Source organism: Sarcophilus harrisii, chromosome 1 (assembly GCF_902635505.1).
Source record: "Sarcophilus harrisii chromosome 1, mSarHar1.11, whole genome shotgun sequence".
NCBI classification, from domain to species: domain Eukaryota; kingdom Metazoa; phylum Chordata; class Mammalia; order Dasyuromorphia; family Dasyuridae; genus Sarcophilus; species Sarcophilus harrisii.
The window spans coordinates 256,272,672-256,561,029 of NC_045426.1; the positions used below are offsets into that span (position 1 = coordinate 256,272,672).

General features: G+C 40.3%; 3 protein-coding genes and 1 long non-coding RNA gene across 13 annotated transcripts; 1 reads left to right on the top strand and 3 right to left on the bottom strand.

Annotated features, from left to right (window-relative positions):
* Positions 1–21,328: 21,328 nt before the first annotated feature.
* On the top strand, positions 21,329–178,101 carry TNRC18 (trinucleotide repeat containing 18). 9 transcript variants are annotated; one of them, XM_031940786.1, is made up of 31 exons: positions 21,330–21,502; positions 23,077–23,449; positions 25,793–26,180; positions 76,527–76,682; positions 93,867–93,992; positions 96,260–98,068; positions 112,511–112,616; positions 115,039–115,244; positions 116,074–116,223; positions 122,058–122,242; positions 123,911–124,334; positions 125,052–126,038; positions 130,150–130,322; positions 130,527–130,663; positions 130,952–131,080; positions 133,252–133,426; positions 135,025–135,385; positions 139,203–139,481; positions 146,351–146,599; positions 151,663–152,096; positions 153,794–153,946; positions 158,169–158,310; positions 163,854–163,971; positions 166,037–166,112; positions 166,829–166,937; positions 168,005–168,121; positions 168,891–169,055; positions 170,638–171,959; positions 173,296–173,532; positions 175,333–175,449; positions 177,633–178,101. In XM_031940786.1, the coding sequence occupies exons 3-31, from the start codon at positions 25,967–25,969 to the stop codon at positions 177,837–177,839; spliced, it is 9,063 nt and encodes a 3,020-aa protein (XP_031796646.1). In that variant the 5' UTR covers positions 21,330–21,502; positions 23,077–23,449; positions 25,793–25,966; the 3' UTR covers positions 177,840–178,101. The 9 variants fall into 9 exon arrangements, with proteins under 9 accessions (XP_031796679.1, XP_031796686.1, XP_031796646.1 ...); XM_031940804.1 differs by having other exon boundaries at positions 175,375–175,449; XM_031940795.1 differs by having other exon boundaries at positions 153,797–153,946.
* On the bottom strand, positions 27,433–28,976 carry LOC116419658. The gene is made up of 2 exons (XR_004229926.1): positions 28,739–28,976; positions 27,433–27,957 (listed from the first exon to the last, which is right to left on the bottom strand). It is a non-coding gene; the product is annotated as an uncharacterized LOC116419658 (long non-coding RNA).
* Positions 178,102–191,270: 13,169 nt separating the features above from the next.
* SLC29A4 (solute carrier family 29 member 4) lies at positions 191,271–252,535 on the bottom strand. 2 transcript variants are annotated; one of them, XM_031940865.1, is made up of 11 exons: positions 252,018–252,535; positions 236,462–236,634; positions 231,922–232,053; positions 219,764–219,877; positions 215,649–215,777; positions 211,729–211,803; positions 208,863–209,128; positions 201,095–201,230; positions 199,792–199,979; positions 195,082–195,322; positions 191,271–193,394 (listed from the first exon to the last, which is right to left on the bottom strand). In XM_031940865.1, exons 2-11 carry the CDS (start codon positions 236,622–236,624, stop codon positions 193,252–193,254), a joined length of 1,587 nt encoding a protein of 528 aa, XP_031796725.1. In that variant the 5' UTR covers positions 236,625–236,634; positions 252,018–252,535; the 3' UTR covers positions 191,271–193,251. The 2 variants fall into 2 exon arrangements, with proteins under 2 accessions (XP_031796725.1, XP_031796719.1); XM_031940859.1 differs by lacking the exon at positions 252,018–252,535 and adding an exon at positions 251,241–251,459.
* An 8,079-nt stretch (positions 252,536–260,614) lies between these two features.
* Positions 260,615–261,386, bottom strand: LOC100918530 (lysophospholipase-like protein 1). The gene has a single exon (XM_031940875.1). It carries the CDS (start codon positions 261,363–261,365, stop codon positions 260,637–260,639), a length of 729 nt encoding a protein of 242 aa, XP_031796735.1. The 5' UTR covers positions 261,366–261,386; the 3' UTR covers positions 260,615–260,636.
* Positions 261,387–288,358: the final 26,972 nt, after the last annotated feature.

The window sequence follows — 288,358 nt, forward strand, 5'->3', positions numbered from 1 at the left end:
ATTTCTCCAGTGGGAAGTCACCTACCTAGAGTCACACAAAGGGAAAGATTCTGAGGCAGAATCTGAACTCAGATCTTCCTGATTTCTTCACTTTTTCACTATCCATAGTAGTAGTTATTCTGAGTTTTATGCTTTGAATTCATCAAAGGTAGACTGCTGTTATCTCTTACTGTCTCCTCTACTTATATTGATTGTCAACATCCTTTGAATGGTTTTTGTTCCATTCTTTCCCATCCACAGGATATTCTCTTTGGCAGAGAAAAGTATGCAGTTCTGCCTTCTCTTTATTGACTATTACTATTGTCCAATCTACCTCCAAACAATAGTCAGGTGTTTTATTTGATCTTTCTCTTCCCCTAACACTGTTGTTGTTGGGCTTTTTAAAATCCTCACTTGGTGTTGTTCTTAACTAATCTCATCAGCCTGGGATTGTTCTGAACTCTACTACTCCTGGGCTATTGCAGTAAATGCAAATTTAAAAAATTTGAATCTCCTGTCCTCACTTTCATGGTTTTTATGTCTTTTAAAAATCTAAGTTGGTTAGTGAATTCTTTGCTTCTTTACATAGCTTCTCTATTTTTTTTTTTCCTAAATGGAATTACCTCTAAGACTTTTAGGGAATCTCATTTTTGAGAACTTCCCACATATCCTCCCCTACAGAATTTCAGTCAATGATATCTTACCTGTCCTTTTTCTGAACACTTTGAAATTTGTTGTTCCCAAATCAGTAGACCTGTGCTGGAGTCAACTTGAATCATTTCAAGAGAGCTGATTGTTTAATTTTTCTGTGAACTTTTACAGCTTGAAAATCAGTAAACTCTACAAATTAAGATTTGACTTATTGTTTTAACTTAAGACAGTCATGGGAAAATGTTAATAATGAAGATTAAATTTAAAAGTGTCATCTGTACATTTATTTTTCCTAGAAAACATCACCCTTGAATGGACGTCAGATTATAACCGTTTTTCCTTTTTTCTATCACAAATTTTAAGAAATTCACTTTTCCTCCATTTCAGTGTTCCCCTCATTTTCATCCAAGCAACCACTTCCTTCCTGTTTGTGAGAATCAGACCTAGAAAAGAATTCCTCTCAGTTGCTTCCTTTACCTTTTGAAGGATGAAATTATTATTAAGGGAAATCAAGAAGTTATTAGCTACCTGGATTTTGGCAGAGAGAGAGAGGGTACCAGTAGCTGTTTGGATAATTGAAGTCCCCAGTTACTACTGCATCAGGCCTCAGTGCCAGACCTGTGATCTGTTTCTCAAGAGCCTCATTTATTTCCCCTTTTTGCGCAGGTAGCCTATAATATACTCTGATGACAAAATCGTTTTTATTTTATCCTCTATTGATCTTCACCCATATGCTCTCCACTAGTTTTTCTCCTTCTAGTTCCTGAATTTTCTCCCATCAGCGTACTTTATTAATATGCAATGTTGCTCTTTGACATTATACTTATCTTGGTTATTTTCAATAAAGTACATCTTCCCAGAGTCATGTTCCAATCGTAGGTTTAATCTCAACAAATTTCTGTTGTACTTAGCAAGTTAACTTTGTTTACCTGTATTAGGACCTCCCGTTCATTTTGCTTGCTGTTTAGACTTAGGCCATTTTTTGATAGAAATTGAGGCCATGGGTTTTATTGTTAGTTGCTTTTTTTCAGGTTTTTTTCCCTGTGAACTTGAATATTTCAGCTGCTGCTGCTGTTTTTAAGTACAACTCACCGGCTATTCAAGTCCATAGATAAATATAAAACATATGAAAAGCAAATGTAAGATAATTTGGGGAGATTGAGGTAACTAGCAGCTGGGGGAACAATCTCTTGTATAAAGTGGTACTTGAATTGAGCTTTGAAGGAATTTAGGGATTCTAAGAGGTAGAGGAGATAAAGAGTATATATTTCTATTGGGGAATACCCTATGTGCCTTGGGATCCCAGAACTTGAAGGAGATGGCCGAGGGGAGTGGAAATAGCACTAGAGCTGGGTGTGAGTCCTGATTTTTGCCTCTTATTAGCTGTGGGATCTTGGGTAAAACATTTTAATTTCTGTAGATTTCTTTTTCTTCCTTTGTAAAATTGAGGTAGTTGGGTTAATGATCTCTTAAGATATCTTTCAGTTTAAAAAGCTGCATAACTATACACCTCAGCTCTTCTCTGTTTAGCCTATTAAATTGGCTCAACTAGTTTTCTTTTTAAATTGTATAGGTATACTGCATTTTATTGTGCTTCAAAGATACTGCATTTTGGGGGGGATAAATTGAAGGTCTGTGGCAACCCTGCATCAAGCAATTTTAAGGATGCCATTGTTCCAACAGCCTGTGCTCGTGTTGTGTCTCTGTCACATTTTGGTAATTCTTGAAATATTCCAAACTTGTTCATTATTATTACATCTATTATGGGGATCTACGATCAGTGATCTTTTATGTCACTGTTGTAATTGTTTTGGAGCGCAGTGGACTACGCCTATGTAATTTGGTGAACTTAATGCATAAATCTTTTGTATGTTCTAACTACTCCACTAACCATCTGCTCCACATCTCTCCTTGGACCTCCCTATTCCCTGAGACACAATATTGAAATAAGGCCAATTAATAATCCTACAATGGACTCTAACTGTTCAAGTGAAAGGAAGAGTCAATTGATGCAGAAAACTTCATTGTTGTCTTGTTTTAAGAAATTGCCACAGCTACCACAGTTTTCAGAAACCACAGCGATGATCAGTCAGCAGCCATCAACTTCAAGCCAAGACCTATCAACAAAAAAGATTATAACTTGCTGAAGGCTCCTATGATGGTTAGCATTAAATGCTTTTTAATTAAGGTATATACATTTTTAAGACAATACAATCATATATTTAATAGACTACAGTATAGTGTAAATATAATTTTTAGATGCATTGGGAAGCCCCAAAATTCATGTGACTTGCTTTATTGAGATAGTTGCTTTATTGTAGTGGCCTGGAAATGAACCCACAGTATCTCCAGGGTATGCCTTTATTGAGAAACTAAAGATTCAGGCTGTTGACCAAGCCTTGTAATGGCTTAAGCACAAAGCCCAATGGAGAGGATGGAGTGACTCTCCTTCTCCAGGTAGATTTGTAGACCAGCATGGCAGGAAACATAGAACAGGGAAATTGAGGACAACTTAATCAGGCTGTGTCTTTGCTGAATAGCTTTCCCTTGATTTGGCTAAGCAATTATCTTGTGGTTACCCGTTAATATAGTTAAAAAATGTGTGCCCAAGCCCGAAGTACCAGACTAGCTCTTTGTCATTGTGTCACAGCTACTTCAGTTCCTGGGGTTCCCTTTGGCTTAGAACACCCCTTAGATCAGCCTTAGGTCACACTGGCCCCTTGCTCCCACTGATGAGTTCCACCAGGTCCCTCCACTTTGAGGAGGATTCCGAATTAGCCATCTGAGATCCTGCCTTTTGCTTTGCTTCTGACTTTCTAGACATCAACACCATGTCCCTAAGTGGCTACCTCCCCACCCACCATCATCACCCTCCTGTCCACTTTAGTACCTTTTGTTATTGTCTTCCCTGCTAGAATGCAATTCTAGGGACCATCTTGCATTTGCATCTCCAAGGTGTCCAGCACTGTACTAAGCCTTTAATAAATGCTTTCAGCCTATTCTTGATGCTTATCTTAATGAGACAGGGCTTACACTAGTTTCCAAGGTATGATCCCAACCTACTTATCTAAATCAAGTCAAGTCAATCAATATTTCTAGGTTTTAGGCTGAATCAACAATACAAAAGTGAGTGGAAAGACAGTCCCCACTGACAAAGAGTTTACATTCTAATGGAGGAAGACAATACATAAAAGAAGCTGAAAGGAGAAGGGGGCCGGAGGTGAAGGGGCCCAGTGACAGTGGGGAAGGGACAGCAAGTGGCAGACAAAGTCCAGAGTTGAGGGTGTGGCCTGGAGAGGAATTAATACTTATCTTTAACTCTTCTTCAGAGACTTCGAGATAATGACAAATAGATTTCCTATTCACTGACACTGCTACTCTTCCCTTCGTCAGGGGTTTTGCTCCTACCCACTGATGGGTATCCCCTCTACTTTTTCCCTTCTCTTCAGCAATGTTATGCTTAAGATTCTGCTAGGTAGGCTTCAGGAATATGTGAACCTAGAAAAAGCAGGCTGTTCTTTGAAGAGGCAGAGGAACCAGAAACCAAATTGCCAACATTCACTGGATTATGAAGAAAGCAAGAGAGTTCTTCTGTTTCATTGACTATATATGAAAACCTTTGACTGTGGACCATAACAAAATGTGGAAAGCCCGCCAAGAAATGGGAGGACCAGATCATCTTACTTGTCTCTTGAAGAAAATGTATGTAGGTCAAGAAGCAAGTTAGAATCAAACATGTAATAACTGATTGGCTTAAGATTGGAAAAGAAGTGCACTAAGACTGTATATTAATTTAACTTATATGCAGATTACATTATGCAAACTACCAGGCTGGATGAATCAAAAACTGGAATTAAAGTTGCTAGGAAAAATATCAACATTCTCAGATATACAGATAATACCGTTCTGATGGCACTACAGTCAGTGACTATAATTATGCAGTTAAAAAACACATATTTCTTGGAAGAAAAACTACAGCGAGTCTAGACAGTATACTAAAAAGCAGAGATATCACCTTACCAAAAAAAAAAAAAAGGTCTCTATAGTCAAAACTATGGTTTTCCAAGGAGCAAAACATGGCATATAAGGAAAACTGAGTGCCACAGAATCAATGCTTTCAAATTGCGGTGCTTGAGAGGACTTCTGAGAGTCCCTTGAACACCAAGGAGATCAAATCAGTCAATACTTAAAAAGAAATTAATTCAAACTCTTCATTGAAAGGTCAAATGTTGAAACTGAAACTTGAATGCTTTAGCCACACAAGATTCATTGGAACTCTAATGTTGGGAAAGATTGAAGGCAAAGGGAGAAGGGAATAGCAGAGGATGAGATGTGTCGGAAGTGTCATGGAAGAAATGAAAAAGAACTTGGCCAGACTTTGGGAGATAGCAAAGGGTAGATGGCCTGGTGTGCTAGGGTCTATGGGGGTCACAAAGAGTCCGACAAGGCTGAATAATAAATTCCCTTCTCAGCTCAGGGCATCATATAATCACCAGATAAAAAGCAACTTTAGAGGGTATCCTAGTTCAACCCTTGCCTAAATCAGAAACCTCCCCCACTTAAGTGAGCATACTCTGGATGGGATTTTTCTACATCCAGTTTCTGCTAAAGTTCCTCTAGTGGGAGAGAACTCACTATTTCTATTCTGTTCCATGTTGGGTAACTATAATCACTAACAAGTTTTTCCTTACATTGAATGAAATCTACTCCTTTATCTGTTCCCACTGGAATATTGTGCCCACTGGAGCAAAAAGAATAAATCTAATCCCTTTTCCACATGAAAGTCTCTCAGATACTTGAAGAACAAGCATGTTTCCTCTCCCCTCCAAGTCTTCTCTACTTCCAGGGAAACATTTCCACTTCTTTCCATTTACCCTGGTATAGCACAGGCTTGAGTTCCTCACCATTCTAGCTTTCCTCCTTAGTTTCCTAGCTTATCATCAATGTAAAATTATATTCCAAATGTGCTCTGACTCAGGAAGAAATCACAAGAGATGAGACTATCTTTTCCCTATCTCTGGATGTTATCTATGTCTTCCTTAAAACAATCTGAGGTTGTACTGATTTTTGGATACCAATATCCCACTGTTGAAAAATCTTGATTTGTCAGGCTCTAAAATTACATTTATTCATCTCCTTTACTAGGCTTTCCACATTATACATTTAATTATATGTTGATTTTGTATCTGTTTTGCATTTACTTACTCTCCATATATTGTTTCCTCTCTTTAGAATGTAAGTACCCTGAAAATTGGCAGCTGGGTGGCAAAGTGGATAGAATACAGGACTTGGAGTCAGGAAGCCTCATCTTCCTGAGTTCAAATCCAACCTTAGATACTTACTAGTTATATGATCCTGTGCAAGTCACTTTATTGCCTCAGTTTCCTCATCTGTAAAATGAACTGGAGAAAGAAATGGCAAAACATTCCAATATCTTTGCCCCCCCCAAAACAAAACAAAAACAAAAACAATGATTTCACAGAAAATGAAAAACAACCAAACAAAACAGGTATTGCTTTGGTTTTTGTTTGCCTTTCTAGCCCTTGCATTCTACCAAAATGTAGATAGTTGATAAATGTTTGCCAATTTTTGTTACCTGGTTTTATTTTTCAGTGGGATGTGGATGGGAAGGAAGGGAGAAAAGGAGAGAAGATAATTTTTGGTAAATTAAAAAATAAAATTTAAATTTAAAAGGAATGTTTGTTGAATGGGATTGAAATAAATCTCCACTAAATTTCATTTTAATAGATTCAGCCTCCAATCATAGCTTACTAAGAGTTCCTTGAAATGTGGATCTGTCACCTATTAACTATCCCTCTTTCATTCCATCTGATATTCAAAGCTATCTGTAATGTGGAAAACACCTCCCTCACCTCCATCCCTTTCTAGTCTTCTCATACCTTATATTCTCCAGGTACTGTGAGATACAATGTCACTGGCCTTCTTTCTCAAAATGATACTCTATCTCTTGACTCAGAGATTTTCACTAGCTGTGACTCAGCATAGTAAACTCTTCCTCTTCATTTCTGCCCTCTGACTTCAGCCTCCTGCAAATCCCAGCTAAAATCCCACCTTTTACCAGACACCTTTTCCAATCACCTTTAATTCTAATATCTTCTCTCTGTTGGTTATTTCCAGTTTATCTAGGATAGAGCTTTCATCTGTACATAATTACTTATATTAGACTATAAGCTTCTTGAAATCAGGGACTTCTTTTGCCTTTATTTTGTATTCCCAACACTTAGCACAGTGATATGTGATAGAAATGTAATAAATATTTATTGACTGACTGACTTTTTTCATCTGAAAATTTAATAAGCATGATATTTATGTGTTGTTTTTTTTGACTAATAAAAAATGTGTGTGTGTGTGTGTGTGTGTGTGTGTGTGTGTGTGTGTGCTGCTATTTTTGCAGTCAGAGGCTATGAGTTCAAATCTCTGTTGCTCTGTCTGTAATCTCAAAACAGGTCACTTAACTTCAAAGTGGATCAGTAGAATCTACTTGTCCCATCTGTCAAATGAAGAGATTGGATTATATGACTTCAAACGTCCCTTCCAGCTCCAAATGTTTCTTCCTAAGATCTTATGATCCTAAAATAGAGCACATGGCCAAACACAAATGGGAATACTTATTCAGAGACCTTTCAAAATCGACATTTTAAGTTTAAGTGGACCTTCAACCAGTGTTGTTGTTATTCAGTCATGTCCAGCTCTTCATGTAACACCATTTGGGGTTTTCTTTTTTTTTTTTTTTAATTAATTAAAGCTTTTTATTTTCAAAATATATATATGGATAATTTTCGACACCCACCCCTACAAAACTCTGTGTTCTAATTTTTTCCTTCCCTTCCCCTACCTCCTCCCCAGTCAGCAAGTGTTATATATATGTTGAACATGTGCAGTTCCTCTATACATATTTCCACAAATATGCTGCTCATTTGGGGTTTTCTTAGCAAAGGTACTGGAGTGATTTGCCATTTCTCTACCTTATTTAACAAATGTGGAAACTGATATAAACAGGGTGAAGTGACTTGTCCAGCTAGAAATGGCTCAGATCTTCCTGACTACAGGTCCAGAGCTCTAACCACTGTCACCTAGTTGCCACTTAACAGTACTTTTGTTTATCTCATATCTCTCCATTTTGCCTGTAAGAATAGACACAATATATGGATAAAATCTGGGTGGATATCCAAAGCATTTTTCTGATCTCCCAGTTTAGTAACTGTCAATGAGGAAATGAGTTTAATCCTATTTGTTTTTGGATGAAGGTTTGCTGACTGTTTGGGATGGTTTCTTCCTTTTCTAGTTCACTAACTATCCTTCAAAAACATTATAGAATTGTACCAGGAACATGAATTGAGCTCACTGGCCTATAGTTTGAATTGTCCATTTGTTCCTTTTTTTAGAAAACTGGCACATTTGCCCTCTCCAATCCTTTAGGCACCTCTCCCATTCTTCATGATCTTTCAGAGATTACTGATATTGTCTCAGCAATTACATAACATATATTTGTACTTTCAGCAACTGATGAGGTGGTTCATTTGGGCCTGTAACTTGAACTCGCTCATCAAGGGCAACTTGGTGGTCTCTTACAGTCTTTACTATTTATCTAGAATTCCAACTCCCTAATAGCTATTTCTCTTCTGTCATTCCCAGGCTAAAGCTCATTCTCCTTTTCAGAGAAAAAAAAACAAACAAACCCAGAAACAGAGATTAAAGCAGTTTGCCATTATCATTGTCCTATCTGCTTTAGCCACAGTCCTTTTCCTTTTTTTTTTTTTTTTGATCTTCCTTTTCTCCCATATAGATTAAATTTCTTTTTTATTATTGTCCTTTTTTCATTAAATTCAGCTGATTCTAAACTTTACCACTGAGGTATTTTTAATAGGCCCATGTCACATATTTATGCTGCTTAAAAATTACGTTGGATTCTTTACATTCTTGGCTGTTTCATCAGATGACTCCAATTTTTCTTCTTTATCAGAATTGTTTCTTTTTATGACTTTAAGAATTTTATTCTTGAATTTAAAAAAATTTTTTTTTCAACTGACTTTCCCTATTACATTTTAGTTTATAGGATCCTACCTATTCTTCTGAATACTTTATAATCTGTTGTATGTGTCACACCATATACCTTGTTTTTTTTGTTTTTTTTTTTCTCCTTTTTAATCATATAGTCTAAGCTGGTGACTTCCCTGTAAAGTTCCCACTATTATCATTATCAACAAACATTTATTAAAGGCTTACTATGTGCCAAACACTATGCTAATCATGAGGGATAAAAAGACAAAATTATATTGCTAACTTCAAGGAGTTCACATTTTAAGATGGAAGACAACATGCTAACAATTATGTACATGTTATAATATAACTGGTATAACAATAAATGAGTAGTAATTTAAAAAAGAAAGAATGAGCAAAAAGGTCTGAAGAGTGGGGAGAGGGCTCTTGCAGAAGTTGAGATTTGAACTGAGTCTTAAACGTAGCACAGGATGCCAAAAGGCAGAAGTGAGGAAGGAGATTATTCCAGACAAGGAGAAGGAACAAAAACACAAAGTCAGAAGATGTTATATTTGAGGAATAGCAGGAAGATCATAAAGTACGAGGAAGGCAGTGAAATAGAAGACCAGAAAAGCAGGGAGGGACCAGGCTATTTGAGCTTGAAAAACCAGATGATTTTATTTCCACTTCAAGCAGCTAGTTCCTCCTACTTTGTGAGAATCAGACTCTAAAATATTACTTCCCCTGGTTGGTTATTTTACTTTTTGAAATATCAAATTAGTATCAATGCAAATCAAAATAGCTGCTCTGCTTTTTTATTTTTATTTTAGGAGAACAAGTATCTAGATAGTTGAAGTACTTCCATCATTACTATTCTAAATTAGTGATCTGTTTCCCAAACTTTTCATCTCTTTCTTTTTTCTGTTGGGGTGGTTTGTAGTACACTCTGATAACATTACTTTTATTTCTTTCTTTCCTAATTCTTTTGAATATGCCCTGAGGCAGCTACATGATAATGTAGATAGAGTCCTGGGGTTGGGGAGGCCTGAATTCAAATCCCAGCACTGACCCTAGGCACTAATCTTTGTTTGCTTCTGTTTCATCAATTATAAAAAGGGATAATAATATATTTACCTTGCAAGGTTATTGTGAGAATCAAATGAGGTCATATTTGGAAAGCATTTAACCCAGTGTCTGTCATCTAGTGGACAGTATCTAATGATGTGTTCTTTTCCTTTCTCCCTTTCAGTATCATTCTAGTCATGGGGTCCCAAGCTACTAAGTCTCATTAATGTCAGTGAGATTCTAGTCCTTGTATTAGGATCTCTAGTTCTTGCTTAATTATCTATACAGTGCACATTTTATGTGTGTGTATGTGTGTATCTGAGACCAGTTTTTTATTGTCAAATCCTTTTTAGGCATTTTCTCCTATGAATTTCTGTACTGTGTTCTTACTGCTTTTTTTCTATTATAATTATTCTCGATCCAAAATATTCAAGTCTGGTGACTGTACATAGTTCTCCCTTATCCCCTTTCTTTTCGATTTAAATATCTTTTGATTATATTTCAACTACTATAAACTAAACCATTTAAAAATTTTTTAGAAGCTATTTTTAAAAATCAATCATTGTTGGGTGAATATTTCTGGGCACAAGCCTGTCACTACTGTAGTTAAGGTTATGGTTCAGAAATGTAAATCTCATTTGCAGACACTAACTTCTTAACTAGCTGTCCAACAGCTGAATCTCTGTCCCATCTTTCAAAGCTAAACTCTAGTGTCATCTTCTCTATGACGCCATCCATGTTCTCCTGGAAGAAGTCTACTCTGATCTTTCAAAGGATTTGTATCTAACCTCTTCTATGCTCTTTTATCATCCTTTTGTACCCTGGTATTTTTATGCATGTCTTATCTCCTTAGTGAGACTATAATCTCTTTGAGGACAGGGACTAAATTTTGCTTGGCAGGTAAGAGTTAAATGATTGATTATTGAATTCATTTGCTAATATCTCCAGATCTAAAGATTGAGGCCAGTGGTCGGGTTAATGCAGACTCTCAAGCAAATGATTCAGTATACTTTCTCACTTAAAGCTTTTACTCGGGTTCACTTCAAGACACCTTGAACATCAAGGACAGGCTGGGAAGGAAAAAGAAATCTCAAAAGGGATATCGATGTGTGTAAGTATGAGTGTGGGGAAGGGGCTGCTGCTTGGGAGAAAATGGCTCTTGTAAACAAATATACATAATTACTTGTATATGAGCCTTAGGCCTTTAAAGTATTTGGTGTAGAAAAAAATCTTTTTTTTTCTAAAGACCCTGCCTCCTTGAGTCACTAACCCATCTGCTAACAGATGCAATACCCCAGATCACAGGCTCCCTAGACCATTCCCCTAATTTCAGGGTCTGGAGGGTAGAATCTGCACAGGCTAATAATAAACTTTAACTCTTTAATTTCCTTCACTTTGGGCTCTGGGCTTTGGCCACCATAAAAAAACTGAACTTTCCCCTCATCTCTTCCTCATACTTCTGGGACTTAACTCCTTTGGGTAGAAGACTCCTCCCTTTATAATTTAGGGGTCATTTTCCTTAAATAAATAATAGACTCTTAGAAACAACCCTGATTCTCCACTACTGTGCAATGAGCTGCGGAATGTGGGGGTTGGGGGTTTCTGCTTCTAACTGATCAGAGTTGAAGATGTTGGTGGAGAAGAAAAAGGAATCTAGGAGAGAAAGAAGGGCGGAGGAGTGCAGCTAGCAAAGTCTGTTTGGAAAGATTTTTTTTTTTTTTTTTAATCTTTTCAGGTTTGTTTTTGGACTTTGAGCTGCAAGCCCGAGGAAGATTGAAACTGGGGTGGGAGGAAGCAACGAGAGGGAATCTTTCAAAGTAGTAGCCATGGGAAATGTTTTTATTTTCTGCTTGAAAGAAAATGTCAGAGAATAAAAACCTAGAGGGAGGAGGAGCGTGTGTGTAAAACGCTTTTTTCCAAAGCTTGTCAGAGACACTGAGGAAGGTGAGAACTAGTTTACCTTGCCTTTCTTTTTCTCTCCACTCTCTCCTTCTTTCAGAAATCTCCCTTTCCCACTTACCCCAATTAGAATCCTTTGATTTGATGACCCTTGTTGGAAAAAAGATATATACAGGACAGCGCAGGGTGTTTGTCTTTGTATTCCACGGTGAAATAACTATATGTGAAAAAAAGAACGCCCAGGGGTCGGGACATTTCTAGAAAAAGCAAATGAAAATGCCTGACCTCATCTCAGAAAAATAGCCTTTTCTTCCTGTACCCCTAGAACCACCGGGAACCCACATGCCCCATCCCACCAGATTTTGGCCTAAGTAGCTGAGTTTGGCCCCCGTGAGGCTTAATCCTTGCTTTAGCCGCAGCCTTTTGCTTCGAAGCTATCTTCGCGTTTATTAAGATGGCTTTCCTTACATAAGGCAGACACATCTCCTTGTTAACTGAATGATTCAGCAAGTCCCAAAGCTTTCAGAAACCCGTTTGGTTGGAGGTGTGGAAGAAACCTTGGCGCTTCAATTCTTGGAGTGAGATGAGGGGTTTGGGCTCTTTGATGCACTATTTAATGTGTCCTGCCCCGGCCGTCTCCCTAATTAGACTGTAAGCTTTCCCAGGGCAGGATATGTGCTCTACTCAGACCATAACGTGGAAGCATTTAAGTTCACGAAAAAGAAGGGAGCTTCCTAAGTCGTTCCTTTGATACTTGGGGGATGAGAAGGGTGGTGAATTTCAATATGGAACGGCTCGGGGCAGTCCAGAGCATTAGGACCGAGGGGAAAAGCCGGTCCCGTATCGAGTGTCCCAGGCCCTGAGGACATACGATCCCAGAGCTGTGGGGAGCTCGGAAGTCCTCCAGGGCAGCCCTTCGCTTCGCAGATAAGGAAACTGAGGTTTCCACTGGCTTAAGGTCACACCGGTAGTAAGCGCGGAAGGTGGTATTTGAACCCAGGTCCTTTGAATTGACGATCCATGCTCTTTCTTTCAACGCTGGCCTTAAGTAGTTAGTTCTCCGCGCTTTTGCGGGAGCCAGCGGGGTGCCAGCACAGATCGCAGTACGGCTAAGGGTTGCGGGTGCAGTAATCAGAGCTCGTTCCCGCAGTCACTTTCCTCAACCCCCAGCCCAGCCTGGCCCTGCTTAGCTTAATAGCACAGCAGGGGTTGAGGGCAGGACTCCGGCGGCGCGTTCTGACACTCAAGCAAAGGTTACACTGATTGGCATCTCACGCGGAGTCAAAGGCTCGGCCGAGTTGGGCGAGAGGCCTCTAAGGTCACCCCCGCTCCCCCAGCCCTAGCCCAGCCCGGGATCTGAGAGGCCCGAGCAAGGCTGGTCCCGGGCTCAGAAGGCTAAACAGAGCTCGTTCAGGGAATATTTAGGATGCCCGAGGTGGGCAGAAAGGAGCCGGACGGAGATTCTTCCTCCCCCACCCCCCTCCACCCCAATCGGGGTGGGACTGCCTGGGGGAGGCGCCGGGATAGGCAGCCAAAGGCTGCAGATGCTCTCGGGCGCCTATGGGGTTAGGGGGTGGGGTGGGGTGGCGGGAAGGGTCGCTCTCAGCTGTCCAAAGCCTGGGACGGTTGTTGGACTCCGCTGGCATGCTTGGAGCGCCGGACTGTTGGATTCGGGGCGGGGGGCACAGAGAGAGGGGGAAATCGCAGCTATTAATACATTCAGGTCTGATCCCTGGCAGCCCCCAAGGAGAAGAGGCGCCCCAGCAGCTTCCTCCAGGTTTGGCCGCTGCAGCTATTTCAAGGTTGGAATCCGCAGCGCGCACTCCCCCGTTGCCTGCCCGAGGTTGGCCGAGAACTAGCGATGGGTGATAGCGGCGGCCCAGACCGCAGCAGGCTTAAAGCATGGGGGAGAAATCGGAACAAGGGCCGGCGCCAACGCCCCGCTGCCTCCCCCGCCTCTCCGGGAGGGTCAAATGCCTTCCATTTGGGCTTCTCCCTAGCCTAAAGCTAGCTGGGAAGAGCCTTTTCAAGACATAGGCAATACACACATACACCCTCAAATACAGACCCTCCCCAATAACATATACCGCCCCCCCCCCCACATTACACATATGTGTATAACTGCAAACATAAACCTGATTACCGTTTTTCTTTCAAGATTTGGCTGGGGGAGGGGAGGGAAAGGGAGAGACACACAGGCGGAGGTGAGAGGATGTCGGGCTACTTTCTTAAATCTCTTCGACTCCCTCATCCCTCTACAAGGGTCCACAGGGTTAAGAAATGCAAGTTGCTTAAGGTTGCCGGGAGCCCTTCAGCCAAGCCAGTCCCTGGGGAACCGGGCCGCCTGGCTGATTTATTGGCGGTTTATTTGGAGAAACGCTATCTTCGATTCTGTGTAAAAATGTGTGTACTGGAATGTAACCTTGGGCTGGAAACTGCAGAATTTTTTTTTTTAAGAGTGGGGGAGAGGAGAGAAGGAAGTTGTTTCTCCATTGGATTCCAAATCTGGGTTTTCCAGTTCCTTGAGGGTTCTGGTTTAAATAGTAGTGGTTTAAGACACAGATAGAGGCAGCCAACTTCTGAATTCCTTTCTCTCTGACACCCGCTGAGCAAGTCCTGTAAGATCTTGTCCAGCAGCCCTTAAATCCCTGTCCCTTTAGCACAAACAGGCAGCGAGAAAAAATGTAATTTTAAAAATATACCCATAGCGGTTGGAAATGTGGTTTAAAGCAGATGCGAAATCCATAGAGACTGGTTTCTGTGGCAGAGACACCTGGGAGAACTTCGCTTAATTCATTGATCAGTGTTTCTAAAAGCACCGGGCCCAATGCACCCCGGACATCTGTCAGTCAGTGTATCTTGATGGCCCATCTGTGAGTTTCTGAATGATTACTTTCCCTAGACTTATTTTTTTTTTTTTGAAACATTTAGATTTCAGCCTTCTGGCTTTATCAGTGACTGATGGTGTTTGCTGTTTAAAAAATGGAGGGGGGGGGGAAGGAAAGAAACGTTAACTCTCTCCCCTCTCTGAAAAAAATACTGGAAAAAAAACCATAAGGAAATAAGGAAAAAGAAAAGACAAGGGAGTATTTTGCTGTCCCCAGAATTCCTGTATCTTGAGTCTTTAACGTAGAGGTCATAAGATGCAATGGCATTCTCCCCCCCCCCCCTTCAGCTGGTAGGCAGAGTAATGCAAAATAATTCGTGATGGAATTAATTAAGAGAAAATAAACTCTCTCTGGATTTATATACTAGGTTCCCTAGGCACAGCTGACTACGTGTTGATGTTTTTCCACCTTTATACCCAGGGAAAAAACTGAGAAGAGATATGTTTTTATCTCTGTTCATGAACTAGGCTTTAGAATCAATGGGGTGTTTTCTCAGACTTCCAAATTTACAGAATTATAAATACTTGTGGTGAATTACAACCCTTGGAGCAAAAGAATCCAGCCCCAGGGTCTTGGGACTCTCAAAAGATGGAAACAAGATTTTCAAGAAAGGCAGGAATTTTGAAAGTTCTCAGGCTATTGCCAGTTTTACAGGTCAACTGATAATGACATGGAAATCTGGATGTTACCATCCTTCGTTTGTTTTTTGAAGTTTACTGTGTCGATCTAAATAATCCTGCTGTCTGGATTCAGGTGGAATTCAGCTCGATGTGAGTGAGAAATAGGATATCAGTGGGATGGATGGGTCAGCAACCATGGAAAGGGGAGATTAGTCAAGTGCATTTTGGAGATTTTATCAAGGTATTCGTGAGAGAATTTCCTAACCTCCCTCTCCACCAGCTCTCTGAGGTCAAGTAATAGTGAAGAAAACTAAAGGATAAGAGTTAAGTCAAAAATCGGATAAGAATGGAAACATCAGATGAAGACCAACCCAGATTAAACGTGTAACTTCTCTCTCAAGTCAAGGGTATCCTCCCTGTTCCATCCCAAACCTTAGGGGTGACCTCTTCCATTATACTCCCCGATCCAGAATGAACCCAACCCCGCCTGGCTTGGATAGGATGGAAATGGAACTTCAGGAACTGGCAATCCTGCAACTCCCTCCACTCCAGTATTTTTGGGGCGACTAGTCTGTGTAGTCTACGGCTGCCCCTTTGGGCTTGTAGCTCAGCTCCCAAGGGCGGTTGCGGATAGGCAGACTGATCTCAAAGCGGCTGGGTCCTCTCCCCCTTTATCTTGCAGCTGTCCCAACGTTCCTCCTCCTTGCTGGGACAACTTCAGGCCCCAACGAGGAAGTGATTGAGCCAGACGGAGCCTCCGAAGCGGATTCCCGAGACTCCAGTCTCTCCTTGGGGTCCTGTGGGGCCTCGGTGCAGGCAAGAGCGCCTTGACCGTGGGCTCAGAAGATAGATACACAGAGGGCACTCATTGAGTGTCGGCCTTCCAGCTAGGCTTTACCCCGGAACTTTTACGCCTTCGGATTCTACAGCAAAACGAATTACAGTGCCGCTGTCAAAGCTCCCTAACCTCCCTCTGCTCGGTACGGACGGGGGACCCACAAGCCTTAGAGACTTTCTTGGTTCGGAATGGAAGGTCCCCGGGGAAGGGGAGGGGGGAAGGAGGAAATCAATTTGTTCGCTCCTCTCTTGTAGAAGCTTTGGGGCTACCGAAGTCAGCCGCCCAGGCTTATCTACTAAGCTCCAGCCAGCCCGGGCCCCAAACTCTAGTCGCCCGGATTTATCTTCCGAGGAGAGCCTTTCCTCTTGCAAACGGAATGTTAACTGGGGTAGCTGTTGCGGAATCAGACAGACCAGAGAATTGAGTCGGGAGGCGGAGAGGGTGACCGATTTCTGGCTAAGAAAAATTATCCTCTCTCACAAGAGTGGAAGGAAGAGCTTGGGCTCAATGCCCTGATTACCAGGTGCCGAAATGGGCCAGGAAAAACTGCTTAGACTCGGAACCATGCACCGACTACCGAGCTCTAGGGACTGGGGGTAGCCCTATCTGAACTGACATGGAGGGGGGAACTGAGGGACTGAAGCTTGTGAGCAAACCCTATCTCCAGTAAGCTCAGATCCCGTATTCCTTCTCAGTCCATACCACTCCCGGCTCACACCGGTAAGAAACCCCAGTCGTTTCGGCTTGATTCAAGCGTCCCCTTGGGGGGACCAGATACTGTTTTCCCTCTCCGCCTCCCATCCACTGTCCTAGCTCAGAGTTTTGGGGAGGGGGCAAGTAGTGAAAGTCGAAGATGTCCACTAGTTCCAGACAAGAAGTTGAGTATGGGGAAAGAGCTGGAAGGGAGAGGAATTCGTAGAAGCTAACACAAGATTTATGGCTCAAACTGTCCTCCCTCGGCGAGGAGTCTTTAATTCCTTTCCAATCAAAACAGAGTTGAGTGTAAGACCCGGCCGGGCGTTGGGATGGGGGCTGAAGCTTCGGCTCAAGCCAGGTCCTTTCTAAAGACAAACAGGGGGGAGGTGAAACTCTAACGATCCCCCAAACCGCTTGGCCTCCCTCTTACACCGAACCTATTCAGGGCAAGGCGCTGCTCTCTTCCCTATGGACCCATTTTCACTTTGCCAAGGGGACTATGGGAGGGGTGCAGACGTTGGCTGTGCTTCTCCGGATCTTCCCTAAGAACAAGAGAGGTAGGTAGAAAGAACTGGAGATTTCAGGCCCGGCTTAGAAGCTAGTCTCCGCTAAATTAGTCTCCGGGCTCCATTGGAGGCCCCTAAGGCCTCACTTCGGTCAATCCCAGAATAAACACAGCGAGCAAGGAAGTCAGGGGTACTTTGGACCTCCTAGCTTAAAGAGCTGGAAGAATGGGGATTGGGAAAAGCAAAAAAAAAAAAAAAAAATCTTTACAAATCGCCTCCCTTTTCTTTCCCCAAACGCAGTGAGATAATAGTGTGTATTGTCCGGGGCAACAACCTGGAAAAACCCAGATTTAGATTTAGAATAAAAAAATCTCAGTTTTATAATTACCGCAAACTTTTTGATTCTCGAATTAAGTAAATGCTTTCGTTTATCGGGATACAACCCTTCGGCGAACACTCTTGGGTCCCTCAGCCAGGAAATGACCGCGTCATTTTTTTTAAGGCTCCATTTTGGGATTTACAAAGTTTTTAGCCAGTAAGCACTGTTTACGCCATAGGGCATCGCCGCCCAGGCACTGGGAAGCCCAGTGGAGAGCCCATGAGGGAGGCTGAGAGGACAAGGGTGCTCTACGGGCAGTCGCCCAGCACACAGGGTTGTTTGGGTAGGGCAGGAGTAAGTGCCCTTGAGTCTACAAAGGGTGGGGGGGCTGGGCTAGAATGGGGGGAAGAGACTGGAAAACGGACTAATCGCTAGATTTTTAGAGCTGTTAGGAACGTTGGAGAAGTTCGTTCGGATTCGTAGAAGAAGACTGCGTTAGTTTTCCTTCTTTCCAAGGTGAATGAGAAGGGACAGAGGCAGAGGCTGAAACTGCGGCGACAGGCAACGAGGAGAGATTCCTATCTGGTCTCCGGGCCGAGAGGATTGCGCCGTGGGAAACAAAAGAGCCGTTTCTCCCCTGCTAAGCCAAGCAACAACTGGGGGGGGGGGGGGGGGGGGGGAGGAGGCTGTGGATATGAGTGTAAAAGCCTCAAGGTTGGCTTGTCCTTTGATTTAAAAAAAAAAGGGGGGGGGGGAGTATTTTGTCAACCCAGCTGGGGTATGGTTACGTGTTTATGCTACATTCCGTCAGAAAAAAAAGGCCCCCACAGTTCCGAATAGACTGCAGCGAAACAAAAGAAGGGCTTAATCTAATTAACACAGCCCGAGAAGGGAGCTGGGAGAGGGGAGATGGGTGGTGGGAGAGGGGTTGGGAGTTATCGAATGCTCTTTCCCTCCATGGATTTTATTTGGAGAAAGCAAATTCAGGTTCCAAGGGCAGTTATACTCACCCCTTTCTCTAATCCCCTCATCCACCCTTCTCGGGAGTGCGCGGCTTGGGGGGGAGCGGGGTTAGACAAAAGGGGAAAACCTAACGAAACCATTGAAACAATCTGCATTAGTCTTATCAAGTCCATTTGAAAATAAAATAAATAAAACTAACTTTTAAACCATAGCTCTCCCAACCAGCGTGCTAGGGGAGTGGAAATTGGGATGGGGGTGCTGGTAGTGCGGGGGTGGCGAGTTGCACGGGGACTTGTAAAGCTGAACGTTTCGGCTCGGAAAATGGCTGTTGTGAAGTCGAGCAAAATCCTGTCCCCGCTCCCGGAGGCTTGGGAGAAGTGGGGGGTGGGGGGGGGTGAAGAAAGAGAGGAAGAAATTACAAGATCTAGTTTTTAAATTTAGGTTTTCGGGTAGTGGAGGGGGAGAAGGCGGGGGCAACACACCAAACACACAACCCACAATTTTCAAGCGAGGAGAGTAGAGCGAAGCCAATGATTAACACCCTAGCCACCCCGCTCCCCACCCCCAAATAAATAAAAAGAAATTCAAACGCCCGCTAGAAGGAGAAGTAGCGGAGCAGCAAGAGCCCTGCTGAACCATCCGCGGGTGGACGCGTTATTCAACACTGTACAAGCTCTCTCGCTTGCCTGCTTTGCTTATTGGCGGGGGTTGGGGGGGGGGGCACTCGATTCCTCTTATACAACACAAGCAACCCTCGTTCATTCCACACTTACACCTCCCCTTCCCCTCCCCCCCACAATCGGTTGTTGTTTTTTTTTTTTTTTCCACTACATTCCCTGCAAAGCTCCTGGCTTTGGTTTCCCCACCCAACCTACAAGATGGCTCCCAGCTGCTGTTTACCAGACTGACTGCAGCAAAAGGGGGGGCGGGGGGCCGCGGGAAGAGAGAAGGAAAAAAAGGGCTTAATTCAAGTCGTGACTTCACTATCGGTGGCAAAGATCAAGGCAATTAAACATTCGCCACGGAATCAGACCTCGTTTCATCGGGGAGGGCCCGATCTTGCATCAACAACCGTATTATGCACACACACATATTTAGGTCCTACATAAACATGCCAGCCAGCTTGTTTACTGCTCTAGTGTTAACAGGATCTGTTTTGCATGTTTTCCTCACCCCAGTGTATCCCCACCCTATTCACACACGCCCCCACCCTCGGTTAAAAAAAAACAACAACTAAAAATCCAACCCTTCAGTCTCTTGTCTAGATAACCATTTGATTATATAAAACATTCTTCAAAATAGCAGAGGTCCTGGATTTGTGGAGTTTGAAGCGACTAGCCCCGAGAAATATTCTCACTTAAGCTTTTTTTTTTTTTTTTAATTGAGGTGTGTGGGGGGAAGGGGAGAAGATAGGTTGGATGACTGACAAAAGAAAAGGGTGTGTGTGGAGGGGTTGGGAGAGAGAAAAAAAGATTGATCAACACTGAAATTGCAGCTTTAATGAAATGCAGATTCTCTTTGCCCGCTGATGAGAAACACTTGAAAAATGCAAGCGCCATTGGCAAACTCAAGACAAACAAGCAGAATTTTTATTAGCAACTAAATGATTTATTGCATACATACCCCACCGTCACAATTATAGCGTCTTGTAGCATCCGGGTGTGAAAGCATTAAACATTTATAAAAATATGCTTTCCCTCCATCTTCGTCTTGCCCCCCCCCTCCCGACCCCCAACGGTAAGCGATTAAACCCTTATTTCTTCATGTCTGTATATTTTAAATTAAAATTATCTCTATACAAGAATTTAAGACTTTCTCCAGTTTCTGAGTGAGGTCGGGAGAAAAAAAAAGGGAGTGGGGAGATTCTTAATCTGAATACCGGTATGTATGGAGGGGGGGGGGGGGGGCTGAATTTGTAAGGTTTTCAAAGAATAAAGAACTACTTTTAAAAAAGCTTAGAGAGAGCGCCTGTCACTCATTGCTGCTCCAGTGATCGCTCAAGATCCCTCGGCATTCTGTTCAGGCAGCCATATAAGCTTCAGACTTGCATTAATTTTTCCAGCAATCACCTCCCCCCATCCCAAGTCTCGCACTCTCATTCTCTCAGCACCCCCCACCCCTCCTACCCCTTCCCTCTCCCTTTTCATCGGGAGGATCCTCCTGCTAATTTGGGAGCCGTTCGCTGTAGTGTCCTACCCAAGTCAGTGTCCTTTCCTCCGCCGAGTCCGAAGGTGCCTGGGTGATATTTAGATGAGCGCTTCCTTGCTTTTAACATACAGACATTGCTTTCCTCCTTGGCTCATTACTATTTTAGTTTCTTTCTTTCCTCTTCTCTCCCTTCCCCCCACTCCCGCCTCCCGCCTCCCTCTTCCCTCCCCTCCCCTTCTAGATCTTCTGCTTCCAAAAGAGGGCAGCCTAGAAACCAGCTAGATAGGCTTTGGCGAAGGGCAACTTGAAACTGCCCTCCAGAGACTGAACTTTTTTTTTTTTTAATTTATACTGGAATTAAATTATGCCCCCCCCCCCGCTCGCGCCGCCTCCCCCCTTTTTTCTTTCTAAAAGTCGAGAAAAAAACAGAATGGAGTCGAAGTAGCAGAATGCTCTCTTCTCAAAGTTTAAAAGAAGTGGATATGAAAAATAAAAAAGGATAAAATCCTTAAACTTGCAGTGATTTGGGGAATACTCTGGGGTTCTGAGGCCTTAATTAAAAAAACGACTCGGCTTTCTTTCGTAATCAGAGAACTGGACTTTCTTCTTCCCTTCAATGTCTTGTTAATTTTATTTAGCTAAAATAAGGAAATAGACAAGCATTAGATTTTTCATTGTGTTCACAGTTATCGTCACTCTTAGGCACCCTCCCCCAATTTCTTTTCTCTACAAGAGAAAGCCCCAGATATGTCCGAGCAGCTCTTGCTTAATCTCCGCCTGGGAAGTCACAGCGGAGGGCAGAGAGGTTCCGTGGTGACTCAGGTGGCTGCTCCGGCTCGGGGACTGACTCCGAGGCCAGCGGGGTATGCAGGCAGCATAGCTTCCCTCATTACCGATTGGCTAGCCCCTTTATTTCCCCTTCTAACCAGGTACGTACTCTCTTCTCTGCAGGCAGGCGAGCACGAGAGAGATTTTGCTGAAAGGGCAGTATGGAAAGTACAAAGTCTGGGGAATTGGGGGGGGGGACTTTTACCCCTCCTTCCTCTCCCTCCTGTAAGAGCGGCCAGCAAAGCAGTTAGGGGTTTGGCTGCTGCTTTTCTTTAGCTAAACACATCGCCCCCCGCCCGTAGTCCACCCCGCCTTCCTTCCAGTTGGGAGCAGAGAATGAAGGGCCAGAGAGCAGGGGGTTGAGAGGAAAAGGGATGGGGGTGTGGAGCGGTTGGAGAAGGACCTACGCCAAGAGTTTTTAATATTACAGTTTAATAGGTTTCAGAAGGCCCCGCAGAGAAATGCAAATAGGATGAAATGTCAGAATCAAGTGGGATTCTGTACTCTAGCTCAGCCGCTTTAATCCTGTTTTCTGCTCAGATTTTTTGGGGGGAGGGGTGACGGCGCTTAAAGAGGGGTTTGGGAGGGGCTTGAGGACGAACGACTGTAAGTGGCTTCTTCGGCTCTAAAGCACATCAGCTTGGGATTGTTTTGGGCAGGGAAAACTCTTACCACGCATCCATACCCCCACCTTCGTTTCTATAGGAACTCCCCCCCCCCCTTAGAAGATTATATAGACACTCACCCGCTGTCGCCTTGACCTCTTCAAAATATTAATCATTAACGATCTGACACTGCGTTTCAGGGAGGGACTGGGACTAGGAAAACTGCGTTTGCTTCCCCCTGCCCCCCACCATAGAGAGAATGAATGGTGGCTTTGTAAAGAAAAAATAAATCATGTCGCTTCCTCCCTCCTATTCTACACACAATTGGATTGTTACTGCACCATCCTCCATGGTTGTGCAACTTGGAAAAGATCTGGGGGAAAAAGGAGATGTATTCTGTGTGTGTATGTGTGTGTGTGATAGGAGGAGGGAGGAAAAAACTAAAGAGAACAGGGGGTTAGGGAAAAGAACAGCAAACGGCCTCAAAGCTCTCCTTTCTCCTCTGGTTCCTCTGGATCCTACAAACTCTGTAGTCCTCGTCCCTTTGCCAGGTCCCCAGTACGCAGGAAATTGACAGCATTCCCATTAAACAGCGGAATGAAAAGAACTGAATTGCAGCTACAACCATCTTCTACTATTTTGATCAGTCAGCCCAGACTGGGAGGGGGTTGGGGGAGGAAGAGGGAGGAGGAGGGCAAGGGCGGGGGGGGGGGGGGGGTCCACTGGTGGAGAGGGGAGGGCTGCCTGGAAACGGCCGGGAAAAATTCTCACCACCAGTTTTGATCATTCAGCCCCGCCGAGGGGAGCCTGGAAACTGCTCGAGCCCCTTGGTCCATAATTGGTTTTATAGGAATGGCTGAGGGCCAAAGTGTTTACATGAGCGTGATTGGCAGCGTAGGGAGCCAATGAGAGGTTTACTATGAGATCCTGGCTGGCCAACTCGGGAGGAGGAGGGAGCAGGGGAACAATGCTGGTTTCATTGCTAAAGAGTTGTCCTCCCCCCCCCCCCCCCGATTTTCTATGGGATCCTGGCTTTTTTTTTTTTTTTTTTTTTTTTTTTTTTTTTTTAGATCCAGCGAGAGGAACTTGAAAGGGGGTTGTGTAATGTACCTTTTCCAATCCCGGGCTGTATATGGAGATTTGGGATTCTTTAAACCAGTGCTACCTGGATTTTATTAAAAAGCGGGGACCTCTGGAGAAAGAAAGCTGGATTTTCCAGGAAAGCAGAGCAAGCCGGGTCGCAGAGCCTGTTTGCTGGAGGGTGGAGGAGTTGGCGAGCCGAACGGATGGACTAAAGGACATTTTCATACCAAAAAAAGGAAAGGCGGGCAAAAAGTCTGAGTTGGATATAATTCCCCAGAGTGAAACAAGAACGGGGGGCAGGCGGCAGGATGGCCGAGAGGCGAGGCGGTTAGGCGGGAAGGGGATCATCCGCTCCAGCAGGTAGGTTTTCCCCCAGTCTCTTATTTTTTGGAAAGTTAAATAGTTGCTTCTCCCACTCGGGTCTCCTAACACTTAGCTTTTACCTGCCCTGCTCAGCCTTCACTTCAACCCTTTCCACCCTCAAAGAACTTGGGAATGCAAGGACTTTCCTGGGGTCTGAGCTGCATTGAACTCTTCGACTATTCCCCATTTCCCCCACCTTAGCCCCCTCCCTAAGACTTTCCCTTCTGAAAAATGCAACCGGGAAGGGGGGGATCCCCACTCCATTACAAAAACACCCCAGCTTTCCTCCATAGCCCTGCAGACTGTGAGAGAGATGGGGAGAGGGAGAGACATTTTAGATTATAGGCTGTTTTTAATTAAAAGCCGGAATTCAGCCATTTTAACTGCATTTAAGGGAGAAGAAAAGTAGGAATCATCCAAGGCAGCGCACAGAATGATAAACCAACCCTTTCCATAATCTGAATAAGAAGCTTCAACTTTAAGTCTCCATTTTTTTGTCCTGTATCCATCTTTTAAAGACAGTAAAAAAAAAATTTTTTTAATCACGTGAAGCTCATCTACCGCTGTGCTTAAGATGGAAAACATGTATCCAAGGTTGTGGTGATATTAGATTTTTAAAAGTAAATGTTTCATCTGGTAACCAGAGAATTGGAGAGAGGGGAGGGGGACGAGGGACGGATGAGCTGTTTGTAAGTAAAAACCAGGTTAAAATAAGAAACCATTAACAAAGCTGGTAAGAGAAGCCCTGGTAAATGACTGGAGGTAGATATTTTTGGTTCAGGGTATTTTAAGCTTAAATTATGTGCAAGTCCAAAGGGAAGGAGAATGTGGCAAACTCCCTGCTAGTATTTACTCTGTAGATAAGACACCAGAAAAACCGAATACTGGAGACTTGTCCAGGAGATGTGGGACTCTTAAGACTGGGGAGAGGTTTGGGTTAGTTTGTTCGGGGGAGATAGCTGCTGGGGTTTTTTTGTATAGTTAAAACATATATGTATATATAAAACATTTCGGCTGTTTGTAATTGCCCATCCCGCTTGCGTTTGAAAAGAGAGGGAAAATGTATCCAAACTGATTCTCCCTTCCCCCAAGAAATCAGCAAAGGACAAATCTTTTAAACAAACAGCTTTAAATTGGAACTTCGGGAATATTTACCAAACATGGGGGTGGGGAGGACGAAGGAGGAGGATACTCCCTCTATTGAGAATTTTAGGAGTCAGATTTTAGGAGGGGAATTTTTTTTTTCAGTTTATTTTTTTTTTTTGAGGGTGACTGAAGTAGACTTGATACCATCGCCCACCCACCCCCAACCTTTCAATTGCCCACCGCCATCCCCCAGGTTAAGGTTAGCGACCTCCCTTTTCCATACAGAGTTTCAACGAAAATGAAACCTTAGCCTGTCCCGTTTTATTTTAAAATTTTCTACCAAATCCTAAGTTTAGTATGTATGCCACGTCTCACGGAATTTTCTGAGACAATCTTGTCACAGAATGGGAGGAAGGAAAGAAGAAAAATCACGACTTGATTAATAAAAGCATTGTAAAACCCTTGCCCCCACTAGTTCAGCGGAATGGGAATCTGCTTATGGTGGATTCAGGAAAAAATAAAATTCAAAAAGGGGGGCAAAAAAAGGGAGATGATCTAAACTAAAGAACTAACAAGGTTAAATATTAAACTTGTTCCATCAGATACCAAGCAAATGTTTAATGAGATATTTTAATCTTCAGAAACAAAAGATTTCATAGTTTTTAAAGCTGAAACATGTGACATTTTGGAATAAAACATTTCAGCGGGTGGGATCAGGTCTTTCCGAGAGAAGCAATACTAGCCTTCCCTTCTCTGGTTTAGAATTTCTAGAGAAAGGGGAAGGGAGGAGGGGAAGCCTATGAAAACTGCCCTGGAGATTGTGTGTGTGTCGAGGGGAGTTAAAGAAAAAAAAAGCAAACTTCATTTTTAGTAATATTTTGAAAGTCTAGATCTGAGGAAGACCGAACGGGTAGAAAGCAGCGGTGATTTTTAAAAATTGAAATGCGATGCTCCTTTTATATATATATTTTTGGCTACGGAAATACCCGCTGGGTCTAATGAGCTGCCTTTGCCCCATTCAGGGGCAAAGGGAGACTTTGGGGGAGAAGACACTTGGGAGATTTTTCAGAGTGGTTTCCCTTTTTTGGTGGTGGAAGGGGTGTTGTTTGTTTTTTCTTCGGGCCGGGAGAGTTCCGAGGGCTCCTGCCTACCTGCTGGCCCGGCTCCGAGCGGTGCTGCAGTACGGAGGAGGGAGCGGTAGGAGGAAAGAGCTCTAACTCCAGTGTTTGTGTCTCTGATCTCTCCCCACCGCAGGCAAAGAAAATGCCCCCAGCGGAATCTCCGCCGGCCGAAGACCATGGAACTGCTCCGAGGCTTATATTTTAAACCCCTCTGATTTGGGGTGTGTGGAGGGGGGAGGGGCCCTGGAAGGGGGGGCGCCTGGGGAGGGGTGGAGGAAAACGAAACGGCTTGGAAGTTGGCACTCAGATGATGGATGGCCGAGATTTGGGGCCTCCCCGGTCTGTCCACGGCCCCCCCCCTCCGCTACTGTCCGGGTTGGCAATGGAGAGCCACCGGGTCGGTGCTGCCACGGCCACCGGCCGCCTGCCTTCCTCTTCTGGCCATCTGGCCGCCGGGCTGCCGGCTCCTCTGCCGCCGGGAAAGTACATGCCGTCGGGAATCAACCTCCACTCGCACCCGGGTAAGTAAGGGTCTGAGGTCCCGGCACTCGACCTCACTTCCCGGTTACCGCTTCTGGCCCACTCTGTTTCCCCTTCATTGGAGAGCTGTGGCCTCCCGACCCTCCTGAGTTGCATTGTCCGGAGGTCCCTTTGGATTTCTAAAATCTGATATAAATAAGAACTGCCGACTTGAGGCAAAGGGGATCTTGGAAGATCCAGTATTGGAATATTGAGAAGGGGAGCAGGGAAGAATTTCTGATAGGATTTTTATTCTTTCAAGTAAATGCACTTGGAAATCTTCCCTGTCTGCTGCTCCTGCAACACTTTCAGTCCACTTGGGAGTGTTTCCTTGGAGGATAAGGGAGTCTGAACAGATCATCTCCTGGCTTTAGGGACCGGATCAGAGAGTTGAGCCCCTTCCCAAGAGGGGTATCGGGCATAGATAGCAGCTGATTGAATTTTGTTAGGATTTCGGAAAAGGAGAAATCTAGATGTTTCATTTCCTTTGGGACAGGGCCGGGACTGGAGAACTCTCGAAAGCTTGAGAATCCTTGGAGGCTTCAGCAAGAGAGTTCATTTCGTGCCCGAGCTACTCTTGCTTGGCTCGACTGGGATCGAGCCTGGGTTGTTTGGCTGAGACAGATAGAGGCTACCGGAGTTAGGATCGGGGAAAGAAGACAGCTCTGTCTGTGAAGGAGCTTCCTGGGAAAGATTTGCCCTCCACTGAAAAGCATGTGTTCTGGGAATACAGTGGGCAGCTGCTTCAGGGGCAAGAGATTAATTTACACTGAACCCCTTTTCCTCTCCTCACCCTCTGAGTCTGTCCTGTCCCATAGGGTGCGGCCTCCGGCTGGCTTTGGCTTCTCTGCTTAGGGGGAGTTGACCTCCCAGCCCAGCTAGTTGGATATATTCCTGCGGCAGGAACCAGGAAGAGAAAGCCGGGGGCAGAGCGGACTTCGAGGGGATTAAGCAGGTCCAGGATCCTTAAGAAGTCTCGCTTTACAATATCCTTCCTCCCCAGTCCCCAGTCCCCAGTCCCCGGCCTGGGAGAGCTGGTTGACTGTTTTGTGACCGACCGCTGGGTAGTCAAGCTTAGGGTTGGGGAGGGATAATTCCTAGGCAGCTTTTATAGAGGCAAATCCACCCGAAGAATGTCGTTTTCAATTTTAGAGCATTTTAAGATACTAAGACAAAAATCCCGCAAAAATCAGAACGATAACTTTTTTCCTTAAAAAATATCTTTTCTCACTGACTGCCCTTTTTTCCCTTTAAGATTTGTTTACTAAGACTTTTGGAAACTCCAGTATGTTTAATAACATCCAGTCACTCTCCTCTTTTCCACTGTCTCAGTCTCTGAACTCCTACCGCTGACTGATTCCCAGATGTTGGGCAGTCAGACTCCTAGCTGTACCGGGACTGAGCTTCAGAACTGCGGGGGAGGGTAGCAGAGGGCTCTACTGACTCGGGGTGGTGAATTGCCTTGTTCGATTGTGGCTCTTTGATGTCGCAGCTGTCGTCTGCAAAGTTGTGCGGAGACCCCCTGCCCTTCTGCGGTTCAAGACTTTTTTTTTCCTGGGGTGTGGAGAAGGGGGTTGCTGTGATGACAGTAGACTTTGCTAAGGTGACAAGATTTTGTGTGTGCTGCTGCAATCAACTGCCTCCCTTCACCCTTCTGCAATGAATGACTTTGAAATTTTGCAAACCTGATTGCCAACATCTGCAGAGAAGGAAGCTGCCCAGATCGAGGGGAAAGATTTATGGGCTAGGGAATGGTTGGCAGTGCCAATTTTCCAGGTGCTGAAACGAGAGGTGTAAAATGAACAAAGCAATAAAAGTGAACACATGGGCACCGGTCCCCCACTCCACCCTCTCTATCCCCGGACCGGCTGGAACTAAATCCAGCTTTCGGCAGTCTACTCTCGGTTACCTTCTAGTGACCCTCTCCGCTCAGCCGAACTAACATTTGCACACGATTTACTTGAAATTAACGACTAGTTTTGCTCTCTCTGAGCATGGAGTCCAAGAGCTAATTGGCCCAACTAACTTGGCCTGGAGAGAGAAAGGAATTTTGTTTTGTTGGACTCCAGCTTTGGGCCCTTGCTACCCACCACTTGTCCGCGCAATTGTGACCTGTCACATTCTAAGCTTCTCTCTTGCCCCGTGTTGTTTACCAGGTCATGCCGTCTGTTCCCTCAGCAGTTATGGAAGGAAGTAGGAGGCTGAGGCGGCTGCGGCGGCGCGCTGGGACGCGTAGCCTAGGGCTCGGACTATGAGGGGCTGTGGGAAGGGAAAAAGAAAAGGGACCGAGTTCCTGAATCCTGGAAGCTGGGGTCTCTGGAGAAAGGCGCCGAGGGCCACCGGAATGCGGAATCGTCCCTCTTCCTCGCTTAGTTTTCCAGCATCCTCCCGGTCCTTCTCCTTCCCCCATAGCTTCCCCCTCACCATTTCTAGACAGAAGAAGCATTCCAGAACCTATCATTAAAATTTAATTCTTCTCAAGAGCAGGGGGCTATTTTGTTTTTCTTTTGAGGGTTTTTTTTTTTTTTTCCCCGATCGGTATTTTAGGGCGTTAACTCACTGGAAAATGTTCGACCGGTGGCTGCAGCATTCATTTGAGCGCGGGGGAAAGGAGAGAATGTATCTAGCGGTGGGAAAATCTGAGAGGTGGGGTTTGTGGGGTGTTCGCAGTCTGACTGACCGGGGGATTCTCTTTCCTGCCTCTGCCGGGTCGGATTGGTCCCAGCCCCGGAGCTGACGCCTCCCTCCCCTTCTCTCTACCCCCAGTCCCGGGGGCCCAAGTCGACCTCTTCCCGCTTTCTCTCTTATTTATTTTGCGTGTTTAACTTTTCAGGAACCTGCCCGGGAGCGGATCGGAGGGACAAAGGGTCTTTGTGAAGCGACACTGTGCAGGGGGTGGGGGGAGGGGTGGGGGCGACCTCTCGGAGCTTGCGGTGACCTAGAATGAGGGACATCGGGGGAGATAAAGTGGGGCGGGGCGGGATTGTGTGCTGGGGTGTAGGGAACCGACGCGGAGGAGGGTCTTAGCCCTAGCCTAGCTCTGGAATCCTCAGGGTGCCGCCGCGGAATGGATAAGTGCTTAGCGCTCTCGGTCTTTCCTAAGACTGTAAAGTGGGGGTGGGGTGGGGGAGAGTGCAGAAGGATAAAAAGCCTCGCCTGTTCCCCCCACCCCCAAAAAACCCCGAAAAAATGTGGTCCTACGCTTTGCTTATGAAAAACCTAGGGTGAGAAGACCCAGGAGTTCTGGCAAAACAGTTAGCCTGGCTTAGACCAATGGGCTGATCTTGCGGTGATGACCCTCCCTAGGCCCGGCTAAATTCAGTGCTCACTGGGCCTTGAAATGACTGGAACTCTATTCCCTTCCTGGCGTCTGGCCCGGATGGGCAGGAAAGGAGGGAGCAAGTCCGTACTAGACGCCACGTCTGCCTCAACCGAAGAAATCCCCTAGTTAGGAAGCAATAGGGGGAGGGAATCGGGGGAGGGAGTCACCTGACAGGACTGGGATTGGGGTCGATCTGGGCATTGGTAGGAAAAAAAAAAAAGGGACTAGATTTGGGTTATTGTGGGATGGGAATATAGCAAATTAGTTAATAGCCCTGCCTTTTCCCAGGTGCAGACTAGTAGGTCCACCCCCACCCCCCCCTTCACCCCTCCCTATTAGGAAATGTACTGCCTGGAATTGAATGCAATTTTGGGAAAATGCTTTTGTGGAAATTAAACGTAAACCCAGTCAGGGGTCTGGAGTAGGGGTTTCTAAACTTAATCCCAGAGGTAAACTGGGCATTCCCCTTTTCCCAATGACGGGGCAGGGGGGTGAAAGGGGGCGGCACGGGCAGTCCGTAGGATCTTTTAGGACTTTGTAATTATTTCCGCTGGTTCTATTTTGGTCTGCCTCAGGCTTTTTTATTAACTGGGCCTGGCCAGTCACCCTACCCACAGCCCTGGGGCAGGGGCTGGGCTTAATCCCAGAGCCCAGACGTCGGCCTCCGTGAAATTAGACCTGCTCTGGGCCAGCCTCTTTCTTCCCCGCTTCCACTCACCATTGGCTCCCGGGAGTAGCCGGCCCTGACTGGGTCAGGTAGGTGACTGGAGGAAGGTGGAGCCAGGTTCGGTTACGAAGCTCCCTGCTCTTTGTCCCTTCCACTACTGGGACGGGGAAGCCGAGAGTTAACGCTTCCTGGTGGACGTTTAGGGCTAGTTTTTCTGTAATTTCCTGGACTACCTCTTCTCTTCTTCCCCTTGGGAGAGAGCTTTTAATTCTATTTTGTAGGGAACATTTTTTTTAAGTGCTTTCATTTACATTTTAAATATTCAAAACAATTATGAAGCGGGTAACTTGTTATTACTCCCATTTTAAAGATAAGGAAACTAAAGTCCAATGAGATTAAATTTAATTTGCCCAGGGTCACATAGCTGGTTTGTGACAGATATGGGACAAGGATCCAGGTCATCTGACTGGGACCAGAGTTCAGTTCTTTGAACTCTTGTTTTTTTTGCCTTTCTTAATATTCCCCCGAACTTACACAGTGCCTGGTAAAATTATAGGCACTTAAAAATGCTAGTTGACTCTTTTCAACACTGTTTGTCTTTCTGGAAGCTAATCTCTAAAGCGTTAATTTCTGAATATTTGTTGACTGATGTCATGAAGGAAATGTCAGAAGGGTGTGTTAAACCAAGAAAAAAGCTTTCCTGTAAAAGGTCGTCACATATCAAGGGAGGATATCGGTATTGTCTAAAAGCTTTACTTCGCTGGAATGCCGTGTATTAGATGGTTGAAATCCAGATTGAAATCTCCTATTTTTCTTTTCAGGTATTCTTACCTGGATCTTTGTCTATGTATTTTTTAATTTTTTTAGAGTTTATCTTTTTCATAATAGCAAATATCGTATTTAAATAAGGGCTCAATGTTTAATATAGATTCATATGAGCCTCGCATAACAATCCTGTAAGATTGGTGATTGTGGCAGAATGATTAAATACCATTGATTCCGTTTCTACACAAGCAAGTGCAATTCTTTCATTTTTACAAATGAAGTAAAAGGTTAGTGGTGGAATGATTTGCCTAAGATTATGCAGGGCTAGCTTCTGACTACTGCTCTTCTCAAAACACAAGGATGTCTTGGAGTTTGGCGGCTTCTTCATAATTACTTGGATTTTATTATTGTTATTTATTTATTTATTATTCTGAATGGGGTCTGAGGTAGTAATGCTGCCCACCAGGCTTCCTTTGGTGCCCATTGCTATGGTTTTATTTCGGTTTCTCATTGCCGGTAGCTCCACTCCTTGAGGGTTTATTTAGGCTAAGCATGGAACTTAATAGCAGTTTCCTCTCACTGGAATACTAGTAAACTATCTCAAAATATTCTCAAAAATACTAGTAGAGTCTCTTTTCTCCCTTTTTCTTCCCAGCAGGGCTTCAAGATGAAGTGGAAGGGTCAGAAGACTTGACTTTGAAGACCCTATCTACTTGTGTGGCCATAGACAAGTCACTTTACTTGGCTGAGCCAGTTTCCTCATCTAGTAAACTCATTGGAGCAGTAGTTTTTAGTGGTAGAACCTCTTCATTTTGCAGATGAGGAAACAGGCCAAAATGGGTGAAGTCATCTTCCCAATGTCTTTGAGCTACTAATCGAAACAAGTAGCATTTGAAATGAGGTGCCTGGATTTCCAGATCCAGTGATGGTAATGCTGCTTGCCAGTGCTATGTGATAATAGTTAACATTTATATAAGCACTTTAGAGTTTGCAAAGAGTTTTATATTTTCCCACTTGATCCTCAAAACGTTGTGAGTAAGTGTTGTTATTATTCTCATTTTACAGATGAGAAAACAAGCTGAGAGAGGTTAATTGACTCATCAAGCTAATAAGCACATGAGGGAGGATTGGAACTTAGTTCTCAGGTTTAAAGTCCGGCCCTTTATCCATTGTTCCATCCTGCATAAACATAGGATTGTTATTTTTTTCAGCTGCAGGGTGCTGGACATAGGTTCTTTCTTTGAACTTAGCCCTTATTATGAATTTGTGGCTTTAACTTTGATCAGAAAGGCGCTCTCCTTACAAGGGAGATTCCATGTTTTTAAACATCTCTCCTATAACTAAGCAATAGTTGATACCATTCTTGCCTCGGCTGTAAATGACCACATATTCATTGGTTCCTCCCTAGGCATTGCTGCTGGACAGTTAGCATCAGGTAAAATCTATTTGGAAATTTGGGTGAGGCTGAAAGACTGAAAAGTCAGTTCAGCATTAGATTTTGGGAGGTGATATTAGGCCCAGAAGTCGGAGGTTATCTTGCTGTCAGCAGCCCCAGGCACTTCACCACAGTATCCTGGGAGCTCCCATAGACATTTCTTGTTTCTCACTAATAATAATAATAATGGTTAATGTTAATATAGTACTTGAAAGTTTGCAAAGTGCTTTACAAATATCTCATTTTATCCTCACAAAAACCCATAGGAGGTAGATACTGTTGTTTATTTATTTATTTTTACAGATGAGGAAATTGAGGCAGACAAATTTGAGTAACTGGCATAGGGTCATATGTTTGTGAATGAATGGATTAGTATCTGAGACTAGATTTGAATTTAGATCTTCCTGACCCCAAATCCAGAGCTTTTTCCATTGTGCTATCTAGCTGCTATAGGGTACAACAAAAATGTAAGGGAAATGTAGAGGAAATAGAGCTTGAAATAATATTACAAATTCTTAGTCTTATAACTAGAAGAAACTTTAGAGGTTATTTAATTCATGTATCTTATTTTATAGATGAAGAAAGAGTTCCTCAGGTCACATTAGTACTCTATAGAAAATCTGGAATTTCTAACTCAAATCCAGTCACTTTCCACTTACAAGTACTTTTGTTTGATACCTCAAAAGTATCATATTAACAGTAAGGAATAAGGATAGGTTCTAGACCTATAATTTTATTGGTGAATAGGTCTCCTGGATAAGAAAACTCATCTCAGGAAGGTGCATATGAGCACCTTCTCTGCAGTTTATGCTCTCAGAATTGCCTAGGACACTTAGGAGTTAAGTGACTTGTCTAGGGTCACACAGCTAGTAGATGTCAGGTGAAAGAGATGATTCCTTGGACTTTAAGTAAGACCAGTTTTTGTTTTTGTTTTTTAAATTGTGCTACACTTTATCTCTACATTAAAACAGAAATTCTCAATATAATATTGAGAACATAGGCTATTAAACCTGGGTGGGACCTTAGACTATGAAATAGCATCTGTCAGAGCTGAAAGTGACCTTAGAACAAAGAACATGAATAGCTTCTGGGAGAGACCTTTGAGACCATCGAACCATCCTTGCATGACTTCTTCCTCCCTCACCCCCCACTCCCCAGGGTCCTTCTAGTAAATGTGACCTAAAGTAATTGCTACTAAGTGTTAAAACCTGGCTAAAACCCAGGTATGAATAATTTTAGTCTAGTAGCAGCTAACACCTATGTTGCTGACACTATAATGTGATGTAGAGGGAGGTATAAAATACTGTCCCTACTCTTATCAAATGAGTAATATTTGTAAAACACGTATTGGGGCAGTTAGGTAACACAGTGGATAGAGCACTGGGCTGGAGTTAGGAGAACTTGAGTTCAAATTTTGGAGCACCGTGTTGTGACTCTGGGCAAGTCACTTAACTCCATTTTCAGGGGGATAGGAGAAGTAGTAAAGTACTTAGCTCAATGCCTGGCAGTTAATAGATACTATATAAAATGCTTATTTCTTCCTGTCCCACTCTAAAATACCCCATGTATATGTTTTTAAAATCATACATATATTTAGATCTGGAAAGAGATGTTAAGACATCATCCATTCCATCTTTCTTATTTTATCTGTGAGAAAAGGTCTAGAGAAGAGGCTTGCTAAAGGTGACATTGATAGTAGCAACTCTGCCAGTTTCACACAGATCCTTTAACTCTAAATCCACCATTCTTTCCACATTGGTACCTTAGTGAGATTTTAAGCTCTTTTTAGGGGGAGAAGGAAGGCAGGGTCTAGAATTTATACCTTCTTTGGTAAAAGTAGGAAACAGTAAGCCAACAGTATTGGAGAGTATTTGATACTGGTACTGAACTGTGATTGTAAGAATAATTGTGGGAAGATTGAGTTTGGGTTAGCTAGACTTCTCTTTTGGTCCTCCAATTTTTCTCAAATGGCCAAAAAAGGATATTTTACACTGTGATCTTTAATGTACTTTCTGGGCTCTAATATTCCATAGGATTCTGTGGGAAAAGTGGAGAGAACTATGCTGATATTTGGAAATAGGGTTGGAAATCTAAGATATATATATATATATATATATATATATATATATATATATCAACATATATTTATTATTTACATATATGCATACATATAAAAATCAAAATAACATCAAAATATGTGTATACATATATGTGTGTATGTGCATGCAATTAATGTAAATATAAAAGCCAAAAGAAATTCCTAATGATTTAACAGGTCAAAGGATACAAACAAACAAAAGAATTGCAAACTTGTCAGTGACCCTGGAAAAGATTGCTTCAGTTCATTAAGAGAAATGCAAATTCAGGCAACTGACATTTCACTTGGGTGTGGGGGAAAAGGCAGGCACACTAATACACACACACACTACTGCCTGTGAATTGTTCATTTCACTCTGGGAAAACAATCGAATTATGTAAGTAAAGTCATTAATAGTTGTAAAAAAACCCTTTAATTCAGACATTTCCTCTACTGGACTAGGAAATCAAAGGCAGAAAATTTCTATGTATGCAAAAATTTTGGTGTCTGAACGGAATTGAATTTTATTTTGTCATTTAAAAATGATGAATGCATAGGATTTATACAAACATGGAAAGATGTATGGCCATATTCAGAGTGAAGCAAGCAGAAAAACCAAGGCAATAATATGCACATTGGCTACAGTAATGTAAACAAAAAATTCCACTAAAATGAAGGAGAAGCTTGAGTAATTATGTCCAGCTTTTGGTCCCAGAGAAGAAATGAGAAAGCACTTGTCTCTTTTGGTAGAATCTGGGCAAGGGTGGCAAATATTGCAAATGCTGTTAATTATTCACTCTAGACCCCCCTGGCCAGTTTTACTTAACTCATTTTCTTTGTTACAGAAAGGCTTTTGTTACAAGAGAGGCTTATTTGTTGGTAGTAAGGGGATATGTCTGAAAATGACTGTGACATAAAAAGAGAATGCAACCTTTGGGAAAAAAAATTTAAATCTACCCTTTAAGAAAATGATAGGAAGGATGGGGCCTTAAAAACCCAACTGAGAAGCTTGAACTTGATCATCTTTACACAGTAAAGGTTCATCTTAGATTCTAGAGCAGGGGATATGATTAAGTGATATTTTAATTCATTACAATTTAACAATCACTGCTAAGAATACAGTCCTCTAGGAGATTGCAAGAAGAGGAGAGGGGGAAATAACATATACACCAATAAGTAAGATTGGTAAATAAGTAAAATCAGGAAAATTGAGTATGGAGAAAGCGACAAGGGATTTAAGCCCTGAAGAAAGGACCAGCATCCTAAGGATCAAAAATGAATTAATTCCTGTCATGGGGGTACTACTCCTGTTAGAAAAGATGAGTATTGAATTCTAGCCAAGTAGTAGTAATGATAATGGTAAATAGTTATCATCTACTTTGGCAGGAATATCATCATTTCTAATAGGGAGTAAGAAGAAATAAGTCTGAAAACCTAAATGGGAGTAATGTTGTGAATGCTTTAAAGTATGAAGCTAAGGAATTTGTAGTTAATCTAAGGATGGGACTGAAGGCCTTTGAGTAGAGGAATGAAGTAGTCAGAGGAAAATCATTTTGGCAAGAGGATGAAGAACAAATTGGAGGGGGGAAAGACTGGAAGTAGGGAGGACAACTAGGAAACTAAGGCATATAGTATTTGGGTTTTGAGGATCTGACTTACGGTAAAAGGAAATCAGTTCATGGTATATGAGATGAGCTAAATAGGAAGGAAGTTTAGTGATTGTTTCAGATCAGAAAGAAAGAATGAGATATAGGAGAGAGTCATTTTGTGGAGAATCCTTCTCTGTAGGGTGAATATAAATGGGGAAGTGTGGGAAACTGAGAATGAGTAAGGCTGTAAACTTTCCCATATGTTTACTAGGTATGCCATCCGGACCAGGTCCCTTTACTTTGTTGATAATCAGTTTCTTTTTTATAAAATGAGGCTAATAATACTTCTGCTATAGATTGAGATATGTATAGATATATAGATACTTATTGTACACATATGTATATATGTGTGTGTATATATATACATATAAATATGTAAGAGTAAATGAGATAACATGTAATCTTTTATTGTCCACCTCTTCATGACTTCTTTTTGGCAAAAATATTGGAGTTGTTAGCCATTTCCTTCTTTATATATATCTATTTCTATATTCTCTCTCTTTGTTTCTTTCATTTTATATATACACACACACATATGGATGGGTAGCTATGTGTATATATACACATATATTTATGTGTATATATATACACACAAATATAGATGAGTGGGTGGATGTTTCAATCTCTAATACAAGTATAATATATGGTAAAACAGATTCCCAATTTTGTCATATCATACGTATGTATATGTAAGTATACATACCTCCCACAGAGGTATATATTTATATGTGACATGACAAATTTGTCTATATATGTATGAGATGTGACAGATTTGGGAATCTATTTTCCTTGATGTTTTGTAACAAAAAAAAAAAAATTAAATAAGTCTATGAGCCTATAGGGAAAAAATATTAATAATTGAACTTTATGTCCCAGGGCCTGATTGTTTAAAAAAAAACAAAAACAACTTTGTAAACTTTGAAAAGCTTTGTACCAGTTATGAATGGCTGGAGAGACTGGAGATCATTCTGTGTTAGGTCAGGATTTTGGAAAGCCTAGGAGACTAGACAGGCATTATAGGACAGGGGAAAGTGCATCACACATTAGGAATTGAGACCTGAGTTCCAATTCCAGTTCTTTTACTACCTAGTAATATCTTGGATAGATTATTTTTATACCTCTCTGGGACTAATTTGCTGAGAGAGTAACTTTTAAGAGTTCCTTATTGATCAGTATAATTTCAAAGCCTAAGAAGGTAGGAGCTAAAGTTTCCAGACCTTGATCCTGGGACTATTGCTTATAAACATCTGATCTAGTTCCATTGTGAGCATGCAAGTAAATTAGATTAAATGGGATCTAAATTTAATCAATTATGTTAATTGACTCTAATTATTAGAAAAATGAAGAACTATAGTCAAGTTAGGATAAAGTGTTGAGAGTTGGAGAGGGCTGATACTGATTGAAGCCTGGACTTCCAAAACCCACTGAAAAAAAAATGAAGACAATTTAAAACTTCCTCAGCACCCAAGTCCTTAATTTTTTAATAATAGAGATTGCCTTAAACTCTACCTGGTTTGGGCACAGCCATCCCCAATGTCAGAGCTATTAATAGCTGATAATAATAGCTGGCATTTATATAACCCTGTAAGGTTGGGAAAATGTTTTACATAGGTTAAGGGAGCTAGGTGACACATGGATAGATCACTGGGCTTGAAATCAGGAAAGTTCATTTTCCTGACTTCATAGCCAGCCTCACACACTTACTAGCTGTGTGACCCTGGGTAAGTGACTTGACTCTGTTTATCTCAGTTTCCTCATCTGTAAAATGAAGCTGGAGAAGGAAATGGCAAACCACTCTCGTATATTGACCAAGAAATCTCTACAAAGGGGTCATGAAGAGTTGGACATGATGGAAAATGACTCAATAAATAAAAATTATATGTTATCTTATTTGCTTCTTGCAACTACTCTGTGCTCTTATCTTCATTTCTCCAAGGTCATCAGACCTTTTTGTTAAGCATTTGCTTCAAGATTCAAACTCAAATTCTTCCTGACTCCAAGTTTTGTACTTGGCTACAGCTACCTAAAGTTCAATACGTTAGGGCAATCTTCCACATTTTTATATGACCTTTTAATAAGTGCACATTTTAAATTCCTGGTAATTTCATTCTTCCTGATGGCTCAGTATTTATTTCGTGGTAGGTCTTGTTCCATATTGGAAAACCTAACCATTCTGCCAAATTTGACACGATTGACTAACCCATACTCTCCTGAATGCCCTTTTTCCTGTCTGAGTTTTTATGATGCTTCCTTGTCCTTCCATCTTCCTGGTTATTTTCCTACCTCTCTAACTGATCCTTCTCAGTCTCCTTTTCTGGATCATTCATTATCCATGTTCTACTCTTTATGTGTGGGTTTTCCCAGGGCCCTCTTCTCTCTTTAACCTCTCCCTTTTGTTTTTTTTTCCCCTCGTTTCCTTTAGTGGAATTATCTCATTCCTAGATCTATATAGCTAACTCTTTTTCCTGAACCTACATCATTATTAAGCATCTATTGGATATTTCCATCCAGACGTCCCATGACATCTTGACATATCCAAAACAGAACTCATCTTTCCCCTACCACGCTCTGTCTTCTCTCTTCCTAGTGTGTCTATTTCTCTTAGAGAGTTCTACTCTCCAGATACCCAGCTTGGTAATTTTGGAGTCATTCTCCCTCACCTCTCATGCCCAATCGTATCCCAGTTCTTGTTTGTTTTACCTTCATAACATCTCTCAGATCTGCCTTCTCTCCATTCATAGCCATCCTAGTTTAGTTTCTCATTATATCTAATCTGTGCTATTGCATTTTCCCTCTGATTTGTTTCCCCTCTCATCCAGACTGCTGCCAAATTGATACTCCTAAAGCAAAGGTTTGCACCCCTCCTCAGTAACTCATAGTTCAGAGATTGAGCTCTAAAGATGGACTTCTAGCCCTGTTCAGTCATTTTACAGCTGTGGAAAATAAGACTCAGGTCCAAGGCTTGCTAACTCAGACTTTTCAAAGGTTACACAGGTGGTCAGTTACAGAGCTGGGGTTTGAACCCGTGTTCTCTGACTTCATATCTTGCTCCTTTCCCATTGTATCATACTGGCTGACTCCGTTTTGCCTCTTGATAAGAGATACATTTTGCTTGGCATTGTAAATTACTCACAATTAAGGCCCTGCCTAACTTTCCTTAATGTTACGAACTCTGCAGCAATCACTGCTACTTCTGAAAGTAGACCCTGATCCCTCCCTCTCTCCCTCTTAGTATCCCCAGCTTCTTCCAAGAATCCCAAGTCTTCTCCCAAGACAAGCCCTAGATTTGTCTCAAATGCTCAGGTAGGTTGTGGTGGAGTTTTCAGAAGCAAAAGAATGGCATTGAGTTGAACATATGGAAGAGAAGTGACTAAGACTTCTCTATCTCATTTTCCTTTTTGTTAGGGGAACTGAAAGGAATTGTGTTGTTGGTTGTTTAATTATGTCCAATTCTTTGTAACCCCATGGATCATACTATCTGTGTGGTTTTCTTGGCAAGGATACTGGAACAATTTGCCATTTCCTTCTTTAGTGGATTTAGGCAAACAAGTTAAGTGACTTGTCTAGGGTCACATAGGAACAGGATAAAGGATTTGCTTGGGGTCATATAACTAATAAATATATGAGGCTAGATTTAAATTCAAGTGTCCGTGACTCCTGGGCAACTAGAGGGTACAATTTTTTTTTAAATTATCTACAGTAATTTTATTTTATTTTTTAAAATTAAGGCTTTTTTATTTTCAAAATATATACATGGATAATTTTCAATATTTACCTTTACAAAACCTAAATTTCTTCCCTCCTTTCCCTCCACCCCCTTCCTAGAGGGCAAGTAATCCATTATATATTAAACCTGTGTAATTCTTCTATACATATTTCCACAAATATCATGCTGTACAAGAAAAATCAGATCAAAAAGGAAAACAAATGAGAAAAAGCAAAATACAAACAAACAACAAAAAGAATGAAAATACTATGTTGTGATCCACACAGTTCCTTCAGTCCTTTCTCTGGGTGCAGATGGCTCTCTCCATCACAGCACTGGGATGATATAATTTTTAAAAATAGTATTTTACAAAAAATAGTATTTTATTTTTCCAAATACATGCAAAGATAGTTTTTATCATTCACCTTGGCAAAACCTTGTGTTCCAATTTTTCTCCCTTTCTTCTCTCCTCTCCCCTCTCCCCTCCCAGCAATCAATCCTATATTCTTCTACACATATTTCCATATATATAGAAGAATTGTACATGTTTAACATATATGGGATCAGTTGCCATCTTGGGGGGAGGGGGTAAGAAGAGGGGAGGGAAAAAAATTAGAACACAAGGTTTCATAAGGGTAAATGTTGAAAATTATGCATATGTATATTTTGAAAATAAAAAGCTTTAATAATTTTTTAAAAGATAAAAATAAACATATTTCCATATTCATCATGCCACATAAGAAAAATTAGATCAAAAGGGAAAAAAACCAAGCAAGCAAACAACAACTACCAAAAAAGTGTAAATACTATCCTTTAATCCACAGCCTCCATAGTTCTCTCTCTGGATGGCTCTCTCCATCCCAAGTCTATTGGAAATGTCTTGAATCATCTCATTGTTGAAAATAGCCAAGTCCTTCACAATTGATCTAGATGGTAGTTTAGGTAGAAGGTTAGACCTGGAGTCAGGAAGACCTGAGTTCAAAACTCATCTCAGATATTTATTAGTATGACCCTAGGCAATTCACTTCACTCTGTCTCACTTTCCTCATCTGTCACATGAGCTGGAGAAAGAAATGGCAAACTGATCCAGTGTTTTTTACTAAGAAAACCCCAAATGGGATCAGAAAGAGTTGGACAGGATTGAAAATGACTAAACTTCCTGACTCCAGGCACAGTGCTCTATCCATTGAGCCACCTGAATTGTTTAAGGACCACTGTGAGTGCTGGATTTGTTAGATGGGGGAGAATAAAGGCTACCTTGTACCTGATATAGCTATATCTTTATATAGATATACAGATATATACATACGTATATATACCTATGTCTTAGCTTGAGTGCTTGTAGGGGAACAAAGGACCCTTTTACCTACATCTGGGGAATTCTATAGTGACTCCACTTAATTTATATTCTGAGATTTTCCAGAGGTCAATCTGGATAAAGATAAAATGAGACTAAGGGGGTGATTTGGAGGATCCAGTTCATATGAGCTCAAAGGTATTATTATTATTATTCATAGGCAATCCTTTCCAGGATACATTGAGGAGAACTAATTGGCCATATCTTAAGGGACATTAAGTGACCCCCTCCCCGATACCCAGTTTCTCATCTTCTGGCCTGAACGAGGGCCCAAGGTTTTTCCAGTGTACCTGTCTGCTTCTTTAAGGGGAATGAGAAATCTTCAGAAGAAATACAGATTTTCCTTTGTGCTTCATATTCAGTTGGTCTGCTTGATCTCTAAGGTTCCTTCCAGTTTTTACAAATCTGTGAATCTACTATGTTATTACCATGGTGACCTGTGTTTTCTAGGACAATCTTGACTTCAGGAAAAGGGAGTACACTTATGAATGAGGCTTTTCGAAAGAGAAGTATCTTTTGTCAGATTGCTGCAAATGATTTCTGGTTGAGAAAGTGTGGTTGTGGTATTGAACCCCTCATCAACCTGTGTTTGTTTGTACGGGGCTGGCGGGGTGGAAGTAGAGAAGACAAAGGGACAGAAGGCTTGATTTAGAGTCCGGGGTTTGAGCATCTCATGTCGTTGAGAGCCCAGGCTTTGGTCCTTTCTACTTGTGTGATTCTGAGCAGGTCATTTTATGACCTCTGAGGATCATACAACAAGATCCCTCTAGCTCCAACAGAAAGCCCCATGTTGATGTCTTGCCTCTGAAATAGCTGTGTGATACTGAGAAAGTCCCTTAAACCTCTCTCTGTCTCAGTTTCCTTATCTATAAAATGAGGATAATAATAGCACTGACTTCATAGGATTATTGTGAATATCAAGTGAGATAATCCACAGCACTTTGCAAGTCCTCTCCCATTTTTGTTGGCTCCATTTGGATATTGGAGTGGTTATTTCCTTTTCTGGCTCATTTTACAGCTGAGGAAACAGAGGCAAATTGGATACAGTGACTTGCCTAGGGTCACACAGCTATTAAGTGTCCAAGGTCAGATTTGAACTCAGGATGATGAATTTTCCTGACTTCAAGCCTGGCAGGCTATCCACTGTACCACCTGGAGGCCCTGAAGTACTATATAAATGCTGTCATCCTAAGGAGGAAGATAGAATCCCTGCTCTCAAGGAATTTATAATCTGAATTTGACAAATCTATACCATTGAATGGTATAGATAATAAGAGCTATAAGAGGAAAATAGGTGAAAGTTTTCACAGCAGTCGGGAAGGTTTTGTATGGAGGTGATGAGACTGAAGAATGAGGGGAGCTTGAATAGGTTAAGTGGAAGGAAACTGATTCTTGGATGTGTAATGGTTTGGTGGGGCTGGGCTTTCAGACTTGTTCAGACTACAAGGAGGATGTATGTCCTCCAGATTGGCCAGGCTGGAGAGGGGAAAAGCTAAGGATGACTAAGGTGTTTGTTTCTGGCCTTGGGGACTGAAGATCAGGGTTTTATTTTTGATTATTACTCCTTTGTCAAGTCCCTCTGATGATGCTGAGGCTGTTTCCTTCCTGTTAAAATAGGGACACACAACTCTTACTCATAGGATTGTTGTGAGACCAGGCAGAATGCTTTGTAAATGTGAATTGTAGCATTTGTTTTCCCAAATGGTATGACTGTCTTTGTGGAGTCCTTCTGATGGGTCCTCCTTGATATCCCAGAATTTGTAAGTTTACCAAGGGGTTAACTGGGGAATGGGGGCACTGAGCCTGATTGTGCCTAATCAGCTAACCAAAATAACCTTAGACAATAACTGCTGACCTACTTGCTTCTTGAGGTCTGAGATTCTGTTATTGTCTAGGCTTTGTATTTTGCCCATTTTTTTTTGCACACTGAGTCACTCCAGGTGGTTAGAAGGGAAAAAAAGCTTTTATTAAGTGCTTTCCTGAGTGTCTGACCTTGGGCTGAGATATAGATACAAACAAAAAGAAAGATAAACTCTGTTTGTAAGGAACTTGCATTCTTATTGGGAAAGACTGTATATAGAAGAGAGCAGAAGGAAGAGTGGGAGGTGAGATGAGGGAGGTACCTATGTAGAAAAGAGAATCAATAGCCTAGTTGGGACTGGGAATGAAGAACAACTGGACTGGACCCCTGTCCCATGGAAGGCTCTAGGAGGAACTTAGCAATGAGAGAAAGCCCCCGGTGCCGAGGAAGACTATGGTCTGGAAAGACTCTGAAGTTTGGAGGTATGTGAAAGAGAACTGGAGGGGAATGAATGTTCAATTGGATTGCTTTTTATTTTGGGAAAAGGTAGTAAGTAGCCCCCTGGGCTAATTGCTGTTCTAGTACTGGATATCTTATCTCCCACCTCCATGCATTTGATCTCCTTGAAAACTCCTCCAGTTAAATTTTTACTTTCTTGAAAACAGAGGCTGGCTTGTTTTTCTATTTATATCCCCAAGGCTTATTACCACATTGTTTTTGCACATAAAATAAAGACTTTTTCCCCTTAATTTCATTCATTCATTCATGGGATGGACTTTCTCAACCCCTGCTTTTTGAACAGGGCTTTGTTGAGCCCATTTGGGCTTTTCTTAGCTGATATTTGAGTAATTTGTCATTGCCTTCTCCAGTTCATTTTTATAGACGAGAAAACAGGCAAAGAGAGTAAAGTGATTTAAAATCACACAACTAGGTGTCTAATGCTGGATTTTAACTTAGGTTTTCCAGACTGCAGTCCAGTGTTCTATTCACTGTGCTGCCTAATTTCCCTTGAATATCTGATTTCCTTTAATTCTCAATTTCTAGTACCAACTCCTTCTGGATGCTTATTCTTACTCTCTTCCCCAATGCAGAGGGAATGTCTTCCCTCTTCCCCTGAATATGATTGCCCATTTATTTATGTATTTTCCCTTATGGAGAAGGTGGGCTTCTTGAAGACTGTTTGGTTTTCTGTTTGTTTGGAGTGCCTAGTGCAAGATCTAACCCTGAAAGATCATAGATGGATGTTGGTTGACTGAATAAATGAAGGAGTTAAACTGCTCTTGAGTCTACTAGCTTGGACTTGACTAGACTGATTCAACCTAGAGATTGTAAGGTAGAAAGTTGTGACTAGCCTTCCCCTTAGGGTAGGGAGGTCTAGTGACTAATTTGGTTTTCACTGGTGTTAAAACCTACTATCTTAAGCACTAGAGTTTTCTTTTCCTGCTTTAGAAACCTTGTGAAGAGAATAAATCTCCTTAGGTCCATACCCTAGAGATTTAGGTCTACCTCCCAAACCACTTTCTAGAAACAAGCAGCAAAAATAGTACTTTCATTAGTTTCACTTTCTATAGCACTTTAATTCAGTTTGATCAGGTACTGATTAAAGGTTTGTTCTTTGCAAGGCACTAGGCTAGATAGGGGGAAATGAAGATCCTCAAAATAAAACAATTTCTGTCTTCTAAGAGCTTACATTTTATAGATAAATAGATTGGAATTGACAAAAGTTATATAAAGTAATATAAGAGAGAGAAATTCTCCTCCCCCTGTTGTACTAAAAGGAAGAAGTGCTTGGAGGAAATTAAGTATTCTTTGAAGTGGAGATGTTCTAGGGAGTGTGTGTGTGTGTGTGTGTGTGGAGAGAGAGAGAGAGAGAGAGAGATTTAGGCAATGGTCCATGGAGATGGGAAGTGAAATATCACTTAAGGGGAGCAGCTAGCAGCCATTCCCCCCTTCCTTTTTTCCCCCTAATTTCCATATTAGCTATATCACAAAAGAAACCACACCCAAAAATAATCCCAAGAAAAGCAAATTTTTAAAAAATGCTTCAATTTATACTCAAGTTCATAGCTTTTCTCTCTGGAGGGAGATAGCATTTTGCATCATGTGTTCTTCAGAATTGTCTTGGATCATTGTTTTGGTCAGAGTAACTAAGTCTTTCACAGTTGATCCTTGTTACAATAATGTAATGATGTACACTGTTCTTTTGGTTCTATCCACTTTGTCCATATAAGTCTTCCCAGGGTTTTGTGGAACCATTTTAAGCAGGCCAATTTGATTAGAATGGAAAGTTCATGAAAGGGAGTAATACGAAATAAGAATAGCTAACATTTATGTAGTGCTTTAAGGTTTGCAAAATCCTTTATATAGGACTGGAAAGATGGATTAAAGCTATCTCATGGAGAGTTTTAAATGCCAGCCATAGGATTTTCTAGTTTATCTTAGAGGCAGTAGGGAGCCCTTGAAGATTTTTTTTAAGTTTCTGAGGGCTAGTTCTTTAAAAATCATCCTGAAGTAGGTAGTGACCCTAAAGAAAATTGGGAGAAAGAGAAGTTAGATGATGCAAAAAAAGAAGCTTGGACCAAAAAGACACTCATTCTTCATGGTGATTTTCTAAATCAGCAGGCACTGTGAAGTTTATGTGGTACTTGTTTTCTTGTCATTTCTGCCACTTTTTCCTTTTAGCATTTAGTCATATTTAAGCTAGAATCCTCAGTGGATAGAGTCCTGGATTTGCAGTCAGGAAGACCTGAATTAAAATATTTAATTGTTGTGTGACCCTGAACAAGTCATTTAATACTGCCTCAATTTTCTCTTCCTTTAAATGCAGGTTGTGGTTGGTATGGGAATCCCATGATATAATAATTGTAAAGCACTTAGCACAGTCTATGGCAACATAACAAATGCCACATAAATGTTAGCTATTATCATTATTATTATCTCCTCTTATGCTCTCTGTACCAAGAAGCATTTTGAACCTTAATCAATAGACAATTTCCTCATTTCTAGGAGGAATATTTCTTTCCAGCATAGAGCAGTGGGGAATTGGGATTGAATGAAATGTGCTTATTGTAATGACAGGTGAGGAAGGCTGCCCTTAAAGAGGTTTCCTTTATGGTTCTGAAAGTGAATTCCCAGAGAATGGCAGTCACAACATTGATGGTACAGAAGCCTGATGTGGAAAGTACCAGATTTAGTTTTGGAGGAACTGGCTTCTTGTTCCGGCTCTATCACTTCCTAGCTCTCTGATTCTGGGCAAATCACTTTATCTGCCTAGGTCTCAGTATCTTCATCTGTAAAATGAGACCTTGTTGGATCAGGAGGCAGAATGGAAAGTCCCCTCTCTCCCCCCAAGTCTATGACCTTGTACAAATCATTTACATTCCCAGAGCCTCCTCAGTTTCCTCTGCTGTATATGGCCTTTGCGTTCTATTCCTATTAATGAGGTAACCTTTATTTAAGGTTCCTTCCTGGGCTCTAAATCTGTGTTCCTTTTATCTGACCTGCTCATGACCTGGCCTGAAGTCATTGAGTCTGAAAATAGCCTTCGGGGCACAGCTAATGATGTAGTAAAGGAACACTGGATGAGAGCTCCTTAATACCTATTTAATTACTGCTGCCAGTAGCCTGGCACAGGTGAGCTCAGACCCTGCACCTGGCCTGGCCCAGCCATTAAGGATGCTAGCTAACTGATGGATGCCCCTGTGTAAAAGAACCTTATCTGCTGCTGCTCTGTAAGGCCTTTGTAATGGAAAGCCCTCCTGTAGGCCTTATCTTCGGCTGGGGAATTAGAGAAGGCCCATCTGATTTGTTTTCCCTGGTGAAAGAGCCAAGAAGAAGAAAGTCCAGAAAAACCATGTTGGATTCCCCAACTCTGGCGGCAGCAGCAAAGCAGGGTGAGGGGCTGGGGGTAGGGAGAGCTAGCCCCCTCCCCCTCCCTCTAGCTAGCTCCTTGTCAAAACCGTTAGCTAGCACTGCTCCCTTAGGCGTATCTTCCTTTAAGGTTTCCAAAGTGCTTTTTACACATCATCTCAATTGATCTGATAGACTATTATTGATGAATCATATCTGATTTAATACATTATTTCAGAAATTAATTATTTTTCCTTGTAAAGATCAGATCTTTGGGGCAGAGGGCAACTCTTAGGGGAGCTATCCCAGTAAAAGACCCAGACTATTTAAAATTACCTTCTTTCCCCCCTTTTTCTATCCTTGTTTTACTCTAAGGTTTTTTTTTGTTTTTTGTTTTTTTTTTACTTGCCCTTATGGAGAATGCTAGGAGTGCATCTTGTATAGAGGAAGAATCTCTTACAAAACCAGCAGAGGGCACACAATAGTCCCAGATCTGTCTTTGCAGCTGTTAAACACCAATCATGCTTTTAGGATAATTGCCAATGGGAACTAACATCAGTGATGATGGTGATGATGATGATGATGTCCTCTGTTTATACAGCTTTCCAACTTTTCAGATCATTTTCACAGCTGGGATTTGATCCTCACAGTCTCCCTCTAGTGAGGGGGAGGTAACCTCTTGTATTGTCCTCCTCATTTTAAGAGGAAGAAGCTGGCTTAGGCAAAGGAAAGTATTTATTTAGCTAATGTATGGCATAGGCCAGAAGAGAGTTCCATTGAGGATTTGGGATTCCACTTCAGTCAACCAGTCAATTAATAAACATTTCTCAAGTCCCTGCATTTCAGGCCTTCAGCTAGAAACTTTAAATACAAATTCAAAGACAAAAAAATGAGAACCCTTGTCCTCAAGGTTCTGACATTCACTCTATAGATATAATAATAATAGTAATGGTAATCAAATATATACTAATATAATTATAAGAACTAATGTTTATCCAGAGCATAATATGTGCCAGCACTGTGCTTTACAAATATTATTTCATCTGATTCTCAGGACAGTCCTAGGAGGCTGGTGCTATTATGTCTGTGTTATGATGTCTGTGTTATGTGTTGACTATTAAGTCTCTATTAAGTATCTATTAAGTAACTATTAAGTATCTGAGACTGGATTTGAACTTGGGTCTCTAGGCTTATCACTTTATTCACTATTAGTTGCCAAAAGCAGGGATAACTTAGATAAGAGTTCTTTCCACATTTTTTTTCTTTTTTTTTCCCTCTAGGCAATTAAGGTTAAGTGACTTGCCCAGAGTCACATAATTGGGAAGTCTTAAGTGTGAGGATGGATTTGAACTCCTGACTCCACGTCTGGTGCTCAATCCTTCCTTAAGATTAAAAGAAAAAAGATATTAGAAGAGGACTGGTAATTATAGTATGGTTAAAAAAAACAAAACAAAACTAGATTAGGAAACAAGAGTCCTGAACTCCAGTTCTAGCTGTGGATATTGCAGTATCTTCACCTTTCTAAATTTCATTTTCCTTTCTATCAGAAGATACCAATCATTGATTACTGCAATGGTAGTTGATCTGCCTCCCTCAAGTCTATTTCTACTCCATTCAACCATTAGAGTGATTTTTCTAAAATATGAGTTCAGGAAAAAAAAAAGGAACTATAAGTAAGTAAAATATAAAAATAAAATAAAATAAAATACGAGTTCAGTCCTACTCAGGAGCAAATACAAAATTCCTTGCTTGGCATTCTAGCCCCCTCCTACCTTTCCAGCCTTCTTATATCTTACTCCCAGATTCTTCAATCTGTTGAGATTGGTTTCCTGGTACTTCTAGGAACCACACATTCTATCTCTGGGATCTGCTCATTTTCTCTGGTTGAATCTCCTCCCTCTCCCTCCTTTGCTCTGATTATGACTTTCCTGGCTTCCTTTAAGTCTCAGTAAAAAATCCCATCTTCTATAGGAAGCCTTCTCTAAGCACCTTTTAATTGCAATACCTTCCCTCTTTTAATTATTCCCAATTAACCCTATATATGGCTGGCTTTGTTTAAATTTCTTTGCCATCGGAATGTAAGCTCTAAGTGTAGAATGCTGTTTGTGTAGACTGTTTGTGAGTGTTTTGGGTGAAAGGTACAAAGCACTATGCAAATATAAGGTTTTCATTCAGGATGAAGAAAGAGGGATGGGTCAGGTAAAAGGAGGCCCAACCCCCAACCCACTCACCAAAGTGGTTCAGGTTTGGGGTGATAGGACAGAATCACAACAGTTGTGAAATAGAGCAAGACACTGAAGGCTCAGGACAGACCTGTTTTGAAACCTGTTCCCCATTATAGGAAAGAAAGGCCGATCCAGATGTGCAAGAGGGAAGAGAAGGGGAGCTGGTTTGACTTGTGTGATCAGCTAAGGAGTTATTTCTGTAATGGATTTAAACACCACTTTGAGCAAATCACCCTTGAACCTGTTTCCATTTAAAAGAAAAAGAGGGGCCTCTCAACTGGTCTATCAGGATCTACTGGGGACTCTACCTCACTCGCTGCTTCTTCATTTTTTTATTTTTTATTTATTTATTTTTTTAATCTGTGTATATGTTTTCCCCCATTAGGATGTAAACTTTTTAAATTGCAGGGACACTGTCTTTTTAGTCTTTGGATCTACAATGCCCTATACATAGTGGAACTTAATAAATGCTTATTGAATTGAATTAGCAAAGTAACCGATCAAAGAATGTCAGCTGGAAGGGATTTTTGTGGTCAGCTATTTCTTTGCCTTTATTTCACAGTTGAAAATATAGAGACTTGGAGAGGAAAAGGGGCTGTTTGAGCCACTCCTTTATAGGTAATATTCAGATGCTAATTTCAGGTTCCAATTCACTCCCTTTTTTCTCTTCTTTTTGCATTTCAGGTCTGCATTGGGGGTATTACTATCAACTGCTTTCTCAGCTTGACGTTTCTAGTCCCCCAGTTTTAGGACTTCAGGGACATAAAAAGTAGTCTCCTCTCAACCTTGTGAACTCTCCATCTTCCAAAATTCTAGTTCCCAAATTCCTGTGTTTTTTGGATGCAACAAATGATTAATTTCTTTGTTTCCCATTTCTGCAGTTTCAAAATGGGCCCCATCGTTAAGAAATTTTTTAGACAAGCCTCCATGGGCGATCCTGGAAAGGAACAAGGTTTGGAAGCCAGAGTTTAGCCCAGAGTTTAGAGAAACTTAATGTCCTGGAGGCCCTAAGGAAAGAATTCCAATTTTAATTTGTTCTGTACTTTTAAAAAATGTAAATGGCTAAGCTGATAAACAATATTACTGTTGTCTAAAAGATCATGCTTTAGCTAGTCTGCCATCTGACCAGCAGTGAGGATAACTTGGAAGGGATGGGAAATAGGGAGGATTGTGACCCATGGCCAAATCCCTCTTCTCTAGCTAGAAACTGCCCTTTCCCTGTTTCTTCAGGATGGCACCAGACTGAGACATCTAATTAGGACTTGACTGTTGTCATGGATGTGCTGGAAGTTAGTGCTGGTGCTTGGGGGAAAATGCTATCCTTGGAACAATGTTTCTGTGGCTTGACCATTTCCCTCTTCGGGAAATTTCATTTGCTTAAATATGAGTTCCCGTGCTAGATGGATCAAAGTGAGTGAATTAGGATAGTGAACAATCCATTAAAGTATTCTTGAGCACTTACTGTATACTCCTCTGCTTTGGCTCAAAGATAGGTAAGAAATGATCACTGCCTTTGGAGGGCTTTAAGATGTGGTTTAAGAGAAAAGACTTACATGCATGATTAAATAGATATAAGATTTTAATGTTATATTGGATTATTTTTAAAAATGTAAAAAAAAATTTTTAATGTGATAGTTATTCTCACTACTCGAATAAAATATAAGCTCTTTGAAGATAGGGACTGGTTCATTTTTGATATGTGCTCAGTGTCTAGCAGAGTGTTTAGTAAATAGTAGGTGCTTAATAAATGCTTATGAAACACAGCCTCTCCATACTTTCTCATCCTGAATGACTTTTATTGCCCATACCTTTCCATAGTGGATGAATAAATGAAAAATTATTTATTCAGTATATGCTTTATGTAAAAATAGTAATCTAGGATCTGCCTAATGCTTTGGAAGCCTTTCGATCATTTCATATTCTGTAGTACAGTACTGAGGCCATCCATCTATTTTTTTCTTTTTCTTGATATGGTCCTTGATCATTCAATCTCTTTTTTCACTCATACCTTTTATGCTAGTTCTCTTGGGTGCACTTTTTACACCTTGTGCAGATCTACATGTTTTGTTCAAGTTTTCTAGCCATATTAATACTTTGTGGCCCCATTTGGAGTTTTCTTGGCATTTCCTTCTCCAGCCCACTTTGCAGAACAGATAACTCAAGCAAACAGTTAAGTGACTTGTGTAGGATCTGAGACCCGCTTTTGAACTCTGGTCTTCTTGACTTCACACCTGTTACTGTATCCACTTTGATCCCCTACCTGCCAGACTGACCAAAGTAGCAGGTGCTTAGTGATTTTAATTGATTGTTTTTGTCCTAGGACTTAGCTGAAGTTTTTATTTGTCTTTGAGCAAGGCATTCCGTGACTTGCAATTATGTAGCACTGCTGGAAGAATATTGATGAGTAATAATAACAACCTTGCATTTCTATGGTTTTGTGGACCAGACCTTGGATTTCATCAGCTTCTCATGGACTTCTCAGTGGGAAAACTTAATCTGCAAATGCAGATTGGCATTTTTTTCTGTAATTTATAAATTTGCCCAGAACATTAAAAACTTAAGTAAGTTGGCCAAAGTTACACAGCCTGTATCTATCCAAGGTGGGACTTGAATCTAGATCCTGGCTCAGAGGCCTGTTCTCTATCCAGAGTGTTTTTCATTATTTTTCTTTAACATTTTTAACAGGCTCATAAAGTACTTTTTTGACCACAGTTTTGTGAGGGATAGTTCACGTAATGTGGTTTGTCCTTTGTTCTTGAACAGGGACCATGACTCAGTGAGGGGATGCTGTGACATGTAGGTGAATTATCCCTTCTGGATCCAGTGGGAAAAAATAGATCAGGGAGATTGGAGGTGGCCCTGTAAGCCCTTTTTATGCTAAGGTGAGAACGTCCAGTAGTACCTGTCTTGTATAATTTCCTAAGTTCCCTATGATGACCTTATGGTCCTTCTAATGAGATATTATTTGTAAAGTGGTTAGCACAGTCCCTGGGACATAGTAGTCACTTAATATGTTTCTTCTCTTTCTCCTTCCTCCTTTATTTCCTATGTTAAAAATGATATTGTCTTCCACAACTGGGTCAGTTTTTAATATGTCTGCTTTAGAGAGGTGGGACTTGCATCAGCTGAAATAGTAAATATATTTGAAAACTTGGTAGCTCTCCCCTGGTGGGTCTGATTGGTATTAGATATACAAACATACCACCCACACATTCTTTTCTGTTTTGCTAGCCTTTGCTTGAAGATCTAGAGAAAAATCATAGTCTATAAGTAACTCCTTAAAGTTTGCATTATCAAGCAACAAGACAGGCTTCTACAGTTACCTCTTATCTCTTTCAATTTAAAAAATACTCCCCCCCCCCCAAATAAAATAAAATAAAATAATCCAGACACTCCTGGAGGAGGTGATTGAGGGAAACTGACTGGCAGTTTTGCTTAGGGGGTGAAGGAGAATGATTGTCAGGTCTTCTGTGGTGGGTTGGATGTACAAGCAATATAAGCAGAAGGTAAAAGCCAACCCCAAACACTATTTTTGTAGATGCTGTGAAAGCATCTTAACACTTAAGTTTGGAATTTTCCCACTCTTATACAACCTAAATTTGGTGACAGGTCTAGGAAGAGGAATGCTGAGCGGTTGGAGGGTGACAATTGAAAAATTCTCAGTGGACACCTACTATGTGTCCTGCCCTGTGGAAGAATTCTAAGATTATAGATTTAAAAAATTTTTTAATAGTATTTTATTTTTCCAAATATGTGGAAATAAAGTTTTCAACATTCACCTTTGCAAAACCAGCAGTCCTATATAGGTTGAACATGTGCAATTCTTCTAAACATATTTCCATATTCGACATGCTGCACAAGAAAATTCAGATCAAAAGGGAAAAAAACATGAGAAAAAAAAACACAAGTAAACAAACAACAACAAAGTAGAAATACTATGTTTTGATCCACATTCAATCTCCCTAGTACTTTCTCTGGATACAGATGGCTCTTTCCATAGATTGTAATTGCCTTGAAAAGAGCCAATAATTGGCTTGTAGTTGATCATCACACAATCTTGTTCTCTTGGTTCTGCTCACTTCTCTCAGCATCAGTTCATGTAAGTCTTTTCAGGTTTTTCTGAAATCATCCTGCTGATTATTTCTTACAGAACAATAATATCCCATTACATTCATATACCATAACTCATTCAGCCATTCCTTAGTTAATGGACATCCACTGAATTTCCAGTTTCTTGCCACTATAAAAAGAGTTGCTACAAAGATTTTTGCATGTTTTCCTCTTTTATGAATATCATAGATCTCGAGCTTAGAAAGGACTTCAGAGGTTGACTCCTTATGAATAAGGAAAGACCTAAGGAGTTGTGATTTTTTTCCCCAAGGTCATGTAAGTAGCAGTATTTGATATTGGGCAAGTCACATAATTTGTTTGCCTCATTTGCTCATTTGTGAAATGAGCTGAAGAAGGAAATGGCTAATGACATCTATATCTCTGTCCACCTTAAATAGGGCCACAGAGTTGGATGTGACTGAATCAACTCAACAGTGACTTTATCTAGTCATCTAGGTAGCAAGTGGCAAAACTGGGATTGGGGTTCCCAATCTACAGGCAGTCTTTCCACCACAGTATATTGCCACTCATGGTATATTGCAGTTGAAGTTCCAGATGGAGATTTTTTTCTCTGTGGTGTTTGTGCTTGGATAGCAGGCTATTATAGGTCTGGATCAAACCAGTTGATGGCATCCCATCGGGGGTCCCAGTTGCATTTGAAATTGATAATTTCTCTTAGGCAGCCTTCAGATTAAAAAAAAAAAAAAGTCTGTTTAGAGTCTTTGAATGTAATGACTGAACATCCTCAGAAATCATCCTGGCTATTCTGATTTTACAGATGAGGAAATTAAGGTCCATGCAAGTTAAATAACTTGCCTAAGATAATACATATATTAAGTGTGAGAAGTGGAATGTGAAGTCACATTCTCAACACCAGAGCTAGTGTTCTTGTTGTATATAATAAGATTTTCTCTTGAGAAAATGTATTTTTATCCCCTCTTCGCAGGGTGAGGGGGGAGTGAATGGACTATACAATATTGTGGAAATGTGTATGGAATAATGCACATTCTGGCAGATGATTGATGTGTTCCTTTCTTTGCAGGGGGAGGGTGGGAAGTGGGGAAATGAGCAGACTATGGAATATTGTAGAATAGTGTATGGAATAATGCATATCTGTCAGACAATTGATATGTTGATTAGGTTTGCTGAATACTTTTTTCTCCTCTTTTTATATTGGGATGGTTATTTGGAAATGAAGATGATATAAAAATAAAAGTTGTCAAGCAAAATAAAACTTAAAAAACCCAATATGATTTTCTCTCATGAGTGATTAGTCTTACTGAATGGCTCTAATTTCAATTCATTTCCCTACTGACCTCCTTTATCTCAAAGCAGAGAAATTTGGTGGGGTCAGAAGAGAATGGCAGGGCCCTAAAAAAGATCTAGAAAATAGAAGCCCACAGAGATAAGTGGTTACTTGTTTTATTTAGATCATTTAACGAGAGAGATTAGTGCGGGCTGAGCAACCTTGGTCTCCCTTTTTCTCTACTACTGTTATTTTGGATTCTAGAGAGCTGGTGTTTTCATGCTGAAAATGATAATAGCAATTGGGGTTGAGTCATGTCCAACTTTTGGTGACCCTGTTTGGGGTTTCCTTGGAAAAGATACAGTAACAGTTTGCCCTTTTCTTCTCCAGCTCCTTTTATAGATAGGAAAACTGAGGCAAACAGGATTAAGTATCTTGTCCAGGGTCACACAGCTATTAAGTATCTGAGGCTAGATTTGAATTTGGGAAGATCACATTTATAATATGTAGTGTCTTGAGGTTTATAAAATGATTTGATCTTGGCAATAATCCTATGAGGCAAGTATTTTTATTTCTGTAAAACTGAGATCTAGAGAAGAAAAATGACTTAAGGTCATGCTTGCAGTTAGTGAAATCACTGGGATTTGAACCCAGTTTCTCTTATTCCATTCTGTTCTGAAGCCAGAAGTCCCGGCAAAGTCTTCTGGAAGTGGAACTATGGGAGAATATGCAAGCACTGGGGAACTCAGAGATAAGAGCATGTAGCCCCAAAGTCTTTCTAGGGAACCAAGTGTAGCCAGCCAGAGACAGGGAAGGAGAGGAGTTCAAATGAAGGGGGGAGGAGGAGATAGAAGGTGGGGAGAGACAGAGAATTTGTAGCCTTGAGAGAAGTGGGAACAAGAAATAGACTTCCCTTGATACTTACAGAGAGAAAGATCTTCTCACCAGGTTTCAGCCACAAAAGGGAAGGATTGTCAGAACAGGAAAACCACATGCACTGAAGAATTACCCAGACCCGTGTCCCCATTGGTACAGTAAGTCATGGGGGCCCGATGGGTCCAAAGGATAGAAGAGCGTGACTTGACCTACTCAAAGGGGAAGAGTTTTTCTGCCCAGCTAGAGCTCAATTATGCATCAGTTCTGTATTTTATGTCTGGATAAATAAAAACTGCCCTATGTCTTGTCAGTCTGGATGTTTGCAAGGTAACTAAGGGACTTTTATTTTAAAAAAAATTTTTTGTGTGTGTTTTTCTTTTTCTTTTTTAAATAATAGTTTTTCTTTTCAAAATATATACATATTTTTTGACATTCACCCTTACAAAAATCCTGTGTTCTAATTTTTTCCTCCCCTCCCCCTAGTCAGAAAGTGATCCGATAAATGTTAAACATGTGCAATTTAAGGGACTTTTTAGAGAGAGACATGAGCCAGATTCTGAAGAGATGAATGAATGAATGAATGAATGAATGAAGAGCATTTCTTAAGGACTTACTATCCTTCTGCTCCTTTGCTACTATAAGATTGGAAAAACCTGGTAACCAGAGTATTTTGATGGAGGGATGTTTCCAAAATGAACACGTGCCATTCTGCTGAAGACCTGGTTGTCAATCACTGAATGAAGCAATATACCCACATAAAGGAGAAATTTGTTTCTCTCTGACTTATCACCCATTGGTGCTATTTCTATTCTCTGAGAACAGCCTTGTAGACATAGTATCTAATAAATGTTTGTTGTATTGAAAGGCAAACGGCCTTACATTTTTGCGAAGATAATAATGTCCTCTATAGGTCTTTTTCACCCAAGGTTTTGTCATCTCTAGTTTTTTTGTGTTTTTGTGTTTTTTTTTTTTTTGGGGGGGGGAGGCAATCAGAATTAAATGATTCGCCTGGAGTCACACAGCTAACACATATCTGAGACCAGTTTTGAATTCTCCTAACTCAGACCAGTGCCAACCAATTGCCCTTCTGGTTCTTTTAACAACTTTTTGCATGATATGATTTCAAAATCCTTGAAACCATGACCTCTCTTTAACAGACTGTGTGCTAAAATTTAATCCCTACTACTAAACAAAATATTTCAACTGTGACTACACAGTATTGGGGAACCAATGTTATCCTTGTTCTGGAAACTGCTTATGTATTAATACAGCCTAAAATCATATTAGGCCTTGTGAGTGAAATGATGACTTATGTGGGGCTGGCAGGCAATAAAATTTCTGAAGTCCTTTCCACTTATGTTGTCCAGTCACATCTCTCCCACCTTGTACAGTTGATTTTTTTTAACCCCTTTGCAGAAAGGGTTTTACTTTCATTCCAGTTTCTTAAATTCAGCCATTTATTCCAGCTTGCAGAGTCCTTTCTAGAAATGTATTCTATTGTCCAGCATTAATGATCTCTTCCCAGTTTGTGTCTTTGGCAGCTTTTTTATTTTTGTCTTTTGTCATTTGTGTTTTTTAAAAAAATATTGATCAAAAGGTATTGAAAATCATTGTATCATAACATTAGTTCAACCCCCTCATTTTTTCATTTTTATTTTTTGTGGTATTTTATTTTTTCAAATACATGCAAAGATAGTTTTAAACATTCACTTTTCAAAACCTTTTGTTCTAAATTTTTCTCCCTCTTCCTCCTCCCCAAGGCAACAAGTAATTCAATATGTGTTAAACATGTGCAGTTCTTCTAAACATTTCCATATTTGTCATGCTGCACAAGAAATATCAAATCAAAAGAGAAAAAATGAGAAAGAAAAACAAACAACAACAAAGGTTAAAATGCTATGTTGTGATCCACACTCAATTCCCACAGTCCTTTCTCTGGGTATAAATGGCTCTCTCCATCACAAAATCATTGGAACTGGCCTGAATCACCCTATTGTTGAAAAGACCCACATCCATCAGAATTGATCATCACATAATCTTGTTATTGTATACAATGTTTTTCTCATTTCACTTAGCATCAGTTCATGTAAATTTCTCCAGGACTCTCTGAAATCATCTTGTTGGTCATTTTTTACAGAACAATAATATTCTTTTACATTCATGTACCACAACTTATTCAGCCATTCTCCAATTGATGGCTATTCATTCAGTTTCGTTTCTAGCCACTACAAAGAGGGCTGCCACAAATACTTTGTACATGTGGGTCCCTTTCCCTTCTTTAATATCTCTTTGGAATATAAGCCCAGTAGAAACACTGCTGGGTCAAAGGGTTTGCTAGCCCTTTGAGTAAAATTCCAAATTACTCTCCAGAATGGTTGGATCCGTTTACAGTTCCACCAACAATGTATCAGTGGCCCAGTTTTCCCACATCCCCTCCAACATTCGTCATTATCTTTTCCTGTCATTTTAGCCAATCTGACAGGTATGAGTAGTCATAATTTGCATTTCTCTAATCAGCAGTGATTTAGAGCATTTTTTTCATATGATTAGAAATAGCTTTAATTTCTTCATCTGAAAACTTTCTGTTTATATTGTTTAACCATTTATCAATTGGGGAAATCCCCTCATTTTTGTTAATGATAAAAAAATGAGACAATGACAAGCTAAATTGATTGGCTGAGGAACCACAAAGTAGGTTGTGGAGCTGGGATTTGAACTGGCGCCTGAGAACTCCCAATCGTCTCACTGTCCCTTCTGTAGGTGACCCACAATGACCATCTAAGTCAGGTATTGATTAATTTTGCTGAATTGTTTCCTCCCTCCCTTCCCTTCTTTAGTCTTTGCTACAATATATGGCTCCTTAAATAGGGGAGGGAGAGAGAGACATTCACAAATGAAGGTAATGTAAAAATAAAAAATAACAGTAAAATAATTTTTTAAAAAAGTAAATCCTTTCTGAGATTATATGGCTCAAATCTCTTGCTTCTCAGACTAAATCTTCTTCCATTGTAGTATGCTGCCTAACTCATTCCTCCTCAAAATCTAGATTCTAGTTAGAAGGGGAGAAATCAGAGAAACCCTTTATTCTAAGGCCTTGTTCCTAAAATTGGCTTGTCCCCAAAGACAAATACAATTCTAAATCCTACTTTTGGCTCCACTCACAGAAAAATCAGTTGGGGGTACTGAGCTCTCATGGACCTCCTCTTCCTTTAAAGTGAATTCTTGTGAGAGGCAGTAGCACATAATGGGTAGAACACTATCTGGAATGAGGGAATCATGGATTTAAAAAAAAATTAATTTTAATTTAATTCTATTGCTTTTGTTTTTTATTTATTTGTTTATTTTGATCCGATCTTCAGACTGACTAGCAGTGTAAGAAAGCTAGTCACTTACATTCTCTGGGCTATATTTAAGTTTCCTCATCATCAAATATTATAAGTATGATGACCTTATGAATCAGAAAGTTCAGTTGTTTCTTTGGTCCATAGGTTGGGACTCCAGTGGGTCTCCTAATTAATCTACCCCAAAAGATTTAAATTTTCCCCACTGTTCTCCATCCCATCATTCTCTCTAATGGAATCCTAGCTCTTCTCTCTATCACTCACTATCTTTCCTGCTCTCTTCTTGGAATTTAACCATTTGAGGGCCAAGGAATGACCATTTCTCTTCATCTCACTCCACTCCGACACCCCAAAATTGCTAATACTGGCATTCCAGCGTAGTCAAGCTTCTGACTTTTTAAGCCCCCATTCTGCCTTTCCAGGAGGGATGTCTGGCACTTGGAAGAGGTAGGACAGGGAAAAGAAAGAATAAAACCTCCAAAAAGGACTAAGATAATAAGAAATATGTTAATTAAGGTTTTAGCCTTTGGAAGCAGATTTGCATATGGCCGATTCTGTAGTCTTATGCAAATCTTGTCAATCCACTGTCAGTCAATAAATATTTATTAGTGCTATTCTATGTCCGGCACTCTGGCTTAGATCTGAGAGTTACAAAGGGAGGTAGACTGGATGCAAATGACTAGCTTTAAGGAGCAGAAGGGGAAGGTTTCTTTATAGAAGGTGGGATGTTTAGTTGGGGCTTGGAGGAAGGCAAGAAAGCTGAGTTGAAGAGGGAGAGAGCTTTCTTTGCTGAGACACAGCTAGTGAAAATGCCTGCAGTCGAAAGAGTGTATTTATTGTCTGATGAAGATGGAGAAGTCACTAGAACACAGCAATATGGGGTATAAGGTGTAAGTATGCTGGAAATATGATGGGGATAGATTGTGAAGGACTATATCCCAGAGTATATTTGGTCCTTAAGGGGATAGGGAATCACTTGATTTTGTTCAGTGGGGAGAGTGAGAAAGGGAAAGACACAAAGAGAGACAGAGACAAACATACAGAATTAGATATAGCCTTTAGGACTTTATTTTGACAACTGAGTGGAGAATAGATTTGGATTTGGGAGAGACTTGTGCATTGAGGAGGCATGCACTATTATGGAATTAGTTCTGCTCAAGACTCAGCTGAAATACTCTTACTTTACCAGAGGCCTTTCTTGGTTATTGTACTTTCACACAGTGTAATTTGTATTTAGTCTGCATATATTTAGAACTCTTATTTACTTTTCTGTGTGTATGTAGTTTCCTCTTCTCATCTCTTCTCTCTTCTAATTTTCATCTCCTTAAGTAAGTTTCTGAAGGCAGGGATCATATTCCTTCCCCACTCCCCCCACCCCCCCTTTAAAGTACTTGATAGGCATTTAATAAACACTTGTTGAATAGACTTGAATTGGATTGTCCTCTATCTATCTCAATTATGTTTTGGTATTAACTGAAGACCTCCTCTTCTCCAGGAGTGGGGCAATGTAGAGTAGAATTACATATGCTATTCAGGGCTGAATTGCTTTTTTGTTTATTTCTTTTTCATTTTTTGTTAGGAGCTATGACTTTGGTAGTGGTGGAGAGAAAATAAATAACATTAAAAAAAGATAAAAATTTAAACAATTATTTTAAAACCTGTTTCTAGGATCATTACTTCAACTCTTCTGATTTTCCAATAATAATTGTCTCACATTTATATTACACTTTAAGCTTTTTGAAGTGATTTCTCATCCTTTATTTCACAAAAGAGAAGGGAAAAAGCATTTACTTGAAGTGATTCCACAGACATCATTTTCCATGAAAGGAAGGGGGAAAGCACCTACTATGTGACAAATACTTTAAGAACAATATTTCATTTGAGCTTTATGTGACTCTCAAAACAGCTCAGTTAAATAAATAGCAGATTTTGTTACCCCCATTTTGTAGGTCATAGAAGATAGGAGCTGGAAAGAACCTTAAAAGAGCATCCATTCCAGCCTTCCATTTTACAGAGAAGGAAATAACAATGGCAACAGATTAGGTTTAGTGAATGAGAAAGACTGTTATTTCCACCTTCACATCTCTAAACATCTCTGCCCCTTTGTCTCTCTGACCATCACCTTATATGTCAGCAGCCTCCTGGACTGGCTTTCCTGCCTCAGTGTTAAACCAGGAACAGACTTGAAAGTCAGAGGTAGCATCCCAGAGGAGCTTTGCAGGAAGCCACCTGTATGGCCCTGGAACAAATTGTTCTCATCCACCCATTCTGCTGGGGGAAATCTTAACTTGCTAAAGGTAGCCACACCTCTAAAATATTTACAATTCTGGGAGCTGTCAGTTACCCTCAAGCTGGTTTATCCCGCTACCTGCAGGGTGTGGCTGCTGCTTAAGTTACAGCTTCTTGCATCCAGAGGGAAGAGTTGTGTCTCTCTCTTTCTCTCCCTCCCTCCGTCCCTCCCTCCTTCATTCTTTCCCTCTCTTCCTTCTTCCTTCTTTCCCTCCTTCCCTCCCTTCCTTCTTCTCCTCTCTCCTCTTCATCCCTCCCTCCCTTCTCTCTCTTACATACACACATACATTCTTTCTCCTCTCCTGAGATTACTTCCCATTTGTACCATATTATATTGTTGTATTATTATTATATATCAGTATATATCAAATGTATACTGGATAATATACTATAGTATATTTAGTAAAAACATACTGTTATATATAACTATACCATATGGCATATACTACACAGCATAAATTCATAAGACAGCAAAGGTGAATTCACAACCCTGAAAAGGATTTAGCAAGCCCCTTGAGATGTCAAATGCTAATAGCATACAACCCAGCCAAAAGGTTAGGGCTGGATAAGTAGATTTGAGAATCATCAGCCTAGACATAATTGAATCCATGGAAATAGGTGAGACTATGAAGAGAAATAGTATAGAGGGAGAAGAGAAGAGGGCCCAAGATAGATCATTGTGGATATCTGTGGTTAGTATGATAACCTAGATAAAGATGCAGCAAAGGAAACTGATGAGTGGGTCAAATAGATAGGGGAAAACCAGGAGAATAAGGTCACAAAGAACTAGAGGGAAAAGAGAATTAAGAAGAGAGTACTCTACAGTGTCAAAGGCTGCAGAGAAGTCATGAAGGGTGAAGATTGATTTGGCACCTGACAAATAATTTCTAATTTCCCAACTTTGGAGAGAGCAGTTTCAGCCAAATGATGAGATCAGCATTTAGACGGTGTAAGAGTGTGAGAGCAAGAGATGAGGAGATGGAGATTATAAACTCTGCTGCTTGCCAGGTGCTCTAGCAACTTGACAAAAATATGGTTTGTGTTCTTAGATAGCTCACATTCTAATGGCGAGACAACATGCAAACTATATATGTATGTAGGTGTATACACACACATACTCATACATATTTTTTCCTCCTTTCCTGAGATTACATTTGTACCATATTATATATTATGTATAAGTACATACAATAGATATCAAATGTATATACTATATGCTGAATATCAGACTATAGTATAAATCTATAACATTATACTATGACATGTAATATACTAAAAATATACTATTATATTATATAGACTATTATATAATTATACTATATGGTAAATTTATAGGATGTATAGTATGTCCTATAGCATAATATATAGTAGAATATACTATATATAAAATATCATACACACACATATATATATTCTTTCATCCCCTCTCCTGAGATTACTTTCCATTTTTACCATATTATTTTAAGTATACATAATATCATATTTATGCTGTATAGTGGATATTAATAATCTCTGTATAGTATAAACCTATATATACTGAATGGGTACAGCCTCAGTCAAACTGAGACCTGTTGAAGACCTTATCTTAAAGAGGCTCAGGTCTCCCATTGCACCCAGGGCCATCTCCAATCCTGATCTATTTTTGGCTATTGGACCCAGATGGCTCTGGAGGAGAAAATGAGGCAGGTGACTTTGCCCAGTTCTCCCTTCCTTAAAGCCAACTCATTTGCATGCCTCTTTGAGAATGAAGGACAAATGAAGGACTACAACAATGTTTTACTATGACATAATAAAGTAAAAATATGCTGTTATGCTATGTGGACTATTATATATCATAACTATACTATGTGGTATAAATTTATAGGATATAGTACATCATATGATAGTATAACACAAATAATGTATAGTAGAATATACTATATATAATATCATAAACATACACAGTTGTATATACACATACACAGATACATATATATTCTTTCACCCACTCCCCTGAGATTATTTCCCATTTGTACCATATTATATATAAGTATATATAGCACATATCAAACTTATGCTATCTGCTGAATATTATACTTTATAGTGTAAACATATATACTGTTATAAATAATATAGTAAAAGATATTATATTATGCTTGTTGACTATAATAGGTTATAATTGTACTAAAGCATACATTGGTAGGATATATAGTATATCATATGATTGTATACCATAGGATACACACTCAGAGAGAATTTAAATGATAGATAATCTCCAAACAAGATACTAGAGTTAAGAAAAGCTAAATAAGAAAATTTCCCCCAACAATTAAAGCTAGCCAAAAATAGAATGGATTGTTTTGGAAGGAAATTCCCCATCATTTGATGTCCATGTGGGGCCCAGCACAGAGAGGATTCATGTATTATAGTGGGTTGCACTATATGACTGACTGGTCACACAGCAAGGCACTAGGAATAAAAAGGTAGTCTCAGTCCTTGCCCTTGAGAAGCTTATAGTCTTGCCAGTCTGTTAACAATTATTAAATGCCTGTTGTAGATATTGGAGGTACAAAGAAAGACCAATGCTTATCTGCTCTCCAGGAGTTTCCAATCTAATGTAGAAAAGGAGGGGGATAGTCTGAAGGAGTTTTGTCTAGTGAGATTGCTGCTCTAGGTGTTCCTTAAATGGAGGTTTGGGGATCTCTTCAATCCATGTTTCACTCTGTCCACTGAGAGGAAGGGACCATAGGTGGGGAGTACTGAAAAAGTATGGTATGATGAGCTTCTGGAGAGCACAATGGAAGTTTCTTTGACTTCAGTGAGTGAGAAATAATCTAGTGTAAAGGGGAAACAGCATGGACTTAATGGATTCAAACCCAACAATCTTTTTATTATTATTTGCTTGCATTTTATTTTCTTTTTCAATTTTTTTCCTGTTTTATTTTATTTATTTATTTTTTTTGCGCAGCAAGATAATTGTATAAATATGTGTACATACATTGTATTTAATATATATTTCTACCATGTTTAACATCGGGACTACTTGCCATCTAGGGGAGGGGATGGGGGAAGTGGGGGAAATAGGAACACAAGGTTTTGCAAGGGTCTATGATGAAAATTTACCCATGCATATATTGGTTTTTTTTTTTTTAAGCTAGTAAATTAGTTTTTATTAAGCAAATTTTCCAAGAATTGAGTTAGACACTGGGGAGTACAAAAAGAGTGTAAAAATAAATACAGTTCTTAATCTCAAACACATGGATAGGTTTGGAAAATAAAATGCTTTAATTTAAAAAAACAAAACAAAAGATGAAATCTCTTCAAGGTCCAGGGAGGGGGAGTAAAGTACTACCTAATAGAGGGACCAGGAAAAGCCTATTTCAGAAGCTTGTGTTCAGTCTGGAAGAAAAACAATGGCTCTTAAGAGGTGGAGATGAGGTTTGACATTGTTCCTTGAATGAGGGAAAGAGTATATAAAAGGCATGGATGGGAAGATGTTATGTTGCATGTGATGAATGGCAAGAATTGTTAGTACCATAGAGTCCAGATTTCTGCATGGTCCTTTGAAAAAATCAGATGCTATTCTTTCTAGGTAAAATTAGAGAGAAAATTGGGCTAGTCCGAAACTTTGATCTCATTGAGTAAGATTTTAGTTTTCAATGTCTTGGGTGTGGTGGACCCTGACCTTGTTCCTAAAATGTACTATGAGTTGACTGACAAGTAATCTAATCAATTGGATGATGAAACATCTGAGTGAATAGGTGGGTTGTGATTTAGTACTATTTTGCCTATATATATAGGCAGACAGAGAGAAAGGACAGTCATGCATCTACCTAAAGCTTTGTGGAGGAGATCCTTGGGTTGTTTTTTGGTAGTACCTAAAATATGTGAAAAGCTGCAACCCTTGGAAGACATGGAGAATATAGGAGACAGAGAAAGCAGCTGGAGTGTCTTTAACCAAGGAGACTGCAGGCTGAGAAATCTACCTGGCCAAGTAAGACTATCAGCCATGGATCCCAGTTTGGGCTGTGAGTGACCTTACGTGTTTAGGGGAGGGTGTGATGGCACCAGAGCAGGCAGGCAAATGAGCTGTGGTGGGAGAACTCATTCAAGTATGTTGTGTTGCACAATTGTTACTGAGTCTTTGTGATATTCCTTTCTAGTATTTGGAAGTGGAAAAACAAATAGGATATATCTCCCAGGTTGAGGGTATATATTTACTTTTATATTTCTCTGATGTTATTTCTTTTAAAATTTTCTTATATTATCTTATATTATATTTTGTGTTGCCTTATATTTTCCCTATGTTAATTCCTCAAGAATTTTATAAAGAATTTGACACACAGTAACAAACATGATTGTATTCTAGATAAGGACTGTATATTAAAATAAAAATCTATTTTCTTAAAGAATGTAATACATTTAAATAGTACTTTCTTTGAAAATGTTTTTTGTTCTGAACTTAATCTCCAAAAAAAGAGTATTTCCTGAGTGTGAACCACTTCATAGCATTTCCAATGCCTTTGTTTTTGTCCGCTTGCATTTTTGATTTCCTTCTCAGGGTAATTTTGCCTTATTTCAAAGTCCGATTCTTCTTGTGCAGCAAAACAATTTTTTGGATATGTGTACATATATTGTATTTAACATGTATTGGTCTACCTGCCGTCTAGGGGAGAGGGTAGGGGGAAGGAGGGAAAAAGTTGGAACAGAAGGTTTTGCAAAGGTTAATGCTGTAAAATTACCCACGCATATATCCTGTAAATAAAAAGCTACATATATATATGACTAATGTGGAAATATGTTTACTGTGATTGTAATTGTATTACTATATTAGTTTGATTGCCATTTAGGATGGGGAGAAGACAGGGAGGGAAAAAATGGAAATCAAAATCTTACAAAAATAAAGGTTGGATATTATACATACAAAAAAAGCATTTCCATATATACAGACACAAAAAGAGGATTTTGTATGAAATCATGAATCTCCATTTCATACTGTTTACTTTTAAAAAACCATAATATATAAATTCCTCACATTACTTTGGAAATTGTCTAGATTGTGCTTTCTTCTGAACTTTTCTTTGGAGCATGTGTAAAAAAAAAGTATTTCAGTGACTTGGTTTTTGGCATCATTATTGTTAATTCTACTTTGGGACTTTGGGTTCTGGAATTGAACTCTTTACTCTAGGAACTGAAATATATGAAAAATTAGAGTCCCCTATTGTGGCATATTCTCTAGTCCACCCAATCATCCACTTATTGGTCCTACTTTAAGCAATTTTACAACTTGCCTAGTTTCTGGACACAATACCTCTTTCCCACCTCTACTTCACTTCCCACAAACTTTTGCTTTGAGCACAGAAATCATTTGACTGAGCCATCAAATGAATAATAAAAATAAAATAAAATGTAAAAGCTCTTTATAATCTCCAGTAACATAATACTAACTGTTATTATCTTTGCTTCTAGAAAGGGTGTGTCAATTGATTTACTGTTCCCTTAGATAAACTTATCTTTTTGGTAAATTCTTAGATCTGAGCCCCCTGGCTATCACAGGTGGGTTTAATTTAGTTTAGAATGTGAACTCCTCAGGGTCAAAGACCTCATATTTATTATCTCTATCGCCCTGATTTAGCCAGTGCTCTGCAACATAGTATGTCCTTTAATAAATGTTTCTCCCCTCATTTCATTCATTAAAGGGTCTGATTGTTATGAGTTTTTATGTTACCCATGCCCTCTAGAAGATTAAAGTAGTAAAAAGACTATTGATTAGGAATCAAAGATCTAATTTTGAATTCTGGTTGTTACTTATGTCTTTGTGACCTTGGACAAGTAATTTTATCTCCTTGCCATTGATTTTTCCTTATTAGTCAGAAGAGAGATTAGAAGCTACATAATGCTCTCCTAGCTCCCAATCCTTATGATTTAGGATTAGTATTCTGGTTTTCCTAGGTTAATAGGTCTCCATAACCTAGGGTTGCCATATTCAATAATTATTTGACTGGAACTCTTACTCTTCTAAAAGGACTACCAGGTATCAACAGGGTACCCCTTTATTTCAAAATAAAAATTCATTTAAATAAAAAAGGTTCTTAGGATTTAGGAAAGATAAGTCAGAGCTCATTCTGTTAAAGGGGTGACTGATGTCCAGGTTATCAGTACCCCTTGCTTCTGGATTAAAAGAAGATAGTAGCTTTGGTTCATGGAGCTTAATTAGAATATATTGTAATGAAGGCAGGGGATTTACGCCTGAGTTCTTTTGGCAAATTTTAGGAAATAATGTAGCACATGGGACCTCCAACATCTAGGATCCCTGTCCAACCTGGAAGGTAGCTGTTCAGCTAAGACTGTGGTAGGTCATTGAAATGGAGAATTCTCATCGCTCTATGAAACCACTGAAAGGAAGGAAGGATGAATGAAAAAGCATTTATTAAACACTTAACTACATTCTAGGAACTCTGCAGAGCTGGGTATACAAATATTTAAAAAAAGAAACATTTCTTGACTTGCAGAAGGTTACATTGTAATAGGACCACATTACCAATAAGGGAGTAAGCAATCATGATAGGGTTTTGGTCTAGGGAGTAACAAAGATTGTTAAAATCTTAGAATAGTCAGTGGAGAGATGGGGCTGGGAGTGTAGTATATGCTGTGGAGCCCTTTTTGTGTGGTAGAATTTTTATGTTTCTGGAGGAATTATTTAAAAATTAAGCTTTTCTGATATGCTATGAAATGTATAAGTTCACCCCAGTTTGCAGTGAGGTCCTTGATTGCCCCTCAAATGCTTTGTATATCCTTTGCACATTAAGGAAGCTAAGTGGTACGTTAAATAGAGTTCTGGGCCTGAAATCAGGAAGTTCTGAGTTTAGATGTCCCCTCACAGCCTTAATTGTGTGACCTGGGCAAGTCACCTAACTTAGCTGTCTTAGTTTCCTCAACTATAAAATGGGGATAATAAATACCCTACCTCCCTTGTTGTGAAGATGAAGCCTTCTGTAAAACCCTGGGCACACAGTTCCAATGGTCTTGCTATGGAGAGAGCCATCTGCAACTCAAGAGAGGACTGTGAGGACTGAGTGTGGACCACAGCATAGCATTTTTACACTTTTTGTTGTTGTTGACTTACATTTTTTCATTTTTTTCCCCCCTTTTTGATCTGATTTTTCTTGTGCAGCATGATAATTGTGGAAATATGTATAGAATTGTACATTTCACATATATTGGATTACTTGCTGTTTAGGGGATGGGATAGGGGGGAGGGAGGGAGAAAAGAATTTGGAACACAAGATTTTGCAAGGGGGAATGTTGAAACTCCCCTCCACAAATCCTGGAATCCTGAAATCTTGAAATATGTTTTGAAAATAAAAATCTTTTAAAAATTCCTTGCTACAGTGTGTAAAACAAATACTTAATAAATTCTTCCCCCTTCCCCCCCCCCCCAAAAAAAAGAGGGAGCAGTTAAGAGATGCTTTTTGCCATGCTTTACGGAATTAGGAAACCAGAAGGTGTTAGTTCCTAGAACTCTGTTAACCCTGGTTAGTTATTCCCCTTCTTAGGATATCAATTTATTCATCTGCAAAATGACTTAGATGCCATGTGAGGTCCTTTTCAGCTCTCCCATTTTATAATTCCCACCTTTGTACATCCGCTGCTCATTAAAGTGAAAGTTTATGTTTATATGATGATGACCTTGAAGCCTTGTAAGATCCTGGTATCATACCTTTGGATGGGACCTCAAAGAGCATCTAGTCCAACCCTTTCATTAGACTGATGAGGAAACAGAAGCCCAGCCAGGTGATTTAGAAGTCACTTCTGAATAATCAAGGAAAGACTCAATTATGTTCAGCATAGTTTTATTGTTGAATAAATAAATGCATCTAATTGCAGAGTTGAGCCTTTCTTTGAAAAATCAAACCCTGGTTCTATGTATTCATGATGCTGCTTTGTTAACCTGCCAATAATTGCTATGTAGTTACAAGAGAGAAGGAGTATCAGGTTAGCCATCAAAAACTTCCTGACTTTTCTGGAAAAACTTGATTTTGCAGTGTGTTTGTTTTTTAAGTTGAAAAGAATTGGAATTTCAGAAAAGCACTTGAGAATTTAAAATATTCCACTTAACAATGGCCCTATCTCCTTCCTTTCAATTTCCATATTGTTTCTCAAGAGGATTGTTTGGCCCTAGATCTTTATAGAGTCACAGAATTGATTAGAGACCCTTTAGTTCAACCCTCTTTTTCATAGATGTGGAAACTGAGGCCCCACAAGGGAAGAGTGAACTACATGAATATTAAAATGGTTCTAGGGCTAGGTCCAGGACTTCTTGGCCCAAAATCTTCTGGGGAAGGTCCTCTCTAAAGTACTACCTCCTATGGAAGGTCTTTTGTAGAATTTAGTGTTAGAAATAACAACTGGCATTCCTAAAATATTTGAAGGTTTTGAGGAGTATTTGACTAACATCTCATTTTATCTTCACAAAAATTTTGGGAGGCAGAACCTTTTTTGTTCCTTTGACCTATGGCAATCTGGAGAAATCTGTAAATTCTTTTTAGAATATTTGTTGTTTGCCTTTACATTAAAAGGAAACGCCAAATTTCAGTTAAAGGTTAGTTAAAATAAAAGTGTCATTTTCTACCATTTATTTAAGTCACAGGGAGACTTCCTGACATCTGTGAGGGAAAGTCTGTGGACACCAGATTAAAGAACACTTGTTCTATAATCCTCATTTTATTAGATGAGCAAATTGAGGCAGTAAGTAGTCAAATGACTTGCTTAGGATCACAAAGTTGAGTATCTGAGGCAAGATTTGAACTCACTTTTTGTATTCTAGACCAGTGAGTTCTAATGTTTCAGATTTATAAGCATATGTGGTCTATAACTTCATGCTGTAAAGCTTGAGGAGCACAGAGGTGTTCTTAATCTTTGTTCCTTGGACCTCTTTGGCAGTCTGAGGAAATCTATAGACTCTTCTTAGAATATTTGTTATTTACATTTATGTTAAAAGGAGATGCTAAATTTCAGTTTGAGGTCAGTGAAAATAAAGATGTTAAAAATAACATCTAAGTCCTAGAGAGACCTTCTGACATTTCTTCAGAAGGGTGGGGGAAAGTTCATGGAGAACACTTGTTCTGTAAGTTTTGGCAAACAGATCCACTTTAAGAAGTTTGTTCCATTCCTGGGGGAAAGTACAGAAAACTGATAAGCATCTAAAGGATTTTTAATTAGAAAGCCCACACATAATGACTAATGAGAGGCAGAACTCCTTGGTATATTCCTGACTAGACAGCCTGATTAGGTCAGCTTTTTGAAGCAGTCTCCTAGCTCTGGAAAATGGGCTAAGGAGGAAAGAAAGGCAGAATTGAAAAGGGGTAGAAATAGCAGACTAGGGGAAACAGTTCTCTAAGGACATTATTAAAATCTGACCCAGCCTGAGGGAAATGGGAGAAGGGAGGGGCAGAGAGTATGTGTGTTTAGGGGGCAGTAATAGTAATGGTCAGATAGATTCCTTTCCTTAGCTATATTTACATGTAATTAACATTACTTACTTTGGCTCTTCTCTCCAGTTCTTTAATTCCCAGTTTTCTAGTTAAGCTTTTATCATGTATCTCATTTCTGAATTGTTCTTTCCCTCTCAGATCTATTCCTTCCACTTTCACTGGCTTGGCTCCCCTCCCCAAATCCTGGCTCATTCCAGGAAAAATCTTTTGATAGGCCATGAGAGAGAAGAGAAATAGAGTCAAGGGAAAAGGTAAAATAATAGCGAGGAAACCAATGGAAGTTTTCTTCAGGCCCTAGATAATGGCCCTGAGAAGGAAGGTCCCGGGCGGATAACTGTATCTGACTTGGTTTTGGCATGGTATACATAGTAACTTAATGTCTGACCTTTGGAGAAATTACCCAGAATCAACCCTAGGGAGGGGAGGATATTAACAACAGGGATGCAGGCTTGGCAAGTCTTACATCCCTGAGGAGAGGTGTGTGTTGAGTTAATTAAATGAAGATTTCCTAAGTATTTTGTTAAAATACTTTATGTTAAAATACTCTGTTACAAAGACATTGGTTACTGCTCTGGTGAACATTACAATCCAGGTCAGAAGTGAGATGATAACATTCTATAATGGACAATATTATGTGATAAGTGTATTATCACATACTTGGTATATAAGAAAAAGGTTTGGAAAAGATGCTATGAGAGTTTTCAGATAAGAGATATTCCTTTGAGTTGATGGGCATAATAGCACCTTATGAATCTGCAGGAATCCATGGAGATTGGGTTCTTGTGGAACAAAGCCATGATCATTCTGAAAGTCTGCAAAAAGTGGATGTTGGGGAGGGGGGAGTAATAAATAGGATGGACCAGAACCCTGATACTGGTCCAGAAAGTCCTCCCTATTTCATTCTCTAGCATACTTCCCTTCTCACCCTCTTGGGGCAGACCAAGTTTGGGCTTGGTAAAGATTGGACCCTGGGAATGTATTCTGAAATTGTAGTTAGAGAACTTAACATTGATGGTGCAGGCGATAATGATCTCACCTCCCATCTCTGCCTTTGACCCAGCTGTATCCATGATGGAAATCTGCCTTTTCATTTGCCTCTTGGAATTATTGGTTTCTACCAGGGAAAGAAGCGACATTATCCCTAACATTTGACTTTGTGAAACTACTCGACTTTTTTTTAGGGTCAATAAATAGAAGGTCATAAAAATAAATAAATAAATAAATAAAAGGTTATAATTTTGGACACTTGGTCCATAAGGATTAGTCTTTTCTCATTGTCTTTCTGGAAAGGATCTATCTAGGGCTGTCAGTTTCCATGTAGCTCTGGGATATGGACAGATAGGGAGAGGAACAACCCTGCAGGTAATAAAAAAACCTTTTCCTTTTTTATCATCTTCCTTATAATTTTTAATAGAACTTAGTATAACTATCTAAATATGCTAATGCTAATAAGAGAGGGAACAAGAAATTGAGAGATAAGAGAAATTTAAATTGGGATTATGAATAGGCTAGTCATCCATCAATAATTGGCAAATTCTCTGGGACAAGATTTGTTAGAAGTTTAATAAGGGAGAAGTCTCTTATGACCAATTGAAAGTGTTTTTTTTTTTTTTTTTTGGCAAAGAAGGGGTTAATAATATAGCTTGGCCTCCTGGCATGCAGAGTATTGAAGTAATAATGAATAGGAATATTTCTACTGGAAACAGCGTATTCCCTTATTTCTAAGGAATTAAAAATCATCTGATGCAATTCCTAATTCTGCCCTGCCTGCTGCTCCAAAGTTGTCCTTTGCCTTTTTGTGTGTGATTATATTTACAAAATCTGAATTGAAAAGATTAGACTAGATTTCCTGCCAAGTATTAATCAGTTAATATTTATTAAGCACTTATTTAAGCCAGGCTCTGTGCTTAACTGCTTGGGATACACCTGAGAAAAAGATGGTCCCTATTCCCAAGGAATTGACAAGATATAAAAGGAAGCTGAAAATTGGTGGGGATTGGGGATGGGGCAGGGGTGAGACCATCTGGCATGGTGTTCTTTGAAATCTAGCCAAGCTGAATTGCTGATGGAAAATGGAGTTGTAAGTCTTTTATAAAGGAAGACTTTGGGAGGAATTTTATATTCTGACCTCTATCCTTCTAATCAGAGGGGAGAGTCTGCTAAGGGTGAATTGAGAAGGTGTTGAGTATCAGAGTCTCAATAAATCTGCATGGGGATAAGATTTCTGGTGATCAGCTTATCCTGGCTGGGTTATGGTGTTGCACTGAATCAAATCTATGCTGAGCTGCTGATGGAAAATGGAGTGCTGTAGTTTTCAGTTACTATAAGCAGGGTAAGGAACATTCACAAAATCTCATCCCAGTATTTTAAATACCCAATAGAGCTGGCTTATAGTACTACACATTGCCACTAGGTGCTGCTGTCTTAGAATATTTCATATAAACTTCCACTCTAATTATGCTTTAAGTTTGAGGCTTTCAGTTATAACTCATCTTTACAGTGTACTGTATAGTCTACAAAATGCTTCATTTCTTGTTTTATCAGATTAGTTCATTGAGAATTCAACATATTGTGTAGGCATAACCTTAAATAGGATAGTATCCCACCTTTAAGGATTTACGATTTAGAAGGGGAGATAGGACGTTTACATAAAAAACTTAAAATGAAATTAATCAGTGCATAAAAGCAAAGTGATTAGATTGGAGGACTTCTATCATTGATAGTTTTTCTTTACCTAGTATTACCTTCTTCAGTTCTTGGACTGACTAGTTGTTTATAGAGAATGTGAACCCTTGAGTCAGCCTAGATCTATCAGGAAATCCTTCCTTTTGCCTGGAATGCTTTTCTTATCTCTAATGTGCATATAGCAGTGTCTTGTTTTGCCTCTTGGATACAAATAAGTTTGATCTTAAGAGATAGCAGAAGATTAGATCAGGGATGTATTCCAGAAAGGATTTTTCTCTTGGATTTAGGCTGTCATTCTTCTCCTTATGGGTGAGTTCCCTGTAGTTGTTCAAGACTAGGGTGGACCACCAATTGGATTGCATCCACCTAAGGACTTAGGGAGCTGGAGTCATTGATCCTGGAGGAAGGAGCGGCCTTCAGAATTCTCTGGTCGGCTTGAGCCGTTGGTGGCATCCGGGCACCTGCCCCCAGCCGGGCTGTTTCTCTCCCATCATGGTATCACCTCCTCCTTGACATGGTCATCTATCAGAAGGCAGTCATAGGAGCCATACATGTATGACGTTGGTGGTTAGCCATATTTCACAAGAAGTAGGGGCCTCCAGACAGGCTGACAGGCCACATCTGTTTTTGGCTGTGTCGGAGGAAAGGGCGACCATGGGGAGGTTTATGTAACCGATTGTGCAAACCTTGAGGGCTGCTGGCTGCTGGGTACTGGTTTCTGACTTCCGGAGTGGGCCCATCAGGGGAAGGGGGAGGAGGAAGCTGTCGCCTTGGATTCCCCAATTTACCCACCGCGGGCACAGAGTGCCCATTTGGGGTGCCCACCCCAACAGCTGTCTACCCTACTTCGACTGGATGGACACCTGCAAATCCTGGCTCTCACCACCTGTCCCTGGTAATGCCCCGGAGCCCGCGCTGAGGGGGCCACAGCACTGCAGGAATGGGCTAGTCATGAAGTCTGGCAGGCAGGTCTCTACAGTGGGTGAGATCTGCCTCCGGACTGAAGGATCATCTTCTATTGGAAGGGAGAAAGGGGGCTGACTGTGGAGTTCATAGGAGAAGTATGAAGGGGAATTCAGTTGGATAATATCTCCTTTTAATTTTTTTCTTTTTCCTTAGATTCGCCTTAAGCCTAACTTAGAAAGGAAGAATTTTCAGGCCCATTAATCCTCCTACTAATCTGAAATTTTAGGAACTTTTCCTCTACACATTAGTGGGCAAGAAGGTAGCCAAAGGCTCTTGAGCTGGTGGAAGTAATACCCCAGTCCAAATTTAATTTCTCCTTGGTTCTCCTTGTAAGCCTTTTATTTTATTTTTTTGGTTCGGTTTCATTTTTTGAAGCCCTAAGTTATTCACGGGGTTGCTCAGGTTCACTCTTGGGGTTTCCCAGAATGGGAAAGAGGGGGAGCCCAGGAAAGGGGAAGTTCTATTTACACCCTTTGAGGTCTGCTCTAGTAGCCATCCCCAACAGGCGAGCCTTGGCGCAAGCTCATTGATATTGCTATTTAGACAAATGTTTCTGCTTAGTTAGCTTTGCCGAAGGGAATAAAGGAGGGGTTAGAGGGGCTGTAGAGGAAGGGGTGGTCAGTTGGGGGTAAATAGAGGGCAACTTTTCTCTCAGTATGTTTTTGCTCTGCATTTTTATTCCAAGCTCAGCAAAAGGGTCATGCAGACTGACGCCAAGCCTGTTTTCCCCACCTTCCCTGCTTAACCAAACCTTCTGCATCTGCTGAGGCTTTCCCAAGAAAATGACCTCCAGACCCGGCAGCTAGCTCATTAGCAGGTTTCAGACGCCCCCTTTCCCACTCTGGCCAAAGGGCAAGCTTGTCTTCTCCCCACAGCTTGATTAAAAACCTACCGACCGTCCAAGAACAGAAGAGGTCCTGTTCCTTTTGTTGGGGGAGGGATGGAAGGAGAGTAACGGCTTATGTCGAAAGCCCTTACCAAATTCTGTTAGATTGGGGGGTAGGAACCAGTGTGCCCCCTCCCTTCTTGGCTTGACCTTTCAGCCCCTAAAATGGGCATTCAACAAAGATCTGTCTGTTTCTAGGCTTCCAGCTCGCTCTCTCCTCTCTTTTTCTTCCTTTGCTCTCTTCATCCAATGATTTCCACTTTCACCTCTATGGAGACAACTCCTGGGTCTCTTGACCTCTCTCCAAAATTCTTAACTTGCATTTGCAGCTGGCCACTGGACATTTTTACTATTTAAAACCAAACTGCATTTGTAAAAGGAGGAAGTTAGACTAATCTTTTTTTTTTTTTTAAATTAGAAGTCATGCAAAACATATTTCAATAGAAGCTACATTGCATAGCCGACCAGAGTAGCATGATCATCATTACAATATTACTGTTACTGTGTACAAAGATCTCTTGGTTCTACTCACTTAATTTTGCATCAATTCATATAACTCTTCCCAGATTTTTAAAAAAACTTCCAATTCTGACATTCTTAATAAGTGTAACTAACAAGACATGAGAAATTTGGAAAGTTAGGAAAATCTCTGAGCCTTGCTTCCAATTCTGACATTCTTAGTAAGTATAATTAATTTTGCATCAATTCATATAACTCTTCCCAGGTTTTTCTAAAACTTCCAATTCTGAAATTCTTAATAAGTGTAATTAACAAGACTTGAGGAAAATCTCTTTGAGCCTTGATTTTCTCTTCTGTAAAATCTCTAATACCTATATTGCCTCTTCTTTACAATGTTATGAGAGTGGCCACCTCCTCCAATTATTTCCTTCTTTTGGGTTCCTTTGGCATAGAGTTTGTCTCTATCAGATGGTACTTTGTACTGTGTTGCATACCTTATATCCCATCAACTAGATTGTAAACTCTGAGAGAGCAGGGAGAATGTCTCATTTCTAATTTCTATGTTAGTAATGTGTTACTTCTAATGTCAATATTTCTAATACAAAATATTGTCTTCCCTTTCATCTCCTAGTTGGATCGCTACTTTGCATGTGGTCTGTGCTTGAATAAAAGGTTGTTGAATGAATAAATAAAATTGGAGCACTTTCCCTTTCCAACATTCCTTTTCCCTCGTCTTTAATATTAAAGTAGGACGTCCTAAGACCAAAAACCTTTTCCAGTCTCTCGTGTAGATTCCGAAATATTTCAGTACATGGCTTAGGTGATTATTTTGCCATTTCATTCCATCTTCCCAGTCTTAATTTCAGAGTGCTTAAGTCCCCAGTAGCTTTGTGCATAGAACTGATAGAACTTAGCAAAGAAAAGTCGGTAGGAGTGAGGGAATGTTAGTTAAGAAGGTTCTGTTGTGTTAAGAATTGAGTAGCATTTGGATAGAACGTGTCTGTGGGTAAAGAGCGGAGGAAATTCCCCTTAGTTGGGATAGGTGCCGCTCCAGGGAGGCTGGAGCAATACATGGGAGAGGGAGGCTGGGAGGGGAGCTCTGGGCTGGACTGCCTTAAACCTGCTGCCTAACCCTGACTTCTTTCTCCATCCTTCCCCATTCAGGTGAGGCCTTCCTGGGTGGGTTTGTGGCCAGCGGACTAGGGACCTCCTCCACACCCCATGGAAGCCCTGCCCCTTTGCCCTCTGACCTTCCCTTCCGGTCACCTACCCCCAGCAACCTGCAGATGGTGCAACTGTGGGCCGCCCACTCCCATGAAGGTAATGACCCGTCCTGAGGGGGAGTGTCAATATCCCTCCTCTCCCCATCTTTCCTAGGCCGAGGGGGAAGAATGGGGATTAGGGTTCTCCGGGTCCCATGAGCAATCTTGGAGGCCTGAGAGGAAGTAAGGGAGCAAGCAGAGGAGGGGAGGGATGTGGGGCCAGGAAATAGAGGCTGGCCACTAATCAGAAACGATGCAGGCAATCGGAGGTAGGAAAGAATGGCCATCTCCAGGGGTCTCGCAGTGTGGATGCCTTCCCTTTAACCAGAGAGTTGGGGATGGCTAGGAACCGCAGGAAGGGCTAAGAGAGCTTGGCTCTGTTCTGCTCTGGCTGTTGATCATGGCTGAATGTTTCTCTAACCAAAAGCCATCATCAGACTAGGAGCAAAGCCTGAGGGGAGAAGCTTTATCAAGGTTTCTCTCTGGGTTTTCTCAATTTCTTTCCTTCCCCCCCCCCCCCCCAAATAACACACATTTATTAAGCACTTCATCTGTGCTAGAGATTGTGCTGTAAGGGGAGGACACAAGAAAAACATCTCATATTTTCTTGCTTGCGCTATTCTCAATCTAGGACTGAACTAGAGAATCAGACTGAAGTCTGTACAATCAGTTTCAGACCCAAGCAGTACCTCTCACTTACACACATATATACACAGAAGCAAGTGATGGAGCCCCTCCTATCCCAAGCCCAAGATGTCATACATGTACTCTCTGGGAACATGATGGAACCCCTTCTCGGTACTCCAGCCCTCCTGAGGTGATTGTGGAGGTGCTAATCTGGACTGGGGCAGGGAGTTTCCTTGCCTGGGAGCTCCTATAAAATCATGAGTCTGGACCCAAAAAGGAAAGGAAGAAATTATTCTGGACAGAAGCCCAGGGAGGGGTAGGTTTGGGGAGAAGAGGGGTGCCAGAGATACACAACTAGTCAGTGCTGTTGTCGGCACTGATATAATAACTGATATTTCTAGAGCAGATGCACAGCTAGTCAGTGGTATTGTCAGTAAATGGCATTTTAATAACTGATATTTCTAGAGCAGATGATACACAGCTAGTTAGTGGTGTTGCCAGGAATGATATAATAATTGATATTTCTCCAGAAGATACACAGCTAATTAGTGGTATTGCCAGGACTGATATAATAATTGATATGTCTAGAACATTTTAAAGGTCTCCAAAGTGCTTTACCTTTGTTTGGTGCTCTCTGCAGCTTCTTCTTTCCTTTTCTAAGACTTCTTTCCCTCATATTCTAACCTCTTCCCTTCAATCTACCACAGTGTTGGACAATGATCAGACTTTCCATAATTAATAATGAAGGAATAGCTGGCCGGGCATCTGATTAGCAGATCACCTAATGAGAGATGGGACAATTGTCCCGCGCCTGATGAGGCTGTTTCTTTGTATGGAAGAACACAGTTTGTGACCACTTGACCCTAGAACCCCTGAATGACTGATTTTTTGGCTGATTCAGGTTTTGGGGGTTCTGGAATGGCTATAGAACTGTGCTCATTCCCAGCCTTGTTTTCCTTTATTAAGGCCATCTTGTCTTACTCTGAGCTCCTGGCACATAGGCCTTGACATCTCTGAATCAGGACCTCTGAGACTGAAGTGGGAATTTGGTAGTTTATAGCTATAAGGGATCCAGGAATAGAGAGTTCTTAGATCTGAACTACCATGTCTGGGGGAAAAAATCTGGATTTGATGAAAATAAAAGTCCCTTGTGTTTGCAGGTAGGGTGGGCTGGTTAAAGATGACAAGTTTCAGATAGAGAAGAGGTGCTTCTAGGGCATTCTCCTTTCCCAGTCTACTCTATATTTCTCAAGTTTTTAACCTTTTTTCCTTTCATGGACCTAACATCTGCTGAAGCATTATGGACTCCTCAGAATAATGTTTTTAAAGATATAAAATAAAATACATAGTTTACAAAGGAGACCAATTACGTTGAAATACAGTTATCACAATATTTTTTAAAAAGCAAGTTTATAGACCCCAGGTTAGGCAGTTATAAAGGAAAAGAAACATGGGATGAGGAGTTTAGAAAGCTGTTTGTGGCTTAGTGCTTGACTCTTGCAGTCATAACTTCAGGTTTCTGTGTTTCCTTATCTGTAAAATGGGTATGATAATGCATGCCCTGGCTACCTTGTAGTTGTAAAGGAGCAAATGAGAAAACCTGTACTGTATCAAGTTACTTTGAAAACAGTAACCTGACATATAGTGTGGGGTACTATTATTATTATTATTCCTGAGATCAGGGAATGAATGGACTCCTGGCATTCTAAGTGGTCCAGTGAACTAAAACATTCTGTGTTCTCTCTGTTAGCCTAGCCAGGTGTCAGAAGAGTCCCCAGGAAGCGTTTTTCCCACTATTTATTTTAATACTTATCCCTAAATTCATGAAGCGCTTTATAGTTTTCAGAGCACTTTGGCAAATGGGATCTCATTTGCTTTTTCAACAGTGGGGGTTGTTGGTGAGGGTGAGAATGGAAGATGAGAAGGTGTGGGTGAGAGAAGTGGAATAATTCTCATTTTTTATTCACACTGAATATTTCCAGCTGGGTTTTAAAGACAGTCCAGGTTCTTCTTCAACTCAGTGGCCCAACAAACACACAAATGACAAAAAGTTGGAGGAAGAAGGGGGAACTAATCAGAGTTTCTAGGCCCAGGCCAAGCAACCCCTACAGGGAATCACTCCTCCAGGCTCTTCCATGAGTGCCGCAGGGGTTTCTTCTCCCACATTTAATTTTAAGAGCAGGTGACAAAAAGAGCTTTTCTCTGTGCTCACAGAATCAGTAAATTATTGGGCTTCGCCTTAAGGGTTAATATTTATAGCCTCCTGAGGTGTCTCTGGCAGAGAGAGCTGCCCAGCTGTGCCCTGGGTATGTAAAACATAAGTACACAGACATCAGTATGGAGTCTAGCTTCATAAATTTTTCCTTCTCTCCTAGTCCTGTGACTTAGCTTTGTGGTTGGGGAGTTCAGGATGAAGTTTTGTCTATTTGTGTGTGTGTGTGTGTATGTACACTGTAACGTGTGAATGGGTATCCATATTTTTTTCTTTTTTTAATATTTTCATTAAATTTTTTGAATTTATTAAAACATGTAATTTTTTTTCAGTGAACAGCAATCTATTTTCTCTTCCTCTCCTTCTCTCCCATTAGAAAAAACAAAGCAAAGCAAAACGTTTGTAACAGATTTCAGTGATTTTCTTCTTTACTCATTTACCCCTTTTCCTGCTAATTCCCTTATTTATATTGTGTTTACCTTCTGTCTGTACACTTTAGAAGGGGGTATTTTTGGTCATGCATTCCTTTCCCAACAGCAGAAATTGATTTTCCAATTTTTGTTTTTGTTTTTCTTTTTTTTTCCATCTGGGATGTCCAAATGAACATTGATGGCAAGGGCTGTGTTTGTGTGAGAAAGGCAGCATAGGTAAAGAGGGAGAGAGAGATATAGAGAGATGGGAAAAAGAGAGAGAGAGAGAGAGAGAGAGAGAGAGAGAGACTGTGTGTGTGTGTGTGTGTGTGTGTACACTTCAACGTGCCAATGGCTCTCCATGGTATTTTTAATATTTTCATTTAAAAATATTGAATTTATGAAAACGTAATTTTTTTTCAATGTATTGTTATAATGATTGTTATCATCTACTTTTTTCTTCCTCCCCTTCTCCCCTCATTGAAAAGACCAAACAAAACCTTTGTAACAAATAGCAATAATTTTCTTCCCCTTTCCTGTTTATTTCCCCTATTTATGCTGTGGTTTTCTTCTGTCTGTAAACTTTAGAGAGGGTATTTTGGGACATATATTCCTTCCCCATTCGTAGAAATTTATTTCCCCATGTTTTTTTTCCCCCATCTGATATAGCCAAATGAACATTGATGACAAGGACTGTGTGTGTGTGTGTGTGTGTGTGTGTGTGTGTGAGAGAGAGAGAGAGAGAGAGAAAGAGACAGAGAGAGAGAGAGAGAGACAGAGAGACAGACAGAGAGAGAGACAGAGAGAAAGAGGGAGAGAAGTATAAGAGAGAGACAGACTGTGTGTATGGGTGTGAGAGACAGACACACAGACTATGTGTGTATGTTCTCCTGAGGCAGCTAAAGGAATATAGAGTACTAGATGTGGAGTTAGAAGTTCTGGAGTTCGGCACTTGCCTCAGCTACCTAACTAGCTTTGTGATTTCAGGAAAATCTTTTTTTTACCTCTATCTACCTAAGGCTTCTCATCTGTAAAATGGGCATGATAATAATTACACCTCCCTCTAAGATTCTTTCTGACGATAAAATGAGGTAATTGGCTTGTAGATCTTAAACCACTATATAAATGCTAGTTATTGTTGTTATTATTCTTCCTATGAACAGAAGCTAGGATGAGCAGAATAATAATAACAATAATAGTATTCACATAGTGATTTATGGTCTACAAGGCAAATATCTCATTTTATCCTCAGAAAGAATCTTGGAGGCAAGTGCTGTTATTACCATCACACCCATTTTAGGCAGACAGAGGTAAAGCGATTTTCCCAAAGTCATAAAGCTGGTTAGGTATAGTTCTGAACTCCAGATAAATGGGCTGATGAAGATGCTGCTGCTGATTCCTTTTTTTTTTAATTAAAGCTTTTTATTTTCAAAACATATGAAAGGATAATTTTCAGCACTGTCTTCTACCTTATATTTTTAGTTGAGCACCTCGTTTATAATGAAAGCTCCTCGAGGGCAGGGTCCATTTTTATTCACCTCTGTATCCTTTGCATCTGGTACCAAGGAGGCATTTAATAAGTGTTTGCTGCATTGCCTAGCTTGGCAATACTTTGCTTTGCTCCCTGCCTAGCCTTCAAGGTAATTTTCTCTCCTGTGACTCGGGGCAGGAGCCAGGAGGTGTTTAGGTCCTTAAGTCAGGCTTGTTCTGACTGTTAGGATTTTTCAGTGACCTGGTTATTGATTAAAGTTATACCCTGGGGCTCCCCGGCGGGGGCTGGAAGTCACCTTGCCAACTCCAGGACCTTGCCAAGTCCTTATACTGCTTTCTCTTGCTGTTTTGCCCTGAGGCTCTCTACTCTTGCAGCTGCCTCTGATTCCTTCTGCTCTCTGCCCCCTCCTCTACCCAACTGGCCAGTGAGTGAAGTCCCCCCCAGCCCTCACCCAGCAAGCCCCCCTTGGGGATTCCCAAGGCCTGGTCAGACCTTGCTTCTGTTGCCATGGCAGCCGCTGGGCCCAGACCTGCCTGGACCTTCCTTCCTCTCTGGGATAGAGAGGAGGCTTCCCCTGACCTTTGTCTTGGCCCCCACACCTTAGTCTTCCCTCCCCTTCTGAAGCCCCCTGAGGGGCCCCTCCATCTCTTCTCCACCAATTTCATTATTACCAGATGGCCTGACTGAGCCCTTAGCTTGACCTGGGAGGGTGGCTAGGCTGTGGGTGGAATAGGCAGGCTGGATGATTAAAGGCTTGGGAAATAAGTCCCTCCACAAAAGCCTAAAGGGACTGGGATTATTTGACTGGAAAGACTCAGGGAGGTGTTTAATAAAGGTCTTCGCCTCTGTGGAAGGGCTCTCCAGCAAGAGGGTGACCAGCTTTTGGCCATCTCCACTGAGGAAGGAACAAGCAGAGACAGGCTTAAGATGTAGCACGAGGGATTTAAACTACATTGAAGAGAGAGATTTCCCCATTGATGGCTCCTAAATCCTCAGAGCCCTGGCCCAGGGGGTGTGGGCTGACCAGAGAGTTAGGGAGTCGACTGCTTACCAGGGGTCTTTCAAAGCAAGATGGCCTTCCCTATTGAAGTAGGAAAATGGGAAATGAAAAAAAAAAAAAGCCCTTAATCTCAAGGTCTGTGAAACTCATTGATTGTCTCATCTGTGAATTCCCTGAAAACCTGTATGACATTCACTGTAGTCTATTGAAGGGGTTGTGGGGTGGTCGTAGGAGAGTAGGGGGATAGTGCTGAAGATGGAATATATAACATATAGCCTCTCCATGGTTCTTCCCTTTCCCCGGCCTTTCTCCCTTGCCTACCCCTACACATTGGTAAAAGGCAGTCGTAGAACTAGGAAGGCCTAAATTCAAATACTGTTTCTAACCTAGACTGGCTGTATAACCACTTAACCCTTACATGTTCTAATACTGCTTTGTCTCAAGGCTCAGCTCTTATTCTAAGTGATCTTCCTAAAAACAGGTGGAATCTCACCAGATTATTTCCATATAGAACCACTCTGTACCCTCACCAGAGAAGGTGCATATATATATATGAAATGCACAAAATTAGAGTTTGTGTCCTGAGCATTCGGAGCTCCTATTGATCTGATCAGCCACAATCAGACACAGCAATTTGACTCTAGCATGGTAATGTCATTTTGTTCTCTTCAAGAACGAAGAATAACAATCCACCAAATTCCACTGTCTCCCTGTTGCTTCTAGGATCAGAATATCAAAATGCTATGTTTGGTATTTAAAGCCCTTAATGACAAAGGGAGCTCCTTTTCAGTCTTACACTTTATTTTTCTCTCTACTACTTTACAGTTCAGTCACACTAGCTTCCTTACTGTCCCTCACACAGGGCACTTGGGAGAGCTCTTACCACTCTTTGCATTTTCTCATGCTAGGAATTCACTCCCTGCTCATCTCAGTCTGGGCTTCTCTGGCTTTTTCAAGCCTCAATTCAAATCCCACCTTCCATTAAAAAAAAGCTTTTGGGGTCCCCCCTAATTCTAGTGCCTTTCTTCTGATTACCTATGATTTCTGTTGTGTCTAGTTAGTGTGGGGAGCTCCTCCGGAGTAGCAATGAAACATCACCTTTTCGGTATCACTCCAGTTCTTGGCATAGTGTCTGGTACATAGTAGGCACTTAATGAATGCTTATTGACTTGGCTTGATTTGGTTGAGTGCTACTGAAGGAAGTCATAGGTTCAGCCCTGTCTTTTCACCTCTATATGTAGTATATGTGTATTTGACTTGTTTCCACTGTTAAGATTTAATCTTCTTGGAGACAGTTTTTTTTTTTTTTTGTCTGAGTAATGGCCGTATCTGGTACAGTGCCCTGACGTGTTTATAGGTGCTTAATAAATAAATTCTTGTTGATTTATAGGAAAGCTTTAATTAAGGACTTGCAGATATTGGATTGAATTCCATTTCCTGGTTAACTCTCTGATACATTAACTGGAAAACACCCATTTGGTTTTTGTTTGTTTGTTTTTTTAGAAATTATCTCAGGTCTTAGAATTTACTTTTTTTTTGGAACAGCAAAACGGTCTGAAGTTAGGAAAACTCATCTCTCCTGAGTTTGAATCTGGCTTAAGACAATTATTAACTGTATGATCCTGTGCAAGTCACTTGACCCACTTTGCCCCAGATTTCTCATCTGTAAAATGAACTGGAGAAGGAAATGACAAAACACTCTAGTATTTAGCCGCAAAAGTGCCAAATGGGTCACAGAGTCAGTTGGACACGACTGAACAACCACACATAAAAAGAACTTGGAAGATGGGGGTGGGGTGGGGAAAGAGAAGGTGAAGGCTGCCATTGTTGGGCATGGTAGGGAGAGTCTGGAGAAGGAGTGTCCTGGATACCTTCCTTAAATTGAAATAAGATATCATTCAGATCTCAGATATATCTTTCTCTTAAAAAAAAAATAAAGCTTTTTATTTTCAAAACATATGCATAATTTTCAACATTCACCCCTGCAAAACCTTGTGAATAATTTTTTTCCTCTCCCTTCTCCCACCCTCTCCCCTAGATGGCAAGTAATCCAATATATGCTAAACATGTGCAGTTCTTCTGTATATATTTCCACAACCATCATACGATATAAGAAAAATCAGTTCAAAAAGGAAAAAAATGAGAAAGAAAGCAAAATTCAAGCAAACAATAACAAAAGTCCTCTCTCTGGGCGCTGATGGCTCTCTCCATCACAAGTCTATTCAGATTGGCCTGATTCATCTCGTTGTTGAAGGGAGCCACATCCATCAGTATTGATCATCATATAGTGTTGTTGTTGCCATGTATAATGATCTCCTGGTTCTGTTCATTTCACTCAGCATCAGTTCCTGTAAGTCTTTCCTGGTCTCTCTAAAATAATCAATAATATTCCATAACATTCATATACCACAATTTATTCAGCCGTTCTCCAATTGATGGGCATCCACTCAGTTTCCAGTTTCTGGCCACTACAAACAGGGCTGCCACAAATATTCTTGCACATACAGGTCCCTTTCCTTTCTTTAAAATCTCTTTGGGGTTTAAGCCCAGTAGAAATACTTCTGGGTCAAAGGTTATGCACAATTTCATAGCCCTTTGAGCATAGTTCCATATTACTCTCCAGAATGGTTGGATCCGTTTACAACTCCACCAACAATGCATCAGTGTCCCAGTTTTCCCGTATTCCCTCCAAAATTCATCATTATCTTTTCCTGTCATCTTAGCCAGTCATATCTCTTAAGGTTGACATTCCTGTACCCCATTCCTAAACTTACTCAAGCACTGTCTGACCTATTTTCTCTTTTGCTTAGTTATTACATTTCTTTGGGATAATGAAGATACCCGTTTAGCCAAAGAAAGAACTGAGGCAGGATTTAGGTGCTTTGTCCAGACTTTATAGCAAGAAAAATGGTAAAACTGGAATTATATCTAGGATTTCCAGACCTATTATTTCACTGTTTTGACACACTTCCCTGATACTTTTATTGGCATTCCCTCCATTAAGATAGAGACCTAATTTTTTATTCAGTGGCAAATATTCAAGACCTCACACTGGCCTGTGAGGGGTCGTGTGGAAAGAGCAAAGAACTCTGGATTTGGATCCAGAACATCTGGGTTTGAAGATCCTGCTCTGTTTTTTACTATCTACGTGACATTAGGAAAATCACTCATATCTTGTTTAGCTTCAGTTTCTTCATCTGTAAAGACATTTCCAGCCTTAAATCTTGGGATCCTGAGATTGAAGGCCTGGATTTGTCATGTAATAGCTATTGTTTGTTGACTTTGTCTCTGAGGCTTAATATTGTTTTTGGTAAAATGAGAAGATTGCATTGAATGAAATCATAATAATAGTGATATTTATAAAACACTTCATATATATTTTCTTGTGTCAACCTCACAACAAGTGAGCTCTTTTATCATCACCCTCATTTTATAGAGGAAGAAACTAGGGCTGAAAGGTTATGACAGCTAAGTCTCTGAAAAGCAAGATTTGAATTCTAGTCTTCCTACTTCACTCTATAGTATTCTATTTGTTGTAGCCACCTAGCTGTGATCTTAAAGATAGAACTCTGGGCTTGGAATCAGGAATACCTGATTCAAATTTGACCTCAGACCCTAGTTGTGGAACCCTAGTCACTTAACCTTATTTGCCTCAGTTTCTTTATCTGTAAAGTGAGCCAGAGAGGGAATAGCAAACTCATCCAGTATCTTTGCCAGGAAAACCCCAGATGGAATCACAAAGAAAAAGACAGGATTGGTACAATCCAACAAATACAGCATTTCAAGTTTTGTAAAACAATTTATACATCACTTCAATTGCTTCAATTGATTTATTCATCTTTAAGGCAGGAAAAATTGATAGGTATATTTTCAAGTTTTAGACCAGAATTGGGACTTGGACAGTGAGTCGGTTTGCTGTTTTTTTCTAAGTGAACTTTTTTATTTTTCCCTCTTGACTAGCTCCCCTCTCTGGCAAAGACAGCATTGATATGTCTTAAGTTAAGGATGTATGTTGTATGATTGAAAAATATAATTGGGCCAATTATATAACTGCCTGCATTTAATCATATTTAATATTTTCTGTATTGAAATTCAGGAATAAACTGTTTCCCCTGCCCCCCTTTTCTCTTTTCTCCTTCACTCCCTCCTCTTTACTCCCCCCTACTCCCTCTTTTTTCCTTTCCTTCTCATCATTTCATTTTTCATAGAATCATCTTGGAACTGGAAGGATGCTCAATCAGACATTATTCAATCTGAAACCTGATTTTCTTGTTTTCACATACCAGACAACTGAGGCTGTGTGCTAATATATGTTTTAACAATGAAGCTCTCCTGAAATAATTTATGCAGACACTTTTTTTTTTTTTAATTTAATAGCCTTTTATTTACAGGATATATGCATGGGTAACTTTACAGCATTAACAATTGCCAAACCTCTTGTTCCAATTTTTCACCTTTTACCCCCCCCCCACCCCCTCCCCTAAATGGCAGGATGACCAGTAGATGTTAAATATATTAAAATATAAATTAGATACACAATAAGTATACATGACCAAAACGTTATTTTGCTGTACAAAAAGAATCAGACTCTGAAATATTGTACAATTAGCTTGTGAAGGAAATCAAAAATGCAGGTGTATGCAGACACTTTTAAGTTTAATCTGCATTATTAATACTTAAGTTTAGACAATTAATAAGTCCTAATTTGTCGTCATTGTTGATTTCTAAGATATAAATGCTGTCATTGAAAATTTAATTGTGGACTCTTACAAGCTCAGTTCACTTCTGCTGACAATTTTTCATCTAGCTATGGGGAACTCACTACTTAACATTCCACTTTTGGACATCTCTTATTTTAATTACTGGTCCCCATTTTGCAGTTGAGGATTCTGAGACACATAGGGGTAAAATGACTTACCCAGTTTCACACATGCAGTAAGTATCTCAGCTAGGATTGGAATTCAGATCTTGCTGATTGAAGTTCAGTGCTCTATCCACCGTCGTAGAACTGTGGTCTAAATTAGAGCAAAGTACAAAATTTATGGAGTGTGGGGGTGGTGTTAGATTTACTTTCTAGATTTTGTGTTTCTGTTAATGCAGCCCAAGTTTGCACTCGATTTTAGGGACTCTTTTCCAGTGTTGATTGATTTTTGACCATACGATTCCATAATCCTTTCATACCTGGGACTTTTTTCCCTTAGGAAATATTTTCTCGTGTAATTATTTAGTTGATTATTTTGGAACATTATATTATCCCTGTTAATATCATTTTATTTAGATTCAAGGATATCGCTCGCTCTAGTCTGTCAAAATCTTTTGGAATTCTCCAGGTTCTTATCCAGTATTCTTCCTCCAGACTTATTTGTTGTTTACAAGTGTCATAAGCATTCCGTCTAAATAAAGACATCCTTCTTTGAATATTTCTTAAGTTTCTACTATATTTATTGTCTCTATTATATGCCAATTAATCAATAAGCATTTTGGTTTTATTATTTTGGGGGGGAAGGCAATTGGGATTTAATTACTTGCCTAGGATCACACAGATGATGTGTCTGAGATCAGATTTGAACTCTGGTTCTCCTGATTCTGAGGCCAGGAATCTATCAACTTTACCACCAAGCTATCCCTTAATAAACCTTTTATTAAGTTCTTACTAGGTACTAGGTACTGGGGGAAAGTACCTCTACATTTATCTAACGCTACAGTCACCCAGTCCTCGTTTCTCTACATGGTCCATAAGGATATGGTTGAATAATATGATTAAAGATACTTTATTCTCAGGCCTTTTAAATTAATTATCATTTGTTTAGAAGAATTGCATGTTTAACCTATATTAAATTGCTTGCTGTCTTGGGGAGGGAAGTGGGAGGAAGGGAGGGAGAAAAATGTGAAACTCAAGGTGTTTGCAAGGTGGATGTTGAAAACTATCTTTGCATGTATTTGGAATAATCAAAATACTACTAAAAATAAAAACATTGGAAAAAGAAGAAAAAATAGTTACCAAAATAAACCCTTCTATGAGGAGACTTGTTAGGATGGCCTAGTAGACACCTTCAGACTAGAACACCTCAGTAGCATGAAGACCTATTTTTTAATAAGAATAGCCAGCATTTATATAACATTTGGGGGGCAGCTAGGTGATGCAGTAGATAGGGCACCAGCCTTGGAGTCAAGAGGACTTGAGTTCAAATTGGCCTGAGACACTTAATAACTGTTTGCCTCAACTTCCTCATCTGTAAAATGAATGAAAGAGGGAAAAGGCAAACCATTCCAGTATCTTTGCCCAGAAAAGTCCAAGTGGGGTTATAAAGAGTCAGATAAAATTGAACAACATTAAAAAATATATAGTATTTTAAGGTTTGCAAAGCAGTTTACATAGGACTTCATTTGATTCTTTACAACTCTGCGAAGGAAATGCTATTACTAGTCCTATTTATTGTAAAGCATTTTATTTCTTTCTATTATCATTTTTTTCCCTTCCTGCTTTCTTCCACTCACTGGAAACATAAACATTTTACCCATGATGAAAAAAGGGACTACTCATCCAGGATTGCAGAGTTAGGCTAAATGGAGGGCAGAATCTCTTAGATTTTTAGTTTCAGCACTGAAGACATTAAGACTAGTTTTTGCATCTTTTTGGCCTCCAGTTTCTTCTTAGATTGCGTTTTTCTAGTGCCTAATCTAGAGTGGGGCTGAAGATTAATTAAAGTAATTAGCATATTCCTCCTGTGCTTGAATCATTCCTGGCTAAGGGGTATTAGGAGAGCTTGGGTGTTTGCCTTGTGCTCTGAAATTTATTGGGATGATAACATTTAAAGTTCTTTTACTAGGCAAAATTGCTTTTAGCTACTCTGTTACTGGGAAGCATGCTTAATTAAAATTGGAGGCTAGTTCTCTAGCACTTCCTTCCCCCAATGTCTCACATCTGGGAAGTTGTACATAGTTGTACATGGTGTCCAAACTCCCTAGCTATTGCAGCCTCCCTTGGGCTGAGTGTCTGTCATTATCCCCAGTCCCTAACCCTTCCTCTTTGCCTTCCAAACTTCAGAGAGAATATCTTTTTCTCACACACAGCTAGGAATTGTAGAGTGTCTGAGATCAGATTTGAATTCGGGTCCTCCTGACTTCAGGGCTGATACTCTATCCACTACACCAACTAACTGTCCCTGGGAATATCTTTTTTTTACTACTTGCCCCTGGCCCAACAATTACTAGTTTATTGTTGTTGTGTCTTCTGTTAGTTTGGAGTTTTCTTGACAAAGATACTATTTTGCCATCTCCTTCTCCAGTTCATTTTACAGAAGAGAGAACTGAGGCAAACTGAGTAAAATGACTTGTGCAGGGCCACACAGTAAGTATCCATGGTCAGATTCCTGACTCCAGGCTCAGTGATCTATCCACTAAGTCACCTAATCACTGGTAACTTTTTCGGTGGAAATGAAGTAAACTTCCCACCTTCTTTGTCAAAGTGTGGGACTTAAAGGTGTGGAAAACTGTATATATTATCAGATTTTTTCCATGTGTCTGAACTGTGTTATCCATAAAAGATGTCTATATAGGAGAAGGAAAGATGAAATTAAAGAACAGATGTTAATGAAGTTTTATTTTTAAAAACAAAACTGAATCCTAGGGAACTGTCCTTTCACCTTTATTAGCTTTTTTGGAAATTCATGTTAAGGTGATAATACCTTACTACAAGGGAATGTGGAGGAGAGTGGGAATTAGTAAATTATACCCCATTGGTTCCCCGTAAACCCTTGCAAATTTAAGTCTACCCTTGGACCTTAGTATAGACAAAGCACAATTCCTTTTAGAATAGAATAATACAAGAGATTGTCCTTCTTGGGCCCTATTCAGGAGTTAGTAATTGCTGAAGACTTCTCTCAAAATGGCTTCAGGGCTTTATAGCTCCATTCACAGGTATGAATTTCTCAGAGAAGCACATATAGTAGTATACCTGAGTTGGAAAAGGGTATAAAGAAGAAACGTTATCCTTTGAAGTGGTAAATTACTATGATGCCTACAGGGTTTGAGTCAAGGTGACTCTGTCAGAGCAAGCAAACTGTGATTTGCCAACATACCTGCTATCAAAAACAGAGTAGGTATTTCAGGCCTGGTTTATAAGCCCAAAGACCATCTATACTTTGGATATATGTGTGTTATACATACATACACACAGTATACACTTATATGTGTGTGTGTATGTGCATATAATATATATTTGCTGTTTCATATATATTTATATATTATATATTTATATATAGCTATATTATATAAACATATATATAATTATATAGTTATTTTTATGTATACATACATATATACATTTTATGTGTGTGTATATATATATATATATATATATATATATAATGTAATATTAAAAAGAATCAAGTTCAAATTTGACTTCAGATAATTATTGGCTCTGTGATCCTGGGCAAATCATTTAATTTTAGTTTACTGCAGTTTCCTCATCTGTAAAATAGATGGAACTTAAAACACCAACCATGCTGCTCTGCAGGTGACTGAGTTCTTCCCTTACTCTTGGACTTCAAGATTTGGGATTATTGCCTACTCTACTCTAAACTGCTATATGATTTGGGACTAGCACAACCTTCCACCCAGTGTATCACTTTGTTCAGTGACATTGTCATCAGAGTCATGGTTTGTCCCCATCCTCCATACAGTCATCACATGGGTGGCTAATCCCAAATTTGCATATTCAGATTTTTCTTGATTAGATCTTTAGTGGTAAGAATAACTGCTGGAGTTGGAAGCGACTTTAGAAGTGATGAAGACCAACTCCATTATTAGAAGGTCTTCCTTGAGACTCACAAAAGAGAAGGAAAAGTCTGCTCAGAATTATCCAGTCAGAATGATCAAACGCTTGAAAAAAGAATGTTTTTTTATTTCTTTCAAGAAAATAACAATTCTAGCTGGCAAAGTCCGAGCTAAGTGCTTAGTCTTGGGTTGAGTTAAAGATTATTTAAAGCAATTAACATCTTTTTTCATTTCAATATTTGAAGAAAGTCTGGTTAAAGGTATGGGAGAGATGGGGTTTTTGCCTTGAACTCTGGAATTTATAGCTGGAGGTAATTATAATTAGCAATTATGTGACAAGGTTTACAGAGCACCTTACAGATATTGGGTGTTCCAAAAGTCTTTGAAGCTATAACTTTTAGAACACCCTCTATTATTTCATTTGATTTTGATAAGGGCCTTGTAAACTAGGTGTTGTTGTTCACTACAAAGTAGCAATTTCATAGATGACAGACTGAGGCTCAGAGTCTAAAGTCATACAGCTAGTGTTTAAGGCAGAATTTGAATCCAGCTGTTTCTGACATTGAGTTCAGCCCTCCATCTGGGATGCCTGGTTACACCATAACTAATTAACATTAACTTTTGAACAAAGTACTTTCAATATTTTGAAAATAAAAAGCTAATATTAAAAAATAGTCTACCCTATATTGGTCAGTTGCTAATATTAGATTTTTCAGTTTGGAAGGGAAAAAAGAGGTATTTCATTTTTCTTATCTCTTTCCCTCCTCCCAACCCTTCCCACAGCATGAGTATTATGGAAACTGCCTCCATTCCCAGTGGGGTTTGGAGGAGGAAGAGAAAAGAATCTGGAATTCAAAAGTTTTTAAAAATAATGTTAAAAAAAATTTTTTTTTACACATACATGGGAGAAAATAAAAAAAACTAAAAAATTTTAAAAGAAAAAAAAAGTACTATCAATTAATGTTCTCTATTGGCTTGACCTAATAGATAGATTCTGACATAATTGATAGACTCTGACATAATTGTTTTTCAGTGTGTCCTTGTAAAGTGCAAAATCAATTTTTTTCATGCTTTCATGCTTTTGACAAGAATGCCTAGGCTCTGTGGGGAAAGTAGACCCTTGTCCTTAAAGAGCTTACAGTTTGGTTGAGAAGATAAAGTTAACTGACCCCAAAACAGTTACAAATTCTAAAATGTGTGGGACTGACTAGATGTGGCATCAGAGTGAGCTAGAAGTTAGGGAAGAGCTGGGAGGGACCTTGGAGATCATGATTGTAAAGAGAATAATTCATATTTACATATTGTTATTCATTTGTTTCAATCTTGACTGACTCTTCCTGACCCCATTTGGGTTTTTCTTGGCAAATATACTAGAGAGATTTGCTGTTTCCTTCTTCAGTTTATTTTGTAGATGAGGAAACTGAGGCAAATTGGTATTTAGCCTCAATTTGCTAGTAAGTGTCAACTGGTTTATCTGTAAAATGCTTTGCAGACCTTGCCACATAATTGCTAATTATAATTATCACCAGCTATAAATTCTGGAGCCCAAGGCAAAGTCCCCATCTCTCTCACAACTTTTACCAGTTTAACACTTTATCCACAACATTCCTTACCTCTCCTTTAATAAGGAGTTATAGGTTCTTCCTGTGCAACAAGAGAACTGTTCGGTTCTGCACACATATATTGTATCTAGGATATACTGTGACTTATTTAACATGTATAGGACTGCTTGCTATCTGGGGGAAGGGGTGGAGGCAGGGAGGGGAAAAGTCGGAACAGAAGTGAGTGCAAGGGATAATGTAAAAAATTACTCAGGCATGGGTTCTGTCAATAAAAAGTTGTAATTATTAAAAAAAAAAATAAGGAGTTATAGGAATTTCTAATCCTAAATCAGATGGTTTGTGACAGAGAACCTTGCCCCTGGAAGGACTAATGTTCTGTTTCACCACTTAGTCTTCCAACATTTACATAATGCTTTGAAAATCAAATGACATAATATCTATCTATCTCCCTTCTCCCCTACTCTTGGGTAAAAAATGTGAATCTGCCCCCAAATTCAGTGGAAAGAACACTGGATGTGGCGATATAGGACTAGGTGTGAATGATCTAGTGAAAAAGGCAAGGTCCAGCTTCAATAAGGGAGATGACTTAAATGAAATAAAAACTTTGATCCTGGGAGATAGGTCCAGATACTATGTTCATCTTTGTTTTATTGATCAAAAAAATGGAGCTTTTAGAAGGGAAGTGATTTGCCCAATGAAATCCAGCTAGCCATTGGCAAGGCAAGGATTAAAACCCCATCTTCTGATTTGAGATTCTTATCACCATACCATATTGTCTCTGAAGACACTCTTCCCGAGGAGGAAATGGGAGGCCCACTTTCCTAGTTAGTTTGTCAAGAGCAAAGGCGAACCTAGAACCCCGTTCAGCCAACTCCCAGGCAGTTTGTCTTGCCACACGTCCCCCTTAATCAGTTGTTGTCCCAGTTGTCATTATCCTAGGAACTGGAGCTTCTAAGCCTTTTCCTCTGGTCCAGAGGGATGCTGATGGGTCACTTGGGGGCCTGCCGTGTTATGGAAGGCCTCGTGTTTAAATCTAGCACTTGCCTCATCTGGCATTTGGGGTTGCCAGCCAAAACAGTCTGCAATTCTGTGTTTCAAAAAAAAAAAAAGAATTTGCTAGCATGCTGTTCCCAAAACATGTTTTCTTTTTCTGTTTTTCAGGCTTTTCCCATCTGCCTAATGGACTGTACCCTTCGTATATTCCCCTGAGCCACCTGGAGCCCCCCAACAGCGGCAGTCCCCTTCTGGCCCAGCTGGGGCAGCCGGGCCTCTTTGACTCTCCGAAAGGTCAGCATTCGTGGGCGGGTTGTTGGGAGCTGGGTGCCGTCTGTCTGCACACACTAGACATATGTTTCAGCTCCCCTTTTCTCCTCATCTTCCCACATGGCGGCTTTCCTCCGCCTTTGCAGGGCTTGGCAAGATGCTTCCCTCCTGCCCTCCCTATGTCCCTCTCTTTGTTAATGCCAGTTTCTCCCTGTGAGGCATGGTGGGGGGTAGGGAGGGAGGGGAAGGCAGGGAAGGGGAGGGCTGGTGAGATCTCGGAGTGCTTATGTCAGGAGTGGAAGGGGATCCCCATCGCAGGAGGCTGTGGAGGGGGAGTGGGAACGTTGGAGGCCCACTTGCTTTTGTAGCCCGATTCTTCCTACCTCTCAAGGACACTCATTACCCCTCTTCCCTCCTCTGCTCCCCTGGCCTAATGGTTGATATTATTATAGAAGAGAAGTCAATCCAAGGGATTCTCTTTGGGCAGAGCCAAATTCCAGATCCTGCACAAAAAGGCCCGAGTTCTTATGGTTTTGTTTGGTGTTTCCTTGTTGTCTACCTGGGATACACCTGCATATACTGTGTGAGGACATGTACTTCATCTGATCTTTTCTTAGCCTCCCAGTATCTTAGTTTCTGACATAGTTTATGCACTGACAAAACCCTGAAGCTATCCCTCTTGGTCACACACACACACACCTCTTCCTGTATTTTGAGAGTAAATATTTGTTTAATAATATGAGGATGACTGAATACATGCATATGTACATACAAATATACCTATATAGGTAGGAGTGCACCTCTCTCCCCCAGATAGCCTCCCTTCATTAAAACTTTGTCACCTTCAGTCTATCTCCCTTCTCCCCTACCTCTTAGGTGAAAAATTGACAAATGAGAGTGAGGAGACCTGATTCCTCACATAACAAAGATATCTTAAGGATGCTGCAGAATATCATGATTTTATAAGATTTTGGCCCAGAAGCTAGCATTGTCCAGCAGGGAGACAAAAACCCTTTGAGTTTGTTTTAAGGAGAGGAGGTGGAGATAGCTGCTAAGTGTGACTAATCTCATCCTCGCTTGGGGATTGTGCTGTGGGTGTGGGTGCTAAGTTCCAGACTTGGAAATTACTCTGCCTGTACTGTCAAGAACAGACTATTTCAGCCTTCCTTCAGCTATGGCTCTTTGTTTTGCCTACTTGGGGTAGGCAGACCTTCCATCAACACAAGAACTCATCCCTAAGAGGGGGAAAAGAGAGAGCTTGGTTTCATCATGGCCAGATGGAACCCACTGTATCTTTAATGAAACCTGAAAGAGTTAGAATGAGTTTTTTGGGTTTACTTTAATTGGGCCTGAGATAGTCACTTTTTATTATTATTATTATATAGCTTTTTATTTACAAGATATATGTATGGGTAATTTTTCAGCATTGACGATTGTAAAACCTTTTGCTCCAACTTTTCCCCTCCTTCCTCCCACCCCCTCCCCCAGATGGCAGGTTGACCAATGCATGTTAAATATGTTAAAATATAAGTCAAATACAATATATGTATACATGTCCATATAGTTATTTTGCTGTACAAAAAGAATCAGTAAAGTCACATTTTGAAGTGATAAGTTTGATTAGATTTTTTATTCTTGCCCTAGGTTAAAAGAAGTGAAAGCTTGGTGGGCTCTGAATATTTGACTTTTTTCTTTTTATATACTCTTTCATTTCATTTTATTTTTCATTTAACAAACTTTTTTTTCCTCTTATTTCCCCACCATTGAACCAAAGAAAGAAAGAGAAAACCCAAATTTGTTTTGACAAATAAGCAGTCATGCAAATACCTACCTTGGCCAGGTTCAAAAATGCCTTTCTCATTATGTATTTTGAGCCCATCACCTTCTTTCCAGGAGGCAGGTTGCATGCTTCATTGTTGAAATTTTGGAATATCCCACTTTTGTGAGTGACAGAGTATCCCACTTTTGTTGGGTGACAGAGTATCCCATTTTTATTGGGTGACAGAGTATCCCACTTTTGTCGGGTGACAGAGTATCTCACTTTTGTCGGGTGACAGAGTATCCCATTTTTGTCGGGTGACAGAGTATCCCACTTTTGTCGGGTGACAGGGTATCCCACTTTTGTCGGGTGACAGGGTATCCCACTTTTGTGGGTGACAGGGTATCCCAATTTTAGGTGGTCACTCTTCCAGATCTTGCCTTGTTGATTTGGATGACGCTGGTCCTTGGGGAGAGGGAGGGTTGGCTAGTTTGAGGAAGGGGCGACTTACCGCTTTCCTGCTCTTTTCCAGATGGGTTCTACCTACCGGGCCAGGTGGCCTTGCACCCTCAGAACCCCGTGTCCAGGACAGCAGCCAGCCACGCTTCGGCTGCCCTGCTCCGGGACAAGGAGCTTGGCCACCTTTCCAAAGGCTCCCGGGAGGGCCCTGCAAAGGAGCATGGCAAAGAGCGGGCCTGTAGAGGGGACCTGCCGCCGCCCTTCAGCAAGAGGGAGGGCAAGGCCAAGGAGGAGCCGCGGCCTCGCAGCGTTGTGGATCTGACGCAGGACGCCAAGCCCGAAGGGGAGCGGAGGCTGAGTGGGCTGGAGCGGGCCGCCAAGATGGGCGAGCGGCTCTCCCCCTTCCTGGCAGAGCACGTCAGCCACCGTGCCCTGGGGAGCGCGGAGCCCAAGTCCAAGAACCCGCTGCAGACGTCCTCCCTGAGCAACTGCAACGGCGGGGGAGACCCCCTGCTGAAGGTGCTGGGCGCCGAGCAGGACTGCTGCGGGAAGGATGCCGCCCCGCATGACGAGAACATGAGGCCGGCGCTCCACGGCCACCTGGACAGGATGAAACGGGGCGAGGCCGTGATCCCTGCCATCACCACTTTGCACATCTCCTGCACCTGCCCCTCCCCGCACCCAGCCCCACCGGGGAAGATGACCCCTTCGTCCGCGTCCTCCTCCTCCTCCGCAGTGACATTCCCCCCGCAGCCCGTCCATTCCAGCATGTACACCATCTTTCCCCCGGCCAAGGAGCCGGGCCGGGAGCACAAAGTCATCGCCCCCACCTTCGTGCCTTCCGTGGAGGCCTACGACGAGAGGATGGGCCCCATCCAGATTGCCTCCCAGGCCCGGGACAACAAGGCCAAGGACAAGGAGCCGGGCAAGGTGGAGGGGCTGCAGCCCCCGCTAGAGAGGGGCCTGGCCGACCTCTCCCGCACCCTCCTGCCCCAGGACTTCCCCGGCCCGGGTGACGCTAGGCGGGCCGAGGTGCTGAGGGAGAAGAACTCGGTCATCCGGGCCAACTCCCTGGTGCTGAAGCGGCACGCGGCCTCCGAGCCCTTCCAGAGCCGGCCCGGCCTGGGCTCCCCGGAGAGCAGGGACTACCTCCCTGCCAAGGACTTGCTGAAGCCCGAGGTTGAGCACCGGGCCTGCGAGCGCGAGCGCTTCTCCAGGGCCAGCGCCAAGGAGGCGGCCAAGGCCTATGGCGCCCTGGAGCCCTCCCGGCAGCCCCCGGACCCCGGCCAGCTGAAGCTGCCCCCCGAGCAGAAGTGGAAGCCCTTTGATATGGGCAACTTTGCCACCACACAGATGGCCGTGCTGGCCGCTCAGCACAACCACGTCAGCCGGGCGGAGGAGGAGGCGGCCAAGAAGGGCTACCTGGACCCCAGCGGGCTGCAGCGCGTGCCGGTGGTGGGGGGCCCCCGGGGGGGCGGCGACCTCCATCCTGTCCCCCACAGCGAAGGCTCTGCCATGCAGAGCCTCATCAAGTACAGTGGCAGCTTTGCCAAGGAGGCCTCGGCCCGGCCTGGCAGCGGCAAGAAGAGCCCTTTTGGCGGGCTGGGCAACATGAAACTGGACCCTTCGCAGCTGGGGACCGCCAAGGTCCAGCAGCTGCTCTCCCACCAAGGGGGCAAGCAGCTAAAGAGGGACCCTGAGAGGCCAGAGAGTGCCAAGTCCTTCGGGAGGGAGAGCATTGGGTCGCAGGGCGAGGTGGAGGTGAGGCACCCGCCTGTGGGCATTGCGGTGGCCGTGGCCCGCCAGAAGGACAACAGCGGCAGTAAGCTGGGGCCCGGCCTGGCCGACCAAGATCGCTCCCTGTCCCTGAGCAACATCAAAGGTAGGACCTGGGGCGGGCTCCCGAGGCCTGATGAGCCCCCAGCTGCATCCCTCCTCCCTCTCTCCCTTTCCTGCTCTGGGAGCTGCCTGTCCCTTAACATCCCTAATTCTTTCCTTTTTCCGTAATATTTTATTCTCCCCAATACAGGGAAAGATAGTTTTCTGCATTTAAAGTGTTTCAATTCTCTACCTAGGACCAGGTAGGGATTGCTTCACTAAGATCAAAATCTAAGGCTGGAAAAAACCTTCCTCTCCAATTAGTGGAATTTGATTAATATACTAATATATGGAATATTATTTTATAGATGAAGGCATTAAGGCTGATAGAAATAATGTGATTTAACCAAGATGTCAGAAAATAAGGGGGAGAGAGACCCAAGGCCCTCAAGTATTTCTTGCTGCCCTTGGTCTCAGCCTTAGTTTGCAAGTGTCTATCTTTTCCCCTCGAAATACCATATCCTTCAATGCAATAAATTAGGAGCTCTGAAAGATCATTTCTCAGCCCATAGAAACTGACAAAAGTGATAAAAATAAGGAGTGGGGGAGAAGCCAAGCAAAAATAAAAAACAAGTCTGATTTTGGGAACTTGATTTTGTATTAAGAGATGCTAAAGAATTTGGGAACTTGATTTTGTATTAAGGGATCCTAAGACCAGTGTATTGGGACAGTGAGCTGAAATGGAGATATTTTGGATAAAACTATGGAGTCCTGAGTTCTGGTCCTGGTGAATTTTGGCAAGATAGTTATTGCTCTTTAACTTGGTTTCCCTGCTCTTAAATCTGAGTAACTCTTAATTCTCTGACCAAAAGAAATAATAAATGAGGGGTCAAAAAATGTCACCAACAGACCTTTCTGCCTTTGATATTTTGGGGTTTGTAGTATCAAGTATTTGTCAAATTCCATGTGCCAACATATGCACTTTTTCTCTATAGATTAGGATGTCAGTCTGGTACTCTGCCTACTTTCATGTTTTTTGTTTCTTGGTTTTTTTTTTTTTTTTTCTGTTAATTTAATAGGTTAAATGTCACAGTTCCCAATGCCTCTTATTTTTCCCTTTGATGAAATGTAATGGCAGCTATTTCTAAAAAGGTAGGAATAGGAGAAGGGGGTAATAGGGTAGGGAGACAGGGGAGGAGTTGACTAGAGAAAACATGCTAGATTGACAAATTAATCACCAGATAGAAGAAAAAATTCAGCCCAGGCTGCTGCTTGAGATTCTGGACAAAAGATCTCTTGAAACTGTTAATTATTCTTCTCTCCTTATGTCACCTCAAGTTATGAGGATCTAGGATTCAGGAATTTGTAGGGAACACTCAAGCTAATCCTCATCAAATATGGAAAGGATAGTGTAGATACAGGTTGGATGCCATTTTAACAGAGGGCACATAAATGATTTTGTTGAACTAAGATGATACTGATCAGGTTTAGAATATTTATGATTCCTATAGAGATGAGGAAATTTTAGCATGGATCAGTAACTTCTCTGCAGTTTTTAATCTTTGAGAGTAGTCTGGGAAACTGAGAAATTAAGTGACTTTGTTCACACAGAGACTAGGGGGATTTTAATCCAGGTCTTCCTATCTCCTTATCCAATACATTTTTGTATTTGTGATCTATTAGTGATGAATTAGTGAGAGATGCTCTTGGTATAGGCAGGGGAGTGGAGAAGGTAGGAAAACTTGGATTCCCTCTTTTAATCAGGCTGGACAACAGTGGCCATTCACTGGCCCAATCCCTGTATTGATCATTATGGAAACTTTAATCTTCTCCCTTTTCCTGACCTAAGTTGATTTGCCTTATTCTTAGATAATTCTCTCAGGCTTAGTGTCAGACTTGGTGCATAAACTAGATTAATTTACTCCATGGCAGCTCAAAATTGCCTAATTCAAGTGATCTCGAGCCCCAGTCTTTCTGGTAGCTCGGATTGCAAACATTTATCACACCAGTCTCATGTGAATATTTTAATATCCATCCCTGCCCTCTTTTAAACCTTTGCATTTTTTTGCTGTTATATTGTGATTTGAAGTTTCTGGTGGATTTCTGGAAGGTGATTGATTAAAATAGATGACTTTTGAGATTTCTTTCATCTCTGAGGTTCTCTGGTTGATGTTTGGGTTGGAAGGATGGAAGTTGAAGGGTAGATATCTCTTTATGCCAGAACCAAAGAACTGTGAGGACTCTTTCACTACCTGAACAAATCTAGTCAGGTTCTTATAGAGAATTCTAAGGCCAAAGGAGGGCTGGGGAGGTGGTGCAGTGGATAGAGGTCCAGGCCTAGAGTCCGGAAGACCCGAGTTTGAATCTTGCCTCAGACACTTAACTAGCTTTGTGACCCTGGGCAGATCACTGAACCTAGTTTGCTTCAGTTTCCTTACCTGTAAAATAAAAAGGAGAAGGAAATGACAAACCACTTCAATATCTTTGCTAAGAAACCCCCAAATGGAGTCATAAGGAATTGAAGATGACTGAACAAATGGCCAAATAATCAAGGGTAGCACTGCCTTATTCTTAATTCAGATTTCACTCTGGGACATGGAAATATCTTGACTATACGTGGAAGTTTCAGTTTAATGGAACTCAATGTCATTAGAACTAATAGAATTTATTTTTCATTATTTGATTTTTTTTTGCTCAACTCCTTTAAGAGCTTAACTTCTTGTAAGAAATAGAGTGGATTAAAAAGTCATTTTTTTGGTTGGCTCTGTGTGTGTGTGTGTGTGTGTGTGTGTGTGTATGTATATACACACACACATAAAAGCACTTATGTGTATATATACACATACATCCATATGATGCATTTGTATTTGTGTATATTCACACAATCCATATATATACAGATGTATTGTAGACACGTGCAGTTTATGTATGCATGAATGTGTTTATACATATAACCTGCTTTCTCAAAATGTTTTTAAATGCATAAAATACATAATATTCCAGAGGAAAACAATTATATCAAAATACAATTATCAGAATAATGACAGTGGCACTTTAAGATTTTCAATGCACTTTATAAATATTATCTCATTTTATCCTTACAACAACTCTGGGAGATAGTTGTATTATTATCATCGCTGTTTTACAGTTAAGGAAAATGAGGCAGAATGAAATGAAGTGCCCTGCCTTGGATCCCAAAGCTAGCAAATGTCTGAAGCCAGTTGGATTTTAGACCTTACTGATTCCAGGTCTACTGCTCTAGTTAAGCACTCTAGTTGCAATCCCTTAACCCTCTTCTTTCCCTTCCTCTAATCTTTTGTCCTCTCTACCTTCTTTTTTTTTTCTCAATTTTCTTCTTTTTTCTGTATTCCTCACTTCCTCTTATTATCTTTCTTTTTCAAAGAATGACTGGTCTAATGATTTTGATTGAGATTCTCTTTCCTAGTTCTTTTAGAGTGGGGGCATTGACATCTATTAACATTTACCATATCAAACCTTGTTAATTATGTTGGAAAGAGAGCAGCTAGTTGCTGCACTGGCCACAGTGTTAGACCTGGAATTAACAATATTCAAGTTCAGATCCAATCTTAGATTTTGATGAGCTGTGTGATTCTGGGCAAGTCACTTGACCTGCCTGCCTCAGTTTCCTCAGCTGCTCAGGAATGTTGTGAGGATAAAATAGGATAATATTTACAAATTTAAAAGCACTGAAAATATTAACTAACTAGGAGAAATTCTACTCTATATTTAATTATTGACATCCTGAAACTCAGGATTTGCTAAATCTAATTGTTTTATAATTGTCTTAGTCAGCTAAACCATGGGGGTCATTAATTAACTTGCTTTCTGGTACAAGTCCTTGCTTTCATCTGATCAAATGGCCATTTTGTCAAAATACTTCCACATGAGAGGCAGTTCCCCTGTAAGCCAGATTTCCTCTGACTTTCAGTGTTATTTAATATTTAATTGAGCACCAGCCATGTCCTTGGTACCATTCAAAACATAGTACAAGACATGCTTTCTACTCACGATCTAAATAAGAAAAACAAGACAAGCGAGACAGAGAGCTCCCAGGAGAAAAGCGGGGGTAGCGTCCAATCTCACAGGAATAGTAGCGAGTGTAACATTTCGATTGCTGTCACTTCATCTCTGGACTTTCCTTCAAGTCTCCTTGGTTCTAGGACAAAAGTTCAGCAATAGCAGAGAAGGACATAGCTAGGATAGAAACTAGAGGAACTTCTGAAAAGAAAATAGCATTTATGTAGATTTAAGGTTTATAAAGCACTTTACAAGTATTTCATTTTATCGTAATTGCAGGAGATAGGTGCTGTTTTACAGATGAGGAAATTGAGGCAGAAGTTGTGATTTGCCTAGCTTCACACAGTGATTAAATATATTAGGCTGAATATGAACTCAAGTTTTCCTGGTTTGGGGCCCAGGGCTTTATCCATGGCACCCATCCTGATGCCCAGGAAAAAAGAGACAGCCTGGGGTGGCAGTGTTTGGCAAAGGTTCCTCACCTGAGTAATGGGTGTGTTGGATTTGATGCCCTTATTTTGAATTTCGAATCAAAGATCCTGTAAATGGGTAAGGGAAGCTGGTGGTTAGGTTGTGTGTTGGGAAGGACTTAGAAACTTTGGAGCATGAGAAGGAATGGGATGGTTTTTTGTAGTTTTTTTCATTGTGGGGGAAAAGCTAGTTAAGTCAGTCATATTGTTCTGAGGGGTGCAAAGAACCCTGAAAACCTATTCAGACCAGCAGTTTGACTGAAATTAAAATCAATTTAGTCAAGATTGTCTCTTTATTAGATCTATTCATATAATCATAGTCCACAGTCTTATAAATAGGCAGCCACTTGACCATGATGGGTAGCAGTTGGAGTAAGTTGAGAAATAAGAGAGATAGGGTTTTCCTATCCACTTCCCACCATTCTTCTCTGATTGAAGGCTGGGAATTTCTGGCAGAGGTTCACAAGACTGGATTGTGAGAAATTAAACATTGACTGGGATAGAATTAAGACCAGAGCCAAGAAATTTTTGACTTGAAGTGGACAGTAATGGGGCAAAGGAAGGAACCATAGAGGTATATTTGTCTGCTGGGAGATTAATCTGTCATGTGTTTTGTGTGTGGAGCGAGGGGAGAAGGAGGTAGTAAAGAAGGGTGGTAGAGAGAAACTGAAATGGTTAGAATTCCTTAGAGATGGAATCAGTAAAGAACATTAGAGAGAAAGAAGTGTTTTTAGAAGGCCAAGGAGAGCTAATGGAAGGCAGCCCAGGTAGCAGGGAAGATCAAAAATGAGAGGATGTGGTCAATGCTATAGTGCCAAGGAGAAGGAAAAGGCAAAGGTAATTTCAGGTTGGTCAGGTATTTTTTTCTTACATTAAAGAAGTTTTATTGATGTTTTTTTTCCTTTTAATAGATCCCTATCACTTTCCTTGGCTCTTCCTTCTGCCCCACCCTTTTATTTCCCAACCCTTCTTCTAACAAGTCAAGAAAAAACAATTGACTATGTCTGAAAATGTATGCGTCACCCTATACCTGAAGGCTACCACGTCTCTACTGAGAGAAAGGAGATGTGCTGTGTAATTCTTCTGAATTCTGTCAGGTAGTTTTTGCCTTGCTTCCTTCAGCCCAGATTTATCAGGACTCAGGGGATGTTCTATTTGGAAAACTGACTCAGAAGCCTTTTAGCCCTTGAGGAGTGGGAGTGATTTTATGCAGCAGCTCAGGGAATGCCTTGGAAATACCTTGTTAATTAGGATAAAATTGTGGTCTTAATTCTCTGGGGAAACTTCACTCTTTTAACTAGTGTATAGGTTAATCTTAGCTTTCCTATATGTTTTGGGTCATAAGTAGAACATTTTGGAAGAGGGAATTCAAGGGGAAAATATGGCTGGATAGATGCATCTATCTATCTATTCCTGGAAAAAACAGCGCAAAGTCAATGTTCCATTATGGCTAATGGACCAGTAGTATGGTTTTTGTATCTTACTAACTGGCCATTATGGATTCCCACTTTACAGTTCCATTATTTTTTTGGTGTTGGCACTTCCCTACACGAATAAAGATTTCTAACCCTATAGAGGCATAGGCCTTAATACATGAGCTTTCTGAGTTCCAGCTGGTCAGACATAAAACATAGTCGTTAAGATTGTTGTTTATATTAAAAAAAAAAAAAAACAACCTTAATACTTTATTAATGCTTAAAAAAAAACAACCCACTTACTTTCAGTTGATCTGCTTCTCTTTCTTCTCCTCTCCCACTTTGTAACAAAAGATTATTAAGTAAAACAAACTAACACACTGGTGATACCTGACAACCTATGCCCTGTTTCCTACCGTAGTTCACTATTTTTCTTCAGAGAAAAGAGAAACATGATTGACACTCAAGCTTCTGACTTACTTTGAAGTCTTCCCAGCTGGATGAGACCTGCTCCCAAAGTCATTTCCATGTCACAATATAAAATCAGTTAGTGGAGGATTATAATATTACTATTATTTATTGTGCTCCATGGAGAATGAAAGCCTTATTTTACTATCTTTGTCATTTAATTCCATAGTTTTTCTCATAGGCTCCAGGCCAAGTGTTCTTAACTTTTCTGTGTTCAGGATCCCTTAAATAGTCCGGTGATACCCATGGGCCTCTTCTCAGAATGCATTTAAAAAAATTATTAAGTAAGGAAATGTTAAATTTCAGAGGTAACTGAAAATAAAGATGCCATTTTCCTCCATCCAAATTCATGGTCCCCCAGTACTCTATGCTTGGACAGAATCTGTGGACTTTAAGTTAAGAAACAACTTCCTCTCCACCCAGCTCTAGACCTTTCTTAGGGTGTATAGGTCAGCAAAACTGACATATTGGGCCACCTTTTTTCTGGCTTCCTGTCTTTTTGAACACTGCCTATTAGGGTTAACTTTAGAAGGCCTTCATATAGCTCCAAAAAAGGAGCCTGGACAAAACATTCTACTACATCTCAAATTTTATTTATTTTGTGAGGCTATTGAGATTAAATGACTAGCAAGGAAATACAGCTAATAAGTCTTTAGTATCTGAGGCCAGCTTTGACTGGATCTCTTGACCACAGGAGTCTAACTACTATCCACTGCATTACCTAGTTGTCCTGTTCCAATGTAACTGAAATGCTTAAGTGAGGTAGGTATTAGGAAGGAAAAAAGGGAACCCTGATGATTTAGGATTAAAATAACCTCTTGCCTTTCATTATTAGGGAGGCTCTGTATCTTTTTTTCTCTCTCCTGCCCAAAGGACAAAATTTTTCAGCTGAACTTTCACCTCGGATTCTGGGTTCAAATGTTGGCTCACCTACTGGCTTCTGCCATCTCTGTGAGAGATTCCATTTGTAAAACAAAAGTACTGACTTAAATGACCAGGAGGATTCTTTATATATCTAAAGCTTGTCATTCTGGGAGAGTAAGAGCCTAGACTTGGACTGTGTTTTGACTTCAGGACACTTAAGAGACCTGACAAATAGGATTTGCCTTTTGGGGGATCGGTGAAGTTTCTTTTAGGGAAGGAGGAAAGAATGCATTCTAGACATTCTGGAATGCCTTGTATTTGTATTGGTAGCTGCTACCCATCTGGAGCAGGCCTGCCTGAGACCAAATGGGAGAGTCCTAGCTGTGGTAGCCAAATAACTCACTTCTTAATCCTTTACACAATCCTGACTTCTGATTGGCAGCTCCTGATAATCCTTCCCCATCCCCTCCCCCCTTCAGGTGGAGGTCAGGGATAGTGTGTGTGTGTGTGTGTGTGTGTGTGTGTGTGTGTGTGTGTGTGTTTTGGAAGAGGAGGAATGTTTACCTTTTACCAGTTTCTTTCTGGACAGACATGGCCATGTTTATTCAGTTGGTCATCCAGTTGAAATATTTGCCCCAGAAACCATTTTTCTCAGCCCCTCTGCCATAACTGCAGACTGTCTTATACTTCCTCATCAGCACAGGGGAGGGGGGAACTGTGTATAAGAGCCATTCAGCCACTCAGACCCTCCCACCAGGCATTAAATGTAATTTACTGAGTCCAACTCAGGGGCTGAAAACAAGGGTTGAATTCTGACAGGCCTCTGGGTCTGTTGCTAAGCGATGGAATTGGCTTGGCAACAGAAGCAGGCCCTCCTTTCCCTCCCCTCCATCCCCTATCCCCTTTTTCTTTCCCCATGTGCCAAGAGTCTAGTAATAACATTAGTTTGCTTGCTTGGAAGTGGAGAGTGCTTGAATATTTAGACCTTTTAAGAAAGAGAAAGCAGGCTTTAGATGACTCATCTGTAGTATTTGGCTAGTAAAATGCAAGTATTTAGTACTAGGCCTTGGTTGCCATGGATACCGGCCCTCAGCCTGTCCTCTGTGCATAATTGATTGAATTTTGTATGCAAGTTCCCTGCATCACGTTATAGATGGACAAAATGGTCATTCACTGATAGAGACAATAACTGGTTTGTACCAGAGGGAGCCATCCCAGCCCCAGAGAGTGGGAAAAGGGGGAGCTGGAGGAGAGGGGCAGGGGTGTGGTGAAAGGGGAGATGGTGGAAGCTTTAAAATTAAACCGGCAATAAATAATGAGTCTTCCATAATATCACCAGCCCAAATAAGGTTGGCATTGGGAAAGTCCCAGGCATTGGGAAAGTGGAAGAATTAAAAGGAAATGAAAGAGTGGTTCACTGGGGATGGTCCAATCTGAATTTTGGGGCTCTGAGATGTTAGCATTTCTTCTCTTTACCCATCATTTTTTTTTTTTTTAAAGTTTTTTTTAAGAAGAAAAAGGTGGAAAAGGGATGATTTGAATGATACAAAAATAAAAGCCTACCTTGGAGCAATAGGTGTGTTTTTATTGAAGTTAGTAAGCATTAAAAATGCAGAGATTAATTAGAGTTAAAATACTCAGAAGCTTCATATTGCATATATAATCTCTTTGCTTGTCAACTAATTTGATAGATGCTTAAGTTATCTCCTAAAACCTCTCCTCTCCCCCATCTTAGACGTGTGCACACATACCTTTTATTTTTATTTTTCTGAACGTTTAGGGATTTAGCAAGCCTGGACATTTATTCTATAGGAGGTCTTTTCTTTGGGGGAATTAGCCCGGAAGACCATTTTTATCACTCAGATGAGGTGTCAGGGAGCTGTCAGGCCTACCTGCTGCCTTCCCCTCCCCATCCCCACTGAGCCATTGGTATTGGCATTCAGCCCTCTGTGGGTGGTTTGGCAGAGAGGAAGCAGAAGCTGAGAGATAAAAGGCTCTGGGCATCAGAACCCTTCAGAATAATACCACCATATATTATGAGGGACATTTTCTGTTTTTCAAAATTTTCTTGAGTTTTATAATCACTCTATTAATTTCTCTTAGCTTTTAGACGAGGAAACAGAGACCTGAAGAAATACAGTGATTTACCTTGCTAGACTAGGCCAGGGCTAGAGCTTATGGCTCCCAATCTGTAGCCATGCCCCTCTCATCCTGGCAAACTGCCTGCCACAACTACCCCAAGATACCACATTTACGGGCCTGTCCCTATTTGGCCAGTTGTCTGGTCCTGTTAATTCTGTTAATCTGAGCTCAGTGGTAATGAGGCTAGCTCATTATGAGTTGAGTCTCCATGGGGCCTCTTAATTTCCCACCAAGAGACACTTTGTTCTATGGCTCCTCACTGTAGCCCAAACTCCAAGCAATTCATTTTCAAATTCCTGCTTTGATCACGAAAGAATAGCTTTTAGAATGTGATGTTACCTATAGGATCATGAATCTTGATCTAGAAGGAACCTTTAAATTTTAAACTTTTTATTTAGTTTCAACTCATTTTTTTAACAGATAAAAAAATTGAGGTTGAGAAATTGTACAACTTGTCACAAATAGTAAGAGTCAGTAAGAATTTGAATTCTGTCTCCCTGATTCCCAAGCTCAATGTTCCTTCTACTGCATGACCAATAATATCCATCCCATTAAGGGAAGAACAGCACATTTCATCCAGTGTCAAATTACTTGACTTTGGGCCCCAGTGTCATTGATTTGATGTTACTGTTTTCCATGTCTCTATAATCCTACTGGATTATATTTATATAGGTTAATTGAAATAGAAAAAATAGATGGACTGGAAGGAGTTAAATTCTTGGGGAGGTTGTAGAATCACCTTTTCTGGGAGATTCGAATGGCAGTATATTGTCTGTATGGGTAGGTACTTAATATATGCTTGCTAGCTTGAAATGGTTACTAGTAGTAGTAGTTACCTTTTTAAAAGGAGGTTACATTTCTTGTTGGTTATCATGGTGTGCTGGAAAGAACACTAAAGGTGAGAGCTATTGACCAGGTATCAATCGTGGCTCTGCTAGTAATACCTGGCAGTGAGACCACAAATTTTCTCATCTTTAAAATAGGGAGAGGTCAGACTAGATGTGTTTTCTATATGGTCATTTCTAGATCTTAACAACGTATGATTCTATGATAGTAAAGTGTGGTCCTTCTTGAGGGGAAGGAAGAAAAATCAAAGGATGCTGGGAATGGATCAAGGACCATAATGCTTCAAGGAAATTTGGGGGTCATCTTGCCCAACCTCCATCATTTTCTAGATGAGGAAATTGGGGCCTTCCAAAGCAAAGGAACTAGTTCAAGGTTACACACTCCTGGGATTCAAACCCAGGGGATGCTTTTCCCAAGACAAATATACTGCTCTTTCCACAGTACTTGCTGTTTCCAGATAAGGTGGATAAATTAGATTAGAGATAAGGAACTTTTCCCCCTTATTCTACTATAGGCCGTTGACCTACCCAAAGAGATCATGTATATAAGTAGAGAGCTGCCATCTAGGGCCAAGCCCAAGACTATAATAATTAAATTCTGGTTGCTATGCCAGTGCAAACACTCTGCTGCCACCCACTCTGCTATCAACACATTTGTATCGCTCATGATGATGACTGTATGCACGAAAAATGCTGTTAGAGAAAAGTTAGAAGTGCTCCTGTCATTCAGAAGTCTATATTTTTAGAAATAATTGCTGTGGATTTGATGAAATCAAACAATGTGAAGGCCATAGATTGTATATTCCAAGGTTAGTTCCTTTAAGCTTCTCTCCACCCTTACTCCCTTTTTCTGAGAGAATTCTCTGATTTGATTTGGTAAAAAGTACTGTCTTTGTTAGGCCAGTGAACTATTGAAAACCACTTATGATACTATGGGAAAAGGGCATAGGATATGGAGTTAGAGTTCAAATCTAAACTCCATTATTTATTGACTTGTATGATTTTGGATAAATCATTTCTTTCCTGATTTGTAAAAATGAAGGCATTAAACATATGTTCTCTCAAGTTTCTTCTGATATGTGAACTTTTGGGGGTCCCTTAGGCACAAGAGGGAAGAAACAAAGCAGAAGCACAGTATTCTTCTTTGATTAAGATCAGTTTGATTTCCAAAGTCTGTGCAAAACCCCTGAAATGTTATGACATGACATCGCTAGCACTTTCCTCCAGAAGGAGAAGGCCCTTTCCAGGCTGACAGCCCAGCCAGGCCTTATTCCTGGGAGACAGACAGGGGCACATTTTGGTCTCCCCATTTGACAAGTAGACAGACTGAACTGAGCAGTAACTTTTTTCTTTTTTTAAGCTTTTTATTTACAAAGCATATGCCTGGGTAATTTTTCCAACATTGACCCTTGCATAACCTTTTGTTTCAAATTTTCTCCTTCTTCCTCCCACCCGCTCCTATAGCTGGCAGGTAGTCCAATACATGTTAAATATGTTGAAATACATGTTAAATCCAATATATGTATACATATTTATACAGTTATCTTGCTGCACAAAAAAAAAAAATCAAATCAAGAAGGAAGGAAAAGAAAAATTGAGAAAGAAAACAAAATGTAAGGAAATATTAACAGAGAGAGTGAGAATGCTATGTTGTAGTCCACACTCTGTTCCCATAGTCCTCTCTCTGGCTGTATATGGCTTTCTTCATCACTGAACAATTGGAACTGGTTTGAATCATCCCAATGTTGAAGAGAGCTACATCCATCAGAATTGATCATCATATAGTTTTGTTGTTGCTGTGTGTAATAATCTCCTGGTTCAAGCAATAACTTTTTAAAGATCACAATGGGAGGCAGAAACAGGAACAAATTGGGGTCTTCTGGCTTTCCAATTCCACATTCATTGCAAACACCTCTGCTCCCACTGGGACTGACTGAGAAATCTAAACCTCTGGGGAGTCTGAGTGACTGGCCTTAGTGAGGTCTTTAAGGAACCTCTGCCCTTTGGGTTATCCCGGCAATTTTAGTTGAAGGTGCCCCAGTTTCCCACTAGAGAGGCTGTGGAACTGAGCAAAACTTGCTTCTGAATCGATCCTTTTGTGCGGTTTGTCAACTGCCTGGAGTAAACTCCCTGCCTTCTTATTTTTACCCTAGTTAGGAATATTTCAGGACTTAGGGTGGAGCCACACACATAGGTACATTTTTTTTTTTTTTTTTAAATAAAAAGAGATGTCTTCTGTCCTCCTTGGGACTGTGAGAGGGCAAGAGCCAAAGGCCCGTAGCAGAACGGGCAGGGCAAGTTGGAAAGGTGTCAGAGGAGGCTTCCAGATGGCTGTGGAACCGCAGGGACACCCCTGTCTGCCCAGGCTTGAGCCCACTTGGCACATCAGCGCAGCCAAGACCAGGGCTAGAACAGAGTGCATGGAAGCCCCGTCTCTGTGCCAGCAGCTACTGTGTTTTTGTACTCACCAGCCCAGCCTCCTTTCTGGCATTCCTGGGGAAATAGACCATGAGAAAAAGTAATTAACCACACGTAAATTAAAACATATGGAGCCTCAAGACAATTAACATATTTCTCCTTTTAAGAAAACCATCTTTGTTGTTAGCTGATGTGTCTTGGATTGTTCGTAAATAAGTTGTATTCATGTTTCCCTTCTTGCTTGTTACAGTTGTGATACTATTTATTCTGGCACTGCTGGGCTGTGCGTACTTACTTTATAATAACACCTGAACGGATTAAGGGTCTGGAACGGGGAAGGGAGGAAAGTTGGGGAATAGTGGCAAGGTAATGTGATAAGCAGAGGGACTGGGCTCCCAAAATTGTGATCCAAGTCTGGATCTACAAAGCCTGTTGGGGTTGGAAATTGCTCGGTACAGGGTTGCATCCTGTCTGGTCTTACACCTACCTGTGATGATGACGCATATCTTGTAGAGGGGAGGAAAGAATAAGCACCTGTGTTCCCCTGTTAAGGACAGAAAAACCTCTTTTCTTCTCCAAAACTCAATCTCTTCCCCTTTGAGATAGGTACTGGGAGAAGAGCTTATGTAACTATTTAGAGCTTATTATTTTGGGAGTACTAGTATAAAGTATGAGAAGTGATTGCCACTACATATGACAACTTCAATCTAATGCCCAGATTGGACTAGAATTGGGGTTTTTAACCTTTATTTTATGTTGTAGACCCTTTGGCAGTCTGGTGAAGCCTATGGACGTTTTCTCAGAATGTGATGCTTTTAAATGCATACATAATATGTGTGTGTGATTATAATTATATAGTTACTAATATTTCTAAAAAAATAAATTCGTGGCTTTTAAAAATGGGGATTTTTTTTTGCAAGCTGGATCCAGAAAAACCCTACTTATGACACTAGCTCACTAAGGCTGAGTTCCCAGAGGTGACTTCCTTCCTACACCTAGAAAAGTACTAATTTCATCAAAGACTATAAGTCAAATGTCTAGTTGATCTCTGGAATAATCTAACTTTCCTTCCTCTCTCTCTCCCTCTTTCTTCCTTCCTTCCTTCCTCCTTCCTTTTTTCCCTCCTTCCCTGCCTGCCTTCTTACCTTCCTTCCTACATTGCTTTATGAATCATGTTTGGAGAGAAAAATCAGAACAAAAGGAAAAAAACCACGGGAGGAAAAAAAACACAGAATAAAAGAAGTGAACATAGCATGTGTTGATTTACATTCAATCACTATAGTTCTTTTTCTGGATGCAGATGGCATTTTCTGTCCAAGATAATCTAACTTCTGATCTGTTCTTCCTTTGAGACAGAAGTGATAGAGTGGGAAGATCTCTGAATTTGGAGCGTTAAGACATGGGTTCAGATCTCTTCTTAGTACTCTCATCTGTAAAACTGGAATTAGGCCAGATGACCTAACAGTCTCTTTCCATATATTCCACCCCTTTTTTGACATGCTGTTGGAGAATTCAGCTCTTATCTTACTTGGCAGTATCAGTGCGCCAGTGACATCTCGGAGTTTGGCCAAATACTTCTGTGAGAGCTGGTACTTCCCAACCGTGGCCAGGGAACCAAACATTGCTCCCACCCTGGCCTTGCGAAATCTGATAGATTAAAACTGTTTAATAGAAACACTGGCAGGCTGGTCCCACATCCATCTGAGGTGAAGATTAGCAAGGGGAGAGGAGAGATAAAGGAAGGATTGAGTCCAGGGGGATAGGGCAAGGTGGAGGACCTTTGGCCTCTGCAGTTTTTGTTCTTCCTCAGGCTGCTCTCATTGACTGATTTGATCTTCTTGTTTAGGACACAGTCGCTCAGACGAGGACTGCGGAGATGACCGAGGCCGTCACAGGGAAGAACGCCTCCTGGGGGGAGGGCGCTTGGAGCGGGACCAAGAGAAGCTGCTCAGGTGAGCCTCCACACTGGAGGAACAAGCTCCCCATCTCCACGACTCCCATTTGTTTCCCATCTCTTAATATCTATTTGTCTGGGCCCAGAGTATCCAAACTCCAAGCTGTGCTCCGAGGCTGCCACTCTTGGCAGGCTGCTTTGGGGAAAGGAGCTAATTAATTCCCTGAGATTTGAAGTAAAGGATTAACATCATGGGGCCTAGAAGCTTTGGGAAGCAGGAAAGGAATAAGTGGGTATGTGTAGATAAAGGGAAAAGAATAACTTGAATCTGTAGAATGTTTTGCCATATTGTCTTTTTTTTTTTTTTTTTTTGGTAAAAGGCCAAGGTTAGTTTGAGATTAGTCTTTGTTTAGGGCCTTGCAGGGCAAACCTGCAATACAGACTGCTTTCTCTTTTTTGCTTTCCTTATTTGTGATTAGCCTTCTTCATCTCAAGAGCCTTAGAGAATTGCCTGGGACCCTGAGAGGTTATGGGACTTGTCCAGCTAGTATGTATCAGATGTAGGAGTTTGAAGTCCAGTCTTTCCGACTTTGAAACTTGCTCTCTAACCACTGTACCAAATTGCCTATGGGCAAAACAGATACTGTCCTAGTTCCAGGTACTCCTTTTCTGACTCCTTGGATAATAACCCCTCTGTAGCCTTTCTCCTTCACTTCATGTCTCTCTCCTTCTATGTCAGCACTCCCCAAGATTTGCTCTCCATTCCCTGAATGTCTTTCTCTGGGTCTTTCTTCTTAATTTATTTGATTCCACTGGAATATACCTTAAGCATTCCTCTTTCTTTGCTCATGTATTCCCCTGTTTTCCTTCTTCAGACCCATGTTCTTCAAAACAAGCTTAATTCCCACATCATCTCTGATGAAGCTTTCTTTGACCACCCCCACTCACAATGATTTCTCCTTCCTGAGAGCTCTATTGCATTGTCTATGCTACTTTTTGGTATTTTCCATGTTGTTGTATTGCTATTGGTTATTTTTTTCTCTCTACCCAACTTAGCCATGGTTCCCAGATTATAGAGACTATGGTTTTTTGTCATCTTTAAAATCTTATAAGAAACAGGATGGCAAAGTATAGAGATGGCCCTGGGCTTAGATTTGGAAAGACATGAACAGACTACCTTTGTTTGATACTTATAGTTAGCCTTGTAACTGTGGGCACATCTCCTTGAGCATCCCTCAAAGGCAACCCTCTAAGACTTATTTGCTTCCATAGACAAGTTCTTGCACTGACTAAATCATAGGTTCTTGATATACTGACCACCTTTTATAGGGTTTTGTATATATTTAGGTGCTCAGCATACATTTAGTTATATTGATGACAGCTGTAAGTTGAGTATCTTAACATAAAAACAGAGTTTGGGCTGGGGAATCTGGAGATGGAGACTCCAGTCCTGCCTTATCATATTGTGACCTTCAATATATCACTTAACTTTTCTGTACCTCGGTGTCATTATCTGTCAACAACATTGACTGATATTTATATATTCATTCAGTCAGCAAGCATTTATTAAAATTCAAAATTTCAAAATACAAAAATAATTTCAAAATTTATTTTTCAATAATTTAAATAATTTTTCAATAATTTTTGAAAAAAAATTTCAAAGACAAAATAAAAGAGTCTCTGCTTTCAAAAAAACTTAGATTTGGTTGGGAGAGACATCATGTATATAAGTATATTTAGGATAAATACAAAATGCACATAAGTTAGTTTGGGGAAGGAAGACACTTGCATCTGGGGGATCAGGAAAGATTTGGTATAGAAAGTAGAGATAAGATTTGAAGAAAGTAAAGGATTCTTCTAAAGAAGGGGAGGAAAGGGAACATTCCAGACTTTAGGGGTTTGCAAAAAGTTCTTTTTTATATATATTTTTAATATATGTGTAAGTTATATACTTTATATAGATATAGATAGTATATATAGTGAAAAAGTATATTAAAGTATAAAATCTATATATCTCAGTATACACACATTTTTTACATATATCTTATTTGCTAGTATCTGCCTACCTCACTAAGGATAAGTAATGGCCTTGCATGATACATTTTTGTATATATGCATTTATATTGTTTATAGTGTTGGATTAAGGCAGCACATCTACCCAAGGAACCCAATCCTTTGGCCATATATGCTCCTCGAGAAGTTTCAGGATTATGCTCTTCTTACTATTACTGTTACCTTTCTACCTACTATACCAGTCAACCATTCCTGTCATCCTTCCTCCAACTTGACCTCTAGAATATCTTTGTTGCTACCTAAAAAAAGAGGCCAGAAGTTTCAATGAGCTACTAACCCCATCTAGAGCTAAAAGTAAAAGTTTCCTTGAATATATAAATAAGAGTAAATAAATAGGACAATACACCGACTTCTGAGTATTATGCTAACTCCTCCATTTCCCCGTGTCTTCCTTCTCTTCCCTTCAGAGAAAGCAAGGAATTAGCTGACTTGGCCCGGATCCATCCCGCTGGTTGTGCCACAAACGGCCTCAATCCTAACCTCATGGTGACGGGGGGCCCAGCCCTGACTGGTTCTGGGCGTTGGTCTGCTGACCCAGCTTCCCACCTGGCTGCACACCCATGGCTACCCCGGACTGGTAGCCCCTCCATGTGGTTAGCAGGCCATCCCTACGGTGAGTCCTAGGCTAGGAGACCTGAATTCTAGTGGATTTGTGGGCAAGCTGTCTCTGGGTAGGATTAATGCAGTAGGGTGCTGGTAGTCCTTGAGCTTGCCTGGCAGAGAACCATTCACTCATTCGCCAAGTGTGAGTAATGATTTGATTCAAGCAAGTAGGAAAATAAAGTATGTTAAAGTAACAAATTTGACTGACTTTGGCGAAGGATTTAACTAATAAAAAAATTAAAGGGGTGGCAAATATTTAGTACCTTGAGTCAGCTCTTAATGGCCTGAGAATGAGCTATTTATTTTGGATTAACCATGGCTTCATCTTCTCCACCACTTATGTATCCTAGATTTCCCAGTGTCAGGACCACAAAGGGAGGGTATTAGGGCTGGGCACCAGAGGGCATGTGCATGTTTGAGTATATTAACTTGTGTGTCTGTTTTGAATGGTGTCTGAAACTGCTGATATGGCTTCTCTGAATATATTTGAGAAGACGTACTTTGGGGATTATTTGCTCCCTGTTCCCTTCCATCAGCACAGAGAGCCAAACACTTATGAAAAGACTTTCAAGTAAATATAAAGATAGGGCACTGGGTTCCCACCCAGCCTGTGACTGGTTCTTCTGTGATGGTTCCTTAATCAAGGAGGGCAGCATTTCTCGTTTAAAGGCAAGGCCTTTGAATGCCAGTGTGAAGTCTAATCATTACCCTTTCTCCTACTGAGTCTCTTGGATGGCGACCTCATGGTTATGGGAACATCTGAGCTAGTTTTAGTGCACGGTGGTGAGGGTCTTAGCAATCACCTAAACTGATGTGAATCTTTTATGTTTTTCTCCTAGGCTTAGGCCACCCTTCCCTGCACCAGGGCATGACTCCAGCTTTCCCCCCTGGTATGGGGGGTTCTATTCCTTCTTCTGCTTATCAGTTTGCCAGGGACCCTCAGTCAGGACAGCTGGTAGTGATCCCCAGTGAACACTTGCCGCATTTTGGTAAGTAAGCCTCCTAGTAAATGGTCAAGCCCGTGGGGACCCATGGTAGACAGGTTGCATTTTTAACCTATCTCAGACCTTTGCAAACCACATCTTTCTTACATGGTGTAACTGTCTTAGCCTCAGATAACTTCCACAGTGGACTTTGGATACAAGCTTAGCTGGAGGGAGACAGACACTGTTTTTTGGCTACTGTGAATGGGTATCTCTCTGGCAGATCTAGTCATTCAATCTGAATCAGAGCTTGAGAAAAGACAGTGTGGTTAGAGGAAAAGCACCAGGAGACCAGATATCTGCATTCTAGACATAGCTTTATCACTCAAATGGCTGTATATTCATGAGCAAGTTCCTGAATCTTTTTCAGTTTCCTCATCTGTCAGATGGGAATAATAAGACCCTGTCTTAACTCTTTCAAAGAAGGTATTGCAATTATAAAATCAAACTAGATTAAAATTAGAGCAACAAATTGATCTACTCATTCTGGAAAAGCATTGTGTGGGGGAAAAAAGAGGGAGAGTAAAATGCTCCACTGGGGGCATGTATTCCAAAGATGTCCAAGGCAAAAAGGACCCAGATATAGCTAACTAATTTTGTGATTCTGGAAAAATTAGAGCAACAAATTGATCTACTCATTCTGGAAAAGCATTGTGTGGGGGAAAAAAGAGGGAGAGTAAAATGCTCCACTGGGGGCATGTATTCCAAAGATGTCCAAGGCAGAAAGGACCCAGATATAGCTAACTAATTTTATGTGGTGGTAAAGAACTGGAAACAAAGTGGGTACCCATCAATTGGAGAATGAAGAAGTGGTTTGCAGTGGATATAATGGGATATTTTTGTGACATAAGAAAACAATAAATATGAAGAATTCAAAGAAACATGGGAAGACTCATGTGAATCCATGCAAAAGTGAAGTGAGCATAACTAGGAAAACCACATGTAGTAACTATAACAATGCCCGTGGGAAAAACACTGACAAAACTAAATGATGGGAGAAAATAAAGAAAGATGTGACTATGGCCTGAGACAAACTATCTTATACATATTTATAGGATTACAATTAGATCACATTTCCTCACACTAATTTAGGGCACTCTGGAGTTTGAAATGTTTTGATGGAATTCATTAATACTGGCCCACAGAGAGTCAGGGGACAGAATAAAATTGGAATAAGGATTGTTTTTCTTTATATATATTCTTATCCACAGTTTCTAATACTGTTCTTGGTCATATAGTAGGTACTTATTAAACATTTGTTGCTTAATGGATTGATAGAAGGATGTTTTATGGAACTTTTAAACAGTATAAATGATTGTGTACTTTAATATTCTTCAGATTGCCCTACAAATATTTTTGATAATGGTAGTCAAATTAGATAAAGTCATCTTAAGATAGTGGTACCACCCTTTGAATGAGATCTTCCCCTTGAATGAGATCTTTTTGAAAGGAAAAAAAAACATATAAGTATGTACTGAAAAATAATTATTTTTAAAAAAACTGTGAAAGTTTCATAATTACAATTCAGTTAAAACTTTCAGTGCCTCTTAGATGTCTAATACTAACTTAAAGGCATGGTCATTTAACTCCTTGGTACAAACTGAGAAATAGATATTTTTCATCCATTTCGTTGTTCCCTTATGAATTGTTTGGACAATATATTTGGAGTAATCTTGGATCTTATTGAGGAATATCTGAAATATTCTGGGGCATGATATAATCAGCACAGTATCAGACAAAGAGGAATGCTAATTAATGTGTGCCAGTTGCTGCTAAACGAATCCTGCCAAAGTGGTTCCTTTTTTAAAAAAAATCACACTGCATATTTTTATTGGTTTGAAGCTAATGATCATATCTTACATGTTTATTACATTGAACAGTATGAATTTGGTTATATGAAGCTATGTCAAGGGACTCATTATTTCCATTAATCAGAACTTAGCTATATCTGGAGGTGATCACCATTTAAAGGAATCCTTTTTCCATTTGGACCCAACTCAAAATATCCTCCATAGAAATAGAATTCACCTTTGGCATAATATTTCTTATTTTATCCCTCATTTGATTTTAATCATCCAGAAAGTCATTGATTCCATTTATCAAGAAATCTTCTGAACTAATAATAGAGTATTTTTAGACTGATTTTTGCTCTACTAAGGTGTGTGTGGGGGGTGTAATCAGGATGCTAAATGTAACATGATCTTGTATTCTTCGCTTTCCAATCAGTTGTTAGAGTGTAAAAATGTGCTCAGCTACAAAGGATTTTTACCAATGCCTGCCTTTTCCCATTTTCATGTACTTTTGATATAAGTGTAGACCATTCTCATAAAGATACATATTTTTAGAATGTAGACTTCAGATGTATGATGAATTGAACCCAAAATTGAATAGAAGGAAGGGAGCATAATAGGCTGCATTTGGACAATTGGATCTGGTTTTTAAATCAATTTTTATTGATAGCTTTTGTTTTTATATCACATGCATTTTCTGATGTATCCTTCCTTTTCTTTTCCTCTCTGAGAGCCATCCTTTATGACAAATAATAAAAAAAAAACAAAGAGTTTAGTGAAACCAACACATCAGTTAGTCTGACATTACATATGGTCCCCTATACCTATAGGTCTGCCACCTGTGTAAAGAAAATGGAGACATGTTTTCTCATAACTCTCCTTTGGGATTAAGGCCAAGACCTATCTTTTTAAGATAAATGGTCTTTTGGAATAAGAAATATGAGGGCCAAAGGTGAATTCTATTTCTATGGAGGGTATTTTAAGTTGGGTCCAAATGGAAAAAGGATTCCTTTAAATGGTGATCCCCTCCAGACATAGCTAAGTTCTGATTAATGAAAATAATGAGTTCCCTGACATGGCTTCATATATATTCTTTTAAGTGATGGAACACTGTATTATCCAAGGAATCAAAGTTGGGGTCACTCAGAAGGCTATGCAATAAGTATTCTATATTCAAGAAGTAGCATGGTTATAGGATCATGAAGGATCCTTTGAGGTTATTTAATAAAATTTTACAGATGTGGAAACTGAGGCCCACAGAGAGAAAGTGGCTTGCCCAAGATTATTCAATAACAGCTTGCATTTGAATTTTAAGTCTTATGGTTACAAAAGCAGAATTATTTTCCTGTAAGCAACACACTAGGGAAATGTATGATAAGAAAATCAGGGAGGACTTTTATGTTTTATAAACAAGGAATAACAGATGGACAGCCACAATGCTCCTTTGTCTAGGATGCTTCCATCTAGAGGATGGCTTCCATCATGCTGAGTAGAGGTTCTGTAGAAGAAAAAGGATCCCACAGGGTATTAAGGCATGAGCAACCAAACCCAGAGTTGGGAAGACTCGAATTCCAGTTTAGCCTCAGATACTTAATTAGATGAGTGACTTTGGCGAAGGCTCAGGTTCATTACTTGTAAAATGGGGATAATAATATCAACTGCCCATCAGGATTGTTGTGAGGATCACATTGTCTGGCAATAGTAGGCCTAAAATAAGCAAATAAATAACTAGATAGGCCTTTTCTTTTTCGATTAACCAATCAACAAGCATTTATTTAGCACTTACTCTGTGCCAGTCGCTCTGCTGGGGATGCAAAGACAAAGATAAAATAGCCCCTCCCCTCAAGGAGCTTACTTGCTAAAGGAGAGACATTTCAATTTTAATCATCACTGCTTCTGCTATTTTCCTCTTTCTTTGTCACTCCCATTCTAAGAGAGCAACTTTAGTCAGATTTGGGGAGAAAAGGGAAAAGTATGACATTTAGACCATTGTGGTACATACTTTTCTCAAAATATTACAGCTAATAACATTTTCTAATGGATTCCTCTCTTTATTTCTTGTGTACTACCAGGGTTTGGCAGAATCTAATTTAATCCAATCTTAGCACATTATAACAATAGAAGTGCATTAGCCAAGTATGCTGTAATAGGGTCAAGACAGAAATCTCCTGTTTATCTGATAGGTTTCTAGAAATATTTTCTTTCAAAGTTATGCCTGTGGTCCTTCCTTAAAAATTGTTTTTTTCATAATAGTAATATTTTTATAGATTAGACAAATCTGATCTTAATTTCTATAATCACCTTACTAGACAATTTTTAGTAGGCTTTTTTTGGTCTTTAATCTGCATAAATTTCTTGGTTTGTTTATCAGGTAGTCTCAATTATTAAAATATAGCCTAGAAGGTAAAAATAAGCCAACCTTTCTCCTCTCCTTATCCCTTCCAAACCCCTCCTTTGAAACAGACCAAGTAAATATTACAAAGTCCATATGCTCAAGTTACAGATTCCACTTTTAGGAGTGCTCCCCTGGTCCTTACTTCAAGCCTTTTAATTTTATTTTATCCACAATTCTAACAAGTTTGTTTACTCTAGTCCAACATAAGTTAAAAATAGCAAATTGGAGTGAAAGGAGTAAGAGGAGGTAGTTTTGGCAGGGACAGGAAGGGAAAAGTCAGATTCTAAGAAGCTTCCTGGGTTCATTTATTTTAGGGGTAAATAGCCCTACAGACTTCAGTTGACTCTGAGGGTTTCATTGTATCACTGCAAATATAATATTGGATATTCATAATGTTATTCCTGAGTCATCAGGGAAAGGCAAAATTACTTAATTCGATATACTGTTTATGAGGGCAGGGAAGTTTACGACCTATTTATTTGGGACTATATTATTATCTTCATTTTTCCAAAAGGATTTGAGATGGCATTGAAATTAAATACAATATTTGAGTTTACTGCAGTGTGAGACAATTTGGGATAAAACCAGAACAGAGCAAAAGAAGCAGAGGTAGCTGTTGCCAGGTACCCAAGTTAAACAGATTCCTGCAGTTGAGCCTGAGTTTGGCTCCTAAATTTCTTCATTCATTTGTTTCTTCATAGAGTTCTCTGTAAGTTCTGAGAGAAATACCAAGATAATTAACTTAATCAAATCTAAATAGCCTATCCTAATCTCTTTCCTCAGCTGTAGTCTACATCACCAAATGCCTGTCTGGAGATACTCACCAGAACCCTTGACCTGCCATGTAAACTCTTTCCTATGTTCCCACTTGCTTTTGCTGACTTATTTTAAATTACCCACCTTCATAAATTGACCATACTGACCCTCTGCCTGTTCCTTCCTTCTCCTGATGATCTGGTTCTCTCTCCCATACCTTGCGTCTGTCTCTTAGAAGCTCTACCTTCCTTCGAGATTCTGTTTATTGCTCTCTCTTATGATCAGCCTTTCTTGATTTTCCCATTGTTCTTGTCTCTTTCTCTTTCCATTTTCTTTTCTGTTTGCCCTTTGTAGAATCCCACTAAGCTACCTGAGGAGCTTTCATTTTTGTCCAAGTGGACACATAGCAGGTCCCCCAATTCAGTTTTTGTAACATTAAATTGAATTTGATTCAGTTTATGTCCCCAAAGGGCCTGCAAAATAGGAGAGATGAATGAATAAGTATAATCTTAAGTATAATTTGTCCATATGGGTTGCAAAATACTATGAGACTTCAGGAGAGATTGTTTAATCTCCCCCCCACCCCCCAAAAAAAATTCATATATAAGAAATATCTCATTTCCCTGTGGTGTCAAATAAATGAATATAATTCTCACTGTGATCATGTCAGGGATGGAGAAAAAAATGAGGGGTGGGGACTTTAGCTCTTTGGGGTAGGAAACAATGTGGAGACATCAACTGGATGTTAACTTAGCTTTATCCTAAACCCAGGCCTCCGGGAGTTCATAAAGAAAGCTATGGACTGATTTCCCCTTCTTGAGGGTCTGCTAGACAGTGAGATTGTGGTTCAACTGAGTCTGACTTGGCTCTCCATTTGTGCATGTTTATGTTTTTTTCAGCTGAGTTGATGGAGCGAGCACCCCCTCTGTGGCCTGCGATGTACCCCCCAACCCGAAGCTCCCTCCAACATGCTCATCAGCTCCAGCTGCTGTCTCACCAGCAGTTGCTACGGCAACACGAGCTGTACATCTTGCAGCAGCAAGCTGCGCACGCCATGGAGCTGCAGAGGAGTGCCCAGCTGGTGGTGAGGACTTCACATGGACATTTCCTGCCTTGGACCCAAACCCTGTTGGGGGTAGTGGGGCAAGCCTGTGCCAGAGATAACCCTGTCTGAATAAAACTTAGCCCCCAGGGCTCAGCTGCTGCTGCCTCTCAGAGAACAATTCATTGACAGGATCCCCTGGGGCCATTCATAAATCAGACACAGTCCAGTTCAGACTTTGAAGGCTGATTTTATGAAACACTTGTGTCCCTTGTGGGGGCATACTAGTCACAGGAGAAGACTCGGAGGTTTTATTCTTTTTCCTAAGAGGCTGAGGTCTCTTGACATTTAATAGATAAGATTCTGGTGTCTCTCCCTTCTTCCCACCAATGCTTTCTTCTGTTAAATGCTTTATTTAAAGAGACTTTTTAAAAGGTGGATGTGTGTTGAAGAGAGCTTAATTTATAGGCAGAGCACTCATTTGGGCCGATTCAAGTCCTATGCCCTCTGAGTATTAAGATAGTTCCCTTTATAAATCCAGCCATCTCGTTTGCCTTTCTTTTGCTCTGGATTTCATGTGCAAAGAATGGATTGCTTGCCTTTTGATAGTATCATGTCCTTTTTCCTTCTGCCATACTCTACAGGGTGGGAGAGGGAAAGGGCTCTGGACCATTAAGTTTACATTTGGGTAAATGAGAGTACATACTACCGGAGCTACCATTTGTCATGGTATCCACTTACCAAACTCTGCCTCCCAAATTAATGGACACCTTTCTAAGTGATTCCAGTTTCAGAAATATCAGATGTAGAGGTCTGAGAAGTACACTTACAGTGTCTACAAGGAAGAACTATTTCATCCAAGGGGACTAAACATGTCAAGAATAGTAATATATTCCAAAAAGTTTTAGGTGAAATTATTAAAAAAATTTTTTTTTAATTTTTAATGTTTATTTTTTAAAAAGCTAGTGAATGTTTTTTGCAGAGAAACTCATGGTCAAAATGGTCTTTTGAAACTGCTATCAGTGAGATTACCATATCCTCCCACAAAATATTTCTCGGTACCTTTATCAGTAACAAGAAATTGGGACGGGGAAAAGTGCTAGTATGGCAGCTACCATGTTCTTAAGAAGAAATCCACCATCTTATTCCTCTTTCTCTGTCCCACTGATTCTCTCTCCCCGACCTCATGAAACATTCTAAATGGGCCCAACTTGTGGTTATGATATAGAATTAGATCAAGGTGGAAGATGGTGATCTGCAAGCCCTGAGGAAGCTCGCTCCTAATTATTGGAGGCAATTCTTGAAAGAGCAGAATTGGCTTAAGCAGAGAGCTTCTCCTTGGAGGGGAATTGGGCTTGGCTGTTCTGAATGGAACAGTTGTGCTTATTACACGTCCTTAACAGAACAATTACGTCATAGTCCCAGAGAAGAGACTGAGCTTTGGCTGGAAGACAACAAGACCTCCTCAGAGCCCTTCTTCAGCTCTGACCAGGTGGTGTGCCAGCTTTTACCTGAGGGCTGTCAGTGTACACTTTTAACACTTCTGGGGTATATCCGAAAGAATAGTCTTCCATTCAGATGGCACCCTTTTGGTAGCATTAGATTGAGATCTACCTTTTCAGTACTGAGGGTGACCTCAGTCCGTAGGTATAAGTGACTTCTGGACCCCTCAGAACAGCTAATGTTATTGTGTATTTTTTTCTCCGACAGGAAAGATTAAAAGTCAACGAACAACGGGCAGAGATGGAAGAGAAGGTCTCCAAGCGTAGCCTGGAGAATAGTAAACAGGGTCTCCCCTCCTCTGGTTCAGGACTTATCCACCGAAAACCCCCCATCCTCTCACCCAGCACTTCCACGTCCTACAGCAAGGCTGTGAGCCCACCGCCCTTATCCCCTCGTGCCTCACCTGTGACAGTGCTCAAAGCTAAGGTGATCCAGAAATTGGAGGAGACACCCAAGCCACCAGCTTACTCTTACCCTGCCACCCCTAGTTCCCACCCTTCTAGCCCTCCTCCTGCCTCCCCACCTCCGACCCCCGCTATCCCCCCCAAAGAGGAAGTTCCAGAAGACATAGAGAAGAAAGACTTGGAATTAGAGAAAGAAGCCTCCAGCCCATTTCAAGCCTTGTTCCCAGGTAAGAGATTCATAAACTTTTACTTTCTTTAATATGATAATCTTGAAAGTGACACAAGTTCTTCCTCATGGCAAGTAGCTCCCCTACATTGAAGCTGGAGTTTGGCTATAGCCAAATGATCTCAAACTTCTGCAATTCACCATCTTTTTCTTCCATCCCAGTGCCCATCAGATACCATAAATCATTTCATTCTCTTCCCTACATTTTCCACCTCCTGCAGTTGGTAGCAGTTTGTTTAGCAGATAGGTTAAGGGAGAACTCGTGCCAGAACCAGTATATTTTTAGTTCATGAGCTGGTCAGAGAATGTGCTAACTGGGATGACCTAATTTTAGCAAAACTGATTGATTTTTACAAGGGGCTTAGGTTGAGTAAAAGTTCCAGATGAATTAATAAGTAGTCATTCAAATACCAGCAGTGTTCCAGGCCCAGGAACACTGTTGTTTTTTGGGTGGGTGGGTGGGATAGAGAGGAAAGAATACAAAATAAGTATGCGGGATGTTATCATCCCCTGATGATGGATAAGTGAGTAAGAACCTAGGTTGTTTGCTTTTCACTATTGATTAGCATTTATAGAAGGTGTGAACTATGCTAGATACCATACTAGAGACAAGGGAAATAATCCCTGCCCAAGAATAGCTTTCCCTCTAAGGCAGAGAGGAAATAAATAAGGGTTTTGACTACAGTATCTAATGAGTATCTTCCTATGTCTTTGGCAGAGATTCCTCCAAGATATTCATTCCAGTCCCTTCCCACTTCTTTTGGGAGACATTACCCGTATCTCCTCCAGCCCACAGCAGCTTCTGATGCCGATGGGTTAGCCCCCGATGTGCCATTGCCTGCTGAGGGACCTGAACACATGGAATTGTCTCCGGAGGATAAGCCCCTTCATTTGCCCCCAACCAAAATAGTAGAGACCCTTCAGGCCAGCCCTGAGGAGGAACCTTTGGAGGAGAGGGTGAAGGCTGAGGTGGAAGAAATGGAAGAGGGTCAGGAAGGACTCCCTGAGCCAAACTTGGAGCCACCCAGTCCCCTGTCCCCAGCAGTTAGGCCAGCCCAGAGCCCGGACAACTGTAATCATCTGTCGCAGCCGGGAGAATCATTAGGCCCAATGGAGCAAGAGCTGGAGGAGAGTCAGGGATGCCCACCAGAGTACCAGGTCGGGTCTTGCCCAGCCGAAGTTGAAGCTAAGATTCAGGAAGAGCCAAGTGCTGGGCCAGAGGCCTGCTCCATTCACATGGACTACGAAGGCCAACTGGATAAAGATGTGGAAGATCTCCCCCGAGAGGAACTTACAGAGGAGCCAAATGAAAAACAGGGCACTCCTCTGCCCAGCGGACCTCCATCCAGCGTGGAAATCCCGGAGAGGGAGCCCGGGATCGGGGGGCAAGAGCTCTACAGCCTCCCCACGGAGGAGGCAGGGCCCGTGCCAGCCAGCCCCCCGTACCCAGAGGAAGCTGCCCCCTGCCCCCTGCCCACTCTGGACATCAAGCCCGACGACCCCCTGGCCGGCATGAATGCCTTGGTGGCTGCCACAGAGCTCCCTCAGGCCTATCCCCTGCTGAACACTGGCGGCGTCACCCAGGCCCTGGTGAACCTGGAGGTGGCTGAGAGCCTGTCCTTGGAGCAGAGCTTCTTACAGGGGATCACTCTGCTGAGCGAGATTGCTGAGCTAGAACTGGAGAAGAGGAAGCAGGAAGTTGAGAGTGAGTTGGGAAAGAGGTGGATGTCTTCTGGTTTGGGTGGGTATTTTTTAAAGCCAGGGTAGTCACTGAGCTGGCCAAAGCATCTGGCTTTTGACTCTCTTGCATGAGTAGGATCCCACTCGTGTTGGCCATGGATTCCTCTGACGTTTTGCCATGTCAATTTTAAATCTTTCTGGCCCTCAATGTGCTTGTTGTGAGATGAGGAGGCTGGGCCACATTTCTTTCTTTATAAAGCTTTTTATTTGCAAAATACATGCATGGGAAATTTTTCAGCATTGACCCTTGCAAAAACTTTTGTTCCAAATTTTCCCCTCCTTCCCCCCACCCCCTCCCCTAGATCTGGGCCAAATTTCTTGTCAGTCTCTTCCAACCTATAATCTTTAATATCTTACTTTGCTTTGTTGGGGTTTTTTCAAAACTGTCCTTTCAGTTTTATGCCTAAATCTTACTTCATTATTACCTTATATTTCTTTGCTCCTTTCCTTCAACATTATCAAATTGTAAAGATTCTCTAGACTAGATGTAGAGGGTCAGACCTCTGGAGGAACTGATGAGATGATGGTTCTCTAGTTTACGTATATACTTAGTACTTAGTATAGTGTGTAATGGTTCTTTAGTTCACACACATTCAGTGTGCTGTAATGATGTAATTGTACTAAGGTATGTAAGAGCTGAGAAGGACTGGGAATGATTCATTCCATCTTTGGCTATGTGGCCCTCCTGTCTCCTTCAATTCTCTAAACCAAGGATTCAGGCTGATCCTGAGTTCCTCCAGAAAGCTAGCCCAAACATTACAACCAGGGATCCTTAACTGTTTTTCTTTAAAATATTTGATGTTTTTCTTTAAAATTTTCCTCAATTATGTGTTAAAACAATTTCTAACATTTGTTTTTAAGTTTTGAATCCTAATTTTGATCCCTCTTTTCTCCTTTCCCCCATTTCCAAGACAGTATAAATCTAATATAGGTCATACATGTGCAATCAGAATGGTGTTCTTAAATACATAAGATAAAATACACAGGATTACAAAAGAAATCAATCCTATAGAAGTACAAGGTATCCAAAAAGTCTTGTGTAGTGTTTATGGCTTTTGGAGCTTCAAACTGCATTAAAGACTTTTGGGTCACTGAATAGCTATTAATAGTAAAATAGTATTTCCTAAAATAATTATTATTAATAAAATTTCATTATTAAAATTAAATAATAAAATTAACATTACTAATAAAATTATCAGGATACTGAACAGCAACTAATAAAAAATATACAATGTTTACTAAAATAACAATTATTAAAATTATTAGATAATAAAATTATAATTACCTTTAAATTTTAATTAAAATTAAACATTTAAAGTTATTATTATTAAGAATCTATTATTGGTGCACCAAATAGCTATAATACTAAAATACATAATATTTACTAAAACTTATTTCTAATAAAATTTTTTATTATTAAAAGTAATAAAATCAGAATTATTATTAAAATTAATATCATATTAATAAAATTATCAGGATATTGAATAGTTAATAATAAAGTATGAAATTTTTACTAAAATTATCACTGAAATTGTCATTGCTTTTTAAATTGAAATTATTAAATTGTTCTTGGGGCATCAAATAGCTACTAACATTAAAATATTAAATATTTACTAAAATTATCATTATTAATAAAGTTACTTAAATCACAAAACTAAATAAATAAAATTATTATAGAGATTACTATGGTGGTGAATAGTTATCATTTGCTAAAATAAAATTCTAAAAATACTAGAATACTAAAAAAAACAAAACAAAAAACGTAGTTGCTAAGTGAAGAACCTCCAGAGGAAGGAACAGACCCAGAGGGACTTTCTCAGGATCACGTAGTTGATTAGTGGCAGAACTAGGACCAGAATCCAGGTCTCCTGAGCCTTTATCTACTGAATTACAGTGACTCCTGAATTTTTCTGTTCTCCAATGTTGTCCACACCTTCGCAAAGTGCATAGTAAAATGTAACTTTTGTAGTGCTCTGCTAGATCAGCACAAAAAGAATCCTAGATCAGAGTCCCTACAGACAATCTTAAAACAAAGATTATGTCTTCCTCCCACTTTCAATTCACATTAAGTCCTAATCCCTACCTATAGCATCTTTCAGCCTGATAGAGGTACCTATACTCTTTTCTTCCTAACTACTTTGCTATGAACTGAGTTTAGCCTGTCAATAAAAACAGCAGAGCTATAACCAGTGACTGGCTTTCTCTCCAAGCCAGGGGCACTTCTCAGCCTGCTTCTGCCATGAATCTGCTTGGGCAGATAATTTTTAAAAATAATATTTTTCCCCAGTTATATGTAAAAACAAATTTTTGACATTCATTTTAAAAAATTCCAAATTCTCTCCCTCCCTCTCCTCAATTGATGTACTGCCTAGATATTATTAAGCAAGTTATTTGCCAATTCTGTGACTCAGTTTCTTTATCTGTAACATGGTAACTTTATATTAGAGAAACTGTATGAGGATAGAAATGAGATAGAGTGAAGATGCTTGAATAAAGTTAAAAGTATAGCCCAGCTTCTTAAGCTATGTGGGGTCTCAAAACTGAATGTGGAGGTTGTGAAATCATGATTTATTATCAGTATATGTTTGATTTATTTGCCTATTTTATATACCTATATGCCCAGGGTGATGTAAAAATTTCTTAGATGAAAAAGGGTCATTAGTGGAGATAGCTTAAGTAGCCTTGCTATAAAAAGTAAAAGGCCACAACAATGATAGTGAGGTCTTTCTTTCTCCTGCTTTTGCACTCCCACAGGTTTTCAGGACATCCTAGAACCTACTAGAGAATTCAGCTTAATTTGACCTTTGGGTTTTTCATTTACTCATTCCAGTGAGTAGTTCAGTAAAGTCACTTCTTTCCAGAAAAGTGGAGTGTGCTCTGGGCAAAGGAGCAGTATTAGGAATCTAGAGCAAATGAACATTTTAGTACCACCAACTAGCCATGAGAAATGTAATAGGGAATAGTGGATAGAGAGCCTGCTTCAGAGCCAAGCTATATGTCCTGCTTTTGAAATATACTGGCTGTGTGATCCTAATCAAAGCATTTAACTTCTTTAATTTTTGCATGTTTATGTTGCTTATTGATTATAAGTTTGATCTGAACCTGTGATTTTGCTAGTTTAGGGAACTCCTTTTAACTTTCTTTAATTTAACTTCTTAAAGGAATTCCCTAAACTAGTAAAATTATAGGTTCAGACCAAACTCATAATTAATGAGCAACATAAACATGCAAAAAAATTAATAATAATGGTTTCATCCCATTCTGGAGAGTAGTTTGGAACTGTGCTCAAAAGGTCATCAAACTGTGCACACCTTTTGATCCAGCAGTGTTACTACTGGGCTTGTATCCCAAAGAGATCTTAAAGAAAGGAAAGGGACCTGTATGTGCCAAAATGTTTGTGGCAGCCCTGTTTGTAGTGGCCAGAAACTGGAAACTGAGTGGATGCCCATCAATTGGAGAATGGCTGAATAAATTGTGGTATATGAATGTTATGGAATATTATTGTTCTGTAAGAAATGACCAGCAGGATGATTTCAGAAAGGCCTGGAGAGACTTACATGAACTGATGTTGAATGAAGTGAGCAGAAGCAAGAGATCATTATACAAGGCAAGATTTATACGATGATCAATTCTGATGGACGTGGCTCTCTTCAACAGTGAGATGACACAGGCCAGCTCCAGTGATCTTGTGATGGGGAGAGCCATCTGCACCAGAGAGTGGGGACTGAGTATGGTTCCTAACCTAGCATTTTCACGAACTTTTTTGTTATTGTTTGCTTGCATTTTATTTATCTTGTTGTTGAAGCATGTAACGATTTCCTGGTTCTGCTCATTTCACTCAGCATCAGTTCATGTAAGTTTCTCCAGGCCTCTTTGTATCCATCCTGGGGGTTGTTTCTTACAGAAAAATAATATTCCATAACATCCATATACCACAGCATAATCGGCCATTCCCCAACTGAGCAACTGAGGGCCTCCACTTGATTGCTGGTTCTTGCCACTACAAAAGGGCTGCTGCAGTAATGGTTTATACCAGACATTTGTTTGCTTAGTGTCATTGTTTTCCCTCCGCCCAGGCCCCGAGAGCTGTCCTGTGCGGCCCACCCTTGAGAGCTTGCTAGCTGCCAGCACCCATATGTTGATGGAGGTGCTCTCCAATCCCTTCATGGACCCTTTGAAGACCATCAAGCTGCCTCGGGAACTGAATCCTAATAAGAAGTATAGCTGGATGCAGAAAAAGGATGAACCGGTGAGGGCCTTTCCATGTTTACTCCTCATGGGGCCAGAACTTTAACACTTAAACCAACACTGAAATCTCCCATTACCGTGGCGAACGTTATCTAGCCAAGGATCCTGTCCCTAAGCGGCCCCTTGGATGGAAGCAGGAAAGGGCCGCGTGCCCTTGACTTTGAAGCCAGCCTCTGAGTTTCCCCTTCTCTTTTTCTTTCCAAAGATGTACTCTATCAAGTCTGCCATTGAGAACATGGATGCGATGGAGCTCGACTATCGGATGAGACTGGCTGAGCTCCAGCGCCGGTATAAGGAGAAGCAGCGGGAGCTGGTGAAGCTGCAGCGGCGCAGAGATTCTGAGTAAGTGCGCCAGCCCTCCTCTCCCCCGCTGCTCTCCCCCTTTCCTGGTTGGCGTCTCTCCATGTCAGGTCCGAGGCCACTCCCGGACGGGCTCCCTCGCACGGCTCAAGGGCGGAGGCCGACACTCGCCGTTAGGAAGCCATCTTTGTCTTGGTTCTTGTGGTAGTTCTCCTTTAGCGGTGTGGCAGTGGTAGGCGGTGTAGGCGTGTGTGGGTCTGTGGTGTGTGTGTGCGCAGTGTGCGGGTTGTGTCTCCCCTGGTTAACAGCGAAGCTGTGGTTCTTTTAAAGGGAAAAACGTGAAGAGAAAAGTAGAAGTTTGGCGCGAAGAGGCCCTGGAAGGCCGCGGAAACGGAAGCATGGATCCAGTGCTCTGTCTCCTCCTCTGGAAAAAGGGAAGAGTGACGGCAGGAGCGGAAAGTAAGGCTGGCATCTTGGGCCGGGGTCCGTGGCGCCCTGTGGAGGGGGAGGAGCGTGTGCTTGGAGGCCCAGGAGAGCCTGGGGCCTCACAGGGATGTGGAGTGGCTGCCGTGTGTCAATGGTCCTGGATGGTGGCTGCCCCTGGCAGCGTGTGTCGGTCAGGCATGGGGCCCTGCAGGCATTGGCCAGGAGCGGCGTCTCCATGGGCAGGGCCGCTGAGCAGTGCGGGGTCCTTGGCGTGACCGCGGGGTCGCCGGGACCCAGGCTGGCCTGCGAGCGAGCTCCAGTGGTGGTGTGTGTGCTCTTTCAAAGAAGAATGACTGGGCAAGAGAGAGTGAGCGATGGAAAGATGTCCAGGCTGTAACTGAGGTGACCGACAGGCAGGAGGACGGACCCAGCACTGCAGCACGCGTCTCGGCACTAAGCGGGAGGAATAGGCCCGGCGGGGGAACGTTAACAGTGTGAGGGGCCAAATGCGCCTCCTCTGCCTCTGGGAGCTGGCTGCTCCCCTCCAGGAGTCCCGGCTCTGGCTCTGGGACTCTCAGTGACTGACTGACTCCTGCCTGGGTCACGGACCTGCACTTGAGGCACTCCTGCTCCTCACAAGCCTGGTCCTCCCCGACTGGCCCCAGCGCCCAGCTCCTAGCAAGTCTGCTCCCTCCATCCGCTGCTGGCCGCACTTAATTCCTGCACGTCCGATCCATTGTTCCAGCTCTCGCTGGCTGCAGAGGACCCGGCCGTCTGTGGGGAGCCGTGGTGTTCAGACCTGGTTTGGCTTGCAGGATGGTACCCTAGTTAGCTCCGAGTGCCAGAAATGAGTGACTTCCCTAGGGAGCGAATGAGGGGCAGGGAGACTTGGGAGATGGTGAGGAACAGATTTTTCTCTGGCCATTCTCTTAGGAAGCAGGGAGGGGCCTAGGTCAGCGAAGTTGGAAGTCAGGCGAGTGGCCGCAGCTTAGGGGCAGGACTGAGGGAACTGGTCTGCTCGAGGGTCTGTGCCCTGGTGAATGGCCTATTGATTGATCTGAGAGACAATTGCAATTTCCACTGGAGAGGTACAGAAGTGGCCTGTGTGGCTTGTTGTAGTGCTTGTGGAAAAAAAATGGCAAAAGAGCAGCTGCGGAGGGATGTTTCAGGTTATCTATAAAGAATTAGGTTGGCCTCCAGCTCCCTCCTCCCCTCTCCAGAATTGGGCCTACTGGAACATTCCTGGCAAACCACAACATCCCTGGAGGCCACAGAGCTGTTTGGACAGAGGCGAAAATTTCTTGTTAATAACCAGCAGTGAATGAGGAAGGAGAAATAGTTTGGCAACGTCTGCAGTGACTTTATTGGAGATTGAGGGAATAACATTCTTTCCCCAACTTTTTGACTGAAAACAGACAAAAGGTCCTTTCCTTTAGGTTCCTTTCTACTTTGTCCTCCTGGGTACTCAGGCAGCTGAGCAGAGAGGAATGGTATTTTATTTTTTTCCCTGTGAAAGATACTTTTTAGCTCTCTCCTTCCCACTTCCCCTGGATTCTACTGAACATTATAAATAACCTCTCAATCATAGCACATTTTGGTAAAGAGTGATGAAATTGTGTGTGTGTGTGTGTGTGTGTGTGTGTGTGTGTGTGTGTGTAACCCTGAGCATTAATTAATGGTACATGGATGAGAATTTCTTCTCTGAGTTCTATAAATTCTTATTCTTCCTGATGGAATTTCCTAAAATTCTTCATGCAAAACCTAGCCCTTTGTCTTGGGTACACCCAATCCAGAATCTCTAGCATATTCTCCTAGGAGATGAGGGCTTTCAGTCTTTGAACGAGTTCTGGAGTTGAACTCGAAGGAAATGGGTTCATAATCTGATTCTTGAACAAAGTACCTTTCTGGATCCTCAGTTTTCCCATCTGAAAAACAAGCGGATTAAAGTAAGTTTCAACTGTAAAATTGACGAGATTTAAAAGCTATGACTCAGTTTTCACTTTAATTATCCTAAGGGTACTTCCATATCAAGCAACCTTAGGAAAACTTAAATAACTTCCTCCTTTTAGGGGCCACCAAGTGCTCTCTGACTCCAGTGGGAGATTCATCTACCAACCTTAAAGAGTGGTTAATGCTGGCTGATTCTGGGGGCTGAGGAATGGGATAGTACCTGAGCCAATCACCAATGTACATTTGGGTTGCAGGCTGAGCAAGTCTTTGCTGCTGTCAGAAGACTCGGAGAATGGAGAAGGGATGCGGAAGAGACACAAGGGGTCAATCCCTGAGGATGAGGAGGACATAGACAGTGGAATTGGGAAATCAAAGGGGAGACACCAGAATTGGGATGACCATGAGACCACATCGGGCTATTCCAATGAGGTTAGTAATCCAGGAATTTAATGAACAAAAAAGGATGGGAAATGCATTTATTATTATTATGGGGTGGGCATAATGCTGAGCTGGGGATAGAGATCTTAAAAGACAATTTCTGTCCTCAGGAAGCATATATCTCAATAAGGGAAGATGACACTTAGGAGGAAAATGGTGGCTAGGGAGGAGTGTTTTGGATCAGGAAGAAGATGGTGAATTGGGCAATTGCTCAACATGTCTAGGAACATTAGTATTATTGAATTGAGTATGGACCATGTACAACAGCCACCATTTGGAAGGCTAAAAGGGGAGACTGGCTAGGTAATACAGTAGGTGGAATTTGGGGCCTAAGAGAATTGAATTCAAATCTGGCCTCAGATACTTATGGTCTATGTATTCCTTGGCAAGATAATTGACCTTTGTCCACCTCCATTTCCTCACCTATAAAATGGGAGTGATAATAGCAGCTACTTTCCAGGGCGATTATGAGCCTCAAATGACATATTTGGGATATACTTTGTAAATCTTAGAGTGTTATATAAACACTAGTTATTATTAGCCCATCTCTTTCAGAACACTAACTGCCTCCTTTCCCCTACTCAGGTTTGACACTCAAATTCAAGGGCAGGTTGTTGTACATTGTTAGTAAACTAATTTTTGGTTAACTGCCTTATTCTTTAGATCTAAGAGAAGACATTTGATTCCATTGTAATTTACTCTGTGAACTCCAGAGTAGTAATCAGGATAGAGCTAGCCTTTCTTTTTACTCTGATGATGTTTAGAATCATTTCCCTTAAAGCCCTCTTCTCTAAGTCACCTCTTCTTTTTTATCCTTCCTACATAAAACCCTTTGCAGGAGGTGTGAGTTGGGTTGACTCTAAATGAGAACATAGTTATGTAGGAATGCTTCGCTATAATTAAGGAAGCCCAGTTAGCAAATTCTCGATCAGTGTTGTGTTTATTATTTTTCATTACCGCCATTTGCTCATTTAAGTAATACCATAAACCTTTATTATAAACTTTTAACAGAAGAGACCTAAGCCTATTTCCTCCTATGGAATTCAAACATATACAAGGAAATTAAAATACATTTGCAGTTACTTTGTAGACATCAGTGACTTAATCAAGGCAGAATGTCTAACTTAAAACAAATAAATGGTCAACTTTAACAATAAGGTAGAAACAAGAATGTGATTGAACTTTTTTTTTTTTTGGCTCTGTGCCTCAGCATGGTGAATTCGTTATCAGCCGTATTTGCTGCTGTCAATTGGACATTCTGTGTAGTAATCTGACGTAGTGGTTAATGTGGTCAGAATAACCAGACTGACTCCGCTGCAATTGATTTCATTTCCATGGTAGGATACATTGTGTTTTGTGTGTTGTTGTTATTATTATTTTTATTCTTCCTCTCGATGCCTCTTGGACTTCTCAGCTGAAGGTCATTACTGCCTGCTCACCTGCTGCCCAGCAGAGCTGGTTCCTCCTAGGAGAGGCTCTTTTATCCACACCATGAGACTTGGATTCCTTGCCATAAAGGCAAATTGGAAAGGCCGTTCCAGGGCTTCATATCTGTATCTTAATGTGTGACCATGACTTCTCCTTTCCAGCTAAAGATCAAGAAGAAGAAGGTGGCCAGTGACCAGGAGCAGCTGGCAACCAAGCTGGATAAGGCCCTGTCCCTCACCAAGCAAGACAAGCTGAAGTCACCCTACAAGTTTTCAGACAGTTCTGGGGGGAAGCAGAAAAGTAGTGGGGTTAGCACCAGGTACTTATCTCCCCATGACACTCTGCTGAGCAAGGAAGAGAAAAAAGTCCTGGCCAAGGGCCTGAACCTATCCCTAAAACCCCCTAAAGAAGGTAAAAATAAGTTCGCTGCCAAAATGAAGATGGAGGTGGGGCTAAAGGTCAAAGGTCAACTGAAAGTTTCCCACTCACCTGTGATATCGGAAATGAGCAGCTATTCCTATAGTAAGTAACCTGTCTGTTACTTGTCCTTGTCAGGGCAGGGAGGGGATGCTTTTCTCTCTCACTCCTATGTGTTCTCTCTCCTCTCTCTCTCTCACTGCTCTTTCTTTCTTAACTTCCTTTTCTTTCCTCTTTCTTTTCCTTTTCCTCTCTCCTTTCTTTCTTTCTTTCTTTCTTTCTTTCTTTCTTTCTTTCTTTCTTTCCTCCCTCCTTCCTTTCTCCTTTCTTTCTTCCATTCTCCTTTCTTTCTTTATTTTTCTTCTTTCTTTCCTTTTTTTATTCCTTCCTTCTTTCTTTGTTCCTCTTCCCTCTCTTTTTCTATTCTTTCTTTCCTTTTCTTCCTTCCTTCCTTCCTTCCTTCCTTTCTTTCTCTTTCTTTTTTTCTCTCCCTCCTTCTCTTTCCCTCCCTCTTCTCTCTTCTCTCTCTCTCTCTCTGTCTCTCTCTCTTTCTCTTTTTCTCTGTCTTTTCTCTCTCTTTTTCCCTCTATCTCCCCTTTCTCATGTGTTTTTTGGAAGAATGTGTTAAAATTATGTCTTACCATGTCCCATCAGAACAGATATGTATTCCCTTCCCTTGCCACCTCCAAGTCTTTGGATGATATGTTTGGTTGCTGGGTCAGAGTGTTCTTTGCTGTGTGCTATCTAAGAAGTCATACCTTTGTAGTTCACTTTTACTTTTATGAAATAGCTGACGTTCATGTAGTATGTGATTTTCCTCATTTTGGGTTGTTAGCTTCTGTTGGTATCTGAAGAATTCTGATTGATGGAAGGATAGGGTTTGTTTTATGAGTGATCGCCATGATAAGCTGGTTATAGATAGAATGTTCTTCCCTGTGGTTGAAGTACTTTGTAGAATTTAGGGCTCCTGGGATAGAGCTTGGAATTATCTTTGAAGAGAAGCATTATTCCTGCCTGATGTGAAGACAGAAGTGTTTGGAGGCCAGAGGTGTTCAGAGTTAAGATTGAAGGAATCTGGGAGGGAAGGAAACTTTCTAGGGGAAAAACAGTGACCACTCCGTATAGGTTGGCCCCTCTTCAGGAAAAATAAAAATAAATCCACACTTACAAATCACATAAAGTTGGTGGGGACAAGCATAATTACTATAGAGGGATGCTTAGTTTTCTGAAGCAATACTCAAGAAATATGCTGTATGGTTCCTTTAAATCGTGAAGCTCCCCTGGTGCATTTAAAACATGAGTTGATGTGACACACTTTGCTGGAACACAATTGCTGTGTTTGAGGCACATCTGCATTTATGTTTCCTTACCCACTATGATGACTAAGATGGAGCTTAAGGGACCCCAGCCACGTCTCTAATTTCAAGATTTTTTGATTCCCATGGTGATGTTTGAGTCTTTCCAACATCCATGGAATACAGCACGTGGACTATGGGTAAATAATGGTAGAACACCTGAATGCATAGTAGTGACTAAACAGCTGTGAAACTGAGAGCTAAGATCTGCATCCCAACTGCAATTTCTTCTAGTCCTAAAGGTGAGAGATTGGGTTTTTTACATATTGGCCCATTCTTTCCTGCTTCCATTGATTGTTTTTCAAATTGCTTGGTTACCTGTCCCCTATTATTATATTAGCTTCCATACTAGGTTTTTAGAATTGGTTTCTTGTTTAGCAATTTCAGAGGAATTAGGGTCAATTGTGTGTCTTATGTTTGGACTTTTGATTGGACCAAAGACAAGCACACATTTTTCTTAAACAATTAAGTCAAATCTTTCATCTGAATTTCCAGTGACTTAGCAGATCAAGATCTTGCTCCATATCTCTCCAGGGTATGATCTAAGCAAATCTCATATGGTTTCTGCCTGGACACATCCCATGGTTAATGAAACTTCTGGACTAGTCAGTCATTTAGTAAAATGCCTTAGGGAAAAATCATCATCTTCATCATATAGCATTGCTATTGCTGCCTGGTTGTAGGAGACCTTCCTCTTACTCATAGAGGAGGATGTTTGCACTAGTATGAGTAGAATCTGCTTGTAGTAATCAATTGAAAGTCGCTCAATTTTTTTTCATTGTGCCTGGTTGGTATTGAGCAAATATATGTTCCTCCATGATATATTCTAGCATTCTATCATTAGCAGGACTTGGTGAATATATGATACTCTATTATGATTTTCTGTGCTATTGATTGACTCCACTTTGGATTAGGAATCCAGTTTGATCAGAACAAACCCTATCATAAAACAAAAAACAAAATAACTATGCTATGTCTGCAGAAAGAGATGAGTTGGGGGGAGGGGTGCTACAGTTTTGACTGAGCTTTGACACCCAGTTCTCAAAAGACTGTGTGTGCATTAGCTGTTCTCAGCTGATTTATTGCTAGAATGCCAAAAGGGCTGTCTCAAACAGTTTTGATTAGATGCTCTGTCGATAGGAGAGCTGCAGCTTTGTTTGTTTTTTCCCCTAGGCTGGGCTGCTCATGTAAGAATTTTTAAAGGGTCCACCGAAGAACACCCCCACCTCCCCCCAAAAAAATACAGAGAAGAAAAATAGTGTCTTATGATTATTAGTTAAAAGAATTGCTTTTATTTCATCTGAAGAAGGAAAAATTGCAAGGTGGTTTTAAAATGCTGACCATCTATTCTCTATTTTCAGAGCTAGAGAAAATGGGTTTAAATTTTTTCAGTAAGGAAGATTTGGGTTAGATTTGCAAAAGACTTTTCTTTGAGCCAGAACAGCAGAATAAACTCCTGAGGGATCTTACTGATTGGGGAACATTTTTGCAACTATAGGCAAATATGAGTACCAATAGAGGGAGGGGGAAAATGATTTTATCTTACTTGGCAAAGATAGAGTACTTATCAGAGATAAGTAGGTTAGATGAGATGACCCTGAAGTTCTTTTTAGTCTTAGAATTCTATTATCATGTAGAAATTATCATGTAGAATGATATGGATTCAGACCTATTAGTTATTTTCTGGAATGTGGAATTATTGGATTACTGAAGAAGTAAACCCTGAAGTCAGTGAGCCTCTGGGATGAGGGACAAGAAGTAGCATCAGCAGCTTCAAGGCAAGGGCTCTGGAGCTAGATAGAGTTGTTGTTGCAGGATCCTTCTCCCTCCTTGTGGGACACCCCAGGAGAGTGTGTGTTGGAGTCTTTTCTTCTGAAAGTAGAGAGTAGGCCCAAGATGTTGGGAAGATGAGGAATAAGACATTAAGAGACCTTTCTATTTTTTTGTTTTCTGAGACTCCCATGGGCTCTGGGAGATTACAACTTCTTGGGTACCCCTTGATTCATTAGCATTTTTAATTGTGACTCACAAAAACAGTATTATCCACATTCAGAGACTTTTTCGGGTGGGAGGACTGAACAAAAGTTTCTCCTCTATCAGAAAGCAGAATATTCCACAGGAGGAGATGGGAAATAAGAAATTTCCTTGCTTCTCAGGACAATAAGCTTTCAGTTGCTGGAATGTTTTTTTTTTTCCCTTCTTCATTGGCCATGGTGGGGAAGAAATGAACTAGGAAGCTCGGTTTTTGGTTATTGTTGGCGATCACAGCTTAGGAAATGGCCCAGGTCCAAGCTTCATTAAGATGAGTTACACGGTTGCAGCAGTTTGGAGGTTAAGTCAAGTGGGAGTAAGGCAGAAATCAGGTTATATAATATGCTGGTCAAAGTAGGGAGGATGGGGGAAATTTAAACTGCTTCCCTCATTTGTCCCAACAGGAGTTTCAGCCTCTATTTTCAGAAGCACTGTTGTTTTCACATACCCGCTTACATAGAAATAAATGACTTAAAGGAAATGAAACCCCCAAAATTATTTGACTTAATCTCTATTAAAAACTACTTTGACTGCAGATACGGACTCAGAGGAAGATGATGAATCCCTGAGGGATGAGTGGCCTTCACAGTCTCCATCCAGCTCCAAAACGAGACCTTCCAGTCTCTACAGCGTAGTGGCCAAAAAGAGCAGCAAGTCGACTGGTGGTCTCAAACCACCCAAGAGGGGCGTGTCTGCCACCAGAACTCTCAAAGCTAAGCAGGCCACAAGCAGAAAGCAATCATTTGGTTTGCTACTCCGAGAAGCCGAGGCTAGATCTTCCTTCAGTGATTCTTCGGAGGACTCATTTGATCAAGGTTACTAGCTAAAAACACAAAAATACCTTCCATGTTTTATAGAGAAAGAGAGAAAGGGAGGGAGGGAGGGGGAGAGAGAGAGAGAGAAAGATTGAGAGAGAGAGAGAGAGAGAGAGAGAGAGAGAGAGAGAGAGGAAAAAGTGAGAGAGAGAGAGAGAGAGACTGAGAGAGATGGCGTTACCAAGGTTGGCCATCTTGGATGGCTGAAGGAAGGGCAGCCATCTTTGTTCTTGGCAGCGTAGCCTGCTTTATCAGTATAATTTTTTATTTTATTTTATTTTGTATTTGTATCATTGTGATAATATTATTGGCTGGCTCTTTTAGAGCTTTTATATGGACTGGTTTTTAGTCTTCACCTTTCTCCATTCCCTTCCCCCCCTCCTCCCCCTTCCAATTCCTTTACTTCTTTCCTGACCACTGTCACCATGGTTTTTGGTTTTATTTTGTTTTTGGCATGGGCCTTATAGAGGCTTCCAGAGGAACTTTTTGTAAATGGAATACTGTTGTGTGGGCGTGTGACTTGATGTTTGTACTGCGATTTGGTATACCAAGCTTTATTAAACATATCGAGTTCATTTTTAACTAAACCAGTGTGCCTTGTCTCTCTTGCTGTGTCTCTTATTAGGTGATTAGGTTGACGCTTCCCTTCATTTGTTCTACCCTCCCCCCAACCTCCTCACAACTCCAAAACAAGTAGAAATTGTATTAATGCAGTCTGACGCTCTCTCTATTATTCAAATATCCCTGGTAGCAATTGGCATTCATTTCATTTTTCAGGATTAAAATTAATTGTTCTATTATCACCATCATCATTCCTGCTCTTTTTTTTAAGCTGCTTATTTTATTTTTAAAATTTATTTTCTTAATCTCTGTTATCATTCAACAGTGGTTAAAGAATATTTGGAAACACTAGTTCAAAAACATATTTCCACTTTGAAGGGTGACAAAGCCAGAATGGGGGTGTAAAATATTTGTCATTTTAAACATTTTGTGGTTCATATTTTGAAAAGGTAATAGCAGTGAAAAGGTAATAGTTGGGCAGGCAGCATGGTGTAGTGACCAGGTCACTGGACATTGAGATTTCAATCCTTGTCTGGATTCTGTCACTCACATGCTATATGGCCCCTGGACAAATTGCTTCTACCTTCTGGACCTCATTTTCCTGTATAACATGCAGGAGCTTGTCCACATGATTGCTGAGGTCCTTCCCAACTCTAAAAATGTCAGTACGGTTTTCCAAACACACACTTTTTTGGGGGGAAAGTCTAGGTTGTAATTTTCTCAGATTCTCCATTTCAATCAGGAATATTCAGAGAAATAGACGTAAATGAGAATCTTTGGGAAACTATACTCCATTGACTTCCTTGGCCAGGGTCTTTGGTGCCTGGGGTCCATCTCAGTATTAACTCCCTGTTATGACTGGGAAAGAAAGATCTCTGAAGACCTTCTTAAAAGATACAAGGAAGTTACTTTTTTAAGGGCTCACTCATTGAGAATAACGGAGATGGGTCATCAGAATGGTTCTTTGGAATTTGGAAGTAAAGACCCTCAGCTTTAACCCCAACCCCTTGACAAATAAAACTACTATATAAATATAGCTTAGCCATATCCATGCAGAGGGAGGTTGACCAGCCAAATTTAGATGGGGGAAAACAATTTGAAAATTCCCAGGCAGTGTTGTTTATGCTCCATCCCTTCCTGCCCCTAGCTTCCTACTTCCTCCCCTTTCCAAATTGGCAACTCTCCATTTTTGATGACCATTAATCCATAGCAAAATGTTCCATTCTGGTTGAATTGCTTTGAAATGGCCTTCTGATACAAATGCTGTATCAGAGAAAGAGAAAAATCTGTGTGACCAAGAAGAGAATCAGCCCTTCCTAGCTCTGTGACGGACATCTTTCTCCCTCCAACCTGCACACACACATACACACACAACTCACTCTAGAAGGCCTTAATTTAAAGGGCCCATGCTCTAGTGTTTCCATGGAAGAATCTGGTTTGTTTTCCATTCAATTCTGCATCCCCATGTGTCCCTGCAACTTTGGGTGTTTGTCCTTTAAGCTTCTCCCCCCCACCCCCTTTTTTTTTTCTGAGTGAAGCCCAATGCTTTGAACTTTTTTAGTTTTTTCCCAACTTGGACTTCATGTTACAAATATGAAATTTCTCCTGATTCATGAGGAGAAAGCCAACTGGCCAAGAGTGTATTTTTTAAAATGTGCCTCCTATTTATTCCCATTAGGATTGGGCAGGGTGGGGGTTGGGTACATTATTGATGGGAAAATGCATTTGGTCTTCCAGTGGGATCTCTTAGTGGGGAAAGGCACTGGGGATCCTCGGGGGGTTGGGAGGGAGGAGGGTGGATTATTCCTTTTATGAATGTTTATTTATTTATTTCCCTGCAAATGAACCTTTTTTTTTTTCCCCAAAAGTTTCTTTTAAGGGATATTTGGGTAATAGGGTTTCTAATGACTTTCCCTGATACTAAAACAATTAATAACTTAAGCTTTTCTAGCGTGCTCGCTTTCTCCTTGCAGCTGCTTGACCATCCCTTCACCCTTGACCCCTATCCATGATGCTTTGAATGTCTGTATCGGTCTCTTGCATTTGCTCTCACGCTGCACTAAAGAAGCAAAGGGAAGGCTGGGAGTAGGGCAGACCCTGCTCAGCGAGGGGTCCCTAACCATGAACCTGAACCTTGCACATTATTATGTAGGTAGGCAAAATACCTTTTCTTTCTGTCGTCTATAAAACCTCGGGCTTTTTTGGTGTTTGCCCCCATTTGATAAAACTTAAGTATCTTTTTCTTTATTTCTTTTTTTCCTTTTTTTTTTTTTTTTAACTTATTGGGTTTAAAAGAAAAGAAAACAACAACAACAAAAAATACAGCATCCCTCCCTTTGGGTTTTTCTATAGGAACGTTTCTTGCTATTTGTAAACCCCTGCTTAGTTGGTTCTTATGCTAAGGACTCCAGAAAGAATTTATTAATTTCCAAAGATCCCTAGAGGAAGAAGCTTTTTCTTCCAAGTTCTGGGTCTTCCTCAATACTCCTAATAGATTTGAGAGTACCTTCTGTAGGAAACTTCACATCTTTACAGATCTGCTCTTGTTTTTAAGGAGTTGGTGAAGGACCATGGAGACCCAAGTTGGGTTGAGAGCTTGAGGCCTGGTAATTCAAAGTTTGATGGACACATTTGAATGGCCTGGTTGTTGATGGCAGTGATCACTGGTAACTTTAAGTGGGCAAAAAGAGAAATATTTGAAAATAGTACTTGGGGTTGGAATGGGGGTGGGGACGACTGAAACGCAATAAATACTATCTATGGACTTCTTTGCAAAGTGCCAACTGAGTCCATTCTCTCATTGGAGGAAGTGTTTGACCTTTGGGTAACATTTTGATGTTGCCTTTCCTTACAATAGAGCTAAGAGTTCTCCAAGTGGCTTGGGAGATGGGAAGTGGGGAGGGGAGGGATACTTCCATTCTAGCCAGCTGGTTCCCTTGACATGCCAGGCCTGAGCTGTCAAGCCCATTCTTGGATCTTAATTTGGATGGAAAAACTTTCTGGAGTCAGTAGCATAATATATGGGAAAAAAGTCCTCCAAACCAAAGTCAAGCATCCCCATTGGAGGGGAAGACATAAAAGTATCCCAACAGAACCAACAAGCAAAACAAAAGCAATTGTTAAAGATATACTGCACCCCCCCCCCAAAAAAAAAAAAACCCAACAAAACAAAACAACCCAACAACCTAGAATTGGAAAGCCCAGTAAAAGCCAGATGTGGGGGGGACCCAGATGCTGTGGAAAGTCTGCCTACACTTAGCCTGCTTTGCATGCTGTAGGCCTTGCTTGGTGCTCTGACAGAACCATGTTATTTTAATATGTGAAATGGATCTCAAGTGTGTGTTGTTCAGTCCTCTCTCTCCCTTTCCCTCCCCTTCCTGCTTCTGTCTCCTTTCTGGTCATCTCAGTCGTTTCCATTTCTTTCTGGAAGCTATCATTTTCTCCTGTTTTCTGTTAACAGATCTGTCCATTGCTTTTCTCCATTCCTCTCTCTCTCTCCCCTCCTTTTCTTCTTTGACTTATCACTCACCTAACTGGCTCACCTCCTTTTTGAGAGATTGCCTAATAACAGAAGTTAAACCTCAGTCTGGGTTTTGGTGCCAAATTGGTCAGACAAGATGAACTTCCCGCTCTTGTTAGCCATTTCTGGCTGTCATTAGCACAGAAAACAAACAAATGGATTCTGGCAGTTGCAGAAAGTCTTGGGGCTTTTCCCCCTTTGCCTTCCCAAAGTACAGTCTGCTCACTGCTCCTGGTTCCAAAGATTGATCATTAAAAGTGACATTTGCCTTTCATCTCCATCCCATGCTTTCTTTGTGCATCTGTTAGATGTCCAAACCACATGTTTCCTTGCCACAGGCCACCATGGTTGAGCTTGTGTGTCTGGTACCAGCTTAAGTGTTTCCACACCATGCATAGGAACAAGACACACCCTGCTTCCCCATCCACTGCCCTTCCTTTTGTTATTCCTCCTGGGATGTACCCACCTTTTCAACCCTTAGAGTAATTGAAGTGTGCAGTGATACATCTGTATGTGTATATGCTACAGTTGAAGGGACCTTCAGGGCTTGTCCCTAAAAGTTAAGCTCTGAATTAACAAAGGAGGGAAGATGGGGAAAGGGAAAGGGTAAAGAGCTGCTTGCTATTTGAATGAGAGGCCAGAGAGTTTTATAGCCCATTTTACTTGAAAAACACTTCTCCTGTGGGTAGAATGGAGCCTTCATCCTTCTACATGGGTGTTTTATTTCTTAAAATTTAAGGGACACCCATTTTATCTGGCATGACTCCTGTCTTTGTACCCTCTTTTTTTCCCCTTCTGATAAATAGCATGCATATTGACTGGCCATGTCGAGTTTTAAAAGTGTTTTTTATGTCTTGTTGCATTAGAAATATTTGCACCACAAATTTTATGGAATGTATGACTCATAGGCAGAAAATGGCTATTTTTGCCCAGATGGGATTCTTGAAATGCTGGGCAGTATTATCTCTTTCCTTCCTTTTTTTGATCCTGGCCCACCCACTTCTCTAGCTCTTTGGCCTAACCTACATAAGCCAGAGAAAATTTAATGGGAAAACTCTGTTCCTTGTAAGAATCAGGCAGGAACAACCTGCATCACTGAAAGCCCAGCTAGATAGCCTCACTAAAGAGTTGGTTCCATGGAGTGCAAAGGGCAGCATCAGTCTCCTCTGATCAGATCTTTCTCAATGGCTCAACTTGGATTTGGGATTTGTTTCTTAATTCACTCCAGATCATCCCAAGAAAGCAAGAGATTTGGGAAATGGGGAAAAAAGTCTTATCCTTTGTTCTGAAGTCAGTTTCTTAGGTGACTGGATACCCTCATAAGCAGTTATGTGCTGGGGTCCTGGACAGTGAGCCTTAAGACTGCTTTCTGCTTGATGTCATTTTGATCATAATGAGCTACAAAGCCATGTCTCATTTGGCTAGCTCTTTGTAGATTATTTTAGGGACCTTCTAATTTGAGAAAACTTGAAGTCTCTTAATAGCTTAAAGGTCTTAAAGGCCACAAATGGTTAGCCCATCAGGGGAGAAGTAGTTTCGAGTTCCCTCTGTAGAACAACCATCTGCATGACTTAGATTTTTTTTTTTGATCTTTTGTTTTGTTTTGCTTTTAGTAAGATAGACTACAAGGGAAGACCGACTTTCTGTGATTTCATATTTGAAATAATTTCATATTTAGCTTGGTCATTGATTCTCCCCTTGACTGGCCTTTCATATCCTTTTCCTGTGATTCACCGTTGGAATTTCTTTTCTTTGCTCTTCCCACCTGGTATTGGGACAGAGGATGCCAGCAGATCATAACAGGACTCTAGACCTACTTCAAGACACTCCTAGAGAAGTGGTCTGGCCTCTGTTGCTGCTAGTTTTAAATTCTTTATGGTCACTCTCTTCTCCTAAATAAAAAGGTAAACCCCTTCCCACTGTCCCATTGTTGGAGCCCAGCCCAATCCAGATACATTTTATTGTCAGATTTACCACTTAAAAATGTGGTTCCCCATCTCCAGACTGAGTCCTTAGAGGCAAAGGAAGCTCAGGAGCCTGGTTCCCGTCTTTTCTCTTCCAAACCTCCAGTTTCTTCCAGTTCTATCCTTTTTTTTTTTTTTTTCTCTTCTTCCTTTCCCTCCATACTTGTCCCTGCTTTGCTCCATCTCTCTTCCCTTTGGGCCTTTGTGTGTGAGTGTGTTGAAGCATGTCTGTGCAAAATGTGTGTGGATGGATATGTTCCTCTGTCTTCTGTATGTGTCACTTACTGTCACTTTCCCCTCCTCTCCCACAGCACATACTGATTGGTATTCCCCTTACAAAAACTGATTTTAAAACTACTGGGGCCTGACCACAAGGTCCCTGATTGGTTAACAAATCCAGGAAGAAATGGTACAAAATGCTGGGTATCTGTCCATTTTGATCTTAAAAATTATTTTCCTTTTTTTGATGAAAAGAGGATAAATATTTGTTGTCCTCCTCCCCCTGTTGGGCTCATCCCAAGGAACTGGTTAGTGTTAATCCTTCCAGTTCTTGAGGGATAAGGTATTTTGGGTTCTAAAGCTGTTTGGCTGCCTGGTTTGAATGGTTTTGAGTCTGTAGCTAGGTAAGAACCTTCAACACAGAGCAGAATCCAGAGCTCAACACCGGTGTAGTATGTAGGAAAATGGGAAGATGGGGGAAAGAAACTTTACTGCCCAACTGGGTGAGGGGAGAGGGGTGTTCTGCTGGGGATACAGACTTTGGCAACTGCATGGTCCCCCTTCCCCCCAGATGTATAACAAGCTTCCTGTTTTCTGCATGCTAGATTATAGTTCTGGAGAGGAGGAAGAAGAAGATGAAGATGATGAAGAAGACGAGGAAGAAATGGACAGCTATGGGATGAATGGCCCCAACAGGTTGTCATCCCCATCTTTAGATGAGAGTGGTCTGGGGTTGCTGGCCCGATTTGCGGCCAGTGCCATGCCTAGCCCCATTGTGGCTCCCCCACTTTCTATCATCCAGTTGGAAGCCAAACAGAAGGCAAAAAAGAAGGAAGAAAGGCAGAATCTAATGGGTGAGTTCTGTGCTTGGGGTCAAGGGTGGAGGGAAAGTTTGGAGAGAGAACAGATGTGAGTACTTTGTAGAGACCATGATCACCAAAGAGCTCTTAAGTGCCTTGTAAAATACAGGTGGCCATTGAAAACAAATCTCATTTAAAGTGATCCATTCAATAGAGCCCACTTTAAATGAGTTCACCTTTTGTAAAGGTATATTGATGTGTGAGTCAGCCATCCTCTTTTTATTGAGTAAGCCCAGGGCATTAGCTGATCAATATTTGTTGTTCTGTGTGGTTGAGTCTCAATAAGAGATAACCTATTCATGCAAGTAAATATTCTCCACGATTTTGGCAAGGTGGCTCTTTGGAGTACTTGAATGGTCACAAAAGGGAGATGGCATTTTTTATCTGATACTCTGGGACTAGAGGGTGCCCAAGGAGAGCTCAGTGATTTGGAAAATCTCACAGTTGAGACTGAGAAGATGCCCAGTTTAGCTCCACTACTTAAGGCTACTGAGAACTGAGATTGACATTATTCCCTTTCTTGATGAACATGTTACTTTTCCGTAGATTACTGGGAAAATACTAGATATTTTTTTGAGGGAACCCTTTTCATCCTTGCCCAAGGGATTCTCTATATACAAAGGACCATGTTGCCTAATTCTTTTGGCTAGGGACTTGTGGAATCAGAGAATTATGGATGTAGAGCTTGAAGGGATCCTCTCAGCAATCTAGTCCACCCCTCTCTCATTTTATGGGTGAGGTCCTTGGGGCCCTGAGAGGTTAAATAATTTGCCTATGGCCTCAATGTTAGTATTAGAGGTGGGGTTTAAACCCAGGAGCCAGTACTTTTCCCACTGTACCACAAAGAGCCTACATTCAACTTTTGCCTTTACCTCTCAACTCAGCCTGTTTTGCTTAAGAGATCATTCCAATCATATATATATATATATATATATATATATATATATATATATATATATGAAGATATTAATATCTATCCTGTTCCTTGCTGACCTCCAAGGATTCATTAGATCAGGAAAAAAGAACATATAGTCCTTTGCCTGTTGGGAAATGATGGGGGAGCAGCCTATAGGGGAGAATTGTCAAGGTGTCTCATTTTTCTCTCCCTTTAGGGGATAGAAATCCCATTTAAAGCATACCCTCCTCAGGGAAGCTGCTAAGTTATCATCAGTCTCCTGGGAGAGAGGAAGTTTGGGATTGGGGATGAAAGTGCTACAAGGTTTCCACTCAAAATTCAGGCCTAAATCTCATTGAAGCACATATAGAGCCATCATGCTCAGAAAAATTGAGTAAACAGAACTACAACCACATGCACTGACCTTCACTGCTCCTCTCTGGAGGAAGGAGGTGATCTAACCAAGTTGACCTCACTCTATTCCTTTTCAGAGGAGGAAACTTCGGCTCAGAGAGATGTCACAAGTTAGTTCACATTTGTATCTCTCAGCACAGGGTTTGTTGTTCCCCAGTCATGAAACTAGGAAGTGGCAAAACTGGAGCTCACAGGGCTGAACTCAAGTTCAGAATTTTTTTCACACTAGAACACTTTTGTCCCTAACAGACTCCACATTTCATGTCCCTAACAGGCTCAGATTCAGACCTCTTGAGCCAAGTCCCAGTGCTGACATTGGAATAACTGAGTCGTATATTCATGTCTTACTCCTTAATCCATAGGGTTGCACATTTAGACCTGGAAGGGACTCAACTAATCCAATCCCCTCTTTATAGATAAGCAAACAAGAGTCCCGCAGAGGTCTGCCCACAGCTGGCTTGTCCAAGATCACACAGTAAGTCAGAGAAGCCTAGGTTATCAGATTCAAATTTTGTTCCTCAAAGAAGTAACAATGTGGATAATATAGTTGTGTTACGTAACTAACGTAATATGAAGTTGTATAATAGAAATGTAATATAATGTCACTTGGAGCAGCCTGCCTATTCCATTGGACGGATGATGGCCCACAAATGAGCTCTCCAGGGCTGCAGGGACATGCAAGGGAGATGGCTATGAATGTATTTTAGCATCTTAGACCTGGGAAGAACCTCAGGAGTTATCCAGACCAACTTGGACCCAAAGCATCCATCTCCTTTATAACACCTCTCTTCTTCCAACAAGTATTTAACTGGAAAGTCCTTAATGACCCCAGGAGACTTGAACAGGGAACCCACTCCCCTTTCTGGAATTAGAAGACCACAGGTAGAAGTTTTCTACCTGTTTGGCCCTGGGAAAAGGCACTTAAATTCTCTAGATTTCATTTTCCTTATCTCTAAGGTGAAGTATTTGGACTAGATTACTTCTGAAGTCCATTTCTGCTCTAAATCTCAGCCATAACACTTTTTTGTATTTCATGGAAATACAAATACAGACCATGCTTAGGCATGTGTCCAGAAGCGTGATCCCTTTTATAAAAAAATAAATATTCTGATTAAGGTATGATTTTTCCTTGGCCTATATATTCTCATTAGTGTATTCTCTCTCTCTCTCTCTCTCTCTTTCTCTCTCTCTCTCTCTCTCTCTCTCTCCCTCTCCCCCTCTTTCCTTCCCTCCCTTTCTCTGTTTCTAAATCTCTCTTTATGTCTCTTGCACTCTCTGTATCTTTGTCTATCTCTGTCGCTCTTTCTCTGTGTATCTCTGTCTCTGCCTTATTTTTAATAGTGATTATTTATTATAATAGAAATCAAAGTATGAATTTTGTCAACCAACAAAATTAATAGATTATGGCCTTGCTTAATGAAAACAGTTAGTCACAGTAAAAATTTTGAGCCTAAATTTTTTAAACCATCATTTTAGCACTTGTTAATCCCCCCCCCAAATTTGTATTTATTCAATTATTTATTTTTACATGCATTTATCATCTGTTTCTTTCAAGGTCCCTCTAAATATTGTCTTCTTTCCAACACTTTCTCTTGTCTCTCCCTCTCACACAGACACACACAGACATACACACACAGAGTGAGAAATAAAACCATAATTATAAACACTCATAGTCGAGGAAAAAAGAATTATTTTTTTAAGCCTGTATTCTTTATACCCCATTGATATGACCTTCTTTCAGATTATGAGCACCAGGGAGTTGACACTGATCTGAGTCCACACATCGAGGCTGGCCTATGGGCTTGGTCTTTGAAAGGAGAGGAGAACTGCCCTCCCTCTCTCCTCAGGAGACAGATTGAACCATCTGAGAGGAGAGCTCTTTATAGGGGAGAGCACACTAAAATTTCCACAAAGGTCTCCTGGAAAGAAAAACCAGAGTGAAGAGACATAAAGGCATGGAAACAGGGGGAACACTTTAGTCACAGACAGATTGGACCATGTGTAGATAGAAAGGTTACAGGCCATGATAAGGCCTACAGGAAAAACCATGTACACTAAGGGCCACTAATGTTAGGCCTGTGAGAAAAGGGCACAGTGCTCTAATGCTGACTCTTGCTGACTTTAAACTCTTCAAAATACAAGCACACACACACACACACGCAGAATACACATATTTCACAAATCTCCTTAGAGACTCCAGTGCCTACATTGCCAACAAGTAGCCCTTTCTAAAATGTCAATTGTATTTTTTGCGTAACCCCAAACTATGTAGCAGGTCTCCTTCCCCCCCAGACTTAAAGTAGGCACCTCTGTCCTTTCAGCCATTTCTAAATCTTGTAGTAGTGAGTTAGGTGGCAGGCCTTTCTCTGGCATTCATCACAGCTGCATTTTATTGCCTGCACCCCTAATAAGCCGTGAAACCCCCAAGCTGTGTCTAGGAGCTGTTGGGAGTCTGTTAATAAAAGATTGGTTAATAGCATCATTAAACTGGTAAGCAGATCTTTCCCTTAAAATATCTCCCAGTCTGGTCTCCTTCTGCTGCTGGCTTGCAAAGTTGGGAGACAGAAAATGGAGTCTGGTATAATGAAAAAGAACTAGGAGATGGGAGATCCTGAGCTGCAACTCATGGTGTGACCTGGAAGGTCCTTGTACTATTTGGGTTTCAGCATCGTCCTGCTTGATTGGAGGGATGTCATCTCTAAGATCTCTTCTAGCTGTGAAAGTACCGTTCTGCTAATTTGGGGAGTTTTCATAGGGGATTTCTAGCCCCATTTTGTGAGAAATCAGATGCTTCCAGGAAATAGACCATGATGATTCTAGCCAATAATAAGCTTCTTCCATTAGTTGGGCCAATTTGAGAGTTAACCCGATTTCTTTAAGTGAATAACATGCTTTCTTTCTTTCTCTCTCTTTCTTTTTTCTTTCTTTCTTTCTCTCTCTCTTTTTCCCCTTTCTATTTTTTCTTTATCTCTCCTTTCTCTCTTTCTTTCTTTTTCTTTATTTCTCTCTCTCTCTCTCTCTCTCTCTCTCTCTCTCTCTCTCCCTCCCTCCCTCCCTCTCTCTCTCTCCTTCTCTCTCCCTTCCTTCCTTTCTTTCTTTCTTCCTTCCTTTTTCTTTCTTTCTTTTCAAACTCAGACTATGGTGAGAATGTCCCAACAAAGCATTCTAAAGCCTGAACTGAGTACAGAACTTCCTAAGGAATTCATGAAACTCCTTCATGAAAGTTATTCTCAGAGCCATAACATTATGTTAGAGTCTTTACATTGAAAAGGCCTAGAATAGCTCTAAAAAGAGCAGGAGGGGTCAGAATTTGAAGTTCTGGAGGCAGATGAGATTTGGGACTCTCTATGCTTGGTTGAAGGGGCCATTGAAAAAATGGAGGGAAGCATATAGGAAACCTTCTGACTTGTTCTTGGCTTTGGGGCCTCTGCCATTCTTCCTTCCTCCCCTGATTCATAAGGCAGGGTTACTTATTTCCCAGAAGGGAAAGTAGCATCTCTTCTTTGCTCACAGGGTTGTCAAGAATAGGAAGGGAGCAAGAACCTAGGATGGAAAGCAATGCTTCAGATTCAGTGAATCCAATTGGGTCTTCAACTCTGTCAGATACTCTTTTGTTGAATGAATTGATTGTTTTTAAGGTGTTGGAAGGGCAGGGGATTTAATGGGGAGCTCAAAGATACCCTGGCACCTACTATCCACCCACAGCTGAGTAGAATATGCCATAATCCTTTCATCCAATTGTATTTAGGGACTGAATTTGAGTACACCGATTCTGAGAGTGAAGTCAAAATAAGGAAGAAGTCCCCACCAGGTCTGCTTCGTGGGAAGAAGGGACTGATGGAGCAGGGAGGAGCCCTGCCTGCACCCTCTCCTAGTACCCTGGGTGTCAGTCCCCCTGTCCCGGAGAAAACCAAGATTGCTGTGGAGAAAGGGCGAAAGTCAAAGAAACTCAAGTCCCCCAAAGAATCAAGCTTTGAGTTTGGGCTGGAGGTGAGCGATGACGATCTGTGGAACAGGCGCCGGAGTGAGCGGATTTTCCTCCATGACGCTAGCACTTCAGCCACGGTTCTGTCCCCTGCTTCCTCCACCCCTGTCTCCAAGGGAAGCCGCTGCGGCAAAGGGACCCCACTGAGCCCCAGAAAGGAAGGCGGCAAAGGGAAGGAGAGGAAAGAGCTCAGCAAGGTAGGGAGCTGGGAGAGGGGCATCATAGAACGGGCTGTGTAAGGGGTGCTATGATTTTTCCTGAGGGATTTTCTTTTTAGGATCTGGGGACAGGGTCTAGTGCTTAGTGCAAGGTCTAGCTTATAGGCACTTAATAAATACTGGCAAGGGACATGGAAACCAACCAAAACAGTTTCCCTCTTTGGCAAATTTCAAGAATTTGACATCACTCAGTCCCGGGAAGTAACCCCCTATGTCTACTGCTATTCTCCCTCCCTATTTCCTCCTAGTGCCTTTCTCTAGTATGACTGTTCCAACCATGGGTGACAGTAAGGTGCAGTGGGAACAGTACTGGCTGTAGGGTCAGAGGACCTGGATTCAAATTCCACCCTCTGACCATTGTGTGACTTTGGAATAGTCACTTAAATGTCCCAGAACCTCAATTTCCATTGGCCTCTGAGGTTCCTTCCAGCCACAGAACTAGTACCCTTTGACTACCTCTGCCTTGAGTAAGAACACCTTGGTCAAGTCATACCAAAGCCCGCACCTATTCCCTTTCTAATTAGTCTTGGAAATCTCTTCTTTTGATGAAGCTGTTTGGTGATCAATCTTTGTCAAAAGAGGCTCCAGGGGCTTTCAGGTATATCTGCTTTTTAGATAGTTAGTGATAGGGACTGGATGTGGTGATTTCATTGGAACTCCCAGATTAGTGAATTCTCTCGATCAATGCAGATTAGTTTTTTCCCTAATAACTTATTTTCCCCCCTTTATTTTATTTTCTAATTTTACATGTATTATAATTTTTTAAAAATACACATTTCTTTATGAATTATGTTAGGAGAGAAAAATCAAAACAGAAAAAGAAAAAGAAAAAAAAGTGAACATAGAATGTATTGATGTTGATTTACATTCAGTCTCCATTCCTTGTAACTTATAGTCTTAGATGAGAGTTGGCTAGAACCCAAAAATCACAGAGCCAGTATGGGGCAGAGGCAGGATCTGAACTCAGGGTTTCCTGTATTAACAATAATAGCTAACCTTTTATAGCACTTACTAAGTACCAGGCACTGTGCTTTCCAATTATAATAGCCCTGGGGAGTGAGGGATATGGGGTGCTATTATGCCCATTTCACAGATGAGGAAACTGAGGCAAATACCATTTAAGTGGCTTGCCTAGGGTCATGTAGCTAGTAAATATCTGAGGCCAGATTTGAACTCAATACTTCTTGACTTCAAATCCAGTACTCTACTCACTATGCCATACTGGTTCTGTTTTTCAGATGGTATGTCCCTAAATCCTTAGCCTGATCTGTGGCCACAGCACCTCTATCCCAAACCTCCTTTTTTCCTGCCTGGCTGATCAGGTCTTGAGCTTTCTTTGGGTTCAGGAATAATATTATATAAATTATAATTTGGGGGGGGAAGTGGTCATGGGAACCAAAAAGTCCCACAATCTCCTTTTAAATGCAAATTTGAAGTAAGAATAGGCTCAGGGAAGGGGAGGAATTTCTTACTCTGGACCCATCCAGTTCTTATTTTTTAAAAAGCAGGTGGAGAGTGGTTAGGTTGATGCAAGGGCAAAGGGAGACCACCATTGTTGTCAGAATATGGGATCTCAGGGAGGGAGGTGATGCTTAATGTACTTCCTCCTCTACTAGGGCCCCTTTCCTCTCAGCTGATCCTCTGACCTTGTCCATCTGCTGTGCTTGTCCCTCCAGCAGAAGAAGAAGGGAAAGGAGAGCTCCTGTTGTTCCTCCATGTCCCCACCCGGTATCCCTTCCCTGACCTCAGAGTCTCGGACGTCCTTAACTAGCTCCATGGCCAACAAGAAGAACAAGGGCAAGGCTAAAGGGAAGGAAGTAAAGAAAGAGGTAAGTCTCTTTACCTCTCTGTGGCCGCAAAAAAAAGAGAAGCACAAAGCAATGGACTTGGTTCTTTTATCTATCTATGTCAGCATTTGGGTGAGGACAGTGGTTCCCTAGATATAAAGTGTTAGAACTGAAGGAGATGTTAGAAACCATCTAGTCCACAAATTTGTAACCTGGGATTCTGAATTTTCTTTAATATTGTAATAACTTTCCATTTTAAAATTATTTAGTATGTTATTTTCCCCAGTTACATGTAAAAGCAATTTTTAATATTCATTTTTTAAACTTTTGAGTTCCAGATTCTCTCCTTTCTTCTCTTCCCACTCACTCCTTTTCATAGAGAATACAACCAATTCAATATAAATTATACTTATGTAATCATGCAAAACATTTCTATAATATTTGTGAAAAAATAAACATAGGACATCCCTCTCTCCCTCCAAAAAAATAACTCAAGAAAAATAAAGTTAAAAAAAAGTGTGCTTCAATCTGCATTCAGCACTCATCAGTTCTTTCTCTGGGTAGGGACAGCATTTTTCATCCTAACTCCAGACTTGTCTGAGATCATTGTATTGTGAGAAAAGTTACATCTTGCACAGCTGATTATCTTACAATATTGCTATTACTTTATACACAGTACATTTCACTTTGCACCAGTTCACAGAAGTCTTTCTGGTTTTTTTCTGAGAGCATTCTGCTTATCGCATCTATACAGTACAATAGTATTCCATCATAATCACATAACATAATTTATTCAGCCATTCCCCAGTTAATGGGCATCCCTTCAGGTTTCATTTCTTTGACCCCAGAAAATGCCATCAATATTTTTGCACATACAGGTCCTTTTCCTTTTTGTTTTTTATCTCTTTTGGGATATGGACCTAGTAGTGGTATTGCTAGGTCAAAAGGTATGCATGGTTTTATAGCCCTTTGGGCATAGGATAACTATATTTCAATAGATTTGGTTTCTTTTGTAATCCTATATATTTTATTTCATGTATTTTAAAACATTATTCTGAACTGGGCATGGTAGCACAGACTGTAGTTCCCTGCTTTTGGGGAAGGCAAAATTAGCCTCAGGAGTTCAAGAGTTTTGATCAGATTTTGATTTAAAGCCAAAGTCAGCACCAATAGGGCAAGCTTCCAAGAGTGGTTAGGTTACCAAGCTGCTAAGAAGGGACACTTGGCTGAGAAAATGGAGTAGGTTCCAATTTCTATATATCAGTATTGGGATACAGCCCTCAAGGAGCTTACAATTTAATGAAGGGGGGGGGGGTCAGGAATAGGGAAAGGACCCAACATTGTGGAAAAATCATAGAAGTCCCAAAGTAGTACAACTAGATGAGAAATGAGGAGATATTCTAACTTGGACTTGCTCCCTAAATGAAAATTTTGGATTTCAAGGCACTACCTTTCAATCAGAGGGGACAAGGGGTGGTGAGGTAGAGTACCAAGGCTAATAAGTTTGATGACTCTTACACTATGACTATGGACAAACAAATCCTTAACCTCTCTGTTCTTCTTTTTCCTCATCTGTAAAGTGAAATGAAAAACAATAATTGTAGTACTGATCTCATGGGATTGTTGTATGGGAAGGCTTTCTTTTTATTTTATTTTTTTAGTTTTGTCATTTTTACTTGTTTATTCTTTTTTTTTTAATTTAAATTTTGTTTCAGTTGGCAAAAGTCAATATTCTTTTTTTTTTAATCACTGTCATCCTTGATTTTAAAAAACTAACTAAAAACTTTGTAGCAAATATGCACAATCAAACAAAACAAATTTCCTCCTTGGCCATGTCCAAAAAAATCTATTTCATTTTGCACCTTCACTCCATCACCTCCACTTGTCATCCTCAGTTCTTGGGAATTCTGGTTGGTTGTTGCATTGATTAGAGTTCTTAAGTCTTTCTAAGTTGTTTTTATAATGTTGTTATTGTATAAATTCACTCTGTATTAATTTATACAAGTCTTCCCAGTTTCTCTAAAACCATCCCCTTTATCAGTTATTATGCCATAATGATATTTCATTACATTCCAAGTCCCTTAATTTGTTCAACAGTTCCAAAATGATGGGCACCTTCTTAGTTTCCAGTTTTTTGCCAATGAAAAAAAGAATTGTTACAGGTATTTTGTACACAAAGTATTTCCTCTTTAATTTAGATCAAGTAGTATTATCACTGGGCTGTCAATGGGTATGTTCACACTTTAGTAATTTTCGGGGCATTGTTCCAAATTACTTTCCAAAATGGATATACCAATTCACACTTACACCAATAGTTCGTTAATGTGTCTTTCCCACCTTCATTCCCCCCATGGCTCCGTCATCATTTGTCATTCTTCTTTTTTGGGTCAACTTTGCTAATCTGATAGGTGTGATGTGGAATCTCAGAGTTGCTTTAATATTGAATTTCTATAATTATTAATTATTTGGAATTTTTTTTACATGACTATTCATAGCTCAATTTTTTCTTTAGAAACTATTCATATCCTAGGAAATTTTTTTTTTAAGACATCTAAAAATTTTTTTTTGTATTGATAAGTTGTTTTTCCATCACTTATTTTTCCCAATGCATCCTCCTTCCTTTTAAAAGAATAAAAAGAAAAAAAAAAGTTAAGCAAAAATAATCATTATATTTAAAAAGCTTGACTAAATTATATAATGGTCTATACCTATAGTTCCTCTCCTTTGGAAAGAACCTGAGGAAGGGTGGCCTTCTACCTCTTCTTTGGGGTTAATCTTGGTCACTATAATTTTATCACATTCATTTTGTTCTATTGCTACTGTTCTTTCCATTTACATCACTGTAGTCATTGTGTATAGTTTCCCTAGTTCTGCTTAACTTCATTTTGCAGCTTTAAAATTCTGTGATTTTAGCACTCACAGATCAGCCTCTCTGAAATTTCTCTCCCTAAATCATGCCTTCTTAAACTTTTTCCACTTGTGACTCCGTTTTTGTCCAAGAAATTTTTGTGACCCTTAGTATATAGGTATACAATTCAAACATTTACTGATAATAAATCATAATTTTACGACCCCCACGTTTAGTTCCAAGATCCCATATGTGGTCACAAACCACAATTTAAAAAGCTGGGTTTTAAACTTTTATTGCTATTATTCTATAAGTCATCTTTGGGAACTAAGGAGTAGAAATAGAAGAAATGACAGGGCTCTGAACTGACCAGGAACCAAAAGCTGAACCCTAGCCTGACCAGCAATGATCTTCAGTGTTGGCTAGATCAGTTCCCTTAATGCCCTGCCCCTTAATACAGTAGTCAAGAATGTCAGATCATTGATGAACCCTTTTCCATCCAGATGTTCAGACTGTTTTGCAACCCATGGGATAAATTGTTGTTCTTTGTGGTATTCTAGCTCTACCTGGTGTTGACTACCATGAATTCTGTTCTTTAGATCTTTTTGGAAAATCATAGTAGCCCATCTTTCATCCCTGGGATTCTACATTCTTATCATTTATGGAACATCTAATGGTGCTAATTTTTGATGGAAAGATGGGTCACTTGGAAAATGAAATCTTAAAACCATAGCCATTATTTGTGCCCTATGACTTTCTTTTTTTTAATCATTTATATAACTTTGTTCATGAAGCTTAGAAACATTAGATTAAATTATTATAAAAGATGGCTCCTGGGGAGAGAAGGTAGCAATAAAATTTGATTTATAAAATAAACTAAATAACAAAACAAAACAAGGTGACTTATTTAAGATTAAACACCTAGTCATTAGATATTCTTGATTTACAGAGCTCAGGTCTTCTGACGGTGCTCAGTGATTTCACTCTTTATGTCTAAATCATGTTCCCCTTTGGAACTTATCTTGGTGTATAGTGTGAATGTTGGTCTATACCTAATTTCTGTCAGACTATTTTCCAGTTCTTTCAATATTTGCATCTTTCTGAGTGTCTGGGACTGGCCAAAATCATCTTGGTACAGTGTAATGGTATTCTGGTTCTCTCTTTGACTTCTCTGTCTCTAATCTCATTGTTGGAGGAAAAAAAAAAAAACCTGACATTGTAATCACTCAGTCCGTTAGCTGGAATAATAATTTGAGGGTTTGTCCAAGCACTGAAAATTATAAAGACTTTATTCTATAAATATGGTTTGGAAGCATGGGAGTATGGTCTCCCACTTTTTGTTACCATTGAGTTGCAGTGGACATAATCTCTGTTTTCAAGGATTTTACAATCTTGTGTGTTTCTGACTAACTCTAGAACCGAGGGAAGGGAGGAGCTGTGAGTAAGCTGATGGAAAGTATGGCAGCTGAAGAGGATTTTGAACCCAACCAAGACAGCAGCTTCTCTGAGGATGAGAACTTGCCCTTGAGCATGCTGGTAGAGCGACCACTGACTCCAGGTGAGGGAAAGGAAGAACTGGGGCCTGGAGACAATAGGACAAGGCCTTCCCGGGCTACAGTGCCATCCATGGCTCACCACCAATGCATTGTCAAAAATGTCCTTGGTGTGTTATTAGCCTAAGCTTTTCAATTCCTCATTATCAGGTTTTGATTGAAAAAGAACAAAGGGGAAAAAGAAGAATATCCTGGTGACTAAGGCAGAAGAGGAGATTTAGACAAGCCCACAAATACGTAAATTAATATAATTATGGATGTAAATAAGACCACACAGATTTCATACATAGTCACATATTCCATTCAATATTCTGCATTTTATTGTGATGTGTTGGGGGGTTTTAGGCCTGCTGCAATGAATAAATAAATAAGGCACTGGAGTTGGACTCAGGCAGACCTGATCAAATCCTCCTCAAACATTTCCTAGCTGTGTGATCATGAACAAATTACTTTGCCTCTCTTGGCTTTAGTTTCCTCCTGAGTAAAATGAACGAGTTAGAATTGATATTTTCTAAGACCCTCTCCAACTCTTACATCTATGACCCTAAGTCCTACTGTGCTGGAAGGTCTTCAAATACGGGCCCAGGAACGGGCTTCATCTTGCCAAAGGCATTCAGAAGAGATATTCAAAACCTCTTCCCCATGCCCTACTTTCTCCCAACCCTACCCCACTGCACACATAGTCCCTCTGTGAAAACTTCACCACCAACTCTATCCTACAACTTCTGCCCATTGTAAAATGAAGTCTGTTGTCCAAGGACCAGCCTAGCTAAGTTTGGATAGATTGATCAGATTGAATAAAAGGTGATAGATTTCTCAGCCATAGAAAACTTTCTTTTTTTTGGGGGGGGAGGGGAAGAGAGGGCTAGGCAGTTGGGGTTAAATGTCTAAGGCTGGATTTGAACTCAGATCCTCCTGACTCCAGAATTGGTGCTCCATCCACTGGGCCATCTAGCAGCCCCACAGAAGCTTTCAAATACCATGCCAAGCTATAGAGGGTTTATAATCTTTGTAACAATAAGTGAGTCCTCACACTGATGAAATCACAGCTTCTTAAAGTATTGAGGCCTGTATATAGTCAAAGTCTATGTCTAAATCAATTTAGGTATATATATATTTATAGAGATAAATTTAGGCATTTATATAGAAATACAAATGTATATAGTAAATATATATATATATTGGTGGGAGTATGTTTGAGTTCATATATACAGATATAGATGTAGATGTTGGTTATGGGCAGTAGGATAGAAGGACACATGCTGGATGAGTTGAGGTAGGGACACAGAATATTGATTTTTTTTTGTTTTTTTTAATAGTAGCTTTTTATTTTCAAAATTCACACAAAGATAGTTTTCAACTTTCACCCTTGTGTTCCAAATTTTTCTCCCTCCCTTCTTCCCCAGCCCCTTCCCTTAGACAGCAAGTAATCCACTATATGTTAAACATGTGGACACAGGATCTTGTTGATCCCATTCCCAGGAGCCTAGAAAGTATGGTGGCTCTGCTCTACTTACTTTTCCTAAACAAAAGGACCAATGATCATGGACCATGGGGTGACCTAGCATCTGGTGTACATTCTAGGCACACCTGAGATCCCATCCAATTCAGGTCCATGGGTAAAAAGGCTGGAAACAATGAGCTAAGCAGCATTGACTAACACTCCTGGTAGGTCTAAAATATTGTCAAAGGGGAAGGATTAAAGGGGTGAGGGAAAAAATAGATGATGAAAGCAAGTTAGAGAAAAAAGAAAGGAGATAAAAGAGAAGGGAAGAAATGAGGAGAGAAAGAAAAGAAATCTGGAAGATGATGGACCAGGCCATAGATCTTCCTTCCCCAAATTAAATAATTTCTTGGAATCTCTGGATAAATTTGAGGAGAATTTGCCAAGTTGATTGACATAGTGTAATGTCCTAAGTGAGAGATGCTGTCTCTTCCTCAAATTATGCTTCCCCCCTCAGTGCTAGCTGTCATTCATTTAGGCCAGTGGTTTCCAATGTTTTTTGTCCCATGAATGTCTTTCAATAACAGTTTTTTAGAAAGTGACAAGACCCCTGGGGTGGGAGATTATATTTAGACAAAGTAAGGTAATTGTGCAATTATTTACTGCTTCAAAGGCACTCTCAAAGAATTTTCAGTACAAATTCTTTGGACCATCATTTTATACTTCCAAAGGATTCCCACTAAATGGAACCACTGACTTAGACCAAATTTCTTGTACTGAAACTCTTCCTCAGGAATAACCAAGGAAATGGATAATGAAAAGACCATAGACCATTGAAATCCATAAATGAGACTCACAAGCTAACTGAAGCCAGAACTTCCAAGCTCCCTTCCAGACTACTATGGTGTCAGTCTGGACTTCTTTGATTTCTCTTCCCAGTCCCTGGGTAGGGGTGCTTTAAAAAAACAACAATAAAAATTATGATTCTGGTATAACCACATGCTGAATAATGGCCAGTGAGCAGATTTTTTTTTTGCATCTTTTTTTCTGAGTGAGAAAGAAACTGGGTTCTTTGAGGTCCAGATTTCAGGGCCAACACACGACTTTGTTGTCATGGTTTTAGTTAGTCCAATTAACCATCTCATCAGTATAATATAGATCGAGTTCAGGACTTGGAATAAAGAAAACTTGAGTTCAGATCCTACCTCACTAAACTTACTAAGCTCCCTCAGCCTCAATTTGCTCATCTCTAAAATGGGGACAATAATAGCACCTCCTCATAAGATTGTTATGAGGCTCAAGTGTAAAGCACTTTTGCAAATATTTAAAGCACTATATAAATGTCAACTTTTATTGCTGTTATTGAGAGACAGATTTATCCTTCAAAATAGTTTAGAGTGCTGTTATGCTACCTCATACTTAACAGTATCCTCAACTTTTTCTCTTATATACGGAGGCATCAGGCTTCTAAAGCAAACTAAATTTTCTATATTGTTTGTCCTTTGTTATTGAAGAGGACTATGACATCAGGGAGATGATACCATGACATGCAAATGAATTGGATTTGAGTGAGGGAGGGCTGTGCAAGGTCACCTGCCTCCCTTTCCCCTCTAGAGCCATCTGGGTCCAGTGGCCAGATATAGATCAGGATGACTGGAGAAGGCCCTCAAACCTTATTGATGAATAAGCCCCTGGAAAGCCTCATCTTTGAATGCTTTATAGACTGTACGTCAATTCACTGAAAATGAAAGTGAGTGTGAGCAAGGTGTGTACTCCAGAATTTATTTTTGAACTTTTAGTCAGCAAACATTTATTTAGTGCCTACTATGTTCCTCTCACTGTGCTCATCTTTGGGGATAACCTTGAGGATATCATAGTCAAAAGGGGTAGAGAACATGCAAAAAAAAAAAACCATGTTTAAAAAAAGCTATTTATAGGATAAATTGGAAATATCAACAGAGGGAGAGCAATAGTGTTAAAGGATATTGGGAAATGCTTCCCATATAGAAGGTAGCACTTTATTTATTTAAGTAGTATTTTATTTTTCCAAATATATGCAAAGATAGTTTTTAACATTCACCTTTGCAAAACCTTGTGTTCCAAATTTTTCTCCCTCTCTCCCTCCCTCCCTCCTCCCCAAGACAGCAAGCAATCCGATATAGATTAAACATGTGCAATTCTTCTAAACATATTTCTATATTCGTCATGCTGCGCAAGAAAAATCAGATCAAAAGAGAAAAAAAAAACACAAGAAAGAAAAAAACCCAAGCAAATAAACGACAACAACAACAAAAAGGTGAAAATACTATGCTTTGATCCAGTCAGTCTCCATAGTTCTTTCTCCAGATGTGAAGTCCATTGGAATTGAGATGGTGGGATTTTAGCTGGAATTTGAAGAAACCTAGGAAAGCGAGTTAGGAGAAGGAAATGAAAGGGGGTGGAGGTCAACCAGTAAGAATGTCCAGAGTCTGGAGATGGAGTGCTTTGTTTGAGGAGCAGCAGAAGTACAGCACCACTATAGACAGTGGAAAGAGGTCTAAGGCATTAAAAAAAAAAAAAACAGGAAAAATGGTGGGTGTGAGGAAGAAGTTTATAAAGGCCTTTGAATGTCAAGCAGGATTTTGTATTTCAGCCTTAAAGGTAATAGGGAACCATTAGAGTTTATTGAGAACTTTTTGAAGAGAAACTCATTTGGGTGGTAGTTAATAGCAGCTTTGAAAACTATAGGAAAGATCTCTTGACTACTTATTGTTTGCCCTACAATACTTTCCAAGTGGGAAAGGGAGGGAAGTAAAAGAGAAAACTCCATCAATATTTATTCTGATTGACCTGAAATGTATTGATCCATTGGACATTCTGAAAGTGTCTAATGCCCCTGGGTGTTGAGGAGAAGTACAGGGACTACCTAGCTCCAGCTTTGTTCAGTGTGTCAAAAATCCATGAAAAGAACAGCTATGTTAGTAAGTGCAATTGAAATACATAAGCCAACAAGTCAAGTCACCAAGCATTTAATAAGTGCCAGTCACTGCTAAACACTAAGATACTATAAAGGTAAGAAGAGTTTCTGCTCTCAAGGAGTTCACAATCCATTGGGCATGGTTGGCTTGGTGGATAGAGAATGTCTCTGAAGCCTGAAAGATCTAGCTGTCAGTCCTACCTTCTCCATGTACTGGCTCTGTGACCCTGGGCCCATTTCCCTAGCCAGCACTTTAATAAGACTATGAGTTGCAGAGCCAGGAAGCTGCATCAGTAGAGGAAATGTCATCATCATCTGGACTAAAAGTCAGGAAACCCGAATTCAGATCTGCTTCCAGACTGTGCCAGTTGTGTGATTCTAGGCAAATCATTTAACTTGTTTTTGTCTCCAATTCCTCAATTACAAAATGGAGATAATAATAGCACCCTGGGGGGATTGTGAGGGTCTCAGCTAAAATGCCCCCTTCCAGAGGAAGCTTTCCTGATCCCTCTCAATGGCAGGCAATGATTCTCTCCAACTTCTCTATGTTGTTTGTACCTGAATGGTTTTGTCTCCCCTACTCACTGGGAGCTTCTGTATATATCACTGAAGAGCACATCTCGGTTCCTAGGCAATTCCCCAAGACTATAAGTTACAGAGATGCTGACCTGTATCCATGGGAGGAGTTTCCTCTTTGGAGAGGACTCTGTATTAATGAGAATCCCAGGTTCAGTTCTAGGTCTGTGTCACCTTTCCCTTTTCCCCCCTCATGAATAATTGAGAACAGGCTGCAGGAAACCATTTGATGTATTAGTGGCCTGGGGGTGATTTTTCACAGTGTACAATCTCAAAAGATCAAATAGGAGAAAGAACAGGAAAGGGGAAATAAGCGTTTCTGTGGAGCCAGCTGCTCCACAAGCCAGGGGGAGAGAAGCTAGCTCAAGGAGTTCACTCGTGGGGAGAAAAAAGGCAAGTGAGAGGCTTCCTAATTGAGGTTCTCTGCATTCTGCTGAGTAGGAAGGCTGCCATTCATCTGGTGACAAGTAATAAATCCTTCCTGGACAGACACCATTTCTCTGTGCTGACTCAGATCCTTCTGATTGGGGAACAGGGTGGCTCATTCCTGCTGTCCCTTCCCTGTCCCACAGCCCCTCGATCCTGTATCATTGACAAGGATGAGCTGAAGGACGGACTGCGGGTCCTCATCCCCATGGATGACAAGCTGTTGTATGCTGGGCACGTGAAGACGGTCCACTCGCCTGACATGTGAGTTATGTGAGGACCTGGGTCTGGGTCTCTCCCCCCATTCTAGGCAAAGATTAAAGGTGGAGGGCCCTGACAAGGGGCCGGGCAAATCACACTCCACCACACACCCCCATCCCAGGGCCAGTAGGAATCCCAAAATGGGAAACCGAGACCACGAGGGAAAAAATGATGTGAGCGGCTGGAGTATAGCCTCTTCACTGGAGTCTGGTTGAAGCTTGTCTGAGGGACTGAGGAAGCGCTCGTTGGCAGTGACAAAAACCCTTTTAATAGGTCAAAATCTAGAGAAAGCCCTTAGAATCATGTTTTTAAGTACATAAAATAAAATGCGTAGGATCAGAAAGGAAATGAATTACTATGAAATAGAATGATCAAAATATTTTTAAAAAGCAAATTCTTAGTCCCCATATTTGGAACTCCTAATCTAGATCATGGCTTTAATTGAGTGATCACAATATTTTCAAAAAGCAAGTTCCTAGACCCCAGGTTTGGAATTCCTGATCTAGGTCATGGCTTCATTAGACTGAGGAGTTCCTGTATAATTAATTAATCAATGGCCTAGTTCTTTTCAACCACCATATATCCAACTTAATTCACAAAAACATTTGTTAATAGTATTATAGTAGTGTGTACAGGGAGAGGCAATAAGACGGTGACTCATGTAGTAGGTAGAAAGACAACTTTTTAAAAGACAGCAAGACCCCTTTCTTAACATATATTAATTGTAAAGGCAAATTGCTTAATTTTTATCTCAGTTTTCTCATCTGTAAAATAGGAATAATAACACCTTCTTGCAGGGTTATTGTGAGAATCAAATGAGATAAATAATTGTAAAATGTTTAGCACAGTGCCAGGCACATAGTAAGTGCTATTTAAATATTAGCTATTACTATTGTTATTAACATTTTCCCTGTCACTCTCTTAAATCCAGGCAATTCACAAAACAACCAAGGCTTGATTTATATCTTTTTATGGTTTATGATTAAGTAAGGAATAAATGGTCACACTGAAAATTGAACTGGCTCCAGCACATTTGTTTCTATCTTTATTCCTAGAACTCACTATCATAACACACTCATTCTATATTGGTAAATAGTACCCCCAGGGGTCATTACCATTAATAATGCTAAAGGGTGACTAGGGCCAAGTGAGAGGCTAGAGCTGAGGAATCCAGGTCTTCCACACTTTTGAAGATTCAAGTTGCTAGGCTATGCTGTCAGCTTGAACCAATATTTTAATTATTTAAAATCTTATGATTTATTTTTTTCCTTTTTTAATATTATTTTTCCCCTAATAACAAAAGTTTATTCTCTACTTCCCTCCTCCCCCTTCCCACCCTGGTCTGGAGACAAAAGTACATAGCCAAGCAAAACAAATTTTCAAATTGGCCATATCCAAAAATATATCAGGTCATACAAATCTTTCTAGGTTTCTTAAAAATCTTCCCTTTAGTATTTCTATTACTTTCATTTCCAAATATATCCCTAACTAGTTTCAAAGATTTTGAAGAGAGAAAAAGAGCAGATCAGCAAACCAACTAAAGAAATCAACTGAGCCCGACCCATGTTTGATGTTTTATACCTTCACTCCCCCGCTTATCCAAAAAGATATTCTCCCCTCCCCCCCAATTAATTGCCTATCTTCTAAGATTCTCTTAGAGGTTCTTCTGCTATTGCTTTGACCCTCTCCCAAGTACTATTAAAACACACCTACTTGGTGAGACCCAAGGTAATGACCCATGGAGACTAAGGGAATGGGGCATGGAAGAGGGAAAGGACTTCATTTAAGGGATCTCCCTTAGCCATCATTTGACCCATCAATGGTATAGTCAGAGGGAAAGTGACCTTCATTTAACAGTCTCTGTGGAAGTAATCTGGAAGAGAAGGGAGAAGTGTCATGGGGATGGAGGGCATGGCCGTGTCAGAACAATTGAATTCAATGATGGTACAAAGAAATTGCAGTATTGGTTGGAATTAAATTGAATGAATTCATTGAAGGCAATGAAGGAAGCTTTCAATATTGATGAGTTTCCCAGTGGCTTGACACTTACACTGATCTGGTATTTTAGATACCGAGTGGTGGTAGAAGGAGAGAGGGGCAATCGGCCCCACATCTATTGTCTGGAGCAGCTCCTGCAGGAAGCGGTGAGTGAATATGACCTTTTCCTTTGATTGGAGGATTTGGAATAGAAGAGGAAGAAAGTTACAGAGGAAACACATAGTAATCATTCCATGGGATTCCAGTTTCACAAAAAAATAAAGAAAAAATTTAAGGCTTTTCCTTTTCCCAGTCCTTTGGAAGAAGCATTGAATTAGAATGAAGACTTAAACTCTCCCCATGGCCCTTGCTTTTTTTTTTTTTAATAAATTTTTATTGATATCTTTTGTTTTTATATCACTTAAATTTCCCCATTATCCTTTTCTCTGTCCCTTTTCTTTCCAAAGACCCATTCTCTATAAGAAATAATTTTTGAAAACAAAAAGTTTAAAAGTGAAAGAAGGAAGGAAATCAGCAAAACTTCAATGTATCCCAAAAATCTGATCTTCAAGGGAACGAGGGAGGTGATACCACAGTTTTAAAGAGAAATATAGGGAAAAAATATTAAAAGCTTTTCATCTTTGGAAAAGGACTGATTTTTGGACATCTGGGTGAGTTGGTAAGGGTATTCTATATTCTTCCCCATTATCATGAAGGGAATCCCACTAATGTCAACTGATAACTCCAAAGAGTCTGGATCTGGTCTGGAAGCTAGTTGCTAAACCCTGGTGAGGAGAGCTCAGGAAATATTAGGGACAGAGCATTTTTTCAGGGTAGCTCAAGGAGACCCCAGTATATTTACCCTGTTGCCCCCCTCCCACAGATCATAGATGTGAAGCCACCGTCAATTAGATTCTTGCCTGAGGGAACCAGGATCGCAGCTTATTGGAGCCAGCAGTACCGTTGTCTCTACCCTGGCACGGTGGTCCGAGGTAAGCTGTACCCCATCCACCATCTTGTCTGACCAGTTTTCTCAGTCATCATCGTCAGAAAAAGTTTTAAATTCCTGATTCAGCGGTGCCCTCATTATGGTCCTCAAATTCATCACCAGTTTTCTCAGTCATTTGTATCAATGTCAGAAAAAGCCTTAAACTCCTGATTCAGCTCTGTCTTTACCATGGTCCTCAAATTCACCTGTGTTTCTACTGGAACTGGTCTCCACTGCTGCTCATGCTTTCCCCATGACACATTGTCCGTTTACACAGCCACTTATTCCCATTTTTTGTCTCCTCTGTTGGAATGAGAGTTTCCTGAGGGTAGGGACCATGAGGTTTTTTTAGGAGAGGGGTTATTGGTTTTTTTTGTGTGTGTGTGCCATTTTTGTATTCCCACTGTAGGGCTGGCGCCAATAAAGCTTTTGCTTGTTGGTTGATTCATAGCATCCTAGGATAAAAAATGAAACCTTAACTTGCCTTTCCAGTTGCAGGATTCCACTGTTGCTGTTTCTTGTGCTGGAAGAGTGTGTGTGTGTGTGTGTGTGTGTGTGTGTGTGTGTGTAGGAGATGGGTGGACATCACACTTACATCCAATACTATCCTGAGATCTTAACATCGTAACGGACAAGGGACTAATTAGTAGTCACATTCTAACAGCTCTCCCCTCCCCTTTCCATGCGCTGCACCCAGAGAATTCTTGTGAACTGATTTAGTTGAATTTTACATAATGAACGCTTAAAAAAAAATCACAGAATACCCACCTGTATTATTGTTCCCCCCTTATAGGTGGAGAAACTGACTCATAAAGTCAAGCTGGTTGTTGACCCCAAAATAGAATCTAAGTGGCCTGAATCATTGACTTGTCCTTCATCCTCCTGGAGTCATTTTATGTGGGAAATGATTACTTTAGGAGCCACTTAGGGCTGGGTATTATATGTCTTCCTGCCTTACACACACACACACACACACACACACACACACACACACTCTTCTACAATTTGAGGCCAGACAAGTGTGAGGTCCCTTGTAATGACTCCCTCTGCCTCTCCCCTTTCCTCCCTCAGGGGCGCTGGATCTTGAGGAAGACGGGGATCTGATCACGGTAGAATTTGATGATGGAGACACTGGGCGAATTCCCTTATCTCACATCCGCCTCCTGCCGCCAGACTACAAGATTCAGTGTAAGTGTGGGTGGAGACCCCAGGAGGCTGCCAGCCTGGCCTGGGACCTGACTCTCAGCAGCTTTTCTGGCTTCCCTCTGTGTGCCGTCCCCGAGGCTGGCCTCCGTCGTCCCGAGCCCCCCAGGCCCGGCTCCCTGTCAGGCAGACTCCCCTCTGCATGCCATCCCCCAGGCTGGCCTCAGTTGGCCTGAGCTTCCTATGGCTGGCTCCCTTCTAACAGGAGGGAGTCCCAGGGAAGCGCAACATGGACTTTTGTGACCTCTCTGGAAGTGGTTTCCATTTCTAGGCCTGACCCAAGACAAGGCTAGGCTGCCTTTGAAGCCCATTTACGCATTTTGAGAAGCCTGCTGGCTCTATTCTCTTCCCCCTGGGGAGCCTAATGGTTGCTTTGGTCCTGTTGTTTATCCTTCCTGAGAGCTGTGGGCAGTCTCAGTGTACACCTTCATGAATGGAAAATGAAGAAATGGAGGGGATATTAGTCTGGGGATTCCCTGGGGTGGGGTAGGTGTACATTTTAATAGGGGGATTCCCAGAACCTATCAAATGGTTAGAAAGTCCCTTTTTTCCCCACAGAGGTCCATAAACCCCGAGCTTGCAGTGAGGGAGCTCCAGGTGGAGGGGAAGGCCGAGGAATAGCAAGCATGCTGGGGGGGATCTGGAGGCTCTGTGTGCCCGGGAGTGCCAGAGGGTAGCCCCAGCCCGTTGTGTTCTCGCTCCTGTGCCTGGGGTCACAGCAGCTTTTGAGCCTCTCCTGTACTTGCTTCCACAGGTGCAGAGCCCTCCCCTGCCCTCCTTGTGCCCAGTGCTAAACGTCGAAGTCGGAAATCCAGCAAGGATGCTGGAGAAGGAAAAGACGGCAGCTCCCTGGGGTCCGAGGAATCTGGTGCTAAGGGCAAAGGTCGTGGGCGGAAACCCAGCACCAAGGGCAAAGGTGGTAAGTTGGACTGGAGGCCCTGAGCTTTGTGTTCTCCTTCCTCCCTAGAGAGGATTCTTGCTTATTCTCTGATCACAAGATCATAGGTCTCATAATAGCCTCTAGCATTCATATTATCCATAGCAAAATGCTTTACAAATATCTCTTTCCTGATCCTTGCAATAATCCTGTGAAATGGATGATATTATTATCCCTAATAGAGAAACTGAGGCTAAAAGTTAAGTGCTTTCCCTCAGGCCCCGTAAGTTTCTATGGCAAGGATTTGAATTCAGGCTTTCCTGATTCCTAGATTGGTGTTCTGTCTCCTGCATCACTGAGCTTCCTCCAGAGCTGGAAAGGAGCATAGCAATGATCCAGTCCAGTTCCCCCCATTTTTACAGATGAGCCTCTCTTGAGGCTCAGAGAATTCAGTGACAGGCTGTTTCATAAGATCCTAGGCCTAAGGGCAAAAGAATCTTAGATGCCATGCTATCCATCCCCCTTGTTTTTAACCATGAGCAAACTGAACACTCTCTGGTCTTGAAGAGCCACTAAATGTTACAACCTTCCTTCCAAAGTCCATTTGCAGTGGTCTGTTTTGCAGCTAGGGTCTGCTTTCTTGAATAATGAGAGTACTGCCATAAGTATTGTGGGGGAACCCACCGCTTAACCTCCCAAAGGAGCAAGCGTAGTCTCCCGAAGGTCAGAATCTTTGACATAAATGGAGGTCAAGAAAGGCCAGGGTAGGGGCGGCAGCTGGGCCGTCTCGTTGCACGTTCCCTGGGCCCTCAGTTGGCAACAGAAACTTAGGCTGAGGGGCTCCATGAGTCTGACCCATTATGACAAACTCCTGTGCCTTTTTGGCTGTTCATCTTTGGAAATCATATTCACCTTCCTCTCCTGTCTTTATTTTCCCCTAGTAAATTTTTTTGTTTTTAGTACTTAATGCTTTATGAATCATGTTGGGAAAGAAAAGCAAAAGGGAAAAACCATGGGAGAGATTAAAAAAAAAAAACAGAAAAAAGAAGTGAACATAGCATGTGTTGATTCACACTCAGTCTCCTTAGATCTTTTTCTGGACGCAGATGGCAGCCCAAAGTCTATTGGGAGTGCTTTGGATCAGTGACCTCCCGAGAACCAGGTCTTTCCTATTCGCACATCCTTGTTGTTAATACGCACGGTGTATTCCTCTTTCTTCTTGCTTCTCTCAGTGTCAGTTCATGTCCTCTTGTTGCTTTTCCTTATGGTCATAGTGCTGGGAGAATAAGTCAGATATTAGGAGTGCCCAACTAGGGAGAAGGCTGTTGGGGACTCCCATTAATAGTTACTTATGGGTAAAAGATCTTCCCCGTGTTGGCTGGAGAAATCTCTTTAAATACCCCCAATAAGCCATATTGCTGGGTGGCTGGGGGGCATCTCAGGGTCCCACATTGACTTGGAGATTTCTGACGCGGCTGAGTAACCCAGGGTGGCAGCTGGCGCGGCAGCTGGGGCCGGGCTCCGGAGCGCTCAGCCGCGTCCCTGCGGCTGACGGAGAGCCCCATGAAAGGGCCCCCCGCTTCTGAGGTGGCCTTTAGCATGTCTGTTTTCTCCCCCTTCCCAGAAGAGGCGAGTCTCCCAGAAGAGGCAGCCCAGACCGACCCTTCTCCAGGGCCCCCTTTGACTCCGGAGAAACCAGGCAACCTGGGCAAGGCGGGCACCAAGAACCCCAAGAAGAACCCGACGGGTCTCCCAGAGGAGAAGCGCAGCAAAGCCGCCAAGATGAGGCTGCCCCCCAAGCTGCACGGCCCAGCGGCTCCCGCCTTCCAGACGCCCACCTTCACCAGCACGCTGGCCCCAGAGGCTTATGGGGAGCTGACGGCTTTCAGCGCGGCCGACAGCCCCTCCTCAGGGAGGTCGAAAGGGAAGAAGGGCCGAGGGGCCGAGGAGGCGGCCGAGTTTGGCCCAGCCTCCAAGGGCTCGAGGCGGCCGGCAGACAGCGAGCTCCTCATCAAGCTGGACCACGAAGGGGTGACCTCCCCTAAGAGCAAGAAGACAAAGGAGGCCATGATGATGCTGGAGGACTCGGGTCTGAACGGCCGCCGGGAGAGCAAGAGCCTTGTGGCCTTGAGCGGCTACTCTTCCCTGGGGGGCTCTGAGGCGAAGGCCAAGGCCGCGCGCAGCAAGGTCCCTGAAGAGGACTCTCTGGTTCCTGGCTTTACGAGCAAGTTTGATGGCTCTGGGGACCCCCTGGCCTCCATGGAGAAAGACAAGGGGGGTGCAGAAGCTGCAGACGCGGCAGAGGAGTCCGAGAGCAGCAGCAGCAGCAGTAGCAGCAGCAGCAGTAGTTCGGAGACTGAAGGGGAAGAGGAAGGGGACAAGAACGGGGGGGATGCCCGTGGGGAGGACAGTAGCTCCTCCAGTTCCCGGGCCTCCAGCCCAATGTCTTCATCCAACTCTTCTTCCTCCTCCTCCTCCTCCAGCAGCAGCAGCAGTTCCTCCTCTTCCTCCTCCTCCTCTTCTTCCTCCTCCTCTTCCTCTTCCTCTTCCTCCTCCACCTCCTCCAGCTCCAGCTCCTCCTCCTCCTCCTCCTCCTCCACGACAGACGATTCCTCCTGCAGCTCAGATGACGAGACGGTCGAGGAGGCCCAGGCTGGCCCCTCTGTCCAGCCAGACCTCCCTGCCAAGGCGGCCAAGCAGGCTGGGAAATCTCGGACCTCCTCCCACCCTGCTGGCAAGAAGCAGCCTCAGCAGCCGCCCACCCCGACCCCAAAGGCGCAGCCCGGGGGCAGCAAGAGCCGCCCCAAGAAGCGGGAGGGCATCCACCTGCCCACCACCAAGGAGCTGGCCAAGCGGCAGAGGCTGCCGTCTGTGGAGAACCGGCCCAAGATCGCCGCCTTCCTCCCGGCCAGGCAGCTGTGGAAGTGGTTCGGCAAGCCCACTCAGGTAACAAATCTCCCCCGGGCCCTCACCATCACGGAAGGAAGGACCCCTGCAGAGCGGCCTTGTCAATGATAAAAATAGCTTTATAGAGCATGATTCTTAGGGCATCTCTCTCAGCCCTCATGAGAACCCTGTGAGGTGTGAGGGTCCTGGATCGCTGGACTTAGATTTAAACCAGGAACAGATCGTAGAGGTCATCTAGTATAACCTCCCCGTTTTACAGCTGAGAAAACTGAGGCTCAGGCAGGGAGTGGATCTTTGTGACATGCAGAGCAATAAATCAGGAGATGATCCCATACTTTGCCAAAATCTTCAGCTAGAATTTTCCCATGAAATAGCAGATTCCTCTAAGTGCAGCTAATATGATTCCGTTAACAGCAGTTTCCATTGACACACAATTTCACAAATCCATTTATTATGAAAAGCAGAGTTTGGTCCCCACAGAGTGACTTCCTTGCATGTCCCTCCTGCGGAAGGTTTGCAGGCTGTCCATCACAGGTCCTCCTGCCCCACTCTGGCCAGTGAACAAGAAAGGAGTTGCAGAGCTGGCCACTGATTGTCTCATTGGCCCCCTTCCCCTAAAGTAGGGATAGACCTTTGCAGTCCCAAGAGCATGTTAATAACCCCTTCCCACTGTGCCCCCCCCTTTTTTTTCTTTGCTGAGAGATTGTTAATAGTGCCGAGGGAGTTTGGCTCTGACCTGTTGAAACAAGCCTCTTATTGCCATCTGGGAGCCAACCTAAGCCCGACCTTGGCCCAACTGTTACCCTTTGTTAAATCAGCGGCGTAACCTAATCCTCCATCCTCCGGATAACAGTAACCATAAGAAATCCTGTTCCTTTTAATTCAGCCGCAGAGCCCAAGGGAGGCAGTCAAAGAGTAGGTGGGGGAGAAAATGTGCATCCCACCTCCCGGGGGTACCTGAACCACAAAAAGGTCGTGTCCCCAGATATAATGTGTCTGCTCCGGAAGTCTCAGCTTTTTGGGGTGTAACGGTCCCCCTCAAGGACTCCTTTGTGCGTTATTTTTTAATGTTTTGGATCACAAAGGAAACCAGTTATGTGGAAAAAGAGTTCTTGAAAGATTTAAAAAGAGAAAGCTGTACCAGCCTAGGCTCAGAATCCCTGCCTTCACCTTGACTTGAGGTAGCACTGAGACAGCCGAACAGCCCTCCCATAAATTCCTGGGAGCTGGGACGGCAGCTTTTCTCTGTGGCTCCCTTGCGCTTGCCACCGCAGTGCCCAGTACATAAAAGGCCCCTGCCTGGGGCGGGGAGGGGGTGATGCCCTTCCGGTGCAAGCCCCCACAGCCCTGACCCAATACTTGTGGCTCTCCACAGAGGCGGGGCATGAAGGGCAAGGCCAGGAAGCTCTTTTACAAGGCCATTGTCCGGGGGAAAGAGATCATCCGGATTGGCGACTGTGCGGTCTTCCTGTCGGCTGGCCGGCCCAACCTGCCCTACATTGGTCGCATCCAGAGCATGTGGGAGTCGTGGGGGAACAACATGGTGGTGAGGGTGAAGTGGTTCTACCATCCTGAGGAGACCAACCCTGGCAAGAAGCTCCACGAAGGCAAGGTAGGTGGCGGGGTGTCCCCCCACCCGTCAAGAGCCGGCTCTAAAGCTCCGGTCCCCCCCTCCCAAAATAGTCAAGGGGTTTCCCGAGGGCGCGAAGCTCTAGGCACTCGGGGTTCCCAAGGAACCAAGCGGCCAAGCCAACCAAGTGGACAGTAATCTCCAGGGTGGGATGGGGAATCTTCCATAGCGTCCATATTGATAGGAAATCCATAGGAAATCCACATGGCCAGGTCCCTCTTCAGCAATCTTCCTTGTGGTATGAGATTCAGCAGGGATCTTAGTCTTCATGCCATGGATTCTTAACCTTTTCGGCAATCCGGTGAAATCTATGGACCCTTCTCAGAATCACATGTTATCTTTTTTTTTTTTTTTTTTTAAATATATAGCTTTTTCTTAAAAAACATGTGCATTGAGTAATTTTTTCAACACTGACCCTCACAAAACCTTCTGTTCTAACTTTTCCCCTCCTTCCCCCCACCCCCTCCCCTACATGGAGGGTAGTTCAATACAATCACATGTTATCCTAAAAGAAAATGAAACCATGTTTGTAAAGGGTGTTGTAAACTTTAAAGCATTATATAAATTACAGCTATTATTAATAAATGCATAAACTACAATATACAGGATTACAAGGGTAACTGATTATATTGAAGTACAGTTGTCACAATTTGTTTTTTTTAAATCCTGCACCCCCTGCTTTATGTTATCTTGATTGACTAGAGAGAGGGCCTCAGAGCCAGGAGATCCTGGGTTAAATCTCATTAACCTCTCAGAGTCCTGGGCAACTTTCAGAGAGAGACTGAGATTGCAGGGTAGGTGCCACTTGCCTTTTGGAGAATTCCATGCTCCAGTGAAGTCACAGGTCTGGTATGAAACAACATGATTTCTATCACCCATGCTCTAACTTCTGGCCTGAAGTCATCATTAGCTAAAGGAAACTCGAATTACAGTTGGACTCTATTTCTGGAGAAGTTTTCTTTGCTATTAAATGGACACACATGGGCTTGGTTCTTACCTTCAGGTCCTTGAATCTCTCTCCCTCCCTCCCTTCCTCCTTCTTTCTCTCTCTGTCTCTGTCTCTTTCCTCTCTCTGTCTCTGTCTCCGTCTGTCTGTCTGTCTGTCTCTCTCCCTCCCCCGTCTCTCTCTCTTTCTGTCTCTCTACACACTATGGGTTAAGTGACTTGTCGCACAGCTAGTAAGTTTCAGAGGCCAGATATGAATGGAGTTCTTCCCGACTCCAAGACCGGTGCTCTATTCACTGTGCCAGCTAACTGCCTCACTTTGAATTGATTTTAAGAAATATTTTGATAACTATCTCAGTATAATAATTTTCCTTTGTAATCTTATGTATATTTTATTTTTTGCATTTGAAAGCCTTCCAAGGAGTCCGTAGCCCTCACCAGATTGCCAGAGGGATGATCACACAGAAAAAGGGTTAAGAACCCATGGTGTATGTAGACTGTTCATTGGGAGCATTTGCTCCTTCTTGTGTCCTCCAAAATGTCTATGGTAGATAATGACTGAGGAGTCACTGCTTTAGCTGGGGCATCCTCTAGAGATGGGAGGGCAGCATCACCTTGGTACCTTCCGGGCACCTTTGTGCCCTCACATAGCGTGGGGAAGCCCGGGAGGTCCGGGTCTGTGATCAAGGTGACGTGGAAATAGGGATCGGGATCAATTCAAGAGTGGCCATCAGGTAGAGCAGTTTGTCCTTAGTTTGGCTGGGGCTGCCTAGTGCTTCTGGATCCCTGGGGTGGGCTGCAAGGAGCAACCTTGGCTCATCATCTGCGTTCATTCAGGGAAACTCACTGATTTCTTCTCGTTCCTGCTTTGGGAAACAGCGCTGGGATCAGAAGTCAGGGAGGAGCATCTCCACCGCCCTGCAGACCTCCAGCCAGAGGAAGGACTTCATGGAGGTAGGTAAAAGCGAAACGACAAATCCAGGCTCTGTAGCCTCTGCCATGAGAGGAGCAGGGAATCTCCCAGCTGGAGAGCCAGCTCCCCCCGAAAGAGAGAAGAGAACTTGGAGCATCAGAGGCAGAACTCAAATCCAGCTCCACTCAGTCGTGGGGTCATGGATTCAGAGATGAAAGGAAACTTTTAACAGCCACTAGTCAAGCCTCTTCATTTTACAGTTAAGGGAACTGAGCCTCAAAGGTTAATGCAACCAGTATGTGTCAGATGTAGAATTTCATGAGTTCAAATCCAGACTCGGACGTTTAACCCATCCTGGCTGTGTGATCCTGGGCACTAAGTCACTTAACCTCAATTGCCTCAGCAAAAAAAAAAAAAATTAGGATTTCAACACAGGTAATTCCAGACTTTTAAGATATTTTATCCACTCAAACCACTGCTGAAAACCAGAGAGGTAAAAGACCCATTCATATCTATACAAGGAGGTAAATGGCAGAGTCAAGACTAGAAGCAGGCGTGGGCTGGAGCCAGCTCAAACCAGCTGGAAAGAGCTGGTTGTTAAATTTTCAGCGTGAGCATTTGCACTTTGGAAATCAGCAAATGCTACAAATCGGGTTTGATGTGTTTTGTTTAATATGATGCCGGAGAAGTGGAGAAGATAGTTATGATGTAGTTTAAATTTAAAATGAACAGTTTTCTTTTTTTTTTTTTCTCCCTGGAGAGCTGGTTTTTCAGTATTTGATAACATGTTATTCACTAGAAGCTAAGTATTCTGACAGTAATGAAAAGAGACCCATGATTTTCTGACATGAAGAGCCAGATGACTTATTATGATACCTTGTATCCTACTTGGCTTCACTAGGAGAATCTGAGTTTAAGTCTGGTCTCAAACACTTGTTAGCTGTGTAACTCTGAGCAATTCAAAAAAAATTTGGTTTTTTTGGCCTCAGTTTCTTCATCTTTAAAAATGGGTATAATAACTACACCAATCTCCCAGGGCTGTTAGAATAAACTGAGACCACGTTTTTAAAGTGGTTTGCAAACCTGAAAAGTGCATTATGAATATTAACAGTTATCATCCTCCTAGATGACCTTTTTATTCAGAGCAGTAGCATGGATTGATTCTTTCTTCTCTCTCTCTCTTTTTTTTTGGGGGGGGGGTGATGGTGGTGGTAAGGTAATTAGGGTTAATTGACTTGCCCATAGCAGGAAGTACTAAGTGTCTGAGGCTGGATTTGAACTGGCGTCCTCCTGACTTCAGGGCCAGCACTCTATCCACTGCACCATCTAGCTGCCTCTGATTGGTCCTTTCTTTAAGCCATGAATATTTGGATTGATAGTACAAGTAAATTAGGAGATTACTTTGCAGGAAGATTCACTAGAAAGTCCCTTCCAGTTCACCTGCCTAACTCCAGGAAATTTGAAATATGATTGACTTTACAGATTTAAATTTACGAAGCTAATTTTTCAAAAATAATAACTTTTTATTTTCAAAACACATGCAAAGATAGTTTTCAACCTTCATCCTTTCAAAACCTTGTGTTTCAAATTTTTCTCCCTCCCTTCTGCCCACCCCACCTCCCTTAGACAGCAAGTAATCTAATATAGTAGCTACTTTTGGGGAACTTGCCTATAGTGAAAAGTCTAGCACATAAAAAACATAGCTTTTGAAATGCCAGGCTAAGAGCATTGTTCATCATAAGGCAGTTAGTGGATAAAGTAGTAGACAGAATACTAGATTTTGACTGAAGATTTGAGTTCATATCCTCCTTCAAATATATAACTAGGTATATGATCTTAGGTAAATCACTTTTAACTTTTCTGGAACTCAGTTTCTTCATTTGCAAAATTAAGATAATAATACCTCATAGAATAGTTGTGAGAATAATATAAGCTAGCACAATGTAAATCACTTCTTTTTTCTTTTTTTTTCTTTTCTTTTTCCTGAGACAATTGGGGTTAAGTGACTTGCCCAGGGTCACAAAGCCAGGAAGTGTTAAGTGTCTGAGACCAGATTTGAACTCAGGTTCTCCTAACTTCAGGGCTGGTGCTCTATCCACTGTAAATCACTTTTCAAACCTTTTAAGTTCCATGATGTAAATGCTAGCTATCATTATCATTATTAGGTAGGGTTAGGGTGATATTCTTAATAAACCTTGATCAATCTTTCCTCATTTCCCCTCAGCGCGCCCTGTACCAGTCATCACATGTGGATGAGAATGATGTCCAAACCGTCTCCCATAAGTGTCTCGTGGTTGGCTTGGACCAGTATGAGCAGATGCTGAAGACCAAGAAGTACCAAGATAGTGAGGACCTGTATTACCTGGCAGGGACCTATGAACCCACCACTGGCATGATTTTTAACACAGATGGAGTCCCAGTTATCTGCTGAGTTGCTGAGAAAGGGGGAGAGATCCTAGCCAGCCCAAATAGGATCTCTCTCTGACCTGGACAGAGGGATCAGAAGGGGATAGAGAGAAAGAGAAAGAGACAGAGAGAGAGAGAGAGAGAGAGAGAGAGAGAGAGAGAGTATATAGACGACATGATTGTTTCTTTCACTTGCCTAACCTCTGAGTCGTTGGGTGGGGGGTCATCACATAGGGACAGCAAATGCGCAGAGAAGGAGACTTGCAGATGCTTTCAGACAGCACCAAGGACAGACGTTCCCCCCTTAACCTCTCACTCCCTTTGCCGGCCCCCTCACCCGGCTGCCCGCATAGAAAGGGCTCATGACCAGCTGCCTTCACCTCCCCTGGGAAAAAACGGGGAGAGATTCTCATGATCACTGCCACGGCGAGGGAGACTCTGTGTGAGTGTTTGTGAGTGTGTAATGAGTGTGATTGTGTGTGTGAGAGAGTGTGTGTGTGTGTGTGTGTGTGTCTCCAGCCTCCATTCAGAATCTTGAGGTGCCCTTGGCTGGGGACATGGGAGAACCATCAGGGTATATATAAAATATATACAGCTGATGCTCCCTCACCCTCCCAGTTGTCCTGGATGGAGAGGGAAGCCCAGCTTCTCTCAAGCACCTTGGACATGCTCAGCTGCAGGAGTGGACAGCGGGCAGGCTGCTGCCCAGGCCCTGGAGGACAGCGCTTTAGGAACGTCAGGATGTCTTTGGCAGCGGTCTGGTCAGCAGCAGCAGGAACCTAAGAGACACTCAAGCCGGGAGGGCCCCTGCAATTCATGTTTTCTCACAAATCCACAAAATATAGGATCTCTGAGTGGCAGCAGAAGGCAAGTGAGAGGGGAAGGGTGTGAAAGGAACCCAAACGGCCCGGATTCAGGACATGAACTGCATGAGAACTTTTCCCAACCCTTCCAAGGAAACTCCCAAATCCGGATCTACTTGGGGTGGAGAGATCTGTTTCCCAAACTCAGGGCTGGCCTGGCTCCCAGGCAGTGCCGTGGGGAGGTTTGTAACCAGAAGAACAAGCCTGAGGGGAATCAGATACCAGCATCCCTCTCCCCAGGCTACTTATCACCCACCGAGGAGGGTGACTGGTGATGGTGGGGCTGGTCCCAAGCAATCCCTGTTGGAAAGCTGCATCTCTGCCTCTTGCTACACTGCTCCACCAACCCTAAAGATGAAGCTTCAGTGGCCTCTCTATTCATGGAGAATTCCCAGCTGCCCCACAGGTCCTGTGCAATCAGCAGGCTTGAGGGGAACATGAAAAAAAAAAAAAAAAAAAGCCAGAAGTGTCCGGGGTCCCTGCCCTTGCACTCAGAAAGGGGTGCACTGACACCTGCTTGGGACACCCCATCCCAGACCCCCTCCCTCTAAGGACGGCCGGGGGTATTGCCTCACACTCCTGGGAGCATGGCTCCCGAGGATAGATCTTGGACTCATCTGCAATGGTACTTGGGGCTCGTCCTCGGGAAGGGAAGAGATGAGGGGCAAGCCCACCTTGCAGCGCTCACACTACGAAGAACCACAAATGGTGCTGAAATTGACACCCCCTCACTCGCCCCTGCACCCCCAGTCCCTCTCCCGGATCAGGGCTCCCCAAGAGCCTCGAGGAGAATGCTGTTTCTTAACCTGTACAGTTTTAATGTACCGAAAAGACTCTCTAGCCCCCCTGTATCATACGTCTTTAAATGGATTCAACTTTTTAATTATATATATAAATATAAATATATATAAATATATATATAAATATAAACTTTTTAAAACTGTGAAAAAAAGTTATGGAATTATAAAGTGAACACGGTCTGACGTTTAGAATATTATTTTTTATTTCCTGTTGGATTGTGATTGTAAAGCATTGGGCTCACGCACCACACTTCCACGCACACCCCCCACCCTGCCCCTACCCTGCCCCTTAGGCCTAAAGTGTACTGTACTCACCCCAACGGACTGTGTGCGGACATAGGGAGAAGAGAAGCCTGAAAGAACGAGCGAGCGAGCGAGAGTGAGCGAGCGACCGACGGAGCACGGATACCCGTGCCCGACAGAAAGCACTTATCTGCCCCAGCGCCTTCTAGGAAAACACAAGGGTTTGTCCAGACAATCGCGAGGGAAGGAAAGCCAGACTTCAGTTTTGTTTTGGGGGGATTTTTTTTGTTTTTAAATTTTTTTTTTTTTTGCAATTTTGTTTGTTGGCGAATTCTGTGTGATCTTTTTTCATAAAAAAAAAAAAAAAAGATTCAACTGAAAAAAAAAACCCCAACTAACTGTTTTCTGGCCTGGTTTTTCCTGGGGGAAAGAATTCTGGTTCTGTCTACTGGGGAAGGGAGAAGGGGATTGGGGACAGCCCCTTGGTCCAGCCTGCGCACGGCGGTAAAGATCTTGTCCGAAACATTGGTCCCGGTCTTGGCTATCAGAGGAGCAGGAATTCTTGGCTTGGCAAAGGCCGAGGGGACCCTAAAACCAACTTGGGGCAGTCCACCCACAGCTGAAGGAAGGAAGTGGGAACTGCCTTTCTGACTGGGATGTCAGATAGGGGATCTAATCATTGGTGGGAGTGCTAGCTGTTCCTAATTGAGAGGAGACTGCCAAGTGGTGTTCCAGGCCATTCAGATCAGATATTATTCATAGATAAATGAATCTATCTCCGTCTCCGTCTTGGAGAATAGGTTCCAAAGGTGCCCTTAGATTTACCCCCGTGCCTCTGTGGAAGTTAAATACCCCTTAAATTGTTGGGGGTGAGGTTCAGGATGTGGAGGAGATGGCCGCCCTGGGATAACTGCTGTCCAGACAGGAAAATAGTAACTGGAATTTGGGGGGGGTGGATAATTTGAGCCACGGCTCCACATCCTGAAAGCACAGTTGCCTTTCCAAGGTGTTGCCCTAGGATTTGCAGTGTCTCTCTTGAGTGGATTGGCTACAGAGGCATGAGGATTGGTACATGGGCACCTCCTCTGCATTTTCTGGAACAGAGAAAGGTATGACCTCAGTAGCTTTCTGGAAGAGTGATTTTCTTCCTTGCCCCACCCCAGTCTATTGTGGGATGATCCTGGACTTCACTGGCTTGGAGGAATGCAAGGAGGGATGCCTGGAGGGCAACTCGGGCCTATTATTAGTCTGGAGGCAGGAACAGACTTGGGACTTCCAAAAACTGGCTAGACAGGTTGCTTCCAGGCCAAACTAGTGGGGCAAAGTTTGCAGGTCACTGCTCAGCCCTTAATTCATTAAGCATTTATTAAGGGCTTACTATGTGCCAGGAACTGCTGAACATTAGGAATAGCAAGAAAGGTAAAAAATTAAAATTAAGAGTCCCTGCTTCCAAGGAGCTCAGCTCAGTGGAGGAGGAAACACGTGAACAACTACATGCAAATGTATAGAATCCCTAGACACTGCCATTAAGGGGGAGTGGGAAAAGACTCCTGTAGAAGGTGGGGTGTTAGCTGAGAATCAAAGGAAGCAGGGGGGAAAATTCCAGGCTTGGGAGAAGGCTGTGGAAAATTATCAGAATTGGGTATTAGGATCATATCTGAGGAACAGCAACAAGGCTAACGTTGCTAAATTGGAGAGTATATTCAGAGTAAGTATGAAGAATGGAAAGGTAGGAAGACACAAGTTTTGAAGATCTTTAAAAGCCATCTAGGCAGCACTAGGCCAGTAGCTAGATTGTAGCGCTTGCAGAGGAATTAAGTGTACCTGGGAAAAGGTGTCTGGTATACTCAGGAAGACTGGGCAGGTCACTTTTTTGCCTCAGTTTCCCCATCTGTAAAATGAGCTGGAGAAGGAAATGGCAAGCTTCTCTAGTATTTTTTGTCGAGAAAATCCCAAATCAGATCATTAAGAGTAAGAAGTAAACAAGCCAAGCAAATGATTATATATTTGGTCTTAGAGATAATAGGGAGTCACTGTAGTTTATAGAATTAGGGGAGGAGGAAATGGCAGAGAAGAAAATCTCAAATGGGGTCATTAAGAAGCCAAGCAAATGGTTATATATTTGGTCTTGGAGGTAATAGGGAGCCACTGTAGTTTATAGAATGGGGAGTAGAGTGTCAGAGAAGAAATTCCAAATGGGTTCATTAAGAATCAGATATAAACAAGCCAAACAGATGATTATATATGTGATCTTGGAGGTAATAGGAAGCCATTATGGTTTATAGGATTGGGGGGGGAGAGTGTCAGAGCTGTACTTTAGGAAGATGTATTTGGTATCTGAATGGAAGATGGATTGGACTGGGAGAGGCTTGAGGCAGGAAGATCAATTAGAAGGTTATTGCAATAGTCTAGAGCCTGCCCTGATGTGGTGATGTCATAAGGGAGAAAGTGGGTAGACTGCACTTCACAACTGATTGGATGTGGGGGTGCAGGGAGAGAATCAGCAATCCAATACAATGTCTAGATGCAAAAGCCTGGGTGACTGGGAGGGTAGTCGTAACCTTGGCAATAATGGGGAAATTTGGAAGAAGGGATAGTTTGAGGGGGAAGATGAGTTCAGTTCTGGAGATGTCGATGGAGTATCCAGTAGGAGATACCAGTCAGGAGATGGAGAAGTAAGAACCATTGTCAGGAGAAATGTTAGAGCAGAATCATCTGCATGGAGATAATAACTGATTTTTGGGGAGCTGGGGAAATCACCAAGCAAAATAATACAGAAGCACAAGGCTGGATGGCAGGTAACATCAGGGAAAAGACACCAGTAGCCAGTGGGGGGACAGAGTAAGGCCAGAAAGGCTTCCTGTAGAAAATGAGCTTTGAGCTGAGTCTTGCAGGAAGCCAGGGAGATTAACTAAGGTGGGCAAGAGGAAGAGAGAGCATCTCCAAGCATGGAGGCAATCACTTTAGCAGGAGAAGAAAGATGGAGTCTTGCATTAGAGAAAATGCCAGTCGGCCAGTAGCTGAATTGTAATGCTTGCAAGGGAATTAAGTATACTCAGCAAGAGGTGGGAAAGGGCCATGTTTTTGTGAAGGATTTCAAATGCCAAAAAGGATTTTATATTTGATCCTGAGGGTTTGCTCTTACCCTAAAGGCCTCTTTTATCTGGGGAGAACTTGATCTCATCGCCTGCATCTCCCTATAACCTTATATTTGTATAGCTCTTGACTTTAATTTTGCAAGACTTTTGACATGATCTCCAAAATCTCTTTCAACTCTTACAGTCTAAAGTCCACAGAACTGGAAAGGATTTTGTGTGTGCGTGTGTGACAGAGACAGAGAGAGAGATTAAGTCCAACTGCCTTATTTTATAGATGAGGAAACTCAGATTAAATGACTTGTCCAAGTTTACATAGGTGGGAGAACTGTTGATGGCTAATTTCATTTGATTCTCACGATAGATGACTTATTATAGGGTAATGAAGACCCCAAGTGTTCTTGAACAATTCAAGTGAGATTTAGACAAACTCCATCCCAGGCTGCTAAAACTGTTGAATGCTATTCCTGAGACATTATCCAAGGATCTTTGAAAGGTGACAGGAAGACTTTCATAGATCTGGAAAAAAAAAGTGTTGATTTTTTAATCAGAGACTAGAATCGTGCTTGCACCAAATTTGATTTCTGGGTAAAATCTTGGATATTATTAAAGGAATGGTTTGTGACCATGAAAAGGGAGCAGCAATCAAAGAACCAGAATGGTTTCAACAAGGACAAATCACATCTTTTTGAGAGGGGAGAGTTATGAGAGTGATAAGTTAGAGAATGTCATAAATACTGTTCAGTTCCATTTTTAGCAAAACATTAAACTTAGGCAAATTGAAGAAATGTAGGTTATCCAATAGTTCAGTTGGGAGGATTTAGAATTGTTTGAATGACTAAATCCAAGGATTAGCCATGATAGTTGGATTTCAGTTTGAAAAGAGGTCTCTCTTTCTCTGCTAGCCTGTGCAAAGGAAATGCAGACAGCTTCGGGCACTTCTGTGCTTTTATCAACAAGTTAAGACTTTATTTAGGGGCCATGATGATTACATTTTCATTTAACCAAGCTAGGGGGGACTGCTAATGTGTTGAATGACATTCAGGACCCAAAAAAGATCTTGATGGACTAGAATGGACTATTTAAAATGATGAAAATAATAGGGATAATGTAAGATTACAATTGGTAAATCTAGTCTGCCTCAAGTCTCTCCCTATTCCATTCAGCTACCAACATGATTTTCCTGAAGCTTTAGATTTGACCTAAAGCTCTGCTTAATAAACTTAAGTACCTTCCTATAACTTCCAGGATTAAGTACAAAATTTCCATGTGGCATTCAGAACCCATTCCTACCGTCTGTCTTCTTATACCCTATTTCTCAGTATGTGTTCTTTAATCTGGTGCTTTTGGCTTTTTCGTGGTTCCACAAACAAGATTACTCCATCTCTCCTCTCTGGGCATTTTCTTTGGCTGTCTCCCATGCCTGGAATGCTTTCTCTCCTCAACTTTGCCTACTGACTTCCTTTAAATTCCAACCAAAATCCGCTCTTTTATAGGAAGTCTTTCCCAACCCTTTTTAATTCTAGTGCTTAATTCTCTGTTTTAATTATTCCCTATTTATCCTTTATAGAGTTTGTAAACATTTGTTTGAATGTTATCTTCCCCCATTAGACTTGAGCTGTCTTTTATTTCTGTATCCTAAATATTTAGCACAGTCCCTGGAATATAGTAATACTTAATAAATGTTTACTAGTTGATTGTAAGATCATACATCTGGGTTTTAAAAAAAAAATCCTCTTTATAAAATGGGTAAGTATAAATAGACAGCAGTTTATCTGGAAAAAAAAATTAGAAAGTTTCATTGTAGGGTCAAGGTGAGTCAGCCAAAAAGTTAATGTAATTTTAGACTTCATTGAGAAGCTGTGAAGTGTTTTAGGGCAAAGTGATGATTCCTTGATTAGGACACTTAGAGTACTGGATTTAGTGGCTGGAGAATGTCCAGAGGCAAACAACTAGTATATCATGCCATTTCAGGATTTACTAAAGGAACTAGGAACAGTAAACCTGGGGGAGTCCTCAAGCAAATGTTGGGTGGTTTTATTTGGGAATACAAAAGAGATTCTTATTGAGGTATGGACTGGACTAAATGACTTGCAAGATATCTTTGCATTCTGAGATCTTATGAGAAGTGAAAACTTAGGAGAGGTTCTGCTAGCTGTGTTCAAGTATCTGAAAGGCTGTCATATATTTTTGGTCTTGGAGGGCAGCAATGGGTAGAAGTTACTCAGACAGAATGAGGATGGAAGTAAGGAAAAAAATTTAACAATTTGTTGTCCAAAAGTGGGATGGACACCTCAAGAGGAGAACTAGAATTCTCCAAGCAATGGCTGAATATCTTTATTGGGGATTCTCAGGAAGGGGTTGGATTAGAAGGCTTCAGTTCTTTCAAGCGAAATTCTGGAATTTGGAGGAAATCAAGACTTAGAGGTGAGAACCGAATACAGTTGTTCACACTCTGGTCAAAGCTGTCAAAAGGTGCGTAGAAAGCCAGGGCATAAAGTTTGGCAGCGGCCTTGGACCCTGGTGCCTTTGACCATAGCCACGATCTCCCCCTTCTTCCCTGTCACAACCCCAAAGCACAATCGACTTTTCCATCTGGAGGGATGGGACGGGAAGCCCAGGAATTAGTCACGGTCCCAAGCAAGATGTCCAGGAGACATTCTTCCCTAGAAGGAGCCTGCCGCTTCTTTGGTCATCCTATTTGCAAGCATTTGCAGTCTCTGGTCCTTTCCCCCTCAACCTTGAAAGAAAGGTCATTTGGTGTCTGTGCTTGCCCAAGGGTAGGAGCCGCTGTGTGAGGCAATAGTACCATCTAGCGGCCACGCAGGGCATCTCCCTCGGGCCCCAACCTCCCCCGGGAGATGAGGGTCTTTGTGGTAGCCACCCAGCTAGGAACCATTCGGCTGCAAGGAAGTAGAAGGTCAGTGGTCCAGTGGGTCTTTGTTAGAGGAATAGCAAATGGACACAGAATAAAAGGAGAGTCATAAGGTGCCGAAATCAGATAATGTTAGAGCAGGAACGGTAACAGAGAGAGGGATGGGACTGATGATTTCATTTCAATTTTCCTCCATCAACCCAGGCTGACCACGGAGAGGTTAAGTGACTTGGCCAGGTCACACAGCCATATGGGTCAGAGGCTGGACTTAAACCCAGGTCTTCATGGCTTCAAAATCAGCTTTCTATCCACTCTGCTGCCTCTTGGGAATAATAACAATAGCTGACATTTATGTGACATTTTAAGGTCTGAAAAACTTTATTCTTTCATGTGATCCTGGAACAAGTCTATGAGATTGGTGTGCCATAGAGGAAGTGGTCCTGAATCAGAAGTACTCAATTTAGGGTCATAGGATCTGAGTTCAAATCCCAGCTTTGCTACTTAGTTCCTGTAGCAAAGCATTGAATCTCTCAGAGCTTTGGTTTCCTCATTTGTAAAATGTCCCTTCACACCCCCTCCGGCTCCAATCCTGTTATCTTCCAGAAAATAGGTGTCCCTGTGTGATAGACAAGGAAACTGAGGCTCCAAGATATGAGAGGCGAAGGGACTTTGGCAGAAGTTCCGTTAAAATGGAGGCTGTCCTGACCCCAAGGCTTTTATATTTTATATTATACTGTGCTGCTAGAAAGGGCCTTGCACCTGTCCAGTCTGAGTCCTACCTGCAACATGAATGCCCTTTAAGGCTCCTGATGGACAGTCGGTCATCCTTAGATCAGACATTTCTAGGGACGGGGAACTCATTCCTTCAAGAAGCAGCCTGTGTGGGCCAGGTGAACAGAACCTTCAGAGGTCTGGAGGCTTTCCTAAAACCTTTGTTGGGTAAGGATGGGAACCGGCTAAACCATTCAGACTCCCAGCAACCCCAGGTGGCCAAGGGCCTGGGGAAGCTAGGGCTACACCTGGGGCAACTCAGGAGAGCATCCTAAAAACCCACAAGGAGATACATATACACACACATATATGTATAGAGTTATAGTTGTTATGTAGTTACAAAGTTACATAATTTTATATATGTAGTTATAGTTATATATAAGCAATACAGTTATCACTTTTCATATATGTATAGTTATATATAGTTTTATGTAGTTATATAGTTATAGTTTTGTATACAGTTATTTTATATATAGTTATAGTTAAACATAGATATGGTTATATATAGAATTATTTATAACTATAGCTATATAATTTAGTTATATAGACATATCCACATGTATATCTGCATATGTGCATATATATAACTATATATAATTTATATATAGTTTTAAACATATATTGTTATATATAGAACTATATATAATTATAATTATATAGTTTAGTTATATATACATATACATGTGTGTATCTGCATATGTGCACATATTAAACTATAGTTTTACATATAATTTTTATATATAGTTATAGTTATATATATGGTTATATATAGACTTATATATTAACTATAGTTATATAATTTAGTTATATATACATATACATGTGTGTATCTGCATATGTGCATATATATAACTATAGTTATATAATTTAGTTTATATATATACACATGTGTATATGTGTATATATGTAGGGATACATAAATATCATGGATAAATGTGTGTATAGACATGTTACACAAATAAAGGGCAGCCAAGTGTCACAGTGAATAGAGGACTGGACTTAAGAGTCAGGAAAGCTCATCTCTTCCTGAGTTCAAATCTGATCTCAGACACTTACTTAGCTGTATGACCCTGAACAAGTCGTTTACCCTGTTTGCTTCAATTTCTGCATCTGTAAATGAGCTAGAGAAGAAAATGGCAAAATATTGCAGTATCTTTGCCAAGAAAATCCCAAGTGGGGTCAAGATTTAGACCCGACTGACTGAACAACAACACACACTGTATATGTATAATTTTGTATGTGTATAAAACATGGATATATCACATGCACATACATGGTCATATACACATGCATTCACAAAGGCATTTATATATTGCACTTGCAAATATATCTATATATAAGTATGTGGATGTGCATGTGCATATTATGTATTTTGCATATAACCTGCCTGTAAATTCCCAGGAGCCTTATTACCAAAACAAAAACTCTGCTCCTTTCATACTCCATACCCTTAGGCTGTCTTTTTGGAAGGAATTTTTTCCTTTCAAGGCTCAAGGATTACAATATTATTCAAGCTAGAAGAGATTTGGGAGTCCATCTCACGCAGGGGTTCTTGACATGGGACCTACATATTTGTTTTAAAGTATAGTACATTACATTTAAAAAACATTTTAAATGTAATTTTGTTTTGATACAATTGATTTCCTTTGTAATTCTCTTTTATCCTATGTATTTAAAAACATCATTATCAGACTGCCAAGGGGGTCTATGATATCAAAAAGATGAGGAGCCCTTGCTCTGTGTTATAGAGAAGGCAATAAGCTTAGGGAAGTGTGTGTACATATATATACACATACACGCATTTATGTACATATACACAAATGGGTTGTCTAAGAGTCATTTGCCTTTGTGATGTTCATAACCTGACTTCACCATGATAAACAAATGGGTCACATCCCAACCCCATGACCCACACCCAGGTCTCCAAAGGACATACTAGTTGGAAACATCCTAGGTTTTGGGGGTAGAATATTGGTGGTTAGTTTGGGTGGACAGTTATGATTTCTGCACAATTCTTTTTTCTTTTTTTTTTTTTTTTTATTTCTGCATAATTCTAAAAACCCCATCTCAATTTAGAGGAGTAGGGTACAGGAATATTCAGATTAGAATCCTTTTTCTGCCATGAATTACTTTGTGATGTTGCAGAGGTCACTTAACTTCCTCAATCCTGTTTTCTAATTTGGAAAATAAGAGATTAGGACTAGGAAACCTCTGAGATATCATCTGGACCTAAACCCAGCAAGTCACCAACCCATTTTTTTTTCAAGAAGTCCTGAGTGGAGGTGAGGGAAAGTCTGCTGCTTGGCAGAAAAGGCAAGGCCCAAAAGGTGAATTTAATAATTCTCTGTCTTCATTTTTTTCACAGGAGCAAGTTGAGGTTGAGAGGGAAATTATTCATCCAAGATCCCAAATTCAATTAGTGTCAGTGACCACTAGGATTTAGCCCTTCCTGATTCCAGGCTTTCCCAAGATCCTATACGAGGGGAGCTGGCCCATCTCTTAGCACTACACCCATTGTGTGGAAGCAGTGTGACCTAAGAGAAAAAGCAATGGTCAGTGGGGTCAATGGATTTGAACTCAAGCTCTGACGTTCACTAGCTGAGTGATCATGGGCAATTCATGGCCTCTGTGCACAGCCCTAGTTTTACTATCTGTAAAAGGGAAATGTTGTGAGGAAGGCACTTTGCAAATAATAAATATTCTAAGAAAGACTCTAGTTATTCATTTACAGGCACACCACCTCCCTGGGTGCCCAGGAAAAGGAAGCAGAACCAATGGAACTAGGTGAAGGCTATGATAGACTCATGGGCTCATCAACCTTGTATATATCCATGCTCCAGCAAGCTGTCCACCTTCAGGACCTGGAGAAGTAGATTTGGATTCCATTGCACAGTCCCTCCTACAAACAAGGCTAATTTCTGGCACCATCTTACTTTAGGACTGGAGCAAGAAGCTTCACTGTTCCAATAACTGGTCCAAAGCCCTCTGCTGCTTCTTTCTGTAGGGCTGCACTCAGCTCGGGTCTCTCACATTTTAAAAAGTGTTCATCCAATACCTGGTACATGTAAGCTAATCACTCCTGGGGAGGTATAAAAGCAGGGATGTGCTAGAATTAACTCATGCCAGCCTTGAAGAGCTGATTGTTAAAATTTTAGTGCAAGCATTTTGATCTTGGAAATCATAAAATGCTATAAATCAGGACTTGGTTTATTGTTTTGTTGATTCATCAACTTTAAAAAATAACAGAAAAAATTAACAATACAGATTAAGCTTTCTTTCTTCTTCTTCTTTTTTTTTTAGGCAAATGAACATGTGACTTACCCAGGTTCATATAGCTAGTAAATGTCTGAAGATTTGAATTCAGAGCTCTTAATTCCAAGGTCAGTGTTCTATTTATTGCACCATCTACCTGCCTTGCACATTGAACTTAAAAGTAGACTAGATTTTTTTTTTTAACCCAGAGAGCCTTTTGTTAAATGTTTACCAGAACATCTTTGCACTAGTCCTAGTTTTCTGCAGAGACCTAACTAGTGAAAGACTATATTATTTCTAGAGTCTTTCTATTCATGTGAAAGAGGAATTAAGGCTTCTTGTGCTTGGTCTCAGGGAGAAGAACTAGGAGCAATGAGTGTAAGTCCTAAGGAGGTAGACTTTATATAAGGAAAAATAGTCTGTGACTGAGCAAATCATTTTAATCTCTCTGGGTCTTGGTTCCCTTTTCTGTAAAATGAAAGGCTTGGACCAGAGGATTTCTAATCTCCCTGAATGTCTTAAATTTATGCTCTTATGATCCTAATAAAATCTATTCATCATAAATGGAATGAACAGTAGTGACTTGCTCATCACTGAAGGAATTCAAACAAAGGTGGTTTAATCCCTGGAAAGAGAAGGGAACTGTGAGATGCATAGCCACCCCTAATTTCAAAGGTTCTGTTGTTAAGTCTTTTGAGGGATTGATTCCAGTTTTATTCAGTTGATTGCCATTATCCAAAGGTCCTAGAGTCCCTGAATCTCAAATTCTTTCCTTGATCCCTCATTACAAAACAGGGAAACTGAGGCTCAGGGTTGGGAAGGACATCATCCATCTGCCAGATCCACTTAGGACTGTGTTTGGGTTTTAGAATTCTGCCTCAATATCTCCATCTCCAAGCATCAGTGGGCTTCCCTCTCATTTCCTTGCTTTCTTCCCTCCTCCCCTCCCCTTAGCATCTTGGCAAGCAATAGGAAGTCACTTTGTCGAGGGCAAGAGTGAGAAGACAGGGATGGAGGACGTGTGGACTGTATTTCTGAGATGACACAATTCTCTACATTCATATTGAAAATATATGGAGTTTAGAGTATTTCAAAGACCATAATCTGCCCTCTGCCGTAATATTTCCTCTGCCTCTTATATATTTTCACATGATCTTTTAATGGTCAAAGTGGTACATTTTTATGAACAGACAGATATATACACACACAATAAAATTCAGTGGTACAGGATGGAGGACTCCCCTCAGGGAGAGCGCAGGCTGTTGAGGGAGCTCCCATCTTCCTCTAGGCAGGATCAGAGAATTGAGCAGTGAAGATGGGCAAAGGTCGGAGATCAGAGACTTTTCTCCTTCAATTGCCCACCAATAACCAGCTGGTATCGTTTTTTTCCCTTGGAGAAGACTTTTCAAAGCTCCCATTGCTAATGTCCTTGAGGGCAACCCATTATGATCTGTAAAAAATATCTTATTTCCCCTCCCACCCCAACTTTCCTAGCCAAACTTTAGCCAGGTAAAGAATAAATTAATGCTGAGGATTTGGGGAGGGAAGAGGGTTGGAAGAAATAAAGACTGCATCCAGGCTGAAATAGATATGTCTCTTCTGTTGGCATGCCTCCAAACTAGGTGATTTCCTTTGGCTGCTACTTTGCAGTGTTGGGGTGTCTGTATGCACCCCCTCGGAGCAGACCCAAATATTTCCCTCACACCCCCATCAAAACCTGCTAGTGTAATTTACTTCTTTCCCTAAGAACCTTCCCTTCTCTTCTCAGTAGAACCCTAAAATGTCAAAGACTACAGAGCACCCCAGAAATCATCGACTGCAAATGTTCTCCTTGTATACAGGAGGAGACAGAAGCCTGGGATATAGAGACGGGGGAGTGACTTGTCCCACTTCATGCAGCATGTCAGTGACTGAGCTGGGATCAGGACCCTCTCTTCTGACTCCTAGCCCACGTAGAACACTAGAAAGATGTGATCTGGAGAGCTGGGGTCCAAATCCCAAGTTCTGCTGCTTGCCAGCCATGTAGCTCTGCCTGGACTGAGCTTTCTTATCTAGAATGAGGGAACTGGACTTGGGGACTTCTTGAGATCTCTTCTAAATCCTTTGAGTGATTCTTTCCATTGGACCACACTGATCTCACAGAATTCATTCACTCCATCTCATGTTCCCTGGAAGGATGTTTTTCCTTCTGGAGAGGTAAAAATTATCTATCCCAGCACCTACAAGGAGAAGAATGATGGTGGTGCCAGAGTGTTGGCTAAAGCAAAGAGAAGGGACTGGCTGGACTATGGTCTGCCAACTGGACAAGGGAGGTTGGCTTTTTTCCTATATGGCCTTGGGGAGCACAGGACCCATTGTCCGTCCTGGTCAGAATGGTGGGAGGACACTCCCACCCCCATCCTGCTTCTGGGTCACCCTGTATCTCTTAGGACTACACTCCCAGAGTGCCAGTGTTGGGTCTCACGTTTGCCATGCTCCTCCCCCCTCCCCCCCCAACTTCAGGGCAGCAATAACTCCAGACATCTGTTCTGGGCTCTTCCATCTCTGAACAGCCCACACATAGAACAGCAAGTTACACAGTGTTTGAGAATAGATAGTCAGAGAAGTTAGACAGACAAAAATGACCAGGGTTCCCTCTTCCTCCTGCCAGGAGGAAGTAATCCCTGGGTTTGACTAATTAGTCAGAGCATCCCTCAGCTGAATCTTCTTGGTTTAAGGAAGACTAATACTGGGAGGGAAGAGAGCTGAGGGTGTTGCTTGGGGGGGCAGGATTCACCAAATCCTGTTCAGGATTCTGCCCTGGTCCTGGACTTGGCCTGCCCCTGCCTGAGAAAGGTTCTCCCAGAAGTCCTGGGAGCCTAGGAATCACCCCATTTACAATCGAGGAGAATCTGGCTGCTTGAAGGGTTCAGAGGGTTCACTGACCTTTCCCCCCAGGAGCATCTCCTCTGCTGCTCCCTGCCCCGTCCACAACACTGAGGGGCTCCAGGCTGGACCTGATGTAGGACTGGGGTGCATGGCTTGATTATAGTAAGGCTTTGGGTTGCCTTGACTCAGCTGGACTCCCCCCTGGCCTGCTACCTCCACACTAGCCCCAATCTCTGCCCCACAGGTTGTACTCCAAGAGTCAGTGAGGCAGGAGGCAGGAGGAAGCAGAAGGGGGGGAGAATGGAATCTTCAGGGGGCACACACACTCACTCACATCCTCCCAGGACAGGGCTGGGGACTCAGCCTCCTTTAAGGTCCTGCCCTGAGACTTCCTCTCACACACTCCCGGACTCCCAGACTTCCTATTACTGTCAGACAGAAGAGGGGGGGATGAGGCTTTCTGAAATTTGGGGATTTTTTTTTGTTTTTGTTTTTCTAGGGGATTGGGCTATGGGGTGCAGGGGAAAGGGAGGGTGCTTTAACTTACGCACAAGCAGAAGAATAAAGGGTCCCCACGGGATACAGGTGCCCCAGCCTGCACCCACAGCCCCATCACACCCCCCATGCACACACCGGCCAACTGAGCTTCCTGCCGGGGCCCTAAGGCTGCTCAGTACCCTGATGTGAAGGTGGTGTTGAAGGTCTCGGTGTAAAAGCAGGTGCTGTGGGAAGTACTGGTGAGGCTATACGCGAAGTACGCCACTGCCGATCCCAAGGTCAGTCCTGTCATGTAGGAAACCGTCATGGTGTTACCTGGAAAGAGAAAGGGACCGCCTGCTCAGCCCTCCTGACTGGGAGACTGGGGGGGGGGGGGGGGAAGGGAGGGACCCGCTAAGGGATGCCAGCCTGCTTCTGCTCAGCTGTCCATCCCCAGACCTCCCCTGGGCTGGGGGGCGTCTGAGAATCGGTGATGGGGAAGGAGGTCCCATTACTGAGAGAGTCCACAGGAGAGCACAGGATCCAAGTCAGGGAGATGGGACCACAGACCTCCTAGCTATGTGACCTAAAAATCAAGTCTCTCTGTAAAATGGGATAATAACAGCCCCTACCTCACAGTGCTCTTGTGAGGATCAAATGAGTTAAACTTACTTTATATATATATATATATATATATAACATAAAACATAATTTAAAGTTTATATATATATAATATATAAACTTTAAATTATGTTTTATATATTCCACTTAATTTATATTTAATATTTATTCAAAATTTAATATTAAAACAAAAATTTAACAGTAATAATCATTTAATAAACAAAATAAATAGAAATATCTAATAATATTTAAATATTTGATAAATGTACCAGTCAATACAAAATAATATTTGATGTGATTTATATTATAAACTTATTTTATTTATTATATTCTATATTTATTTTTATTAAAATTTATTTAATATGTCTAAAAGTGCTTAGTGCAGTGTCTTGCACACAGTAAGCACTTTATAAATGCTTATTCTTTTTCCTTCCACTCAGTTGCACCTCTGACAGATGGTTATCTGTCTTCTGCTTTTAGTAACTTTTAGTAACACTTTTAGTAACAGGAAGCTCACTACCCCTTCACACAGCAGACTGTTCCTTTGTCATTGGCTTTATTTGCTGGAAAATTCTTTGATATAAGAATTGACATCTGTGTCTCAGTTAGTTTTTGCCCACTGCTCTCTGGAATCACATAGAATATATCTCATTTCCTTTTTTTGAGGGTGGAGAAGAACTTCATTGGAGATTCTGGTGAGGAATTTCCTTTTTCAATTGATTTTCACAACTATCCTTTTAAATAGGTGCTATTATTATTCCCATTTTATAGATAAGATTAAAGTTAAGTGACTTGTCCAAGGTCTAAGTATATGGCTCTGGTCAAACATCTGAGGAAGAATTCAAACTCAGGTATTCCTGATTTCAAGACAGACAGTGCCATCTGGCTTTCTCGTGCTGAGATGGGCATTGACAGAGCAGAGACTGTACTGAGAGTGGGTAAAGGGGCACAGGAGGATGAGAATACTGGGTCTGAAGGGGAGAACCATGGGTAGGCAGTGGGTGAGGTAAAAGGGCAGAAAAAACATAGGGGGATGATTAAAAATAAATGTCAATGGCATCAACTTTTTGCTGAGGACAGATTATTTCAATAAGTGACAGTGGCACAAGAAATAATCTCCCTGGACTCAGTTTCTTCAGCTGTAAAATTACAGTTGAAAATTACAATTACAAAATCAAGGGGTTAAACTAAACTATATCATTGCAAAGGTCTCTTCTTGCTCTAAGGAACTATAAAAACCCTGTATGAGGGGGGCACAGAGGGAGTGAGGAAGTAGTTGGGATGGGAAATTGTGATTTTTTTTTAATCCAGTGGTGAGTTTGAGATCTTCTGAATCCAAGCTCCTTGAGATATTCTGCTTTGCCCAAGATTGACCTCCTCATGTTGAGCCCACTCCCCATACCTGCAAGCTCTCGATGCTCAGGGCTCACTTTGCCCGCAGCCAGGATCATGGGCACGCTGCCGAAGTAGCCATTGCTGATGCCCATGAGAAGGGAGAAGATGCAGGGCCAGGCGGGGTGACTGAAGGTGGGCTTCCCACTAGGGTACACACACAAGATGAAGAGAGGGATGAAGACCACCCGTAGGCAGGAGTAGATGAGGAGGTGGGTCCCTCGCCAGTCATAGGGCAGGGCTGCCAGGATCTGTAAGACAAAGCAAAAGCATGGGAACCCCAGTGGACATGGTGCCCAGTCAGGGGCCATAACAACAAAAGTCAGGCAAGTGACCATGTGTGGGGCACTCTATTGGCACTTGGGGAAGATAAGATAAGATTGCTGCCCTCGTATAACCCAAATAACTATTATACAGAATACTGAAGAAGTCAGGAAGTGTTGCACAGTGGTTAGGGAGCCCACCCTGAAACCAGGAAAACTTGGGAGAGCCTTCAAGATACAAATAGGTTGATAGGAGCAAGAGGGCATTCCAGAGAGGAGAATTATGACAGTTAAGTGGAAAAATATTAAAAATATCTCTTTCCTGAGAGATGTTAGAGTTGGGGGTTAGGGTAAATCTTGAAGAACCTGAGTTCAAATCCCAATTCTGACACATATTAGCTGGATAAGTCACTTGATTTCTCAGTTCTCTAAGCCTAGAAGTTTTAGCAAGGGTATTGTCTTTCATGGAGTGGTTAGAATGGTGGGTCTGGAATTAAGAAGACCCATTTTCCTGAGTTCAAGTCCAGCCCTAGACACTCACTGGCTCAGTGACCTGGGCAGTCACTTCACCCTGTTTGCCTCAGTTTCTTCATTTGTAGAATGAGCCGGAGAAAGAAATGGCAAACCACTCCAGTGTCTTTGCCAAGAAAACACTAAATGGGGTCACCAAGGACTGAAAATGACTCAACAACAAAAACAATTGATTTTCATTGGCGGAGGAAGTTTTCCTATCCAAGGAATTCGCTATCTGAATGAAATAACAGATCCTAACAGAGGAGAAAAGGAAGAAAGTCCTTATTCGTTAGGGTGGGGAGTGAAGAAACACCCCAAGTTAGGTTTTAGCATCAGTTCATATAAATCTTTCCAGGACTTTCTAAAATCAGCTTCTTTATCATTTCTTCTAGAACAATAATTACTTTCATATGCCATAACTTATTTTTTCTCTTTTTAAAATTTATTTTAACCCACATGGCTTTATGAATCATATTGGAACAGAAAAATTAGAGCAAAAGGGAAAAACCATGGGAGAGATTAAAAAAAAAAAAGAAGTGAATGCAGCATGTGTTGATTTACATTGTCTCCTTAGTTCTTTCTCTGGTTGCAGTGGGCATTTTCTGTCCAAAGTCTAGTGGGATTGCTTTGAATAACTGAATCACTGAGAAGAACCAAATCTTTCATAGTTGATCATCGCACATTCTTGCTGCTACTGTGCATAATGTATTTCTGGTTCTGCTTGTTTCATTCAGCATCAGTTCATATAAATCTTTCCAGGTCTTTAGAAAATCAGCTTGCTCATCATTTTTTATAGAACAATAATATTCCATTACCTTCACGTCCCACAACTTGTTCAGCCATTCTCCAATTGATGGGCTTCCACTCATTTTCCAGTTCTTTGCTTCCATAAAAAGAGCTGCTACAAACTTTTTTTTGCACTTATGGGTCCTTTTCTCTCCTTTAAGAGTTCCTTGGGATATAGACCCAGTAATGGCACTGCTGGGTATGTAATAGTTTTATAGCCCTTTGGACATAGTTTCAGATTGCTCTCCAGAATGGTTGGACCATTTCACAATTCTACCAACAATGCATTAGTGTTTCAGTTTTCTCACATTCCCTCCAATATTTATCATTACCTTTTCCTGTCATCTTAGCCATTATGCAAGTTGTGAGGTGGTATTTCAGAGTTGTTTTAATTTGCATTTCTCTAATCAATAGAAATTTAGAGCATTTTTTCATAAAAATATAGATGTATATACTATAATTTATTCAACCATTCCCCAACTGATGGACATCTATTCACTTTCCAATTCATTGCTACCACAAAAAGAGCCATTACAAACATTTTTGCACATGTGGGTCCTTTTTTCTCCTTTATGATTTCCTTGGAATACAGACCCAGTAGTAGAACTATTGGATCAAAGAATAAGCGCTATTTAATAGCCCTTTGGGCATAATTCCAAATGGCTCTCCAGAGTGGCTGGATCATTTCACAATCCCAACAACAATGCATTAGTGTCCCAGTTTTCCCACATCCTCTCCAACATTTGTCATTATCTTTTCCCTTCATCTTAGTCAATCTGAGAGGTGTGTAGTGGTACTTGAGAGTTGTTTTAATTTGCATTTTCTCTAATCAATAGTGGTCTAATATTTTTTCATGTGACTGTACATGGCTTTAATTTCAACATCTGAAAATTGCCTATTCATATTCTTTGACCAAGTTAGGTGTTAAAGGATTACAGGAATTCAGTATGGGAAATTCCAGGAATAGGCAGGCATAGTGTTAAACAAAGCATGAAGTAAGGAAAGGACAGGGTGAGCTTAAGGAACAAAGATTTGTCCAAATTGCCTGGAGCAGATTACGTGGAAGGGAGTAATATAAGTCTGGAAAGGTACAGGAGGGCTGGATGGGGATGGCAATTTGATGCCAGGCAAAGGAGTATACATTTTACTTGAAAGGCAGCAGAGATCTCTGAAGGGTGGCTATGAAAAAGTGATATGCCCAGGGTGGCCAAGTGGTGCAATGAATGGATAGCGTGCTGGTCCTGGAATCAGGAAAGTTCCTCCTTCTGAGTTCAAATCTAGCTTCAGACAGTAGCTGTGTGATTCTGGGCAAGTTATTTAACCTGTTTGCCTCAGTTTCCTCATCTGTCAAATGAGCTGGAGAAGGAAATGGCAAACCACTTCTCTTCCAAGAAAACCTCAAATGGAATCACAACTAAAATGACTGAGCAACAGCAATGAAAAAGGCAAATTAATCTGGCAGTGTTGTGAAAAGTGGATTGGAAAGTGGAGAGGCTGTGGTCAGTATGATCTTTTGGGAGGCCACTGAAGGGTCAAAGAATTAGGGATTTAGAGCTGGAAGGGACTTTTGAAACAATTTAGTCCAATTTCTTATTTTGTAGTAGGGAAATTGCAGTCTCAGAGGGGAGGTCACTTGTTTTAGGTCACACAGATAAAAAATGGCCATGACAGGTCATTGACTCCAACTCCCAAATAGTGGATGGGACTGCGTCAGGTCTTTCTCTAGGATGAGGTTGCTTCAGAGTGGCAGATGCTTCAGTGCTGGGCATCTGAACGTTAGAAGTCAAAGTAGAAGGGTCTAAGGTCTGGGAAGGTGCTGCAAAGTGTGGAGTTACTTTCTTACAGAAAACTGGAGTCTATTCATGTCCACCTTCAAGTTCCCTTCTTGGCTTTTGGGGACTTGCATCTTAGAATCAAATAGAACAATATTCCTGGATAACCAAATTCAAGATTTAGACCAATCACTTAAAGGGATCCAAGACCTGTAACCTCTTATGAACAAATTCCTTTCTTTTGATCTTGTGATTCTTGCAGAGCCCTGGGATTCAGGCCAGAATATTATCATTTTTTTTTTTTTTTTTAGTTGAAGAGATTGAGAATTAGAGCAATAAGTGACTCATCCAAAAGCCCCCAGTGGAATCAAGATTTGAATTCAGGTTAAACCAGTTCAAAATCAGTGATTTCTCTCTGAACCACCCTGGCTCTCAAGGAAGGCATATTGCTGCCTATCATGTATGGGATACCCATTGTTCTTCCTAACAATAGCTCTCCCACTAACTTGTCTCAGGACATGACATTCCTTTTTTTAATTTTAATTTTTGATTCCTTTCCTCTCTTTAAGCCTCTCCCTCACTCACTGAGAAAGCAAGAAATATGATATTCATTGTATATATACCATCAAGTACATGACATTTCTAATGCACTTACATGCATCATATGTCTTTACCCTCATGATGGGAGAGGAGGGGACTAGTCTAATTAGACTAAAATTGTATGTTATATTTTTACCATGTTTAACATATATTGGATTACTTGTCATCTAGGGGAGGGGATGGGGGGGAAGGGAAAAATTGGAACACAACGTTTTGCAAGGGTTAATGTTGAAAAACTATCCATGTACATCTTTTGAAAATTAAAAACCTTTAATAAAAAATAAATAAAATTTTATGTTATATGAGATAGATAATATAGTTATTTATCTGACTAACTCTTAAAAAAGAATAGGGCCCTGAAGAGATGGGGGCAGAGAAGGGGTGAAGTATTGCTAGGGAAGATGAGAACAGAAGTCTGAAAGATGAGGTACTCTTACAGGAGGAATGAGAAAAGGAAAAAAGGGCATTGATGCTTCTGGGATCCTATCCTATGCCCAGTGGATGTGCTGATCTACAATGAGGTGACTAACTTACCTCTCCCCAGAGGGTTTGCATTTTAATATTGGCTTCCTAAAAACTGAAAACCTAGATGGAAAGGTAGAATTTTAGGTCCTGGAAAACTAAAGGGGTAGAGCTGTTGAGATAATTCATATGGGATGATCTTCCCAATCAGAATATGGAGGTGGCCAGCTATTTTGCCGATACAGAAGGCAGAGGTGAGCAGTTGTCTGCTTGGAGCCTCCCCTAAGGAGCCCTTTCAGGCAGGGGCCTGAGCCTGGGTCTTACCTTGCCCACGAAGTCAGAGAGGTTGAATATGGCCATTACGAGGATCGGGAGCCACTCGCCCAGAGTGCAGTTGCGGATCTCTGATTCCAGCCCAGGAAAGAGGCACAGCGTGATGAAGTAGGACATGGCGATGGAAAGCATGTAGGCCCAGATCACCCGGGACACCACATAACGTTGCAGCATCATGGCTGGAAGGAGGAAATACCAGAGCTCTTGTCATCAGGAGGGCCCTCCCCCCTTCTTTTCCCATCATAGAATCGGAATATTTGAAGCCAAAAGCACCAGAGACTACTGAGTCCAAACTCCTTCTTTTACAAAGGAAACAAATTCATCCAAGATCACTCGGTGATTAAGCTAGAACCTGAACCCAGTTCTGGGTAGAAGCAGTTCTTCAAAGTCAAGTGGTCTTTCCACCAACTCCCTACTCCCCCTTCTTTTCCCATCATAGAATCAGAATATTGGAACCCAAAGGCACCAGAGACCACTGAATCCAAACTCCTCCTTTTACAAAGGAAACAAATTCATACAAGATCACTCAGTGATTAAGCTAGAACTTGAACCCAGTTCTGGGTGGAACCAGTTCTTCAAAGTCAAGTGGTCTTTCCATCAACTCACCACCTCTACAGAAATGGCTCAAATTTCTCCCCCAATTTCTGGGGAAACCACTTGGTTCCTGGCTGTTCCAAAGAAAAAGGACCTTAGGCCTAAGTTTCTGAGAAATTATCTTTCCAACCTTCTTATTTTACAAATAGGGAATTGAGATCCTGAAAAATAAAGTCACTCACCCACAGCTAATCAGTGGCAAAATCAAGTTTAGAGTGCCTCTGGTTCAGACTTCTTTTTTTGGAGGAATACAGCCCTTGAAATGGGAGTAGCACCTGAGTTGCCAAAGGCTAAGCCAATTTAAGAATTGGATGGTATAGAGTTGTCCAGCCATCGTTCAAGGGACACTGAAATAACCTCAGGATGATTTCAAATCCTATAAAGACATAGGGTTCCTTCCATCCCTTATATGAATTCCCCATACTCTGAATATGTATGAGAGATGAGAAAGGACAGATGTCGCTAAGCCCTGGATAAGAATGACTTGCTAATCTGATGGGCAAAAGGAGGTACAAAAGAAGGATATCTTTTGGAATGGCCCCATGAGCAGTGAAAGGGACTCTGAAATCTCGCACCATGACCTGCCTTTCAATAGTAATAGTAATAGGAAGAATGGCAAGACATTCTGTCTTTTTTTCTCCCCACTCTTCTCCTGTCCCCAACACTCTAGCCTAATTGGGATAGACACCCTTCTCCTTACCTCGGAAGTCGGGCCAGCTCCTCTTAAATTTGGGCTGAGGGACATCAAATCTCATGTAGGTTCCACTACCAGCCAGTTCAGTCTCATGGCCCACACTGCCTTGAGGGGAACCTCCTGGGCCATGATGCCGATCCTCCTGAAAAGGTGGAGGTGGTAGGGAAGAAAGGGGAAAAAGGGTCAGGGTAAGCAGGATCTTAGGAGAAGGGATCACCAGTGTCTGGCACTCAAAGAGAGACTTGCATCCTAGAACATCAGAACTGGAAGGGATATTAGACATCATCTAACCAAATCCCTTCATTTAAAAGTAATTATTTTATTTACACTTAACAATGGGGGTATTTGCATATTTGTGGTAGAACAGAAAAAGAGAAAACATTGTACATGAAATTTTGGATCCCTATTAGATATGCCTTGCTTTTCTTTTTAAACATATAATACATTTAACCTGTAATTTTCAAAGGATGCTTTTGTCTAACCTTCTGTATTTTTCTTATTAAAAAAAAAAGATTTCTTGATGGTTTTTTGTTTTCCTTTTTTTTTTGGGGGGGTGTTATTCTATTTTAATTCTACCCTACCTTTCCACTTTTTGCATTGGATAAGAAAGAAAAACAAATTAAAACAAAGCCTTTGTAACAGATACAGTCAAGCAAAGCAAATTCCCAAATTGGTCACATCTAAAAGCATATATTTCATTCTGCATCTCTAGTCTATTGCCTCTCTATCAAGAGGTGTTACCCTGCTTCCCTCACTTTGTAGAGGATGGTGCTGAGGCCCCTAGTAGGCTACCAATTTCATAAAAGTCCTCATTATAATTGGGAGAAAAGGAGCAGGGGGAGTAGGAACCTTCTCAGGCTAGGTTGAGAAAGTCCCCACTGGCTTGTGCCTCTGAAGAGAGTTTCCTGAGATCTGACTCAGATTGAATATAAATAGAAATCATTTTTGCTTTGCCCAGAAAACCTGAAAGTCTTCCTCTCCCAGATTTATTAATTTATTTAATTAGATTTTTTTTGATTAGGTGAAAGAGGAGATTCTTTGCTTCAATTACTACCCAGCTTTAATCACTGAATGGGTCCATCCTCAGTCAACTGAGAACTATTGAAGACCTTAGCTTAAAAAGGCCCAGGTCTCTCACTGCATCCAGGGCCATCTCCCATCATCCTGATCTATGTCTGGCCATTGGACCCAGATGGCCCTGGAGGGGAAAGGGAGGCAGGTGACCCTGCACAGCTCTCCCTCACTTAAATCCAATTTACTTGCATGTCACAGCATCACCTCCCCATGCTATGGTCCTCTTAAAAGGATAAACAACAAGAACAACAACTTCTCTGCTCAAAAATCATCAGAGCTTCTTGATTTAGGACTTAATTGTTCCCTATTCCTGGAACAGTCTCCTTCCTCATATCTGCCTACTGGTTGGTGTACTTGGCTTCTTTTAAGTCCCAACTGAAATCCTGCCTTCTACATTAAGTCTTCAACAACTCCTCTCAATTCCAGTGCCTTCTCTCTATTAATTATTTCTTATTTATCCTCTATATATCTTGAGATATGTATGTGTATATATATATATACATATATATATATATGTATGTATGTATTATGTATACACACATATATTTGTTTACATGCTATCTCCAGCATTGGAATATAAACTCCTTGAGGACAGTCTTTTGCCTCTTTTTGTATCCCTAGTGTGGGGCACATAGTAAGCACTTAATATTTACTTATTGGGAAAAAGTTAACTTGGTAAAGTTCATATTAGAACCAATTTATTTTGTTTTTCCAAAATTAAAAAAAAACATTTTATTTCCCCCTTACGTTTCTTTTAAAATGTTAAATCAATCATTTCTTAATTCTACCTTTCCCCCATAAAACCCTCCCTTGTAAAAAACAAGTCTAGCAAAACAAACCCACATATTCACCATGTATGAAAATGCATGCCTCATTTGGCACCTGTGGTCCACTCCTATCTGCTGAGTGTCTGAAGATGTATCAACTTAAGAAAGCCAGGACTTCTAATGTTAATTTTTTCTATCAGATGGACTATTCCTTTCTGTGAAGCCTATATTCCAGTCAAATTGGACATGTCTCTATCTCCTAGATACACCCTTCCCCTTCTTGTCTCTATACCTTTGTCAAAGATGTTTCCTTTGTCCCCTATTATCCTGTTGAATTCTTACCCATCCTTTTAAAATTAACTCCTCTCTAAAGCTTTCTTAGGTGTGTCCACCAATCAATAACCTTTCCCTCATATTTCATCTAACGATAATTTTGCACCTTTCTTTTCTTTTCTTTTTCTTTTTTTTTGGTCTTTTTTAGTACTCCCAGTTCTCAGCATAGTTCTTGGAACATTCAGTAAGTGTTTAATAAATGCTTATTAACTAACATCAGAGGTTCATAGATTTAGAGATAGAAGACATTTTAGAGATTAACTAGTCCAATCTTTTCAAATGAGATGATGTAAAATGTTTTGTAAATCTTTAAGAGCCATTAGTTATTTTTTTCCAAAAATGAGAAACTGAAGCTTGGAGGAGTGAAATGAATTGATTAAAATCATCCAGGAAGTAAGGAGCAAAGCCAGGATTCAGAATCCAGTGCTCTTTCCACCTTACTATATTTCCTGCAGAATAAAATATTAGAGTTATCTGTGTTTTTGTCTTATTCCCTTACTAGAATGTCAACTCTGTGAGGGCAGGCAACTTGCTTGAATGGAACTTTGTATCTCCTGGAGAAACAGCAGGAATTTCCTCTACCTGCAGTGTCTCCTGTCACCCTGCTGAATTCCTCACAGCAGAGCAGTGACTCTGGACCTGGGCAGAGTACCTGGCTTCAAATTCTGACTCTTTCACTTGTATGATGCTGAGCAAATTTCTCTCAGCATCAGTTTGTTAATCTGTAAAATGGGGGAAGAAGTTAGACAAGATGGGTTCCAAGAGAGATCTATAGCATGGTGCTCTGAATATAATGCTGAATTTCTAGGAATTCAGGATAATGCTATTATTCTCTTATCCACATGGTTATGTAGAAAAGATAGGAACTGAAAAATGTCTTCTTGCTCTTGTTTGGAGAATAGAAAAGGTCTCAGAAGGGAGGGATTCTTAAACTTTTTCTGTTTGTAACCTTTTTGTTTAAGAAATTTTTATGTGACCTTGGGATAAAAATAATTTTATAAGATGTACAAAATAAAAATATATAAAAAATAAAATGTACACAATTTAAAAAAATGTATAAAAATCAAACATTTGTAATAAATCATAATTTCATGACCCCAAAATTCAGATAAGACCCACTATCCACATTTTAAGAATTTGGGCCATAAGGAACATCATGGTAGAGTAAAAAGGATGCTGGACTTTGGAATTAAAGTATCTTGGTTCATGGATGAAGTGATGAACTTGGAGGCAGGAAGCTCTGGGTTCAAGTCCTCCTCAGACACTTACTGTCTGTATGACCCTTAACCTCTCCAGACCTCAGTGAATTCATTTGGAAAATGAGGAGGTGGGACTAACAAGCCCTTTAGAGCAGAAGGCAGGTGCGTTACTTCTGGCCACCACCAGATGGCATTCCATGCTTAGCAGGAACAGCTGGGCAGCCTCCTTTGATCAGGCTAATTGGGATACAGCTGTGATGGGAGCCCACCAAAGTCCCTGCCTCTAAATGAGCATTCTGCTTAGCCCAGCAAACGTTCCCTTGGTGCCCATCAGTGAGGATGCCCTCATACATCCTTCTCAAGTTAGAGATCTCCCACCCGTTCACAAGCTCCCCGAGAAATAAGCTTCTCCAGCCAGATGGGCAGGAAGCTGGAGCAGATTGGCCTGCTTTGTCATCTCCCATTCACGAAACCCTGGGGTTGGGGCCCCGGAGGCAAACAGCCTCTGCTTCCCCGTGGCCTCAAGTCTGCAGGGAGAGAGATTGCCAAGGATTTCCCGATTTCAGAGACTTCACAAGCATGCTTAAGCTTCAGGATGCAGACAGGGATAAGACAAAAACACAGATCACTTTAATATTATATGATGCAGGAAACATTCTCATGTATATTATGTTATATTATATCATAAGACAAAAACGAAGATCCCTTTAATATTATATGGTGTAGATATGGAAGAAAGAGCACTGGATTTTAAATCCTCTCTATCTGGATGACTTTAACCAAGCCACTTCACTTAACATGTGGTTTATACTTTTAAAACTTCATATCCTGCCCCTTCCTACATGGCCTGACAATATTCCTATCCTATTTAGTAAACTCCAGTGGCTCTCTATCGCCTCCAGGATCAAATATAAAATGCTGTTTAAACATTTAAAGCTCTTCCCAACCTCAACCTTTCCTGATTTTCCAGTCTTATACCTTACTTCCCTCTTTTATACTCTAGCTTCTAGTGACACTGTTTTCCTAGCTGCTCCTCAAATATGTCAGACATCTCCCACCTCTGCACATTTTCCATAGCTGTCCCTATCCCTCTAAATCTGTCTTCCTCCAATTTATCCTGGATATATCTTGTTGGTACATAGTTATCTGCATTCTGATCTCCCCACTGAACTCCTAAAGGGCAGAGGCTGGCTTTTGTTTTTCTTTGTATCCTCGGTGCCTGGAACAAAAAAGTACTTAATACCTTTTGACTTGTTGACTTTGTAACTCCAGAGAAATTAATTAACATCTTTGTGACTTGGTCTCCTCATCTGCAAAATGGACTAGATGACTTCAGAGTTTTTTTTGGAGTTCTAAAACTATGATCCTATGACCTTGGGGCGTCAGAGGTGGAAGGCATCCTTCAAGGAACTCTTTAGGACTCTTTAGGTTCTCATACATGATTTTCTACCTCCAATTTCTGTACTTTTGCAAAGGCCTGAAATCCATTACCTTCACTTCCCTATCTGGTAGAATCTTTTACTTCCTCTGTGATTCAGCATGTGGCCCTTTCTCATCTCAACTTCAGCCCCAGGTGCTAATGCCCTTCCTCTCCCAAATAACCTGCATTTATTTTGCTTTTACTCTTTATATATTTATATTATCCATGTGATTTTCCCTGTTAGAATGTAAGTTCTTTGGAGACATAATGCATTCATTATAAAGAATCCCTTATTATCTTTTATTCCCAACATTTAGCAAAAGACCCTTGGTAAAAGCTTATTGGGGATATCTAGATGCTGTAGCTGAGAATCATGATGGCTCATCTTCCTAAATTCTAATCCAGTCTTAGACATTTACTAGCTGTATGACTCTGGGTCAGGCTCTTAACCCTGTGTACCTCAGTTTCCTTATCTGCAAAATGAGCTGGAGAAAGAAATGGCTCCAGTGTCTTTGCTAAGAAAACCCCAAATGGGGTCATGAAGAGTTAGACAGAATTGAAATGACTGAACCACAAAAAAGCTTATTGATTAATGGATTGATTGAGCACTTCCTCCCAGCATAACTACACTAAGGTGCTCTGACCTTAATGAGTAGCACCCTCTGGGACAACACAGGCTTTCTCCCCAGTGATTTAGCCCCAGGCAGATTTGTGATTAGTGTATGATTCTACAAGGCTGGAGTATATTACTAGAATTGCAGAACCCAAAATATCTGAATGAAATGGATTTGAGGACAAAAGTCTTCCTTCTTCCGCTCTAGGACTTGCCTGTTACCAGTGGGTGGGATGTAATTTTTTGGCCTTTAGCAAAGGGACAGTGACGGTGAATGACTTTTATCCACAGTAACTCAGATTTTGGGCTCATTTTACAACTAAGAAAACTGAGGTCTCATCTCAAAGGAGCATGGAATCATAGATGAAGAGATGGAAAGGGCCTTTGAGACTACTTAGTCTAATCCTGGTTTAGGCAGATTTAACAAGTTGTGCTAGCAAATTGGAGAGGAGGGGAACGAGATTAAGTACTTACTATGTGTTAGGTACTATGCTAAGCACTTTACAAATGTTATCTCATTTAATCCTTGAACTACTCAGTGAGGTAGGGGCTATGATTATCCTCATTTTATAGGCACAGACTGGACCAGGATCACACACAGCTAGTAAGTATGAATCTGAACTCAGGTTCAGGCCCAGCATTCTTATCTACTATGTCACCTTTTCACTGGGGGCAGAGGTGGCCCACTAGTTTGAGCTGTTGGACATGTCCTGGGCTATCTCTGTGAGCTCATATACCTTTGATACTTCCCCAGGATGAAATTAAGTATAATTTTCCCTTCCACATTGAGACTTACTCCATTGAGATTTCCATATGTTGAGGGTCAATATAAAAACTTAAATGGGAATTTTGGGGGAGTTTTGTGGAAGCCATAGATGACATGAGCAAAGTTGGTTAACCACATAGATAAACTTTAGATAAATGTATAGTATTGTATAACATCAATAGATTTTACTTTTTAATAACATAATAATTCAGACTTCTGCTCTGATAAGAAGGAAAGATTGAAAATTTTCCAAATCATGGGGGTGCCAAGCTTTATCCTGCAATGTGGGAAGGATAACTATACAGGTATGGGATCTGTGATTTCAGTGATATAGAGAACTCCCCAATTAGGTAACTCCTTCTACCAATAGATGAAGTGGACTTGAGGTCAGAAGTCCTACTTCTTCTCCTATAGGACTTGCTCTTTATCAATGAGGGAAGTACTATCATTTTTTTTTTTTTTTTTTTTTTTTTTTTTTGCAATTTATAGTCTTAGTTGATTTAACTCCAAGTGACTTGTTCAGAATATCAAAGCTAGCATGTGTTTAGAAGGATTTGAACCTAGATGTTCCTAGGACCAATGCTAGATTTTTGAGATAATATTTGTAAAGTGCTTGACGCGTAGTAAACTAGTTGTCATTATCATTGTTATTATCACCATTTCTGTCCACTATAAGACTATGTCTCTTAGGCAAAAAAACAAAACAAAACAAAACTTATTTATACTTTTAAAATAATGAAGATACTTTTTATAACTTTTTTAAAAAATAATCTTTCTTGGAATGTCTTCTCTGCTCCTCTTAACTTATTTGCATACTTAAAACTTCTTAGAATGTAAGTTCTCTGAGGGAAGGGACTATTTAATTATGTCTATGTAGCCCCAACACCTAGAACAGTGCTTTTCACATTAGACCTTCAATAAATATTCAACAAATTGACTCTTAACTAGTCTTCAAAGACCAGCTGTCACAATGTCTTATTTCTCTAAATTACCCCTGGACTTATAGTTTCATTTCAGGACTTCATTCATTACCTTCTGTTTGTAATCAATCTCCAAAAATAGTAAGAAGTCCTGTATGTGTAGCACTTTCTGGTTTGCAAAGGATTAATTATTGTTCATGCATGTATATTTTTGTTTTTCCAATAATAATTAGTTCTTGGAGGACAGGGATCATGTCTTATGCTTCTTTGCACAGTGGATAGAGCCCTGGAAGATAGAGTCAGGAAGATTCATCCCTAAAATCAACACGTTAGCCAGACAGCAGCACTTTAAAACAATGATGATGTCTTCTGATTATCAGAGGGCAGTGTGGAAATATGGAAAAAGGCTTTTTTAATGTAAGTAATGTGCATACAAGGAATGTATAGATTTTGTTTTTTCGAAAGGAAATAACGTGTGTGTACATGTGATTTGGGGAAGGTTATATGGGAAGGGGGAATAGCGTACAGGGAACAGTATGTGTGTATTTCTCATGGTATAAGTTTATGGGAGTTGGGTGTTTATGGGAGCTTCTCAAGGGAGGGCTCTTGGTTTTGGATGCGTCGGGTCTAAAATCCCCACAGTGAGTCTGCCTCCCCCACCCCCTTTCTCCTAAAAACTTACAAATCGCACTTCCTCGGCAATGACGTCATGGTGCACGCGGTAGCCTGAGCCGGCACTCACGCTGCCCTTGAGCTCTGGTGCGCCCTCCTGGGATCGGGCAGTGTAGTAACGGACAAAGCGGGTGCGCTTCACCAGCACGTGCAAAAGCAGGCACATGAGCTCCATGCCGATAGAGATGAAGAAGAAAATGATCGTGTTCTCCTTCTCGTCTGACAGCAGCAGCTTGGTGAAGATGCGACTGAGTGAGATGATCACCCCAGCAGTGCCTGAGCAAGGGGAAGTTAGGGGAGAGATCAGGGTCTGGGGGAGCCTGAGCTGACCGTCCCCTAGTTTAGACACCATGCTGCTCCATGCAAACACCCTACTCCTTACAGAGAACATACACCACTCCTACATCCTAGTCTCTCTCCTCCTCACAAGCACACACACACTACTGCCCTCCACAAATGGATGCACCGACTGGATCCCCCCTACAAATACACAAACACAGAACCTCCCCCCACAAACACCCGCACTTCCCCTCGCAAACTTTTACACAAATATACAGCATGCTCACCCACTGCTTACACAAAGCATCCAACCACAAATATACTAGTCCCACCATAAATATAAACACTTTACACATACTGTGTACACATAGCTTTCACAAATATACAACAACAAAAAAAAAGTCTTTAAGCCGATTGCTTAAAATTGCACTTAAAATTGAAGAATTTGGGGACATTGTGCACATAGCTCTCACAAATATATATAAAGAAAAACAGTCTTTAAACAGATTGCTTAAATTTGAACTTAAAATTAAAGAATTTGGGGTCATCTTGTACATAAGCAATATCTCCAATGAGGAAATTTGCCTGTCATCAATTAGCATTTATTAGGCACCTATTATGTGCCAGACATTGTGGTAAGGGGTGGGGATACTAAAAAAAAAAAAAAAAAAAAAAAAAAAAAGGCAAGCAAAAAGATAGTCCTTTCCTTCAAGGAGCTCACAACGAAATGGAGGAGTTAATAAGCTAATATTTGTGCAAACAATGAGAAATAAATAATAAAATAACAAACACTAAACATTGAATAAAGAATAAGAATGAATAAATAATAATAAAAATCATAAGTATTAATAAATATTAAATAATAAATCAATCAAAGTATTAAATGGATGGATGAAAAAATAAGTAAATAAAAGAGGGAAGACACTTAGAGGAGTTGGAGAAAGCTTCCTATAGAAGGTGAATTTTAGTTGAGATTTAAAGGAAGCCAGAGAAAACAGTAAGCAGAGATGAGGAAGAGCATTCTGGAGCAAAGAAACTGCTCAGATCTAACAGCTGGAGTATCTTGTTTGTGGCACAGACAGGAGACCATTGTCACTGGATTGAAGATATGTGTTAGAGAATAAAGTGTAAGAAGACTGGAAAGGAGGGAGGAGGTTCTGGGTTTTGAAGGGCTTTGAATGACAGGATTTTCTATTTGAATCTAGAGGTGATAGTATGCCACTGAAGTTAACTGAATGGGGAAGTGGCTGAACAAAGGATGGATTAGAATGGGGAGAGACTTGAGGCAGGCTGACCTAATAACAAGCTCCTTCCTTGACTTGATTATGCATATTTATTACAAGAAATTTCTTTTTCTTTTTTTTCCTATTGGACTGGGGGTGGGAGGGAAATAAAACATTTTTTAATTTTTAAAAAGAACTTAAAAACAGAGAGTAAAGGGAGCTACAAATGTGGAAGGTTGCCTGCCCTTTCAGATAATGATACCATATTATTAGTTTTACTCATTGTTTTATTTTGTTACAAGAGCACAATAATAAATTGGAATAATCTGGAAATATTTGGAAAGTAAAAACAAAATGCATCACTAACTTTTTTAAAAATAAAAAAGCCAACAATCTAGCAGTCCTAATACTGATACTACATACCCACAAATTTATGCGTTCCTTACACACACACACAGCCAATCACAAATATATATACATACAACTCTACCCCAGTGCTTATACACATGTTGCATACACTCATGGTCCCCAACACACTGTTCCCCCCAAAATGGATTGTCCCACCACAAATCCTTAAACTGTTCCTCCCTGCTCCCCAAACATGCACACAAATCCAAGCCCACCCAAACTTGCCACACTCTCAGACTGGAGTGAGGTCTCACTCATTTCAAGAAAGGCTAACGTTTTATAGGAAAGAGAAGGCAAATAAAGAAAAGGAGACAGCCAATGGTGTCAAATAGAGTTGGGAACCACTAAATCCTAATGATCCCCCAAATCTTGACTTAATTTTAAAATATAATATTATTTGTTTTATTTGGATTTTTATTTATTTTGTTAAATATTTTTCAATTACATCTTAATCTGGTTCAGGATGCACTTGGGAATGTTGTAGATTATGAGCAGTCTGGCCCTCAGGCTAAATGTTTTGACACCTCTGTTTAAGAATGTGGGTCTGGGAACCAAATTTCAGGTTCTTCTGATTTATTCTCATTGGCTAATGCCTTGGACAGGCATGCTTTTGTTGATCTTCGGCAGGGAGGAGAGCAATAGGAATCAGAAACCTCAGACCTTGCTTCAGGGTCTGGCCTTATAGAGCCCTAGACCAGCTTCCTCAAAGTCAGAATAGCCTCTCCCATTGGTTTCTGTGCCCTATTGTATCCTCCACCCTTTCCCCAGCATTTCCACACCGGTAACAAGCAAGAAAGACTTCAAGATGACCTTCAGAAAAGGAACTCGCTTCAAATCACCTCAAATGCACTTCTTACTCCCCATTTCCTACCATACCTCCTGTTGGGGTAGACCAGAAAGTGACCATATGAGAAAAACCAAGTTAGGGAAGCCTGCTGGTGACGTGGGATGGATGCAAATACTCACTCTCCCCAGTCATCACCCCCTGGGTGTACCTCTTGGGCAACATCCCTGTGTAACCGTAGAAACTGGATTGCTGCACTTGAAGAGAGAGGGAAGGGTGAGAGAAGAAAAAAAGATATGTTATTACTTCCCCACCCCCTATGGTGAGGTGGGGGGGAAGAGAGAGTGAGAATTTCCTGTAAGCTGGACCTGAAATCTTTGAAACTTTTTAATTAGTCTCCTAAGTTACTGATCTCCAAACGCTTTCAATCATGCACCCCACCAGTAAAACATGTTTGAGATTTCCCCCACACTATATGTGTAGTTTGATATTTATTAATTATATGTAAATGTAATTATATACACATGTATACATATATATATATATATATATATATATATATATATATTATATGTATCAGTTCTAACCTAAATTTTTGCATATGTGACTTTTCATATATAGGTAGGTATGTAACCCAAGGTTCAAGTTTAGGCATAGGTTGGAACTCTTCTCATTGGTAGAGGGAATGATTAGTCTCCAACATAGCCTTCTTTCAGGCCAGGATAGTAATTATTCTTTCCATCAATTATAACAGTCCCATGTAAATATGCAGGCTTGAGTCTCAGTGTTACATACATACCTGTATTTGCCTGTTATATATATTACAAAGTTTATTAAAAAATAAAAATGGAAAAGAATGAAATAAATATGATATGATATTTGATGCTAGAATCAATAGGGAGCCACTGGAGTTTATTGATTAGAAGGAAATGGACTGACCTCCACTTTGGGAATATTACTTTGGCAGCTAGGTGGAGGATAGAAGAGAGTAGGGAGACACTTAGGCAGCAAGACCGATGAGAAGGTTGCTATAAGAATCCAGGTGAGAGGTGATGAGGAACTAAAAAAAGGTGATAAGTAGAAAGACTGGGTCAGATTTGCAAAATGTGAAAGTAGAAATGAGATTTGTAAAGTAAATAGATATGTGTAAGATGAAACTAAATAAAGGGTCAAAGATGACACCAAAGTTATGATTTGGAGTTGATGGCAAGGATGGTAGGGCTTATGACAGAAATAAGGAACCTGGGAAGAGGGGTGAGTCTGGAGAGAAGGGTCTTGTAATGATTATCACACATCTGTGATGGCTTACTCTGATGACACACTTTGTCCCATCTAAAATAAAAAGGGACAAATGGAATTCTTAGTTATGGCCCATTTCCTGAGAGCAGAGTCCTCCCAGAGGTTCCTGCTGCAGCTACAAGGTGGAGGGGAGGAAGGAGGGAAGGTGGGTATGTTGGGGTGGAAGTGGGAGTAGGGAATTTCCCCAGTGGCACCATGTAGTTAATGTTGTGAGTGCCTAAGAAGAGGTTAGATTTAAACTACCCAGGAGGGTTGAAGCTTGACTCAGAAGGCTGGAAATTGGGAGTGTGAACAATGGAGGAGTTTGATAGCTTTGGGTGATAAATACAGATGTAGTTGTATTGGAGACAAGTCCCACTTTTATGGGGAGGGTGGGTTTTGACCCCTTTTCCCAACCTTTGATTGGTTAAAATTCCTTGGGATTAAGCCATTACCCACCAGGACTTTGGAGACTATTGTTGAAAACCACATGGAACACCTCTCTCTTCCACCTCCCATAGAATGTAAGCTTCTTAAGGGCGGGTATGTTTTATGTTTTTGTTTTTTATCCCCAGCACCAAACACAGAGTCTGACAGATAGTAGGTGTTTAATAAGTGCTTGTTAAATTGAATTAAATTGAACTGGGTGTCTAAGTGAACAGAGTGCTGTGTCTGGATTCAGAAAGACTGAGTTCAAATTCAGTCTGAGATACTTGGACTACACAAATCACTTAATCTCTATTTACCTCAGTTTCCACATCTGTAAAACAGGGATAATAATAGTACCTCTTATTGTTGTGAGGATGAGTGAGATAAAAATTATAAAATGCTATATTGTCATATAGTAAATGCTACATGTTATCTATTATGATTACTTCTAGAAGAAGTACTCTAGCTAGAAAGTAACCTTTTTTGCTCCACTTCTTTGAATTCCCAGAGTCTTTCAAGGTTTGGCTACAGTATCCTTTATCCCTAATCAGAGGGGAGAGAAGGCTGAGGGAGGTGGCATTAATCAAGGCTTGAGTGAGAAGCCTGGTGCTGAGTTTAAAAGGGATAAGCTTTTTCTGGGAGGGACTTCTTGCCTATGGAGTTGAACACAGGCAGAAAAACAATGGCATTGGAAAAGTCCAATTTCTGATTCTTTCCTCTAAAATTACCTTGTGTCAGTCTTGCAATTACATACACACACACAATTACAAAACTGATGCAAGGGTGTGTGCATATATATGTACACAGGGATTGTTTCAGATTTATCTTTATATATCTCTGTGCCCAGCACTGTATGTGACACATAGTAGATATTTAATAAATGCTTGTTGATGGATGGATTATTGATCAGGCCCATTCCCTCACTGGCCCAACTCCCTTCAACAGTGAAGAAGGAAGGACAGGCTCCTATATTACCTGCCTTTCCATATCTGGCTCTGGGGATCTGAGCCTTTCCTGAACTCCCCATTCCCAGGCTACCCAAGGCAGAAATGAAAGGAGCGGAGAACCCTTTAGATTCTCACTGCAGACAAGAAGGAGCAAAGCTCCCTGGGTCTGCAGGCTGCCCAGCTTGCCCACCTCATAAAAAGCCATAAAACAGAACATAAATATTGGTGGGAATAGTTAGTGCCAATTAGCTGGCAGAAGCCTAGGTTTTAGTGGGTGAAATATCTGACCAGACTGTGGCAACCAGATGGAATATTTTCTGACCATTAGCAAGTTGCACCATCTTGGGCTGCTGACAGAGATGGTATGAAGGTCTTAGAAAGTTCCTTCCCTCAGGGCAGACATATAAAGAATCCCATTGAGCTAACTGATTCCTGCTTGTGAATAGAATAGACATAATGCAGAAGTCTTTCTTTTCTTCTTTCTCCTCATCCCACAAATCCCTGACTCAATTTAAAATTACTAAAAAAAAAAAAAGAATAAATGTTTGTACCATCCAGGCCATTCTTTATTTATCATGATTTATCAGAATATAAGCTTTTGGAAGCTACAGGCTGAGGGTATGAGCAGGTTCAATATGTTGCTCACATACATTGGAAAAGATGGAGGAATATTCATTTATTGAGGATCACCAGATATCAAGTCATTTTCCCTTTTATAAAGTACTCAGGAAGTCACAGAAGTATAGATTTAGAAATAGAAAGATCCTTTGAAGCCATTGAGTCCACCCTCTTCATTTTACAGATAAGGAAACTGAGGTCCAGATTTGCCCAAGTTTTAACAGGTAATAAACAGTAGAGGAGATATTTGAACTCAGGTTTTTCCTAATTTTAGAACCATTCTTCCATTCTACCCCTTAGAAAGATAGTATCTGGAAGAGCCCCCTCCTTGGAGAGCTGACCATGGGTCAGTTAAATTCCACCCTTCCCCCAAAAGTGGGTGAGGCTGAAATGTTGATTTTCCCCCTTCTAGTACCACTTAGTGAGTTCCTGTAACCTAGAGATCAAGTTGAAGATCAGACTTGGAGGAGAACTTTGATTCTGCCTCCCTCCCCAACTCTCAACATCATGGAGATGATTCTACCTCAAATTGAATTGAGGTCAATTGAAGGGTTAGAACTACATCAGGACTCCCAGGCCCATTGAACTCCCTTAGAGCCTCAGAGCAGATCAATCTTTCGTGGGCTAGTCCAGGGCCTAAGAATGCATTTGAGCCCCAACAGAAGACATTTCCTCAGGCCCCATCCCCTCCCAAAACTTGTGCTTCCGTAGGCCCAACCTTCCCCAATCTACCCCAAGATTGCCTGACAATCTCTAGGGCATTGTCGATAATGAAAGGAGTCACTGGAATTTCTTTGCGCCCTTCCCCACTCTAGGATGCCTTAACCTACCTGTACAACCAAAAGCCACTGTACCCACAGCAGCCAAGTTGATGGCATATGCTTGTCTCTGGGAGAAGAGCTGCAGCCAGACATCACAGATGCTGACAAACAGGAGGGGGCCCACTGCAAAGAAGTAACCTGAAGATGAGAAGATATACAGGATAGTCAGGGGTAAGGCTGGGGGAGACCTAGAGTTCATCTCCTGTGTTAAGGCTCAGAAGGAGCTCCATATCTTGTCCCCAAGCTGACTTCCCTGTCAGGAGGGTAGCTTCAGCTTCAACCGCAGCTTTCTGTTCTATCCATGTAAGGTTCAGATTTAGAATGGAAAGGAATCTTAGAGATCATAATAGATTTCTTTTGTTATATTGTGTATTTTATTTTATACATTTAAAACCATTATTTTTGAGAAGGGGTTCATTGAACCCTTTCACCATACTGCCCAAGAGGGCTCATGATACATAAAAATGTTAAGAATAACCATCACAGAGAGATGGTTATTCACTCAAAGTTTTATGGTTGTTCAATCATTTTCAGTTGCTTTCTTCATGACTCATTTGGGGTTTTCTTGGTAAAGATACTGAATTGGTTTGCCATTTCCCTCTCCAGTTCATTTGACAGATGAGGCAAATTGGTTTGAGTGAATTGCCCTGGATCACACAGTTAGTCTGCCACTGGATTTGAATTCAAGGCTTTCTGACTCCAGATCCAGTACTCTATCTACTGCATCATCCAGCTGCCCAAGGTTACATAGGTAAAAAATAGCAGATCCTTTCACTCAGCAATCAGTGCTGTCTTTCACTACATCACATAGGCTATGGAGAGAAAAAGCTCCTCTGGGGAATCTATCAGCTACCTAATTTTTCTCATTGTCCTAATCCCCAATAGTCAATGTTCTGATAAAACTAGGCATTGCTGAAAGCTATATGTATTAAGGCAGTCTAAAAAGAAGTAAGTAAATGAATAGATTAATTTCACATTCACACAGTGGAATCCAGTGCTTTGTGCCTAGAGGGGATGAAGAAGATTGAAGTAGTTTTGTTTTAGATGCCAAAAGGTATGGCATGGAGGGGTGACAAGTGTTGTCCTTGTATGGCCATGAATTGTTAAGAAGTAAAGGTGATCAATAATCATGGAATGGTAGAAGCTGGGAAGGACCTTAGAGATCATAATAGAAAGAGTGATGGATTTAGCATCAGAGACCCCCACTCTGAATCTTACCTATAACATGGAGGTAGCTAAATGATACAGTGAATAGCACTGAATCTGGAGAAAAATTTGAATTCAAATCTAACCTTCAGACACTAGCTTTGTGAACCCAGGCAAATCACTTAACCCTGTTTGCCTCAGCTTCCTCATCTAAAATAAGCTGGAGAAGAAAATGGCAAACCACTCCAGTATCTTTGCCAAGAAAACCCCAAATGGGATCACAAAGAATCATACTTTGACTGAAAAACAACCAAAAAAATTTGAAGGAAAAATGTTACTCTTTTCATTAAATATTTTTGTTCTTGGAAAATATAGTCATTTTTCAGGAAAATGTCATTTATGTTGTCCTTATTTTAAATGTAATTAATGAAAATATTTTAAAAATATATCAACTTTAATTTCCAATATGGTGAATATCCATTGATATAAGCTGCTTAAATAAAAGCTCTTGGGGGAAGAGTTCTCAATAATTTTTCAAAATGAAAAAGGGACCTGAGAACAACAAGTTTGAGACCCACAGGACTAGAGGTCCCTTCTGGCTGTAAATTTATGATTACCTGATACTCATTAAAAAAAGAAAGTGATTTATTGTGAATCTAACTTGCCACATTAAAATCAATTAAATATATTTGCAACTAATTAAGCTTTTAAAAGACCTTCAACCTACAGATCTCATAACAACTTATCTTCCCTCTGTTCACTTCAATCATTTTTCTTTCTCTTTTCCCTGCTGTACTTGTAGATAGTTTTTATATAGTTTTTTTTTATATAATCCATGGTCTTTTGGCTCTATATTCTTCATGTTAATTCTTTCTTTTTTTATTTACTATGAACTCAATAGACATCAACATTTTGTTATAAAAAGAACAGAAAAGATGATTTAAAAAATGATCTATCATACTTTTTTTTCCAAGTGTGTATATACTCAATTTAACAGCAATTAAAAGAAAACTGCCTTGTTTATTTGTGTTTCCTTTTGAACTCCCTTCCATAGAAGTTCTTTTTTGTATAATAATAGTAATAATAATAATAATAATAACTAACATTATTAATAGAATTTTAAAGTTGATAAAGTACTTTACATATTTTATTTCATTTGGTCCTCATAATCATTCTGGAAGGTAGTCTTCCACTCCATTTTACAGATGAGAAAATTGAGGTTAGCAAAAATTTAAGTGGCTTGCTAAGGATCACACAGCTAGGCAGTGTCTATAGAAGATTTGAATCCAGATCTTCCTGATTCTAGGTCCAGTGTTCTAGCCACTGTACCACCTAGTTGTAACTTCCAATTACTTGATATTAGTCTTAGCAGATTTCTTCAATCTTGTTCTTCTTAACAGTATCCTGGCTCTAGTATTTACAAATAGAGATATTTGGCCATAAACAAGTTATTATTGAGCCTATTATTTCATTTGTAAAATGGGATTGATGAATATATTATCTGCTACTTAGAGTGAGAAACTGCAAGAAAAGTGCTTTGTAAACTTTAAAGTGCTATATGAATGTGAATCATCATCATCATCATCATTATCATCATCATCATCACCATTATCATTTTCAGGGCCTCAGAAAACTGAGCCCCCAGAGATAGGAAGAAGAAGTCTCTGCAAAGTCACATAGCAAGTTTGTGGCAGTCCGGACTAGGTTGATTCATTGGAATGATCTCTTGATTGGAGCCAAAGGCCCCATATTTGAACCCTGAATTTGAATTATGGTTTGGGTGATCTTGGGTAAGTCTTTTACCTTCTTTCGGCCTCAGTTTCCTCCCCTGAAGAATTAATGGTCTCTTGGGTACCCTCCATCTCTAGATCTATGACCCTTAGAATCTTAACTTTTTATTTGTATCTCTAGCACTTAGCACAGTGTTGGCAAACAGAATAGGTGCTTAGTGAATGTTTCCTGATTGATAAACCAAATATCAACTGTTTTTTAAATTCTTTAAAAAAATTTTAATAGCTTTTTATTTTCAAAATACATAAAAAGATAGCTTTCAACATTCACCCTTGTAAAACCTTGTGTTCCAAGTTTTTCTCCCTCCATTCTCCCACCACCTCCCCCAGACAACAAGTAATCCAATAAAAGTTAAACGTGCAATTTTTCTAAACATATCAAACATCAACTGTTAAGAAGACCATATATTTTCATATTTAAGATCGTGTTTCTGCTAAGAATCAGGATTTAATCTAAAACCCTTATTTTACAGATGAGGAAGCTGAGGCAAACAGGATAAAGTGACTTGTTCAGACTAGTAAGTGTCTGAGCCCTGATTTGAGTTCAAGTCTTCCTAACTCCAGATCCAACATTCTATCCACTGTACCCATCTAGCTTCCCATATATTTTTTTAGCTGAAACCTTCTGGGCAGGGCCACCATATTGTGAAGATGAGTACTGGACCTTCAATCAGAAGAACCTGAATTCAAATCCAGCCTTAGGCACTTAATAAGCTGTGTGATCCTGGGCAAATCACCTAGCCACTGTTTACCTCATTTTCTTCATCTTTAAAATGGGGATAATTATGGTAACTACCTTCTAGGGTTGTTGTAAAGATTAAATGAAATAATATTTGCAAAGTTCTTTGCAATTTTTATTGCACGTGTATAATCTATACCAAATTGCTTACTATCTCAGAGAAGGGGAAGGGGAAGGAAAAAGGGAGAAAATTTGGGACTAAAAAAAATTTTAAAACCCCTAAAAACTGCCTTCACATGTAAGTGGGGAAAAATAGAATATTATTTTTAAAAGTGCTTTGCAATTTTCAAAATGCAATAAAACGCTAGTCTTATGATGATTAGAACTTTAGGTCGATGGGATAGAGCTGCAGTGGGGAAGACAATCCTTTTTCCAATACACAAATAAGATAACAACCAATAGCTAGCCTTCAGGAAACCCTTGAAAATCAAGGAAGGACACTCACTTACCCACAGTGATTCTGGTATGTAGGCTCAGCATCTCTACCAGGGCATTGTTCAGGAGGACAGCCACCAAGGCCACGAGGATGTAGGTGAGGCTCATGTCAAACACAATTGAAGTCCCTGCAGTTTAGGGAGAGGGAGGTCAAGGAAAAAAAAGATGTTACTCCCCTGTTTTCTCCCCATCCAAAAGGCAAGGCTGGCTTCTGGGGAAGGGCCTGGCAAAAGAAAAGACTTTTCCCTCTGTTTTTGATGCTCTTTGTGGAACAGACTTGGTCTGGCTCTTTATCACACATGGATCACTTTTCCTTCTCACCTTTTGGTGTCACTGCTCATTGGCCATTTAGATGAGGAAGAGTAGGGTTAGGACTGTGTCTTTCTCAAACAGCATGGATTACCTTTAGGCAGTCAAGAAGGAGCAGTTGGTGAGTGACAGAAGGCCAATCTTTGCTAAGACAAGGGAGATTCTCTAAGTCTTTGAAAATTTTTTTTTGACCAAAAAGTTAGTGGGTAGGGAATGAACACAGAGAGTAGAGGGTATCATATAATAATAGATAGAGTGTTGAAATAGTACTCAGAAGCTGGTGCTCTTCAATCATTTCAGTTGTACCCAACTCTTCATAAAACTCCATTTGGGGTTTTCTGGGCAAAGATACCAGAGTGGTTTGCCATTTCCTTCTCCAGCTCATTTAATGGATGAGGAAACTGAGGCAAACAGAGTTATACAGTTTACAAATATCTGAAGTAAGATTTACAGCTAGATTTTCCTGACTCCAGGCACTGTACTCAGAAAAAATCGGGTTAAAAAAATGCCTTTATTGTGTGATCATGTGACATGACCTTTCACAGGCAGTAATCTCATCCATAAAAAGAGCATCATCATATATGTATTACCTAACTAGTGGGACACAGTTTGTGAACCTTAAAGTACTATAATAAATATGAATTATTATTAGAATCATAGAGTTAGAGCTCAAAGAGTCATTAGAAACCATCAGTTCTCATTCCCACCCTCATTATACAGTTGAAGAAACTGAATCCCAGAGAGTAACACTATTTAGTGTCTGGGGCTAGATTCCAAGCCAAGTTCTACTAATTCCAAGTTCAGTATTTTATCCACCATGCTGTCTGTCAAGATCTTGCCACTTCCTCAGCCTTTTACTGATGTTTTTTCCTCAAATGTCCAGTTGAAGAGGGACATGGGAATTGGGAAGAGGCATTGAATTACCCACAATGATCCTATTGCCTCATTTGTGCTCCAGAAACCATTCTTTGTGATCAACAGTGAGTGCCACAGTTAAATGAAATTCTCAAAACTCTGCATCTCAGTCCTTTTCATTTCCCTCATTTTGATGCTTTCCATCCTTATTCCCCAATCCCCACAAAGCCCATTCTTCTTCCCAATATTCTGATTTCACCATCCAGCCAGGTTTCTAATTTCAGTCATCCTCACCATCTTTGTCCAATTAATGGTTTATTAAGTCCTACCAATTTCACTGCTGCTTCTTTTGCATCTATTCCATTTTCTCACCACACACAGTCACCACTTTATTCAGACCCTCATCACCTCTTACCCAGATCATTACAATTGTTTCCTAAATGATCTCCCTGCCTCATGCATTTCCCTGTTGCAAAGTGTCCTCTACAAAGCCATTAAGTGATATTCTCGAAGCACAAATATCTCCCATGCCACTCACTCTTTTGCTCAATAAACTTCAATGGCTCCCTTTTGCCTCACATACAAACTCCTCTGCTTGGTATTCAAAGATCTTCGAAATTTGCCTCTAGCCTACCTTTCCAGACTTAATAGATATAACTCCCATTTCCACAATCTTCACTTCAGCAAAACTGACTTACTACGAAATAGGTTATTCTCCATGCACAATATTCCATTCCTAATTTCATACCTTTGCATGAGCTGCCTCTTTGCCCGGAATATATGCTGTCCTTCCCTTCCCTTCTAGTAATATCTAATTTTCTTCAAAACTTAGATCAAGTACCATCTTCTTGACCTCCCCAGCTGCTGATGTCCAGCCCTAAAATTACTTTATGTTTACTTTGTATATAGATTTTATTTCTAATGCACACAAGTTGTTTCCTCAATAGAATATAAGCTTCATGAGGGCACTTATATTACTTTTTTATCTTTGTATCTAGTGTAGTGCCTGGCATATGCTAGGTACTTGATAAGTGTCTGTTGGATTAGAGAAATCAGCTGAATTATTTTCTTACCTAAAAGGGAGAAGAAAGTTTCCCAACACTATAGGTCATCTATAAGATTCTATGACTTGTCAAAAAAAAAAAAAAAAGACCAAATAGGAATTTTTTTATGTTGAAAGGCAGTGTAGTAGTGATTAAGCTTAGATCCAGTTATGACCTATTCTTCTTCCCAGCATCCCTTATAATACACAGAGCACCAGATCTGGAGTTCAAGTCTGGCCTCAGACACATACTAGCTATGTGATCCTGGGCAAGTCACTTTATGTTAGCCTCAGTTTCCTCATCTGTTAAAATATAAGCTAGAGAAGAAAATGGCAAATTACTCCAATGTCTATGCCAAGAAAACCCCAAATGGGGTCATGAAGAATTGGATATAACTCAATAATAACAACAACTCTGTAGCAATCATACTTTCATGGTTTTTTGTAGAGAGCTTGGCATGAATATTAACATTAGTCTGGGAATAACTTACACTGACATTTCACCAGCTTTATGCCTAGGAGCCTAGATCCTAGATTTAAAAGCCTAGGTTTAAAACTATCAGGGATGTAGGAACCATTGGGTCCAATGACTCAGGAAATGAGATATAGAATAGTTAAGTGATTTGTCCAAGATCATATATCTTGTAAGTATCTAAGTAAGAATCTGAACTCAGATTTTCTCAATACAACTGCCAAATATAGTATTTAGTGGAAGTGATTCCAGCCTATGAAGAAACATAAGGAGAATTTAATAATTTATTGCAAAAGGACTATGGATTGTCAATCATAGAAAGTCATAAAACTAGGACTTTTTAGCCACCTCACCCAGAGAAGAAACTACTAATCTGAACAAGGTTTCTTAGGATAGTAGGAATAATAGGGCTTCAAAGGCCATTTAGTCCAATCCATAACAAAGCAGAAATCCTCTCTATGATAACTGGACTGAAAAGTCACCCAACCTCTTTTTCTTCTTCATTTTTTGGGTGAACTTTTAAAATTTTACAATTAAATAGAAAATGAGAAGAGAAAAAACAAAAACATTACTATGAACACAGCAGATCATAAGGAAGGATTCAATATAAAAGAACAAATTTCCATTTCAAGAAAACCTACAAAACAAATATAACACATTGTTTTCAAAGCTGCCCTGCATTTTCTTTTCTTCCTTGTTAGTTTCTTTTGTTTTCTGCCATGTATTTTTTACTTTATTTTTCCTCCCTCCCTTCTCTACTCTCCCTAAAGATGGCTACAATTATAATACCAGAGAAACTGAGGCAAGATAGAGATTAGAGAGTTTTTAATATTTTATTTGAATTTCTGAGAGGGAGAGATTGTCTGGGGGCAGAGCAGAATCCATTTTGCCCCCAGGGCCGAATTGGACTTTCGTTTCAAAGAATTCAGCATTGAATGTGAGATTTTGATTATTTTTATAGGGCCCTAGCAATCAGGGGACACAAAAACAAGGGGTGGAATCCGAACACTGGTGATTAGAAATTTCCAGGAAGGGACCATCAATCTGGTTCTAACAGGTATGGGGTAGGACCACAAATGCTGATAAATTGGGAGTGAAAGGGGTAGTCAAACTAGAGACAGGAAATCTGGAATAAGATATTTCCCAGATCTGAAATGATTCAGCTGTATTTTTATGGCTCTTATGGCATGCTAATGGTCAGGGCTCCCAGCCCTAATTATCTCAGTCTTAATGGTCAGGAAGGAGGGTTGCAACCAGGCGGATTGAGGCAGAACAATTCAAGGAACTGAGGCAGAACAATTTTGGAAACTGTGGCACAATACAACTAAGCATGGATATATAAATATATGTGTGTATGTGTATATATATATGTATATATAGTACATATTTTTATATCATCCTCATTCTTTATACCAGAATAATATTCTATCATGAACACATGCCACAATTTATTTAGCTATTCCCCAAATTGATGGGCATCCCCACAATTTACTGTTCTTTGCCACCATAAAGAGAGCAGATATAGATAGATAGGTAGTAGATGTGAACTATCTTCTCCTGTCAGGAAGAAGTCCAATCAACTGTTATCATATAAAATCAAATTCCCAGACTAGTCTGTTTGAATAGAATGATTGTGAAGATGGAACTATTTTGTCTATCCCTCAAACCTCTAAGCATCTTTAAACAACCTTTGAAATAATGATTAGCATATCTTTAGGCAGGTCTGGGACCTGGTCTGCCGGGTGCATTCCATCTGGCTCCATGATTCCTTACCTTTAAGCTCCCTGGCTCTTCCTCTTTCTTTGATACTCCCTCTGAGTTCCTGCCTTTACTTTTCTGGTCTCTTTGAGAAACCCCCAAAGGCTATATTTCCTCATAAGTATTTCTACTTATGATAAAGATCTTTGCTAGTTCTTTTTCAGGACTAAGCCCACTATGAGGTTACTCTTTCTCTCCCTCCTCATAATGTCTTCCCTCTAATGTTATCTTTCTCTTTACTCTGGATATTCTAACTATATGCTCTCCCAACTATATTTCATATTTACTATTCCTGGTGGCTATTTTACTTCTTATTTTTGTCTATAATCTTCTCCCCTAAATAAACTTGTCTTTTGCCAAAGAGAAAGGCCATTGTGACTTTGTCACATGTTTCTTTTCGAACTAGGAATTGCTACCCTGACCCCATCATTTACACACACACATACATATGGAGAGGTTTGGCTCCCCTGCACCCCTTGGGATTTAGCGCAAGGGTAGGGAGTTTGGGGAACCCCCTTCTGGCGGCACAGGGATTCTCTGTAAAGGAATTTACAAATTTGAAAACCTAGATTGATAAAAGGTTTATTATAGGGATTGGGAAGTAAGGTTAGAAATCCTGGCAGAGAGGCACAAAGTCTCATTAGGGAAATAGGTGAGGATAAAGAGAGGGTAGCACTGGAAAAGAATATTATCCAGTGGGCAGAGGTTTCCTTGGCATAGCATGGCATGTTAAGAACCTCTGCAAAGAGAGGATTTTAAATTGGCTCTTTTATAATAGGAGCTTTGGCTACAAACTGAAGGGGGCTAGTGGATGGAGTCCCAAGTTGACTCATCTATAAGCTGGGTTTCAGCTTGAGCTGGAATTTGATTAAGAATTGATGAGTTTCTTTAATTCAATAGGGTTGGAATTATTTTGCTCAGGACTGAACCAACCCCACATAGATAACAGAATGAAACTGTCTTGTTTCTCTCTGGTGGGATCCCTCACTGAGGCAGAAGCCAAGGCGAATTTCTCCTTCAAGGAGTTTTAGTGTTTCGAGGTCCCTTCTTTACATACACACAAATAAAAATGTGTGTATACATATAGATATTTATGGATGGATATACATGTGTGTATAAATACATATATAAACATAGATATTTATAAATATATATATACACCTATATATACTCATATACATATATTAGGCCAAATTATGCTTATTTTCTCCTATCATCTGTTTCTCTGAAAGTAGATAGCATCTTCTATTGTAAGTCCAAATATTTCCATGTTTTTTTTAAGATCAACCAGCTCATCAGTTAAAAAAAATTTAAATAGCTTTTTATTTTCCAAATATATGAAAAAATAGTTTTTAATATTCACCTTTATAAACCTTATATTCCAAATTTTTCTCCCTTCCTCTCCCCAGCCCCCTTCTCATTGGCAGCAAGAAATCCAATATAGATTTAAACGTGCAATTCTTCTAAACATATCTCCGTATTTGTCATGCTGTGCAAGAAAAATCAAGTCAAGAAGTGAAAGAAAAAAATACAAAACAAAAAAACAAAAAACCAAGCAAACAACAAAAGGTGAGAACACAATGCTTTAATCCAATTCAGTCCCCATAGCTCTCTCTCTGAATGTGGATGGCTCTTGTCATCACAAGTTTGTTGAAATTGCCTTAATCACCTCATTGTTGATAAGCAGCTCATCATTTTATACATCACAGTGATATTCTTTTCTAAATTCATTCAGCATTTTCCTCAGAATGACTTGGTTATTCAAAATTGTTCTTAAAACAATATTGCTGTTACTGTATACAATGTTCTCTTTGTTCTGCTTATTTTGCTTGCCATTATTTCATAGAGATCTCTCTATGCTTTTCTAAAATCACCGATTTCATAATTTCTTATAGCAGAGTAAAATTCCATCATGAACATATGCCACAATTTATTTAGCTATTCTGCAAATGATGGTCATCCTCGTAATTTCCAGTTCTTTGCCACCATAAAGAAAGTGGATATAAATATTTTAGAACCTGTACATTTTTTCCATTTTCCCAAATCATCTTTGGAAATAGATCTAATAAGGAATATTGCTTGGTCAAAACCAACCTGTTATTGAAGATCTCTGCTGAAGGAGAGCTCATTACCTATTCAAGCACCCCACTTCATTTTTTAAACAGCTTTAATCATTAGGATTTTTCCTACTGTATCCTTATTTCTTCTACATGACAGTTCTTCTAATATGTGAAGATAGCTATCAAGTTCCTATCTCTACCCCTCCAAATCCTCTTTTTTTTTTTTTTCCCAGACTAAACATTCTCAATTCCTTTAAGCAGTCTTCAAATAGCATAGCTGTCTGGACTAGCTTCATTATCTTCTTCTTTTTAGAAATTAAATTTTATTTTATTTTTCAATCAATAAACATCTGCCATCTCTTTCTCCCATTTCCCACTCCCTAATCCCCTCTGGAAAGCAAGAAAAACAAAGCATCTGTTGCAAACAGGTATAGTCAAGCAGAACAAATTCCCTTATTGACTGTATCTTTAAACACCTGTCTCAATCAGCATTTTGAGTCACCTATCACTTCTCTATCAGGAGGTAGACAGCAAGTTCCATAATCAGTTTCCTGGAGCAAAGGCTCATCATTACCTTGATCAGAGTTCCTAAGTCTTTCAAAGTTGTTGTCTTTACAATATTGTTGTTATTGTATGAATTGTTTTCCCGATTCTTCTTCGCATCAGTTTGTACAAATCTTATTAGGTTTCTATGAAACTATTCCCTTTATCATTTCTTCTAACACAGCAATATTCCATCATATTCATAAACTGTAATGCCAATTGACTGGCATTCCCTCATTTTCCAATTCTTTGCCACTGCAAAAAGATCTGCTATGATTATTTTTGTACATATCGTGTGCAGAAATATTCTTCTTTCTTTGATCTCTTTGAGGTGATAGATCTAGGAGTAGTATCCCTAGGTCAAAGGGCATATGCATAATTTAATAGCTTTTTGGACATGGTTCCAAACTGTCTTCCAGAATGGCTGGACCAATTCATGGCTCCATAAACAATACATTAATGTGTTTTTCCAAAGCCCCTCCAGTGTTTGTCTGAGGCTGATCAAGATTGAGATTTGCTCAAGTTCACACAATTAATAAATGTCTTAGCATTTAAACTCACTCCTTGACTTCAAGTCCAGCACACTATCCACTCTGCCACTGAGTTGCCATTCTTTGCAGTATTCTTAATGGTGACAAAGTCGCATCTTTTGAGGATGGATTTGATTTTTGAAACAACCTATTCATTCAAAGTTTATTCTGCTGATTAATATGGGGGGATATCAGTCTGTTTGGATATTACAAAGCTTGACTATAAAGTTAAGAGATTTATTGCCATATGTAGCTTGTAAGCTGGCTTTGATGGCTCTTTTCAATGAGTTGTTCCCCAAATGGTTTAAGCAATGGTAGCTTCCCACTGGAATAAGTACATAGTATTCCATGGTGACTATTGTGAAGGGGTCAATATTCACCTGGTATGGACATGTTCTGGTTTTTTAAAAAAAAATGACCCAGTCTTTTGTATCCCAAGGAAATCATAAAGGAAGGGGAAAGGATGAATATATGTAAAAATGGTTGTAGCAGCTCTTTTTGTGGCAGCAAAGTAGACACTTACCAATTGGGAAATGGCTGAATAAATTATGATATATGAAGGTAATGGAATATTGTTTTCTTTTAAAAATTATGAACAAGTTGATTTTAGAAAGGCCTGGAAGGATTTATACAAACTGATGTTGAATGAAACAAGCAGAACTAGGAAAACATCATACAGCAAGTAACAGCAAGATTGTGCAATGATCAATTATGACAAATTTGGTTTTTCTCAGCAGTTCAGTGATCCATGGCAATCTCAATAAATTTTGAATGGAAAATGCCATCCACATCCAGAGAGAGAAATGGGGAGACTAAATATAAATCAACACATGCTATGTTCACTTTTTTTCCTTCTTTTTTTTTCCTCTTGTGGTTTTTCCTTTTGTTCTAATTTTCCTCTCCCAACATGATTCATAAGGAAATGTGTTTTTAGAAATGAATGTAATTTAACATGTTATTGGTCAACCTGCCATCTGGGGGAGGGGGAGGAAGGAAGGAGGGAAAAAATTGGGAGAAAAGGTTTTGCAATTGTCAATGCTGAAAAATTACTTGTAAATAAAAAGCTATAATAAAAAATACATAAATTAATGTATATGTATACCTGAAAAAATTAAATAAATAAAAACTAAAGTGATAAAAAAATAAAAATGACCCAGTCTTATCACTTTATGTCTGATCATTGTAACCATGGGACAGGAAGAGGATGATGACCCAGTGAAGGAGAGACAGAAGGATCAGTCAAACAGGTAGGAAGAGAATCCAGAGAATTAGTATTATTAGTCTACATCAAATAAATTATTTGTTACTCCATCATTGCTTCTAAGACCATGAGTGCTGAGGATAGGAATGGGGTACAAAAAATCATTGCTACATTGCCAGTTGCTATGAACTGGATTCTTTTTTTTTTTTTTAATTTATTTAATAGCCTTTTATTTACAGGATATATGCATGGGTAACTTTACAGCATTAACAATTCCCAAACCTCTTGTTATGAACTGGATTCTTAATCCTGCTGATGGGTTTGCCCTGACCCACTTCCAATCACCTTATTCCTCTGAGGACCAAAGGCATAAGACAAGATTCAAAACAGAAAAGCAAAACTATCTGGGCCTCTTGGAGAGATTCAACTCATGACCTTGCCCTTCCTAATGCCATACTCTAGCCACTTGAGCTATTTGAAATGAGCTCATATAAATATAAGCTCTTATAATTCTTTAGTCATAGGCCAAACCAGTCATGTTTAGCAGAAAGTGTTAAAACCCAATATATTGCTAAAAAGAAGACTCCTTAAAGAAGGGGTCAACATATGCATATGTACATATATACATGTTCTAGGCAGGTAGTTTGACCTCCCTCTCTCCCTCTCTGTCTCCCTCCCTCCCTCCCTCCCTCTCTTCCTTCTTTCCTTCCTTCCTTCCTTCCTTCCTTCCTTCCTTCCTTCCTTCCTTCCTTCCTTCCTTCCTTCCTTCTTTCCTTCCTTCCTTCTTTCCTTCCTTCCTTTCTCAGAGTGAGTTAGCAATTATTTCTGTTTTGGCCAGAAACTCTGAGAGTCTTCACTTTCCAGATTGATTTTTTTTTTGACTAGGTAAAAGAAATTATTCTTTGCCTCATTTTTTCCTAGCCTTAATCACCAAACAGGCAGTTGCCTCAGTCAAACTGAGACTTGGGAAAGACCAGTCTCCCACTGGCCATCTCCAGTTATCCTGATCTATATTTTGCTATCAGATCCAGATGGCTCTGGAGGAGACAGTGAGGCCGGTGACTTTGCATAGCCTTTTCTCACTTTAATAAAATTCACTTGCAAGTCATGACATCACCTTCTTGATCATGATCCTCTTTGAGAATGAAGGACAAATAACTAACAAATGATTCACTGTTGTGATCCTGGATTACCTCTTACTTGAATGATTTTAATATACTTCTAACTGATCTCTCCTCTCTTCAAATTATTCCCCACATAACTGAAGCCTTTTTTTTTTTTTTCTGAAGCAATTGAGGGTAAATGACTTGCTCAGAATCACACATCTAGGAAGTGTCTGAGGCCAGATTTGAACTCAGGTCCTCCTGACTTCAGGGCTGGTGCTCTATCCACTACACCAACTAACTGACCCCTAAGGAAGCCTCTTTAAAGCACAACTATGTCTATATCACTCTTCTCTTCAAAAATTTTCAGTGGCTCTCTCCTGTTGTCAGGAAAGGTACAAAGGTACTCAGTCTGGCACATTTGGGCTTCCACATTTGGGCTCTAACCTACTTTTTTCAGACTCATTTCTCCCTCCCCCAACTTCATTCACTCTATATTTGAGCTTTAATGTAGCTGCTCACCAAACCTACATGCCAAATCTCATCTCCTATGTAACTCTCTTTTGCAATGATTATAATTTGTTTCCTTTTCATATAAACTATTAAAATCCTACCTTCTCTTCAGATGCCATTTTCTCCATGAAGCCTTCCCTAATATCCCTCTCAAGAAAGTGATCTTCCTCCTCTTGAGTTTTTCTAGTGCAGTTTATCTGGATTTTTTTTTTTTTTGTCTTTACCTTGTATCATAGTTATTTGTGCACATGGTATGTATGGTATAATGCAAAGCTTCTTAAATTGTGGGTTGAAACCTCTATGGGGTTATGTAAGTGAATGTGGGAGGTCATGAATTTGGCAACAGTAAAAGGTATCACATATTCTGCCAAGACTTAATTCTTTATGTAAAAATAAACAAGCACATCTATCTTATTAATGCAAACTTGCTTTCCTCTTTCATAAATGATAAAATTATATGCATGCCAAAGAATTATTTTACTATAATTATGATTTATTTTCAATAAATGTTTGATTTGTATATCTATTTTACATACCCATATTCCCAGGATTGTGTAAAAATTTCTCAGGTGAAAGGGGGTCATGAATTAAAAAGGCTCAGTATAGTTTATTTATATTGGATTTAAAGTCATGAAGACCTGGGTTTTGAATTCTGTCTTAGACATTTATTAGCTGGGACCCTGGGTAAGTCATTTAAACTCTTATCAGCCTTAGTTTCCTCATCTCTAAAATGAGGGCATTGGACTTGATGACCTCTATGGTCCTTTCTAGCTTTAAATCTATGATTGAATCACTGTCATCTCCCACTCCATTAGATTGTAAACTCCTTGAGAGATGGAATTGCTTTGTTTTTTCATTTCTTTTTTTATTCCCATTATTGTAACTTATAGAATCAAAAATTAAATAGTTCTGAGCTAGAGACAACAGAATTTTCTAATGTAAAATATGTTCACTTGTAAATGAGATATTAGGAAATATCTATGTTATTTTATGTCTTATCATGAATATCCTTTGTCTTGGGTCAACTTCAGATAAAGAAGGATATAGTAAGGGGCTAAAGTTGATGAGGTTAGCCAAAGATTGTAGATCTGGAATTTGAAGAATATTTTCCAATTCTTGATGTCACTCATTTTATAGATAAAGAAGCTGAGACTCAAAGAGGTTAAGTAATTTGCCCAAGGTCACACAGTACATAGGAAGGGACATTTGAGGCTATCTTCTCCACCCTTCCTATATGAGGATGATAAAGATAAAGTATCTTGCTCAAAGTCACAAAAGGCATGTAATCATAGCTCTAGAAGGACCAACATTCTCATTTTATATATGAGGAAATTGAGGCTAATGGAGATTGAGTATTTTGTTCAAGGTCACAAAAGTCATATGACTCTAAGTTTACTGTACTACATTCTGACTGAAGCCTCATCACAACAAGTCAAGTAAGGACCAAAAACTGAGCTATTCATTATCTGAAGTAACTTTAATTTCATGATTAATATTGGACAGGGTAACCACCAAAGTATCTTCCCATTGTGAAATTCTATGACTCATCTCATCCTAATTATTTGGTCCCCACCAGCTTGTAGCAGTAAGCTAAGCTGAATGAGCCATAGTATAAAGTAAACCCAAGCCATGTGTTCCCCTACAAGCCTGAAACCCCCTCTGCCCGCATGGATGGATGGAGTGACTCCCAGATACCAGTTCCAATGAGACCCCTGTCCATACAATGTAGAACTTTAAAGCTCTATGAAGAGAGGTGTCCATTTTCCATTAAGAGGCTGTGACTTACCTGGGTATTTATGATGCAGATAATCAACATCTGTGATGAAACTATTGTATGGCAGGAGAAAGCCCACTCCAGCCAGTAGCATGGCAAAATAGATCCCATGGTACTGGTCATCAGGTTCCGGCTCCTCAGTCACTAAAACCCCAAACACATGAGAGAAAAGGTCAGATTCATAACCCAACTGAACTGATTCCTGGGGGAATGAGCAACTAACTGTACTAACAACAGTTGATGTTTATTCAGTATTTTGAAGTTTGCAAATTGCTTAACAGTTTTACCTCATTTGAACCAGATGTCAGATTTGTTTGGTTATCATGTCAATATACAAAGAAAAATATAAGACATTTAGGAGGTGCAGTAGATAGAGTAAGAACTGGATTCAGTCAGGAGAACCTGAATTCAAACTTCCTCAGAAATTTAGCAATTGTATGATCTTGAACAGGTCACTCAAACTCTCTGAACCTCAGGTTTTCTGTCTCCAAAATGGGGAAATGCTTTGAACTTGATTGTATGTAGGATCCCTGATGGCTCCAAATCTAGGGTTCTGCCATTTTAGCGTGTGCCAGTTTAATTCTTGGTTGGGCCCCTTTTTTCTTCTTGGGTCAAATAAAGGCGCAGAAGCCATATTGGACTAGAGGAGTTTGGAGGTCCTTTTCAACTCCATCATCCTGTGACTGTTCACATCAAGAAGACAGATGAGAGGGGTAACTGAGGATGTGTGTGTGTATATATATACATAGACAGGGATAAATGTATACACATACATCCTGGCATAAGAATTCATAACTCTAGAACTCCTAGATTTTATAGCTGATTTGACTAGCTCAGGTCTATTATGTATCAAACTCTTTCCTATTTTTCCATACGCAAGACACAAGAAAAATAAGATGTGGCCTTGACCTCAAGCCACTTACAATCTAGTTGGAAAGAAAACCAATATACATGAAATAAGATGGTAGAAAACCATATATAATTGAACATTATACGATGCAAGAGTTGGAAGAATTCACAAAAGGAGATTGGTGGAAGCTTTGAGGAGGAGGTAGGTTTGGAAAATGGGTAGAATTAAGAGAAGTAGAGAATTGGGAAAGGCAATGCCTTTGGAGTCAGAGGACCTGAATTCAAATCCAACTCTATTGTCACTTCTGTAACTTGGTGCAACTTACATGACCTCACAGATTCTCAGTTTTCTCATTTGTAAATGGAGATGGTTGAATTAGATGGTCTGAAAGAGGGAGGAGAGGGCATCCCTGATAAGCAGAGATGTATGCACCCTCATAATACAAATGTGAATTATGGTTTTAAAGTTTGCAAAATGCTTTCTCCACAATGACCCTTGCAACAAGCCTATGTAAATGAATGAATGAAAAGCATTTGTTAAGTGCTTAGTATGTGCAAGTCCTAGGGATACAAATAAAAAAGTAAGATTGTTCATTTTTTAAAACAGTTTGTAATAGAAAAAGAAATAGGTCTAAGTATAATTATTCCCACTTTGCAGATAAGAAAACTGAGGCTTGAAAATGTTAAGTGGATTGTCACTCGTCACACAGCCAGTAAATATCAAATGCTAGATTCAAAGTCAAGCATCCTGACTTCCAACTCCAGCCTTCTATCCTCTCTTCCCTTTATGCTGCATGAAATGATCTTGGTATATTCAGGAAACAGCAAAGAGAAGAACATGTATGCTGAGAGCTGAGGGAGAAAATAAAATAATTTGTCAGTTTCTTTGTTTCTACATCTGTAAAATGAACATAATCATGGCTATCTATTCAAAGGTAGAGTGACAAGCTATAGAAAAAAGCTGCTACTGTGGGTCTAAAGTCTAAGCATCCATTTGACTTTATGGTAGCTCACTAAGATTATTCCCTCACCCTCTACTTCATGGGAACTGTGTTATCCTAGAAATGATGAGCAAGGTTGTTCTATGAGTATAATTTTTTATTCAGAGTCAAGGTTAGAATGACTTATTTAATCAATAATTGCCCTGTACTTAGCAGGGAGTGTTTTATTATCCCAGACGTGGAATTCTTAACTGATGAGAAAAGTCTTTCCCCAATAAGAACATATGGTAATATCCCAATTGGGCATGTCCCAGTAAAGGTTGGGAAGTACTTGGGAGTAAGTGAAGGGCAGGAAGGGTCCCAGGTTGAATGGTTGTGCAGCAGGAAGTCCCCCTAGGGCTTGGCAGAAGATCAATAGTGCATCTGAACTGAGAACTAAGGGATAAATATAGCTAGTATCCCAGAGTTCCCTTGGTGTAGACAAAGAGAGCAGCCAGGGTAAGCAGTGGGAAGCATAATTACCCCTCTGGTGATGTACAAAGGATCAAAGTTGCCTGGTATGAGGCAGCCAAGACCTGAACAACCATACTGAGCAACAGGCAGGAGGGCCAGGACTGATACTAAGTATGTAAACACAGCTGGCTCTCCCCTGGCCCAGTGGTTGGAACTGCCCACTTTAAGGGAGACTACTGACCAGGTAGGTGGTTTTCCCATTATTGTCTCTACAGTGTCTTTATTCTCTGTTACTAAGGAGATCCTATCATGGTGTCAAATAGTACAGATCTAAATAGGAAATGATCTCCACTATCTCCCAAGAGCTCTCCAAAAGGCAACTAATTAAAATCTCCCAGCAGTTGAGCAAAGGAGGGATTTTTCCCCTTGTTTTTGCAGCAGGAGGAATTGAGGATTAAATATTTTGGAGGATAGAGGGAGCACTTGGGAACAGCCCAAGGACAGAAATGCAGATGGTTTAAAAGGGTTCAATTTGGTAGCAGCATCACTCTGTAAATAGCTAACATTTATACAGCATATATATATATATATGTATGCTATATAAACACACACACTACATAAGCATAGTATTTGGCACATATATAATCTACATATCACTTGTATATACTATGTATACATATATCATTTGTATATACAATGTATATATGTATCACTTATATGTACTATATATGTCACTTATATATACTATGTATATATATATATTACTTATATATACTATAAATATCTCACATATATACTACATATATATATATACCACTTATAAACTATGTGTATACATATATTAAAACATATATACTATATTGTGCATGTGTATAATCTATATATACTATGTGCCAAGTACTGTGCTAAACACTTTACAATTATGTCATTTGATCTTCACAACCTTCGAGGTAAATAACCCCATTTTACAGATGAGAAAACTGAGGTATACAGGTTCTAAATGACTTGCCCAAGATCACATAGATAGTAAGTATCTGTGGATGGATTTGAACTCGTCTTTCTGATTCCAGGCACAGAACTCTACTCACTGTGCCACCTAGCTGCCCCGTAAAAATAGTATCTACTTCCTTTTCTCTAGTATTCTAAAGATTACAAAACACTTTTCCTCCAATAATCTTATGAGATTGACGATACAAGTTATATTATCCCCATTTTGCAAATGAAGAAACAGCGACTCAAAGAGTCAGACTGTTAAGAGTTGGGTTTTAAACTTAGGTCTTGGTTCTAAGCTCCAAGTTCCAAACCTCCTGGGAATTTTTGAAGACCTTGGAACAGAAGATATAAGAGCTAGAAGAACCCGGAGAAAGATTATCTAATCTAGACTCCTCATTTTACAGATGAGGAAAGTACAGAGGAGAATTTCTGTGACATGTCTTCAGTCTTTTAAGCGGAAGATTCAAACCAAATTCAAAATCCAAATTCAAACCCAATACTCAATACAGTGCCCCACACTACCTCCCTATTGCCTTCTCTTGGGGTCTGGTGGGGTATATGCCACTGACTATAATGGCTGAACTACTGACCCAACTGAAGGCAGGAGGATGGGCTTACTGGCTTCCCAGATCCCTTTCAGTCCCAGGATTGTATGAGTTGCATTAAATATAGTTACACTCTCAGTACCATGGTGACACTTAGTATTTAAATAGCACTTTTCATTTAAGAATTCCAAAGCTTCTTCTTTTTTTTAGTCCTTTATTTTATTTTTGGTGAGAAGTTTCACACAACAGACACCAGTCACCATCTTCATCTTACACAGGAAGAACCTGAGGTCTGAGGAAGTCATATGCCTGAGCCACAGGTCCTCAGGAAGGAAGTCAAAAGAGAAAACTTATAGAATCCAAATTCTTTTCCCATCCTCTAACCACTGGGAAGCCCTCTTCCATGTCTAGAAGAATCAGACTTTCTTGACTCACTAAGTGCAGCAGTCGATCCACTGGACCACCGAAGTACTTCTTAGTGAATGCTTACTGAATATTACATGTCCAATTATGGCTCAGTCTAAGATGGGAGTCAAGAGAAAATCAAAGAATTTCATAGAAGCAAAGGCTCCTAGAAGTTTAGAGGAATCATGAGGAGCCATTTAATTCATTCTCCTGTCTTAGGGCTTCACCTGAACTAATCCATAGCAGTTGAGTTCCCTTTGATGATGTCAATTCTAACTCCATTCCTAGCCATCCTAGCCCAACCCTAACTCCACCCCTGAGCCTTTACTGGGAAGCCTATAGAGCCTACTTCCCCATTATTATTACCTGGCTCCATAAAAGTCAGAACCCCTTTGGCCTGATTCCCTTTGGCTTGGAGCTCCTCTTCTTCCAACTGGTAGCTGTCAAAACTGAAGCTCATCACCACGTTTCCCTCCGGTGTCACTCCTGGACTGAGCTCCTTGAAGCGCTCTCCCCCAACTGACCCCATGGCTACAGCCCTTTAAAAGAAAATAAAAGAGAATGGTGAGAAAAGCATAGAATTCATCTTTTGTTAATACATTTTGTTTTTCTAGTCAATGGAAATCTTCCTCTTCCCTACTCCCTCTACAATGATAAAGAAAAACAAAACAAAACCCTATAATAAACATGAATAATCAAACAAAGCAAATTCCTGTTTTGATCATGCCCCCAAAATGATGCTTCAATTTACACTTTGAATTTACTTCTCTATCTGGAGGTGGGTAGCATGTTTCATTATAAGTCCTTTGGAATTATGGCTAGTCACTACACTGATGAGAAGCCCTAAGTTTTCCAAAGATGTTTGTCTTTACAATATTGTTTTATTGAACATATTTTCTTCCAGATTCTCCTCGCTTCCCTCCACATCAGTATATACAAGTCTTCCCATGTTTCTCTGAAACCATTCTCTTGATCTTTTCTTACATTCCATCACATTTATAAACCATAAATCATTCAACCATTCCCCAATGGCGGTTATTTCCTTATTTTCCAATTCTTTGTCACTGAAAAAAAAGAGCTGTTAAGATATTATTTATGAATATGGATCCTGTCCTCTTTCTTTGATTTTCCTGGCAGCATAGACCTAGTAGAAGGGTATGCATTATTTTAATAACTTTTGGAGCATAGTTAGAAGCATAGAATTTTTTTTTTTTTTTTTTGGCAAGGCAACTGGGGTTAAGTCACTTGCCCAGGATAACATAGCTAGTAAGTATTAAGTGTTTGAGTCTGGATTTAAACTCCATTATGCCATCCAGCTGCCTCAGACATAAAGAGCTAGATGGGAGTCCTAGAATTCAGTCCATCCTCTAGCAACTGGACTAACTATGATAGATGATTGTCTATTCATTCTTTGACAATGTAAAGTTTCTTGGGGCAGCAAGGTGATAAAATGACTAGAATGTTGAACTTAGAGTCAGTAAGACATATTCAAAAACTGACTCAGAAATTTAATAACTATGTGACACTGGGCTCTCTCTGAGTCTCAGGTTCTTCATCTGTAAAATAGTAGCACCTATCTCACAAGATTATTGTAAGGGTCAAATAAGATAAAATATGTAAAGTACTTCATAAACCATTAGAAATCTCATTTACTAATAAACTGGCTGAGTTCAGAGAAGCCTAGAAAGACTTACATAAACTGATGCTAAGTGAAGTGAGCAGAACCAAGAGAACATTGTGCACAGCAACAATAAGATTATTTGATAATTAATTGTAGAGGGCTACAGATAGTGGGGAAACTCTGGGTGATATATAAGACCCTTCAGCCCAGAGAGAACTTGCTAATGTCTGGTTCAGCTCCCCATCTCTCCTAAGGGTTTTCAGCTTTCTTGAGAAGCCAGGGGGCAGTGACAACTTGTGTTGTAATTAAAGCAGAGTGATAGCAAGTGGCAAAGAGACATCTACATACAGTAGCAAATTGTTTATGTGGTCCCACATGCACAGTATATAGTTAGTGTGTATGCAGTATTGCTATAGTTATATAAGGCTATTAGGGTATATATTAGGGTATATAAGGCTATTAGAGAATATGGAATAAATGGCCTCCATATTTGACCATCCATATGAGTACCACTTCTTCACTCCTCTTCTAAGACCGAGGATTCGGGCTGGTACCTAGATCCTCCAGAGAACTAGGCTGGACACATTAACTAACTGTGATGGACTTGGTTCTTCTCAACAATATAATGATTCAAGGCAGTCCCAATAGACTTGGGATGGAAAGTATCATCTGCATCAAGAGAGAAAACTATAGAGACTGAATGTGGATCAAAGCATAATATTTTCACCTTTTTTCCCTTGTTTGTTTGCTTATTTTTTGTTTCTTTCTCATGGTCTTTTCTCTTTTGATCTGATTTTTCTTGCACAATATGAGAAATGTGGAAATGTGCTTAAAACAATTGCACCTATTTAATCTATATCATATTGCTTGCTGTCTTGGAGAGGGGAAAGGTAAAGGAGAGAGGGAGAAAAATTTGGAACGCAAAGATTTACAAAAAATGAATGTTGAAAACTATCTCTACATATATTTGGAAAAATAAAATATTATTAAAAAGAAAATCTTATTTATTATGTAAATATTATCATTTGTCTCTCTGAATCATAATTCCTTTACCTGTAAAATGAGAATTTAAAAAACCTATCTCTCTATCTAATAGGGAGTATGGTGACAGAAGTATTTTATTAAACTTAAAGCAAGAAACTAGACTTTTTCTACCATTGAAAGTTGGGTTGCCTACGGCACCAAGAAGTTAAAGAGTAGGCTCAGTCATTAATTATATAAATATAAATGTGAGAAATTATTGTTATTATTATTATTGTTTGTTGTTGTTCAGTCATTTCAGTTGTGTCCAACTCTTCTTGATCCCATTTGGGATATTAAAGAGGCTTGGCATCTCCTTCTATAATTAATTTTACAAATGAGGAAAGTGAAGCAAACAGGGTGAAGTGACTTGCCCAGGGTGACATAGCCAGTAACTATCTTAAGGCCAGATTTGAACTCAGGAAGATGCGTCTTCCTGGCTCTAGTCACTTTATGTACTGTGGTACCTAACTGCTACTGTCTTCTCCTTCTTTGCCTTCTCCAATTCTTAAAACTCCCTCCTCTTCCAATTTTAAAAATTCTTCAGGGCAAGAAATTACATTAGATCCTTTGGAAAATATGCTTCTGTATTCAATGACTTAGCAGGATCATGTTCTTTTGGCCTAACCTCACTTTCTTGTTACAAATGAAACCGTGTATCTCCTTTTTCTTGAGGGGGACATAGGGAACACATTTCCCAGTCTAATTCAAGCTGACTCATCCTAGCTACTGGATATGACTTTGTAAGCTCCTGCCTCCTCCACTCCCCCTTCCTATTTCCAAGATGACCCTCACGTGTCAAAGGGGCCAATGGTTTGAGTAGTCAATTCCAACTCAGGAAGGCAGAGCCAGAGAAATAGGAGCCAATCCAATAAAAGACAAAGAACACTGATTAAGCATCTATTATGTACAAATTTGGTAAGACTAAGACAAAACAAAGAAGAATTTCTTCCCTCAAGGAGCTTACATTCTACCCCACATACCCACAATAATTTGAAGAGAGGGGAAACAAAACATTAAGGGAACCAAGAAAGGATTCTGTAGAAGGTCCTGCAAGAGCTGAGCATTAAAGGAAACTAGGGATTCTAAGAAACAGATACCTAGAGAAATAATAGGTTTCTCTTCATTCTCTTCATTCTTCTTCAAGCAAAGGTTGTATGATCACTTATTGGGTGTGTTGTAGTGGGTATTCCTTTCAGGTATAAGTGGACCAGATGGTTGTTGAGAATCCTTCCAGCACCAAAATTCTGTCATTTTATGATCTGTGAAGTAAGGAGTGAGTGCATTCCAGGCATGAAGACAGCTCATACAGAGTTTGGAAGATGAAATGTTGCATGGAAGAAACAGCAAGAAGACCAATTTGTCTGGACCATGCAGTCTGGGAAGAGAAAGTAGGGTGTATTTTGCTCAGACAGGTAAGCTTGAATCAGATTGGGAAGGCTTTTAGCTTTTAGTGTGGCATTTACAAACAGAAGCGTTTGTATCTTAAGTTAGAGGTAGCTGAAAGTGTTTTGAAGAGGTACAGATATTATTTGACTTGTGTTTTAGGAAGATTATTTTAGCCACTATGTGGAAAATGCATTGGAGAGGTTAGAGACTAGAAACTTAGAGTCTCATTAGGAGACTGCTGTAACAGTCCAGATGAGAAGTGATGAAAGCCTGAACTAGGATAATGTCTCTGTGATTAAAGGAAAGGAGACACATATGAGAGATGCTCTGGAGAGAAAACTGACAGATTTGTCAACTGTCTGGGTAGCAAGGAAGGATTTGAGAAATGAAAAAGTAAACTTGGAGGATGGAGAAATAGGGAAGTTTGGCAAAGAGGCTTTATATATTTATAGGAAAGAAGATAATGAGTAATATTTTAGAAGGATGAAGTATGAGATGCCACAAGATATCCACTTGGAAATGTTTAACTGATGTTGTGACTATGTCCAGTTAAGGACTACTTAATACAACTCCTCGAGAGACCAATGAAGCAATCTTAAATGTTTCCAGGAAGATATTTTAAAATCAAGAATACCAAACCATTATTTGATCTACAGTATAGGACCTTAGGTTTAGAGATCTCAGAAGTTAACCAGTTAATTTTTAAAGATGAGGAAACTGAGAGTGATTTGCCCAGGGTCACACAGCTAGTAAGTACAGCAGGATTTGAAACCTGACTCTAAGTCCAGCATGTTATCAACAGTGTCACCTAGCCCTCTCTTCTGATGACTGTTTAGCCTAGTCTATTGTACTGGTTCACCCATGATATGGAGTAAAGAAAAAAATCCTTGTGCCAATTTATGAACCAAGAAAAGAATCCACTATACTGTATATACTCTCTTCCCCCATAGAGACCCAAATCCAATGAAAATATGGGCCTTTTCTCCTTTGAAAGTTTAGCTTTAAAAAAAAAAACCTGACTTGGGATAAACAACGAAAAATAAAGATTTGGGAAATTGGCCATACTGGACCCCAAAGGCATAACAAGACAGTATGGTATAATGGGATAGAACACTGTTCTAGAATCAGAGGACCAGGGTTCGAATTATTTCTCTGATACTTATTACCTGTATTATCTTAGGTAAGTCAGTTAACTTTCTTGAGCCTCATTTTTCTCATCTGTAAAATGAAGGAAAGAAAGCTAGATGGTCTCTGAGGTCCTTTTCAGCTCTAGAAATATGATCCTCTGGTCTATAACTGAGAAAAACAATATAATTTACTAGAAAGAGCACTGGTTTCAGAAACAGAAAATCTAATTTCAAATCCTGCCTTGATGACTGAATAGCTTAAGTAAAAAATAACCTTTCTGGTCCCAGTCACCAAATCGAGAAAATAAAGGCATTGCATAGATAATTCTTAAATTATTTTCCAACTATAAATTTATGCTGTTAAAATCATAATTATTTGTTAGCAGCTCTAGACCATTTCAGACCTGATTACTGATTCCTTTCAGCATCTCCATCAGAGAGCAAGACAGGAAGAAAGTGAAACCCAAATCAGCAAATTTTAAAATGTGCAAATAATCCTAGTAGAGCCTATGTGGGACAGAGATGTTGAAGCTCTTAACTACAAAAGGTTTTAGAATTAGCTGTGAACTTTATTCTTCTGGGATATAATTGTCCCTCATTACCATGGACAGCTCTCTGAAAGGTAAAGTCCTTAAGGGTATAGACCATGTTTTATAAAGAGCAGAATGAACCTTGAAGATGACATAATCCTACTTTCTCCTTTTACAGAAGGGAAATAACTTGCCTATAGATACAAAGTAACAGTGGGTAAAACCAGGACTGAAATTTGGCTGAGTCTTTTCACTTCAAATCTAATGCTCTTTCCACCAAAGTAAGCTTTCTCCTACATTGCTTCATACAGGGACACCTCATTTATTCAACATTACTGGGGCCTGGGCTGTGCCACTTTACACCTTTAAGTGTCAAAGCTCTTGATTTTAATAATTTGTGATGGAAATCTTTTAAAAATGCATTATTCACTTCCCTGCCTTCTTAAACAGAGGACCCAACATAATTCAACCTTTTCTTGAAGGCTCAGGATAATCACTATGAATATCAATGACTGTACTGTGCTATAACACAATGATCAGGGTTATTGAGGTAAGTCAGTTTTCCCCTATATTTAGTAACTCTAACTCCTGGGCTTTTATTCCTTTTTCTGTCATGTCATATGTATATGTATGTATACATATATGTATTGTATAGCTATGTATAAATACACACACATATATATTTACATATACCTATATTTATACACATATTTCTCTCCAACCTCCCCATAAAGCTGGCTGCTGTCAGTATGTCTTTCTCTAGCAATCCCATTTCCTCTTCATATCTCTCTAATTTGCTGTTTCTAATCTCCTATGGGCTGGGAAGCCAGATCATGAAGTTTATAAAAACTAATTTAATTGCATATACAGTCAGATTCAGTTCATGTGTTTTAGGTTTGCTAAGCTGCTATTTTTTTCCCTTTTTTATTTTTCAGGCTCACAATGTAGGGAAATATTCAGAAATAAATTTAAAAACAAATTATATTAAAATTAATTTTTAAAAGAGTAAATGGGCTTAGATTGAGGGGTCTGAAGGTCTTTCCCATAAATAAAATTCATGAGCTTTATAATATTTATTTTTGTTTGGTCCAAGACCTTTTTTCTCCTTTTCTCCTTGAATTTGTTGTAGAAAGTGAGGCTTCAAGATAAGTGAAGTGCTACTATATTTCATGCCACTCCAAGCACAATGCCCTATACTTGGTAGGTACTCAAGAAATACCTATTGATTGAACATCATGAATTCATTGGGCTTTCCTCCTCAAGTTGTAAAGCCTCGAGCTAAAAGCACAACTGAATGGAAAACATGTAATTTGCCTACAATGTTACTGAGTTTTGACTCTTTTTAAAACTTCCACAAAGGCTAGCGAGAGTAAAGACACCCTAGCAATGATTTCTATCCCACCCCTTCACTTTATCCAACTAGGCTATCAAGTCAACTTAACAAGCTGTCCTGAGAGTTAATACACTACATCTGTGAAGGAGGAAGATGCTGGCTGAAAGCCATCCCCACTTCTATATTGTTTGCACTGATGACCACAAATTTTTCCAAAAGAAATTCTCCCTGTAGAATAAGAATAACTCTTATTTATAAAATGCTTTAAGACTTGAAAACTGTTGTACATGCTAAATCTCATAATAACTCTAAAGATAGGAACTATTATTGTTCTTATTTTATAGATGAAAACTGAGGCTCAGAGAATTTAAGTGACTTGTCCAGTGTCACATAACAAGTAAAATTTGGAGAATGAAGTAGCCTTAGCCACTATTCCATGTTGCTTCCCTCTAAAAATGGAATTAATCTTTTTTGGGGGAGGGGAAGTACTATGGCCCTTTTTGGCAGCCTGGTAAACCTTTTCAGAATAATTATTTAAAAAATAATTAATGAAGGAAATACTAAATTTTGATAATAGCTTAGTGGAAATAAAGTTGTAATTTTTTTCTCATCCATTATCATAGACCCCAGGTTAAAAACTTTTGTTCTATAATACTAATGAATGAGAGACTATCCAGAGATCCAGGCTCAGAAATATTTTTGAGACTATGCTACTCTGCCCTCACCACAATCATCTCCAGTTCTATTTGTGTTGGTGCCCTGAGTCAAGGTCAGACCCAGAACTCCATGCCAGGAAGACCCTTCAGAAGAGGAGCATTTGCTGGCTAACTGAGATGGGATAATAGCATTAGCACTGCTCAGCTCAGGGAACATAGGAAATAATAGAAGTTATTATGAACCCCAGATCCCTAATTTCTTAGGCTGAACTTTCCTTTCAGTCTGTCTCCTCCTCTGAACAAGGATTATACCTAATTTTTTTTTTGCATCCCCTACAGTTCCCAACATGGTGTCTCCCACAGAGCAGACACTCAATATATTGACTGATATAAAACAAAGATTTCTATTTTTGGGGGGAGAAAAGTTGGATAGGGACCAATGGGAGGGTAATAAATGTTTTTGTTTGCCACCTGGGGTGGATGTGCACAAAATAGGATTGAGTCAAAGCACATCAGAAACTAAATTAGAAGAAGGTGGCATATTTTTGGCTCTGGGAGATAAGCCGAGACATTGATCACCTCTCTTCTTTGCTTATTGTTCAGCCAAGAGCTTCCCCCTAGCAGCTTTTAATCTTGCCTTTCAAGTCAACCATTCCAGCTCCAGCTGTTTTTATTGCTCTCCTCTGCATTGCCTCCAATCCACCCTAAATCTTGGTTCTGAAGTCTCCAACATGGCTCTACCTCTTCCAGACACAAAGAAGAAAGCCTCTGTTCTTCCCTTTCTGGGTCTCACCACCAGCATCTCAAAGGTATACTGCTTCACTCAGAGAAAATGCCAACGGGGTGGTCCCTCCAGTTTATGAATTTAATGACCCAGGGAGTTCTAGAGTAAATGAAGAGAAGCTGGCTAAAGGCAGGCAGGACTAGTATGCATCAAAGGCAGAAATATGCTACTTTTTCCATTTTAAGATCATTGTTCTTAAGCATCACCTGGAGACAACTTAATATCACCCTATAGGAGTAGATTGGGGGGGCAACCCAGGGCACAGTCGACCAACTTCCTTCTCTTTCTAAAAGCCTGCTCTGTAAGCAGACACTAGCCTGTTGCCCCACTTTCTGGTGTACAGAGAGTCACATACTTTAGTTCCCCTGGAGACAGAAGCTTTCCCTAGATTTTCAGGCATCCTCACCCAGTTCAAACAAAGGCAGTTGAGCCTTTCCATGTAGAATGGCAAAGAACCACTTCAAGTTTGAAGTGCATTTTTCAGTTCTTCATAATAAGTGCTTTCAGAATAATAAAAAAAAAAGAAACAAAGAAGGCTGTCTGCTGTGTTCTGACAAGAGGTCTGGGGATTGCAGATGGGAAGGGTTGTCTGAAGTCTGAAACTCTACACTAGGCAGCAACTAGAATTTTAGGGACAGACCAGGTAAGAAGATTCTAACTCAAGATTCTATCAGGAAAAACATCATTCTTATAGAATTCATATTATCGAAAGACCAATCCAGCTGACTGATAGTGAAGCATATTTCCCTCGTTTAGGCCAACAGATGGTGGACTACATGTTTGAAATGTCACTTACACTACAGATATAATCAAATCATCAGCTTGTTTTGCTCAACTGTTTTTATTTGTTAAAAGATAGGGGTTCAACGTGGAGTTGACTATTGGGAAATGACAAAAATACTGGCAAAAACACATTGATAAAATATTTAAATAAAAAATATTCTACCACTTAATTTGTTATCTTAACCACTGACATTTCCAAATTGGGCACCATTTTTCCGGGTACTTGCAGGAAGTTTTATTTTTATTGACAATTCATGATAAACAATTATTTATCCAAGAGGTCCTCAAAATGTAGTCTGTGGAGAGTAAGGCATTTGGAGTCAGGGAGACCTGAATTCAAATTCAGCCTCAAGCACTTTACTAGATGGGTAGCTCTAAGCAAGTCACTTAACCTCTGTTTGCCTTGATTTCCTCATCTGTTAAATGGGGCTAATAATAGCATTTAACTCCTAGGATTGTTGTGAGTATCAAATGGGATAGTAATTGTAAGCACAGTTCCTGGCACATAGTAAACATTAAATAAATGTGGTTGTTTCCCTTTCAGAGGATCCACGATGTCAAAACTATTCCTATAACAGGACTAAGATGTTTTGATATGATAAATATAATAAACATTAGTAGATAATTTTAGGTAATTAGATAAAATAAAAATGTAATGTACCAGATGCAGGGGGAGAGGGGATCATCTGCAATAATTTTTAGGAGTGCAAAGGAGTCTCAAGACCAAGAATTTTGAGAATCACTGATTAATCCTATGGAAAACTGTGATGACAGCTTTACTGTAGCTCTTGAAATCTACTTTCTAGCTGTTCCCAATTTAGTACAAGGGCCAGACCCATGTGGAACTTCTATGACTTTTGATGAATTAGCATCAATGTACTTAACACTAAATCATCACTATCATGTACAGATAGATTCCCCAAAAGAAGCACCATGACTGCCACCAAGAGATGACAGGTAACTGGGATAATGAAGTCACTAAGTTTACTTCAAGAAGATCCAAACATCTTACTTCCAATTGGGCCAATTTGGTTTTGGTAGTGAGTGACCCAATGGGGTTATACTCTGAACTGGGAGTTCCCTCTTGCCTTATATCTTACCCTCCACAACTCTTCACTAAATTTCAGAAGGATCCATTCAGAAAACTTTCTAAGTCATAGAATTTCAATTTCAGCACACACCAGTGCCAAAGTCCTTAATTTTCTAGAATTTAGATCAGAGGGCTCTTAACCTGGGGTCCATGTTCTCCCAAAGAGTTTGTAGATAGATTTGTGGAGAGGTTTCCTATGCAATTAGGTAGGAAAATGTTACATCTTCATTTTCCCTAACCTCTAAATGAACACTAGTAATTTTTTCAAATATGAATATAGGGGAACAAGCATAATTCTGAGAAAGGGTTCAGAAGTTTCACCAGACTGACAAGAGAGGCAAAGGCACAAAATATGTTTAGAACTCTTGGGTTATGGAAACCAGAGTTTGGGGGTTCTGAATCTGGCTCTTGTTAAAAAAAAAAAAAAAAGAGATAATCCAGTCTAAAGTAGAAAAGGTTAAGTGAGATTTGGCTAAATTTCTCTCTTAATGTTACATGAAATTATCTTCAAGTAGGAGAGAGATATATAGAAATAGGATAGAGATAGAAACTAAAACTGTGATTTCATTGGTATAGAAATAATTGAATGGGTAACTATATTAAATAATTACTATGTGTCAAGAACTGCTTGAAGCACAGGGCATGCAACTAGAACAAGAAGAGAGTTTCTTTTTCCTAGGATCCCCCACTCCAGTTAGGGAAGACAATATATATGTCCATGAGTTCAGCTCCAAGGAAGAGGAAAGACCCAGTTAGCTTTCTGGTGCTAATACAAAGCCTTGGAGAGACCCAAGTGCTTCCACTAAAGCAAGGGGTGATTCTAGTCCTTCAACTTTTTGGAGGTAGGGGAGTAAGGTAGGGTCTAGTCCTTCAGCTTCATTAGGGGATCTAGTTCTTTAGTTGCAGGAGAGATGGTCTAGTTCTGCTATATCAGAAGGTCTGCTCCACATAAATGACTCATCATTTTTAAGGAACCATATCAGCTCTGTCTATCATATCTATCACTGTCTGTATACAAAGGGATTGCTAGATACCCCTTTTTGTAGTGGCAAGGAACTGGAAACTGAGTGGATGCCCATCAGTTGGGGAATGGCTGAATAAGTTGTGGTATATGAATGTAATGGAATATATTGTTCTATAAGAAATGATCTGCAGGGGGCAGCTAGGTGGTGCAGTGGATAGAGCCCCAGTTCTGAAGTCAGGAGCACCTGAGTTCAAATCTGCCCTTAGACACTTAACACTTCCTAGCTGTGTGACCCTGGGCAAGTCACTTAAACCGAATTGCCTCAGGGGAACAAAAAAAAAAAACAGATAAAGAAATGATCTGCAGGATGATTTTAGAAAGGCCTGGAGAGACTTACATGAACTGATGCTAAGTGAAGTGAATAGAACCAAAAGAACATTGCGCACACAGTAACAGCAAAATTATGTGATGATCAATTCTGATGTATGTAGCTCTTTTCAACAATTAGGGGATTCAGGCCAATTCCAATAGACTTGTGATGGAGAGAGCAATCCAGAGAGAGGAATATGGGGAACTAGTATGGATCACAACATAGTATTTTCACTTTTTTGTTGCTGTTTGCTTGCTTTTTGTTTTCTTTCTCATTTTTTCCTTTTTGATCTGATTTTTCTTGTGCAGCACAATAATTGTAGAAATATGTATAGACAAATTCCACATGTTTAACATATATTGAATTACTTGTTGTCTACAGGAGGGAGTGGGGGAAGTAAGGGAGAAAAAATTCAGAACACAAGGTTTTGCAAGGTTGAATGTTGAAAATGGCATATAGTTTGAAAATAGTTAAAAAGAATGAAAAAAAAAACACAAAGGGGTCGCAAAAAAGAGAGCATGACCACAATCAAACACATCCTATCTTTATATAAGTCAGAATAAGAGAAGTGAGCAGGAGATGGAGTGGGCATGAAATGCAGGAAAAGTCTACTAATTATCATCTCATTTGGACCATACAACTCTATAGGAGAGGGCATTATCCCCATTTTGCAGATGAATACACAGAGGCTCAGACAAGTGAACTGATCCTCCTGTGGTCATAAAGTGACAATGATGTAATAGATAGAGGGCTAAACTGGCAGTCAAGAAGATCTGAATTCAAATCTTATCTGTTGGCATTGGAGAACCTCATTTTTAACTCCAAGTTTTGATACTTACAGCCTCTATGACCTTGGTTGAGTAAGTCCCTTTCCCTCAGATTTCTCATCTGTAAAATAGGGAGCTGTAGTACTTAATCTTTGAGGTCATCCAGCTCTAAATTCTATGATTCTATGAAAACTTTGCCATCATCCTTTGAAAGTCCAGTCACAGAGTCATGAGATAATGCTACATGTGAGAAGCTACTCCCCTCATTTCACCTCCATATAAGTTCTGTAAGAGGATTTCAGGGGAGCATTTGAGGCCACACTGTTTTTCACTGAGCATCCTCTTCGGAGGAGCGAATGGTTCCTATCCTGGGCATGAAGGCAAAAAGCATTTGACAAAGATGAGCTCCAAGCCTAACATAAATACCAAAGTCACCCTTGGTTTCTTTGGCTGAATGATGCAGCCCAGGCCAGGCTGAATTGATTTATGCTGGAAGAGCAGCAAAGAATGCAGATTTTGTTTGCCATATTTCAGTGCCTTGGTCTTTACTCTTCTGTGGGGGGAAGGGTGAATTAAAAACCTGGGTCCAGCTTGATTTATTTGGTGTGCTTTCCCACAGAGCTGTATGCACACTGTCCAGCCAGTCCTCAAAATAGCATTTGCTAATGATAAACTAGCTCTTTTCAGGATAACTCAGGAGCACCCAATATAACTTATATTGTTCTCTGCCACCCTTCCCCCACCTCTCTCCTACCCAATGCTGCCTTGAGTCTTAATGGGATCAGAAACTTCCAAACACAGGGATTCAGAGCTTTCCATGAGCCATTCATCTCTTTCACACCTACAGTTCCAGTAGGAGATCTGCTGCCTCTGGACCTCCCAGCCCTACTTATAACTTTCCCCATCCATCATGGAAGTGAGTGTCTTGCCAGCCCAGCTCTTTGGGCGACATCTGTTGTCTTGGAGCCAGGCATTTGGAATGGAATGTGACGTCACTCTCCAAGACCTGATTTTGGCCCAGGTTCCTAAAGCCTGGGCTCCAACTCCTCCTCAAGGCAAAAAAGAAATTAAATCTAAGTAGAAAAGCCATTCTAGGAGATGTCTTTTCTGGGTGGGAACCTTATTAGTAGGCACAGATACTTTATCTCCTTAAAGAACTTACAAATCAGGGGTTCACATTCTTAATCTGACATTCATGGATAGATTTGAAAGGATCTGTGCATGTGGATGGAGAAAAAATATCACATCTTTATTTTCTGATCTCTAACTTAAATTTAGCATTTCCTTCAATCATTAAATAAAACAAAATGCCAACATATTGTTATTCTAAGAGATCCATATTTCTTCAGACTGTCAAAGGGATCCGTGACAAAAAAGAAAATAAAAAAAGGCCAATAACTTCTGTTAGATATCAGGAAATCAGAGCTTTATAGTTGGAAGGGACCAGAGGAGTCATCACTTTACAATTTTTTTTTAAAAAGGGACTTGCCCAAGGTAACAAAAGTAATAAGTTGGAGGGGTCAGGATTCGAACCTATTATCCTTTATTATAAGGTTTAGCGGTCCTCATCCCAGCCTATAAGAGGCCATGGGATTTAAAATTTGTCCTTCCCCACTAAGCACCTTTCCAAAGTCAAATACAAACTCCTCACTTTTCCTTCCCAAATTAAAAAGGAAGTGTTTCTTCTTTCATGCAGGGAAGAGTCATGCTTTATTAACCTTTGCTAATTCCGTTCGTCAGACTCCACCCCTTCTTATCCTTCATTCCCACCTCCATCCCCTCACCTCCCCACGCACAGGCTCACAGATGAAACAGCTTACACTCAAACCCCAAACAGCACAGGCGTCTGACTGAAAACATGGGAATCCCAAGCAAACGCTCATAGAAAAAAAAGTAGCATTTGGTTTTCATGTAACCTACCAACTCAAGGCTAATGAAAAGCTAGTTTTCACAGAGATTCAATCAGAGTTTAAAGCTGTCATAATCCTCCCGCCCAACCTGGCAACAACAACTTTCCACCAGGTCTGGCCAATACACCTCTATAGTAAAGAAGAGAGCAGTGTATATCCCCTCGCTTGCCACTATGCAACACCCAGTGACAAACTTAAGACAAAAACCACTATTTCCTAAGAGTTGAAAAGCCTGAAGGGTGGCTGAGAAGCTGGCAGGGGGCAGAGCGAGGGCAAGAGGAAGATGTCCGAACCTAGCAAATACCTCTAAGGGGGAAAAAGCTGAAATTATTGAAGGCTGATGAAATTAAGACAAGTAGTAAATTTAGCTGCTGATTCTGGGCTACCACTGGAGAGAAGAGCTACATTTTTAAAAGAAAAAGAAAGGGGAGACTTTGTAGAAATGCTGGCTTGGGGGTGGGGTGGGGTAAAAATAAATGGACCCTCATCTTCTTTCACTCACCCCTTTCTGCTTCCCTCACCCGTTTCTGTGTCCTGCCCTCTCAGTGCCCTTCAGGGCTGCCACAATTTCTTGCGCAGAGTTGGAAGGATGGCGAATGGAAAAATGCATGAGGCTATTAGCTCTGGAGAGGACGCTTAGAGAGTGGTAATCTTGCTGGGGTGGGGGGTGGGGCAGAGACCCCCCCCCCTCCCCTTTGACCTCCCCACTCATGCTGGCCACACTGCATTGAGACTAGATTCTGGCCTGGTCAAATACCCGTTCTCGGAAGGAAGTAAGTGGTAAATTTGGCAAAGTATTACCTGTGGACCTCCCTGGGGATGGTAGACTGATGGGTTGGTGAATTTCTTCTGGCAAGTCGTGTGTAAACCATCTCAGGTACGATAGCTTTCGGGAAGTCAACGAAGTGACCAAGCAATCCCCTTTACTGCTCCCACCCCCAAGTTAGCTCCGAGGGAGCCCAACCCTTACAGAGATTAAACGTCGCTGTCTACCAGGCTAGACACCGGACTGTTCTTCCCCCCCTTCCTCCCTCCTTCATCAGGGCCCGGGGGGGGGGGGGGCTGGAGTTGGGGGGGTGCCTCTATCCCTTGACACAGGAGGCTCTTCCTCCCCAGCCCACACACCAGCAGGGGGAGCCCCGGATACGCCCAACTGGCATCTAGCCAGGTCCTGGGATGGGGATGGGGAGGGTGGGGGCGGGGGGGGGGCACTTTGTTTTAGCACCTATAAAGAGTCTGTTTTATCCCAAACCGGGGTGTGGGAGGGAGAGGGACGAGAAGAGAGTAGCAATGGAGCACCCAGAAATAGTCAGGGTCCCGGAACAGAACAATAGTTGAGGGTCATGATGGGTCAAGTCTCACATATCCAGCCCCATATTTTCTGAGAGTCTGGCTCGCTCTGATTCAGACCCCTAGGGCTGGGGGCCCTTGAACCAATGTCCCCACACGCTCCTTTAAGTCTGCTCAAAACCTAGCCCGTTCCGTTCGTCCCCTTCTTCCTCTTTAAGGCTGTCCTTGTAGCCCAGCCGCCACAGACAAAGGGCTCCAACAGGTTAGCCGCCTGTCGGTGTCGCTTACCTCGGGGCCAGGCTGAGGGGGTCGGCAGCCGCCGCCTGGGGGGTGTTGCAACTCCCCCCCACTCAGTCTCCCTCCTCAGTCTTAACGCCGCCGTCACTGCCGCCTCCCGGGAGCTCTCAGCCGGGCAGTCTGAGCCATACCCCAACCGCTGCCGCCGCCGCCGCCGCCTCCCTGCGCCCCTCCGCCAGCTCCATGCAGCTAGCCCCAGGCTCCCCGCGATGCTCCCCGGCGGGGGAGGAGGGGTGAGGGAGCGAACTAGGACCCGGACTGGGGCTGGGGGCGGGGGTGGTGGGAGAACGCCTGAGCGTGCGCGCGTGTGTCTGTGTGTGTGAGTGAATGTGTGAGACTCGCCGACGGACTGCACCGGCAATGCCTCAGGTTCGCCCCTGCCTGCCTCCTCCTCTTCTCTAGCTCTCTCTCCTCCAATCTCTCCCTCTCTCGCCTCCCCACCAACCCAGTGCCGGGAGCCTCGTCCCTCCCCTGATCATCCCACCTCGGGCTTGCACCCGCAGGTGGCTCCGCTGGAAAGGCACAGGCAGACAGGACCCGGGGAACCCTGAAGTTGGCGTTACTACACCATACAGACATGGGGTGGGGCGGCCCTGGGGGAGCCTGATGGTCACTCTCAGCAGGGACCTCTGTCGGGCATGCTCTCCAGCAGGCTGCCACCCCTGGGAGGGAGGGGCCCTGATAAAAGCAGGCTCCAAGGAGGCCCTCCGCTTGTGCTACTCAAAAAAGATGGGCTAGCTTCTAGTGATGTGGCCGCTTTTCCCTTGCTATCCTCCCTCCCGACCATACCGCCCTGCTGTCTTCCTAGGTCCGTAAAGTCCCCGAGGGAAAGAGTGACTACAGAACAGAATGTACTTTACCCCTTTCCTCATCATCTCCCAGTACTGTCGTTATACAGGTCAAATCTGGTTAAAACCAATGCCAAGGATGAAGGGGAGAAAGTCACAATAATGATTTACTTACATTTCAGCCCTTACTCCTTAAGAAGTGACTTCCCATCTCACTACTCAACTTGAAATTGTGCTCTCCAACTTTGCCAAATTGGTAAATCCCATTGCCTTTTCTCAGTCCTCAGCCTCTCTGCAGAATGATGGTTCACCACCATCACCTTCACTCCCTCCATCCTCATCCTCATGTTTTGGTGATGCTGCTGTTTGTCTTTCCTTACCCCAGAGCACCATGACATGACATGCAAGTGAAGTAGATTTAGGTGCAAGGACACCTGACTCACTTTCCCCTCCAGAACATCTGGGTCCAGTGCCAAGATATAGATCAAGACCACCAAATTTGGCCTTGGATGTAATGGGAGACCTTGGCCTTTTTAAGCTAAGTCTTCCACAGGTCTCAGTTTGACTGAGGGGGCACCCATTCAGTGATTAAGGCTAGGGAGCAGTTGAGGCAAAGAATCTTCTCTTTCACCTTGTTCCCCCAAAATATAAATAAATGAACCTGGAGAGTAAGATCCTCAGGGTTTCTGGCCAAAGCAGAAATGATTGCAATTTACATTCAATCTGAGTCAATCAGGACCAAAACAAGGACCATTTGGGGCTTAGCCTAGGACATATTGGTGACACTGCTTCCCTTCCCTCTCAGCATTTTTTTGTGACACTGCTGTCTCCTGTTTCTTCTCCAACCAGACTTCTCAATCTCCTCTTCAGAGTCATCATTCAGGTCCCCCAACAAGGTGCCAGTTATAGAACTGATGTTTCTCAGGAGTCTGTCCTTGATTGTTTTCTCTCTCTTGATTCTTTCTTGGTGATTCCATCAGCCCACAGAAAAGCAGAATTGAACCGTTTAGTGGGACCTCAGTAACTGTCTAGTCCAACCCACTCTTGAAAGGAATCTCCACTATTACATACCCAATAAATAATCATGCAGCCTCTGCTTTAAGATCGCCAATGAAGGAAAACTCAGCACCTAATAGACCACTTTTCTTTCCACAATTCTAATCCTTAGGCAGAGCAGTAAAGTGTCAGTGGATAGAGCATAGGGTCTGAAATCAGAAAAACTCATCTTCCTGAGTTCAAATCTAGCCTCAGATAGTAATTCTGTGATCCTAGGCAGCTCACTTTACCTTCTTTGTCTCAGTTTCCTTATTTGTAAAAAATGAGCTGAAGAAGGAAATGGCAAAGCATTTTAGTATCTTTGCCAAGAAAATCCCAAATGAAGTCATTAAGAGTTGGACATTAGGAACTTTCCTTTGACATTATGCCTAAATTTACCCTTTCAATTTCTACCCATTGTTCTTGCTTCAGCCTTCTGGGGTTTAAATTGAATAAGTCTTATTTTATATATGGAACATGACAACCCTTCAAATATTTGAACAAAGCTCGGTGACCCAGCGAAGTTTTCTCTTCAACAGGCTAAAAATTCTTGGTTTCTTCAGCCCATCCTCATATTGTATAGACTTAAATCTTCAATAGATAACAATCATCATCTCTATACAGAAACCTTCCAGATCTATTTATCTAGTTTTCATCTATCTTTTTAGTTCTAAATAGCCTGCTGCACAATTCTACTTAGATATTCCCACAGAAATCTTAACTCCACAGTCAGCAAGCACTTATTAAGCGATTATGTTATATCAACCATTGTAGTAAACACTGGGAATTTAAATATGAGCAAAAAAGAAAGACAACTACTGTCCTCAACTCCTGTCCTTATTTTTTAACCAGGAAAAACAATACATAAAAGAAAGGTAAAGGTGGGAGTAGTGGGGAGAAGAGGAAGTACTCAGGGCAAAGGCACAATGGAGAAGTTCAAGGATTCCATTGAGTAGGAAAAAATAAGATGGTTGGCCTAAGCATTCTCCTTAAATGAGGTTCAAGGAGGATCTCTATACTCTTCAATCAAGGGGAAGAGCCCCAGGTACTGATAATGCCGTGAATTCCAGGATCCCAAGGAATAAATAACATAGTTTGCTGTCTTTCCCTCTTCCTAACTTCTTGATCCCTATCAAGAGCAACATCATCCTTCTAATCATTTATATAGGGAATATCATGGTTATTTTCCTCCATTCACTGTTCCTCACTGCCTCAGTTGCCAAATCTTGTTGTTTCAACTTCCACAGCATCTTTCACATCTGTTTCCTTCTCTGTACTCACAGAACCATCATCCCTCTTCAGGCCATTGTCACCTCTTTCTTGGACCATTGCAGGAGCCTCTTAATTGATCTCCTTTGTATTTAATCTTTCCTTTCACTAATCCATCTTCCACACAGCAGATAAATTGATATTCCTAATGCATGAGTCCGATCATGTTACTCCCTTATTTATAAAGTTTCAGTGGCTTTTTATTACCTCCAGTCAATCAATAAACATTTATTAAGTGCCTACTGTATGCTAGACACTGTGTTAAGTGCTGGGTGAGGGGGAAGGGGAGAGGAGAAGGTAGGAGAGGGAGGAGGAGAAGAACATATAAAATCAAGTAAGACCTTTTTTTATCCTGAAGAGCTAACAATTGAATGGGTAAGAGAACCTTGAGTATGCTTAACATCTTTTGTGTCATGGATCTCTTTGGCAGTGTGGCTAAGCCTATATATTCCTTCTCAGAATAATGTTTTTAAATGTATAAAATAAAATACACAGGGTTACAAAGGAAATTACTAGGATCAAATACAAACTTTTCTGTTTGTCATTTAAAGCTCTTCACAAACTAGCACAAACCTAGATAGACAAATTTCACATTACATACCCTTTTACACTTTACACTCCTGCCAGTCTGGCTTATTTGATATAATCCCTGCGTGGCTTGATATTTTTCATTGCTGTGCCCTTATTGTCCTTTCTCACTTTAGCCCTCTCAAAATCCCTAGATTTTTTCAAAGTTCAGCTCAACTGCTGGCACAAGACTTTTCCTTATCTTCCCAGTAATAAGTGCTCCTCCAATTACTTTGTATAAATTTTGTATTCATCTATCTATTTACATATTTTTTTCCCAAGTAGAATGTAAGCTTCTTCAGGTCAGGGCTAGTTTTTGTGGTTGTATTTTTTGTCTGAATCCCTTATGCCTAGTACAATTCCTGATTCATAATAATTAATTAAGCGAATTGAACTGAACTGATATTTATATATTTAAGGTTTACAGAGTATTTTGCATATGCTATACACCCCATCATTTAGTACAGTAGCTGGAACATTGTTGTGGTGGTTGTTGTTGTTATTGGACTCTGTGATCTCATAGACCATGGCACACTAATACTGGTTGTGGAGTTTTCTTGGCAAAGATACTGGAGTAGTTTGCCATTTCCTTCTCCAAAGGATTAAGTCAAACTAGTTAAATAACTTGTCCAGTATCACACAGCTAGTAAGTGTATGAGGTTAGATTTGAACTCAGGAAAATAATATATACTGGGTAATGATTATATTATCTCATATGAGCTTCATAATAGCTCAATGAGCACTGCAGACTGAAATTGTTTGTCCTTCATTTTTTGTTTGTCCTTCATTCTTGAAGAGGATTCTCACATCAAGGTGTTACCATGATGTGCAAGTGAGTTGGGTTTAAGTGAGGGAGAGCTGTGCAAAGTTATCAGCTTCACTTTCTCCTCCAGTGCCATGTGGGACCGGTGGGAAGATATAGATTAGGACAACTGGATGTGTCCCTGAATGCAGTAAGAGACTCTGGTCTTTTTAAACTAAGGTCTTTAATAGTTCTCAGTTTGATTGAGACAACAGAGTGAGGTATGATGGAGCCAGCTCATCCAAACTGGAGGGCGATGCTTATTAAATTTTTCATTGTAAACATTTATACCTCAGAAATTTCCAAACCAATTGCCAATAAATCAGGGTTTGATTTATTGTTTTATTGATTGTCTAGACTTTAAATTATTAAATAAATTTATTTATTTTATAATCTAAATAATTTATTTAGATTATTAAAAATCTGCTGCACATTTTGGGGGAGCCAATTGTTAAACATTTACCAGAACACCAATTGTTAAACATTTACCGGAACACCCCAATTATATGTATTATTGTCTCCACTTAACAAATACAGTGACTGAGACTCACAGAGCTTAAGTGATTTACTGGTAGTCGTATTGAAACCTAATTCTTCTTGATTCTCAAATCACTTGCTATCCAGTGATAGCATTGTGATGCAAATGTGTCTCAGGGTTTTATTATTATTTTGGAACTGAACTGTTACTTCATTGTTGTAGGGAACTTCCAGTGAGAAAACGTCTTCTACCAATGTAGATAAGCCTGCTCTGCAACTTACTCAGTCAACTAGCATTTATTAAGCACCTAGTATTTTTAGTTATTTAATTAGCTAATTTTAAAGTTTATTTCTAATTTTTCAAAACATATTCGTGGACAATTCTTCAACATTAGCCCTTGCAAAACCCTGCGTTCCAATTCCCCCTCCTCCCCCACGCCCTCCTTTAGATGCTAAGTAGTCGAATATATACTAAACATGGTAGAAATATATGTAAAATCCAATATATGCATGCATATTTATACAATTATCATGCTGCACACACACAAAAAAGGTACCTAATATTAAGGAGCAACTAGCATTTATTAAGTATCTAGCACACAGCTAGTAAGTATCTTAGAGAAGAGTCAAATCTAGGCTTTTCAGACTCCAAGTTCAGCACCTCTTTTCCCTATATCACACAGTCTCTTTCTTCCTTTCTCCCTAACTAGATCCCTCCCATTTCCTCCCTCCGTTAATAAAAGGAGACATATAGAAAGTCAGATTTGAGTTTTGTTCCCACCTGATTGAATTCATTTTGAACTTCCTTGGCTCCGTCACCAAACCCCCAGCAACCTCATCACTGGGAAATCTCAACATCTGGCAAGATCCACCTAGTTTTAGTACTCACACCTAATGAGTATCTTCTGCCCCTCTGATCGAAGGGAATGCTGGGAACTCTTCATCCTCCATTTAAGGAGAAGGACCAGGACAGACATCTCTTTCATTCCCATCTGGCTGCACTCATTCAGGATTTCTTTGACTTCTCCACCATGACTCCAATCCAAGAAACCTTCAATCCCCTCCCTAACTTTTCATATTTCTTTTATGTGTTGTCTTCTCCCATTAGATTGTAAGTTTCTTGAGAGCAGGAACTATCCTTTGTCTTTTTTATATCCTCAACTCTTAACTCAGTGCCTGGCATATAATAGATATTTAATAAATATTTGTTGACTACCATAAAAACATAGGATATTAGAACCGGAAGGGACTTTGGGATTTCACTGCATCGTCCAATTCCCCAATCTTTACTGAAGTTAGAGAGGTTAAGAGATTTTCCTAATATGACATAGGTGGGAAAATGGCAAGTTCAGATCGGAACATGAGTTTTCTGATATCAGATCTGGTGTTCAATCCATTACACTGTTCTACTTCTAGATTAAGGGCAGTTAGATGGCATAGGGGCTAGAGATTTGGATCTGGAGTCAGGTCATTTTAGTTCTTTGTTTCCGCTGCATTCAATTCTTTGAGACCCGATTTGGGATTGTCTTGGCAAAGATACTGGAATGGTTTGCCATTTTTGTCTCCAGCCTATTTTTATAGGAAAACAGGATGAAATGACTTGCCCAGAGTCACACAGCTAGTAAGTGTCTGAAGTTAAATTTGAACTGAGGAAGATGTCTTCCTGATTCCAGGATCAGCTCTCTACCCACTGTGCCACTTAGCTCCCCTAAGAGCTCAGGAAGATCTGAATTCAAATATGACTTCAGATACTTACTAGTTATATGACCCTGGGCAAGTCACTTAACCCTGTTTGCTTCAGTTTTCTCATCTGGAAAATGAGCTGGTAAAGGAAATGGCAAACTGCTCCAGAATCTTTGCCAAGAAAAACCCCAAACGGGATCATAAAAAATCAGATACAATTGAAATGACTGAACAATAACAGCTTTTAGACTGGTCCAGCTCAGTCATTTTATAGACAAAGAAACTGAGAACCAGAGATATGAGGCCCAAGGACATGAGCCAAGTCACACAAGAAGTTCGCTAGCATTGGAATTCAGGATCCCTTGAGCTTCCCCTCCCTCCAAAGACTTTTTCATCCCTCCTCCTATTTAAAAAAAAAAATTCAGATTTCAGATTCTTATTATGTTTTAATCTTTTCATTGGCACTTTCTAGAAGACTTTCATCAGTAAAAGAAATTGGAAACTGAATTCATTCATTCATTTATTCAATAAAAAGTTATTTATGAAGTACCTACCAGACACGATGCTAGGTAATGGGGTTAACAAAGACAAACAGGAAATAGTCCCTGGTCTTGAAGAGATTAGCTTCTCTCAATGTGGACAACATGGACATAGATAAATCCACAGAACCACAGGACCCTAAGATCATTATCATATCTACTAGCATTTATATAGCACCCTAAGGTTTATAAGTACTTCATGTTATCATAGATCATTACCTATGACTCTCACAACAACTCTATGAACTAGGTGCTAAATTATCCCCTTTTTGCAGATAAGAAAACTGAGGTTGAGAGAGGCTAAGTGGCTTGGCCAACATCACATAGTAAGAATTGAAGGCAGCATATGAATTGAGGGCTTTCTAACACCTGGTCCAGAACATAGTTTGTGTGCCAGCTAACTGCCACATCTTCTCTTCCTTCTCCTCCTCCTCCTCCTTCTCCTCCTCCTCTTTCTCCTCCTCCTTCTCCTCTTCTTCCTTCTCTTCCTTCCCCTTCTTCTCTTCCTAATCCTCCTTTATCTTTTTTCTTCTTCTTTCTTTTTCTTCTTCCTTCTTGTTCTTTCTTCTTCTTCTTAATTTAGTATTTATGTTTCCCCAGCTATATGTCAAAACAATTTTTAAGATTTGTTTTTAAAATTTTGAGTTCTACATTATTTTCCTTCTTCCCCACCTCTTCTCACTGAGAATGCAAGCAATTTGTTATAGGATATACAGGTGTAGTCATGCAAAGCATTTCCATAACAGTCATGTTGTGAAGTAAAATATAGATTTAAAAACTCTAAAACCCTCAAGAAAAAGAAAGTTTATAAAAAAAAGTTTGCTTCAGTCTGCATTCAGACACTGGCAGTTCTTTCTCTGGATATGGATAAATAACATTTTTCATCATAATTCCTTCAGAATTGTCTTAGATCATTGTATTGCTGAGAACAGTGATGCCATGCACAGCCAATCATCTTACAATATTGTTGTTACTTTGTGCACAGTACATTTCACTTTGCATCAGCTTATGAAAGTCTTCTTAGGTTTTTCTGAGAACATTTTGCTTACCATTTCTAATACAAAATAGTATCCCATCATAATCAGATACCATAATTTATTCAACTAATCCCCAATTGATGGACCTCTTCTTAATTTCCAATTCTTTGCCCCAGAAAAGAGCTGCTATAAATATTATTTAACAATGTACATCTTTTTCCTTTTTTTTTTTTTTTTAATTTTTTTGGTATACAGATTTAGTAATGGTATTGCTAGTTCAAAGGGTTTTACAGTATGGTTTTACAGTCTGTTAGCCATAGTTGCAAATTACTCTATAAAATGTAGAAACAATTCACAACTCTACCAACTGTGCATTAATGTCTTATATTTCCCATATCGCCTGCATCTTTTCTTTTTTTTTTTTTTTTTTTTTTTTTTTTGTTTTTTTTGATTTGGAAACACAAACACTTGATTTATTCACTTGGTGTTTCTATTTCTTTTGGTAGTTTCTCAAGAATCCAAGATTTTAATTTCTCTAGCTCAGTTCTGTTTAACTCATGATAAAGATTTGGAAAACTATGAAATGTTGTGCTTACTCCCAGTGATTTCAAAATTGAATTTGTCTCTTCACCCCATGAATGAAGAACTAACTCATCAGTAGTGCCATGACACTGAAATAATTCAGGAAGTGCATCTTCATTCTTCTGGAGAGCCTGATAAACAGCAGAAGTTTTATTGAGAAAACTAGAAAGTGCGAATACTCCAGCCAGATCACGATGCTTCCTAAATGCTAAATGTAGTGCCATGCAGCCCCCCATTGAAAATCCTCCGACTAGTATTCTATTCTTCTTTATACCATTCTTTACTTCTTCATCGATCAAATTTTCAAGAACTTGGCACATTGAGTCAATAGATTCAAGGTGTTCTGGGCAATCATTTGATATTTTATATCTATCAAACCACACATTGGAGAGTCCTCCATTCATTGGTGTATATGGCCTGGAAGGAGCTGTTGGATAAATAATTTTTATGTGCTGAAAAACTAAATCGTGATTTAAAACTTGGTTGATCCATCCTCTGAATCTTTGGCCAGAATCACCTGAACCGTGCAGCATGATCAGAGAGGCGCTGTGTTGCCCCGCCGGGGCCACCACATATCGCCGAAGTCGCGCCGAGGTCCCGGCCACCGCCGCCATAATCATCCAATCTCCTCCTCTCCGCCTGCATCTTTTCTTATTCTTGATCAAGATTCTTAACTTTTTTACATCATGGATATCACTGGCATTCTGGTGATGCTTATGGAATCAAATAATGCTTTACAAAGTTTAAAATAAAATCTATATGATTACAAAGGAAACCAATTATGTGAAATGCAATTATCAAACACATTTTAAAATAAGTTTATAGGCCCCCAATTAATAAGTCCCAATCTAGATCACAGATTTAGAGCTGGAAAGAACCTAAGAGGTTATCTAATCTCACCAGTTCATTCTACAGATAAAGAAACTCGACTGGAGAGCTTAAATTACTTTCTCAAGGTTATACACGTAGTGTAATTCTGGTAGAGTCAGAATTCAAATAGAATTTAAATGCAGTTCCTATGATTCCAAAGTCAATCTCTTCTCTCTCTCTCTCTCTCTCTCTCTCTCTCTCTCTCTCTCTCTCTCTCTCTTTCTCTCTCTCTTTCTCTATTTCTCTCTCTCTCTCTTTCTCTCTGTTTCTCTCTCTCTCCCTCTCTTTCTCTCTTTTCCTCACTCCCCCTTCTCCCTGTCTCTGTCTCTTTGTCTCTCTATCTCTCTCTTTCTTTCTCTGCCTCCCCTCTCTCTCTCAGGTGTCTGTGTTTGTCTCTTTTCTCTGTCTCTCTTTCTTTATCTCTGCATCTCTCTCCTCTCTTTTTCTCTTTGTATCTGTGTTTCTCTGAACATATACACATGCATATTTTTCTCTCTTCCTCCTTTCTCTTTCTAGAGATATATCAATATTTTCTCTCTCTCCACACAAACACATATATAAATATACACAGATATATATATATATAGAAATATATTTTTCTGTACAAAATACATGTATACATATGTTAAAAGGAAATTTCACTGGTAGCATAGAGAGCAGTGGTAACTGGGAGGATCAGAATAAACCTCATTAAAGTTGATAAAGTTATCTGCCTACCCAAAGCTGGGAAGATGGAAACTACGCTGTCACAAGAGCAAGAGTGAAAATGGGCAGGTGCGTATGATGTGGAGTATTACTGGACAGCTTGGAGTGGAAGGAAAGGAATGTGCAAGGAGAGGCTATCCTAACAAATTGAGGTCCAGCAAAAGAATCAGAGATGCAAATAAACAGAGAGAGAGAGAGAAGAGAAGAAGAGAGAGAAGAAGAAGAGAAGAAAACAAGAGAGACAGAAACAGAGAGAGAGAGAGAGAGAGAAACAGAGAGACAGAGAGACAGGGAGACAGGGAGACAGAGAGACAGAGAGAGAGAGGCAGAGAGACAGAGAGAGAGAGGCAGAGAGACAGAGAGAGAAATACAGAGAGAGACAGAGAGAGAGACAGAGAGAGAGACAGAGAGAGAGAGAGAGAGAGCTGATCAGTAGAACATAGTTGCAGAAAGTAGATTTCTCAATGTTTGCTTTTTTCTTTCCTGAAATAGATAGCTTTGCTTAAAGTCTTGGTGGAAGAGACCAAGTATCCATCATCAATATCCTATTCCTCAGTTTCTTCTTCAGCCTAGACAACAAAATTCTTAAGAATTGTTCATCCCCTTGAAACTAGAAAGTCCTCTCATTTCCCAGACAAAGGCCTTTAAAAAGTCACTTACCTTGCTTCTCACTGACCTTGCCTTCAGATTTGCATGAAGTCAACAAGAGTAAAACCATAGGCTTACTCAAACCCTAAGCTTCTGATGAGTGGGGAAGGTGTGGGTGTGTGTAGAAAGGTTTTTTCCCTCCAAGTCACAAGCCAACAGTGATCTTTCCCTATCTCTAGCTTTGCTTAGCTGTCTGGCTCCTTCCAAAGCATGCAAATTTATTCTCCTGGGTTTAGTCCCAGCCTCTGGCTTTCCCATGAAGTTAATTCTCTGTCAGGGACAGCTCACCAAGGAGAAGGGGTCCGTTGCTCTGTCTAATGTAATTACACTTCACACAAGGCAATAAAACAAGGGTCTTTTTTTTTTTTTTTTTTTTTAATGCTTTAATAAGCCATGTGCTTTGGTGAGCTGGAACCACGACCTTTTCTCCACCTCCCAGGGAGATGTGGGGAGGGTAAATGGGGGTGTTAGAATTCTTGCACCAGCAGGAAGAGGGGCTCAGAGATTACTCTGGTGGCTCTCCCTCTCTCCCTACTCCTACTCCAAAGGACAATAAATAAACCTAAAACAGAGGGTGAAATAGATAGTGTGAAAGGTATATGGACATTTGAATTTTCTAAACAAAAACAAACAAATAAACAAAATCCAAATCTTAGATGGCCTAGAAAGTCACCTTTCCTTCTCCCTTCCAATTTCATGTCTTCTCAAACTATCCCCCCTCCCCAAGCTGCAATTATCTTCCCCTCACACCCTCCAGCAACCTCCTCCTCTGTTCTTACACCACCACCCCCTTTCTCTCCCTGCTTGAAAAAAAGATTCCTATCTCCCCTGTACAATTTAAAAGCTCTGCTAAAGGAACAGGACAGAGGGTGATTACTGGAGCCTGGCAGGGCTCCCATGGACATAATATGTTCCCTTTGTTTTTAGAAGCCAAATAAGATGGAACTGAGTGAGCTTTAACCCAGAGGCTTCTAGATTAGTGGACACACAGGACAACAAGGGTTGAAGGACTTCAGTTTCCCAGTTTTTTTGAGGGGAGTTTATTTTATTGCTATTCTTTGTTTTAAAAAAATGTAAATATTGCTTCCTAGTGATATTTTTTCCCCTATAGAATCCTCCATTCTAAAAAAAAAAAAAAAAAAAAGAATTTTCAAAACAAATCAATATATTGATCATGTCAAAAAATGTCTGACTGGTTTCTCCTTCTAGTTCATTACTGTTTTGCCAAAAACTGGGAGACATTTAAATAATAGTCCTTTTAAGTCAAGAAGGGTCACTTTACCAATCAGAATTTTGGAGTCTTTAATTGTTGTTTGTTTTACATGTTCAATCTTGTCTTTTACATTATTGAGATCACTGGGTAAATTGTTCTCTGGTCTGTTAATTTCACTCTGCATTGGTTCATATAAATCTTCTTAATATCCTTCATGTTTACCATTTTTTATAGCACAATAATATTCCATTATATTTGTATGTTACTTTTTGTTCAGCCATTCTTGATCTATTGGTACTTTTCCTTCCTTTGATTACTATAAAAGGGCTTCCCAATTTTTTTTTTAACTTATTCAAAGGGACAGGAGACTTGAATATTTGCTCCAAAGGTCTCTCAAGATTGAGCATCATTTGATCAATTCTGATGGATATGGCTTTTTCCAACAATGAGATGATTCAGATCAGTTTCAATAATCTTGTGATGAAAAGAGCCATCTACACCCAGATAGAGGATTGTGGGAACTGAGTATGGACCACAACATAGCATTTTCACTCTTTCTGTTGTTGTTTGCTTGCATTTTGTAATTTCTTTCTCAGTTTTTTTCCTTCTTGATCTGATTTTCCTTGTGCAGCCAGATAACTATATAAATATGTATACGTATATTGGATTTAATATATATTTTAACATATTTAACAAGTATTGGATTACCTTCCATCTAGGGGATAGGGTAGGAAGAAGGAGGGAAAAATTTGAAGTACAAGGTTTTGCAAGAGTCAGTGTTGAAAAATTACTCATGTATATGTTTTATAAATAAAAAGCTTTAACTTAAAAATACAAATAAAATTAAAGAAAAATAAAAAATTAAAAAGATTGAGCACCATTTTCCCAGATCCACTCCAGTTCTGTGAGGAACCAATGGGAACTCTGGCTTGTATTTGTTGGCTGGGTGTCAGTGTCTCCAATATGATATTATACACTTGTTTACCATTTTGGAGTCTATGAAGCATTTCCATAAATAGATGGGGAGGGAGGGAATATTTAGTAAGCACTTACTATGTGCTAAGGCCTTTACAAATATTATCCCATTTGTCTCTTGCAACAACTCTGTGAGGTAAGTGCTATTATTACACCTCCCCTCTCCCCCCACTCCTTTACAGTTGAGTAACTTGAGGCAGGCAGGAGTTAAATGAATTGTCCAGAATCACAGAAGTAGGAAATGTAAATTTGAATTAAGATTTTCCTGATTTTAGGCCAAATATTTAACTATCATACTACCTAGCTGTCTCTTTTGATCTTCATTTGATCTTTCTAACAACCCTGAGAGGTAAGCAAGGCAGGTATTATTGTCCTATTTTACAGATGAGGAAATCATGAGTCAAAGAATTTTGAAAACATTTACTAAATGCCTAGTATGTGCCAGCTACAGGGCAAAGTATTGGGGGTACAGAGAAAAAAGCCAAATAGTCTCTTTCTTAAAGGAGTTTACATTCAAACAAGGGCTACATTTACATCTATAAATAAATATGGAACAGTCAGGTTTGGCAGTGGATAGAATGGTGGAGCTATAGTCAGGAGGATCTGAGTTCAAATTTGACCTCAGACACTTGCTATCTGTATTACCCTGGACAAGTCACATAACTATTTGCCCCAGTTTCCTTATCCATAAGATGAATTTGAGAAGAAAATGGCAAACCACTTCAGTAACTTTTCTAAGAAAACTCCAAAGGGGATCAGGAAGAGTTAGATGTGGCTGAAAAAACAACAAATAGATACAAATACAAAGTGTATTGGGATATGACTGATTTCCATGCTTTGGAAATCAGGTTATAAAAGTAAACATGAAGTCATTTTGAGGGGGGTAAAGAAGGGAAGTCAGCCCTAATACCTAGCGATATTAAAGACTCAAATAGAAGAAGTCACTTGAACTGAGCTTTGAAGAAAGGGATTCCAAGGGCATTCTAGACATGAGAAACAGCTTGGGCAAAGGTAAGGAGATGGAAAATAGAATAATGTATATGGGAAATAGCAAAGTAGAGCAATTTGGCTCGAACATACGTTAAGCAAAGGATAGCAATGTATAAATATGCCTAGAAAGGTAAGTTAGAGCCAGATTAGGAAGGATTTTAAATTCCAAACAGAGGCAAGTGTGTGATTATAGGTGCAATAGGGAGCCACTAGGACTTTTTTGAGAGTGGGGTGATGTGATCAGAACTGAGTTTCATGAAGTCCCATTGTCAGCTCTGTATGGCATTGGAATAGAAATGCCTGGAGGCAGAGATCAATCATTGTAGGAGGCTTGTGGCAGTAGTCAAGAAGTAAAGAGAAAAAGACAGATGAGAGAGATGCTATGGAGGTGGAATTGACAATGTTTGGCAACTAATCAGTTATGTGGGATGAGTGAGAGGAAGGAGTTGAGGTTGTGAACAATGGTCCCTTCAGCAGAAAGAGAGAGGTTAGTAAGAGGGAATGGTTTTAAGGGAAAGATAATGAGTTTTATTTTGGACATGTTGAGTTTGAGATGGCCACTGTTTGGTCTACTAGTTCAGCAGATAGTTGGGGATTATGAACTAGAAGTTAGGAGAATGACTAGATTAGATAAAGAGATATGGGAGTCATCTGCACAGATATGATACATACAACTATGGGAGAGGATGAGATCACTGAGAGAAAGCCCAGGACAAAGCCTTGAGGTATATCCATAGGTAATTTGGGGGGGGGGGGAGGAGACATTTATACTTATTCAGCAAAGGAATCTCAGGAAGGGCTAGATGGTCAGGAAAGAGAAGAGGAGAGGAGAGAAAGAAAGAGAAGAGGGAAAATGAAAATAAAGAGAGGAGGGGGGAAGAAATAAGAGAGGAGAAAGAAAGAAAGAGGGAAATAAAGAGAAAATAAGGAGAGGGGAAAGAGCGAGTAAAAATTAAAAAGAGAAGAGGAGAGAGAGGGAAAAAGGGAAAAAGAAGTGCAGGAGAGTGAAAATTGAAAGAGAAGGTAGGGAGTGAGAGTAGGAAGAGAAGGGAAGGAGAGAGACACACAGAGACAGAAAGAGAATGACAAAGTTCCTGATCCAATTTTATTTGCAAGCCCTGGGCTTTTCACTGTACCACACTAGTTTCTCATGTCCACCTGTGAAAGGCACCTAAATTTTATAACCACATTTATCTATCATGCATTGCAAAAAAGAACTAGATTTTGGGTTAGGGGGACTGGATTTAAGACCTTTCCTTTCCTTTCCTTGTCACAGTGAGTTACTTGACCTCTCTGGGTCTCAGTTTCTTCTGAGATAGGCTTGTATTCCACAAGTGGGATCTTTCACTTCTAAATCTACCATCCTATGATGCTATAACCTTATTCACACAATCTCTGATCCAATTATATGTAGTTAGGTCAACAGAATTGAGAATTGTTATCATGTAGCATTAGAAAAATTTCCTCTGATAATATTTATCTTCAAAGTCCATAGGCCTAAATATTGTGATGCAGGAAAAAGGAATAAAAATAATAAAACACCAGCTGGTGCTGGGGGGACTGGATCTGTGATTTTACTGGTATAGGAAATTTCCCTTCTGCCTCCAAGTTGAGCCTTAGTTTTTTCATTTGTCAAATGAAGATAAAAATGTCTGTGGGTACCCATAGTATATCATATGACTTGTGAAATTCAAATTATGTAATTTATGGAAAGCACTGCCATGCACAGATACATATATGTATTCATACACACACACACACACACACACACACACACACACACACAATAAATGTGTTGGTCCACACCCATGATTTCCTTCCTTTAGGTAACTCTCAATGTGGAAACTATCTCTACCAATGCAGATTTATTTTCACTAGGTAACTCCCAGTGTGGAAACTCCTTCTACCAATGCAAGTTTCCTTCCTTTAGGTAACTTCCAGTCTGGAAACTCCCTGCATCAATGTAGATCAGTAATTCATTTGTAATTTTCATTGTTAAGAGAGTGGCTTGAAAGGGTAAGCAAGTGGCCCAGAATCACACAGCTACCCTGTCCCCATCTTCCTGAATCCTACTCTGGCCCTCTCTCCATCACAGGAGATGGTGCAATGTTTGATGCATTGTGTGAATGCATTGTTAGAAGGTTAAATTTTGTCTTAACTGTACTGGGTTGTCAAGGAGGAAGACCTTGTATATTCTAAACAATGGTGGTACTGTTAGAATCCAAGTGTGGTCACCCATAGGGATGTCCTTGAAGAGGAAAGCACTCATTTGGATCACAAAATTCTGCCATGTTTGCTCAGAAAAGAAAGACAAAGTGACAGTGTCTCTTATGTTATTTATAGTTATGTCTCATATTTTAACAACAACAAAGAAGGACACGATTGTTTCACTGCTGTCAATACTTCTTTAACAACAAGATGTTCATGATGCTGGTGATAGAAATAGTATCTATTTCTTTTCATTGGGGAATAAATTACCAAATCACTTTCTCAAACCAACCATCTCCAAATTTTCCCAACCATTCAAAATAGAATAGGAATGATTCTGGTTTATCCCCTCATTTTCCTCCTTTTGTTTGATTGCACAGTACCTAAGAGGAATACTCCAAAGGACACAAAAGGAATATCACCTTCTCATTTTCGCAATTTATTGAATTGCTATGGGACATGGTAAAATTCACAATAATGGAAGGAAAGAGCTATTACTAAAGAACTACAGAATGGGAGAGATTGAGGGGACTTCAGAGATTGCCCAGTTCATATGCTTATTTTACAGGGGAAAACCAAAGTTCCAAAAGGGAAACTTACTAGCCTGGGGTCACAAGGTAAGATAAATTCTACACTGAATCCACAGAAAAAGACAAACAGGACTTGGCCCCAGGGGATGGAAATTTAGAAGGTGGTCAAAGCAGTTGAACTTCCTCAGCAGGCATAATCAAATAAATTAAACACTTAGCAAAAATAAATAGTTGAAATAGGAAGCTACAGATGGCTCTCGCTCTTTTTTTTGTTTTGTTTTTATTCCAGCACAAGCAACCTCATCATAGGTAAGCTCTACCTTAACCTGGTTTCATTCTGCTTCCTCACCAGAAATCATCCCATTTGTGGTTTTCAGGTGTCCCAGAGCTTTCATTTAATGATACAATATTTTGTGGTCTTTGCCTTGCCTAGCAAAGTGCTCTTCTCCCATGAATTTTTTTGTCATAACTTCTGAGTTTTTTTCCTACTCCCAAAAGAATTTGTCCTTAAGAAACAGCTTTTGGAGTGGCTATTCTTCTTGACCTACGCTTCAGAGTTGGTAGTTATTGTTCTGTTCAGGATTAGGACCCAAGTCCGCTTAATTCCCATCGCAATAAACTTTTCACTGGGTCATTAATATCGTAAATTATAGCTCTTGAACATATAAAGAAATATGCTATCTGCATCCAGAGAAAGAACTGATAAATAGAAGCATATGTAGAATAATTTTACATATATATACCTTTTTGTGTCTAATGGTAGAAGGGAGAAGGAAAAAAGAAATTTACATAATAATTTTGTTATATATTTGAAAGGAACAGCAAGTTGTATATAGTAGATTTGTAATTCCATATGCAGTCATTTTTTTTTATTGTGGTATGTTATGGGAATGCTTTTTTATTCCATAAATTAAAAATGAAATAAAATGTAAAAATTTATAGCTCTTATGAACTAATTAATGATCAAGTACATAAATACTCAAGAGCACTGTAACCATACCATTTCCCAGAGAATGCCACGCAGGAAATCTGAATTCAATCCAGACCAAAATCTCAGCAACCTCCAGAGGTCATTTAATCAACTTGTTCTCAGCTATGTCTCCTAGTAGTCTGGCATCCATGCTCTCTCAGATTTGTATTGAACATCATCAATAGGCAAATGTCTTGAATCACAAAGTCATTTATTATCCAATAATATTTTTGAAAGAATGAATGGTACATCTGAATCAGGGGAGGCTAGAAATTCTACAAGGTGGAGGGAGATCTAGAAGGAGTTCATTCTAGACATAAGGAACAGCCTATGCAAGAGGCAGAAAGTGAAATGTTCTACAAAGACATTGCAAATAGTTCCATTTGATTAGATTGGAGAATTTGTGAAGATCAGTAATTGAAATAAAACTAGGTGGGAGACAGTTTATGGGAGGTTTTAAATAATCTCTAAGGATGGGAAGATGGAAATTGTGCTAAGTCACACAGGTTCCCAAGTGCTACAAAAACACTTCATTGGAGCTTAGAGATGTACCACTCTATGAGTGATAGAATAACCTTGAGACTACCCCATCCAACCCAGGAATTTACAGTGTCCTCTAGAGAGCTGCAAAGATCCTGGAATAAACAAGCTGCCAAGAACAAAATACAGAATGCTGAGCACAGGTAGCTACTTGCCAAGGAGCTTTCAAGGCAGGTCCAATGCTCCCTCTCTGAGCTCCAAATTGCCCATTCTAGTCTACTGTGATGGGGGAGAAGTGGGTGAGAGTATCTGTATGGGAAATTCAGAGCATTACTCCTTGCCCAAGAAGAAGAGGGGCCAAGCTTCCCACAAACCTATGACTGGCTACTTAAATCCAGCTCATAAAGAAGCAGACCCTGAGACCGGCTACATTCCAAACAGTGTCCAAACCTAGTCCTAGTCTAGCAGAGACATAGTCTTGAAATACTCAGGAAGGGTCAAGTGGGCCACCAATGGCTTTTGCCAAGTTGTGGGAGAACTGTACTAGATAACATCCAAATGCAGCAGTCCCTGAAGCCTGTGGTGGGAACTCAACATAAGAGTAACTCTTGAGCCAAGAGCAAGGGTTAGAGTTGGACCTTATAGCAGGGTCCCATTGTTCTGTTCAGGATTAGGACCCAAGTCCACTTAAGAAGGATCCTCATATTCCTTAGGATCAGGTAAGCCCTACTGATAGCATTAAGTTGCAGAATTTGTTCTAAGCATATTCTCCTTCTTGAGCAAACTAAGGAAAATTTTTGAGACCATGAGAAAATATCTTGGTTTGAAAGATACCCAGGTATAAACACAAAAGAGAATGTCAATTCTATAACAAATGGAGGTAAATCTCAGTGAAAAATATGTTCTGGTTTAGGTTGCAGGAATAACTAGAGGAAATGAAGTGAGAGAACAGAAAAGTTTAGGAGGTAAGAAAAACTGATAAGTGAACTGAATGTTCTGAAAATTGGAAGTGGTCCAAACAAAAGGCAGTGATTAAACAGTAAAATAAGAAATATCAAAACAAAACCAAGAAATTGAAAAAAAAAAAGGGGGGGGGGAAATCGAAGCAATATAACAACAATAACAAAAACTGATCTGGAAAATGGATAAAGAATAGATAATTTGACAATTATCACTCTGAAAATAAGGATCAGAAAAATTTGAAGGCCACATTTCAGGATGTTGTAAATAAAAACTGCCTGTCTTAGAATAACAGGACCAAGTGAAAAATAGAAAGAATCCACTGATCTCCTCTCCAAATAGACCCTAAAATGAAAACTCCTGAGAAACTTATAACCCAAATCTAGAACTTCCAGACCATCAAAGAGAAAAAATATTTAAGTTAGACAAGAGTATGAGCTATAACAAGGATTACTCAAGACTTGGAATCTACCAATTTAAACAAGAGAAGAGATAGGAATGTGTGATATTCCAAAAGGCCAATGATAAAGATCAACAACAAAGGTTGATTTTTTTCTAACAGAACTAAATATAATCCTACAGGCCAAAAAAAAAAAAAAAAAAAAAAATAGAGGATCTTTGATAGAATTGGAGCTTTTCAAGCATCTTAATGGAAAAAAACAAAAAAACTAGAACTGAGTAGACATTTGGAAATGGAAATGCAGGCAATTAGAAAAACATAGAAAGATACATATAGTTTATAATGGAAAAGGAATGTGAAGATGAAATATTTACATGTTAATAAGGGGATATATGTTCTCACTTGTGCAAATTATGTTTTCAGAAGCTATTAATTTAAGGATCAGGGGCAAAAAATGAAAATAACAAGATATGTGGGTGGCTTTAGAGAAGACAAAAAGGGGTAAGAGAGAAAGAAAGGGAAGGAAATTACTATTGTACAATAGGGGCTCATAAGATGAGAAGTATATAAACATGTGGCATGGGCATCCCATGGATCTCACTTCCATCTGAATTGGATAAAAGGAGATCTCTCCACCCAGATCTTGGCGTAGAAATACATGAAGATTAAAAAAAAAAAAAAAAAAGAAATAGTAAAGGATAGGAATAAAGGAGAATAAAGGGAGATCTAAGAGAGAGAGGGTGGGCATAGTTATAAGCAAAACAGTCTGAAAAGATGAAGGAATATTAAGAGATAGTTAAAAGGAAAAAGAAGAAAGTTTAAAACTATGGAATCAGGATTGGTGTAAGAAAAAGAGAAGAATTGTAACAGAGAAGAAACAGACTGTTTCACTTATAACATTACATGTCAGGCAAATTTCCTTTTTTCTGCTTCCTTCTTATGATTTGTAAAGAGGGAGGTGGGGGTAAAGAAAGGAAAAAGTATAAGAGGACAGGATGAAGGGAAATTAGCAATCATAACTATGAATATGAATGAGATGAACTTACCTATAATACAGAAAAGCAAACAAAATGAATTAGAAAGGAGAATCTGATAACAAGTTGTTTACAAGGAACTCACTTAAAACACAAAGTTTAACACAGAGTTAATATGAGGGACCAAAGCAAAATTTATTATTAACTTCATTTTTTCAAAAAGGAGGAGTAGCAATCATGATTTCAGAAAAGGCTTCAGCAAATATAGAAAAGATAAATGAGATAAACAGGGAAATTACATTAAGCTAAAACGTACCATAGATAATGAATCTATATCAATACTTAGTGTGTACAACTAATAACATAATGGCTGGATACTTAAAAGAAAAGTTAATTGAATTGGAGAGAAAAAAACTCTACAACAACCTTTGTAATAAGTGTGCCTAGTTAAGCAAAACACACTGTCTATTTCTAAAAGTACCTGTCCATCACCTTCCTGTCAGGAGATGGAGAGCATGCTTTATCATCAGACCTTTAGAATTGAGGTTAATCATAAATAGCATCTTTAAGAAAAGAGCCAGAGCCCTCACTGTAGTGGCAAGAAACTGGAAACTGAGTGGATGCCCATCAGTTACAGAATGGCTGAATAAGTTATGGTATATGAATGCTATGGAATGTTATTGTTCTGTAACAAATGACCAGTAGGATGATTTCAGAGAGGTCTGGAGAGACTTACATGAACTGATGCTGAGTGAAATGAGCAGAACCAGGAGATCTTTGTACACAGCAACTAGAAGACTACAACGATCAATTCTGATAGACCTGGCTCTCTTCAACATTGAGATGATTCAAACCAGTTCCACTTATTCAGTGATGAAGAGAGTCATCTGCACCCCAAGAGAGAACTGTGGGAACTGAATGTGGAACACAACATAGCATTCTCACTTTTTCTCTTGTTATTTGATTGCATTTTCTTTCTCTGTTTTTCTTTTTCTTCATTCTTGATCTGATTTTTCTTGTGCAGCAAGATAACTGTATAAGCATGTAAACATATATTGGATTTAACATGTACTTCAACATATTTAACATGTATTGAACTACTTGTCAGCTAGGGGAGGGGGTGGGGAGAAAGAGGGGAAAATTTGGAGCAAAAGATTTTGCAAGGGTCAATGTTGGAAAAATTATCCATGCATATGCTTTGTAAATAAAAAGCTTTAATAAAAAAAATTAAAAAGAGAGACCCTGGTTATATTGGGCATAAAGAATGTCAAAAGTTTGAGTACTTGAAGCATTTTTTCCCTTTTATTCAGCATGGACAATTCCTGATGTAGGAACTTTTTCTACAAACAGAACTGGTCTGTGATTTAATTGGGAAATCCTATGAAATTGCCAGAGGCACAGAGCAGTCAAATGGCTTTCTCTGGGTCACCCAAATAGCAAGAATCAGAGGTGGGATTGGGACCCAGTTGCTCCTGTCTTGAAATCCACCACATTATGGGCCATGCTACATTGCCTCTAAAAGTACCAAATAACAGAAAAAAAGATTATATTTTGATAGACAGGAAATAACAATACTGATGTGGGAGTCATTTCCAAATTAATTCTCTATGTCAGATGAACCACAGGCTTATTAGAACACTTCCTCTAACTGTAAGAGGAAACAATAGTAAGATCTTTTAACAATTAAGGGAACTCCAATCTGACCTACATAAACGAAATGTTGAGTCAATAATATGGGAAATGGATAAGAGAAATGATATTGACATAACCTTTTTCAATTTCCTAAGGAAATTTGATGGATATAAATCAAATTAAAACCCTAAGTGGAAGATGAATAGAGCCTAGGAAAAACTTAACCAGTGAACATCTCCTTCTAAATCAGAAGATGGTAGCCAAGGGAAGTACTAGTATAGGATATAAGCTAATGAGTAAAAACTTACAGAAGAGGATGGTAGAAAGTTATGGGTAGTATTCACTTGTAAAACAGTGAGAATCAGTGAAAGGGAAAACAAATTGATAGAAAGCTTGGCCAACAACTCAACTAAGCCAAACCATCCTGAAGGTATTTAAGAATGAAAATGGAAAGAAGATAATGAGAAGATGAAAAGTAGAAAATATCTGTGAAGATTTCTAGAAGAAAATCTTTTCTGTAGCAATGATGTTGGAGCAATCACATCTGGACTTTAACATCACAGTGTCAGAGATGTTTTGTTACAAAGAGCTCTAAAGAAAACAAGAATGGGAAAAGCAACTGAACTAGACCAGAGATACACAGGGGAGAATCCATAAGCTTAAGGTGACACAGTTTTGATGGCATTATGGGACTGATTTACAAGATATCTGAAAGAAAGGATATCAAATATTTTAGGGGGGAAATGGCAACAAAGAGAATACCACTAACTTTTGATTCATATGTCTACTTTTCCATCTTTTTAGAAAATATACATCCATATCTGGGGCATCTTTGTTAAGACTACAGACATGATGATTCTACCAAAGAAGGGAATAGGCAGACTTTGGAAAATAATATTTTGTAGAAAAATTTATCTTTTCAATCAAAAAATTGACTGGAAGGTGTACAGAATGCAAGATCACACTAAGCATATTTATTGACTGTAGAAAAGCAGTTGAATTTGTAGAGGGAAACACTTTCTTAAAGGTTTTTCTTCAACAAGATCCTTCCCATGCACACATCAAAATCATTTAAATCCTTGAAAAAAGCAACAAAGAAAATAACTTCATACTATGACCCTCTGTTTTAAAAGATCAAATGAGAAATAAAGCAGGCAGATATGTTCTTACCAAAGATATTTGCACAAAATGAAAAATGTCGATCAAGCATTAATCAAGAATGTCACAATGTTTGAAATTAAAGGACTTGGGTTTAAATCCAGTTATTCCCTGTTGGGCTGGATGCTCTCAAAAATCCCTTTATGATTATTAATCTGGCACACAGTCCAAATGGAACAGAGATTTCCTACAGGTAGAGAAGCCTAACAGATGTTTCTGTCTAAGGATAAGAAGTTGAGTACTTAGAACATTACTCTTCTAGATGAAAATCAAAAAAGTTCCACACAGGAACTTTTCACTTTCCACAAACTATTCACATAGGAAAAACCTAGTGGATGAAGAATATTTATTGTTTAGGCTGGAAAATTCAATTCAATGGTTATTCTATATGTTTTGTCCACCCACACATATTCCCTAAACACACTTCATTCATGGACAATGGACAGAGAACTGCCAGATTGAACATGAAGAGTAAAGCCAGCTGTATTACTTTTGTGAAATTGTGCAATGTTTTTAATGACTCCAACTGATTAACCTCAATATCCTTCCAGTGATGTTGTATGACTGTAATCTAAGAGTTTAAGATGTAAAGTATTTCAAAGATAGTAGATAGGTACATGATGGGGTAGGGTGGGGAAGGGAACAGACATTTATTAAGTGCTTTCTATATGTCAGGTGCTGTGCTAAGTGCTTCATAAATATTAACTTATTTGATTCCCCTAGCAATCTGGAAGTTAAGTGCTAGCTATTATTACCCCCAATTTTACAGTTGAAGAAGCTGAGGCAAATAAAAATTAAATGACTTGCTCAGAGTCACACAGCTAGTAAGTGTCTGAGGTTGGATTTAGGTCTACACTCAGTATGCTATCCACTGTACCACTTAACTGCCTCTATGTAGTTTATGTGAGTAGGCTGCAATATTTTACCATTAAGAAATTGCTCAGGAGAAGTGGTATAAAGGATGTCATCAAAGAGACTTAAATTCAGAAAAAAAAAATCTTAGAAATAAATCCAATGTTGCTTGTGTCCAGATCCCTAAAAATGGAGCTTTTTGTACAAGTTCCAATACCAACATTCAAGGTATCATTGCACAGATCATGTGTAGGACAACCTTTATTTCAAACTATAAAAAACATAGAAAATTCATAAAAGATATACAGTAGCTCTTCAGTAACTGAGAACTTTCACCTTCTCTGGTGAGTCCCATTTTTCCTCAAGGTTCACCAACTGTTTCCTGTGGAAGTAAAACTAACTTATAATTGCTAGACATGAAACTCCTTTTCCCCCTCCCCAGCATTCTAGTGACATCTTCTTTCACTTGGGACTCATATAGGAATACAATCTTATGACACTGTGATAGGAAACATGGACTCATTAAAAAGAAAGAAATTTGAGAAAGCAAAATTCAACTTCTTTTTCATCAAATCTTCACTGTACAAAATACTCACAATAATAATAGAGAACAAAGTCCAGGTCTTTTGTTTCCTCATGTTGCAGATTTCCCTATGGTTCCTCTAAGTTCATGGACATGTGTATTATCCTCTTCTCTCTGCAAAAGGCTGCTGTTATTCAAGAACCTTGGGATCACAGATTTAGAGCTGAAAGGGACCTCTTGGTACTAGTTAAAAGAAGTTATTTAGCACAATCCCTTCATTTTATAGTTGAGGAAACTGAGACCCAGACAAGTTAACTGATTTACCAGTGTCATACAGATAGTACATAATAGAGTCGGTATTTATATTCAGGTCCTTTGACTAAAACTGCTAAGGACGCAGTCTTCAGATTGATGCTATCAGGAAGTATCTCTTTTCTCTCTATAATATTAGATTCAGGATTGTGTAGCTCAGGAACTTCTCTATCATCTAAAAGAATGGGAATCAGAAATTCTTTCCCTGCTCCCTACTTAATAGTATTTTTTATTTTTTTCAATTATATGTAAAGGTTGTTTTCACATTCATTTTTGTAAGATTTTAAGTTCTATTTATCTCCCTTATCATATACAATCTTTTAAAACATATTTCCTTATTAGTCATATTGTGAAAGAAAAATCAGGACTAAAAGGGAAAACAATGAGAAAGGAAAAACAAAAGTGAAAATAGCATGATTTGATCTGCATTGTCTTCATAATTCTTTCTCTGAATCTGCATGACATTTTCCATCAGAAGTCTACTGGAATTGTCTTGACTCACCGTATTGCTGAAAAGAGCTAAGTCTATCACAGTTGATCATCCTTGAAATGTTGCTGTTATGTTCTCCTAGTTCTGCTTACTTCACTCAGCATCAGTTCATGTAAGTCTTTCCAGGCTTTTCTGAAATCAGTCTGTTCATCATTTCTTAGAACAATAGTATTTCATTACATTCATATACCACAACCTACTCAGCCATTCTCCAGTTGATGGGCATTCCCTTAGGAACCAGAAATATTCTACAAATTTAAGGATCAAGATCTCCAGTATTTGAACCATATGGATCCTTCTTCACAATGGCCTCCTCTCAGACTGAAATATTCCAGGTCTTAATATAACCCTTAATGCAATTCTTCAAACTAAAGTATCTAAAGTACCTTATTATCTGTTGGGAATCCCTCTCTTACTTATATTCTGTACTGGACAAAGGAGAAAATATAATAGATTTAGAGGGAAAAAACCTTTGATGACATCTAGTCCAAACTCCTTCAATTTTGCTGAAACTCCAGGAGCCTTAGGCCCAATGAGGTTAAATGATTTACCCAATATGATGCAGATAGTCCACAGCTGACACCTCTATTTTCTCACTAAAGCATGAAAAAAAAAAAAAAACAAAAACAAAAAACAACTTTGAACTGAGCAGGAGGGAGAAGAGATGATGAGGGAGGTTTGTGGAGAAAAGAGAAAGATTGAAATAATCTCTGTTGATAGTAGGATAAAGAATCAATTAGGGAACTGCAAAAGGATTGTCTCCTAGAAAGGGGCTCAGCTGAGATTCGATAACATAAAATTATCATGAAAGCAGTAAATTCAGTTGTGTGATTTCCTCCAGCTCCATTCAGCAGAATGTGAGTAGGCGTGAGGAAGGCAGATGGCAAGAATAATCCAGGAATGGAATTCAGAAAACTGTGAAAGTTAATAGGACAGTGGAGCAAGGGATTAGAGAGTAGAAGAGAGGGTACAGTTATCCTTGCTCACCATGAGGCTGAGATTTTAAAGGATACCAATGTTGAGCTGGGGTAAAATGTAACATACCTGGTCTTCAGTCAGTGAAGACCAAAGAAACACTGTTACATATTGTTTGTCTTTATCAGGAGCTCCAATTCCTCCATTTCTCATTATTCTCCCAGGCTATTACCTGTACACTGACAACATTAGGAAGAGAATCCTTTAAAAAAAAAAAGTAAAAATAGCTTTTTATTTTTCAAAATACATGCAAAGATAGTTTTCAACATTAACCCTTGCAAAATCTTGTGTTCCAAATTTGTTTCCTTCCTTTCCTCCTGCCTCCTCCCCTAGATAGCAAGTAAGTAATTCAATATAGGTTAGACATGTGCAGTTCCTCTAAACGTATTTCCACATTTATCATGCTACACAAGAAAAAAGAATGGTATCCTTAAGGGAGATTTGGAGAGCATATGGACTCTTAGCCATTAAAAAGCTCCACCATCTACTAATGGTATTCCCCCAGTTATTGGGATCCCTTCTGCTCCAGTACCATTTAACCACTTAATAGTCAAATTAACCTTTTATGAAGGAATATTTATGTTACAATGGAATATTAATATTCCTTCAATCGTATAACGAAAATAAACATCTAAACATTTTCACCAGTGATTGGGGGCATAATTCTACTCCTTTCCCCACAGATCTCATACTCTGAGAAGAGTGGGATTAGGCTCACAGTTTAGCTTTAGTGCGATTCCTATATAGCAATGTCCTAAATTTCAAGTCTAAAGCTCCCCTTGGACTGGAATTTTGGGCATCCTGTCATTTCAGGGCTTCCCTGCTAGGCTGGCAGCACTTCAACCTGGAATCTTGCCTCCAGATACACTGTGGCTTATGTTCCAGGATCCAATGGGGATTCCATGACCTGTATCTAGAACTGAGAAAGACAAATGAAACAGAACAAACCAAAATGAAATCTCAAGGTCAAGCTCATTTCTCAGGACCACAAAGTCAGAGTGGAAAGGAGAATAAGATAGCTCCCATCCCAACCTTGTCAATTCATGGCACCTATGCTGTGAGTAAACTTGGATCCTTGCTCTTTCTAGAGGCTATGGAAAAGATTGAAAGTGTCTTAGTCTGTTCCCATTAGAGACATAGCCTGGTGGTGATGCAGAATGCTTTCTCCTAGATATAGACCCTGGCTTTCTCGATTTTGGATGATTTGGGTACTCACAAAATAATGCACTTGTTGTAGTTGAGTCATTTCAATCATGTCCCATTCTTTGTGACCCCATTTGGGATTTTCTTGGCAAAGATACTGGAATGGTTTGCCATTTTTTTCTTCAACTCATTCCAATTCATTTTACAGATGAGAAATGGAAACAAACAGGGTAAAGTGACTTTCTGGGGGGTCACACAGCTAGTGAATGTCTGAGATTGGATTTGAACTCATGTCCTCCCGCCTTTAGGATCAGCCCTCTATCCACTGAGCCACCTAGCTCCTCCACATGCTTATTACAAAGAGATTAGGAGGGATAAGGAGTAAAAAGAGAAGTAATGATACAGAAAGTTATGGTCTGATGCAGCAATTTTGGAATTTGATTACTGAAGTGAGATCCAGCCACCTCTGGGAAGAATAGAGGTGAAATGAAGGAATGGGTCATGAGAACTGAGAATATTGAGGAATTGGGAGGCAAGTGTGTTTCAGGACACTTTTACATTCCAAGGCTCTCTAGTATAAGCCTAGGAATTGAGGTGGAGGGGATGACTGTGAGACAGCTACAGAGTTCTTTGAGAAAGAAATGAAAATGTCTTAGGATGACACATACCTGCTAATGGGATCTTATTTGATGATAAATTTAAATGGAATGAAATTTAATGGAAGAAAGTTTGCTGAGTGATGTCAAGTAAAAGAAAGGGTTGAAAGTGACTACGGAAAGTAAAGAGTATTCTTACCCTCTCTTTGATCATCCCCTCTCCCCCATATCTCTTATTCCCTTCTTTTCCTATTTCCTTATTGGGTAATATAGATTTCTATACCTATATATTCTTCCTTTTCCTTCAATTCCTATGAGAGTGAAATTTAAGCATCATCTACCACCATGTTTTTCCCCCCTTTCCTCTAAAAGCTCTTTCTTAAGTGTCTCTTTATTGTGAAGAAATTTTCCCTGTTCTACCTCTGTTTCCCCTTTTCTTGGAACATCATTCTTTCTCACTCCTCATTTTATGGGAGGAGATAATTTCAACATAATTGACTTACATTCACAGCTTCTATGTAGACTCCTTCTAACTGCCCCAATAATGATAAAGTTCTTAAGAATTACATTTTATTCTTTCCAAATAAGAATGCAAACAATGTAAACTTTACTAAGTCCCTTGTGTTTACTCTTTCATATTTGCTTTTTATGCTTCTCTTGAGGCTTATTTTTGAATATCAAATTTTCTATTGAACTCTACTTTCATCAGAAATACTTGAAAGTGTTCAATTTAATTAAATATCTTTTTTTTTCCTCCTGAAGGATTATACTTAGTTTTGCCAAGTAGGTTGTAATCCTAGCTTCTTTGCTTTCCAGAATATCATGTTCCAGGCCTTCTTATCCTTTAACATGAAAGCTGTTAAATCTTGCGTGATTCTGATTGTGTCTCCACAATATATGAATTATTTCTTTCTGACTGCTTGAAATATTTTCTCTTTAACTTGAGGGCTCTGGATTTTGGTTTTAACATTCCTAGGTGTTTTCATTTGGGATCTTTTTCAGGTAGTAATTGATATGTTCTTCCAAGTTTTATTTTATCCTTGGGTTTTAGGATATCAGGACAATTTCCCCTGATAATTTATTGAAAAGTGGTATTTTGGCTCTTTTTAAATTATTTTGACATCAAAGTTATCCAATAATCACTTATCTCTCCTCAATCTATTTTCTACATCATTTGTTTTTCCAATAAGATATTTCACATTTTCTTCTATTTCTCATTTTTGACTTTGTTTTATTTTGATGCTTCATGGAGTCATTAGTTTCCACCATGAAAACTTGCCCTGTTCTAATTTTTAATAATTTATTTTCTTTAGTGAATTTTTGTACCTCGTTTTCCATTTTGCTAATTCTGCTTTTTAGGGAGTTCTGTCTTTGTATCTCTTTTTCTATTTGGTCTATTCTGCTTTTTAAGGTATTCTTTTCTTCAGTGAATGTTTGTTCCTTTTTTATCATTAGGTCAATTCTATTTTTTAGGCATTATTTTCTTCATTATTTTTGTGCCTTCCTATGCTGTTAATTTTCTTTTCATAATTATCTTGCATCTCTTGCATTTCTCTTCCCATTTTTTCCTTCCCCTTTCTTTAACTCTTTCAAGAATTCTTGTTGGGCTTGGATCCAATTTTTCTTTGAAGCTTTTCTTGTAGATATTTTTACCTTATTGTCTTTTTTTGAGTTTGTGTCTTGGTCTTCCCTGTTATCATAGTAGCTTATTATAGTCAAGTTCTTTTTTGCTCATTTTTCTAGCCTATTTCTGGACTTAGAACTTTATTTTAAAGTTGAGTTCTCACTTATGGATGGGCAGGCATTGTCCAAATCTTCAGGCTTGCTGTTTTGAAAGCTAGTTCTGAGGATCTGCAATTGACATAGTGCTAGAGTTATTGGTAAGAAGTTTTTTCATAGGAGGTGTATTAATTGGTCGTAGCGAAAGCATGAGTATGAGTCTTGAACTCATAGAAAAGCCATGGTAATGAGAAGTATTTTTAGTAAAAAGGAGATTTTGGTGCTACCAAGGTGATGTGATGCAGAAAAAGGGTAATCACTGCTTTCCTAGTCTGTGTTTTGATCTTCATCCAGGAAAGGACCCTGTTTCTCTGCAGCTACAAGTGCTAACGTTTTCTCTTGACCCTGGAATTGTGACCAGGTCCCTTGCTCCCTTGTGGCAAACACACACATTCTTCTCTGCTATAGAACTGTGATCCAGAACCATGTAAGGACAATAATAGTTGCCAATTAGCACAAGCTGCACCCAGTACTGCAAAGGATCCCGTGTAATCTCTTTCTAACTTATTATCTTATCCCTTTAGTGACTGTAGTGGGAGCTCCTGAAGTTGCTGCTGCTGCTGCTGCTGCTTTTGAGGATGCTTTCAAATCTCACAATTGATGATGCTGATGTGCCCTAGCCAGTTCCCACTCCAGTATCATAAACCTTTTCTGCTGACCTCCTAAAATGTCTAAAGCTAGAGAAAATGTCTCATCCTGTCCTTTTGTTAACTCTATCATTCCAAAAATCTATTTGAAGCCTTATTTTAAAGTTATTTGGAAGGGAATGTTGGGAGAGTTCAGCTCAGTTACAACTTATATCCTTCCATCTTGATGCCACTTTCCAATAGAATTCTAATAACTTTTCTTTCTTCCCCCCCCCAATTTATTTTAGTGAAAGAAACAGAAACAGAAAAACAGAAAAGGAATACAAAACAAAATGAAACAAAACAAAAGAGAACATTGTCATGTGTCCAGCAAAACATTAGGGAGAATTCAAAATATATAACAACAAATACCAGTTCAAGAAAGTATATATATATATGTAGCAGAAATTATATTCATGTGTCCATCTTTTCTTTATTTCCTTGTAAATTGTTCTTTTGTTCTCTATGCCCCTTTTTTACTTTATTCTTTCCTCCCCTTTCATCTACCCTCACCCCCATCCCCACCCCCAAGTTCTGGAGTTCTGGAGTGTTCTATCACTCCAGGACAAATTTTCTTGGATTATTTCTTGCATTATTCTGTCAAAGTCCTTTTTTTGGTCACAACTTTCAGGCAGCCCAATTATTCTTATATTTTCTCTTGATCTGTTCTCCAAATCTGTCATTTTTCTTATAAGACATTTCACATTCTGTTCTATTTTATCATTCTTTATCATCTGTTTTGTTATTTCTTGGTCTCTCATAGCTTCATTGGCTTCCCCTTGCCCAATTTTAATTTTCAGAGTTATTTTTGTCTTTGAGACTCATATCTCCTTTTCAAGTTGTCTAACTTTTTTTCATAATCTTCTTGTTTTACTTGGATGGCTTTTTAAAAAAATTTTTTTTCCTCAATGTCTCCCATTTGATTTTTAAATTCTTTTTGAGTTCTTCTGTAAATTCTCTCTGGGCAGGGAGCCATTTCATGGCATTCTTTGGGACAGAAGCTTTTTTTTTTTTTAAGTTTCTTTTTCTGAAGATGAACCCCAATTTTCCCCATTCCCATAATATGTTTCTTTGATGAGGTTCTTTCTTCTTTGCCTGTTCACTTTTTAAAAAAATAAGACATATTAAGTATAAGCACCTCTAATCCTGGGGTGGGGGAATGGTATCTCTGGCTTCCCTTTAATTCTCCCCTCTAATCAGGAGTCCCCAACTAAGAGCTCAACCCTCCTACAAGTGCTTGCAGCCAGAAGTGTCCCTGCTCCACTGCACTCACTCCTAATACTTCCTGCAGCACAACAGGGCCTGGTGCTTCTAATCAGCCTAGCACTCAGATCCAGATTCCACAAGTAGTCAGGGAGGTGAAAGTTTCTGTAGGAACTCTAGTCACACCCAACTCACCCCAGGTCTCCTCACTTGGTACTTCTGTGGAACTAACCAGGAGGCATTTGAACTTATTAATTAATCCCGGGCCTGGGTCTTTCTTCAAATCCTCTAGAATTGAATCTTGAGGACCCCTATTCTACCCCAATTTTCTTGATTTTTCACAAATCTATATTCTCCCTGAGATGCAAATTTGTTCTATTTGTGGGAAAAATCGAGAGAGCTTGAAATTTACCAATCTGTTCCGCCATTTTCCTAGAATCCTCCTCTTAACAACTTTTCCTTTTGAGACATTCTTCCTTTATTTAGTTGTGAGTTCTTGTTTCCCTCAGTGTGTACTGCAGTGCTCTACACACAAATAATTGATATCTTTTTGATGAATTGTTGATTTGGTTGACTAGTTCAGCCAAAACTCACTTCCTACAATCTTTACCCAGCTTTGCTTGACAACTAACTACTTCATAAACATTTGCATTTGCCAATAGGGGACCTGCCCAGCACTTGCCCTACAGATATCAATGAAAAGTTGGCATCTGGTGCTATTCTTGTCTCTGAAAATTTTCACAGGGAACAGAGGGGCTGGAATGGTATTTCAAAGTGCCCACCTGTAATATTCTACTGTGCTGTGGTGCAGAAATTAAGGAGCTTGAGGCATCAGGGAAAAGACAGCTACATCTGTCACACTCAAAGACAGGTCCTTGTCACTCTGAAATTAAGAAAAAAAACTTTCAGAATGCCTAAACATTTGCAGGGCCATCTAGCAGTCTAGTCATCTGCTTAAATTTGGAAACTACACAATTAGTGAAGAGGTGCCTTTTAACCCAACATCCACCATAAAAGAGAAGGATAAAGAAAATCCTTCCTTTTAATATTTTCAAATCTGAGAGGAATCTCAGAAGTCATATACCCCAACTCCCCCATTTTGCACATGAGGACACTGGGTCAGAGTCTGTGAGCTACTTTAGGTGAAAAAAATAGCAAATGGCAGGATCAGAATTTGAATTTATGTTCACTGGCTCCAATGGATACTGGTTTTTCCCTCTGCTAGTGGTGTGGCTGAAGTAGCAAATGATGGTCATTCTCTTTAAGGTAGGTTTACTTAGGAGAAATTTCAGACAAAATGAAGAGATACAATAGATACCAGGAATGGTAAATTTGAAATAAAGTGGGAAAGCACATAGTTAGCAAGAAAAGGATCTTTAACAATTAATGATGGAAAGGGTAAGTTCCCTAGTGAAACTTACAATAGTCAGGAGAAAGGAAATACCCCCAAGAGGTTGGGGACCCTTAGCTTGAAGGCTAAACCCTAAGAGGGATTTAGCACCCTAAAGGAATTAGTTATATAAGGAGAGACACCATTAGGCATGCTGGAGATTGAGAGGAGAGACATTATGAGTCAGAGTGTTGTGGTGAACTGACCCAAAGGAGGTTCAGCAAACATGGCATGGACCATAAGCAGATTTATAGGGAAAATTTAACCTCAGGAATATGACAGGAGAGGACGGGTCTGAGAGGACATAGCTGAGCTGCTCCTGACTTCCACAGAAGGTAAGACCATGGAGCTAACCTGATCTCTCAGAGCCTTTATACTACATCTTTAGACAATTCTGGGACCAATTCCATCAATGCTCCAGTTGTTTTCTGCCAGCCACATTCAGCCACTCAGGACCTCATCAGTAGTCCTTGGCTTCTCGGAAGTAGGTGGCACAGTGAGTGGAGCTTTGGATCTGGAATCAAGAAGACTCATCAATTCAACTCTGGTTTCAGACATTACTAGCTGTGTGATCCTGGGTAAACCACTTAATTTTGTTTTCCTCAGTTCCCTCATCTGTAAAATGACCTGGAGAAGGAAATGGCAAACTGCTCCTATGTTTTTGCCAAGAACACCCAAAGAAGTTGGACAGGAATGAAAAATGACTCTATAACAACTCCTAATGCAAAGCTTTGTAAGGGTGAATGTTGAAAACTATTTTTGCATGTATTTTGAAAATAAAAAGCTATTATTAAAACAAAAACTCCTAGAAAAGATGACCTTTAGTTGTACCTACTTGGGTTGAGAAATGTCATCACATTAGAGAGAAGGAGAAAAGCTGGTTTCAGTAGGGCTGGAAAGAACCTTAGAGACTACTTAATTCAACACCCTCATTTTTATAAATGAGGAAAACAGGGTCTAGATCATGGTCATCCAAATAATAAATGTTATGTCTGGGATTTAAATTTTGATCTTCTCAATCCAAATCCAACAATTTTCTCATTATGTCCTGCTGTCTCCTTTAGGCTCCTTCATTTCATAGATGCACAAAGCTAAAAAGTCCTATAGAAGAGTTTTCTGCTTGCTAAAAAAGCTAGATAGGGAGAGTGGATCAAACACTAGACTGAGAACAGAAAGACATGAATCCATGGACTTATTTTGTTATTTATTAGTTATATGAGCTTGTGTAAGTCACTTGACATTTTCATGAAATAAAGATGATAGAGACTCACTTTTTAAAAACTTTGATCCTTTTTAAAAAAAATAAATTTATTATTTATTTATATTTAACATTCATTTTTTTAAATTTAGAGTTCTGAATTCTCTCCCTTTTTCTAGTCCTTCTCCCACCCATTGAGAAGGCAAGCAATATGATATCAATTATACATGTGAAATCATGCAGAACATATTTCTACATTAGATGTTACCAAAAAAGCAAGAAAAATAAAGCAAAATATACCTCATTCTGCACACAGTGTTTATCAGTTCTCTTTCCTGAAATGAATAACATTTTTCATCATGAATCCTTAGAGTTGTCTTGGATCACCATGTTGATCAGAGCAGCTAAATCTGATAAAGACTTACTTTTAAGGTTTAAAATATTTCTTTACTTTGGAATAGCACTCTTCCTACATATTATATACCTCTCTACTTGTACTACTTGTCTCATGGAGTTGAATTAAAAAATAATTTGTAATTTTATGTATTGTAAATTATAAATTGCAGTAAAGGCTATATCTATGGAGCTAACTGGTCCAGAAAACTAATTAGAACCCAGAATTTCTGGTTCCTCATTGAGCTTGCTTTGTTGGTATTTATCCCATTTCTGACCAAATATACTTGATCTTTGGAGTTCAGGGGACCTTCTGGAAAAGTCACACATCAGCCAATAAGGATTTATTAAGTGCTTACTGTGTGCAAATAATATAGAAAGGCTAAGTTTGAGAGACTATAAGGGCCTAGATTCTCAGGTTCTAAAATATGGGGAAGAAAGTGAGGAGCAGAGAAAAGAAAAAGAGGGGCAACAGATTTGTGGAGCTGTGAGAACCCAGAATTTCCTATATCCCAGTTAAGCTCACTTTTTCTTAGAGCATTCCTTCCAATGAAGACATATCTTGTAACTTGGTTAAGAATCAGGAAAATGAGATACTTTTTCACTATGTGAACCTGGACAAATCATCGTCTACCTCAGTTTCCTCAATTGTAAAATGGACATAATAATAGTACTTACCTTGTGAAATTATTGTGAGCATTGCCCATAAAACCAAGACGAAATATACCAAATGTAGCAAAAGTTAATGTGAACTCTAAATTAAGTTATTTTCAGGAATTGCTGAAAAACAAAAAAAAAACCAAACACACACACACACACACCAAGCCCATCCTGAGCCTTTGTCTCAAGGACAAGAAACCAAATCTTCAATCAGCCTCTGTTGTCTCAATGATGTGAAGGGAAACTCTAAATCAGCTCATCCTCTATGAGACTGTCTTGATTAGTATATCTTTAGACAATTCTGGGACCTGGTCAGCCAGGTGGATTCCATCTGGTTCCTCCTGGATTCTTCTCTAACCTCTCCCCAACTCTTCCCTGGTTCCTCCCCTTATTCCCTAGATCCTGCCTCCACTCTCCTGAGACTTTAAGAATTGCATTCCCCCAAAAGTAAATTGCTCATTTATTTATGACTCTGTTTTGCCTAGTTGTATTTGCTTGACCCTATTTTACATAACATAAAATAGCAAACTTCTATAATTTGTGATGGATACCTATGCCATAATTTCTTTATGCCATGAACCAGATCTCTATTATACTATTTTTATAATGTTCTTTTACAATTATTCTCTCCCAAATCTATTTCATTTTACCACTCCTGGGACCTTTATTACTATTTCAGAAGTGATTAGGATGTGGCAACAGTAATCATGTCAGGGTTTTTGTTTGTTTGCTTTAAGGAAATGATATTTGAGGGACAAAG

What these genes read in the sequence shown, in the direction of transcription:
- TNRC18 (XM_031940786.1), top strand. Translation starts at nt 25,967, where the DNA reads ATGATGGATGGCCGAGATTTGGGGCCTCCCCGGTCTGTCCACGGCCCC. An exon ending in CCTCTTTGACTCTCCGAAAG is followed by an intron (nt 93,993 to 96,259) that starts GTCAGCATTCGT and finishes GCTCTTTTCCAG; the next exon opens with ATGGGTTCTACCTACCGGGC. An exon ending in CCCTGGCACGGTGGTCCGAG is followed by an intron (nt 166,938 to 168,004) that starts GTAAGCTGTACC and finishes TTCCTCCCTCAG; the next exon opens with GGGCGCTGGATCTTGAGGAA.
- SLC29A4 (XM_031940859.1), bottom strand. Translation starts at nt 251,311, where the DNA reads ATGGTTTACACACGACTTGCCAGAAGAAATTCACCAACCCATCAGTCT. An exon ending in TTGCCGAGGAAGTGCGATTT is followed by an intron (nt 201,231 to 208,862) that starts GTAAGTTTTTAG and finishes CCACCTTTTCAG; the next exon opens with GAGGATCGGCATCATGGCCC. An exon ending in TCTCTGACTTCGTGGGCAAG is followed by an intron (nt 195,323 to 199,791) that starts GTAAGACCCAGG and finishes TTTGTCTTACAG; the next exon opens with ATCCTGGCAGCCCTGCCCTA.
- LOC100918530 (XM_031940875.1), bottom strand. Translation starts at nt 261,365, where the DNA reads ATGATTATGGCGGCGGTGGCCGGGACCTCGGCGCGACTTCGGCGATAT.